The sequence below is a fragment of the Marmota monax genome, unplaced genomic scaffold, assembly GCF_021218885.2.
Source record: "Marmota monax isolate L192 unplaced genomic scaffold, Marmota_monax_Labrador192_F-V1.1 WCK01_AAM20220418_F8-fsc00070, whole genome shotgun sequence".
NCBI lineage: Eukaryota > Metazoa > Chordata > Mammalia > Rodentia > Sciuridae > Marmota > Marmota monax.
In genome coordinates, this window is record NW_026692116.1 from 3,648,347 (window position 1) to 3,936,704 (window position 288,358).

Consider the following 288,358-nt stretch of genomic DNA (forward strand, 5'->3'; position numbering starts at 1 on the left):
CCTCAGAAGGATGGGAGTGTGCGGAGCGTGAAACGGGAGGAGACGATTGTATCCAGATCTCAGTACGCTGCGCACACCCCCATGTGAAAGTGGGTCAGAGGAAGAGGAGGATGAGGAGGAAGAGCTCGGGAGGCTGTCTCGTCAGCTAGAGAGTTTAGCTATAGGAGAAGGGAACAGAAATAAACAGGGGCTCAAGAAAAGCGATCCCCCGGATCCACCGCCGTATGGTGGGGGTGTTTCGGGGAGAGCTTTCCATGCACAAGTTTGGAGGACAGTTAATACAGATATGGGACTTGCATACCCTGTATTTCAGGACAATAACAGGGGAAGATATCATGAGCCTTTAGACTTTAAGATAATTAAAACCTTGGCAGAATCTGTCCGCACTTATGGCATAGATGCCGCTTTCACTCTCACTCAGGTGGAGGGACTTACTAGATTTTGCATGACTCCCTCAGATTGGGCTAGTCTAGTCCGCGCTTGTGTTTCCCCAGGGAAATATTAGGAGTCCAAAGTTGGCTGTTTAATGTTTCTGGCAGTACCCAAGACTCGGAGCGAGGTAGGAGACTTAAAATTACTTCACACAATTCACAATTGTTTAATGCTACATTACCCTCCGCAGCAGTCTGTCTCCAATCTCCGTTCCTGTTTCTTTTGGCTAATGATACATCACAGGGGATGCTTAATTGTTCTAATATTACCTGTTATTTGTCTGAGTGTTGGAATGGCTCCTGGACTACGGCAGTGATTATGAAAATTCCAACTTTTGTCTCGATCCCGGTTACTGCGGATCCAGAGTCATTTCCTATTGTTGAACTGATTAGAGCCCGTAGAGATTTTGGAATTACGGCAGCTATAGTGACAGCTGTGGCAGTGTCTGCTGCTGCAGCAGTTACAGCTGGAGTAGCCATGGCCAGCCAGGTTCAAACTGCTGCCACTATTAATCAGGTTATTCAACAAACATCCACCATACTTGAGTCTCAAAGTAAAATTAATCAACACACTTTATCTGGGATTCTAGCTGCTAATCAAAGGATAGATCTGCTTCAAGCTCAAGTTGAGGAATTGTCTGATCTAGTACATTTGGGTTGTATTGATCAACGTGCACATTTATGTATAACCTCTGTCAGATTTTATGATTCCAGAAATGCCTCCCGCATCATCGGGGAATATTTATCTGGAACCTGGTCCATGGTAGCGGAAGACATGATCCAGTCTCAACTAACCCAGATAGCTGTCTTGAACAGTACCCATGTCGATCCCGTGACTTTGGGTCAATTCACCGATTGGATATCTTCTGCTTTTTCCTTCTTCAAAGAGTGGGTGGGGGTAGGCATTTTTGGTGCAATATGTTGCTTCTGTATGTTCCTCTGTTTGTGGTTTCTCTGTCGCCTTAAGGCCCGCAGTGCTCACGATAAGGCTATGATCATACAAGCTCTTGCAGCTTTAGAAAATGGCAACTCACCTCAAGTCTGGCTTGCGCATCTTAAACAGTAAACCTTTGACATGGTCGTTACACCCCAAGTTATTATAACATTGCACTGGGATCGACATGACTTTCCTTGTTATTCTCTTAGTGTTGGAAAGCCCTTGCACTCTGCCGGTCTTACTGCCATTGCACGCAGATGGGTTTCCACACTAGTGCTTTTCTATCGTCTTAAAGTCCGTGCCTTTCTTTCAGGGTGCTGTCAACTTGTTTGTCGTTATAAACAGCCACAGTTCAGCCTCAGCTATCCCCCTTCGTCCACCATCGTCACGATACAGGATGCGAGGCAAGGCACTGCACTTGAGTGATCCTTGACGAGGACCTCAAGGAGAGCATGTCCTATTGCATGCGGGTTAGACGCGTCCACGCCCCGCCCCACGAAAAAAGGCGTCGGCTGATATGGCCTCAGATCTGGGGAAGGGCCCTCCTTAGGACTGAGCCATACTATGCAGCCACTTCTGCACAGTGGGATAGGACCTCTACTCTCGCCTGTATTGTTTTAAGAAAACAGAAAGGGGGAACTGTGGTGAGCCGCTTCTGCCGTTTCTGCAGACTATGGTCGCCATTACAAGATGGCGCTGGCTCTGCTGTGGTCTGTGACAAACAACTCCTTATTTGGGAGAGTTGGCGCATGGTTTTTCACCACCCTATGAGAAAGCTCCACGTGGCAGCTTCGCATTGGGGCTTGAGATGCTTTATTAAGGCTGGGAGGGGCATCTGGGAGAGAGAAGAAGAAATATCAAGGGCCTGAATAAACTGCTGAAAGAAGATTCCTGAGTTGCGTCTTCCTTGCGGCCAAGGGGTCGCGATATCATTCCACTCTTTCCTACCCGCCATTAACCCCTCTCCACCCTTTCAGTTTTAGAAATGGTTAGATGTAAGATTTTGCACTCTTGTATTATTTTATCAATTTCAGCAGTATTACTTTAAATGCTGGTATTGTTTGGCTCTGGAATGTCCCCTAAAGGCCCATGTGTTAAAAGTGTGGTTTCTAGCCCTTGCTGCTATTGGGAGATGGTTGAACCTTTCAGAGGTAGGCCTATTGGGAGGACTTTAGGTCACTGAGTTGGGACAGTAGCTTTGAAGGAAATAGTGGGACTCCAGCCTCTTTTAACTCTTTCTTACCCTCTTTTGCTTCCTGACAATGAGGTGATTGGTTTTCCTCTGCTACATGCTTCTGCCTTGGTATGTTGCCTCACACAAAGCAGTGGAACCAAATGATCATGGACTGAAACCTATGAAACCATGGGCCAAAATAAACTTTTTTTTATTCAGTTGATTATGTCAGGTATTTGTTACAGTAAAAGAAGGCTGACTAACAGTTGGTACTGAGAGGTTGGGTCATTACCATGATTAAACCTGATGATGTGGAAAAGCCTTTGGAATTGTTTGGCAGGATGAGTTGGGGAAAGTTGGGAGAAGCAAGCTAGGAAACACCTAGAATGTTGTCATCAGCAGATCTTAAATTCTTTTGGGGGCTTTTTGGGGAAGATCAGAATGCTGATAAGAATGTGGACAATAAGGGCAATGCTGGTGGTTTCAAATGGAAATAATTCTTGGAAATTGGACTACTGGTTACTTGTTTAAAGCCTACATTTTGTCCATGTCCTGAGACTGTGGGAGACTTGAGTTTAAAAGTGACATAATATATCTGATGGAAGAAATTTCAAGGCAGCACAGTATTCAGGTAGTGGAATAGGGGGAATGAGGGGAAAGAAAAGGGTGGGGAAGGGGAACAGGGTCTGAAATGGAGTAAATCAAATTGTATGCATGTATGATTTTGCCAAAATGAACCCAACTACTACTTAAAATACAGTGCTCTTAAAAAAAAAAAAAAGGAGCAAATAGATAAGGGGAAATTTGTATTTTGACCAGAAAGGGGCACATCTATAGGTGCACCCAAGGAGTGAATGACTGCAAGAGAGCCAAATGCTTTAAACTGGGACAACAGAAAGAATGCCTTATGGGCACCTCAGGAAGATTTTCTAGGACACAATCCTTTAGAGAAGAAAACCCTAAAGTATATATCATGTGGAGTAAAAAGTACTCCCTTTCTGCATCTAAACCTGACTGGTAGGAAACAATGCTATTTTGTTTCTAATTTGTTGCTTCTCTGCTTAACCCCAAATTGTTGTGTCTTGGCTGGCAACAAAAGAATTACTGAACTAGTTACAAAGAAATGAAAATGTGTTTTAGAAGAATGGGGCAATGTAAGCAGGGAAAACAAGGGAAGAGATCTTTTATCCTCACTGCAACCCCCCCCCCCAAAAAAAAAAAAAAAAAGGTTTTACTATTTCCTAAGTATGATATAAAAATAGTGCTCAGGGCTGGGGTTGTGGCTCATCGGTAAAGCGCTCGCCTAGCACGTGCGAGGCCCTGGGTTCGATCCTCAGCACCACATAAAAATAAGTAAATAAAATAAAGATATTAAAAAAATTATATTTAAAAAAATAGTGCTCAGTGAAAAAAGTCAGACAACACAAAACTGAGATTCAAAAAGTTCTCCCAGTTGTACAAATCCAGAGGTGGTGATATGTTTAGCCTTAGCCTCCTAGATTTGTGTTCCTGTTAGTTAATTAAAAGGAACATTCATGTTTTGAAACTTTACTTTTCATTTAATAATTCAGTGTGCCTAACCTGTGTATCAAGAAATGCTATGTTCTGGATATTATGTGGTGTGGTACCCTCTGCCTTGGCACACATTAATTATAAGAATTTTAGTAATTCTCAAAATTTTCTTATCCTAAAATATTAAACCTTGCTTTGGGTGTATTGTGATGAATGTAGCATGTATTATATGCTGTAGGGATATAAGAGAATTGTACCCTGATCTTACCTTGGGTGGCTAGGCAGGAAATAATTTCCTTTGATAATACATGCACTGTCTGCATAATATTTTCTAGACTTTTCCTGTTCTAGATAAACTGTTGTTATTTATTCTTTGCAGTTTGGCCAAGGATATTTCCCAGCATATTTAAAAAATTTATGTCCCTTTGCAATTTAAGAATTGAGTATTTTATATTACACTTAATAAACTGCTTCTCAACTACATGTGCTATATATGCTTTAATTTTTGAGATACCTTTCAGAAAAAACTTTATAGATGAAGGAATCAATCATCCTATGTTCAAATTTTTCCTTTAGTGTGTATGCCACAATTGTCCCCCGAAAAGTCAATAACCACTTCTTTAGAGATTCACAAAATGATGACTATGACATTTGATAAACAGGTTTGGTCTTTCCATGGCAATGTTCTAATAACCACTTCTAATAATGACAGTCTTTTAGTAATCATATATTATGATACACTTCATCATAGTATAACTTCTGGGTAGTGTTTTAGAATATGGAATTGCTTCAAAAAGGAAAAGAGTTGGAACTTTATGTGAAAAATGATCAGGTTCAATTCTCCAAGTTCCCTGAAGAACTTAGTATTCACTTTTCTACTTACAGCAGTAACTAAAATCCAACTGATCTAGCACCTAAAATGACAGTTTTTCAATAGGTTCTTTTTGATTTCATTATAGTCTTTATTCATTCAGAAATATGTATATACCAATACTTTAATGCCTGTTTCAGTTATAAAATACTTCTGCCCCAACATATTTTCCACAATAATTATAGATTCATGGGAAGTTAATCAGTAAAAAAGAATGTACAGGGAGATTCTGTATTTTTCTTTATACAATTTGTTCTAATGCACTATTATGTAGTATATAGTTTTATGGAATTTTATCTCTTGTCTGTGTAACCAGTGTCAAGATATGGCATGTTCTACCACAAGCCCCCTTTTATACCATCTAAATAAGCTGACAGAAATCTTTAGGTGTCTCTTTCTGCATTCCGTTTTTTTTTTTTTCTTCTTTTTGTGGTGCTGGGCATTGAACCCAGGGCCTCCTGCATGCGAGGCAAGCACTCTACCAATTGAGCTACATCCCCAGCCCTCTCCATTCCATTTTATGTTTGGGCTTCTGAAAGTCTTGTCATAAACTGAAGCCATCCCTAATCTGTCTTCCATTCCTAGCACATAGCAACCACTAATCTATTTCACATCTCTAAATAGAAATAATATTGTAATTTTTTTCTTTCTTTTTTTTTTGATGGTGCTAGGGATTGAACCCAGGGCTTTGTGCATTTGAGGCAAGCACTCTACCAACTGAACTGTATCCCCAGCCCTGTAAACTTTTTGAGATAGGCTTTTTTTTTTTTTTTTACTGAGCATAATTCCTTTAAGGTCAATCTAAATTGTTGCATGTATTGAGTTTGTTCCCGGAACAATGACAGCTCAATGGTAGTGTACATGTATAAAGAACCTGTTTGACTCCCAGCAACACATGTGCATGCACACATATGCATACAGAATTTCTTTGAAATACTGCAGAGTATTACATAGTATAAACATACTAAAATTTAATCATTCACTTATTCAAGTACATATGGGTTGTTTTCAGGTTTTTGCTATTGAAGTCAGGTGGAAGAGATAAGGCTAGACAGATAGGGAAATGGGCCCCTGGTTGACTTCCTGAGCAGAAGAGCACAAACAACAACTGTAATTTTTTTGCTAAGAAACTTGTAAAAAGGTTGGACCATATAAAATTGGGATGAATGTGACTTGGAGTCACAGCCTCGTCAAAGAAATAAAAATGCCCCATCAATATTTTGATTGGACTAAAAGCTGTATGAGTGCCTTACCCAAGATTGGGCAGGGTGCTGACTTTCTTAAATCTATAGATCCATATAAACCCCTACACAATAGCCATCTGATTTGTTTTCACCTTCTGTTGTCCATGAATTTTATTCTTTAAATTTGTGAGACAAGCCAGCTGACAACACACTCTCTATTACACTATTACAAATAAAGCTGCTTTGTGTTCAGGATTTTATTTGAGCAAAATTGTCATTTCTTAGGGAAAATGTCCAGGAGTACAAAATGCTGGGTTGCATTTTAAGTGCATGTTAAATTTTATAAGAAACCACCAAGAATATTTTCGAGAGTGGCTCTACTATTTCATACCCAATGTGTGAGTGAGTACTTCAATATCTTGCATTCTAGCAAAGCAACCCTAAAATGTATCTTCTGAAGTTCTGGTCTCTAGTTTTCTCCTACAAATGCCAATACTATTAGAATTGAATTCAAGAGTAGAAAGGTTAGGTGTAGTCCAACCTCCCATTTGATACTGTATGTACAAATAATCACTTTTATAACATTTGATGATTATTACTATTAATCTTAAACTTACAGTATTGGGGGCTGAGGATATAGCTCAGTTGGTAGAGTACTTGCCTTGCATGCACAAGGCCCTGGGTTAGATCCCCAGCACAACAAAATATTTTCAGGATTGCGAAATATAACATTGAGTTTTTTTTTTTTTTTTTTTTATCAGTGTTGGATAATTCTCATTGTTCATTTTACTGCTTCCCCATTTTCTTAGCTTATATAGGAAGAAGACACTAATACACCTAAGACTATTTAAATGGAAAAACTCTAGTAAAAGCAGTGTTTTTGTTTTTTTAAGTTCACATTATTAAACTGTTGATTCAGTAAATAACCTACAGGGTTTTTTCCTGCCCTACATCTTCTCGTCTTTTTCTTTTAGATGTAGAGACTGTCTTAATATACTCTCTTGCACATAATATTATTCTAGGCCTGAATTCTTGAATCTGTGCCCTTCTCTGGACAAAAATTTTAATAAGTGTATATGGCTCTAGTTTATGATACAAGGCTTTCAGAAGTCCAGGCAAGGTCCAGGCTCATACATGTTATATTTTAACAAGTTTTAAGATAAATTTAAAATATTTCTACAAATGAAGAAATAGGCTAAAAGGAGCCTGATTTCCTAAGATCATCCAGTTAGCAAATGTTCACAGGTAACTTATAGAATTCCGTATTGTACTGAATAAAAAGTAAGATGTCTGAGCCATCTTCCAGACTTAATAAATTCCTGGGACAGAGGAGTGGAACAAATTCCCTGGTGGTACATGTCTGTAATCCCAGTGACTAAGGAGGCTGAGGTTGGAGTATCCCAAGTTCAATGTCAGTCTTAACAAGTCAGTGAGACCCTGTCTCAAAAAAAATAAAAAAGGACTGTGGATGTAGCTCAGTGGTAAAGCATTCCTGGGTTCAATCGTTAGCATGAACAAAAATCCCAAGAAAACTGATGATTTTTGCCTCTTTATATTTTGAGGCTCTTTTAGGTACAGTGCATGTCTAGGCAACAGATTAAAATGTACACACATAAATAGAACACAAACTAGTATAATATAAAGAGATGCAAGGAACTATGGGTATTTAAAATGGGACTGGAAACCCATTTAACTTAGATTGAGATCAAGGAAGGATTTAAGGAGTAGACAGCATTTATAATAATTAGTAGATAAGATTTTTCTTTGAAAATATTTTTATTCAGTTTAAATCCCCGGCAACTCCACCAAAAAAAAAAAAAAAGGGTAATTTTTATTATACTTGGTACTCGTAGTCCATTGCTCATTTAAGATGGCTGTTCACAAATATAAAGCAAAACTGTGCATTACACTTCAGATGAAAAAATCATTACATGCTGAATTTATTTCTTTAGAAACTTCAGATAAAGATTTTCATTTGAAAAGATATATGATCACATGTACTCAGTTTCAATTTTAAGATATGTTTAAGAAAAATAAATATACTTGACATGAAATTACATTTCAATTTGTAGTTTCTTTCAATGCTACTTTAAAACAGTTATTTACTTTCTGTATGTTGACATTCAAATGAAAAACAGTACTTTAATAATGATCTAAATGCAAATCAGAATGAACTTCAGGCCTTAAATATTGTAGTACTTTAAGTTTATATAATTAATAAGCAAAGACAAAATCAGCTCTTAAGTGATAAACATGTTAGCATAGTTTTAATTTAGAAAGTGACATTAGAAAATGACATGAAACAGATAAAATGCCTTCAAAATGATTTTTGTTCTTCATTTATAAATTTTAATTTTTTGAGCCAATATAGGTAACATGCTTGTTAAATATTTCACTCTTCATTTTGTTTTGTGTCTATAAAAATATAATTGTCCTTTAATAATCCTAAATTCTTTGTTTTCCAAATAAAGCCACTATTATATGGTGAGTAGTTACTGAATCATAGGTTTAAAATCAGTGGCAAAATCACCTATGTAGAAGGTGATGTAACAGCTTAGTTTAGGTAAGAAATTAAGTGTGGTATACAGTAATAGCCTTATATAAGAGGTAGAATTTTTTAATCACAGTTTTATAGAAAAGATGCAGTAGTTGTATCTGTACCCTGCTTTGTTATTTATGGTACTATAAGTATGCTTCTCATTATGAATTTGACAGAAAGGAGAAAAAGGAGGACTTTTTATTAAGAATGATCTTATTGGCCTTTGTTCTGCATGGGCTTCTCTTAAGAACCTGAAATATTTTCTTGGCCAAATAAGGTAATTAATTATATATGGCATTTACCTCATTTTTAAAGAGGGGATGTGGCTCAATGGTAGAGAGCTTGACTAACAGGCATGAGGTCCTAGGTTCAATCCCCAATACCAAAGGAAGAAAAAAAAAAAAAAGGTCTCTGAATAGTTTCTAGCCTTCTATTTTTCTAGGGCATAAAAAGTAGGAAAATGTATTTTTTTTTTTCATACCACTGAGTGTAAGTTGTAAATGGAATCACTAATTTTCCTGGGTACTGTTATTGCTTGTCAAGAATTCCTACAATATAAATATAAACTATATATTGATGGCTTCTATGCCCAAATTTATATGTGTAGTACTAGAGATTGAACCCAGGAGCAGTCTACTGCTGAGCAACATCCCTAGCCCTTTTTATTTTGTTCTTCATTTTGAAACAGGGTCTCACTAAGTTGTTGAGACTGGCCTCAAATTTGTCAGCCTCCTAGCTCAGCCTCCTGAGTAGCTGGAGGTGTGCACTACCACATCCAGCTATGCCCAAATTTTTCAGTTGTTTCTAACTCATATTTACTATAATACTATCAATGGGTATAACTTAAAATTTGTTTGTTTTATGATGAAGTTAAATTACTATTACTTGAGTAAGATTATATAGACTGTGATAAAATAGGAGATTTTTTTTTATGTATGTATGGCTTATTTAAATATGAGGTGTTTATAACTTGGGACTGTGTTTCTAATCCTTACTTCAACATAAATGAAGTGACTAGAAATGTATAATAAAAATTATAATAAATGTCTACACTTAGTACTAAATTTTATGGTAGAGTAAGTTTCATAAATTGTACCTGAATACAAATAAAAGACAATTCAAAACTGAAAAATTATAGAAAATAAAACCCACAAATAGTTTCCTCAGTTAACTGGAACTTAACCTCTAATGATTTATTTTAGGATTGGCATATCATGATCATCAGATTCCAGATATTTATTTATTTGCAGTTCCATTTAAGTGAACATTATTTTGGATCAGATATTCTTAAATTGTTTCTGATAACATCCAGAACTCAGAAAAGGAGAAATTTATTTACATTAGGACCATATCCTTTTAAGCAATATTTCCTTCACAATTGTTGGTAATAATGTATTACTGAAGTCAATAATCATGTTAGAACTAACATAACACTGTTGATAGATAATATAAAAATAAATTTATTTTATCTTATTTACTGTTAAAATTCTATACCTTAATTAAGGTCTAGACAGAATGCATCCTTTTGGATGCTGACCAACCTTTATCTATGTATCTTCACTTTAGAACACTTTTAATTCTATATCTTCATTTCAAAGAGAAAACTTGTCCTAATTTTAATGAGAAAGTATGCTTTTGCACTTTCAAGAATTAACAAAATGTCAACTTTTGGGAATGTAGGCTAAGTATATAAAACTAATACATTTTGTTAATATTTTACATTGAAATATACTTGGTTTTAAAAATTCTAAAAATGTTTGTTTCAGAGCTGTTTCTATTTATCTTTTAGGAGAGATGCATATGTAAAGAGGAAACTTAATATATTCAATTCATAATTATATAATTTTCACATGATTTATATAACTTACTATATTCAAAACTTTTACAATTGATTTGTAACTGCCACATTTACAAAGAAGTTGTGGGCAAAAGCAGATTTTTGGTGTTGCATTTAGACCCAATATTCATTTCTTTAATTCACTGTGACATACGAAAAATTTTTTCAAAATTAGGAAAATACAATTATTAATATGGCTTCATTCAATTAAACTTATCTTTTATAAAATATTCCTGGTATACACTTAAAAACAACTGAATTGATAAGATTATTTGCACAGAAAGTGAAAACTTTCCTTTCACATTAAAATGATACTTGTTTTACACTTAATGATAAAACATCTTGGAAAAGACTACTAATGGTACCAGTTTATTGCATTTTTATGCCTCTTTTTCTCAATGTTAAGTAATCCAATGGAGTTTTAAGTTCTATTTTTCCTCTTATCTTCAAACAGACTCTTCAGCATATAAACCTGAATGGCTGACACCACTACCATGACCACTAAATTAACCATAGACCAGAAATTGACTCTATCAAAATTGCTTTCTTGTATGTTTCGATCACGAGCTTCAAATGCTCTAAGCAGAGTTTGTATATGACCACTTTTGCTTAGTCTGGACTTGATGCTGTTGATGGATTCCTGAAGATAAAGAAAATTATTTTACTATTAAAGAATATTTCAGATATTTTCAGTTAATGATATGCTTTATGCTAAGTTTTTCAATCTAAATACAATTTCAAGATAGACAGGTACATGATTTAATTAAGGGATAGCTATTTTATTACATAAAGAAACTGTAAGGTTATATAATAATTCTTCTGATGTATTTAAATTATTGTGTTTATAGCTACTTTTAAAAGGAACAAAGATACTATTAATTGATAATAGATAATACGAAATAGATAATATGAGTGGCATTTTGAATAAATTATCTTTTTATCCTTTACAACCTTTTTTTTGGTACGAAGAGGGATGGGGTACTAGGTATTAAACTCAGGGGCACTCTACCACTGAGCCACATCCCCAGCCCTATTTTGTATTTTATTTAGAGATGGGGTCTCACTGAGTTGCTTAGCACCTCGCTGTTACTGAGGCTGGCTTTGAACTCGAGATCCTCCTGCCTCAGGCTCCTGAGCTGCTGGGATTATAGATGTGCACCACCTTGCCCAGCTCCATGTTTTTATCTCACAAAGGAATAGTGAAATTAGAAAATATTCCATTTTTAGATGTGCATACTATACAATCAAAATCATAATCAATATTCCAATATCATATTCATAAAACAAGTCTAACAAAGATGTCCTCTAAATTGTACATTTTCTGAATAAAATATTTTTATAATAGAGTCCTGTTGAAACAAGTTATTAAAAATGATACAGCTGGGCACGGTGATACAAGCCTATAATTCCAGTTGCTTGGAAGGCCGAGGCAGGAGGATTGCGAGTTCAAAGCCAGCCTCAATAGCACCAAGGTGCTAAGCAACTCAGTGAAACCCTGTCTCTAAATAAAATACAAAATAGGGCTGAGGATGTGGCTCAGTGGTCAAGTGCCCCTGAATTCAATCCCTGGTACCAGAAAAAATAAATAAATTAAAAAAATAAAAACGATATAAAGGCCATATGAACAGAAAGTAAGATTGAGATTTAAAATGTCAAACTGTTTATGGCAAAGGTAAGAAAATACTAGAAACATATTTTCTTGAATAATAAATACAAAATGCTTAGTTATCAATTTCCGTCACACAGTAAGGCCTCTGAAATTAATAATTTTTATTATTTTATTAAAAATCATACTAACCAGAATGTCTTCTAGTTTCATCTCCAACATATCTGTACCAGTAATATATTTCTTCCAGTCTTCTTGTTCTTGTGCCTGTTCTCCCATATTATCCAGGATTAATTCAAAGAAAATTACTTTCTCAGAAATAGTGCTGAATGTATTGTCAAAGCAGAACATGTAGTCACCAACTTCAGTCTCAACCCTGTATTAAAAAAAAGTGCATATTTTCAGTTATCTATATTTCTACTTGGGATCAAAGGAAAAACAACTAAAGGTAAAAGAAAAGAAACAACATGGTTTATAAAAATTGAACAGCTTCCTAATAGATTTCCTTAGTATTAACAATAATTTTTAGTTTCTTGGGAAAAACCAGCCTGGACATATATACATTCAAGTAACTGCATCTGTTTTTGGAACAGAAAAATATTAAAAACCTGAGTATAAGATAATTCAAATAAACTTAATTCTTTATAAATGTTAAAAGCTAATTTTATCATGAGTTTGTGTATAAACATGTCTTCCAACCTATCTTTCAAGTGAAATTAATCTGTAAACTGAGTTTTGTTTTCAAAAGTAGCAATGAACTCTCTATACTAAGTGCTTTCTTCCAGTATTCCTAACTAAATACATTTTTATAATACAGTTTTCAATGGTTAGAGATGAGGCCTACAGTCAATAATCAGAATTTTATTCCTAGTGGCATTACCTTTACCGAATAAATGCCATTCACATTATTACTTCACATTCAAAAGAACTGGTAGTTTTTTCCATGGTTCATTCATTCGTTCATTCGTTTGTGAGTTTCCTTCCTTCCTCCCCTACTGTGGACCCCAAACAACAAGAAAACAAACAAGAAACAAACACCACTTCTTTGAAAGACCAGCAAAATTAGTTTACATTCTTATATCATTGAAACACCAGTTATTCAGTTAATTATTTCAAAAGAGACTGTTGATAACACTTTAAGAAACTGGCCAAAAACCAACTCAAATACTCTGGTAGGGCAACTGAGTTTATAAAACCTACCCTACGACAACTACTGACTCAGATGCTATATGATCTAAAATTCAGTCAGAGTAACTGTAAATAACAAAGAATCTTTAACAAAATTCAGTGTACTTAATGTGTCCATTAATCTTTTCCCACATGAAAGTTTTCTTTATTCTAATGAGATTTTTAAAAAATATTTTTAAGTTATAAATGGGTCTTTTATTTTATTTATTTTTTTATATGTAGTTCTGAGGATTGAACCCAGGGCCTCACACATGCCAGGCAAGTGCTCTATCACTGAGCCACAACTCCAGCCCCGATTCTAATGATATTTCTAATAAAGGTTTTGATATATCTAGCAAGTTTCCTGTTTCCTTAGATGAACTTCTAAACCTTCTCAGTTACATTTTATTTTAATTTCATTTATTTATTTATGGTACTGGGGATTGAACTTAGGGTCACGCAAACACTGAGCCACATCCCCAGTGCTGTTTTGTATTTTTTATTTAGAGATGGGGCGATGGGGCCTCACTGAGTTCCTTAGCGCCTCGCCATTGCTGAGGCTGGCTTTGAACTCCCAATCCTCCTGTCTCAGCCTTCCGAGCTGCTAGGATTAAGAGGCGTACACCACTTGGCCTGGCTTTGCATCTGATTTTATATTAAGTCATTTAATTTTCTTTTGCAGTACTGGGGACTGAATTCAGGCTCTCACATGTTAGCTACCACTAAGCTCTATCCCTAGTATCCTAGCTGCATTTTAAACTGTTTATCATCTGATTCTATTTACTTTCTCAAGAAAGGCTTCAACTGGAATTGGGGGACTTAAGGAGTTGGGGTGTGAGGTCAGAACTGCTATGGATTAATATTTCTAATCTTTTTGTGGTCCAGTGTTACATTTGTAGCCTTCAAATATCCTTTATTTCATCATTTTTATTACACTGGACATTACCTTTTGTCTTAGAATATCTTTTCTATACAACACTATAAAAATCATGTTTGAGAAAGGGAGGATCCAAACTATACTTTTCAGTTAAGATCTTCAGTGAAATTCAGATTAATTTGGGGGCAAGTGTCATATATCAAAGGATGCTGAGTGCTTACTGCAACTTGAAAAGGCATTTCCTGAGGAAAACATTCTCTCACAGAAGTCACCATGCTTAAGTTCTGCTGTCAACTTATTGATTTTTATTTAAGCATAACAGATAGCAATGTAAACAGATGTTAACATATGTACTATAAATAGTAATAGCCAATACTTGTATATATACCCCTTCATAATTCACACACTACTTTTACATATTTTATCTCTTTTTAAATACTTTTATTTATTTACTTTTATGTGGTACTGAGTGCTGACCCCAGGGCCTTACATGTGCTATGCAAGTACTCTATCACTGAGCTCTAGCTCCACATATTTTATCTCTTAATCCTTATCAATATTTGGAATTAGGCATAATTGGCCTTTTTCAGGTAAGTAAAATAAGTTTTAAACAAGTTAAGGTACTTGCCTATGATCACACAGATGAAGTTTGTTTTCTGATTTTGAAGTTAATTCATCTTTCTATAATACAACTCAGAGATTGCGTGCATTCTTTGCAATTGCCTCAACTGTGGCAAACTTTTCTTTTGAGCACTTATTTTACCTTTGGAAGGAGCTGAGCAAAGACTGGTGAATACAATGGAGAACAATTTTAAAAGGAAAAAAACATATAAACAAACTATAAAGACATGAATCATGAATATTAAGTTACCCACATGTGGGACATTTCCCAGAGGTACACTTTCTATTATTCTCTAATTTATTCACACCAACAATATAACCAATTAACAAAAAATTTCTGACAGCATTTATTCAGACCATGTATCCTCAATGGGTGTGATATTGCTCAGAAGAGAGCAAAATTTCTTAGCTAATGGCTAATTATAATGGTTTATGACCCTTCAACGTTCAATCCTATCTGAATTTTATTCTTTAAAAATTCAATTTCTCTCATTGGGTTTTTCTAGTATCTTACAAGCAGCATGAAATCATAGAAAATACACAAAATGTATGCAATAACAGTACTATAGAGCAATGAAAAATAGCAGTTTTTTGGAGGACTTTCAATTGATTGACTGCTTGTTCCTGAAATCATACTGCAGAGGTGGTTTACAATATAATATGCCTTTTGAGAGCCACTGGCTCCCATGTGAATATTTATGTTGAATCCTCAATGCTTCTCTGGGGAATTAACAAAAATGAGTATATTTTGTTATTTAATTCTATAGAGGTTATTTAACCCATCATCAGTCATGCCAAATCCTGAAAAAACTATCAATAATATCTGAACAAATAGTAGCTAGTTAAAATTCACTGCCCTTATTAAGCAAAAATTAATTTCTGGGGCTGGGGATGTAGCTCAGTGGTAAAGTGCTTGCCTAGCATGCACAAGGCCTTAGGTTCAATCCTCAACACCATACACATGCACACACACACAAATAATTTTACTAAAAATCATTTTTAAAAAATTAATGTAATTTTCTAATAATTTTACTTTTGATGAAAAAATGTTTTGAATGCTTTAAAAAATTTTTAATTACATTGATATTCTTACACATTTATATAAACTGCTTTGCATTGTATAGTTGATATATTACTATATATTAGCAAATAAATTGCATGAAAAATTACTCATAAAGTTAATTTAGCCAAGTGTTGTGGCACGTGCTTTAATTCCAGCAATTCCTGAGGCTGAGGCAGAAGGATTACAAGTTTGAGGACTGTCTCGGCACCTTAGCAAAACCCTGTCTCAAAAACAAAACAAAAAAAGCCAGTGTGATGGCACATGCTTTTAATCTCAGTGACTAAGCAGGCGGAGGCAGGAGGATTGCAAATTCAAGGCCTGCCTTCAGCAACTTTGCAAGGTCCTAAGCAACTTATGCTAAGTGAAGTTAGCCAATCCCCCCCCCCCCCCAAAATGCCATATGTCTTCTCTGATATAAGAGGGGTGACTCAAAATGGGGTAGGGAGGGAGAGCATGGGAGGAAGATTACCTCCAGATAGGGAATAGGGGTGGGAGGGAAAGGGAGGAAGAAGTGGAATAGCATGGATGGTGGAAGGAGACGCTCATTATTATACAAAATACATGTATGAAGATGTGAATTTGGTGTCAACATACCTTATATACAGAGATATGATAAATTGAGGTATAAAGGTGTATTAAGAATTGTAATAAAAAATAAGAGAGCTCATGTATAATGGCATAATTTGGTGTGAACATACTTTATATACAGTTATAAAATATTGTGCTATTCACCTTCAGAACTTCTTCTATGCCTCATTTACTCATTAGTAAAATGGTATTATTATTATGTACTTTTTAGAATTGTGATGAATAAAAAAAAAGCTAATACATGAAAAGTACTTAGACTACTGCACTGGCATATTAAAAGAATTCAACAAATATGAACTATTTTAAATGAAAGTCTTGATCTTGCAAGTGTTGTGCAGAGATCCAAAGTATCAATGGCTTCCAGCAGGGTTAAGGTGAGCACTGCCGGCTCTTCAAATGAAGGCCTCGAAATTCTGGACTGGCTCTGAGGAGTCTATTGCTTTGTCATGGATAGGAATGATTTCTAGAGGAACTTGATCCTGAGCTTGGGACTCTTGGCTTCAGGAGTTTGGCTGGCCAGGAACTTGAGTGACATTGACCTAATGGCACCTCAGTCAATGGTTTAACCAGTAGACAAATGGAATTCCTGTGTTGCACCTAAACCTTCCAAAAACAGCCTACAATTTGTGACTGGCACAAGGTATGCCCTGATGGCAGCTGAAGTTGGATTCACAGGGCACCTTCATCTTCCCCTTACCTGGCTGAATTCCACTCTCTGGTCAACATTCAGCCTCTGCCAAAGTGTTGCCTCTGTTCTGTAAAATTCTGTACATAGTTCCTAAGTTTCTGCAGGGGGTGATTTTGCTCTTGTTCCAAGGAATAATGATGGTGTTATAACAAATATTTGAAATAAAAATCACACAAAGATAAAAAAAGAAAAAATAAAGTCTTATCTCCCAATGGCTTAATTAGAAGTAATTCTATGGAATAAAGCAATATAATAATTTTCCCCCTAAGAGTTAATTATGATTTATCACTGAAGGAGACCAGTTAATTGGGAAGAAATAAAAAAAAAATGACAGAAATTTTTTATATTCTGAAACTTAGAAGATGAACCACTACTATTCATCTACTAATGTTTTATACAAATGTTTCCCCATGTTCTACATAGGTAAAATATCATTAAAAAGCATTTTAAATTAGTATCCTAAAAAATTACAGTTGAGACTTGTTTTTCTTTCATTTATTTAGTGTTTATTGAGTATCAATTACATGCCAGGCATGTTGGTTAATAAAGACCAATAATTATAATAATAGCTAGTCCTTAAAATAGTGCTATGTGCCAGGGATGTTCTAAGCATCAAATGGTAGAAAGCAAGAGTTTGGGTTCATCCTGTCTCCGCCCTGAACATGCATCCCTGCAGACTTATTTAACTTAATCAGAATTGGGAATCAATCTATTTTGTAGTAGGTTGGAAAAATTAATTTAGAAGCTTATAACATGCCAATCTTAATTTATGGAAAGATATTCCATATTTGTTCTTCCTCTTTCTGTAAACTCAGAGTTTAGTTTTAACACAGTAATGATACTGACTAAAGAAAGTGCTATAGTAAAATAATAAAATAGAAAAGGGAAATATATCAGTGAGATATGAAAAGAGAAGTGAAATGTAAGAAGAGAATATGTCAAACTCTGAACTTAAACAAGCAATTTCTGGTGTGAATCAGGGTAGCACTAACTCAGTTGTACGATTTCTTATTGGTCAGATTTTGCTTTTAAACCTTCTAATTATAAAAAAAAAGTGAGTTCTGAGTAAAACAATCAATTTATACACACACACACACACACACACACACACACACTCAGATCATTGCTTTAAGAAAGAAAACTATGGACATACATGATATAGCTTAGCAGTTCAAGAAATCTGAAGACACAAAACCTGGAACAATACCTTTTCAATTAAAATGAAAAGCCTGTGCTAGCCAGAAAAAAATGCCACAGTATGTTGAAGGTAATACCCAGGAATACTAATCTAGTTAAATACAAAGCAAAGAAAAAATTTAGGATCAAAACAAAATGCCTCGGGGTGGGGGTGTGCTGGGGTTGTGGCTCAGTGGTAGAGTGCTCGCCTAGCAAGTGTGAGGCCCTGGGTTCGATCCTAAGCACCACATAAAAATAAATAAATAAAATTAAAGATATTGTGTTCAACAATTAAAAATATTTAAAAAATGCCTCAACAAAAAGAAAAACGCTAGTTGCAGCTACTGGGGCAGTTGAGGAAAGATCTTATGAGCACAGGGATCAGGGTCATCCTGGACAACATAGCGAGACCCCGTCTCAAAGGGAATCTGGGGGAAGCAAATGAAAGAAAGGGTAATGGAAGACTTTTTAAGTTTAGAAGATGGTCCACCATCAAGGACTGTTTAAAATCACGTGAAGTTATCTAATATTGATATTTAGTACTGAAAATACTAAATTTCTCAGTCTTCAAGATAGCTCACTGGTATTATTCAGCCAAAAGAACTCAAAGAGATTACTTACGTGTGAACTCCATCTGATTTTCTTTGTTCAAAAACTAAGGTTTTGCCTTCTGGAGAGGCAAGGTAGAAATCAATATCTAATCCAGCTCCATCTAAAACCTACAGATGAGCACACAAGAGAAAAATATATATTATAAATTCTGAAAATAAAATATAAAGTAGATCATATGATGTAATGAGAAGGGAGCTGAAAGTTCACCTAGTTCAATTCCATTCATTTTCAGAACTTGTGCTTTCCCTATCCATTCCTATTGCCATAACCTGAATTTAGGCCTTATGGAAGTAACTAAAATAAATATTTCTACAACAGTGGCTTTATTGAGAAGACTCATACAGGGGCCAGAAATAGAAGGCAGTTCACACTTGATTTTAGCTAAAAGGCCAAGAAGCAATTAGAGGGCAGTTCAAATGCTGGGCCTTTTACTTAAAATTTAGGCAATTTAAGCCAGGTGTGATGGCGCACGCATGTAATCCCAACAGCTCAGGAGGCTGAGACAGAAGGATTTCGAGGTCAAAGCCAGCCTCAGCAAAAGTGAGGTGTTAAGCAACTCAATGAGACCCTGTCTCTAAATAAAATACAGAATAAGGCTGGGGATGTGGCTTAGTAGTTGAATGCCCCCTCAGTCAATTCCTGGTACTCCACCCCCGCCACACACACAAAAACCAACAACAACAACAAAAAACCTTAGGCAATTTAAGACAAGCCTCCAGGCAGCTGGGGAGGCTGAAGTGAGAGGATCACAAGTTCAAAGGCAGCCTTGAAATTTAACTGAAAGAGCTGGAGATGTAGCTCAGTGGTAAAGCATCTCAATAACACGAAGAAGGGGGAAGGGAAGGTGGAGAGGGAGAAGATTCTAAATAACTTCTTGAGTTTGTTTCCTCTTCAATTAAAAAAAAAAAAAATTAGCTACTTAATTCAAGATTCCCATGATCTGACCCCAGTTGACTTCTTTATTCTTTTTTAAAATTTTTTTTTTAAAAGAGAGAGAGAGAGAATTTTTTTAATATTTATTTTTTTTTAGTGTTCGGCGGACATAACATCTTTATTTGTATGTGGTGCTGAGGATCGAACCCGGGCCACACGCATGCCAGGCGAGCGCGCTACCGCTTGAGCCACATCCCCAGCCCAGACTTCTTTATTCTTTAACATATTTTTCTACTACAACACAAATTGAATATTCCAACTATTGGCCAATGAACATGATTTGTTCCTTTATAACCCTCAAAGGTCCTTATGAGGGTGATGATAGTGATAACAGCAGATAACAATTATAGTTTCTGCCACACCTTGTTATAAGTGATTTATGTGGATTAATTTATTCCTTATAAAATTCTGAAAGGTAAGTCCTATTATTCTTTTTTCCATAGGTTTTTTTAAAAAATATTTATTTTTAAGTTTTAGGCGGACACAATATCTTTATTTTACATTTATGTGGTACTGAGGACCGAACCCAGTGCCTTATGCATGCTAGGCAAGCACTCTACCACTGAGCCACAACCCCAGCCCCTTTTCCATAGTTTTTTATTGGTACATCATAATTGTGCATAGTAGTGGGACTTGTTGTACATATTTATATTACTCTTATCATGAAAAAAAAAAAAAACACCAAACCTCAAACTGAGGCATAAGAAGTAATTTTTCCAAGGTGATAAAACAAACAAGTGGCACAGTCAAAATGTGAATTTGGTAATCTGTCTCCAGATTAATTTTTTGGATTTGAATTGGGGATTGAACCCAGGGCTGCCTCCATGCTAAGTAAGTAACTGTTCTACTACAGAGCTATATCCCAGCACCCCTGCCCACCTCCTAATACCTTTTAATTTTAATTTGAGAGAGGGTCTTAAACTAAGTTGCCCAGGCTGGCCTCAAATTTGCAATCCTCCTGCTGCAGGCTCCCAAGTAGCTGGGATTACTGGCATGTGCTACTTCGCCTGGCTTCAGAATAATTTTTATTTTTTGATACTAAAGATTAAACCCAGAGGTACGTTACCACTGAGTTATATCCCCAGTCCTTTCTATTTTAAGGCAGGGTCTCACTAAATTACCTAGGGCCATGCTAAATTGCTAAAGCTGACTTTGAACTTGTACTTCTCCTGCCTCAGCCTCCCAAACTGCTGGGATTACAGGTGTGCACCAGTTTGTCCAGACCCAGAGTAATTATTATTAGTTTTTAAATATTTATTTTTCAGTTGTAGTTGGCCACAATAACTTTCTTTCTCTCTCTCTCACTCTCTTCCTTCCTTTCTTTCTTTCTTTCTTTCTGGTGCTGAGGATTGAACCCAGGGCTTTTCACATGCTAGGTGAGCCCTCTACTAGTGAGTCACAACCCCAGTCCCCAGAGTAATTATTAATGAGTATATTGTGTTGTCTCTAGTATTCTTATGGACTCCTGAATGGTTCCTCATCCAACTGTACCCATTTTCTTCAAGAGCTACCAGCTTAAGTTCTCTGAAAATGGTCTCTGCCTCCCCCTAACCCTATCCCCCACCCAGTTCTTGTATATTCTTTCCTGTGTTCCTACAGAAGCCATGCCTGTCCTCTTTGACACTTAATCATATATTATCTGGGATCAAAGCATCTTTGTGATGGGTGAAAATTTTTTTACATTGCTCACTATTTTTATATTTATAACTCTAAGGTCATTTACAATATTACCAATGTTTTGATTTGTCACTGATGCAGATATTTAATAAATCCATCTTTTTCCCATCTTATACAAATTAAAGTGTCTTAATGTTTCCCTGTAGAATCTTTCTCTTGTCTTCCTCTCTTTCATTTCTCTCCCTGCCTTTTCTCTTTTGTATTTATAGCACTTGTTAAAAATGAAAAAAAAAAAATCTATTTGGAACATAACAGCCTCTTAAAAAATAACCAACACTCAATGGCTATTCTTTTTCATAAATAATACTATTTTATTTTTCTTGTTGGTTTTAATGTAATCTTATAAAAGATCATTCTCAGTAAAAACTATTTCTGCACTCTTAATGGTAACAAAACTGGTTTTAAATGGCTGGTGAAATATACATAATTCTTTTTTTAATTTAAATCCTAATGAAATATAAAATATACATAACAAAAATAATCCATAAGACTGGAGGAGCTGGGGACGTAGCTTAGTTATAGCACTTGCCTAGCATTGGTAAAGTCCTAGATTTAATCCCCAGTACTGCAACAAACAAGCCAAAACAAACAGCCTCAAAACACCATTTTCAGATTGAAGAGTAATTTCTGGAAGATATTCACTGAACAAAGTGTATATGTAGCCACCAATATTAATCAATTTCAAAATTCTTAAAACAGATTAGAGAAACATCAAATATTTGTTGAAATTGAGATGTTCTCATTTTCACTCACCACTGGTTTTCTTGGGAATCAAGTTCTCTAAAAATAGTTAACAGACTTAAAAACATGTGTCCTCAGATAAATATACTATGTATCCTCAGAAAAATTCAAGAAGATACTATCCATGGGCTGGAGTTGTGGCTCAATGGTAGAGCACTTGCCTGGCATATGTGAGGCCCTGGGTTAGATCCTCAGCACTGCATATAGATAGAGTAAATAAATATCCATCAACAACTAATAAATATTTTTTAAAAAAGTAAAAACAAAAGAATATACCATTCATAAAAAATGAAGATGTTGCTGGGCACAGTGATGTATTCCATAATCCAAGCTACTCAGGAGGCTAAGGCTGAAGGATCACAAGTTTAAGGCCAGCCTTGGCAACGTAGCAAAACCCTGTCTCAAAATAAAGGGGGGTGCAGCACAGTGGGGATGTGGTTCACTGGTAGTTTAATCCCCAGCATCAAATAAAAATATTTTTTTTCTTACAATTTAAAACTCTGTAAGGATTATAATGATCATGATGACAATTATTTTAATTAAAATGAATGAATTAATGAAGAATAATTAAAACTCTCAACCAAGCCCCATGTGTTTGTATAAGTATGGGAAAAGATGTGGAAGAATTCATATTTAGGAGAATGACAAGTATCCATAAGATCATATGTAATCCCCCCTTTCTCCATGAGAGTGACAGATTGTTTTTTCTTTCATTTTTATACCTTTGACTTATTCTAACAGTAATGTATATTACTTTTTTGTGGGGGGTGGTACAGGGGATTGAACTCAGAGGCACTTAACTACTAAGCCACATTCCCAGCCCTTTTTTGTAGTTTATTTAGAGACAGGGTCTTGCTGAATTACTTAGCACCTTGCTAAATTGCTGAGGCTGGCTTTGAATTCGCTATCCTCCTGCCTCAGCCTCTGGAGCTGCTGGGATTATTACAGGCATGCACCACCATGCTGGGCTATGTTTTAATATGTATTTTTTTTAGTTGTAGTTGGACACAATACATCTATCTAATCTATCTATCTATCTATCTATCTATCGTGGTGCTAAGGATCCTACCCAGGGCTTTGCACGTGCTAGGTGAATGCTCTACTGCTGAACTACAATACCAGACCATGGATGTATATTATTTTTATAACAGGAAGTAAAAAAGTTCAAAAAATATCAGTTAATGAACCAGGAAATAAAATATTCAAAAGCCATTTTTTTGTCAAAGCTCATTAAAACTTTATCTAGTTTATACATACACATATAACATTAGGTGAGTATACCTGCAGATAAAATGGAGATAGGATATTCCAAATGGTATTAGGTATAATATTATACTAGTAATTTTTAAAAAATTAGATGAAATAGACAATTTGAAGGAAAAATACTGAAATCTGACACAAGATACAAAAAATTTAAAAGTCTAATAAAAATAAAACAAATCTGACATAGCTCTTTTCTCCCAAAGACTTACCCAATTATATAAGTTCAGTGAAAATTTGGTTCACCATTGTTAATATTTTTTTAATTAATTAATTAATTTTTTATATGACAGAGGAATGAATTACAATTCTTAACCATTATTAATATTTTTAAGTACCTATTATATACTATGTATTGTTCTAAGCTGAGGGTATATTTTCTTTTAATATTTATTTTTTCAGTTATAGTTGGACACAATGCCTTTATTTTATTTATTTATTTTTATGTGGTGCTGAGGATCGAACCCAGGGCCTCGCACTGCTAGATGAGTGCTCTGCCACTGAGCCACAACCCTAGGCCCAAGCTGAGGGTATATTTTCTATAATATTTCTGGAGTGCTTATTAGGTGTCAGACACCATGCCTTTTACATGTATTAATATATTTATTTGTCATAAGAACCATAGGAAGCAAGTGATTATTGTGGTTATGTGTATAGGGAAACTGGCACAGAGAATTCAATACTTTGTGGCCAAAATGATCTTTTTCAAAACACAAATCTAATCAGGTTAACCTGTTTAAAATTCTTCAATTGCTCCCTAATACTCTGTAAAAGATCCATATCTAACAAGGGTATCCTTAATCCATATCCTTAAAAGGCCTTACATGGTCTGGTCACTACTGACTTCTCAAGAATAGTCTTGTACCACTTTTTCCTCATTGTACTGCCCTCATTTCTTCCAAGAGAGACTGTCTTCTTCTGAAGCTCCTAGGCACAAACTATTCTTCTCACTCATTGTCTTGTTCCACTCACCTGCTTATGCCTAGAAAACTGCTTATTCCACAGTTCTCAACTCCACTTCTGGGATGTCTTCCCTCAATTTCCAGATGAAATTAAAAAAAAAAAAAAATTCTCCTATAAGCACACTCAAGACTCACGTGCTTGCCTTCATAGCACTTATTAGAGTTACACTTTCAAATTTATTTGAGTAATGTCTATCCCCATACTTGACTGAAGAACTACAATCCTAGCCCCATGGATTATATTTTTACTAAGTTGTATACCTAGCACATAGGATAGTGTTGACACACATTAAGCACTTAACAATGATATAATTTTTAAATGAGTGATCCATTTTATTAATAAGATATAGGTATTGGAATTAAAAGATTTCAAGAATTTATAGTAATATAAAGTGGGCTGGTCAATTACCCAGAAATGAATCTCCTAAAACCTAAAAGTACAAAATGATTAAAAATTTTCAATAAATGCTGGGCGCAGTGGTGCTTGTCTGTAATCCCAGCAACTCCAGAGACTGAGGCGGAGGACTGCCTTGAGTCCAGCCTCAGCAACTGAGCAAGACTCTCAGCAATTTAAAGAGACCCTGTCTCAAAATTTAAAAAAATAATAAAATTAAGGGTTGGGGATGTAGTTCAGTAGTATAAAGCCTGGGGTTCAATCTCCAACACCAAAAAAACACACAAAAACATACCAATATGTAACCAGTAGTATCAAGCACAACAATGGAATATCTATTTAATATTAATAAACACTAATTTAAGGTTCAGAAAATGATACCCCAAAGTAAGTAAAGACCTGAGAAGCAAAGTTTGTCTCTAACCTTCTTTTGTCCTCCTGTTTTTTACCCATTTTTCCCTGAAGTAAGCCATACAAACTAGAATTCTTTCTACCTAAGGTGGGGCATGAAAACTAGAACCCCTTTATCCCATAATTAGCCGTAAGACCTAAAATATTTTTCTAATTTCCTCTTATGTTTCTGTGTAAGAGTTGAACATAAAGAAATTCACTTACCATTTTACTTGACTGTAAACTCCCATTCTAGAAAGAATTGTACCCCATAACCAGAAGGAAGAAATGTTGCATAAAATCCAGGAAGAATCAGACAGGCCTTACTGGTCCCACTACCTACCCCCCCAATCTATTATTATTAGATCATACCTATATGTCCAGTCATATTTCTATATGGCTTTATCAAACCTAAGCATAAATGTGAATAATACTCTCTGGATTTTTGGTTTTCAATTTGAAGGCTCCTGTGTTATGTTAAACTATGATCAAATGCCTATTTCTCCTATTGATCTACCTATGATCTACCTACTGTCAGTTGACTTCAGGGAACCTTTAGGGGGAGAGAGGAAATCTCCCAACTGTAAGATAAAAATCAGTACCTTGTAGCTATTGAGAAATTAATTGTGGAGTTGGAAAATGTAAACAAAGAGTAAAGATAATCCTCACCCTACAAATCCCTTTAACATTAAGATTATAGATACTGGGGCCGAGGTTGTGGGTCAGTGGTAGAGTGCTTGCCTAGCATGCGTGAGGCACTGGGTTCCATCCCTGGCACCACATACAAATAAAATAAAGGTATTGTGTTTACAACTAAAAACATATTAAAGAAAATATTACAGATACTAAATGACATAAACAAATTATTTAGAGCTAGGCACAGTGACTCACACCTGTAATCCCCGCAGCTCGGGAGGCTGAGAGAGAAGGATTAAAAGTTTGAGGCCAGCCAGCCTCAGCAATTTAGCAAAGCCCTATGCAACATAGTGAGACCTAGTCTCAAAATTAAAAGTAGGAGGAGGATGTGGCTCAGTGGTTAAGCAACCTTGGGTTTAATTCGTGGTACATACCACCCCGCCAAAAAAAATTTTTGGAAGAATGCTTTGGAGGAATAAACAAGTCACTTTAAGAGTGACTAAAGATGTCAAGTATAAAGCTCAAGCAAGCTATGTAACTCCAGAGGTATAAATGTAAAACTAACATTCACTGAACATTTACCATGTGTCAGGGATGTCTCTGAGCATTTATTAACTCTTCTACTCCCCCAAAACAGACTCCATGAGGTAGTAAATATTATCTCCATTTTGCAAGTCAGAAGTAACTTGTTTAAGACCTCACAAGTTGCAATTAAGAGTCAGGATCCTGAATCCAAGCTCTGAACCCAAGAAGTTAGTAGTTAAAATAGAATTCTTCCCTAATATGTGGATAAATACTGAGGTATTTTTTAAAAACATATTTTTAGATGTTGATGGACCTTTACTTTATTCATTTATTTATATGCAGTGCTGAAGATCAAACCCAGGGCCTCACACATGCTAGGCAAGTGGTCTTCCACTTCCATTGGGCTACAACCCCAGCCTAATACTGAGGAATTTTTGATCAATACAAATTGTTTTCTTTATAGACTCTTTCACTAATCTCCAAGTTGGTTTCCTTTCCTCTAATTTTGCTTCCCTTAAACCCATCTTTCACAATGCATCTAGCAATCTGCTTCAATCTTCTTTAAAAATGTTTTTGTAGTTATATGAATAGAAAGCCTTTATTTTATTATTTTTTAAATGCAGTGTTAAGGCGAATCCAGTGCCTCACACATGCTAGGCAAGCATTCTGCCACTGAATTACAGCTCCAGCCTTTCAATCTTAAATGGCATACAAAACATGGGAACTGTTGGCACGCAAGGCTATGGTTCATGACCCATGATCCAGCCTCTTGGCCCCTCCAATTTTCTTTTCTGCTTTTCCTACCCTAAACTTTTAGTCTTAAAATCTAATAAATTTTAAAACTTAAACTTGTTTTAAGTTTTAAAACTTGTTTTAAGTTTTAAAACTTAAAACTTGTAATGTAATACAAGCTCTACCTGATATAAGCCTACCTCTAAATTCTTCTACTATGCATTTTCAGGACTATGTGTCTATTAATTTTGTTCACTTTATGGAAATACCCTCATTTCTTGCATTCATGTCTTATTTAAGCAAGTTTCCAGATTTTGATTTCTTTTCTCCAGGAATCCTTTTTTGAAACCCAAAGAAGTGGCCCTCTGCTAATAGCACTTGACAATATTCTATTGAACTTATCTATTTATAAACCAGTAACCTTTAATTAAGCTCCTTGAGAATAAGGACTCTTTTTTACTTTTACTACCCCCCCCCCAACACCCTACAGAATTCTTGGCATATATTAACTGTTCAGCAAACATTCAATTTGTTTTTTCTCCAGGTGCTGGGAATTAAACACAGACCCTTGCCCAGGGCATACAAGCAATTCACCACTGAACGACACTCCCACTCCCTTATGGTTTAACTTCTGAACATTACTGGAAATCAAGAAATGTTAAGTTCTAGTCTTACTTTGATAGCTAAACTATATGACTTTAGATACTTCACTCTCTATGCTTATCTTAGACACTGATAATCTAATCCTAAAGTTCCTTCAAATAAAAATTCTATATCACTTTTTATTTTTCTCTATGTGTAAGAGTATGCAGTATTTAAAAAGAAATACTCTATATCAACTTAAAAATTAAATTTGATTATGTTATCTGTTAAAGATGAAACAGTGCTACCAGTAAACATCAAAATTAGCTCGTGGGGCCAGGCATGGTGGCTGAAACCTGTAATCTCTGCGATTTAGGAGGCTGAGGCAAGAGAGAAGCCCAAATTCCAGGCTAGCCTCAGCAATTTAGCTAGGTCCTTAGTAACTTAGTCACCTTAGTAACAGGACCCTATCTCAAAATAAAAAATAAAAAGGGCTGGGGATGTAGCTCAGTGGTAAAGCCCCTGGGTTCAATCCCCAGTAGCCCCATCCCCCAAAAAACAATAAATAGAAATTTACCCTTTACTAGAGTTACACGTAAATTAAGGAAATTCCTTGCAATGGAGTATTAAGCAGGTACTCAAAAGAAAACAGACATGCGGAAAATGCTGACAATGTTCAATGAAAGGTTATAAAGTTTTAATAAACGATTTGATCTTATTTTATTTGAAAATAATGAATATATAACTGGGATGGAAATCCACCACTAAATAAGGCAATAAATAGCTCCTTTCAAGATATCTCAAAATCGCACTTAGTGATAATCACATATTCATAATTCCAAAATCCTTAAATGCAACAAGACGAGGGAACATTAATAATTTCCGAATTGGGTGACAGTGGTGGGGGTGACTCAAACAAGTGTCATCATTCTGTCCAATGATAAAGAAGAACGTGTATCTGTCCTGTACTGTGTGAAATTCTTAGTACTGGAGCGTACACTAGCTAGAAAAACGACTGGAGAGTTAAGAAACAAAAAGTAAAGCCACCAACATCATCACTTCTGGCCTCTTTCCGACCAGAGGAAAGGGAAGGGGGCGGGTAGTCGTCAATTCTAGGAAGGACCAAACTTCTGGGTCCCCGACACTGGCGGAAGCTTCGTCTCGTGCGCCTGCGCGGCGCGGGCGGGCTTCCCCGGTGGACCTCGCCCCCTCACCTCCCTGGCGGTCTGCAAGTTCCTAAGGGGGTGAGGCGACAACGCAGTACAGCAGGGCTAAGGGAAGGAGGCTGGCTCACTCGCTGCACTTACTTGATACTCGATCTCCAGCGAGGCCTTCAGGGGCATGGGCTGGTAGAAACACTCTTTCTGCCCGGCCGGAAGGGTGAAGGTGAAGTCGCTGTCCAAAGAGGGAGTGAAGCCGGCTGCCCCCGGCAGCAGCTCTGGGGTCAGAGTGGCCAGGAGGAGCACGGGGAAGGGCAGCCAGATCTTGTCTCCCATCCCTGCTGGGGCGAGCTTGGGCTGAAAGTGGCGTGGGAGGTGTAGATACTGGCGCCTCGGCTCCGCTTTTCTTCCCTGGACTCCTCGTGGCAGGGAGACTCAGAATATGAAGAAAGTTAAGGTGGCGGCCGCGGCGGCGGCAAACGCGCTGTGTAAAAAGTGCTGTCCTCCAAAGGGTAGGGACTGAGGGCGGGGCTAGCACTCCCTTTCCTCACCCCCCCCCAGTCTCGGCCTCCTCACGCCCAGCGTCAGGGCCGTCAGCCTCATACTCAAACCGCCGCAGGTTCTCCTGGCTTCCCCACACCAATGGGCGTCTTGGCTATAATTGTGGGAAATGTAGTCCCGGGAAAGCACGGGGAGCGGACTCTACGGCTCTAGCTGACCACGATCCCCGGCAGGCCCTGCGACCGCGACGTTACGCTCGCGGAGTCAGCGCGGGGGGCGGGGCTGCGGCCGAGGAGGCGCGTCCCAACGGTTCCCGCGGCTCTTCGAACTCGCTTGGGTTCGCTTGTTCTCCTTTTGGTGTGTTTGAGGCTTCCACGCCGTGGCCCGGGAGAGGGTCCGAGGCCTCCTAGCGCAGACGTGTCGCGCGGCCCTGCGGTGGGCCTGTCCCCAGCTGCGACTTGGGTGGTGAGCGAATGCCCCTTGGCGGGTGGAAACCAGTTTTGTTTCCCTCCGGGCACCTTGGACGCGCTAGGCCCGGGTCCTCGCTCTTGCTGAGCATGCCGCTGTGCAGGGTTGTGTTTGATTTGACTAGAGATCCGAGGCTGTCAAGTTTTGCTCCTCTTCTTCCAAGTGGACTTAGGATCAATGATGTTAAGTTGAGCGTTTTCCTGACAGGATAATACTATAACAAAACGATGACCTCTTTCCAAAATGGGAAATCTTTTCCGACTGCAGCCCCATCTTACCAAAATCACAGGGTATAAAGTAGGCGCTCGAGACGAGGCTCCCGCCAGTGTCTGGGACCCAGAAGTTTGGTCCTTCCTGGAATTGACGACTACCCGCCCCCTTCCCTTTCCTCTTGTCGGGGTATAAAATATACCCTTTCCTGTGGTGGGCATGCGTGTGTACCTATAAAACAGTTAATTAGGGCTAAAAGATGACGTCGAATGGGCTTCTAGGTAGGATGATGTACCCTCCCACGTACGTGCAGGCAATGAAGATAAGTTTTTTTTGTAACTACTGTTAAGTTGAAGTGAGGAACAATCTTTATTTGACAGTAAATGATCCTCTAGAAAAATGAAAATGTTTGAACATCAAATGTAATCATTGCCAAAAAACTTAGAAAATTCTTATATGGAAATACACAGATGTTGATCATAAAACTTGACTTAAATAAAAAATACAGCATCAAACAGCATTTTTTTGAACTTGTCCAAATTTTCTTTACCTTTGTCTCCACCATTTTACAGGGGACTAGAGATGCTGACTAGATAAAGCAGGATGGAAACCTGATCATTGAATTTTGTTGGGGAAGTTTGAACAGAAACATTTGTGGAAACAAAGAGGAAGGAGGATAAAAACAGTTTGTCTGCTAAGATTACAGAGAATATTTAATTTCCTGCCCCAACTTTTTCCAATAAGGTGAGAGTTTTTTTTCCCCCCTTAACCTTTCACCCTATCTCTGAGAGATTTTGAGTGTGGAATTAAATGTAGCATATTACTTTAGAAGGATGAGGGTAAGGAAAGGCAGTTTAGTATTCATCATTTATATGTACATTTATATGTACATTCAAGACGGTAATGTACAGTCTTGAATATAATACATAGGACTTCTAGCCTTTTGGACCTCAGGATGTGGTCAGAATTTTTAAAAGGGTGATAAAAGAGGTGCTACAATGAAGAAGGTAAGTGGAATCTGAAACAGGAATGAATTGTAAGATTATACAGTAAAATGTATAGGAGTAGTAGGGATTCTAAAGCTTTAGTTTTTTATTTTAAATAATTCCAATAATAAAAATGTCTTATGATGATTTTTTTTATGTGTGACGGAATTTAGTAGCGTTTCACAACCCTAGAAATACTCAACAGTTGAAGAAATAAGTTTCTTTTTCTTTAATAGTTGTATGAATTGAATTTCCAGATGTAATTTTGATCTCTGTGGTTTATGACTTGTCAATGCGACTGTGTGTATGTATTTAAATTTTATAACCATTGTGAATGGGAGGAGGAGATAACTTTTATCTGGTAATTAATTGCCTTCTAGGAAAATATGAAAGACTGTACTGATTACATTTTATCAGTGATTATGAAAATTCAAATACGTCATATTGAAATTGACATAATAAAGAAGTAAAGGGGCTGTGGTTGTAGCTCAGTGGTAGAGCGTTTGCCTCACGTACTTGAGGCCCTGGGTTCGATCCTCAGCACCACATAAAAATAAATAAATAAAAATAAAGATAATGCGTCCATCTACAAGTAAAAAAAAAAAAAAGAAGTAGAAAAGAGTAGTTGAACGTAATTAAAAGGTCTTTGTATCTTGCTGACCTGGATTAAAATCTTGGTTTCACTCTTTATGTGACCTTGAGCAAATTAATTTGTCTCTGAATTATACCTTCTTCATCCTTAATGTGGAACAAAAATACTTATTTTACGCACTTATTAAGAAGACTTAAGGGCTGGGATTGTAGCCCAGTGGTGGAGCGCTTGCTTAGCATGTGTGTGAGGTACTGGGTTCGATTCTCAGCACCACATGTAAACAAATAAGTAAAATAAAGGTCCATCAACAAATAAAAATACATATTTAAAAAAAAGAAGACTTAATGTGCTTAGAAAAGAGGGACTGTAATGACTAGACCCTGCTTAAAATAAAAAAATCAGTCCACTCAGATTATATTGAATTATCTTTCATGACTTTACAGAGAAATTTATTATTGTTTTTGTTTTGTTTTAAATCACCATGAAAGATTTCACAACATTCGAAATAGAAAAATAATGAATTCCATTACTGTGAGAACCTTTTGACTGACACCACGGAATCTTTCAGGCAAGGTACAAGAATTTTTTTTTTTTAAGAAATGGCATCTAGTTCATCAGACTACTGTAATAAAGACAATGAAGAAGAAAGTTTGCTTGCAAATGTTGCTTCCTTAAGACATGAACTGAAGATAACAGAATGGAGTTTGCAGAATTTAGGGGAAGAATTATCCAGGTAAGTAAAATCACATATAGAATTCAGAGTGTGACTTTAATTTATGAATGTAGAATGTTTAGGTTCCATTATTACGTATTGTGAGTTTTTAAAAGATTTCTTAAAATGATAAAACTGTTTTTTGTATATCTTTATTTTATTGATGTAATTATTATTATTTTTTAAATATTTATTTTTTTAGTTGTAGTTGGACACAATACCTTTCCTCCATTCATTTATTTTTATGTGGTGCTGAGAATTGAACCCAGGGCCCCACACATGCTAGGCGAGCGCTCTACCACTGAGCCACAATCCCAACCCCTTATTATTATTTTTTTAAAAATATTTTTTTAGTTGTAGATGGACACAGTATCTTTATTTTTATTTATTTATTTTTATGTAGTGCCAAGGATCAAACCCAGTGCCTCATGTGTACTAGGCAAGTGCTCTACCACTGAGCTACAGCCCCAGCCCTATATATTGTGTTTTTAATATACCTGGAATAAGATATAATTTCCTATGCATTTTTTTTTTAGGTATTTATTTTTTAGATTTTAGGTGAATACAATATCTTTATTTTGTTTCTATGTGGTGCTGAGAATCAAACCCAGGGCCTCAAGTATGCATGCTAGGCGAGCGTGCTACCACTTGAGCCACATCCCCAGCCCCAGCCCCTTCTCTGCGTTTTAATATAACTCACAGTTTAGAAAAAAAAGGAATATTAGAGAATAATTTACATATTAAAAAAACAGTAATGGGTTAGGAATAAAAGCATGAAATAGTGAGGCATAGTGAGTGGTGAGGCACAGTAGTGCATGACCAAGGCAGGAGGATTGCAAGTTTGAGATTAGCTTGGGTGATTTAGTGAGACACTATCTCAAAAAAAAAAAAGAAAAATGCCAGGAAGGTAGCTCGGTAGTGGAGTGCCTTTGTCAATCCCTAGGACTGCCAAAAAAAAAAAAAAGTATACAGTGTATATTTGGAGCTTTATATTAATCTTTCATTGCTGTGACATTTTTTTGAATCCTAAGTAACCTTAGCATAGATACTCAGGAAGTACATAGATTGCTAGTTTAATGTTAATTATGGTTTATTTATTTGTTTATTTGGGAATAAAATTTTTTAGTTTAGACAGGGTCTTACCAAGTTTCTGAGGGCTTGTTAAGTTGATGAGACTGGCCTCAAATTCATAATCCTTCTGCCTCAGCCTTCCAAGTGGCTGAGATTATAGGGTGTGCCGCTTGGCCTAATTATGGTTTATTTAAAATTTAGTTGGAATGTTGCCTTACATTTATAACTATAGATACAATTTTAAGCATCATTTCTGATTATTTCTTTTTCTTTCCTTATTTATTCTATAGGAATTTGTAGTGAATACTTAAACTATCTAAGAACTAAAATATACTTCTTTTTTTGTCTCTAGTGTTAGTCCAAGTGAAAATTCTGATTATACCTCTAATCCCTCAAGGACCGAAAGGCTCATTTTGGAAGATCTTGTTCAGCCTAGCCACCCAGGACTTTCGAACTACTCATCTTATAAAAAACTTTGTAAAATGTCTGGTAGTAGTACTGAATTTCAAAAAAGTGCAAGAGATAAGGTTATTGTTTTTAGATTGTCTACTTAAGTAGTTTTAGTTTTAGACTTATATACTTAAAATGTGTTTTCTTTAAATGCCTGTTCAATTTTCTGTACTCTTTTTACTATAGGGTTCAAGAATTAAAAATGCATTTTTTTAATGTTCTAACAAGAACATAGTTATATTGGTGTATTACTTTATTTTTAAACTTCTATATTTGTTGCCTTTTTATAGTTTAATGTCTTCTTTTCTCAAGTAAATTATAATTCCCTTGATTTTAGTATTATGCCCAATAGATAACAGATAATCAATTATTAATTAACTAACGGATATTCACAATTTAGCTTGAATCAGGTGCTATGTGGTGCTATGGCACTATTCTCCTTTCATTATGCCTGAGTTTGTCAATGATGTTAGAAATCTTTTCCTGATCTGGAAATCTGTTCCTCTCTTTTACTGTATCTCTTTTTCTTACTCAACCCTTTCACTGACCTGCCCTCTCTTCTTCCTGTTTATCGTGTCCCCATTCCCAAAATTCATGTTCATAGACAAGGTTGCATATACATATCATATGTTTTGATAAAAATTTGCTTTTTCTGTTTCAAAAAACCATTCTTTTGAGAGATTTTTCTGTAAGGATGCTGCATAATGAAATTATTTGAGCCTACATTTCAGAAAATAAATTCAATTCCATGTCTACAAAGAGTATGTAATTTTAGGACCTTTGATCCCTATCCTGATTCGAATTACTGATAATTCTTACTGTATATATTACATGTGTATAATCATTATGTTTTACCATAAGTAAAATCAAAAGATAGATCACAAGTTGGAAAGAAAAAGCTTTTAGTAATACCTATCAAAGAGAAAGGGTTAATCTATAGTATACATAAAGCTCCTTGAAAGTGAAAAGAAAAAGATAGTAACCCAGTGGTCAAAAGACATGAATGGAAAAGGAAATACAAATGATCTTCAGGCAAATGGATGGGTGTTACATTTCACTTACAGTAAAAGAAATTCAAAATGAAACTGAATTTAGTACTAGTTGTTACTAATCATATTGTTAAACATCCAGATGTTTGACACTGTCTTTTGTGGTGATATGTGGAGGATATACATTGCTGGTGTGAATGCAAAATGATATAATCCTTATGGAGAGGCATTTGGCAATATTTACCTGCAAAACTCTCCTATGGGTACATCTGTGTGAGTACAAAATGAGTCAAAATGAGTCATTAGAAATAACTTCAGTGCCCAGTGATAGGTGATTGAATAAAGTATGGTTCATTCATGCAATGGAAACTATTATTTAAGGGAAAATTTTTTGAGTTTCTCTAAGTATTGATTATGGAGAGATTGCCAGTATATATTGTTCAAGTAAAAATTGCAAGGTGCAGAATAGCGTATAAAATATCCTCATTTTTGCATAAAGAGTCAAGGTAGGTGGGTAATTTGTATTACTTGTGTATGCATGTGGAATCACTAGAGTACTAAATAAGAAAATTATGAAAATGGTTACCTATCTACTAATGATTAGCTGGAGTCTTCTGTGTATTTTTTTTTTTAAGATTTTTTTAAAAGATGGACATAATATCTTTATTTATTTTTATGTGGTGCTGAGGTTCAAACCCAGTGCCTCACCCGTGAAAGGCAAGCACTTTACCACTGACCTATAACCCCAGCCCCTTCTGTGTATGCTTTTTCTATTGTAGTTTTGATTTTGAATTGCTTAAATATATTACTAAAAAAAAAAAAAAAAAAGAAAGAAACCAAAACTAACGAGGTGGGATGGCAACATCTATAAATCCAATGGTTTAGGAGACTGAGGCAGGAAGATTGCATGTTCAAGGCCAGTCTTAGTAATTTGTCAAGCCCTAAGCTGTATAGTGAGACTGTGTATCAAAATACAAAATAAAAAGGCCTGGGGATGTAGCTCAGTGGTAAAGCATTTCTGGGTTCAATCCCCAGTGTCCCCTTGCCAAAAAAAATAATACAAATATTGTTTTGAAAAATCACAACCCCCATGAAAATTAAAATGTTTGTTAAGAAGAATATATTAAAAATACACATAATAAGGGCTGGGGCTGTAGCTCAGTGGCAGAGCGCTTGCCTGGCTCATGTGAGGCACTGGATTCAAGCCTTAGCACCACATAAAAATCAACAAATAAGGCTGGGTGCAGTGGCTCACACCTGTATTCCCAGCAGCTGTGGAGGCTGAGACAAGAGGATCATGATTTCAGAGCACCTCTGCAATTTAGCAAGGCACTAAGCAACTAAGTGAGACCCTGTCTCTAAATAAAAATACAAAATGGGGCTGGGGATATGGCTCAGTGGTGGAGTGCTCCTGAGTTCAATCCTTGGTACCAAAAAAAAAAAAAAAAAAAAAAAAATCAACAAATAAAATAAAGGCATGCTATCCATCTACAACTATAATTTTTTAAAATACACAGAACAAAAAATATTTTAATCTGTTATTTCTCTTTGTTGGTCGACATTTGGGTTCTTTTCATTTACTCTTATGGACAATGTAGTTCTGAATATTTGTATTTGTATATCCTCAGGTGCAAAAGTGCAAATGTTTCTATCAGATTTATACTCAGGAGAGAGATTGTTGATTTTAGCATCTTCAATTTTATTGGATAATACCAGTCAATTTAACAAAACATCCACTGTTTTCCAAGTCATATTTAATGCATGCTTCTACAAGCAGTAGAAGAGAGAGTAATGATGTCTCAAGTATTTTCATCAGTATTCAATAGATATTTTATCTCTTTTTTAGCTTTTAATTTTGTTAATTATGTATCATTTTTCATTTTATGTAGTCCTTAACTAATTAAAAATAGATTGCTCTTTTTTATTTTTCAGATGTCTTTTTCATCTCCTGTGGATCAAGAAATTAAAAGTCTTCGAGAGAAACTTAATAAACTTAGGCAACAAAATGCTTGTTTGGTCACACAGAATCATTCTTTAATGACTAAAATAGAATCAATCCACTTTGAATTAACACAGTCAAAAGCAAAAGTATGTATTTGAAATGATCAATATGCCAACAGGAAATAGATGAAATCATTTTCATCTATTTGAAAAATATTTGAAAAATATTCTTTTTATTGCCTTAATATGCAGCAGTTTTTATTATGATACTACTGATATGTTAAGAAATTGATTTTAGCTGGGTGCGATGGTGCATGCCTGTAATCCCAGCATCTTGCAAAGCTGAGTCAGGAGGTTCACAAATTTGAGACCATCCTCAGTAACTTAGTGAAGCCATAAGCAACTTATTGAGCAAAATAAAGAGTGCTGGGGATGTAGCTCATTTGTAGAGGACTCTTGCGTTCAACCCTAATAATCCCTCTGCAAATAAAAAAGAAAATTATATGTTAAAATGATTTAGGGAAAGTTATAGTTTTTACATATAGAGAAATCAACTCTTAGAATTACCAGAGTGTTGTATTTCTTATATACAAGACAAATATAGTTTATTTATCTTCCTTTTTAAAGAGAATACACTGTCATTGTTGAAACTTTAAGGAGTAGAAGAAAGGAAGAAGAAAGATCACTCAAAAGTTTCTACCATCTAGAAATTACCCTACTGGTTGGTTACATAGTTGAATCCAGACCCTTATTGAATAGTTTTGGGTTTTCCTATGGTTTTTATTTCATGTATAGTCAGAGTTTTTGTTTTCTTCTTTTTTTTTTTTTTTTTTTGATGGTACTGGGAATGAACCCAGGGCCTCACATATGTTAGTAAGAAGTCAAGCTCTTTACCACTGAGCTATTCCCCTAGCCTAATCTGAACATCTTCTGATGGATTTACTTAGCTTTTTCACTGATCATTTTTATGGTAGCATTATGTTTTATTGTGTGATTATTCTATAACTTAGTTGATGATTTTCCTATTTAAGTGGTTCCTATTTTTATTGTATGGTTGATGTTATAAAAAAATAGAAGTTGATTGAGCTCAGTGGTGCATGCTTGTAATCCCAGTGTCTTGGGAGACTGAGGCAGTAGGATCATAAGTTCAAAGCTAGCCTCAGCAATTTAGTGAGACCCTAAACAACTTAGCAAGACTCTGTATCAAAATAAAAAGGGGATGTGGCTCAGTGGCTAAGTGCCTCTGGTTTCAATCCCTGCTTCCAAAAATTAATAATAATTAATAAAAAATCGAAGAACTTAAGATGTCTAAAATTAGAAATACGGTAAATTATGTTATGCCTATAAAATGGGTTGTAACAAAAATCTTTTTAAAAATAATGAGATAAATATATCAGTACTAAGAGGCAAAGTTATTTGAATTACACAGAACATTAGGAGGTTCAAATGATATAACATATATAAAGACACTTAGGGTAATATCAGCACTCAAAAACATATCCAGGCTGTGGAAGTAGCTTGATGTTAGAACACTGGCCTTGAATATATGAGATTGTTGGGTTTCATACCCAACTCTTCAAAAAAAAAAATCTATTACTTCATATATTTAATGATAGAAAAACACTACAGAGCAAAACATATGTACAAAGTTCCCAGTTTTGCTTTTTATAAAAAGTGCATAAATATATGTTTGTATGTATATAGTTATACATGTGAAATATGTAAGGATAGAAAGTCTATTGGTAACTTCAAGAGGAACTGAAAGGTCAGAATGGGGCTTTCATTATTTACTTTTATGGTCTATCTGTCTAATCTATCCTTTTTTGTAGTCTATATAGTTTTAAGTAGTGGAGTTAGGGGAAAGTATTTTTCTTTTCTACTTAAATATAAAGACAAATGACAAGGAGCTGGGGCTGTAGCTCAGTGGTAGAGCGCTTGCCTAGCATGTGTGGGGAGCACTGGGCTCGATTTTCAGCACCACATATAAATAAATGAACGAAATAAAGGCCCATCAATGTCTAAAAAAAATTTTTTTTTAAATGACAAAATGTTGTTCTTTTCCCAGCTTAGAGAGAAAATAGTGTAGTAATGAGCATAAAACTTCATTGGTCTTTGGGATTGTTTCTGGGATAGATTCCCAGAGGCAGAATGACCAAATTATAGGGAACAAGTGTTTTTTAGTCATTTCCTGCATTCTACATTTTTTTTTTTGTCCCCTTGAGGTAAAAAGACCATTTTTCCTGATTTCTTATGAGGCTTATCTTTTCAATATATTTGTTTGCCCATTTAGATTTCTGTGATTTGTCTGTTCACCATTTCTGTTTATTAAAAATGTTAATTTTCTTCAACTATAATCTCTTTAAACTTGTAAATGCTTACTTAAACTCAAAAGAGATATAGATGGTTTTGTTTGTTTTACAAACTGGGCATTTAACCAAGGGATACTCTTGTCACTGAACTATATCCCCAGCCCTTTTTATTTTTTATCTTGAGACAGTCTTGCTAAGTTGCTAAGGCTGACCTCGAACTTGTAAACCCTCCTGCCTCACTCATCCCCTAGAGTCCTAGGTGTGTATTACCTTGTCCAGCTAAATAAAAAAAGAGTTTATTAACCACTGAACTAATAAGACTTTAACCTTTTCTTTAAAAGGACTTAAACATAACAGTTTTAAGTGGTAAGATAGGTAATCTCAACATTTTTAAAATTGTGTTTTAGATTACATGTAGTATATAGGGACTAAAAAATAGTTTAGGGAAGTTGTCTTTTCCAGGGCAGTTCACATGTTTTTTGGTTTGTTTGCTCTGTGTGTGTGTGTGTTTTTCTGGTATTAGGGATTGAACTCAGAACCTCTCTATTACTGATTTACATCCATATCTGTTTTATATTTTTATTTTTTTCTTTTGGTACTGGGGATTGAACCCAGGGACACTTTATCATGGAGCTACATACCAAGGCCTTTTATTTTTTATTTTGAGATGTGGTCTTACTAAATTGCCCAGGCTGGCCTCAGCCCCTTGAATCACTGAGATTACAGTGATTACTGAGCCTACTTAAAATTAATTTTTAAGAAAATATTTATTATTTAGTTGTAGTTAGACACGATATCTTTATTTATTTTTATGTGGTGCTGAGGATTGAACCCGGAGCCTCGCACATGCTAGGCGAGTGCTCTACTGCTGAGCCACAATCCCAGCCCTAAAATTAATTTTCAAATCATAGAAACTCAATTTTTTATGGTTTGATGTTTTATATTTAATATTCTAATTTATATGAAATTGTTTCTAGATGATGTCAGTAGATAGTCTTCTCCCCACTTGCTTGCCTACAGATACAATCAGTTATATTGGGATATTGAGGATATTAAGAGTAATGGCAAGACCTCACATGCTGAGACTGTTTTGTAATAATGACATGCCCATCTAAATGTTGATTAAAGGAAAAGATAGCATTACATTTGACCAGTGACTGAGGAGTTCTGTTGAACCCCCTCATCTGACAGGGAAAAGACTAAGGACCAAATAGATTATTTTATAAGAGAAAGTGCTCTAAAAGTTGTTTTATGTCTTAGATTTCAGTGCTTGAGTCTGCTCAGCAACAGGCAGCCAACATCCCAATATTAGAGGAACAGATTATAAATTTAGAAGCAGAAGTTAAAGCTCAAGATAAAGTTTTGAGGTAAGTATACCTTTTTATAACTAAGATTTTTCATTTCCCACTTCTTTGTTATATCCTATTAAATCTTGTCCCTCCCCCCACCTCCAATAAATTTATAATAAATGTCCCAGGTAGTGTGCAGGTATCTTAGAACTTAGTGAACCGAATTGCAGTCAATCATAACTCCTCTTCACTGCAGATTACATGTAGTATATAGGGACTAAAAAATAGTAAATGTAAATTGAGGAGTTTATTTACATGGTTTTATTAAATATGAATTAGTTCATTTCTCATTGTATAGTAATACATACTCAGTGCTTCAATAAAGTGCAAGAAATAAAATATAAGAGATCAGGTACTTTATCATTTGTTTTTCTACCTTGGATAAATGGAAAATACATGCATACTCATTAGCATATTATGCTGTTTGATTCTCAGAGTGTAGTTCTGGGATTAGCAGTATTAGCATCATGTGGGAACATGTTAGAAATAAATTCTCAGGTCCTATCTCAGGTTTACTGAACCACAAATCATGGGAGGTAGGGCCACCAAATCTGTGTTTTAATAAGTGCTGTAGATGATTCTGATTTATACTAAAGTTGTTTTTCAAGTTCATCAGTTTTGTAATTTTCTTTGATATATAAAATTTTATATATTTTGTAGAGATATATATATAATTTATGTTTTTATATATATAAAATTTAACTTCAACACATTTAAAACAATTCTTTGCTATTTTATAATTTTTTAAAATATTTATATTTTTGTTGTAGTTGGACACAATACCTTTATTTATTATTTTTATGTGGTGCTGAGGATCAAACCCAGGGCCTCACACGCGCTAGGTGAGCACCCTATCGCTGAGCCACAACCCCAGCTCCTATAATGTTGTTTATTGTGAATTTGTTCCCATTTCATTCATTGTTAGTATTTGGGAAGGTTACTGAATTTTTTTTTTTTTTTTTTTAAAGAAATAGGCTCTTGGGGCTGGGGTCGTGGCTTAGTGGTAGAGCGCTCTGCTAGCATGTGTGAGGCCCTGGGTTCAATCCTCAGCACCACATAAAAGTAAAATAAAGATATTATGTCCAACTACAACTAAAAAATAAATATTAAAGAAAAAAAGAAAGATATAGGCTCTTGGTATATTGTCAAGGGTGGTCCCAAACTCCTAGGCCCAAGTGGTCCTCCTACCTCAGTCTCCTGAGTAGCTGGGATTAAAGGCAACCACACCTGGCTTGATTTTTGCATAATGTAATTATTTTGTAATTGGACTATTTCACATACTGTTGTTATAACAGTTTTTCATTCTAATTCTCCTTAGTTTTCTAGTTAGTTAATGATATTATCAGGAAATCAAGGAAATTTTGTTTTTTCCCCTTACTATTTGTACTTCTTACTTTTATATTTTGTATTGGGTAGCACTGTCAGAAACATCATTGGATGTGGAGGTGATAATAACCATCCTTTCTTTTTCTCCCACATTTTTTTATTGGTGTATTATAGTTGTATATAATGATGAGATTTGTTACATATTCATACATAATATAACAGTAACATTTGGCCGATATCACTTTCTAGCACTGCCCCCCTCCCTCCCCACCCCCACCCCTTGGTCATCCTTATTTCTGAGCTATGTACTAATGGTTTATAGTATATGACCACGAAATGTGAACTTTTACTTCAGATATATTTCTCATTTGATGGAAGCCTTCTTTTGTTCCTTATAAAACTCTTAGTTAACAAGTTATGAATATGCCTTTTTCTTTATCTCACATATTTGTTTCTCTTAACTCTCTGACTTAAATAATAGAACTCCTAATGTTGCATTATTCTTACATATCTGTTTTAATTACTTTAAGTCTTTTTAATGGTACTGGGGATACAGCTTAGCAGTAGAGTGCCTGTCAAACATGCATGAGACCCTGGGTTTGATCCCCGCACCACACACACACACACACACACAAAAAAAAAAAATTAAATTAAATTTATTTTGTAGAGAGGCAGAAGATAAATTAGAGCAGAGCCAGAAAATGGTGATTGAAAAGGAACACAGTTTGCAAGAGTCCAAAGAGGAATGTATAAAGTTGAAGGTAGACTTACTTGAACAAAGTAAACAAGGAAAAAGGTAAGTGTTCAGAAAGCGAGGTACTTTCACATGAATTTGTTTATATATGGGGGAAAAAAAGCCAATAGAGAAAGGACTGAAAATCAGAGAGTAGTGGGAAGTTCCTTTGTGGGAAGAGTAAAGATCCAGAGTATAGATTGAGTAATTCATCTTGGATGAGAGGAAGGTCGTGCAAAAGAATGTGATGTGAGTAGGTTTAAATATAAAAAAATGTTTTAGGTATGGGGGTTATATTGATCAAGTTCCATCTCAGTATTCTCAGTTAAATTTGAGAAATATGAGGAAAGGTGATGGTTAACTTAGAGATGAAATAGCAAGGTGAGGCTTAAGCAGTGCTTGGTGATAGTTGGATTTTATTTTTGTTGTTTTTGTTTAGAGTTTTATATCTTATAACAGTGGAGGTTACTGTTTATTAAAATACCTTTTAGAAATTTATTTGAACAAGTCACAGAATTTATTTGGTACTTTTAATATTTTAACAGTGTAATAGTTCTGTAATACCTAACCATTGAAAATTTACCATCTAACAGACTACTTCTGTAATCTGTCTTTTCCAGCTTAAGAGGAAATATTGCCAATATACAGGAATTTATGTATGTTTTAGAGTTTGTTTTGTGTTATACTTTATTTTTTATGTTGATAGGGTATGAAAATGATCATAATATAGTCTTCATTCTTCATTTTACAGGTTAAGCCTAATAATCTGTTTTACTATTAAAGAAACTTCTAATTATTACTTGTAATTAAATAAAAATTACTTTGGGGCTGGGATGGTGGCTCAGCGGTAGCGCACTTGCCTTGCATGTGTGAAGCACTGGGTTCGATTCTCAGCACCATGTATAAATAAATAAAGATCTATCAACAACTAAGGGAAAAGATATTTAAAAAAATTACTTTGGAACCTAACTATTCAAATATAGAGCATTCTTCACTTGTATTTATTATCTCTTTTTAAATTTTAGAGCTGAACGACAAAGAAATGAAGCACTATATAATGCCGAGGAGCTGAGTAAAGCTTTCCAACAATACAAGGAAAAAGTGGCTGAAAAATTGGAAAAGGTAAAAAGGCAGTTGTACAAATTCAATGTTTTGTACTATGCTCATATTCTGAAAATGAAGATAGTTACAAGCAGAGTATGTTTATTTATGGTTAAAGAAGAATACTTTTTATGATTTTATTCATAGTAAAATCATTTAAATAAAGAATTTTCAAAATTTATTTATATATTTTTCATATAATTTCTTTCTTTTGTTTTTTTAAATGGGGGTGTTGCTGGGCTATTTTTTTTTTTTTTTTTTTTTTTTTTTTTTTTTTTTTTTAAATATTTATTTATTTATTTATTTTAGTTCTCGGCGGACACAACATCTTTGTTTGTATGTGGTGCTGAGGATCGAACCCGGGCCGCACGCATGCCAGGCGAGCGCGCTACTGCTTGAGCCACATCCCCAGCCCCATGCTGGGCTATCTTGAACCTGTGATCTTCCTACCTCAGCCTCCCAAGTAACTGTTTTCAGGCATATATGACTGTGTCCAATAAAAGAAAGATTTTTAAAAAATATTAATTAAGGATACTATTAAATACATTTATTGTTAGAATAAAGTTTTTTTTTTTTTTTTAATCCAAGAAGATTAGAGTAGGGACACAATATAGAGAAGTATGGTATGAGTTGAGGTTGGAGCTAGAGAGGTAGAAGCAGGAGATTCATTCTCCTCACCTCCTGAAAATGAAGGCCAAGTAGATTATGTAGCCTTCAACTGGTCTCCTTGACCTACCAGCCCAAGAGGAGCCCACTTCCCCTGATGCATGGTTGCTTAAACTGATCCCATATAGGAATATAATGACTTCTTTACATTTATTTAATATCTTATTAAATAAGACTTCATGATAGCCAGGCATGGTGGCGCACTACCTGTAATCACAGTGCTTCAGGAAGCTGAGGAAGGAGGATTGTGAGTTCAAAGCCAGCCTCAGCAAAAGTGAAGCTCTTAGCAACTCAGTGAGATCCTGTCTCTAAATAAAATACAAAATAAGGCTGGGGATGTGGCTCATTGTTCAAGTGCTCCTGAGTTCAAGTTCAAGTGCCCCTGTTACAAAAAAAAAAAAAGACTAATAAATCCTGTATGGAGAAAGGTCATGAGTTGGATATTCAGATATTGAGCTCAGAACAGGTCTAGTAAAGAGATACCAATATGGGATACTTCCATCTTGGGATAATAATTAAAGAGAACTCAATGATTCTGTTAAAGAGAGCAGAGAAAAAAATCTTTAAGAAAGGTAGAGTAAGAAGATTCAGAGTACAGATAACCATAGAATGTTCACTTATTAAATAATTATCGAGTTCCTTTTACATGCCAGGTTCTATACTAGTCTCTGGGAGGTTCAGTTATACGTAACACATAATGCCTCCCTAGGGGTCACAGTCTAGTAAGATTTGCAGGTATATAGACAAATAAGTTTAGTATTTTAGAAAGTATAATAAATTATTTGGTATGGTTGGTGACATAAAGGGAGATTTAACAAAGTGGTGGGTTCAGAAAAGGCTTCATGGAGGAGATACGTGAGCTGCTAGAGTATTTCAAAGATGATGGCATATCATTAAATAGTTTTAAGCCGAGGAAATGATCAAACACATGTTTCAGGGTGCTCATTCTGATATCACTGTGAATTGTATTGGAGAGAAGGATGCAAGTCAAGGACACTCTGAGAGACCAGGCAAGAGTTACTGAAGATGATGGATATGTATAGAGAGATATGAGAGCTGTTAATCAGTGGCGTCTAGTAACCACTTGAATATATTAGGAGCAGACAGAAAGAGAGAAAAGTATACTATTGTTAGGTTGCTAGTTTGAGTGCATCATGAATAAAAATACATAATTTTGGGGAAAAGATGAATTCTATTTTGGAATGTCTATAGAATATCTAGAAGTAGATATTTGTGTCTCCCAGTCTTGTCTTAGACATTGAAATCTGGACTAGAACTGCATTTTAAGAATCGACAGTATTTAGGGGCTGGGATTGTGGCCCAGCAGTAGGGTGGTTGCCTAGCACATGTGAGGCGCTGAGTTCGATCCTCAGCACCACATATAAATAAATAAATAAAATAAAGGTATTGTGTCCAACTCCAACTAAACAATAAAGATTAAAAAAAAAAAGAAGAATTGCCAGTATTTGGGCTGGGGTTGTGGCTCAGCGGTAGAGCACTCGCCTAGCTCGTGCAAGGCCCTGGGTTCGATCCTCAGCACCACATAAAAGCAAATAAAATAAAGGTATTGTGTCCAACTATAACTAAAAAAATAAATAGTAAATATTACAAGAAAGAATTGATAGTATTTAAGTGGTAGACGGCTTGGACATTGACAGAAGAATTTTGTATATGATAAGAGGATAAAAAATAGGTGGAAGAGCTTTTGAAATATATTGAGAAGAGGTGATTAAAAAAGAAAAATCATCAAAGTCTAATAAGAAAATCCAATGCAATAGAGCGTTTTTAATGATCATCTTCAGTGCCAGATGTTGCAAATTTGTCAAGAAGGATGAAGAATGATAGGACTATATAGAAGGCACAATCTTAGAAGCGGGAAAATGGGAAGGGAGGCAGTAGAGGTAGTTTTAAAGATATATCATTATACAAGGTAAAGAGTCAATAAATGGTGGTGAGGGGAGAAAGATGGAAAGAAGCTGATTAAGAGTTTTTAGAAATAGGGATACCCTGAACACCTTAGTAGGTTTTTTTTTTTTTTTTTAATATTTATTTTTTAGTTTTCGGCGGGCACAACATCTTTGTTTGTATGTGGTGCTGAGGATCGAACCCGGGCCGCACGCATGCCAGGCGAGCGCGCTACCGCTTGAGCCACATCCCCAGCCCCTTAGTAGGTTTCATAGGCAAGGGTCATTGGAGTGTGTGGTAGAGGGAAATTGAGAATTCTGGAAGCACAGGGAAATGAAAAACAGCACAAGAGTCTGAAGGACATGAAAGATGATATAGTCCATTTTTAATGAAATAAAGATATTTTTGTTCCTTAGAGGAAAAAAGTGATAAAAATACAGGAAAAAAAAGTTTTGGGTGGAAGGAAGGAGGAAAATTTAAAAATATTGAATTAAATGCCTTTGGGCTCATAAGTTAAGGTGTTGCTTAAAATGATTTGTATAGCCTGAGGAGACTTGGGGTGAGTGCTTAACACAGTTTTAGCAAGGGAAAAATAAAGTTTCAAAGAGAAAAAGGAAAAAAGCACAGTAAAAAATGAGTTATTAATAAAAGGAAGTAAAGAAAAAAGGTCTATTAAAATACTGCCATGGCAGCTAAAGAATAAAAAAGTTTAAAGGGGAAGTTATTGACCGTATCAGGTACTAATATGGAGGGAGATTTCATTTGTCATTCTTTTGTAATAAAACTGTAAATACTATTTAGCAGTATAAAATATTAAGATCTCATCAGATACTGAAACCTTAAGTATGAATTAATTAGATCACTCTTATGAAAGCCCTGGAGAAGGTCCTTGTGGAAATGGAATATCTTAGATGGATTCTTAATAACATCTGTAGGGGAATATCTTAACGAATATTCTCAGGGAGAGAGAGGAAAACTTCTTTTTATACTTTATTTTTTTAAAATCTTTATTGTATTTGCTCATTTATTTTTATGTGGTGCTGGGGATTGAACCCAGGGTCTCACATATGTGAGGCAAGATGCTCTACCCCTGAGCGACAACCCAGCCCCATCTTTTTATTCTTTCCTTAAGATTATCAATTTTTAACTCTGCTGAGTAAAACCCCTATACTTGGGTGAATATAACCAAGGGTAACAAAGGAAGTAGGGCAGATATTCCAGTCCTTCACTGCTCTTGCTCCAACCTGGGTGCTTGAATTTTATGTTTTACATTTCAGACTGTTATTTCAGTGGGAGTATTTTGTGACTAACCTTTCAAAAAGTACTTCTGAAATATTTGCACTGAAATTAGCCTTTAGTAATTTGGGAGCAGCATTCCTACTTGAGTTGCTTGCTTTGTACAAATGAGGCCAGAACATTTATGCTTTTAAGTGACAGTGCAATTGTCCATCTGTAAGTAGTTCTGGACAGGTAGTAGCATCCTCCTTCTTGTCTTTCATTACTCCCAGGAACTTCACTTTGCTTCTTTTCACTATAAGTCTGGGCACTTAAAACATGAAATCACTTAGTCTACTTTCCTGCTTGTGAAATACTACCTACATTTTTGATTTGAAACACCTAAACTTATGACCATATAAGTACTTGTACTTAACAATAATTTATTGTTTTAGGTTCAAACTGAAGAAGAAATATTAGAAAAAAATCTAGTTAACTGTGAAAAAGAAAATAAAAGGCTACAAGAAAAGTGTGGTCTATATAAAAGTGAACTTGAAATTCTGAAGGAAAAATTAAGGTACAGTATTGCAGAAAAAAGAATTTTTATGTGGAGATGGAAAAAATTAAAACATTTAAAAATAAGATTTTATATATTATAATTATGAACTTAGATATGTAGAATGATAAGCTTTGTGCCTGAAACACTTTTCTAGGTATAAAGTTACAATTTTAAATGCAATAAAACGTGTTAATGGTAACATAGTTGTAAATGTTCCATGATGTTGATTAACATATTTGCTTTGCATATATAGTAGAAAAAATTAACAGACATAATGATTTATAGTAAGATCACATTAACTAATAACTAGTAAAAGTGTTTAAAAAAAAAAAGAACTTTGGAAATCATGAAGAATAACCTTGTCCACCTTCTTGTTATTGTTATCACCTTGTAGTTGTTGGGGTTTTTTAAAAATATTATTTTAGTTATACATGGACACGATATCTTTATTTTGTTCATTTTTAAAATTTTTTATTTATTTTTCTTTTTTTTGTGTGTGTGTGTTTATTTATTTTTATGTGGTGCTGAGGATTGAACCCAGTGCCTCACACGTGTGAGGCAAGCGCTTTGGCACTGAGCCACAACTCCAGCCCTATTGTTTTTAGTTTTCTTTTTTTAAATTATTTTTTAGTTATTGATGGACCTTTATTTTATTCACTTATTTATTTGCGGTGCTGAGATTCGAACCCAATGATTCACACATGCGAGGCAAGTACTCTACCACTGAGCTACAACCACAGCCCCTATTGTTGGGTTTTTGTTTTTAATTTTGGTATTGCAGATTGAATCCATGAGCAACATCCCCAACCCTTTATTTTTTATTTTGTGATAAGGTTTCACTAAGTTACCCAGGCCAGCCTCAAACTTCCATTATTCCTGCCTCAGCTTCACAAGTAACTAGGATTATAGGATTATGCCACCATGCCCAGCAGTCCTCTTGTTTTATAAGTGAAGAAACGGAAGCCCAGAGAGTGACTAAGGTCAGAAAGATCAAATATGAGAACCAAGGTTTTCTGACTCCTGTACATTCTCTATGATATTATGTCAGCCTCTCAGAACTAATTTCCATCATCAGTTCAGAGGTTAATATTAATCAGCCCTTATAACTTCAGACTGTTAATTTAAGGTAGTGGTAGCAATTAAAATAATTGCTTTGTCTAATTTTAACATTTTCCTTAAGTAATACATGTAGTATTTTTGCGTGGTAGAAGAGGTAACGATAGTTTTTGTAATGGTTACTTTTATATAACCAGAATATTTACTATCATCTGATGCTATCAATTGCAAGATATATTTAGGAAAAAAATACTATTAATTGTACTATGATACAGTGCTTTATCACTTAAATTTTTATTTTATACTTTATGATAAAGAATTCTTAAGACTTTTCTTCTAATACTGGATATCTAGTTCAGGGCCTCACACATGCTAGCCAATCAGTTTACCACCGAGCTATCTCCTGAACCCCTTCAAAACATTTTTTAAAATCATATTACTTGCATAAAGAGGAAAATACTGTAGCATGCTCAAGCCCTGCATTCAATCCTTAGTACTATTTTTTTAAAAAAAGAAAAATATAAATGAAATAAATTGCTTAAGATGGTTCTAAAACTTTACACTCAGAGATTGACCCTTCAAAGTGTATAATCAGAATATACTTAATTCTCTAACATCTCTTTTTTTTTTTTTTTTTTGGACTGGGGAATTAACCCAGGAGCACTCTGCCTCTGAGTTACATTCCCAACCCTTTTTATGTTTTGAGACAAGGTCTTGCTGAATTGCCCAGGCTGACCTTGTAATCCTCCTGCCTCAGTTTCCTGAGTCACTGGGATTACAGATGTGCACCATTGTGCCCAGCACTACATTCATCTCTTCCTTATGGTGAAAACATTTCAAAATGCTTTCTTCTAGCTTTTGAAATATGCAGTGCACAATTATTATCTGTACTTACACTCTTGCACAATAGCATACTTGAACTTCTTATTCCATTCTAACTACAAATTAGTACCCATTGATCAGCTCTGTTCTTCCCCTTCCCTACTCTCCCCAGCCTCTGGTAACCACCAATTATACTCTAGTTTCCATGAGATGAACTTTATATTCCACATGTCGGTGAGATCATGTGTTATTTGTTTTTCATGTCTGACTTACTTCACTTAACATAATGATCTATATGTCTATCCATGTTGTTGCAAATGACAGGATTTCATTTTTTTAAAATTTTTTTTTTAGCTGTAGATGGACATGAAACCTTTATTTTATTTATTTTTACATGGTGCTGAGGATTGAACCCAGTGCCTCACATGTGCTAAGCAAGCACTCTGCTGCTGAGCTAAAACTCCAGCCCTAGGATTTCATTTTTTTAAAAATTTTTTATTTTTTAGTTGTAGGTGGACACAATATGTTTATTTTATTTTTATGTGGTGCTGAGGATCGAACCCAGTACCTCACGCATGCTAGGCAAGCGCTCTACCTCTGAGCCACAACCCCAGACCGGATTTTATTCTTTTTATGGCTGAATAATATATTCTTTTGTATATATACATTTTCTTTATGCATTCAGTAGTTGATGGATATTTCAGTTGTTTCTATTTCTTTTTTTTTTTTTAAAGAGAGAGTGAGAATTTTTTTTAATATTTATTTTTTAGTTTTTGGTGGACACAACATCTTTGTTTGTATGTGGTGCTGAGGATCGAACCCGGGCCGCACGCATGCCAGGCGAGCGCACTACCGCTTGAGCCACATCCCCAGCCCAATATTTATTTTTTAGTTTTCTTCAGACACAACATCTTTGTTTGTATGTGGTGCTGGGGATTGAACCTGGGCCACACGCATGCCAGGCCAGCGCGCTACCTTTTGAGCCACATCCCCAGCCCCTCTATTTCTTGATTACTATGAATAGTGCTATAATAAGCAGATGTGTCTTTGACATACTTATTTCATTTGGATATATACCCAGTGGTGGAACTGATGGGTCATATGGTAGTTCTGTTTTAATTTTTTTATATTTTTTAGTTTTAGGTGGACACAATATCTTTATTTTTTTTATGTGGTGCTGAGGATCGAATCCAGTGCCTCGCGCATGCCAGACAAGCGTGCTACCACTTGAGCCACATCCCCAGCCCCCTGTTTTAATTTTTTGAGGAACTTTCATATTGTTTTCCATAATGGCTGTACTAATTTGCATTCCCACAAGAGAATGTAAGAATTCCTTTTTCTCTATGTCACCATTAGCACTTGTTATCTTTAGTCTTTTTAAAGCAGTCATTATTAATGGGTGAGATGGTATATCATTATGGTTTTGATTTGCATTTTGGGTGCTTTTTATGATGGTGTACACCTTTTCATGTATTTGTTGGCCACTTGTATGTCTTGTTTTTAGAAATATCTGTTTTGGTCTATTGCCCATTTTTTCAAAAATGAGAAATTTTTTTTTTTTTTTTTTTTTGCTATTGAGGTTTCGAAGTTCCTTATATATTCTATATATTAACCCCTTTTCAGATGTATAGTTTGCAGATTTTACCTCCATTTTTTTGGTGGTCTCTTCACTATTGATGGTTTCCTTTGCTCTGCAGAAGCTTTTTAGTTTGATATAATCCTATTTGTCCATTTTTGCTTTTGTTGCCTATGTTTCTTTTGGAGGGGGTGGTTACCAGGAATTGAACTCAAGGGAACTCGGACACTTGAGCCATATTTCCAGCCCTATTTTGTATTTTATTTAGAGACAGGGTCTTACTGAGTTGCTTAGTGCTTTGCTTTTGCTGAGGCTGGCTTTGAACTCACAATCCTCCTGCATTAGCCTCCCAAGCTGTTGGGATTACAGGCGTGTGTGTGCCACTGATCCCGGATTGTTGCCTATGCTTTGAGGTTTTTTTTTTTTTTTTTAATCCTTGTTCATTTCAGTGACCTGAAGTGTTTCCCCTGTGTTTCTTTCTAGTAGTTTCATTGTCTTGGGTGTACTGGTGAAAGATAAGGTTCGAGTTTCATAGTTCAGCATATGGACACCAGTGTTTTCCAGCACTGTTTATTTAGCTGCTTCTTCTCCAGTACATATCCTTGGTGGCTTTGTTAAAAATTAGTTGACTGTAGCAGGTTGAGGTGGTGCATGCATGTAATCCCAGCAGCTTGGGAAGCTGAGGCAGGAGGATCACGAGTTCAGAGACAGCCTCAGTGAAAGCAAGGTGCTAAGTGAGACCATGTCTCTAAATAAAATACAAAATTGGCCTCGAGATGTGGCTCAGTGTTTAACAGCCCCTAGGTTCAATTCCCGATACCCTCCCCACAAAATTCGTTGACTGTAGATATGTGGATTTACTTTTAGGCTTTCTATTCTGTTCCATTGGTCTATGTAGCTGTTGTTATGCCAACATCACACTTTTGATTACTATAATTTTGTAGTGTATTTTGAAATCAGATAGTATAATGCCTCTTGTTTTGTTCTTTTTGCACAAGATTGCTTGGGCTATTCAGAATAGCAAGAAATTTGGTTATTGAGCTTTTTCTGGTTCCATAGAAATTTTAACATTGTTTTCTCTATTGTTATGAAGAATGTCACTGGTAGTTTAATTGGGATTACATTGAATCTGTAGATTGCTTTGGGTAATGTAATTTTTTTTTTTTTGAGAGAGAGAGAATTTTTTTATTAATATTTGTTTTTTTAGTTTTTGGTGGTCACAACATCTTTATTTGTATGTGGTGCTGAGGATCAAACCCAGTGCCCCACGAATGCCAGGCGAGCTCGCTACCACTTGAGCCATATCCCCAGCCCGTAATGTAACCATTTTAACAATATTGATTCTTCTAGTCTATGAATAACTTCCATTTTGTGTGTGTGTGTGTGTTCTCTTAAATATCTTTCATCAGTATTTTATAATAATTTTCATTGTAGAGATCTTACACTAATTCAGTTAAATTTATTCTCAGGTATCTTTGGTAGTTATTATAAATGGGATTGCTTTCTTGATTTAGATTTCAGATTATTCACTGTTATCATTATAACTATGCTACTTGAGGGCTGAGGAGTAGCTCAGGGTGCTTACCTGGGCATGAGTCCCTGGGTTTGAGCCTTAGCACTCAAAAAACAAAACAAAACAAAACAACAGAGGAATAATAGTGCTACTGATTCTTGTGTTGATTTTTATATTCTGCAACCATGCTAACTTCAGTAATTAGTTCTAATAGTTTTCTGGTGAAACCTTTGGGGCTTTCTATATATAATAAACTCATTCATCTATAAAGAGTTACATTTTGACATCCTTTTTCAAATTTGGTTATTGTTTATTTCTTTCTCTTGCCTGATTGCTCTGGCTAGGAGTTCTAATACCCTGTTGAATAAAAGTGATAAAAGTGGAAATCCTTTTCTTTGTCCAAATCTTAAAGAGAAAGGCTTTAGCTTTTCTTCATTCAGTATAATGTTAATTCTTGGCTTATTGTATATGGCCTTTATTGTATTGAGGTATGTTCCTTCTACACCTGTTTGCTAAGCAGTTTTATCATGAAGGGATGTTGATTTTTATCATATCTGTTGAGATAACTATGTTATTTTTGCCCCTCATTCTATTAGTATGGTATATTTGCCTATGTTGAACCATCCTTTCATTGCTGGGATGAATTCCAATTGATTGTGGTGAATAATCTTTTAATGTACTGATGTATTCAGTTTGCTAGGGTTTTTTTTGGAGGGGGGGTGGGGTACCAGGGATTGAACTCAGGGGCACTTTCCCACTGAGCCTTATCCTGGCCTTATTTTGTATTTTATTTAGAGACAAGGTCTCACTGAGTTACTTAGCACCTTGCTTTTGCTGAGGCTAGCTTTGAATTTGGGATTCTCCTGTCTCAGCCTCCTGAGCCACTAGGATTTTAGGCATGTGCCACCATGCCCAGCAGTTTGATAGGGTTTTTGCATCAATGCTTTTGTTTTTTGTTTTCAATTCTTGGGCATTGATCCCCAGGGGCATTCTACCACTAAGCTGCATCCCAGCCCTTTTTATTTTGAGATAGGGATCTTTTTAAGTTGCCAAGGCTATCCTCAAATTTATGATCCTTCTGCCTTAGCCTCCTGAGTAACTGGGGTTACAAGTGTGCCCCACCATGTCTGGCACTTCAATATTTCTGTACTTAGAATATGTAAATAAGATTATTGAAAATGAATGCACATTTTATTTTCATTTATTTTTTTATAGGCAGTTAAAAGAAGAAAATAACAATGGAAAAGAAAAATTAAGAATCATGGCAGTGAAGAATTCAGAAGTCATGGCACAATTAACTGAATCTAGACAAAGTGTTCTGAAGCTAGAAAGTGAGTTAGAAGACAAAGAAGAAATACTGAGAGAAAAATTTTCTCTGATGAATGAAAACCGAGAATTAAAGGTTCGTGTTGCAGCACAGAATGAGAGACTAGATTTATGTCAGCAGGAAATTGAAAGTTCAAGGGTAGAACTGAGAAGCTTGGGAAAAATGATATCCCATTTGCCAGTAAGTATGTGTGAAAAGAAATGTACTGTACTTGTTGTATCATGGAAAAGAAAAATTTTACTCAAATGTTTTATGAGAGAACATCATTTTGGAGTTGCTTTATTAGCTTTTAGTTTTGTTCTTACTTGTCTGTACTTTGGCACCAATTTCTCTTCTATTTAATTCCTATTTTTGCCTCACATTTACCTTTCTTCTTCTGTACCCTTTCTTTCTTTCTTTTTTTAAATAGATGAACAAAATATCTTTATTTTATTTTTATGTGGTGCTGAGTATTAAACCCAGTGCCTCACGTGTGCTACATGAGCACTCTACCACTGAGCCACAACCCCAGCCCTATATAATTTCTTTTATATATGATGCCATATATAAGAATGGCACATTTTTTAAAATATAGCTTTATTGAAATATCACTTATTCTGTAAAATTCAACCATTTGAAATGTTAGTAACTTTTAGTAAATTTACTAAATTACAAATAGTTTTCTATTTGCAGTACTAGGCAAATTTCCTGCATTGTGGTAATTGTTTTAAGACTTTTAATAAGTTTGCTAAAAATCTTATAATAATCACCACAATTCAGTTTCAAGTTTCTGCCATCCCCCAAAGATCCCTTGTGTCCTTTTAGAATTAGTGCTCTACCTCCACCACATACCCTTGGGAAACTACTAATAATTTCTGTTTCTATATATTTTTCCTTTCTGGCTGTTTTGAAGAATGAAAACGTGAAAATATGTGGTCTTTTGCACGTATTTTTCCTATTATTTTATATTTTTAATATTTTTAAGGTTCATTCATGTTGTACATATCAGTTTTTCATTTCTTATTTATTTCTGAATAGTATTTCATTTCATCTGTTTACCAATTAATGGACATTTGGATTATTTCTACTTTTAGGCTATTATGAATAAAGCTGCTGTGAACATTTTCATAGAAGTCTTTGTGTGGTCATGTTTTTATTGCTCTTGGGTAGATATCCAAGAATAAAATTGCTGGGTCACGTGGTAAATTTATGCCAAATTGTTTTCTAAAATGGCTAGACTGTTTTACATTTTCACCAGCAGTATATGAGAGTTCCTGTTTTTCTACATGCCTGTCAACACTTGTCATTGTCATTTTGCTTAGTGGGTATGAAGTGGTATTACACTGTGGTTTATATTTTCATTTCCTCAATGGCTAATGTTGAGCAACTTTAAATGTAGTTATGAGAATGACATAGAACTGGTTTGGGGGTGTAACTCAGTGGTAGAGTGCTTGCTGAGTATTTGAGAGGCCCTGTATTAGATATTAATTATTTGCTAGGATTTTTAAAAACATTTTTTCTTTAGTTGTAGGTGGACACAATATCTTTATTTTATTTTTATATAGTGCTGAGGATCGAACCCAGTGGCTCATGCATGGTAGGCGAGCGCTCTACCTCTGAGCCACAACCCCAGCGCTAGGATTTTTAATCTAATGTTTGCTTTTGAAATTAGAAAGTAATCATATACAGATAACTTTCATTTTAAATTAAAATTTTCATATGTGCTTAGAGTTAAGAATTATTTGATATATGACTATGAAATTGATATGATAATATATACTTGATGCTATGTTTCATGAAGTGCTAAGGATGATATAGTTTGAAAAAGTGAACTTTTTTACTTCTAGAGTGTGTAATTAGCTTAGTATTTGTAATGTAGCTTAGCATTTGCAAAATATGGGACACATTGCTCTATCAACTTCAAATGGTTTTAGAATAAATTTTATAGGTAAAACCTTTATATGTACTTTGTGAGCTCTATTCTTCCTCTAAACGCAAAAGTAGCAACTATTCTGAAATTCTTTTGTATCCTTTTCATCCATAATTTAAATGTTGCCACATATAAATTTCTATATAAATACATATGTTCTTCTCTCTCTCTCTTTTTTTTTTTTTTTTTTGGTACTTGGGATTGAACCCAGGGTCCCAAGTTACATTCCCAGTTCTTTTTAGTTTTTGTTTTGAGACAGGGTCTCACTAAGTTGCTTAGGGCCTTGCTAAATTCCTGAGTCTTGCCTTGAACTTGTGATCCTCCTGCCTCAGCCACCAGAGCTGCTGGGATTATAGGCGTGCACCACCATGCACATACATTTCTCTCTCTCTATCCATCTACCTATACACACACATACACACACACACATATATATTTAAGTATTTATTTACTTGTAGTTGGACACAATACCTTTATTTTATTTATGTATTTATTTTTATGTGGTACTGAGGATCGAACCCAGGGCCTTGTACATGCTAGGTGAATGCTCTACTGTTGAGCCACAACCCCAGCCCTTCTTAGTATATTTTTTAAAATACTTTGTGTATCAATGGAATTTGTTGTTTTACTTGGTATTGTAAAATGTAACCATATTAATTTATGTAACTCAAGTTTATCTAACTATTATACTTTTCCAATTATCTGAATTAATTATAGGTTTTCCATTAACCAAATGTTTCCTAATGTACTTGTACATTTTCCTATTGATGGACATTAGGTTGCTTCTATTAAATTCAGACAATTTTTCAAACTTAAAGAGTTCTGAATAAGAAAACAATGGCATCCATATGTGTATTATAATTTACAAACATTTGTTTTTTAAACTTGTAGTTAAAAAGAGAAATACTTGGTTTTAAATCATCCATTTCTAAGCACCAGATGAGTAGTTTGTCAAACAAAGAAGACAATTGCATTGGCTGCTGTGAGGCAAATAAATTGGTGATTTCAGAATTGAGGTATGTTTTTCATATTTTGAATTTACAACAAATAGAATGGTTTTGTTGGAAATTAAATGAAGGTGTTTAGTTGAGAAAATTAAAAAAATACAGAAAGAGGGTTGGGATTGTGGCTCAGCAATAGAGCACTTGCCTAGCACATGTGAGGCCCTGGGTTTGATCCTCAGCACCATATAAAATAAAATAATTAAAAAAAAATACAGACGGAAAAGTTCAGAGAGTATTATAACAAATACTGATTCCACAACTAAGATTTGATTCTTCTTAATATTTTGTGATATTTGTTTCAAATCTGTTTCTCTAAATAAAAAATAAAACATTACAGGATGGATAATACCCTTTGATCCTTATTGCTTATCTAATTCTTCCCCTGCTTATCCATTATTATGAATTTGATGTGTATTTTTCTGTCCATATTGTGTACATTTTTTTTTCTCTTATACACAAATAAAAGTGAACTCTATAGTTGCAGTTTTGCTTTTCTACTCAACATCATTTTAAAATGTTTATTTGGTACTGGGGATTGAACCCAAGAGTGCTTTATATCCCCAGTCATTTTTGTTTTTTTTATTTTGAGACAGGGTCTCACTAAGTTGCTTAGGGCCTTGAACTTGGAATCCTCCTGCCTCAGCCTCCTTAGTTGGTGGGATAAAAGCATGTGCCACCATGCCCAGACATGCCCACCATGCCCATTTTAAAAAATTCATCCATGTCAGGATAGGTAGAGTGGTTGATCCATGAATAGATCTGGGTGGTTAGTTTGATCTTAATAATTAGGATTTTTTTTCTAGAATGGTGTCAATTTATCTATTCTTTTATTGATAATTACCTTATTTCTAGTCTTTTTCTATTATATAGTTACAAAGAAAATCCTTATACATGGCTCCCTACACATATATATGAGAGCTTCTCTAGAATATATTCCTAAAACTCATATTTCTAGGTTGTAGGTCATCTATATTTTACTAGTTTTACTAGTTTCAATCAAGTTAGAAAGTAGCTAAACTAATTTATAATCCTACTGTTTATATATAAAAGTTTCTATATCCTGCCTAAGAGTTAACTAATATCAGAATTTTAAAATTTTGCCAGTTTGAAAGGTGAAAAGTAGTATGAGATATTTTTTACAGAATTACTGTCATATTGGATTCTTTTGTTTTGTGCCAGGATTAAGCTTGCAATAAAAGAGGCGGAGATTCAAAAGCTTCATGCAAATCTGACTGCAAACCAGTTATCTCAGAACATTATTTGTAAGAATAGCCAAGAAAGTGGCAAGTTGACTACTTTAGAAACAGAACCTGTAAAACTAGGTGGTAATCAAGCTGGTGAGTATATATTATTGAATTATTATTTTTTAATTAATTTTTAAAATTTATATATGACAATGGAATGCATTATGATTCTTATTACACATATAGAACACAATTTTTCATATCTGTGGTTGTATACAAAGTATATTCACACCAATTCGTGTCTTCACGTGTGTGCTTTGAATAGTAATGTCCATCACATTCCACTATTATTTCTACCCCCATGCCCCCTCCCTTCCCCTCTCACCCCTCTGCCCTATTTAGAGTTTGTTTATTCCATGCTCCCCCTAGGGAGCACTAGATCCCACTATGAATCAGCCTCCTTATATCAGAGGAAACATTCGGCATTTGTTTATTTTAGGGATTGACCAACTTCACTTCACATTATCTTCTCTAGCTCTATCTATTTACCTGAAAATGCCATGATTTCATTTTCTTTTATTGCTGAGTAATATTCCATTGTGTATATAATGTTGAATTATTTAATAAATGGTAATCAGAGTTTTTGGCAATACTATTTTATTTTATTCTATTGACTGAAATACTGCAGTACTGGGGATTAATTCCAGGGTTATTCTACCAGTGAGCCATGTCTCCAGCCCTTTTTAGTTTTAATTCTGAGGCAGTGTCTTGCTAGGTTGTTGAGGCTGGCCTCAAACTGGTGATTCTCCTGACTCCTAAGTAGCTGGAATGACAGATGTGTGCCATTGTGTATAGCTGATCTATTTCTTTAAAATACTATCATTAAGGTGGGTGTGGTAGCACATGCCTATATCCAGCTACTCAGAAGCCTGAGGTAGGAGGATTACAACTTTGAGGCCAGCCTCAGCAACTTAGTAAGACCCTGTCTCAAAATTTAAAACATATAAAGCCTTGGGATGTAGTTCATCAATAGAGTGCTTGCCTAGTATGTATGAGACACTAAGTTCAACTCCCAGTTCCACAGAAAACAAACAAAAGAAACAAATTAACAGCTGTTTGGTTTCTGTTAAACACACTTGATAATTTGTTATGAGTAATTATGTTCTGGTAAGAGAGCAAATTATTTCAGAATTTTTGGACTTTGCATTATATATATATATATGTGTATATGTGTGTGTGTATATATATATATATATATATATATATATATATATATTTATGATTAGTGCAAAAAAACCTGATTTGCATTCTTTTGTTCTAATTCTCCCACATTAAAGTAAATCAATTAAATGTTACATAATTTGCACAGTATGAAGAAATTAATATAAAAAAGACTTAAGACTTTGGGAGAATAATCAAATATTTAATTGAAAGAAATAAAAAACCTGAACAAGCAGAAATAGGAGGTTTATACATGAGAAACCTCAATATTGTAAATAGGTCCATTTCAATCTGTTTTAATATATATAAACTCAAGCCTGACCTAAGTTAAAATAGTTCTAAAGAAATTGGAATAAGATTGGGAAAATCAGCATAAAAGGCAATATAATTTTTGTAACATAGTGATTAAAATACTCTAGTATTAACAGGTATTCAATCAACTAATAGAAGAGAAAAAAGGGCACAGTAACAGACCACAAACAAAAGAATATGACAAATGACAGGGTATCATTAGAAATGAATGGAGGAAGGTAACTAATCAGTAAGGGATGATAGAATTATTGATTATTCATGTGGAAAAAATAACATAAGACCTCTGATTGTTACCATATTAAAATCTCAATTCCAGGTATACTAAAGATCTAAATGGAAAAATGAACACTTTAAAAGTTTTAAATAAAAGGTAACAGTGTCCTCAGAAGACATTCTTTTAAAAGGATACAAAATTAGTGTACCAAATTGGAAAATTTAATAAATTTAACACCATTAAACTTATAATTTCTGTAAAGAAAAGACATATAAATCAAGAAGATAAGCTATAAACTGATGAGAAATGTTTTTAACACATACAAATAAAGTATATTGAGTTATGAGGAACTTTTCAAAATAATAAGAGATATACAGACAACTCAGTAGAAAAATTGACAAAAGATATGAATTGGCAATTCATGGAAGAGAAAATGCAAAATGGCCAATAAACATAGGAAATATGCTCAACTTCGCATTATATTTTTAAAATATATATTAATGAGCTGGGCGTGGTGGTGCACGCCTGTAATCCCAGTGGCTTGGGAGCTGAGGCTGATCATGAGTTTAAAGCCAGCCTCAGCAAATGGGAGGTGCTAAGCATCTAAATAAAATACAAAATAGCCTGTGGTTCAGTGGTCGAGTGCCCCTGAATTCAATCCTCGGTACCAAAAAACCAAATATATTATTGAAATAAAATTTAATAAAATCCAATAAGATGTGCTCATTTTAAATATAAAATTTTGGTAAGTTTTGCTACAAGTGTTTTTTTTTAACATGTTTATACTCTTGGTACTATCACCACAATCAAGACATAACATTTCCATCAGAATTCTTTTTATTCCTTCTCACATTACTTATAAAGGCTGTCCTCCTCCTCCTCCTCCTCCTCCTCCTCCTCCTCCTCCTCCTCTCACTCCCCCTCCCAAGGCTTCATGTATGCTAAGCACATGCTTTACCACTGAGCTACCCCCTCAGCCTTGATTTTATTTTTTGAAAGTACTTTGAATATGCAATGGACTATTACTCAGCATTAAAAAAGAATAAAATCATGGCATTTGCAGGTAAATGAATGGAGTTGAGACTATTATGCTAAGTGGAGTAAGCCAATCCCAAAAAACCAAATGCTGAATGTTTTCTCTGATATGAGGATGCTGATCCATAATGGGGATGGGGTTGGTGGGTAGTATGGGAGGAAACTTTAGATAGGGCAGAGGGGAGGGAAGAGAAGGGAGGAAGCCAGGGGCGTAGGAAAGATGGTGGAATGAAATGGACATCATCACCCTAAGTACATATATGAGGACACTAATGGTGTGACTTTACTTTGTGTAAAACCAGACATGAAAAATTGTGTTATATATGTGTACTATGAATTGAAATGCATTCTGTTGTCCTATATAACAAATTAGAATAAATAAATAAATTTAAAAACAAAAAAGAAGAAAGTACTTTGAGACTTTGTTTATTGGCTGGCATGTGGTCTGTCTTAGTGTTCTAACTGCTCTTGAAAAATTGTTTATTCTGTGATTGTTGGGTGGGATTTTTTTACTATCAATCGTAAGGTTGTATTTAAGTTTTCTTTATCCCTAAGGATTTTCTGTGTATTTATTCTGTCAATTACTGAGAGACTAGTATTGAAATCTTCAGATGTGTCTGTAGATGTGTTTATTTATCCTTTCAATTCTGTCAATTGTTGCTTCTTGTATTTTGAACATGTTATGTACATATTATTTGAGATTCTTATACCTTCTTCTTGAATAGATACTTTTATTATATTAAATGTCTCTTTCAGTTCTTAGTAATACTTCTTGTAGGAACGCTGCTTTGTTTGAAATAAATATAGGCCCTCCAGTGGTGTTTTTTTTATCATTTTTTTCATCCTTTGAATTTGTGTCTTTATAGATAGTGAGTTTCTCATAGAAAGCATAGAATTGGGGGCTAGGGTTGTGGCTCAGTGGTCGAGCACTCGCCTATCATGTGTGAGGCCCTGGGCTCCATCCTCAGCACCACATATAAATAAATAAAATAAGGCTAAAATAAATAAAATAAAATTTTTTAAAAAAGCATATAATTGGGTCCTACGTTTATATCCATTCAGACAGTTTTTGTGTTTTAAGTAGAATTTTATTGGGGTGTTTAGATTGCTTATAGTTAATGTAATATTGGTATTTGGAGGGTCTAATCTATCATTTTTTAATGTTCCATTTTATTCATTTTTTTTGCCTTTTTTGGGGTTCAAGTATATTTTAGCATCTCATGTCTAATTTCCACTCTTGATTTATACCCTATACTCTTTGTATACTTTTACTTTTTTTAGTGGTTGGTTGCCCTGGGTATTAATAAACATCATAATCTATCTTTAAATACAAAGGGTTGTTAGCATTAGAAGTGACATAAAATTATATATCTAAGTAATTAGAATGGGAAGAGAATGATGTGATTAGCAGAGGGAATGGTGGTCATTATAGGTAGTGATAAATATAATGTGTCATATAGTCTAACATCTAAGAATAGAGTCAATGACATGGATAGCTTAGAAAGTAAAATATTGTGGAGATGGGGGATTGATGGGAAATAGCCTCTTATCCAACCCTTGAGGGCAAAGTGTATCTCTCCTTGTTTCTATATGTGTATTCTTATATAATCACCTACATTTTGCCTTTTAAAAGTGCTCTTGAAAATTCAGGTATTGTGGAGTAGGAGAAGGTATAATGTTTATAATGGAGAGAAGACATAGTCAGAAAGCTACCTGTGATAAACCTTAGTAGTTTTTAAAATTTCAGTGTATTTTCTTCAGCTAGTTTGTAAGTAAGGAATATAAGACTAGAAAGGGTTCACTGTGTGTACCTTTTGAACCTGTATCTACAAATAGTACATAAAAATATTCTTAATGGTTGGATGCAGTGGCATACCCTATAATCCTGTGACTTGGGAGGCTGAGGCAGGAGGATGGCAAGTTCGAGGCCAACCTCAGCAATTTAGTGAGAACTTATGCAACTTCGTGAGACTTTTTCTCAAAATAAAAAATAGAAAGCACTAGAGGTGTAACTCAATGGTAAAGTACCCCTGGGTTCAATCTTCACTACCCCTTTAAAAAAAAAGTTCTTAATCTCAAATTGTCCAAATAAATTTTATGATTATCTTTAGTTTAGGGGAACAAAGCAACTTTCTTAAAAAGTGGGAAGCATTCTTAACTTTCTGGTATAAGGAATAGTCTTTAGATACCTAGTAAAATAAATGATTCAGAAGAGCTTTTTCACTCATTGTTACATATTTAACTTAGAAAGTGCTTTATTTACCATTTCCTTATTGCATGTCTCCTTCTACATCCTTTTTATTCTTTAAATCAGAAACTAAACTTTATGGTTAAATATTTCAACTATTTATATTTATTTTTATACTTAAAGTTTTATCCAGAAAATTTTTCCTTTTGTGTTTATCAACAGAAATTATAAAAGACCGCAATCAACAGACTATGAACAAGCAATATGAAAGAGAGAGGCAAAGACTTGCTACTGGAATAGAAGAATTACATACTAAGCTGATGCAAATAGAAGCTGAGAATTCTGATCTGAAGGTTAACATGGCTCACAGAACTAGTCAATTTCAACTGATTCAAGAGGAGCTTCTAGAGAAAGCTTCAAACTCTACCAAACTAGAAAGTGAAGTAAGCTTCAAATTAGCTGGGCACGTGTACTAAGTTTGAAGATAGAAAATACCTTGTGGGATTTTGTAACAATTTAAGTCTAGATTTATAAATTTTGCAAAATGGTACCACATAGATATATATTGGGGATTGAACCCAGGGGTACTTTAACACTGAGCTCCATCCCCAGCCCTTTTTTAGTTTGAAACAGTATCACTAAGTTACTGAGGCTGGCCTTGAACCTGTGATTCTACTGCCTCACCCTTCTGAGTCCCCTTCAACCATGCCTCTTGATTATAGGCATGTGCCACCGTGCCAAGCTTTAAGCTATTTTAGAAATTATATTTGGAAACATGTTATTTTAACTTAACTTAAAATAGGAAGATGCTCCCTATTGGCTAAAAGGTCCTAAATTTGGTGAAACTAATACTGCATTGCAGTTTATTATTTCTTCCACAGTATAAGTTGGCAAGGTAAATGCAGATTTACAAGAAGAGAATTTGGGGTCTGGGGCTGTAGTGCTTGCCAAGCATGTGTGAGGCACTTGAGTTCAATCCTTAGCACCACATAAAAAACTAAACAAATAAAGCATGCTGTCCATTTACAACTATAAATTTTTTTTTTTTTTAAAAAGAAGAAGAGAATTTGGATTATGTAGATGAAAGAAAAGAAGTGGTAGAGGATTTAAAATTTTAGCAAACATCAGAACTATTATGGTAAGATTGTAATCAATGACTGAGTCAGTTTCAAAACAGGAGATGGAACCTTTATTCACCAGCAAAAGGGCAGACTGCAAGTCTGCACTCCTCTAATCCCTAAAGGAATTAGAGCGAATCTTTTATAGTTCAAAACCACAAATAAAGCATATCAGTACATTTATCATAAGTGGTTGTGGCTATGATTCCTGACCACAAACAAAATCATGAGGTCTAAAATCATAAGCAGACGGGAAAGTGGGTCAAAACGACCCTAGTTGAATACAATTTAAAGAATGGTTACTAACGTCTAGACAAACATTCTATGCACTTAGGGTACATTGCTCAAGTTTAGTATATAAGGACAGAAAGAAGAGTTTTACCATTGTGTTGCCGGTATGCTATGCTAAGCAAGCGTTGGTGGGTTCAGAGGTGGGGTTTTCCCATGAGAGAAGACACAACATGGAGTCTTAAGGTAAAATAGAGTCTTGTTTGGTTATTGCCCATTATAGCTTGGCCCATAATAAAGCCACCTAGGAAGCCTCTCAAACATGTACATTTCTGGGTACCATTCTAACAATTTTGATTCAGCAGGCTTTGGGTATGGCTCAGAAATTTACATTTTTTAAAAAACTGCATGTGAATCTGATATAGATATACTATGGATTGTATTCTGAAATGTTTTATGAATATCTGATCTTGATTTTCACTGAGGAAAGGATAAGGATGCCTCATTAGGTAATTGCAGACCAGGATTACATGGGTATGTATTATATACTCAAACTTCAGGCTTACGGATGGAGCCTGCAATTTTTTTTTTAATTTATTTTTTAGTTTTTTTAGGTGGACACAATATCTTTTATTTTTATGTGGTGTTGAGGACCGAACCCAGCGCCCCGCGCATGCCAGGTGAGCGCGCCACTGCTTGAGCCACATCCCCAGCCCAGGATTTTTTTTTTTTTTTTTAAATATTTATTGTTTAGTTGTAATTGGACACAATACCTTTATTTTATTTATTTTATTATGTAGTACTGAGGATCAAACCCTGCATGCACGAGGCAAGCACTCTACCGCTGATCCACAACTCCAGGCCCCATAAGGATTTTTTTTAAAATATTTTTTTAGTTGTAGATGGATACAATATCTTTATTTTCATTTATTTATTTTTATGTGGTGCTGAGGATTGACCCAGGGCCTCATGCATGCAAGGCAAGCTCTCTACCACTGAGCTACAGCCCCAGCCCAAGGATGTTTTTTAAATGTCTAATTTTGTGTCTTAATGTTTATAGTCAAGTCCATGGAAAAGACTTGTAAGATAGGAACTTCAGTTAATAATCGAAAAGGAGATTTAGTCTATAATTACAGGCTGCCACTTAGAAAATTCTCAAGTACTGAGATTAATAACTTAAAAAAAATAACAGAATAGTCTTGTTGAACATTAAAATTCAGAAACAGAAAAAGAAGAAAATAAACATTGATAATTCTACCACCAGAAATAACTACTGTTAACGTTTTGCAATATTAATTTCAATCTGTAAGAACTACTTTTAAGAAAATGGGTTAGGAAAAGGTAGAGACCTCTGAATTCAGTCCCCAATAGTGCAAGGAAAAGAAAAAAAGGGTTAGGATGCAAATTAAATAACTTATGTATTTCCTAATAGAAGGAGTGAAATGATATGCCTGGCTTCCTTTCACTATTTTTTTTTAATTTTTTTTTTGTAGTTGTAGATGGACAGAATGCCTTTATTTATTTATTTTTTTATGCGTTGCTGAGGATCAAACCCAGTGCCTCACACATGCTGGGCAAGTGCTCTGCTGCTGAGCTACTGCCTCAATCCAACACCATTTGTTTTTCTTCTAAATTGTTACTTGTTTTAATAATTACATGAATTAAAAGGTTATTCACTTTGTGCCTTAATTGTTTATTACCATAAATTTGCCCTATTTATCTAGACACAATGTATTTAAACTTCAAAAAGAGGAGCAGGTATTTGATTTTAGGATGTATATTCTTAAAAACTAATTTTATACTTTATTGTATTTTCAGATGACAAAGAAATGCTCTCAGCTTTTAACTCTAGAGAAACAGTTAGAAGAAAAAATAGTTGCTTATTCATCAGCTGCTGCAAAAAATGCAGAACTTGAACAGGAACTTATGGTAAAATTTACCTTTTTGCTACAAGTTTACTCTGACTTTTAGGTACTGGTGATACCTTGTTTGTTTTTGTATCATTACTATAAAACATACTAAGTAGGAAACTAAAAATTCTACTGAACTTCTTGTCATTCTTTTTTTTTGTTTCTGTATTTTCAAGTTAATAGGCTAATACAACAAGTTGTTATTCAAGTTTTGTCATTTTTTTTTTTTTTACACAATACCTTTATTTATTTATTTATTTTTCTGTGGTGCTGAGGATTGAACCCAGGGCCTTGCACATGCTAGGCAAGCGCTCTATCACTGAGCCACAACCTCAGCCCCTCAAGTTTTATCATTTTTATCTTAATAAAATTAAAATAGTAGTTTTTTAATATGCTTCTTTTGGGGTGTGGTATTAGGGATTTAATTCAGGGGCACTCGACCAGTGAGCCACATCCCTAGCCCTGTTTTATATTTTATTTAGAGACAAGGTTTCACTGAGTTGCCCGTGCTAAGGCTGGCTTTGAACTCGTGATCCTCCTGCCTCAGCCTCCCAAGCCACTGGGATTACATAGTGTGTCACTGTACCTGGCTTAGTTATATTTTAAACCTGTTTTATATTTCTAGGAAAAGAATGAAAAGATAAGGAGTCTAGAAACCAATATCAATACAGAGCATGAGAAAATTTGCTTAGCCTTTGAAAAAGCAAAGAAAATTCATCTTGAACAACATAAAGAAATGGAAAAACAGATTGAAAGAGTAAGTAATGCATAGTTAGTGATGAAGAGAACCTCATTATTAGCACAGTATTGGTTATTTTGTAGGTGAGGAAACAAGGACAGAAAAGTTAGCAGCACTATAATTAGACTCTCACTCCAGATCCATTTTATAATGCTCATTTTTTGTGATGCTAGGGATTGAACGTATGGTTTCATACATGCTGAACAAGCATTCTACCCTTGGGCTACATTTCTGACCCACCAATGCTTTTCAATATAATATGCTTTCCATTTCAACTGTAATCATCTTTTTAAAAAAATATTTATTTATTTATTTTTAGTTATATGTGGTGCTGAGGATTGAACTTAGTGCCTCATATGTGCTAGGCAAGCATTTTGCCACTGAGCTCCAATCCCAGCTCGGGGCACTCTTAATGTTGAGTTAAAGGTAAAAATGTTATTGGGGCTGAGGTTTTGGCTCAGCGGTAAAGTATTTGCCTAGCCATGTGCAAGGCCCTGGTTCGAACCTCAGCACCACATAAAAATAAATGAAATAATGGTATTGTTTCCAACTACAACTAATAAATAAATATTTAATTTAAAAAAAGTAAAAATGATATGATACAGAGAACACAAGACTAAATAAAAAATAGAAAATTTGAATGAGCAAATGGAGGTGACAAGAAGAGTGTAAGCTTAAGTATAGAGCAGTAGACATTATTTTCTCTGAGTAAGAGAAAGAAAAAAAGATTTGGGAAAAATACTGAACAGAGTTTAAAGAACATTATCAAACATTCTAACATTCTTGTCATCGTAATCCTAGAAGGAGAGGAGCATGAGATTTGTGCAGAAAAATATTTGAAAAAATAAGACTGATAGCTTTACAAATTTGATCACAGAAAAAATTTACATTTTCAACAATATCAAAGAGAATAAAATCAGAGAAGACCACTTTCAGACACATCAAAATCCTTGCTGAAAACAGAAAAAAAAAAATCTTTAAAGCACCAATTGAAAAAAAATAAATGAATAGAAGGAAGACCAGTAGAACAGAGGAAGTGGAAAGGGGGGAGGAAGGGAAGAAGGAAAAGTGGAAGTATCAAGGAACAAACTGAAGCAAATTATATTCCATGAATATACGTATATGTCAAAATGAGCCCTAGTCTTCCTTTTTTTTTTTGAGAATTTAACTTTATTTTATCTATTGTTTTTGTATGGTACTGAGAATTGAATTTAGGGCCTTACCTGTGCTAGGCAAGCACTTTACCACTGAGCTTACCACCCAGCCCTGAACCCCACTCTTATGTATAAGTATAATACACTAATAAGAACATAAAAAAAGGATACAGCTCAGTTGGTAGAGTGCATACCTCATATGCACAAGGCCCTGGCTTCAATCCCCAGCACCACAAAAATAAACAAACACATAAATAAAAAACCAGGGCTGGGGTTGTGGCTTAGCTGTAGAATGTTTGCCTGCCACGTGCGAGGCCCCAGGTTCGATCCTCAGCACCACATATAAATAAATATGTAAATAAGTCGATAAATACATACATACATTCATACATACACACACAATAAAGGTATTGTGTCTAACTACAACTGTAAAATAATATTTAAAAAATAAAAGAAAAAGAAAAAACCTTGAAAGCAGCCAGAGATAAACATAAATAAATAAATAAATACATACATACATACGTACACACATACACACACACACACACACAAGGTATTGTGTCCAACTACAACTAAAAATTAAATATTTAAAAAAAGAAAAAAACCTTGAAAGCAACCAGAGATAAACATTGTAACTAGGGAACAAAGATTAAAATTACTACACATTTCTCATCAAAAACCATGGAGTGGGAGCTGTGATTGTGGCTCAGCAGTAGAGTGCTTGCCTAGCATGTGCAAGGCCCTGGGTTCGATCCACAGCACCATATAAAAATAAAATAAATATTCAAAACAAAACAAAAAAAACATGGAGTGGTACAGTGGTGCATGCCTGTAATTCTCACAACTGGGAGACTGAGGCAGGAGGATTGCAAGTTCGAGACCAGCCTCAGCAACTTAGTGAGGCCCTAAGCAACTTAGGGAGACCCTATCTCAAAATAAAAAATAAAAAAGGACTGTGGATATGGCTCAGTGGTTAAGCATCCCTGGGTTTAATCCCTGCTACCAAAACAAAGAACAACAACAAAACCCTCGGAAATAAGAAAACAGAAGAGTAACATTTTTTTTTAGTCCTCAGAGAAAATTCGTCACCTTAGAATTTCATATTCAATAAAAATAATTCTCTAGGAATGAAGGTAAAATAAAGACAATGTTATATATAGGACATTTTAGAGAATTTGTCACAAGACTTGTTCTAGAAGAAATACTAAAGAGTTCATAACCCACTTGAAGCAAAGTGTGAAAGATGATATATCAAGAACTATGTAATGTTTTGAACAACCAACAATAAAAAAAAAAAGATAGTTCTTCAGGTAAAAGAAAAATAATACAACAGGGAATCTTAGGACCTCAGAAATGAAAAGCTGCAAAAATAGTAAATATTTGAATAAATTACTTTTTTGGTACCAGGGATTGAACTCAGGGGCACTCGACCACTGAGGTACATCCGCAGCCCTATTTTGGATTTTATTTAGAGAGAGTATCTCACTTAGTTACTTAGTGCCTTGCTTTTTGCTGAGGCTGGCTTTGAACTCACGATCCTAGATAAATTACTTTTTGACAAAGTATGTTGGTATAATATTTGTGAAAACTACAATATAAAGAAAGAGGGTAAAGAGACTTATTTTCTTATAAAGTTCTATTTGACATTTACTTTGGCAAAAATACTCTGAATAGACTGTGAAACGTTAAATATGTACATTATAATCCCTACAGCAACCGAGAAAAAAATTGTTGAGATAAAGTAGAAAGATACAAAGATAAAATGGAAATCTGAACATAGCCTAATAATGAAAGAGACTTGTGGAAGAGAGAAGCAAGTGAAAAAAAAAAGTATAAATACCAAAGTAGACTTCAGATCATAGAAAATTATCGGGAACAAAGAGAGACACTGCATAACAATAAAAGACTCAATTCACCAAGGTTATGTAACAGCCATAAAAGTATGTATACTTACCAGTAGAATTTCAAAATGCATGAAGAAAATTAAGAAGGCTGAAAGGAGAAACTAACCCAAAATTAAAGTTGAAGATGTCAACATTACTCTTTTCTATAGTTGTAGAACAAGTAGACCAAAAAACCAACAACACCAAAAAATTAACATATTTCTGGGCTGGGGTTGTGGCTCAGTGTAGAGCAGTTGCCTGGCATGTGTAGGTCCTGGGTTCAATTCTCAGCACCGCATATAAATAAATAAAAAAAGGTCCATTGCCAACTGAAAAAATTAAATAAAAAGAAAAAAACATTTTATTTCTAATAATTTTCCTATGTACATGTATTACTATACCATAGTGAATCCCACCCTTGTGTATATCCATAAGAATGGGTTCCTAATTAGAATAAGATATATTTTATATAAATTCATTTTGATATATATATTTTTAATTATATCAAAATGAATTTCAGTGTCATGTATAACTAAAAAGAACCAATACAATTTAAAACTTTCGGGCTGGGGTTGTGGCTCAATGGTAGAGCTCTCGCCTAGCATGTGCTAGGCCCTGGGTTTGATCCTCAGTACCCCATAAATATAAGTAAAAATAAAGGTATTGTGTCCAACTACAAGTAAAAAAATAAATAAATAAATTTTTAAACTTTCATATTTCTGTATACTAGCAATGAACAATTGAAAACCAAGAATTTAAAAATAGTACTATTTACAATAGCTCCAAAAATATAATGCTTAATATAAATATAACATAATATGTAGAGGATCTGTATGTGCAAAATGTTGAATAAGACCTAAGTAAATGAAGAGAAATACCATTTCTGTGGTTGGAAGTATTTAGGGAGTCAACCTTAAATGGATCTATAAATTTAATGTGTTGCCAATCAAAATTCTAGTCAAAATACGTGTTTTTATAGGTACGTAGCTGGTTTTAAAATTCATAGTGGAAAGGCAAAGGAACTAGAACAGCCAAAGCAAGTCTAAAAAAGAACAAAGTTGGAGGACTTATGCTGCAGGATTTTTATTAAAGCTCTAGTAATCAATACAATATGATATTAGCAAATAGATAGGTACTAATGAACAGATTTGAGTCTAGAAATAGACTCAGCTGATGTGATCATTTGATTTTTCTTTTTTTTGCAACGATGGGAATTAAACCAGGGGCCTTGTACATGTAAGGCAAGTGCTCTACCACTGAGCTGTATCCCCAGCTCTGATCATTTGATTTTTGATAGAGGCACAAGGGCAATTCAAAAAAGTTAAGTCCTTCAACCTGTGATGCTTGAATAATCGGACATCCAGATACAAAATAATGGATCCTCGATGAATGTATACCTTAATATGAAAAGTGCTTAGAAATGGGTTACAGACTGGGCTAGGGACATAGCTCAGTTGATAGAATGCTTGCCTTGCATGCACAAGGCCCTGGGTTCAATCCCTGGCACCACAAAAAAAAAAAAAAAAAGAAAGAAAGAAAAGAAATGGGTCATAGATTTTAATATAATTTTTTTAAAAACTGTAACACTCTTAGAAGAAAGTACTCATGACCTCAGGTTAGGATAAGAGTTCTTAGGTATGATACTAAAACCACCATGAAAAACGACAACAACAACAACAACAAAATGGATAAACTGGAATACACCAATACTAAAGAGTTTTATGCTGTGAAAGAAAATGAAAGATAAGCTAGGGTGGAGAAAGTATTTGTAAATCCCATATCCAGCAAAAACATAAATAAAGAACTCTCAAAACTTGTCAATAAACACGAGTTTTTTTATTTTTAAAAAATGTTTCCACTTTTTTTTTTTTTTTTTTATACCAGGGATTGAACCCAGGGGCACTTAACCACTGAGCCACATCCCTAACCCTTTTTAAAAATATATATTTTATTTAGAGGTAGGGTCTTAATAATTTGTTCATGGTCTCACTAAGTTGCTGAGACCAGCTTGAAACTTCTGTTCCTCCTGCCTCAGCTGCTTGAACCACTGCGATTTCAGATGTGCGACACTGTGCAGGCTCACATTTTTTATTGGGGCATTATAGTTGTACATAATGATGGGCTTTGTTACATATTCATACATGCACACAATATAATTTGGCCAGTATTTCTCCTTTTCCTTTTCTCCTTCCTCCCTTTCCTGTATTCTGATCTCTCTGATTTTCATGAGATTCTGACCCTACAACCTTTCTTTTCCTTTTTTCTCCCTAATTTCCACATATGAAAGAAAACTATATGACCCTTGACCTTCTGAGAGTGGCTTATTTTGGTTATCACAATGTTTTCAATTTCCGTTTATGTTCTTACAAATGACATACTTTCATTTTTCTTTATAGTTGAATAAAACTTCATTGTATATATACATATACCACATTTTCTTTATCCATTCATCTGTTGGTGGACACCTAGGCTGCCACAAACATGGGTATACTTGTATCATTATACTATGACAACTTTAATTTTTTAGGATAAATACTGAGGAGTCATATAGCTAGGTCATATAGTGGTTCTATTCCTAGTCTTCAAGGAAAAGACACACACACACACATATATTTTTTGGTACTGGGGATTGAACTCAGGGACACTTGACCACTGAGCCACATCCCCAGCCCTATTTATTTATTTATTTTTATGTGGTGCTGTGGCTGGAACCCAATGCCTTACACATGCTAGGCGTGCTCTATTGCTGAGCCACAACCCCAGACCCTCAGCCCAATTTTTTGTATTTTATTTGGAGACAGGGTTTCATTGAATTACTTAGCGCCTGGATTTTGCTGAGGCTGGCTTTGAACTCATGATCCTCCTGCCTTAGACCCCAATCTGCTGGGATTACAGGCATGCACCACCGCACCCAATATAAACATTATTTTTAATAGCTTCATTTTATAGAATAGTTGCCATTTGAGTTGTTCCTGTTCAGAATTATGACTTAATATTGTGTCAACTTTATTGTAAAGCTGTTTTCCATATTTTAAATTATTTTATAATAGGTCCTTTAAAAGTGGATTACTGATTTAGAAGATAAAAAGTATCTTTCAAATGAGTTCATCCCTGAGGGTTTCTTCAGTGATTAATATGAGAGTGGCAGAAATTCTAGGAAAACATTATATTTGAAATTTCCATTGAAGTTAATTTCAACCCTCTTTTTAAAAATTTCCTTCTCCTTATTTAATAGGATCCAGAATTTATTTTCCTTGTTTGCTTACTAGGAAGTTTAACTTGCAAATACTACTTTTTCAATATTATCTTAAATTGCTTAAAAAGCCTCTAATTTCTGATGTGTCCTTTTGTTGTTTTCATTTGATCATTTTCATTTCAGAATTCTTTGGTTTTATATATTCCTGTTAATCCTGTGACTGCCATATTCTTATTGTATGGATGGATGGATGTATGATATATATAGATCACTAGATATAACATCTTTTTTTATTTGTGTATAGCTACATGATATACATACATAAATATACGCATATTGAGTAATTTCATATTTTGTTCCAAGTTTTTTGGAACTTGGATGATGCCAATTATAGGTGAAGTTGTGGGGAGTAAGAAATCTTACATACGTCTAATGAATGTGTAAATCTTGATTCACTTTGAAAAGAAATACCTACTGAAATTGAAAATGTGCATGTCTTACAACAAGGAAGTCTACTTCTATGTGGTCTGTCTATTCTAGAGAAACTCTTACACATGTACATAAAGAGACATGTACAACAGATGTTATTGCAGCACTATCATAAGAGTAAAAAAACAGAGTAACTGTTCCTACGTAGAAGAGTAGAGAAATTGTCATTATTCTTACAGTAGAATCTTATACTTCTCTAAAGTAAATGAACTAGATCTATGTATATCAACTTGGATAAGTATCTAAAACAATATCAAGTAAAGACAGCGACTTGCCAAAACTTAGAAGTATTGATAATATCTATGTAAATTTTCAAGACAGAAAACTACATATTGCTCATGGCTGTATGTATTTAGTAAAGTGTAAAAGACATATATAATAATGAAACATACCAGAAAATGATACAGACCAGTTTCAGCTTAGTATAGATAAAGGAGGAAAGTGAATAAAAATAGGCTTGTGATTTTTATTTCTTCCTTTTTTCTCATTATTGGGGATTGAACCCAGGGTCTCATAAATGCTAGGGAAACAGTCTACCACTGAGCTAGCTACATCTCTAACCATTTCTTTTTTTTTAATAAGAGAAAATGTTTGAAACATTTTAAAAATATAATATGAAAATTAATCCTGTTTTTATGTTTAGCTTGAAGCTCAACTAGAGAAAAAAGACCAACAATTTAAAGAACAAGAAAAGACTATGTCGATGTTGCAACAAGATATATTATGTAAACAGCATCATCTTGAATCATTAGATAGACTCTTGACGGAAAGCAAAGGGGTAAAGTCATCTTTATAAAAGTGTTAATAGTTTTATCTTTCTATGACATATGTTAATTCTAATCAAATCACTTGTGTAATAACCTTTACAAATGTAAAAATGTTTACTCGTATTACTATGTTTTTCTTACTTCTCCCCCCACACCTCCCCACCTCCTGTTTTTAGGAAATGGAAAAGGAAAATATGAAGAAAGATGAAGCTTTGAAAGCATTACAGAATCAAGTATCTGAAGAAACAATCAAGGCTAGTATGCTAATACGTTTTGTTTTTCTTATTGAAGACAGTTCACACATAAATTATAAAAATTAAATGCATAAATGTTGATTAATTATTGAAGATTTGACTTGATTCAGTGAACTTTGTTTCTGTTGTTATGTTTACTTTCTTTCTTTTCTAGTACTGAGTATTGGACCCAGGGTGATTTAGCATTGAGCTATATCCCTCTTTTTTTTTTTTTTTTTTTTGAGACAGGGTCTTGCTAAGTTGATAGGGTTCTCACTAAGTTGCTGAGACTGACTTGGAATTTACAATTCTACCTCCACCTCCTGAGTTGCTGGAATTAGAGGAGTGCACCACTATGCCCAGCAGCATATTTTCTTTACATTGAATTTTAATCTTAATCATTTGATAGTTGATAATGTGATTTGTGGATTATCTAGCCTATTTGGTCCTATGATTTTCTGAACCATTAAAAAATTGTCTTTTGGGCTGGGGATAGCTCACTTGGTAGAGTGCTTGCCTCATATTCACAAGGCCCTGGGTTCAATCCCCAACTCCACACACACAAAAAAAGGTCTTAACTTTAGCTATAATTGCAACTTATTAGCATTACCAGTAAAGAATTAACAAAGCAAGTAAATCTAGTTTTGCTTCTTTTTACCAGTTCTGCTGGTAAGGTTAATTAAGTGATGAATCCATAATTTTCAGCTAAAATATGGATTTGTGGCTAGTATATCTTAATGATTAAAAACATGGACCAGGTTGCTGAATTAACTTGGGTTTCACTTTTGGCCTCAAGATGCCTATTAACTGGATATAACTTAGTTTGAGATTATTTAAGCTATCTGAAATTTAATTTTTTCCTCTCTAAGATGGGGATAACAACACCTCAGAAGAATAGCAGTGTATTAAACAAAACTAGATATATAAAATGCTTAGCATATGCTAAGTTAAAAATTTAATAACTAATTATTATACAGTATCATCTCATTTGTGATTTCACTTTCCATGGTTTCAGTTACATGTAGTCAACTGCAGTTCAAAAATATTAGAAAAATTGAGAGACAATTCATGAGTTTTACATTGTGCATTATTCTGAGTAGTACGATGAAATCTTGTATTTGTCCCCATCTATTTCATCATATCTTTCTCATTGTATCCACTTAGTATGTACTAACTGCCCATTAATCACTTAGGAGCCATCTGTGCTATAAGATGAACTAGTATTATAGTGCTTATGTTTAAATAGCTCTTACTTTATTTAATAGTGATCCTAAACTATGAAAGTAGTGATGATGGCAATTCAGATTTGCCCAAACTAAGGTATAAAGTTCTCCTTTAAGGGAAAAGGTGAAAGTTCTGGATTTAATAAGAAATGGAAAAATACTATATGCTGAAGTTGCTAAGATTTATGGTAAAGACAAATCTATGTGTGAAATTTTAAAGAAGGAAAAAGAAATTTATGCTGGCTTTACTGTAGTACCTTAAACTACAAATGTTACAGCCATACTGCCTGATAAGTGCTTAGTTGAGATCAAAAGGGCATTACATTGGAGTATTTATATACAGGAAAAAATAGTATATATAGGGTTTAGTACTATCTGTGGTTCTTAAAATATATCCTCTGTGGATAATGGGAAAAACTCTTATATATTCAATATTTTCTCCTTTGCATTTTTCAGAGGTTCAAATTTGATATGTCCAAATATACTGCTACCTTATTCTATCATATTGTTTAAAAAAATACATTATTTACTTTTTCTTGGTGTTTTGTTTTTAGTTCATTTTGTGACTGTATGCCCATGTAAGTATAATTATGCTTATTCATAACTATTCCTATGACATTCTCAATTCTTTAATAGTAAATGCCATCTCAATTTATTTCCTCATGTAAGAAAAATCTCAAAATTTATTAACATTGAAAAATCATTAGTAGTTGGGCACAGAAGGATTGCAAATTCAAGGCCAGCCTCAGCAACTTAGCAAGGCTCTAAGCAACTTAATGAGAGACCGTGTCTCTAATTAAAATATAAAAAGGGCTAGGGATGTGGTTCAGTGGTTAAGCACCCCTGGGTTCAATTCTTGGTACAAAAAAAAAAAAAAATCTTTAGTATATAAAGGTCATAGGACAGAAATTATTTCATGAAATAATCCCCCCTCCAAAAAAAAAAAAATAGCAACTTCATTAAACTACCTAAACATCTAGGCAGTTATCTAGTAAGGTATTTCCATATATTTCAAGCCAGGTATGCGATGGAAAGAAAATTAGTAAGGGAATGAAATCTGATGCTGTATTTTATTCCCTTAATACCTTTAACAGGTTTGCTGTTTGGGTAAAAAATCAAAATAAGAAAGAAATATAGAAGCAGAATTTCCATGATTCAAGTTATACTTAAATGATTCTTAACCTCTATTATCTGTAGCATCAAAACAGAAATCTGAAGCCTACTTTTCCTGATTATGTCATTATTCCTTTTATGATTTTTGTCTATATCCCCTTGCATGCCTCAGTTGTTCTCTGCAAGGAAGTACTATGAGTTTTCTATATACAGGAAAGTTAAGAGGATGAATTTAAAGTTGTATCAATTATAAAATTATGATTAATAATAGCTAAATAGTTGGTGATAAAATTCTAAACAGGTAACCAGAGACCAATAAATCAAGCAAATTATGTTGCCTCTTAAACAGAAAATTGATACAGTACTTCTTAAGATTTTGTTCATTTATTTTCTATTGTTTGGCGGCTGGGAATGTAGCTCAGTGTTAGACCACTTGCCTAACATGCATGAGATGTGGATTCAATCCCCAGTACCAGAAATAAATAAATAAAGTAAGGGAGGTATTAAGGTATTTTTCTTATTTTCTATTTATTTTCTACTCTGGATTTTTTCCCTGCTCCCTCAAAAAAAAAAAAAAAATCTTAAGTGGAAAAATAAACAGAAGAGCTTAATTGCTGTTGTTGAAGATATACAGCCTAAAGCCCCACCTACTTGTCCCCAGATGGTGTATTTGAGAAGTTTCTTTGGCTTCATGCCTTTATATACATGTATATCTGTCAGTATGTTTTGATTTCGTTCATTCGTGTATGTGTATGTTTGCAAGGGATGCATATACAGTGCACAATGTATTCATATGTGATTCAGACTCTCAAGCTCTGATTAAATCAGAAAGCCCATCAAAATTTGTTTATTATTAATTTTAATTAATTTATTAATTTAAATATATTTTTAAAATTTCAAACCCTCAAAAAATTTGAAATACTACTACAGGGAGCATCTGTGTACCTTTCATCCAGATTCATTGTCCATTATAATCTAGGTACACTCACTTCATTTCTCTCTATGCACACATACATGCATGCTTGTGTGTACACCTACCTCCTCCTACACAAATACTTCTTTTTTGCCAGCCACCTGAGACAAGGTTGTACATGTCATAATACTTTAATTTTCCTGAATACATAAACATGCATCTTCCATGAGCAGAAACTTTCTGTTATGGGGTCACCCTACACCTTAAAGAGGTCATAAACTCAGCAACATCATTCAATATAGTTCATAATGAAATTTCCCCAGTGTTTTGAAAATGTTCTTTATAACACTATTACTATAAGTATGGTTTATGGACTAGTAGCATCAGCATCACCTGGGAACTTGTTAGACTTGCAGAATATCTGGCTATGCTGCAGACCTGGAACTAAGGTAAATCAAATGAGATGCCATTAGTGCAAAATTTAAGGAGACACTCTTAGGATTATACACATAAAGGGCCAGTATTTGTGTGACCCTGAGAGTGAGTGTCTTTTTAAATTTTAATCTGTAAGTATTTCCCTTATCTCCCCCAAGTCCTTAACCTATTACTGAGTTAAAATCTATATTTCAATTGGATATAACCCATTGAAGCATTAAAACTTTTTAACAAGGGTCAAACCAATTGAATCTAGGGTTATCCCACCACTATGCTACATCCCTAGTGCTACATTCCCCAACCCTTTTTATCTCCAAAAAAAAAAAAAAACAAAAAAAAACAAAAAAACTTTTGATCAGTTGCCCAGGCTGACAAATGAACCCAACTGAACTTGGTCTTCTCCTGCCTCACCCTTCTAGGTAACTGGGATTATAGCCATATTCCACCATTCCCAGTTCAAGATTCCCCTTTTAGAAATAAGAGTTGCAAGGATAATTTCATGATGGAGATTAATATCTGCAAGTGGAACATTTTTTTCTTTTTCTCCTAGTCTTGTTGAGATTTCTTTGACACTTTGAAGGCTGCCTCCTTGAATGTTACTAGCAGTAAGAGAGAAAAACACTCCTCAGGTCAATTTTCTGCCAGAACTTTTAAAAAAAATATTTATTCTTAAGCTTTAGGTGGATACAATAACTTTATTTTACATTTATGTGGTGCTGAGGATCGAACCCAGTGCCTTGTGCATGCTAGGTGGGCACTCTACCACTGAGCCACAACCCCATCCCTCTGACAGAATTTTTTTAAAAAGGAAAAAAGAAAAACCACCTCCAGAAGCTCAGAATTACAACAAGGAAAAGAAAGGATTAAGACAAGAATATTATTAATAGATGGGATATGGAACATATGTACAAATTGAGGAGCTTTAATTAAATATTTTGAAAAAATTATTATGAGTTGTTCTTTAATATTGATGTTATAAAGCATTTTGCAACTGTGTAAACACAAGTAATCCAAGTTATATTGCTGTCCTTTTGAAAATATTCTCATAGATTCTAAACAAAGGAGTCTTGTATTTTTTTCCCTAGCTGACAAAATATTTTCTATTTTTTCTTCAGTACTGATGATTGAACCCAGGGGTGCTCTACCACTGAGCTATATCCCCAGACTTTCTTTTTGTTTTTTTGATACAGGGTCCTACTAAATTGCTGAGGCTGGCTTTAAATTTGTCATCCTCCGTGCCTCAGCAGCAGGATTATTAAAGGCTTGTGCCACCTTGTCCAGCAATATTTTCATATACTTATTAATGTCAGCATTTCAAAATATTATCTTAACAGCATTAACAATATACTGATTTGTAAATTGGTTCTTACTTTCCTATTTTTCTTGTTTAAGAGGGTTTAAAATGTGTGCTTAGGGGCCAGGGTTGTAGCTTGGTGGTTGAGGGCTTGCTTGAGCGCTTACCTTGCATGTGTGAGGCACTGGGTTTGATCCTCAGCACCACATAAAAAAATAAATAAAGATATTGTGTCCATCTACAACTTTAAAAAATGTGCTTAAAGACTGCTTTACCTTTTTAAGAAAATGTTTTTAAGTGTTTGACTTGAAGATTCTTGACAATTGGCTCTAGTTTATCTTATCATTCTTATTATTCAATGACCATGTCCTACAATTTTATACTCTTGATAACTCTAACCTCCTTCCAGCTTCTCCATTCCCTTTCACAGTGCCTTCCTCTTTGAATACTTCCTTTTCCTAGAATGTCCTCTACTGTCTATCACTTCTTTATTCTTCAGTATTCCATTCTCTGGTTTCCCTTTTGTTTTCTTACAAAGAATTAGTTTTCTCAATATTATCTCTTCTGTAATAACATTTTATATTCTAACTATGACTGTATATTTACTGTTTGAAGCAGTGAGGTAAACTTTAGGAGATAAATCTGTAAAATATTGTGTGTAATAAGCATTCATTATATTAGATGATTTTCCTTTTTTTTTTTCCCTTTCCCTTTTCCTTGCTTAGGTTAGACAACTAGATTCAGCATTAGAAATTTGTAAGGAAGAGCTTGCCCTGCATTTGAATCAATTGGAAGGAAATAAGGAAAAGTTTGAAAAACAGCTGAAGAAGAAATCTGAAGAGGTAAGTTATTTCTTTTATATGTAGCACAATTTTCATGTGATTTCTTTACTAAATAAGTTTTATTTACTTATTTTTGGTACCAGGGATTAAACTACAGAGGGCATTTGCTCACTGAGCTGCATCCCCAGCCCTATTTTGTATGTTTTTTAGAGACAGTGTCTCAACTGAGTTTCTTAGCGCCTTGCTTTTGCTGAGGCTGGCTTTGCAGTCCTCCTATCTCATCCTCCCAGCTGCTAGGATTACAGGCATGTGGCACCATGACCGGCATCTTTGAGTTATTTTTAAGATACTTTATGGTGTATTTTTTTTTTCTTAGTGGTTTTGGGGATTGAACCCAGGGCCTTGTGCATGTAAGGCAAGCACTCTACCAACTGAGCTATATCCCTGGCCCCTAATATACTATATCCTTATGTAGCTGATATTAAAATGTACATTCCAAATTTTATATTCTTTAAAGAACAACCTTTATTTCAGTGCAACTTAAAATATAAAACCATGGGCTGGTGTTATGGCTCAGTGGTAGAGTGCTTGCCTAGCACGTACGAGGCCCTGGGTTCAATCCTCAGCACCACATAAAAATAAATAAATAAATAAATAAAAAGGTATTGTATCCAACTACAACTAAAAAATAAATATAAAATATATATATATATAGGAGCTGAAGTTGTGGCTCAGTGGTAACGTGCTTGCCTAGCATGTGCAAAGCCCTGGGTTCAATCCTCAGCACCACATGAAAATAAATAAATAAAATAAAGGTATTTTGTCCAACTACAACTAAAAAACAAAATATTATATATATATTTTCCCTTAAAATTCTAATTATTTATTGTTTAGAGAATCAGATAAATTACTAATATCACAGAGCAATTCTAATATAAAAAACATCTAATATAAAATAAGTAATATTTAGATTTAGAGTGAAATTATTCCAAATTTTTCTATTTTGTTTTTGTTTCTTCTCATTGTCTGAAGAATTAAGAATTAGGTTTAGAGCTGGGTGCTGTGGCACATGCCTACAATCCCAGCATCTTGGGAAGCTGAGGCAGGGAGGATTATGAGTTCAAAGCCAGCCTCAGCAAAAGCGAGGCACTAAGCAACTCAGTGAGACCCTGTCTTTAAATAAAATACAAGAAAGTGCTGTGGATGTGGTTCATTGGTTGAGTGCCCCGAGTTCAATTCCGCCCCCCCAAAAGAGAATTAGATTTAGAAATTAAACTTTCTATATTGAAATAAGTTTCTCAGGTAATAAAGACCTTTCTTGAGTTATCTTATTCTCTCTGTATCCTTAATGTCTAGCACTTTGCTTATTATGTCGAAAGAACTCAGAATTCTTCTATTTTATTTTTGTTCCTCAGTCTTGCTAAATTGCTTAGGGCCTCACTAAGTTGCTGAGGTATTGTTGAACTTATGATTCTCTCCTACATCAGTCTCCCTAGTCACTGGGATTACAGGCATGTGCCACCATGCCCAGCCCCTATATTTACTTTTTCTTTTTTTTTTTAATTTTTTTTTGTTCTTTTCCCCTATATTTACTTTAAAGTCAAGCTATCTAGAAGTTAAAGTACAGTACAATGAAATGTTATAAAATATCTTTATTTATTTTTATTTATTGATGGATAATATTGTAAATTATTATTTGGATACAGCTAACATTATATACATCAACGTATATATTTTTAATTTTTTTTTATTGTAGGACACAATATCTTTATTTTATTTATTTATGTGGTGCTGAGGATTGAGTCCAGTGCCCCATGTATGCAAGGCAAGCATGAGCCACAAACCCAGCCCTATAATTGAAGTTTTGCCAGTGACTAGATTACTGAATAAAATAAAATTTGTTGTTATATGATGTGACTTTCTTGGTGTTTTGGGTTAGATCTTATTTTTTTTCTTCTGTTTTATCATATTTAAATATTTTGCCCATTATCTCTTTAAATAGGAAGTAAGTGTGAGACAGGATGTTCCAGTAAAGAAAAAAACATATTTAAACATTTTTTGTAGGGACATTAGTTTGATATAAAATAAACCACTACAGAAGTGTGATCTTTAGTTTGTCAGGAGCTGATAAAGAAAACAGGTAGGGATGGGGCTGCAGCTCAGTGGCAGAGTGCTTGCCTAGCATGTGTGAGGCACGGGATTTGATTCTCAGCTCCGCATACAAATAAAATAAAGGTATGCTGTCCATACACAACTATTAAAAAAAAAAAAGAAATTAAAAAAAAGAAGAAAAAGAAAACAGATAATACTGATGAATATTTGCACTAAATTATTTTCAGGCAGACTTAAGTAAAATGGATTAGCATAAAGATGAGTATTAAAATCAGAATTAGAAATTAGCTAGTTGCCTGTAATATTAAGATTATTCCAGGTTTCCAATATCATTATATAAAGAAGCTTGAAATTTTAAAAGAGCTTCTTTCTCATCATGAGCAAAGAAGATGTGGTTCCTAAGTCCTTTATGATGCTTCTGAGTGTTTATCGGCTGGATAATTAAAAAAAAGAACCAAGTCATGATTCTCTTGTGCTATGTCTTGCAAGGAATTAAAATTCCTTTCTTCTGGAAAGAGTCTTTGCTTTAAAGGAATAGCTTTGTTTCCCTTCATTTAAAAAAAATTATTACATAAACAATGATAGGAAAACTTTCAAAGAAAATTTATATACACCTTTCTCTGTGGTACTATTTTTTTCATTTATCTTTTCATAATTATATTGATGCAATGTGATTTTCAAACTTAATTTCATTTTATAAAATGTTACATTTACTACTGTCTTGTAAATTATGGTTTTAAATGGACACATCATTTATAATTAGATTGATATATATCCTCTTTAATTAAAACTTTGCCTTATTGTTGGAGGAGGTGAAAAATGTTATAAAATATATTTTAAATTATGCTAGGTTATTTATATTATTTTTTAAATGATTTCTGTTAGCATGTTTTTAGGATTTGGATTATTAGGGCAAAGGACAGTTTTTTTTTTGTTTTTGTTTTTTCCCTTCTTAATACCAGTGCTACTAGATAATTTTAAGAATATCTTTTAAATCAGTTTTAGAGACCAGCATATTCAAATACTAAATATTTGGAGTGAATGAGTGAAATTTCTCAGCTGATAATGTTATTCCTTGTATGTGTTTTTTGGAGCAAGAATATTCCCGGGTGATTTGCTGGAATAGTCTTTTATAAATAACAACAATAACCTAATAATAAATATTGACTAATATTTTTGCAGTACTTCATGGCAGTGATTTATTATCACAAAGCAGAAAAAGTGCATTAGCTGAAATGTAGAGAAATCCATAGCTACCTATATTTTTCACTTCATCTAGGAGGAGTCATACAGAACATATTCCTTTCCATTGCAGTGAAATATGACAAGAGGTATAGTTTTTCTGCCTAGGGAAGACTGTTTATGATTCGGAAGTTCTGAGTTTTCTGGTTTTTTTGGTAGGGATGGGTTAGGTCAGATATGAATAATGACCAACCTGTAAGTATCAAAATAATTGCAGGCTCCCAGAAAGAAAGCATGTTTCAGTACCTCAGCCAAAATAATCTAATCACACAGGACAATCTTAAAAGATACATCTCCAGACAGCAACCAGGTCCTTATAATATACCTCTCCATCAGAAAAACGAGCCCCACCCTTCTATGTAATAAACTGTGACTACTATTGACCCTCATGACAATTGCTCCACATAATAAATGAGGATAATTAAGACAGATTTGACATTTTATTGCTTTTTATTTGAAACAGTTCATTGTAATGAGAAATATATGTATTTGTTAGGTATACTGTTTGCAGAAAGAGCTAAAGATAAAAAATCACAGTCTTCAAGAGACCACTGAGCAAAATGTTATTCTACAGCATACTCTTCAGCAACAGCAGCAAATGTTACAGCAAGAGACAATTAGAAATGGAGAGCTAGAAGATATTCAGACTAAACTTGAAAAACAGGTATATATTACTGGATGGTTTTATTTTATGAAATAGAAATTTTAAAAATCATTAACAAGTTTTTAGTTATAGAAATTGTTATTTAACTTTAAATATTTCACATGATAAGAAATACTCTGTATTGATATTGTAAAAATGAAGTTCTAATCCTCCATAATCTGACCTGAATATCTAATTCTGTCACCACATATTTGTTATCTAATACTGCAGCCACAATTTAGTTATAATTTAGAGTTCTCTACTAAATCTCTCTCTTTTTTTTTTTTTTTTTTAACCCAAATATATTACCTGTCTGGATCATTATTCCTTCTAATGTTGACATTTTGGATCAGCACATGGTGTGATATTCTCTAAAGAAATGGCAAAGCAGTATACTAAAACAAAATTGCCAAAGGAAAATACTCTTCCTACTTAGTTCTGAGGATAAGTTATGGGACTGGGGAGGTAGCTCAGTGACAGAAGCATTTGCCTTGCATGCTCAAGGCCCTGGGTTTGATCCTCAACACTGCAAAAAATAAAAATAAAAAATAAATAAAATAAAAACAAAGTTATTACTTTAGTGAAAGAGCCCTTGAGAATTTATTATACTAGAGTACTAACCTTTTTTCTTTCATTCTTTGCCAAATTTATCTGAATTATTTTTTCTTCTTTTTTTATTTATATATGACAGCAAAATGCATTACAATTCATAGTTCACATGTAGAGCACAATTTTTTATTATCTCTTATTATATACAAAGTATATTCACACCAGTTCGTGTCTTCATACATGTACTCTGGATAATGATGTCCATCACATTCCACCATTATTTCTACCCCCATGCCCCTTCCCATTCCCTCCCACCCCTCTGCCCTGTCTAGAGTTCTCTATTCCTCCCATGCTCCCCCTCCCTACCCCAGTATGAATCAGTCTCCTTATATCAGAGAAAACATTCAGCATTTGGTTTTGGGGGATTGGCTAACTTCACTTAGCATTATCTTCTCCAGTGCCATCCATTTACCTGCAAATGCCATGATTTTATTCTCTGTTATTGCTGAGTAATGTTCCTTTGTGTATATATATGCCACATTTTTTTAATCTATTTATCTACTGAAGGGCATCTAGGTTGGTACCACAGTTTAGCTATTTGGAATTGTGCTGCTATAAACATCGGTGTGGCTGTGACCCTGTAGTATGCTGTTTTTAATTCCTTTGGGTTTAGACCGAGGAGAGAAATAGCTGGGTCAAATGGTGGTTTCATTCCCAGATTTCAGAGGAATCTCCATACTGCTTTCCATATTGGCTTCACCAATTTGCAGTCCCACCAACAATGTAGGAGTGTACATTTTTCCCCACATCCTCGCCAACACTTATTGTTTGTATTCATAATAGCTGCCATTCTGACTGGAGTGAGATGAAATCTTAGAGTAGTTTTGATTTGCATTTCTCTAATTGTTAGTGATGATGAACATTTTCTCATATATTTGTTGATTGATTGTATATCATCTTCTGAGAAATGTCTGTTCAGGTCCTTCGCCCTGATTGAGTTATTTGTTTTTTTGTTTGTTTGTTTGTTTTTGGTGTTTAGCTTTTGAGTTTTTTATATATCCTAGAGATTAGTGCTCTATCTGATGTGTGAGGGATAAAAATTTGCTCCCAAGATGTAGGCTTTCTCTCTCTCTTCACCTCACAGAATTCTTTACAGATATTTCATTTCTTTTGTTTTTTTCTCTTTTCAAAAGAAAATTTGCAGAAATAAACAAATTGAAAAATTTATACATTTTGCAATGTAATCTTTTTTAAAAAAAAAAAAACATTTTATTTTTTTAGTTAGAGACAATACCCTTACTTATTTATTTTTATGTGGTGCTGAGGATCGAACCCAAGGCCTTGCAAGTGCTAGGCAAGCACGCTACCACTGAGCCACAATCCCAGCCCTCCAATGTAATCTTACTACATTTGTAAGATTAGTTTTTTTGTCAAATGGATGATCTCTCATTATTTCAAGTTTATCCTCAGCCTCTGCTGTGCTTTGAATGCCCCCACCAAAACTCATGTTGAAATGTAAGATAAGAGTTGGGACCAGATGGGACCTTTAAGAAGTGATTGAGCTGGACGCAGTGATGCATGCCTGTAAATCCAAGTCTCTTGGGAGGCTGAGTCAGGAGGATCACAAGTTCAAAGCCAGCCTCAGAAACTTGTTGAGGCCTAAACAACTCAGCAAAATCCTGTCTCTAAATAAAATACAAAAAAGGGCTGGGGATGTGGCTCAGTGATAAAATTCCCCTGGGTTCAATCCCCAATACCAAAAAAAAAAAAAAAAAAAGAAGAAAGAAAAAGAAGAGATCGAGTTATGAGAGCTCAGACCTCAAGAATGAATGAATCTACTTATGGACTGATGAGTTATCTGGAGAGTGGGGGGTGTTATAAAAGCCATTTTGGCTCTGTTTCTTCTATGTTCTCCTTTCACGGTAATGTGATGCCCTGTACCACATTGGGACTCTGCAGAGTCCCCATTAGTAAGAAGGCCTTCAGTTTCAGCATAGTGACTTTGGACTTTCCCCACTCCAGAACCACCTCCAAAAACATGAACAAAATAAACCTTTTTTCTTTTTAAGTCAGCCAGTATATGATATGGTATTCAGTTATAGCAACAGAAAACTTCTAAGATAGCCTCTCCGGTGGAACTAAAGACTCCTTTCAGTGCATTCAATTGTGTATCATCCAGGTATTCTGTGTTTTATTTTTTAGAGACATCTTCTGTAACTTTCCATTCCTTTCATCATTAAAGTCTAGACCTGTTGCTTACTAAGCCTACTATATAGCCTCACCCTGAAATATTTCTTCATCTCCTTGGTATTTGACTCCTACTACCTAAATCCTTGTAAATTCACTCTGACTTTGGCAGGACTGATTATGATTCTTGTTCCTCTTAAAGTGGTTTTATTTCTGTAGTGATGTTATAGGTTTCTTCTTTTTTGTTGTTGTTTTCCCCTTAACTTGACTAGTTCATTTGAAAAAAATTATTATTTTTTTTTTTTTGGTGGGGGCAGTACTTGGGATTGAATTCAGGGGCACTTGGACACTGAGCCACATCTCTAGCCCTATTTGTATTTTATTTAGAGACAGCGTGTCACTGAGTTGCTTAGTGCCTTGCTTTTGCTGAAGTTGGCATTGAACTTAGAATCCTCCTGCCCCTGCCTCAGCCTTCTGAGCCACCACTATGCCTGGCCTCATTTGAATTCTTTGTATGAAAATTATCTTTGTTCTTTGTTTTAAGTCAATACTTTGTTCTTTTTAACTTCTTCTTTTAGAAAAAAAATTTTTAGTTGTAGATGGGCACAATACCTTTATTTTATTTATTTTTATGTGGTGCTGAGGATCAAACCCAATGCCTCACATATTCTAAGCGAGCACGGTCTATTGAGCCACAATCCCAGCCCTTTCTTTAACTTCTTTAAGAGTCTACAGAAGTTTGCATCCAACAATTTCTTAAGTATAAATTTTCTTTCTGGTTTTCTTTTATATATACATTGATTCATATTGGATCCTTTCAGATTATTACTTTAGATTCCTTGTGTTTATGTGTGTGATGTTTAATCAAGAATTCAGGAGGTAGATTTCCTTGTTTCCCTTCCCTATTTCCTGAGTACTGGAGGTATTTGGTTTGGTTTTGCTTTTGTTTTGGTTTGTTTATTCTTTATTGGTACTGTGATCAAACCCAGGGCTTTGCACATGCTAGGCAAGCATTCTACCATTAAACTGTACCTTCTGCCCTTACTGCTGTTTTAATATTATTTAGTTATTTAGTTCTGTGAGGGGTTTTAGGAAAGCTGGAAGGATATTAAAGTCAAAAGCAAAGGTTATCTTTGAGAACCACAGTCATATAAATGTTCATTGAAAACATGAAATAACAGATTACAGAATGAGAAGTGAGAAGATTGGCTTGGACAGATCCCGGAGGGATGTGATAAATAGAAGCCAACGTAAATATTTTATGAAGAAAGGAAGGACATTGTCATAGGCTATTGGAATCACTGGGAAGTAAAATGGACATTAGGAAAAGTCCATTGATGAATTGGCAACTTGGAAGCTACTGGTGATGTAACCGCAGTTTATATGGAACAGACAGTTTTTCTGTAGATTGAGGTGTAAATGAGAAATGAGACAGTAATATAGAAATTGGGCTTTGCAGGGGCTGAAAGAAAGGGTGGTAAGTGGAGGAAGGTATAGGTATGAAAGACAGTTTTTTTACAATGGGAAACATGTTTAAGGGCTGTTATTTAAGAAAATAAAATGTTGGGGTTGTGGTGACACCTGCCTGTATTCCCAGCTATTCAGGAGGTGCAGCAGGACTGCATGTTCAAGGCCAGCCTCAGTAATTTACTAGGAACCTATCTCAAAAAAAAAAAAAAGGGCCAGAAATGTAGCTCAGTGGTAGAGTACTTGACTAGTGTTATGTGAGGCTCCAGGTTCAATTCCCAGTACCACCACAAGAGATGGGAAAGATAAAAAGAAGAAAATAAAATACTAGAGATTGAAGATACAGGAAGGAGGAAAGAGTGTCAATAGTGTGAGGTTTCTGAGAATGTGGATAGGAATTGATTCCAGAACACATAAGAAGCAATTTAACTTACATAGGTAGAAAATGACCTCTTTTATTATAAAAAAGATAGACAGGAAAAATGCAGGTTATAGAGTTTATAGTCAAATGGGAATTAGGAATATTTCACTGAATTAGCCAATTTATGAAGAAAGAAAGGAACACACACACACAAGATTATTTCAAATGTAGAGAGTGAGAAGGAGAATATTTACTAAATTATTTTTTTTTCTTTTTCCATGCTGGGAATTAAACCTAGGACCTTGTACATGCTAGGCATGCACTGTACCTCTGAGCTATACCCCAAGCCCTTTTAATTTTATTTTGAGACAGGGTCTTGCTAAGTTCCCCAGGTTTTCCTGGAACTTAATATCCTCTTGCCTCATCCTCCCAAGTAGGTAGGATGACAGTCGTGCATCACTACACTTAGCTATTTATTCAATTCTTGTTCCTTTTTATTTATAGTTCTGGGGATAGAAACTAGGACTTTGTATGTACTGGGCAAGTATCCTATCACTGAGCTATTCCCCTCTAGTCTTGTTGGGGTTTTATGTCTTATTTTAGTGTTTATGATGTTGCCACTTTTTTAAGATACATGTGAATAGAGTATCTTTATTGCTAAAAAGTAAGTTATGTTTTTGTATTTTTTTAAAACATTGCTTCATGGTCTATAATTTTGCTTTTTTTAATATTTATTTTTTAGTTGGACACAATACCTTTATTTTGTTCATTTATTTTTATGTGGTGCTAAGGATCGAACCCAGGGCCCCACACGTGCTAGGCAAGCGCTCTACCGCTGAGCCACAACCCCAGCTCAATATAATTTTGGTTTTTTAATCATTTATTTTTATTTTTAAAATTATTTTAAATTTTACTTATTTATTTTTGAGATGGGGTCTTACTATGCCCACGTTGGCCTCCTGTTCCTGAGGTCAAATGGTACTTAACCTACCAAGTAGCTGGGACTATAGGCCACCCCTCTAATGCACAGTTTACTCTGATTTTTAAAAATACATCTGAAATGGAATAATATGGTAGGCTACATATTTATAAAAGTGTTTTTCTTTTGACTAATGTTTATTAGTAATTTAAAATACTTACTGAGAACTGCTTTACAAGGTATCAAAGCTGGAACAAGAACTTCAAAAACAAAGGGAAAGTTCAGCTGAAAAGTTGAGAAAAATGGAGGAAAAATGTGAAACAGCTGCTCATGATGCAGATTTGAAAAGGCAGAAAGTTATTGAGCTTACTGGTACTTCCAGGTAAAATGTGAATATGTTCATTTTATTTACCTTCCCATTTTTATATCAGTAATATCTGTTTCAAAAATAGTAACCACTGAAATATTTGCCTGAAGAATTTATTTCTTCATAATCTGAATTCATATAGTATTTTTTATCCCCTCATATCCTTCATTATGCCTTTTTTGTATTATAGTTTAATACCTTAACCTTTCTGCTATATTGAAAGTTCTTTAAGGCAAAGGCCATATCTAGTTTACTTTAGAATTCTGTATAACAATTAACACAACTAGCATTAAGTCCTTATGTCTCATAGGCACTCAGCAACTGTTATATTAAGTGATGAATAACATTCAAAGTTATAGGCAAAGTTTCCTCACATAGAGATTTGCAGAGACTCTTAACTGTATAAAGGAGGGAGTAACGATAAAAGAAAACAGTGTCTCTCAACCTTGACTGAACATTAAAATCACATAAGCAGTTTGTAAAAAATACTGATACCTGAGATGAACATTTAGATTAAATTACATGTAAAGATTATGATTTAGTTTAACTGGATTGGGCCCCGGCATCAATATTTTAATTGGTCAATAAAGGAATCCATGAGCTGAAAGCAATACCCTGCTTCCGCAGACCCTCTTCTGTTTAATCAACAAGAATTGGCATATAGTAATACACTCATAATTAGTCTACTCTTCTGCCAACAGGAGTCAAGAGTGAACTTACATGCTAGAACTAAAAACTTGTCCCCAGATTCCCTCTGCACATTGTGTTTATGGCTAACCATAGTCCTTCAAGCCTTCTTTTTCTCAGTGACAGGTGTCTACCCATTAACACAGCCTTACTGTTGTTGTTTACCTTGGGTCCATGAAGACTCATCACATTATAACTTTATGTTTATACACCACAAGACATGTTAGATTTCCAGATCAACTCTCATCCCTTCCATGAATTCCCAAAAAGATCTCCACATATTCTCCTTTTTCTCACCCCATCCCAATTCCTGAAGGACTGGAATGCACAGTCTATCTAAAAAGGCATTCCTATATTCGCTATCTCTTCTTTTGCTGTACCAGAAACGTGATACTCCCTGAGGACATTGCTTCTTTCCATGCAGCTCTCTGAAGTAAAACTTTTACCCATAGCTCTTGTACCATACAGTCAGTGCCTGGAATAGTGTACTCTGATCCTAATGTCAATATATTATATTATCCCTCGCTGTTGCTGATTCTTACAGGCCACCTAGCTTACTGCTGCTCTCTCCACCACCACTCCTGATTCTTAAAGGATTTGGGGGGTAGGAGTATTAACTGGGAATTGAACCCAGGAACACTTTATCCCAGATATACCAGACCCCCCCACACACACACTTTTTTTTGTTTTGGAGATAGTATCTCTTTTTGTTAGTTGCCCAGGCTAGCCTTGAATTTATGATCCTCCTGCCTCAGCCTCCAGAGGTGCCAGGATTACAGGCATATGCCACTGTGTTTAGTTCTTAGGGGTTTCAATATACACCTAACAGATGCTTCTGACATCTTGGCTTCTGATTTTTTTTAATCCTCTCCTCTAATAATGTTTTAATAATAAAACACTCCCATGGTTTGCCCTGGATCTTATTATTTCCAGTATCTACAATTTCTCCAAAATTTGACAATTATGTGTCATTCCCTTTAATACTCTAACAATTCTTCGACCCAACCAGGACCTCTAATCTATCAGTTCTAGCACTAATTCCATGATGCCCTCTCTCCTTTTTTTTTTTTTTTTTTGTGGTACTGGAATTGAACCCAGGGACACTTAACCACTGAGCTACATCTCCAGACCTTTTTTATTTATTATTTAGAGACAGGCTCTTACTAAGTTGCTGAGGTTGGCCTCTAACCCTCCTGCCTCAGACTCCCCAGTCACTGGGATTACAAGTGTGCACCCTCTTCCCAGCTCCTTTCTTGACTGAGTTTAAGTTAGTCATTTAAATCACTAATATGCTTATATCCACAACTCCTTTCAGTTCCCTCTATAAAGCAGGAAGGTTGTACAATCCTGGAATCTTTCTTCTCTATATGCTAACAAAGATCATTCTAATAATAAAGATCTGAGTAAAAATGATTGATTTGGCTCCCCTGTGAGTAGTATGATCTTTTTTTTAAAAAATATTTTTCAGTTGTAAATGAACACAATGACTTTATTTTTTAAATGTATTTATATGTGGTGTTGAGGATTGAACCCAGTACCTCACATGTGCTAGACGAGCACTCTACCACTGAACGACAACCCCAGCCCTGATCTTTTTATATATATATATATATATATATATATATATATATATATATATATTATATATATATATTTTGTAGTTTTTGATGGACTTTTATTTTATTAATTTTTTTTTATGTGTTGCTGAGGATCCAACCTAGTGCCTCACACATGCTAAGCGAATGCTCTACCACTGAGCTACAACTCCAGCCTGAGCAGTATGATCTTTATGATGAATAATTTGATTGGTTGGCTTCATTATGATCTGTGTCAGATCATAGAAATTCCAGATTAAATGAAATGTCTATCCCTGGATATTCTCAATACATATGAAGTTTTATTAAGTTAGGTCAAATGCTAGCCTTGTTAAATATTACAAGGTAATACATTTGTATTTAGTAGTATTTAGAGCACAAAGAAAAATTTTAAAATATAATAGGTGAGTTAAGATTCTGAGTAGATAGCCTTAAAAAAGAATGAAATGATGGTATTTGCCAGTAAATTGATGGAGCTAGAGAATATCATGCTAAGCAAAATAAGCCAATCCAAAAAAAACAAAAGCCAAATGTTTTCTCTGATATGCAGATGCTAATTCACAATAAATTGGGGGTGACTAGGGAAGAATAGTTACTTTGACAGAGAGGAATGAAGGGAGGGGGAAGAGGGGGTATAGGGGAAGGAAGCATGGTAGAATGAATTGGACATTATTACCCTATGTGCATCTATTATTATACAACCAATGTGATTCTACATTGTGTACAACCAGAAAAATGAAAAGTTATACTGTTTATATGATGTGTCAAAGTGCATTCTACTGTCATGTATAACTAATTAGAACAAATTTTAAAAATTAAAAAACCCTAAAAGAATGTTTGTATTTAAAAAATAACCAGAATGATGGATATAATATATAAGGGATATCACATTCTGCTGAATTTCAGGTTAGTTAAAAGACAATGATGCTTTTTGATGATCCAACCTTTGACATTTATGTTGATAAGGAAAACTCTAGGCTAAGTGGTCCAGAGAACTAAAGCAGTAGGTTGGTTCCCATATTCTCACAAATTCTATTTAATCCCACCAATTTCCTTATGAAACCAAACACAAACACGTGATTTAAAACTGAATAAAATGCCTTGCAATCAGAAATATCTTAAGAGAAGTCTACATAAAATATGGGGTGTAGGAATATGTTCTGGTACGTGTATTTTTGTTGTTGTTTATTTTGTTTTAATAAATTAATAGAAGTACTTTATTATTTTACATTTCTTCACTCACAGATTCCAAAGTAAACAACCACTATCAAATGGAAAAAAAGATTCTCAATAGACATTTTGCTAATATTTTTCTTTATGTAATTTTCAGGCTTTCTTTAGTCAGAAACAAGTCTAATGGTTTTGAAGTTTCCAGATTACCTGTTCTATTGTTTGTTTTTAATTAGGCAAGTAAAGCTTGAGATGGATCAGTACAAAGAAGAACTGTCTAAAATGGAAAAAGAAATAATGCACCTAAAACGAGATGGAGAAAATAAAGCCATACATCTCTCTCAATTAGATATGATCTTAGATCAGACAAAGATAGAACTAGAAAGGAAAACAAGTGCTGGTAAGCAAACAGTTGACTGAGTTTAGCTCCTTGTATATTTGTACTTAAGAAGTTGAATAAAATGAGAATTTGAGGTGGTGGGGCTGGAAGGGACCAAGAGTGTTCAGTATTTTGCCTCATATAGATGAATTAAACTGGATATTCTCTTTTTTTTTTTTTTTTTAAAGTCAATCTTGTTTTTATTTTATTTTAAAACTGGATACTTAATTATAATTATTTAAAAGTTCTTAGTAAAACATGATTTGTATATTGTTATAAAGCTATTCTCTCCTCATAATAGTGAAGGAGTTAGAGAAGTTACAACACCACACAGAGACTGAACTAACAGAAACTTTGCAGAAACGGGAAGCACTGGAGACTGAACTACACAATGCTCATGGAGAATTAAAAAGTACTCTAAGACAACTGCAGGAATTGAGAGATGTACTACAGAAAGCTCAGTTATCGTTGGAGGAAAAATATACTACCATAAAGGATCTCACAGCGGAACTTAGGTAAGTTAAATAATAAGAACTAAAAAAAAAGAACTGATATATCACAATTACAGGTATTTCTTTTATTACTCTGAATCCTTGGGTCATACAATAAAATTTATTATTGAATTCTAGGTTTCCAAACTTCTAACTGCCTTTGGTTTGCTGTGGCCCATCTAGTCAACTATCCTATGTTCTATCTAATTGATTCAGCTGTTGTTATTGACTGCTAATGCTTCTACCCTTATTTGGATCATTTTACACTGGCTGTAGTGGCAAAGAGAAGGAAAAAAAGGAACAGTTGGGCAAGCATATAGCAGTGGCTAATAGCAAATTATTATTAGTAGTAGTATTACTCTTTATATTAACTCCATATTTTATGTTAGGACTGTGTCAGGGACTTCATATATGTTCTCATTTCCTTGCAACATATATAGTTCCACCTTTTTTTTTCTTTTTTTATAGATAAGATGATGAAGTCTTGGGCTGGGGATGTGGCTCAAGCGGTAATGCACTTGCCTGGCATGTGCAAGGCACTGGGTTCGATCCTCAGCACCACATAAAAAAAATAAAGATGTTGTGTCCACTGAAAACTAAAAAATAAATATTAAAGAATTCTCTCTTGGGCTGGGGATGTGGCTCAAGCGGTAGCGCGCTCGCCTGGCATGCGTGCGTGCGGCCCGGGTTTGATCCTCAGTACCACATACAAACAAAGATGTTGTGTCTGCCAAAAACTAAAAAAAATAAATATTAAAATTCTCTCTCTCTCTCTTTAAAAAAAAATCTCTCTCTCTCTTTAAAAAAAAAAATTCCTTCTCTGTCTCTCTCTCAAAAAAAGAAAAAAAGATGATGAAGTCTTGAGAAAAATATATATAACTAAATGCCCAAAGTAATACAGGTGGGGTCTAGAGAAGGGAATTAAATTTAAGTCTGTCCAACTGTGATACTATGATTAACTATAATAGCATAGAATACTATCTAGCACTCATGTATACTGAGTAGAGGTGGAGAGCTAGACCACAGCCAAAGCATTCCCATAGACCCAGAAAAGGAAAAGCGTTACAAAGCAGATGTGAAATGTGGAATAAAGAACAGGATAAAGAACAAGATGACCCCCCAAAATTAGATAACATACCCTAGGATTCTGTTTCCATGTACCTATCCTTAATAAATTTCCTAAGGCTTTAAATATTATCCGACAGACATTTCCAAACCCATATCTGCAGTATTGATCTCTTCCTCAAATTCCAGATTAAATACCCAACTACTAACTTGTTATTTCCACTTTGATATTTTTAAAAAGCATCTAAGGCTTGATGTTGGCCAAAATACAACTCATTTATTTCATCATAATGCTGCACCCCCTTATTTAGGTGTCATGCAGTTGCTCAAACCAGAAATCTGGAAGATTATTATATCTTTCCATCTCTTTTTTTTTCAGGTCATTATGCAACATTGTTTGTAAAATGTATTTTTAAATCCATGGATTTATTGGCCTCTTTTCTTTCCTACCTTACCATGAGCTATCATCTCTCACCTGTTCTTGCTGTGGCTTCCTAATTGGTCTCCCTGCCTACATTCTGGATTCCCTCAATCTTCTATTTTCCACAGAATAGATAACTTTTTTTGTTGTTGTTTACAAGGGATTGAACCTAGGGGCACTTTACCACTGAGCTACAGCCTCAGTCCTTTTTTTTTTTTTTAAGATAGGTTCTCACTAAATTGCTGAGGCTGGCTTTGGACTTTCAATCCTCCTTCCTCAGCCTCTTGATTTGCAGGGGTTACAGGTGTGCACCACTGCTCCCTGCTCAATTTATAATTTGAAACATTTAATTAGCTCATCTTATTTCCCTATTTAAACTTTCTGTGGTTTCCCAAAACATTCAGAATAAAAGTCAAACTCCTTTAGAAATGAAAATCAGAACCACAGTGAGATACCGTTTCATACAGTAGGACAACCATTTAAAAAAAAAAAGAAAAAACAGAAAATAACAAGTGTTGGTAAGTGTGTAGAGAAATTGGAATCTTCATATATTGCTGGTGGGAACTTAAAATGATGGTAGCTGCCGTGGAAAATAGTTTGGTAGTCTTTAAATAAATTAAACATAAAATTAACCAGATGATAGAGAACCAGGAGCTCTCTACTACTGAGTTACATTCCCCAGCCCTTTATTTATTTTGAGACAGAGCTTTGCTAAATTGTTCAGGCTGGCCTTAAACTTAAAATCCTCTGCTTTCAACCTCCAAAATACTTGGGATTACAGGCATACGCCATCACCCCTGGCTAAAACAGTGAAATCTTAAATTCTAGCTAATAGATTAATTTTATAAGCTCAGCTCTTTTCAAAGAAGATTTCCTTAGAATTAATTTCATATTGTTTTTAAAATATTAGTTTAAGGGACTGGGGGGTGTGGCGTGGTGGTGGAATGGTTACCTTAGCATGCATAAGACCCCTGAGTTCAATCCCTAGTTCCACAATAAGATAAAATTAGCTTTAGAATCTGCTTTTAAAAATGAGTACCTTTATCATGGGGTTCAATCCCCAGTACCACAAAAAATAATAAATAAATGTCAGTATCTTTATTAACATTGTTTCATGTTTCTGACTGGAAGATCATATGAAGATTTTTAAGATCAACCTTTTCATCCTCTATAATATCAGAACTAAGAGTTCCATGTTGAAATTCTCTTAAAAATATATTAATATTAAGCATTTTATAATATAAAATTATATATGCTAATATCTTAGAAAGGCTAGAATTCATTAAAACTGTATTTTAAATGTTTTGTATTAGACTTTAGTACTTCATTATATGTAAGACATTTTGAGTAAAATCCCCCTGTGAAATACAATAGTTAGGGTTGGGGATACAGCTCAGGTAGAGTGCTTGCCTAGCATACAAGGAATACAAAACATGAGAATAAATATCTCACTCTATAGTAATAAAGTCACAGCTATTACATGTAAAAGATTTTCAAATATACCCATGATCTATGTATGAAAAAACAATGGATTTTTTTTGGGGGGGGGACCAGGGATTGAACCCAGGGGTGCTTAACCACTGAGCCATATCCCATTTTTTATATTTTGAGACAGCATCTCATTAAGATGCTCAGGGCCTCACCAAGTTGCTGAGGTTGGCTTTGAACCTACTATCCTCCTGCCTCATCCTACAAAGCCACTGGGATCATAGGCATGCATTGCACCTGGCTGGATTTTTTTTTTTTTTTTTTTTTTTTTTAAGAAAAACTCTTAAATCAATTCAATCTTAAAGCCCTGGGAGTTATTTAACATTTATCTTAAATTGTCCATAATAGTACATTTTTTTGTTAACTATGTGTTGTCATTTTCTTTATACATCATTCCTTTAATTTGAACCCTTCAATTTGTATTAATTACATATATTTCTTTGCTTTTACTTTATAGGAAAAATAACCCTGTTGGCCTAACTTTTTAAAACTATAGTATTCCTACTATATGCTTTGATCTGTTTTTTTTTTTTTTTTTTTTTTTGATAAATTGCAGAGACTGTAAGATGGAGATTGAAGACAAAAAGCAAGAACTCCTTGAAATGGATCAGGCACTTAAGGAGAGAAATTGGGAGCTAAAGCAAAGAGCAGCTCAGGTTGATTTTTTAAAATTGTGTACACACACACACACACACACACACACACAGACGTATATTTTTTAACCACTGAATCATATCCCCAGCATTTTATTTTATTTATTTATTATTTAATTTTTTTGAGACAAGAGTCTCACTAAGTTGCCTTAGGGCCTTGCTAAGTTGCTGAGGCTGGCCTTGAACTTATAATCTTTTTTAAAAATAAATTAATTTATTTATTTTAACTAGGTATATATGAAAGCACAATGCATTTTGATTTATTATACACAATTGCAACACAACTTTTCATTTCTCTGATTGTACACGATGTAGCATGTACCATATGTGCAGTCATACGTGTACCTAGGGTAATAATGTCCATCTCATTCCACCATCTTTCCTGCCCCCATGCCCCCTCCCCTTTTCTCCCTTCCCTTTGCCCAATCAAAATTTCTCCATTTTTTCCCACATCCCCCTTGAACTTGTAATCTTCCTGCCTCAGCCTCCTAAATTGCTGGGATTATAGGCATGCGCCATCACACATGCATCTTAATTATATTTTAATATATTTTTTTTAGTTGTAGATGGACATGATACCTTTATTTATTTATTTTTATGTGGTGCTGAGGATTGAACCCAGTGCTTCACACATGTGAGGCAAGCACTCTCGACTGAGCCACAACCCCAGCCCTTAATTATATTTTAATGAAATTTTTTGTTATGACAAATCATATAGGGTTTCAGAAGTGACCAATTTTTGGTAAAATGTGCATTTTATATTTGTTTTATCTCTGCACATAAACGCTTTTTGAGTTAGAAATATATTATCTCTTTATTTTGATGTCTTTATAGCAACTGGTTTTTGAGAATAAGGGTTAGTTTAGCTTAGTTTCCGAGTGTTTTAATATCTTATTCTATATCAGAAGAGAATGGGATAAAAGAAGTTATTTTATCAATTAAATGTTGGAGGAACAAAAATATTTGGAAGGCATTTAGCAGTTTTTATCCAGCATAAGATGGAGTCTTAATCATTTGATTTGTTATTTATGAACAATCATTATAAGCTGGGCGCCGTGACACACTCCTGTGATCCCAGCAGCACGGGAGGCTGAGATAGGAGGATCGCAAGTTCAAAGCTAGCCTCCGCAAAAGCAGGTGATAGGCAACTCAGTGAGACCCTGTCTCTAAATAAAATACAAAAAATAGGGCTGAGGATGTGGCTCAGTGGTCAAGTACCCCTGAGTTCAATCCCCACTACCAAAAATAATAATAATAATAATTATACATGTGGGCTCAAGCCCCAGTATTAGTAATTAATCATTATTTTTCCTATTTAAAAAAAATGTTTAGGGGCTGGGATTGTGGCTCAGCGGTAAGAGTGCTTGCCTAGCACAGGCGGGACCTGGGTTCGATCCTCAGCACCATCTAAAAATAAAGGCATTGTATTGTGTCCATCTACACCCAAAAAATGAATATAAAAAAAATGTTTTGGGGCTGGGGATGTGGCTCAAGCGGTAGCGTGCTAGCCTGGTATGCGTGCGGCCTGGGTTCGATCCTCAGCACCACATACAAACAAAGATGTTGTGTCTGCCGAAAACAAACAAAATAAATAAATAAATAAATATTTAAAAAAAAATGTTTGACATGAGTTTCAATTTGTTATATCCACTATAAATAATTCCAAAGCACATTCTAAGCATATAGATTTCACATCAGAGTAAAATTGAACAACAGTTTAATATTGCTTCTGTTTTTAGGTTACCCATTTGGATATGACTATTCGAGAACACAGAGGAGAAATGGAACAAAAAATAATTAAATTAGAGGGTAATCTGCAGAAATCGGAGTTGGAACTTAAAGGTTGCAACAAACAGGTAATTATTGAAAGATTACACATCTTAAATTGTTTAAAAAATTACTTTGGGCTAGCTAAGTGATAATTCCAGCTACTGGGGAAGCTGAGGCAGGAGGATGTCAAGTTTGAGGTTAGTCAAGGCAACTTTGTGAGAACCTTTTTCAAAATAAAGACTAAAAGGGACTAGGGATGTGGTCTACCATGCACATGGATGTTAGTTCATCCTCAGTGTTGCAGAAAACAAAAACGAAACACACTAAAACTGTAAGCAATATGGGGCTGAGGTTGTGGCTCACCAGTAGAGTACTCGCCTAGCACTTGTGAGACACTGGGTTCAATCCTCAGCATCACGTAAAAATAACTAAGTAAAATAAAGGTATAAAAGGCCTAAACTTTTTTAAAAATTATTTTTATTCTAATTTGTTATATTTGACAGCAGAATGCATTACAATTCATATTACACGTATAGAGCACGATTTTTCATATCTCTGGTTGTATACAAAGTATATTCACACCATTCGTGTCTTCATATATGTACTTCAGGGTAATGATGTCCATCTCATTTAAAAAAAAAACTGTAAGCAATCATTCACATAAAACAGCTTTTTGTTTTGTTTTGTTTTGAAACTGTCTGGTCTGAAACTTCTTAGGTTCAAGTGATCTTCCTGCTTCAGCCTTCTGAATAGCTGGAACTACAGATGATGACATTGATGACATTTTTCTTTTTTTTCTCCTTTTTATGTAATTTTGAGTGTAATGTTTTTTAATATCCTATAATATGTCCCCATACTACTTATAATATGTCTAAATATGAATAAAATATTTCTGGAAGAATTTGTAAGTAATTCTAGAAACTGGTTGCTTCTGAGGAAGAATAAAATAGGAAGGAGACTTTTTCTTCTTTAGAGTTTTTTTTTGTTTGATTTGGAGGTACTGGGATTTGAACCCGGGGTCACTTTACCACTGAGCTATATCCCAGTTCATTTTATTCTTTTTAAATATTAATGCAGGCTCTTGCTTAGGCTGGCCTCAAACTTGTGATCCTCCTGCCTCAGCCTTTCAAGTCACTGGGATTAAAGGTGTACACCACCACAACTTTGTCTCTATATTTTAACCTCATGCATATATTATCTATAAAATTATTTGTAAGGTCATGTAACATTTGTTGTTTTAATGTATACTTTTTTCTTATACAAATTATGTTTGAAACTTTTATCTTTTTAATATATTTTAAATGTAAACATAAGCATTTTATTTTTTATTTTTATTTTTTAGTTGTAAATGGACGCAATACCTTTATTTTATTTATTTTATTGTTTTATGTGGTGCTGAGGATCAGACTCAGTGCCTCATGTGTGCTAGGCAAGTGCTCTACCACTGGACCACAATCCCAACCCCCACATAAGCATCTAATTTTTTAATTGTAGTTATACACAATAATTTTATTTTATTTATTTATTTTTATGTAATGCTGAGGATCAAACCCAGTGCCTCTCATGTGCTAGGCGACTGCTGTACCGCTGAGCCACAACCCCAGCCCCCATAAGCATCTTATTAAGCACAAAAATTCATATGCTTATTTCTAAATGATGATTGTCTTAATAATTTTTTACTTTACTTTTGATGTTTTAGATATGAGTATTTAAAGTTTGAATTATTCAGAACATAGCTGTGATTGTTCTGTTTCCTTTTTTCCATTATTACATTAATAATGCTCATCTGTTTAAAATTAAGATAGAAAATTTAAATGAAAAATTGCAGAATGCCAAAGAACAGCTTCGAGAGAAAGAGTTCGTAATGCTACAAAATGAACAGGAGATAAGTCAACTGAAAAAGGAAACTGAAAGAACAAATCAAAGATTGAAAGAAATGGAGAGTGTAAGCAAATATTATTTTCCACCTAAGGAAGAAGTATTCTTGAAAGAGTGAAATGAATATTTATGTTTTAAACTGTTAACTTTAATATATAGAAACAGTGCCATAAGTATTTTTAGGCTATGTATTTGTACAAAATGCCTTAAGTTTCTTCTTTAACTTTTAAAAATATTACAATGGTTTACAATGTCTTATTTATCTTTTTATCTCCTACCTTTCCTTTACATGTTATCTCTCATGCAGTCCACAGTACATGCTTATAATATGTACTGAGAATCTACCATGTAATAGACTTGAAGATACAGATATTAGTAAGAGTCTTGTTTTGTACTTGAGGAACTCCATCCAGAGAGTGTGTAAAAAGATGATAATTGTTCATTATTAAAGCCAAATACATTGTTACCAGATGAAGTTTGATGACTTTATATCATCAGTTTGCATGTGTGTTGATTTGTAAACCCATTCATCCGACTTGCTTTTTTAATAAGTGAATTTGTTTCTAGTGTCTGTAACTTTTTCTTGTTTTTAAATACTCAACTGTTAAATCTTCAGATATAACTCTTTTTTTATATTTATTCTTTAGTTGTAGATGGACACAATAGCTTTATTTAATTTTTATGTGATGCTGGGGATTGAACTCAGTGCCTCACGCATGCTAAGCTAAGCTTTTCCTCTGAGCCACAACCCCAGCCCCAAATATAACTCTTTATTGTATTGGACTCTCTCTCTCTCTCTCTCTGTGGCATATAAATTCATAAGGGTAGCCATTTTTAAAAAATATATTTTTTTAGTTGTAGTTGGACACAATATCTTTATCTTATTTATTTATTTTTATGTGGTGCTGAGGTTCAAACCCAGGGCCTCGCACGTACTTGGTGAGCGCTCTACCACTGAGCCACAACCCCAGCCCCAAGGGTAGCCATTTTGACTCCTTTATTCACTCCTGTATCCCCAACACCTAGAACTGTACATATCATATAGTAAGTCTGAATAAGCATTTGTTTAATTAATTACATATATAAATCAAGCAGGGTCTTTGAGAGTAAGTTTAGGCCCCAGTAGAGATGGGGAAAATGATTATTAATCCTATTATTACCAGCTCTATTATGTCTGATCTCTAACAAGGAAGGGCTAAAAATACTTATATAACATTTATATTTATTTATAACCTGTGCCTCCATTCCAAACATCAAAGCCCTAGTGATCTGTACTGGTTTCTTTCCTTCTTCGTCCTTGAAGTCAAGTGTCCTTACCTACTGTATAACCTATCTCACATGGGTGATTTAGAACTAATTTTCTTCTCTGTTTTTTTTTCTTTTCCCCCTCTAAGAAGCAATACAGGTTGAGTATTCCTTACTTAAAAAACTTGTGACCAGAAGTGTTTTGGATTTTGAATTTCTTCTGATTTTGGAATATTTGCATACATGTATGGGACATCTTAGTGCCTTGTACACAAAGCTTGAAGATAAATTTAATATAATATTTTCAATAATTTTGTATCTGAAACAAAGTTTAATGTCATGGAATTTTCCACTTGTGGTTTCATGTTAGTATTCAGGAAGTTTTTCATTTTCAGAATATTTAAGATTTTGGATTTTCATAGTAGGGATACTCAACCTATACTTTATGAGGGATTTAATTGAATAATGTAAAAAATATTTCAGAGGGAGGAGTAGCCCCAATAACATGTCTTTATAAAGAGTGAGATCATAACCTTAACCCAGCTATGTCTATTAATGGTAGATTTTAATTATCCATGCAAATATATTCTTCATTTTTACATGAATAATCAAATATTGACTTCTTTTTTCTCTTTGTAGTATAATATATATTCTTTCATAAATGTTATATTTATAATGGTAAAGGATTATAAAGCTTGTATATATTAAGTCATGCAAAATTAATCACTAAGAGTTTCAGACTTATTATATTGTACTTTTACCATTTGCTTATTAAAATTTTTTTTTTCTGAATATCAGTTTCACAATGGGTAATACACATTGTATGTTAAATTTTATAGGGATTTAGTTTGGAGGGGAAATTTCACTTAGTAAAAAATAATCAGAATAAGAAGTACATTGTGTATTTCATTTTGAAACCTACAAATTTCTTGTGCTTTTCAGGTTATGAAAGATCAGGAACAGTATATTGCAACTCAGTACAAGGAGAGCATAGATTTGGGGCAAGAATTGAGGCTGACTCAGGAGCAGATGCAAACCTCTCAAACAGAATTGGTGGAGGCTCGTCGTCAACAAGTCCAAGCACAGAGAGAAATAGAAAGGCTCTCCAGTGAACTAGAAGATATAAAGCAAATCTCTAAAGAGAAAGTAATCCCTATTCTAAATAGTTTCATTATTACTGAAAGATCTTTGAAATTTTTAACACTTTGAACTGTATTATATAGTTCTTGCAAAAAATGAACCAAGTTTCAGAAAAATGTGAATGTACAGAGAATGGTTCAGTGCTAGAGCACTTGCCTAGCATGCCTGAGGCCTTGAGTTCAAACACCAGTAGTGCAAACAAAACAGTATGATTATACTTAATACCACTAAATTATACACTTAAAAGTGGTTAAGATGGTAAATTTTATGTTTTGTACAATTTACCATTTATTTATTTATTATGGTATTAGGGATTGAACCCAGGGGTGCTTTACCACTGAGTCCCATCTTGAGCCCTAATTTATTTTTATTTTGAGACAGGGTCTCACTAAATTGCTTAGGGCCTTGCTAGGCTGCTAAGGCTGGCCTTAAACAATTCTCCCTGTTCAGACTCCCCAGTCACTGGGATTACGGGCACACATCACCACACTCCACCAATTTACCACATTTTTAAGAGGAAAAAAGTTATCTGTTATACTTTTATAACTTTGTAATTATAACTAGTAAGTCCTTCAGAACTGTTTGGACTGAACTAATAAGTTCTTGATAAATTGAGTTATAAAGCCCTTTTAGACTTTCAAGAGAGTATGAGCTATTGAAGAAAAAATAAGCAAATCTTTTTTGAGTAAAAGTTTTTACATTTGTAGCCACTTTTATCTAAATTTGTAATTGTTGGAAATCTTCAGTTCAGAACATTTGGGGAGGTAAAGTGCTTTTATATTTTCTCATATTTACTATGAGACTAACAACTTGTCTTAAAAAAGTATTTAGATTGGGGCTGGGATTGTGGCTCAGTGGTAGAGTGATTGCCTTGCCTGTATGAGGCCCTGGGTTTGATCCTCAGTACCAAAAAAATAAATAAACAAAATAAAGGAATTGTGGGGAAAAAAAAGTTTACATTAAAAAAAGTATTTAGATTGATTTACTTGTGTTAATTAGACTTTGAGGAAATGTGTTCATTGATATTCTAAAATTTTAATTTAGCATAGGAACTTAAATATTTTTACCTTTAATTTTAATTAAACCTAACTGTGCTCTGAGTCACATTTCTAAATGATTAAACTAATAAAGAATATATAGGAAATTTTTATTGGAGATATATCAGATATTTGGGGGGTCTGTTAGGAAAAGGGAAGCTGTCTACTTTTATCTTATTTCTGACCTTATCAGTAGTATTTAAGTATAGTAAAATTAGATTTATTTGGTAAGATAAGCTCGCTTAAAAAGTGAGTTAAGTGGAATTATTTTCTTTTTAATTTTTTTTTTTTAGTTGTTGAGGGACCTTTATTTTATTTATTTATTCATATGTGGTGCTGAGATTCGAACCCAGCGCTTCACACATGCTAGGCAAGTGCTCTACCACTGAGCCACAACCTCACCCCAAGTGGAATTATTTAAGTAGTGTTTTTAATGCCAAGTACGGTGGCACACACCTAATTCAAGCTGTTTAGGAGACTGAAGCAGGAAGATTGAAAATGAAAGGCTAGCCTAGGCAACTTAGTGAGACCTCTCAAAACTAACTAAATAAATAAGGATTGAGGATATAATTCAGTGGCACAGGGGCCCTGAGTTCAATCCCCAGTAATGCTAAATAAATAAATATACATATGTACATATACATATATATATTTAAAAATGCCTTTTTTTCTGAGAAAAAAGGTAAAAAGTTGTTTTCTGGTCCAGGGATTGCAACCAGGGGCACTCAACCACTGAGCCACACCCCCCGCCATTTTTTATATTTTGTTTAGAGACAGGGTCTCGCTGAGTTGCTTAGGGGCTCACTAAGTTGTTAAGGCTGTGATCCCCCTGCCTCAGCCTCCCAAGCCACTGGGATTACAGGTGTGCACCACATAACCCGGTGGGAAAAATTTTTATTGCTTTGCTAGCAAAGGAGAAACAGGAGATTCCTGTCCTAGAAGCTGTGATCCTCCCCATCAGAGAGAATAGAGGGTTTTAAAAGAAGTCATATAAATACTTTTTAATATTATGTTTTAACCTCAAACTGAAGGTAAATTCATATATTTGTTTTTTGATGTTATTTTTATTGGTTCTTTTTAGTTGTACATAACATTAGGATTTATTTTGACATAATTGTAAAAGCATGGAATACAATTTGTTCCAGTTCAGTCCCCAGTACTTCCTTTTTCCCTTCCCTCCTCCCTCACCCTGTTCCCTTCCCTCTATTGATCTTTCTGCTATTCACTTATGGATTTTTTTTTTTGTTTTTTTTGTTTTTGGTGTCTTGTGGATATGCATTCGGGGGAGATTTACCAGTGGTATATTCATATATGTACAAAGGAAAGTTAGGTCAGATTCATTCCACTATCTTTCCTTATCCTATTCCTCTTCCCTTCCTTCCTTCCCCTTCATGTACTCCACTGATCTTTCTTTTATTTGTTTTTCACCCTCCACCTCCCCATTTTGGATTAGCTTCCACATGTCAGAGAAAACTTCAACCTCTGACTTTTGGGGACTGCCTCATTTCACTTAGCATTTTAGTCTCCAGTTCTATCCATTTACTGGCAAATACCATAATGTCATTCTTCTTTATGGCTGAGTAATACTCCATTATGTATATATACCATGTTTTCTTTATCCATTCTTCTGTTGAAGAGCACATAAGTTTGTTTCATAGATCAGCTATTGTGAATTGTGCTGCCATAAACATTGAGTGGCTGCATCATGTAGTATGTTAGTTTTAAATCATTTGAATATATACTGAGGAGTGAGATAGCTGGGTCATGAAGTTGTTCCATATCTAGTGTTTTGAAGAGTCTCCATACTGTTTTCCAGAATGGTTGCACTAGTTTGCAGTCCCACCAAAAATGATGAGTGTACCTTTTTCCCTACATTCTCGCTAACATTTATTGTTATTTATATTCTTGATAATATTGCCTTTCTTACTGAAGTGAGATGAAATCAACATTCCAACATGTTGGCACAGGAACCAACTTAACAGACTTCTAAAGCCCAAGAATTAAAATAAAAAATTAATAAGTGGGATGGCATCAAATTAAAAAGCTCTTTACAGCAAAGGAAAAAAAAGAGTGTGAAGAGAGAGCCTATAGAATGGGATAAAATCTTTGCCACCTGCTTCTTCTGAGAAGAAGTATTCATATACAGAACTCAGAAAATGTAACAGATAACTCAATCAGTAATTGATTCTTTTTATATTAGTCATTTGATTAGAATTAGTCTTTCTTGCATAAACCATACTCATTCTATCATCTCAAGTTTATTTTGGTTTCTTTAGAGAAAGAATAAAAAGATATTTGTAAATCAAAGTATGTTATATTTTTATGGTGCTTCCCATAATAATTTTTAAATTTTTTCTTAGTTATACGTGGACACAATATCTTTATTTTGTTTATTTATTTTTATGTGGTACTGAGGATCAAACCCAGTGCCTCACCATGTACAAGGCAAGCACTTTGCCACTGAGCCACAACCCCAGCCTGCGCTTCCCATAATATCTTACAACTATCTTTTTTAAAAATATTTTTTTAGATGTTGATGGACATTTATTTATTTATTTATTTATTTTGCTGAGAATTGAACCCAGTGCTTCACACATGCTAGGCAAGCACTCTACCATTGAGCCATAATCCCAGCCCTTTACAACTATCTTGACTGCTCCTAATTGTGTACCAAACGTTTGTGACTCACTTATACAACTGTTTCAAAACATACAATTTACTTTGCACAAAAAAAGTTTTCAGTGTTTATAATACTGTATACAATATTTCTGGGGGATATGTTCCAAGACCCCCAGTGGATGTCTAAAGTCACAGACAGTATCAAACTCTATATATGCAGCACTTTACAGCTTATCTTTGGCATATGTGGCATTTTGGGGCCATTATTAAGTAAAATAAGTGTTACTTATACATAAGTACTGAAATACTATGATAACCAAGATGGCTACAAGCTAACAGGCATAAACAATAAACAATTTAAGACAGACGGTGGCTATATAGCATATATTGTGTGGATATTTTAGACAAAGGGATGATTCACCTACTGAGCTGAATAGAGCAGAATGACAGATTTCATTATGACACTCTGAACATCATACATTTAAAACTAACTTTTCCTTCCTTCCTTCATTCCCAGGGACTGAACTCAAGGGCATTTAGCCACTGAGCCACATCCCCAGCCTTTTTTTTTTTTTTTTTTTGAGACGGGGTTGAAGGTTGAAGTCTTGCTAAGCTGAGGCTCCCAAACTCCTGAAATTACAGGCATGCACCACTACATCTGGCCACCTACCTTCTTTCCTTTCTTCCTTCCTTCCTTCTCTTCCTTTTCTTTTTCTTTATTGAGCTATATCCCCAGTCCTTTTCATTTTTTATTTTGACACAGTCTTGCTGAGTTGCTTAGTGTCTTGCAAAATTGCTGAGGGTAGCCTCCATCTTGGGATCTTCCTGCTTCAGCCTCCTGAGTCACTGGGATTACAGGTGTGGGCCACCATGTCTGTCTTAAATTATTTATGTAACTTTCCATTTAGTATTTTTGAACTGGGTTTTACTGCAGATTATTGAAACCACAGAAAGCAAAATCATCAAAAGCAAAAACCTAATTCATTTAAGGGGGGGACTTCTGTGTATAATAAAATTTCTTAATTAAAATAACAAGCACAGGTAGTATAAAGTACCATTAAATAAGTTTGGATAACAACAACTCATGGGCTGGGATTGTGGCTCAGTAGTAGAGCACTCACAAGGCACTTGGTTTGATCCTCAGCACCACATAAAAATAAATAAATAAAATAAAGGTATTGTTTCCATCTACAACTAAAAAAAAATTTTAAAAACCCTCATTCTTATTAAGCAAATAATGCAACTAGTGAGCAAAAATACAGAGTCATACCTAAGAAGGCATTATTATCTGCCAAAGTCCAGCATGCTGTGGTTATTAGTTTGTTTTTACAGAAAGTATTGGTTAGTGAACTTATGGGACCAAATGATACACTAATACTTTCCTACTCGTTGTCCCTGAAAAGTCTCAAAAATGTACCATTTAATTAATTGATTTTGAAGTATGTTTATATAAAGATTAAACTGCTTCTATTAATGCACTGGATTTGTTTAGCTATACTAACAAGATAAACAAATTATATAATCTTTACTCAATATGTCATTTTTAAGGAAGCACATGAAATTCACTTAGTTGAAGAATTGGGGGCTTCTCAAGTACGTGAAGCTCATTTAGAAGCGAGAATGCAAGCAGAAATCAAGAAATTGTCAGCAGAAGTAGAATCCCTCAAAGAAGCTTATCATTTGGAGGTAAAGAAAATTTTAATTTGTTATGATATCTCCCACTAAAGTGGGTTGACCTATCTGTACAAAAGTATGAGTCTATCTAGCTCTTAAGTGTTCAGTTCAGAATAATATATTGTGAGGTTTTTTTTTAATTTTTTTAATATTTATTTTTTAGTTATAGGTAGACACAATATTTTTATTTTATTTTTATGTGGTGCTGAGGATCGAACTCGGTGTCTCACACATGGTACGCAAGCACTATCTCTGAACCACAACCCCAGCCCCTTTATTCTTTATTTTGAAATAGGGTTTTACTTAGTTGCTTAGGGCCTTGCTAATTTGCTGAGGCTCACTTTCAACTAGTAATCCTCCTGCCTTGGCATCCCCAGATGCTAGGGGACTACAAGTGTGTGCTACTGTGCCTAGCTGTGGTCTTCATTTCTTAGCTACGCACACAATTTTACATATACAGTGAACTAATATACTGTAAGATTAAGAGCTTGAGTTCCTGAACCAGGCATTCTATGTCCAATACTTGCTTATGGCTAAGCACATTTATGACCTTGGACAAATTACTTAACCTTTCTGTCTAAAGTGGGTATAACGGTTCTATCTCATAGAACTTTGGTGAGAATTAAATGAATTAATACAGTAAAGTTCTTAGACCAAAGCCTGGCCCATCATTTTTATGAATTCTAAAATAGTACTTCCAGAAAACTAATTGGAAATATTTAATAGCTGACATAAACAGTTTCATGTGATGTCAGTCTGTAGTGCTTTGTAATTTCCAACATTTGTTCTAATAGTAAATTAGAGAGGCAATATTAGGACTTTTGTAATCTATCAGTGTATCATGAGCCTTTATGGACAAAGCAAGTATTATTGATTAGAATAGTATTTTTCAACTTTTAAAAACTACATTTGAAAATATTGCCCAAAATCTTTGTATATGATCTAAAAAATTTCTCTTTGAGCTTGGTCCTAATAAAACATTTTTCAATAAAATAAGGGTTGCAGATACATTTGTATTAAATTCCTTTGGTAGGGATTTGATAACATTTTTGTGAGGGATTGGTAGGTCTGTATCCAGTTCTCAGGCCAAGAGCTTATAACTCTTGGTCTTTAGAGACAAATGTGAATTTTATTAGACTTAACATAATTATTTAATTGATATTATCTACTCAGTTTAGTGACTCTCAGTAATAATTAGTTCATCTCAAGTGTTTGACCTTCACTCATCATTACACTTATATATATGACCTTTATTCTTTTTTATCTGTAATTATCCAGTTGTGTACTTTTAGTTTTATAATTACCTGAAATTATTTAGGAAAAATTGCTTATATAAAATAAGCTGTAAAAAATTTGTTCTAGTGTTGCTGTTTAGTATTTGATGCTAATATTTTTATGTCTGTCATAAAAATGTATAATATAGTTTTCTACATTTAGGTGGCTGACAAAGATTTATTTATTTTTTGTAGTGCTGGTGATTAACTCAGGACCTCACACATGGTAGGCAGGCACTATACTGCTGAGCAATATCACCAATCCAACAAAGATTTGTTTTTAAAGTGTGTGTTATTTGAATGTAAAGCTGAGAGGATACAGTATTATCGTAATAATTAGAAAAAGGGATCTTAATTTTTAACAATATTCTTTTTTTAAAATGCAGGCTTCAGAACTGTCGGAAAAGTCACTTAATAATTGCAAAACTCCTGATTTTTTGAGATAAAAATGAGATTGTTTTAACCTTTCATTGTGGAAAATTTTAAAGATATTCAAACTAGCATAGCATAAATAGTGCAAATCCTACGTTTACTGTTCAGCAGTTATCAACTTGTGACCAATTTTATTTAATCCATCAATATGTTGCCCACTTCTTTAATCTAAAAGGGAATACTTTAGGGAATGAAAAGCAGTGTTGTTAATAATGACACTAGGACATCAGGCATAAAACCCAGAAAATAAAAGAATTGTGTCCATCTACAACTAAAAATATTTTTTAAAAATGCCTTTATAGCCATCTTACTTCAGTTAGAATGGCAGTGATCAAGATTACAAACAACAATAAATTCTGGCGAGATTGTGGAGAACACTTGGACATTGTTGGTGGGACTGCACACTAGTTCATGTACTCTGGAAAGCAGTTTGGAGATTACTCAAAAAACTAGGGATGGTGGGGCTGGGGTTATGGCTTAGTGGTAGAGCAACTCGCCTGGGTTTGATCCTCAGCACCACATAAAAATAAATAAATAAAATAAAGTTAAAAAAAAAAACTAGGAATGGAACCATCATATGACTCAGCTATCCCACTCCTGGGTATCTTCTCCCAAAAGCTCTAAATCGGCATACTAGAATGAGGCAGCCACATCAGAGTTTATAGTAGCACTATTTGCAATAGCTAAATTATGGAATCAACCCAGATGCCTGTCAGTAGATGAATGGATTAAGAAATTGTATATATATATGTTCAATGGAGTTCTACTCAGTTATTAAAAAGAATGAAGTCATGGTATTTTCATGAATGAAAATGGAGAATATGCTAAGTGAAATTAGCCAAACTCAAGAAACTCGAAGGTTGAATGTTATCTCCCCAGTGGTAAGCTAGAGTAAAATAAAAGAAAGGTAGAGGGAAGGATAAGATTACATAAAGAGCCAATCAAATGCAAATTAATGAATGAGTGAAAGGAAGTCTAGTAGATAGAGGAAGGAGAAGAGAGAAGGGGAGGATGGGAGGGAAAAGGGGTGATGAAGAACTGAAATTGATTTACATGCATGTCTGAGTTTGTCAGGATGAATTCAACTACTATGTATAACCATAAAGATCTAATTAAAAAAAGGGACACATTGATAATATAGCATGCAAAGGTCAAAATTTAAATAAGTATGTTTTGTATAACTGAGCAATTAATTATAATAAAGACCTTTTTAATACTAGATAAATTACCAATAAATTCTCAAATTTAGAATTATCTAAAAAAAAATGCCTTTATAATTTAATTGTTCAAATCAGGATCCAAATAGAGTCCATTGCATGTGATTAACTGTTAAGTAAATGGAAAACAATGTGTTCCTTCACTCCCTTTTTTCTACTAGTATTTTATTTGTTGAGAAATTAGATGTTTGTGTATTTAAACAGAATTTACTTTCTTTTAAGAAAAAGTAAGTGGTAGTAGCCAAGTATTAGAATGTTGTTGAAACCAACTCCACCCTATTTTCATTCTTTTTTATTTTTACAATTTGGGGGCTATGTAGATGATTTCACATCAGGAGAACCATACAAAGTGGAAAATATCTGCTGACTCTCAAAAGACTTCTGTTCAGCAGCTAAATGAACAATTAGAGAAGGCAAAACTGGAATTAGAAGAAGCTCAGGACACTGTGAGCAATTTACATCAACAAGTTCAAGATAGGAATGAAGTAATTGAAGCTGCAAATGAAGCATTACTTATTAAAGTAAGTAAACATCTAAGTAATGAAACATATCTATGAAAAAGTAAATTTATGGGCTGGGATATGGCTCTGTTGTTAGAGTGCTTGCCTCGCATGCACAAGGTCCTAGGTTCAATCTCCAGCACTACCAAAAAAAAAAAAAGTAAATTTATGGCCTTTTTTTCCTGTTCTTATAGTTTGTAAAGGACTTTATGGCCAATTATTGACCTGTTTGAATAAAAAGCATTTATTTAGAAGGTAAATTTGAGAAATTATTAATATGCTGTACATCATATTACCCAAAAGAAATAATTTGTATAATTTATTTTTATTTTTATATTTTTAAAACTTACTTTTTAGTTGTAGTTTGACAGAATACCTTTATTTTATTTATTTATTTTTATGTGGTGTTGAGGATTGAACCCAGGGCCTCACACGTTCTAGACAAGCTCTCTACTGATGAGCCACAACCCCAGCCATAATTTGTATAATTTAAATATAAACCCATGTAACAAATAACAATGATGTTTGAGGGATTTTTACTAAGAAAGTTGAAGCATTTTTCAAAACCAATAAAATTTCTGTAAAATTTATAAAGTAGAAGTACAAAATTATACTTAGAACTTTTTTAGTGGACTTAAACATGATTTTTAAAGTAGCCTGTTGTTATTTATTTACTGTTGTTATTTATTTGTTGATCTTGAAAGTTTGGAATTTGATTTTTTGGGGGGGTGCCAGGGGCTCTGGGGATTGAAACCAGATGTACTTTACCAGCCCTTTATTTTTATTTTTTATTTTGAGACAGGGTTCTCACTAAGTTGCCAAGGTCCTTGCTGAGTTGGTAAGGTTGACCTCAAACTTGTAATCCTTCTGTCTCAGCCTTCTCAGTCACTGGGATTACAGGCATGTGCCACTGCACCTAGCTGGAATTTCAAATTTATATCAATAGAATGCATAGAGATTAAAAAGTTAACATTGGTTCAAAACTGCCAATATATAAGTAGAGTTATCAATGAAGTCCTTAAAAAAAATAACAAATAATAAATAACTTTTCTAGCAAAATGGAAGTTATAGAAATGGAAAAACTTAACCAAATAATATGTTAGAAATCTTTCTAATTCTGTACTAACCTGAGCATTTAAATTCTTTTTTGTCATACAGTTGATATTTATGGTAGTAGATGAAAGCTGAGTAGACATAATCTAAAATCATATTTAGGGGTTTAAGGTATAATCAAGGAGTAGAGTATATTACAGTAATTATTTCTGCTTACTTGCTGAATATTATCAGTGAGGTTAATGCAGTTTGACTGTAGATATTAATCATTTACAAGATTTTTAAGTTTATCTACTTAGGAAATTGCAAAATTAGTGGCTGTGTTTAATAGCCTTGCATGTGTGTTATGGAGATACTAGGGATTGAACCCAGGACATTTCACATACTAGGCATGTGATCTGTCACTGAGCTACCCTTTTTATTTTAACTTTTTTTTTTTTTTAAATTTTGAGATAGAGTCTTGCTGAGTTGCCCAGGTCTGGAACTTTTGATCCTCTTGACTCAGCCTCACAAATAGCTGGGACTATAAGATGTGTCACCATGCTGGGTCAGGAGTAGCCATTCATAAATGAACCATAGATATAGAGAGATCTTTTTTTTTTTTTTTTTAAGTATTGTTTAGTTGTCAATGGACCTTTATTTTATTTATTATATGTGATGCTGAGAATTGAACCCAGTGCCTCACACATGCTAGGCAAGCACTCTGCCACTGAGCGATAACCATAGCCCCTAGAGAGATCTTACAATATGTACTATAATTAGCCACTAAAGCAGTCAGAAAATAGAATTCCTTTGTTATCTGACACAGCTCTCAAAGACAACCTCAATAGGCTTTAAAGTCTAAACTGAAGAGGAGTTTGGAAGATAAAAGAGAAAGAAGAAAGTCTAATAGAAGTGTTGAAACAGACCAAGTACAAGTAGATATAAATAATAGGAATCAGTTCCATTGACAGCATATATGCTAGTATTTGAGAGCAGTTGGAACATAGGCAAAGCTAAGACAGTGATGGCACACTACAGTAATGTTCACACAGTGACCTTCTTTTTGGGGGGATGGGGGGGTTTTACCCGGGATTGAACTCAGAGGCACTCAACCACTGAGCCACGAACTCAGAGGCACTCAACCACTGAGCCACATCCTCAGCCCTATTTTGTATTTTATTTAGAGACAGGGTCTCACTGAGTTGCTTAGCACCTCACTTTTGCTGAGGCTAGCTTTGAATTCACAATCCTCCTACCTCAGCCTCCCAAGCCATTATGATTACAGGTGTGCGCCACCACAGCCAGCTCACAGTGACCTTTGAGTCTTAAGAAAAAGGTTAACCAGATGTGGTGGCACACACCTGTAATCCTAGCAATTTGGAAGGCCGAGGCAGTAGGCTGGCCTTGGCAATTTAGTGAAACCCTGTCTCAATATAAAAATACATACATACATACATATTTATTTATGTAAATAAATAAATAGCGCTGGGGATGTAGCTTAGTGGTATAACACCCCCAGTAGTTGGAAGAAAGAAAGAGGGAGGGGAAAAAAAGGAAAAGGTGAATTGTTTTTAGTATATTCAATATGCTTCCTTTTATTGAAAAGTTATGTTTTCCTACTTATCTGAGAAATGTTTCTTAATTGTTGCAAGATAACGCATGACAGGAAAACATACCCTAACTCTAGCTGTGTACAATCCTATGTCAACTCTATAACTACTTTATTAATTGTAGCCAAAAAATGTGAACTTAAGGTTTACTATAAAAAATTCTCAAGGGCTGGGGTTGTGGCTCAGCATGTGTGAGACCCTAGGTTCGATCCTCAGCACCACATAAAAAAAATAAAATAAAATAAAAGGTATTGTGTCCAACTACAACTAAAAAATAAATGTAAAAAAAACAATTCTTGAAAGCAGGGTACTGTGGCTCATGCCTATAATCCCTTGAAGGATAAGAAAGGAGTACTTTGAGTTTGAGGCCAAACTGATCTACACAACAAGACCTCACCAAGGCTGGGGATGTGGCTCAAGCGGTAACGCGCTCACCTGGCATGCGCGGGGCACTGGTTTCCATCCTCAGCACCACATAAAAATAATAAATAAATAATATAAAGATTTTGTGTCCACTGAAAACTAAAAAATAAATATTAAAAAAAGCTTCTCTCTTTCTCTCTTAAAAAAAAAAAAAAAGAAGAAGAAAAAAAAAAGACCCCACCAAAACAAAAACTTGTCACTCTTTCTAGTCACTTAAAAGTAAGTTATTTAAATAAAATAGTACACAGTCCTAAAAGAACTGGAATGTGGGAGTTAAAAGTTTCATTTTCATTTTGTTTTGTATACTGTTGTTATAACAGTTTCAGTTTTAGGGACAGTATTTTTAGGGAACAAACTTAAAAATAGAAACTATCAGATTAAAAGTGATTTAAAAATATATATCTTAAATATACCTGTAAAAAAAAAGGAGATTCATTTAAACAGGAGGCTACTATTATTTGAGGGGGGAGGGATTACTGGGGATTGAACTCAGAGGCACTGACCACTGAGCAATATCCCCAATATTAAAAATAGAAAATTTTAATATTTTATTTAGCTTTTAGTTAAAATTAAAATACCATCCTTTTTTTCTTTTTCTTTAGGCTTCTTGATTTTGCAGTATAGATCTCATTCTCAGTATCCTGGTACAGCTCAGAGTACCCAATGAAAGCATGGGAAAATAACAGAAATATAATGTGTAATAAGATTGATTTATTAAAGATTATACCCTCTAATTTTTTTCTCAAAATAATTCTAATTTACGAAAGCAGAATAGCTGATAATATATTTATTTCCTTTTAGAAATTCTGAAGGTAGTCTTTGTGTATACCATGTATCTCTATATATTTGCAGAGAAATTTTTAGGTGTAAGATTTTTATTTTTGAATAGAAATTAAAATTGTCATTAACACTAAAAAAAATTCTATAAGGAAAACCTAGTATTTATGGAATTCCATAGGCTACTTTAGACATATTTTGAATGAACATATGTAATTGTCTCAAAATGAAGCTATCTTAAATAGTAGAGTGTTTAAATAGCCCTTGGAAAATTCTTAAAGAGTTGCTGTCAAGATCTTAAGTCCTGTTCTGAGATGAAGGTTGACATAGATGACTTCTAAGAGTTTGATTTTCTAGGTTGTTTATTCACTTAACAAAAATATACTGAGTACCTTCTATGTACTGTGTTTAATTTTTCTGTAGGAATCAGAATTAACCAGATTACAAGCCAGAGTTTCTGGACATGAAAAGGCAGAAGACATCAAGTTTCTACCAGCTCCCTTTACACCTCTACCAGAAATTATGCCTGATAGTCAAGATCCAAAGTTTACTAAACATTCTCACACATCTGTTTTCAAGTGCAGAAAACTACGTCGCTCTATTAGTGCCAGTGATCTTAGTTTCAAATCTCATGGTAATGAAGATCTTTCTGAAGAATTACTACAGGACTTAAAGAAAATGCAATTAGAACAGCCTTCAACATTAGAAGAAAGCCATAAGGAACTGACTTATACCCAGTCAGACTCATTTAAATCTCACACATATACCATAGAGGATGATAGTTCTGAGAGTAATGATTTTACTACTCTTAGTGGGATGCTGAGATACATAAACAAAGAAGTGAGACTATTAAAAAAATCTTCTATGCAAACAGGTGCTGGTTTAACTCAGGTATGTATCTTATGATAAGTTGTAACAATTTGTCTCTGATAAATATAATTTTATTACTTGGAAGAAAATATATACATTGAATATTATATATATATAATATATACATATATATGTATGTATGTATGTGTGTGTATATATATATATAGGTTGAGTATCCTTATCCAAAATGCTTGGGACCAGAAGTGCTTTGGACTTCTTCAGGGTTTGGAATATTTACATGTACATAATGAGATATCTTGAGGATGAAACTCAAGTCTGAATGTCAAATTTACTTATACTTCACATATAGCCATCCTAAAAGCAATTTTATAAATAGTAATTTGTGCCTAAAACAAAAACTTCACAGTGTGGAATTTTCCACTTGTGATGTCATGTTGGTACTCAAAAATTGTCATGATTTAGAGCATTTTGGCATATGTGGCTCAGTGGTAGAGTGCTCACCTAGCATGCACAGGCACTGGGTTTGATTCTCAGCACCACATAAATGTAAAATAAAGATATTGTGTCCACCTAAAACTTTAAAAATAAATATATTTTTAAAAAATTTTTCAGATTTTCAGGTGAAAAATACTCATCCTGTATATATTTGTGTGTGTATATGCATTTTTATTTTTTATTCTTCAACCATTATTTAAGTCAAGCATGCCATGTCATGAAAATCTTCTTGTGTTTGTCTTAGATCAGTAACGGTCATATAATGTAAGTGCTAGAAAAGAATGAGAATAGGTACTTTTCTTTTGTGATAGACAAATTGAGAAAATTTAAGACTTAAATTTCACAGAAAAACAACTTTAAAGTGTCTAGGAAAAAACTACTAAATTTTAAAAAGATTTTAAATTTTATACATAAAGTATAAAATATATGTTAAAAATATATATATTTAGCTGGGCGCAATGGCACATGCCTGCAATCCCATGCAATACACATGCCTGTAGTCTACATTATGTAAATACTGTCCTTCAGATAATGTCAGCTATTTTTAGATGCTCTTTTGCCTCATTTTCAAACACATTAAGGTAGCTTTTTAGAAAAAGATTTTTAAGAATAAACCTAAGACAAAGAGTGTTGCAGCCTCTTTTCATGTCTTCCTATCCCTCCTTATATTTAAAAGAGTGTAATTTTCTATTCATAGCAAGAAAATGTATAAAATAATAATAATATTAGTAGTAGAACAAAATTTACAAATTTTGAAATTTCAAGTATTTAACAGTGCAAGTGGCATAATAAGTAAGGCAATACTGAGTAACATTTTAAAAAATTAAGTTCAAAATGTGATTTGCAATAATGAAAATACCTGTAATTTCTTTTCCATCTTTTAACTTCTTGGGTTTCTCTGCTGAATAGAACTATTGAATGTTACTATTCCCTGCATGCCTTCAAGAGTTTTTAATCAGCTTTAATTTTGTAAAAAAAAAAAAAAAAGGTCTTCTGTTAATATAGAGATAGGAATTGTGAAATGTAAACTTAACTCCCTTTAGAAAAACTTGTTAATTAAGGGATAGCAATTTACAATGACTTCTACCAAATTTATTATCCATTTTATTTATATTATTCTGTGTGGATTGGTAATTGCACTAATTGTTTTTGTTTTGTTTTGTTTTTGTCTTTTTTGGGAGGTGTACTGGAGATTGAACTCAGGGGCACTCAACCACTGAGCCACATCCCCAGCCCTATATTATATTTTATTTAGAGACAGGATCTCACTGAGTTGCTTAGTCCCTCACTTTTGCCAAGGCTGGCTTTGAACTCGCGATCCCTCTGCCTCAGCCTCCAAAGCCACTGGGATTACAGGTGTGCGTCACTATGCTTGGCACACTAATTGTTTTTATAAGACATTTTTGTACATTCTATATGTTTTTGTAATAGAGTTTTCATTCAGTTAAATTTATGAAGTGAAAAATACAAATGCAAACAAGTCAGTACCATCATTGTCCCTGCCCTTTTTCTTAAAGACTTATGTCTAACTGGATAGCTACTATATCAATTATACAATGAAAAATGTTGAGCTATGTATAAAAGTTCCTGTACTTATTAAACTGCCTAAGATTTGATATCTGCTGTAATAGCTTACAACCTGTTAATAAAGCTAAGGCAAATAATAGAAATTTTTAAAATATAACTCCATCTCGGTGAAATTTTCCCTGTGAAAGTCTAATAAAATCTAGCATTTGAAACTGTGGTTGTGTTTATTAGATATTATTTATTCAGATATTTAATTTATTCATAGACATTTCTTTTTTTCTTTTTTTTTTCGTTGTCTGATTTTTTTTTTTTTGATATCAAGAATTGAACTCAAACTTTTTGAATTTTTTTATTACTATTATTTTTTATTTTGAGACAGGGTCTCTAAGTTGCTCAGGGCCTTGCTAAGTTCTGAGACTGGGTTTGAACTTAGGATCCTCCCAAGCCTCTGAGATTATGGCATGAGCCGTTATAACCAGTAATTGTCTGAAATTTCTATAATCTTGATCTGGATGGATCAGGGCAAGGCCTCAAACCACTTCAAAACTGTTGTGGCAAGCACACTTGTGCACAGGGTCGTTGCAGACCCAAATATGTAAAGATTTGTTATCAATAAATATTTATTGAGCACCTACTATATATCAAGCACTGGGATTATAGAAACAAATAAAAGTGACCAATATCCTTTGCACATGGAGCTTACATTTTAGCGGGGTAGAGAGTAAATAAGTAAATAGATTATTGTTATAAAGCCAGAGTTTTTTTTTTAATACTTTCAAAGGGATTTTTTAATGATTTTATTATTTTTTTTAAATACACAACAACAGTGGAATGCATTACAATCCTTATTACACATATAGAGCACAATTTTTTGTATCTCTGTATATAAAGTATGTTCACGTCACTTTATGCCATTATACATGTACTTTTTTTTTGCATTACAATTCTTAATACACATATATACCACAATTTTTCATATCTCTGTATATAAGGCATGTTGATACCCAATTCAAGTCTTCATACATGTACTTTGTATAATAATGCCAGGTTTAAAAACAAAAAAAGTGTTAGGAAGAAAAGCCGGTAAGCAAATCGAATGGGAGCCAGGTGCCTATAATGCCAGCAGCCTGGGAGGCTGAGGCAGGAGGATTGCAAATTCAAAACCAGCCTCAACAACTTAGTGAGACCCTCAACAACTTATTGAGACCCTGTCTTAAAATAAAAAGTGGCTGGGAATGTGGCTCAGTGGTTAAGTGCCTGTGGGTTCTGGGTTCAATCCCTGGTACCAAAACAAACAAACAAACAACTTTAGATTTAGCTGGGTGTGATGACACATGCCTGTAATCCTGGCTACTTGGAAGGCTGAGGCTGGAGGATTGCAAAATCAAGGCCAGCCTGAGTAATTTAGCAAGACTTTGTCTCAAAAATTTAAAAAGGGTTGAGAATATAGCTCACTGTTTGAGCCTTGCCTTGCATGTGGGGGTCCTGCCTCCAGTCCTCAATACCATGAAAAACAGTGACCAAAAAAGATACAATTAGAGAGGTAGAGGGACTGGTCTTAGGTAAAAAGGAAGAAGTTTATTGACTGTAGTAAGAAGAAGAGCAAAAAATGTGGGAATAGAAACACATGGACTAGAAGGTTTGGTGGTGGTAGAAGAATTTATTGATTAACAAACAGGGCTATTATCTAAGTTAGGATAAGGCATTGGAGATTTAAAAGCAAAGAAGGTATATGAAATAGTTAACTTGGAGAATGGGAGAGTATAGGTAAAATAGGAAAGTTTAATAGAGTTACTAGCCAGGTAATTTTGTCATGTGGGACCAACCCTGTAAATCATAGGACCAGATCTGGCATTGTTTGTCCCTGCCTATTACATTGCAGAAGCAGGATTTCCCTTTCTCTTCAATTTAGTGACAACTCAAACTACCCTCACAGATTTCTAGAATGTTCCCTATAGGTCATTACTGTTCCTTTCAAGAACCTCTGCCCTATTCCAATGACCCTTAGAATCAGGTGTGTAAGGGTCTATTTTTGGTAGAAACAAAGCCTAATTTGTGCAGGATAATTTTGATAAATGTAGTGACAGATTGTGATCATAACAAGACATAGCATTTACTATATATTAGGCACTGAATAATTAACATAAATGAACTCCTAATCTTTATAATAGCTCAGTAATAGTACCTGCAATAGTTATTATTATTATCCTAATAGTACAAAGTAATAGTACTTAGTAGGGCTGGAGGTGTAGAGGACTTGCCTGGCATGTTCGAGACACTGAGTTCTCGCAAAACACACATACACAGAGAAAACCTAATAGTTCTTCTATTGTAATGAATAATGTCATTGTCCCCATTATTACACATGAGTAAACTGAGTCCCTGCTCTGTACTATACTGTTTACATTGATTGTGTTTATATCCTCTTCAGTAATTTCTGATTAAATAGATTGGTCTTGAAGCTGCTTAGTCAATTAGGGGTTAGGAGAGTAGAACTTAAAGTTAATACACAATTGATAGAATGATTACTTATTCTGTAGGTTATTGGAATATGCAGATGCATTTGAATATCTTGTCATTTTATGTTTTATCAAGGAATTTTACCATTCCATTATCATAGAAGCTTAGTACTAAACTAAAATATTCAAAATTCTGTACCCAATTAAATTCGTAAAATCAAAAGTTAAATTCCGTGCTCAAATAGTTTTGTTTATTTTGAATGATGTTCTACTGAGTTTTAAATTCATTAACCACAGTCAGTACTTAGAACTTAAAGGTCACGTGGAATTCTTACACCTCATGTGCCTCAATCACATTCCCTAGATCAGCTCAATTTTGTCTTTGATAGAAAGGACTGGCTCTTTGGGTTGCTCAAAGCTCCATTCATTGCTCCATTTTTTTCATCTCTACGATGTTTACTAGACAAATGCTCATCTTGACTTTTTAGTTTTCAAGTGACTGCTCCTTGTATATTATACATTTCTCTTAAGGGGCAAGGGTAATTGAAGACATCTTTTTGCTGCTTTTTCTGATGGGTCTCTATTTCTTTCTTCTCTAATTTCACTATTCTTTGTTTTTTGTCTTTTTTTCCCTTTAATGGAAGGTAAGAAAATTCAGAGATAAAACTGCTATTGTTGAATGAAACTTTGACTTGCTCTACCTTTACTGTTAAATGACTTCATGGTCATTCACATGTATGTTACCTTAATAAATGTATACCACTTGTAAATTTTTTAAAAAATAAGAGATTTTTTTTTTTTTTAATTGGAGTGTGGAGACTTGATCTGCAGTCTAGTTCTGATCCTCAGTGTATTATGCCCACTATTAAGTATGACATTACGTTGATCTCTAATTTACAGGGAGGATTTTAAAACTCTTTTAAGGGCTGGAGTTGTGGCTCAGTGGTAGAGCACTTGCCTGGCACATGTGAGGCGCACTGAGTTTGATTATTAGCACTGCATAAGGATAGATAGATAAATAAATAAATAAATAAAGTGTTGTGTCCATCTACAATTAAAATAAATATATATTTAATTTATATATATAAATATACATAAATATATATGTCTATATATAAATTTATATAGAGAAAGACATGTATATATTTATAACAAAAACTCTTTTAAGCCAGGCATGGTGGTATTCACCTGTAATCCCAGTAGCTTGGGAGGCTGAGACGGGAGAATCATGAGTTGAAAGCCAGCCTCATCAACTTAGAAAGGCCCTAAGCAACTTAGCAAGACCCTGTGGCTAAATAAAAAAGGATTGGGGATGTGGCTCAGTGGTTCAGCATCTCTGGAGTCAATCCCCAGTACAAAACAAAAACAAAAACAAAAACAAAAAAAACCTTTTAAGCCAGAGAGACTCTGTTTAAATGAAATGTGAAGAAACCAATTATGCCAAACAGATACGAAAGTAGTTAGTTTGATTAGTGAATTGTGCCTGAACTCATTCATCTCTTTTCATGGTGCTTATACAAAGGCCCTAGAATAGTCCTGAATTAATCATTAAGAAAAATAAGCAGGAGTTTCAGGCACCAAGGAAAGGGGAGCTCCATAGAAATTTTTGTCCTAATTATGGTGTCTTTAACTTCTTCACTGCTATACTTGACTTTTTAAATAATTGTCTTTATCTGCTATGTTAAAAAAAATATTTTTTTAGTTGTCAATGGACCTTTATTTTATTGATTTATATGCGGTGCTGAGAATCGAACCCAGTGCCTCACACATGGGAGGCAAGTGCTCTACCACTGAGCCACAACCCCACCCATGTTCAAATGTAATCTGCACTGTTAAAAAAATCATTAAGTGACTAAAGTTTAAAAGTTTAGTTTGAAGTTGTCATGAGATGTTACTACTACTCATGAGATATCGTAAATTGTTTCCTACACATGATGTAACTTTAATTTCTGTGAAAAATCAAATCAGCCAAGTCTATAGAGAATTTAATTCATCATCTGATTTGTGTAAAGAGCCCTTAAGCAATGCAAAGGCTGGGGTCATTATTGTTGGGCTCTATGTAGAAAATCAACTGCTCAGAATGTAGCCCTACTCTACAATGCATTCCTAAAATCCACTGGTACAGTACTGGTTGTGGTGGCGCATGCCTGTAATCCCAGTGGCTGGGGAGGTTGAGACAAAAGGATTACAAATTCAAAGCCAGCCTCAGCAATTTAGGGAGGACTTAAGTAACTGTGCGAGGCCCTGTCTCTAAATAAAATATTAAAAATGGATGGGGATGTGGCTCAGTGGTTAAGTGACCCTGGATTCAATCTCCAGTACCAAAAAAAAAAAAAATCCCCTGGTACAATGGAAATTGGCACATGAGAAGGGCTTAATTAATGTTAGTTTCTTTTTTTGTTGCAGCCCTAATAAAGATTTTCTAATGGTTAATAATTCATATTCCTATCTTGGCAATTCTATTCACAATCAAGACTATAACATAGAGTCTAACATAGAACTTCTAACTCTGAGAAAAGCTCAGAACTTAAAAAGTTATACAGTTTTGAACACAATTTCAGAGAGCTCAGAGACTTCACAATAAGAACTATTCTAATCATTTTTTTGATCAGAACAGTGGATGTTTATTAGGAATTTATAAGAAAAGTATTGTTTGTATTCATTTTATTCTAAAAGGGGGTTGTACATAGTTTACAAAATATGGTACATATGAAAAATTAGAAGTGAGAAAATCGGCTATAGGGAAAACAAAAATAGGCCAAAAATGAGATGAAGCAGGAATATAGGGAAATACCTAGGTACACGATAATATTTTCAAATTCATAGCCCAGGTAAAGTCCAAGATATGACAAAAATATTTAACTTGTATTTTTTAAATCTCCTTTTCCTCTATCTTCCTACTTTTCTTTGTTGTGCATACAAACATCTATCTTCTTTTTCTTTCTATCCTTAAGACTTTTTTCTTTTTCATGTGCCTTTGAACTATAAGAGGACACTGATGCCTACATCTGTTATTTTGATATGCCATTTTGAGTTTTAAAATCACTTTAGTTTAATCTGTACTCCCATCTACTCCTCCAGAATTACTTGCTATCTGTATCCATGTGGTCTATTATTGACTTTCTGATTCATATTTTGCAGTTGACTTAAATATTTCTCATTCTTGCTTTAAATTATGTTTCTGACTATTACAGTATACTTTTAATGTTAAATCAATATAAGAATATTTCAGATATTAATCAATTATTTTGCATTACTCTAGGGAGAAAACTTGTAATTAAAAGAAGATGTCCTGATGAAAAAAGTGGAATTATTGGTACTGTGCTGTGTTTACTTATTATATGTAGCTCATATTGCATAGAAGCTGTTATTTATTGCTTTTGAATAAATTTTATATTTTAATTTTTTAAAGAAATCCCTTTCTTTTAAAAGTTAATTACATTTTTAGAGAAAATTAACCCTTTTTTTTGTTTAAACTTACTGCTTTCTTTGTCTTTGTTTATTATGCAAAGATCATTGTTAAAATATGTAATACTTATTTACATTTTTAATCATACTGCTATATTATTTGCTATTTTTCTAGTAATACTTAATTTTTAAGTTAATATGAATTTAAAAGTCATTCTGTGACAGGTTCATAATTATATAATAATGGGTAACTTGTGTAGTGTTTACTATTTATCAGATATTATTCTAGGCACTTTATACTTAAACTCATTTAAACCTCATAACAACTTATGAAATAGATTATTATTTTAGTTTTATAGGTAGAATTGTTTAACATAATGATAGAAGTTAATATGTTCTAAAGAAACTAATTTAAGTATCAAGAGATGAGCTTTGGGCTAATGACTTTATATATACATGGTTAGTTAGCTCTGTGATAGAATAAAAATAGTGCAGCACAAGTAAGGTGAGATGTTTAAGCCTTCATATTTAAAAATTTCTCAAGAGTCTTGATGTCTTTATACCAGATATTGAATTTATAAATGAATATAAATGTATCCTTAAAAAGTTGTATGGGATTAATATTTTCGAAGAGTTAGACATTAAAACCATTAATATATTGATATTACTATTTTAACAACACTAATTTTAAATTTGTAATTATTTGTCAGGAATAGAATAAAGTTTTATCTTCTTGTTGCTATTTACTAGTGTATTGATCCAAAGAGTCACTTGCTGATTCAGTGTTCTCTTCTAGCACTCTTATTTCCCTGTCTTTCTACCATGTGCCTTGTCACTTCTTACTCCAGGACTACTTAGTGTTAATTAATAGCGTCACAATGTATATCTGATACCTTTATAAATTTGTAGTTTCCACTCTAAGTTGGACTCTTAATTCTTGAAAAACATGTACCTTCAGGGTTCAGCTTTTTCTTCCATCCCATCTCCAAGGGCTTATTTACTTTCAGCTTCTTTCTCTGACTTCTTTCATATACTTTAGCCCCATCCCTTTGGCTCCTTCTGTTCATATAAACATGTTTAAATCCTTTCCCTAGCCTAAAATAAACAAGCAAAAAAGCAAAACAAAATAGAATATACTACCTACCAGTCAAAAAAATTCTGCCTCTCTATGTTGCATACTCTTGTTTGGTCCTTTTCACATTCCACTTGATAGTTGCCTCTCTTATTTATCACCATTTTTTAATTTATCACCATATTTTTGTAGAAGAAAAAAACAGATACAAAAAGATTTATCTTCTCATGGTCATATAGCTTATAACATCTAAAATTTGAACCAAATATATTTGCCTTTAACTTCTCTGAACATCATTCTCAGTATTTAAGTATCTCAGTATCTTTGTCTGCCTGACTCTAAAATACTGGGATCCTTTGGTTTCTACCTGTACCTCCCTTCTTACGGTACATGTCCTTCCTAGATAATCTCATCCAGTTCTGTTGCTTCAATAAAAATCTTTATAGTAATAACTCCCAGATCTATGTCTCCATCTTTGCCTTACAACAGATCTTACTTTTTGCTGTTAACCCAACAATTCCCTGGATATCCTATAGTTGTAGTTGTTTTGTTTTTGTCCTTGGAGGATTGGGTGGCGGTACTGGAGATTGAACCCATGTTCTTGTGCATGCTAAGCATGTGTTCTAACACTGCACTATACCCTCAAATCCCTGTAGTTATTTTTTTAAGAAGAAAAATTTAAATTTGATTTTCCTCAATTTGCTTTTTTCTGCTTTTTTAAATTTCCATTTTGGTTTGCTTATTTTGTATCATTTTTCACCCATTCTTGCCATCAAAGATCATTCTTTTCCCTTTTTGCAAAATGTAGAAAAACTACTGTGGTTCAGCCATCCATACCTGTGGCTATATCAGGGGCTTGTTATCATGTCCTTCATCTCTCAAATCAGCATTCCCATTCATTATTTGACAACTTCATATTCTTTCAGTTTTCTTACTCCCTAACCCCTGTTAATGTTTTTCCAGATTATTAATAATTATTTTCATTTACTATTTTTCTCCAATAAAGAATCCCAGTATAGAAGTACTTTATGAATTATTTAAGAATATACACTTTGAATAGATAAACTTAGGTTTCTAACCATGATGAAATAATTGGTAATAGTCTTGCCCTCATGCCCTACATAATTAAAAAACTGGACAAAATATGTATGAAGCTCTTTCCAGGCATGGAATTGCAGGAAGCACAAGACTGTAATCCTTGAAAGAAAGGAAATATTCACAGTTAGCCCCATTATTTGCCTAGGCTCTCAAATTTGCCTACCCCCAGTATTTGCCTAGACTTATTCATTAAAACTGTGGTAATATCATGCTGAGCTAAGTAGGCATATATCAAAGTTCAGTGTTGCTACAGTGGAATTTTTTAGGCAGAATACCAGAGATAAGGAATCTTTTCAGAAAGGTTAGCCAAAGACTGAGGGTTTCCCTCAACTCCTTTGCAAAGAGCAAACTCAACATATAATGGAAAAAAATTTGCAGCTTAAAAACTGGCTACTATGTGGCTGAGTAGAAAGGAAATTACCAGAAATTTCAAAGTTCTGGGCAATGTTGGAGTTCTGGCCCAGCCATAGACACAGGTAACTTGCTGAGTACCTCAGCATGCAGTTGAAACATCATAAATGCCAAATTTTACAAATAAAACCAAGTCGTTGAGTTAAGGTCACACCACTGAACTAAATCAAAGCCAAAATAGATTCACCCTAGTAAAGGAAAAACCCAAACCTAAAAGAATTAAGAAGTTCTGCCATAATTTGAAAGAAGATATCCCTTGTGGACATAGACTACAGGTCAGCCTCCTAAATCCCTCTGGCCACATGACCCATTTCTGACTTGAAAATAAAATTGTCTTTGGCTGTTTTTGCACTATAACTGCAGAATTAAATAGTCATGACAAAGACTGTTAACCAAGTTTAAATAATTTACTATTTGACTTTTTATTGACTTACTATTTAAGTAAATCAATCCCTGGTACCAAAAAAAAAAAAAAAGAAAGAAAGAAAAGAAAATTATATGGCTAACATTACACTAAATGTTTTAAAAATTAATGCTTTCTCCCTTAAGATGAGAGCAAGGTTGGGCTGGGGCTGAAGCTCAGTGGTAGAGCACTTGTCTTGCAGGTATGAGGCCCTGAGTTCGATCCTCAGCACCACATAAAAATAAATAAATAAAAATAAAATATATTGTGTCCATCTATAACTAAAAAAATATTTTAAAGAAAGATGAGAACAAGTAAAGATATCTGCTTTCACCACTTCTCATCAATTATATGAATATACTATACAATACAATATGGTAAGAAAAAAATATAAGGGAGGCAAATTATAAATGGAGAAGTAAGTATTTATTACTAATTAGTTTATTAGCAAGCTCTTAAGGTGTAGATAGTATGCAAAATTAAATATATTTTAAGCAGCAAACAATTGGAAAATAAAGAGTGTTAAGTATTTACAACAACATCAAAAGTGGAGTACCTAGTGAAAAAAAAAAAAGAAGACTTATACAGTAAAAATTTATTGCCAAGACAAGTTAGAAGTGGATGTAGGTATGTACCATGGTCATGAATGGATAGGTGCTTCCAAATTGATCTGTAGATTAATGCAAACCCAAACAAAAATCCCAGTAAGTTTTCCCTTTTTTAATTAAAGAAATCAACAGTCTTAACTCTAAAATTTAATTGGAAATGTCAAGGACCTAGAGGAGACAAAATAATCTTGAAAAAGAATAAAATTGGAAGACTTGCATGATATGATTTCAATAATTATTACTACGTTACAATATTAACAGAACCAAAAGGATAGTTCATATATATGTAATAGAACAGAGTGGACTACATATTTTATCACATATATAATTTAAAGTATATTCACATATACAGTCTGTTAAAATATATAGTTATTTTATTGATTTTTAATTAGGGGTGAAAGCTATTCAGTGTTGAAAAGAAAGTCTTTAGCAAATGATAATGGTACAATAGGGAAAAAAGAACTTCAATCAGTCCCCTCCTCATATTACATATAAAAATTAGGTCAGAATGGATCATAGACATAAATATAAATACTAAAACTATAAAGCCTACGAAAGAAATATGAGAATAATTTCATGAACTTAGGATAAAGAGACATATCTTAGGACCTAAAAAGCACTAACTATACTAACTATAAAAGAAAAAGTTAAGGGGCTGAAGGTATAGCTCTGATAGTACATTTTTCTAGTATGCATAAGGCCATGAGCCCAAACCCCAGAACTGCAAAAGAAAAGTAAGGAAGGAAAGAAAAGAAAAAGTCAATAAGTTGGACTTGATCAGTATTCAAAACTGTGCTCATCAGAACTCACCATTAAGAAAAGAAAAAAAAGATAATGAAATGAGTGCTATTAATATATATATGACAGAAGTTATAAGTGAAAATTCAGAGTTCACTTTAAATCAATATAAAAAGACAAATGCCCTAATTTTAAAACAGGGAAAACACTGAAACACTTTCCAGAATGGATGGGAATGGTCATATACACATTTAAAAGTATCCAACTTCTTCAGTCATCAAGGAATTACAAATTAAAAGCACAAAGAAATACCTACGAGAAGAGCTAATATTAAAAAGATTGGCAACACCAAATGATGTAAAACATCTGCAACCACCTGGAAAGTTGTTTGGAATTTCCTTTCAATACTGTACATGCATCTACTGTTTAACCCAGTTTATTTCTACTCTTAGGTATTTAACCAAGAGAAATAAAAATATATATATCCACCAAAAAAAGAACATTAATGTTTATAGTATCTTTTTTCATCCATAGCCAAAAATTGGAAGCAACTCAGATGTCTATCAGTACAAGAATGAATAAGTATCTTGGTATATTCAGACAACTAAATACTGTAAAAACAATGAACTGTTAATATCCAGTAACATGGATAAATCTCAAAGACATATTGAAAGAAAAAAATCTACACACAAAAGTAAATAGTACAAGATTCCATTTATTTGAATTTCAAGAATAAACAGATCTATGATAATAGATATCAGAACAGTGATCGCCTCTGCAGGAAGAATTTAATGGAAAGAAGCAGAAGTAAACTTTCAATAGCTGAATTCTACCTCAATAAAAAATTTAGAAATTTAAACATAAGAAATGGACTTTACAGTCACACAGAGGTGGATTTGATCCTGTTTTTCTTTTATAAGCTATATGGCCTTGAGCAATAATTAACTAAATTTAAGACGCTTTAAATGTAAAATAAAATTAATACCTACTTTAGAAGCATCTAATCCTTATCAGGATTAAATAAGGTGAAAAATGTGAAATACTAGTATGCTATCTGAATAGACTAAATACTCAATAGATAGTAGTTGTTATCATTGAGGCAGTGTAATCCTGTGGTCAAGAATATGGTCTCTGGAACCAGATTAATTCTGACCAGTTTTGAACCCAGCTGGATTTCTAATTTGCTGTATCACTTTGGGCAAATTACTTAATCTCTGTGCCTTTATTTACTCAAGTGTAAAACAGAATAATGGTACCTACCTCAATAATTATGAATATTCAACAAGTCAGTATACTCTTAGCCCTTTGAATAATACCTGACACATAATAAATGTTAACTGGTAGCATCTATTATTATTGATTTCTTATTAGCCTAGTTATAATAATGGCCTGCGACTTCAAATCATTCCCTTTCCATTATCCTAAGATTTCTAGTTCTTTAGTTACACAGGAAACTACCAAACTCTTTAACTGTCCTACTTTTTTTAAGGTATTGTATATTGCTAAAGAAAAGCATACAACCATGCTGTGGTGAAGACTACTCATTTTTTTTACAAATATCAGTTCTTCTTTTCATAATAATAATAATAACAGAGTTTTAGCTGGGCCCATTCCTAGATAATAACATTTCACAGGCCCTCCAGTGACTAAGTTCTTACCAGCAGAACAAGAGCAGAAATGATGTGTGCCACTTCAGACCAGGACATCAAAATTTTAAATATGTGCTTCTCCAAGGTCTTTCCCTTTCCCTAGAGCTGGAATTGCCTGCAACCAAACTTCAACCATGTGGATGAGGAAAACACCATAGGCGAAAAACAAAATAAAAGGAACGTGGGTGCCTAAGTGACCTGGAATGTGCTCCTCGGACTACTACATAAGTGACAAATAAACTTCTTTTTTAAGCCACTCAATGTTGAAGATCTCTGTTAAGTAGCTAAACTTTATCCTAATTACTTATTAAGAATCAGTATGGAAGCACAGTGCTGGGCACTAAAGATACCAGGTAGAGCAAGACTGAAACATTTATTCTTTTGTAAGATTTGCATTATATTGTAGTTTTAGTTTCTGCTGAATGTGGGATAAGGGACGTGAAGAAGTACAAGATGCTTTGAGTGTCATATCTAGGAGGTCAGAAAGGCCTTTCTGGAAGAAATTGCTTTTACGTTAAGACCAAAAGATGAGAAGTAAAGTCAGACAAAAGACAGGAAACCTGGGGAGCAGAAGGGTGAGGAGAGATGCCAGGTGCTATCAAAGAAGAATAAAGATAGAAAGGAAGATGTTATAAATAGAGGGGAGATCACATTAAAAGATTTGGATGAAAGAGAGGATGGTACATTTGAACACTTTCACATCTTCCTTGCTAGACTGTAAGAAACACCTTTCCCTTTAATATAAAGCAACAACAGTAATTCTAGCCCCCTTTCTCATATGTCTGTAAGAAGTCCACTTCTTTTGGTAGTTCTTTTTCCCAGGCATATCTTAGAATTCCCCACAAATGCTTTATGTTTTACAGATTCACCCTGTTGTCACGTATCACCTTAGCCACAGAGGGAAAATTAGCAGTATAAGTACTCAACCCAGCCAATCTAAACATGTCATTTACTTTTCAGCTAAAAGCCATATTGGGGATACATGTATAGTAAATGAGAGCATATTCTTGTGTTTTCAATATATGTCTGATTAATTCTACCTTGTTATGATTCCATGGTTACCATGTGAACATTTGCTTCCTACACAGATTTCATTACTAAAATGAGAATGTAGTAATAGATCAGTATAAATTTTTGCTCATAAAATGCTTTACATTTGGTGTTAAATAGCCATCTTTGGTAAATTTGATTACTATGAATCAGTTTTTCTAAAGGGCTGGGGATGCATCTCAGTGGTAGAGTGTTTGCCTAGAATGCATGAGGCATTGGGTTTAATACCCAGTATTATCAAACAAAACAGTTTTTCTGAATGGTTAGATTTTTTTGGGAATGTGTGTGGAAATTTGTACATTATGTCAGTGCCTTTAAAGGAAAATCTTTTTCTAATCATTATATTAAAAAGTGTATTTTCTAACAAATGTAATAAATATACAAAATATTATTTAACATTTATAATACATATGTGATACACATATTTTGTGTGTGTGTATATATATGACATATATATATGTATATATGATAGCTGATAATTATTTCCAGATTTTTTTTTTAATATTTATTTTTTAGTTTTCGGTGGACACAACATCTTTATTTTTTATGTGGTGCTGAGGATCGAACCCAGAGCCCCGCGCATGCCAGGCGAGCGCACAACCGCTTGAGCCACATCCCCAGCCCTATTTCTGGATTTTATAAATTGTTCAGAATTGTTCAGTGGATTTATTTATTTATTTATTTATGGTGTTGGGGATAACCCATGCCTTTGCATGCAAGGCAAGCACTCTATCAAGTGAGCTGTATTCTCAGCCCTGTGGATTGATTTTTTTTTTAAGTTGTAGTTGGACACTATATTTTATTTATTTACTTTTATGTGGTGCTGAGGATTGAACCCAGCACCTTGCACGTGCTAGGCGAGCACTCTATCTCTGAGCCCCAGCCCCAGCCCCTGTAGATTGATTTTTGACACAACAAATAGAACAAGTACACCATCAGTCCCTTCATATTTCAAAAAGCTCATTTTTCATTCACAAAAAAAACCCTACCAACTATAAACTTAAATTGTTAAACATTACAGAAATTTACAGAACCATAATACTTTTGCTGACCATATCCCTTAAAAAAATGTTTAAAGTTGTAGGTTCAAATATTTATATGTGAAAATAAATAACCTTTCTTTAAGCATCATTTTGTATAAAGTTATACCATTTCCTTTATCAAGCTATTAATATTATTTTGTAGATCAGTAAGTTTCTTAAAATGGTGGCAATATTGCTCAAAAAGTTTTGTAATTCTATAATTGTCTCATTTTGTTTTCTGTACCTATTAACATGGGTATAGGGCTAAAAACTAGGAATAGGAACAGAAATTGGGTAGAAGGCATTCTAAAGCATTCTGAAGTGTCAGGTTCTGACAATCGAATTTTTGTTATTTATGACCATGTAAGAAAATTTTTTACTTTTTTTCTAAGCAGTTTTACTGAGGCTTGGAAAATAATATTCATCTGTGAAATGTATTACTATTTCTTCTAATGAGGATTAGATACATAAAAATTAACATAAGAATTTATACTACTGAGTGTAAGAAACCTGGGGAAGCATGATAGTACACATTTGAATGAGGATAAAATGAGAGGTGATCAGAAGTGACTTAATTGTAGGAGGTGCCAAAGCAATACCAACTACTATGGTTAATTTTTTGGTACTAGGGATTGAACCTTGGAGTGCTTTAATACTGACTTAATCTCTGACCCCTCTCCCCCTTTTTTTTTAAATTTGAGACAGGGTCTAGCTAAGTTGCTTAGGGCCTTGCTAAATTGCTGAAGTTACCCTCGAACTTGGAGTCCTTCTTTCTGCCTTAGCATCCCAAGTGGCTATGATCACAGGTGTGTACCACCACACCCAGCACTCAGTGGCAGTTCTTAATACTGATCAGGAAACTGATAGAGATGTGATACAGTAATGATGGATGACTTCAATTTTCTAAACTGCTGCTGAACATTTTATTCTGCTAAAAACAGAGCAAATGGTTAAAAAGCAAAATGAATAACAGGCTAATGATATAAGTAATGTAGAGAACAGTTACTTTGGATTTTATTCTGATGGACAGCTAATGGATATGGAAATAATGAAGAAGTAAACATGTCAGCTTGGAGTTAGTATCAGCTGAGCCTGTGTGACATGATCAGAAATATGCCTTCAGTTTTAGGAAAGAATATTTCCAAAATTGGGAGAAAGGCCTGACATGATTTTATGAACAGTAATTCCACAATACACTATATCTTGAGAGGCATGGAAAGCTCTCAATATAATTATAAAGAGAAATAACAGGGTGCTTTGTGATTGAATCTCAACAATTTTTAAAAATTCATATACTTGGAACTAGACTTTTCTAGGGCCATTAGATATAGGGTGTAAACTGACATTATTGCTAGAGACCCCAAGTGCCATCACTGGCCTCTCTAAATGGGGGCTTATGAAGACCAAGTCATAAATTAAGTCCAAGCCTGCATTACATACCATGATTGTGGTAGAGAATGTTCAACTAGAGTGAAATTAGCCAGTTGACTGCCATGTCAGATATGGTATCTACTTAAATAGATAAGCATAGGCTGGTACTTAATATGTAGCCGTAAATCTACAAAAGCATGCTTTTCAGCTCAGCAAAAAGGATCAAAAGTTTTAAACATATTTTTGATGTCAGTAGTACATACAATCTTGTCTGAGGTCTAACTTAACTCTGCTTTTTATTAAATTGGTCTGTAGAGACTATGATTGACCTTGCATTCCAAATGCTCAGTGGTAGAGCATTTGCCTTGCATTCCAGGGACCCTGGGTTCTGTTTCTACGCCAGTACCATTGTATTTTGATTGCTATAGCTTTGTGATATAGTTTGAAGTCAGGACATGTGATGTCTCCTGCTTTGTTCTTCTTTTTCAAAATTGCTTTGACTCTTCAGGATCATTTGTGGTTCAAATTTTAGGATTGCTTTTTCTATTTATGTGAAAAATGCTTTTAATACTTGATAGTGATTGCACTGAACCTGCATATTATTTTCAGTAAAAGATTTCTTCCAATTCATGAGCATGAGCTGTCTTTCCATTTATTTATGTCTTCTCTTATAATTTTCTTTGTACAAATCTTTCACCTCCCTGGTTAAGTTTATTCCTGAGTATTTTATGTATTTTACATATGTATTATGAATGTTAAATAATATTTTCAATGCTATTGTAAGTGGGATTGCTTTCTTTATTTTTTCCAGAGAATTTGTTGTTGTTACATAGAAATCCAAATGATTTTTGTATGTTGATTTTATATTCTGCAACTTTACTAAATTTGTTTATTCATCCTAGCAGGTTTTGTGTGTGTGTGTGTGAGTGTGTGTAGTATTTAGAATTTTATATATATAAGATCATATCATATGACAACAGAAACAAATTTACTACTTTGTTTCTGATTTGGATGCATCTTGCAGTATTTCCTTTTCTTTCAATTACTCTGGCTAGGACTTTAAGAACTATGTTAAATAGAAGTGAGAATGTGTAGCTTATCTTTTTACTCATCTTAGAAGAAGCTTTACGCGTTTTACTGTTGAATATGTTAGCTGTGGTTTGGTCATATTTTACCTTTATTATGTTGAAGTGCATTTCTTCTGTACCTAATTTTCTTCCTTCTATATCATGCATTTTTATCATGAAAGAATGCTAAATCTTATCAAATGGTTTTTTTATGTGTGTGCGTCTTTTGATATTTTTAGCCTTGATTCTGTTAATGTGGCATATCATGTTTATTCATTTATGTATGTAACCATTGTTGCATCCCAGGGATAAGTCTCACTTTTTCATGATGTATGCTATTGAATTTGGTTTGCTAGTTTGTTTGTTTGTTTGTTTGGAGAATTTTTTTTTAATCTATGTTCATTAGGGATATCATGGCCAAGAGGTAAAAGAGAGTAGGAAGAGGCCAGGGTCTCACAGTTTCCTTCTAGAGCATGCCTCTAGTGATTAAAGACTTCCCACTGGGCCCCCACTTTCTAAAAGTTCCACCACTTTTCAATAGCACCACTATGGGGACCAAACCTTTCAGGACATCAAGATCCAAACTATAGCAGTTACATAAAATATCTTAACAGTTGTAACTTTTTACTTTAAGCTGATTATTTGATTACATACATTCTGTACTTTTCTCTCTCTTCACATTTATGTTATTCATGCTGTAATTGCATCATTTTTATGTGTACATTCAATAACAAATATAGTTATTTGAATATACTTTTAAATTCTTAAGAGTTAAAAGTGATTTATGTACCATCATCACAATATTAGAGAATTTAGAATTTGCCTATGCATTTATCTTTATTGGTGAGTATTATTCATTTGTATATTTTTGCATTAAATAGCATTTTTTCATTTCAGCATGAACTCCCTCCTTTAGTTTTTTGTTAGTTTGTTTGTTATGTACTGGGGATTGAACCCACAGCCACTTAACTACTGAGCCACATCCCCAGCCCTTTTTTTTATTATTGTTTTTTATTTTGAGACAGGGTATCACTAAATTGTTTAAGGCCCACTAAATTACTGAGGCTGGCTTTGAACTTGAGATCCTCCTGCTTCAGCCTCCCAAGCCACTGGTATTATAGTTGTGCACCAGCATGACCGGCACCATTTCTTTCTTTTATTGGTGCATTATAATTGTGCCTAATGGATAATTTGGCCAATATCATTCCCAGTATATTCTTTCCTTCCATTCCAGCCTTTCTGTGGTCTCTTTACTGAGCCCAAGGAATGTCCTTTAATATTCATGAGATCCCCATTTACTTCCTTTTCCTTTTTCCTCTCTACCTTACACATATGAAAGGAAAACATATGACCCTTGATTTTCTGAGTTTGGCTTTTATTTAGTTTTTGGTGGTAAGTTTTTTGAGTTCTTTATATATTCTGGATATTAATTCTTTGTCAAAAAAGTAGCTAGCCAAGGTTCTCTCCACATTATTTCCTTTGCTATACAAGATTTTTAATTTGATACTATTCCATTTATTTTTGGTATTATTTCCTAAGCTTTTGGGATCCTATTAAGAAAGTTGTTGCTTGTGTCTGTATGTTGAAATGTTGACCCTACATTTTCTTTTAGGAGTTAAATGGTTTCTGATCTAATTCTTAGGTCTTTGATCCATTTTGAGTTGACTTTTGTACAGGGTGAGCAATAAGGAACTAATCTCATTCTTTATGTATGTTTAACCAGTTTTCATTTATTCATTTATTCAAAGGATGTCTTTTCTCCAGTGTGTGTTTTTGGCACCTTTGTCAAGGATTAGACAACTTTCTCTGTATGGATTTGTCTCTTTTATTTGGTTCCATTGGTCTATATGTCTGTTTTATGGCAGTACCATGCAGTTTTTGCTACTAAAGCTCCATGGTATGAAGTAGATATTGTTATGCCTCCAGCATTATTTATTTATTTATTTATTTATTTATTTATTTTTTACTTTGAATTCTTTTGGCTATTCTAGGTCATTTATTCTTCCAGACAACTGAACTCTTTTTGTTTGTGGTTCTATGAAGAATGTCATTTTTATTTTGAAAGGGATTGCACTGAATCTGTATATTGCTTTCAGTAACATGGCCATTTTAACAATATTAATTCTGCCTACCAATGAACATGGGAGGTCTTTACATCTTTTTGTCTTTTTCAGCATTCTATAGCTTTTACCTCCTTTTATTACTAGGTTTGTATTTGGGGGGATTTTTGTTTTTATTTTAAGGCTATTATAAATGGGATTGTTTGCCTGATTTCTTTGTCAGCAAATTCATTATTGGTATATAGGAAAGCTATTGATATTTGTATGTTGATTTTGTAACCTGCTCCTTTGCTGAATTCATTAGCTCTAGCAATTTTGTGGTAGAGCTTTTTGGATCTTCTACATATAAGATCATATTATCTGCAAACAGCAATAATTTGACTTCTTCCTTTCCTATTTTTATTTATCCCTTTCATTTCCTTCTTTTCCCTAATTCCTCTGTCTAGAATTTCTAGTACTGAATAGTACTGTATTGAATAGGAATGGTGAGAGTGGTTATCCTCGACTTGTTCCAGATTTTAAAGGAAATCTTCTTTTTTCCCGATTTACTATGATATTAAGTTTAGGTTTATTTCATCTTTTAGCATATCTTGTAAGGAAGATCTAGTGGTGATGAACTCTCTAGCTTTTGTTTGTTTAGGAAAAACTTCCTCTCTCCTTTATTTCTGAAGGAAAGCTTTTCCAGATATAGTATTCTTAGTGGGCAGAGTTTTTTTTCTTGCAATATTTTGAATTTATCAACCTACCCTTACTTGACCTGCAAAGTTTTTGATGAGAAATCTGATGGTAGTCTATGGAAGCTCCTTGGAATGCAATGAATTGCTTTCTCCAACTGCTTTCAAATTTTTCTTTTTTTTTTTTGTCTTTGTCTTTTTTTTTTAATTGTAGATGGATACAATATCTTTATTTTATTTACTTATTTTTACTGGTGCTGAGGATCAAACTCACACATGTGAGGCAAGTGCTCTACCACTGAGCCACGATCCCAGCCCTTGTCTTTGTTTTTTTTATTTGTTTTAATTAGTTATATATGACAGTAGAATACATTTATGGACTTTTATATATCATACATGGATGGGATATAATTTCTCATTTTTCTGAGTGTACATGTTGCAGAATCATACTGGTCACGCAGATATATATATATATATATATATATATATATACATATATATATATATATTTATTTATTAATAATGTCTGCTTCATTCTACAGTCTTTCCTATCCCCACATCCCCTCCATCCCCTCCCATCATTTCCCTCTACCTAATCTAAAGTAACGCTATTCTTCCCTAGTGCCCCCCCCCCCGCCTTATTGTGAATTAGCATGCACATATTAGAGAAAACATTTGGCCTTTGATTTTGTAAGATTGGCTTATTTTGCTTAGCATGATATTCTCCAACTCCAACCATTTACTGGCAAATTCCATGATTTTACTCTTCTTTAAAGCCTATTAATATTCCATACCACATTTTCTTTATCCATTAATCTATTGAGGGACACCTAGGTTGGTTCCATAGTCTAGCTATTGACAATATAATATGTCTCAGTGTATATCTTTACAGGTACAACCTTTTCGTTTGTTTTTTTTTATATTTATTTTTTTTATTTGCAGTTGGACACGATACCTTTATTTTATTTATTTTTATGCAGTGCTAAGGATCGAACCCAGGGCCTTGCACATGCTAGGCGAGAGCGCTCTACCACTGAGCCACAGTCCCAGCCCCTTTTTGTTTGTTTTTGATACTGGGGGTTGAAACCCAGGGGTGTTTTATCACTAACTATATCCCAACCCCTTTTTTTATATTTTGAGATAAAGTCTCACTAAGTTGACTAGGCTGCCCTCAAACTTAAGATCCTCCTGCCACAATCTCCCAAGTCACTGGTAACCACTACATCCAGCCAAGTACAACCTTTTTTGGAATCTTTGGATCTCATGTATCTGGACATCTATTTTTATTCTCAAATTTGGGAAGTATTCAACAATTCTTTTTTAAAAAAATTTCTTCTAATTAACTATACATGACAGTAGAATGCATTTTGATACATAATACATAAATGGAATATAACTTCTCATTCTTCTGGTTGTATGTGATGTAGAATTACACCAGTCATGTAATCATATATGCACATAGTAATAATTCCGAATCATTCTACTACCCTTTCTATCTCCATATCTCCTCCTGTCCCTTCTATTATTTCTTTAAATAGATTTTTTCTATATATATATTCTCCTTGGATTTCTATTATTTGTGTGTGCTTGTGTATTGTATGTGTAGTTTTGTTTGACGGTGTTCCATAAATTCTATAGGCTTTCTTCACTTTTTTAATTCTTTCTTTCTTTTCCTTCTCTGAATAATGTCAAGTACTATTGAAATTTTTCATTTCAGTCATTGTATTCTTCAGCTTTCGTGTTTCTGTTTAACTATTATTATTGTTTTAGTGTTTCTATTTGTTGGACTTGTTTTATGTATTATTTTTTTTCCTTTGGAGTAGAATAATGATTTATTATAATGTCTAATTTTTATAATTGTTGTTTAGCATATTCTTTTTTTTTTACATTTGAATCAAATGGGGTATAATCTCTCATTTTTCTGATTGTGCAGGTTGCAGAATCACATTGGTCATACAGTCACCTATAAACATACTATGTATTATTATTAACTAATGAAATTAGTTCTCTATTTGTAGTTTACTGAACCTCTTTTAAAGGATTATTCAGTTCATAGATTTTCATTTCTTTAGAATCAGTTATTAGAGGCTTATTAGTTTCTTATAGTGGTTTTGTTTCCCTTATTCTTTATGATCTTATATACTTGCATTGATGTCTGAGAATCTGAGGAAATGGTTCAGATTAGCCTTTACAGGTGTACTTTAGCAGAGAAAGACTTTCTAGTTTTTCTCCTTGTATGGGATGGCTTAAGGCCGCATTTTGTGCTAGGCTAGACCACTAGCTAGGGACCCAGGACAGGTAGAGCTGTCTATCATGTTCCTTGGCCAAATAGGGTCACCAGCTTTACCATTTCGGTGGGAGACTTCTGATGGGGCTCTTAGTTTATGTGCCACTATTGTCAGGAATGCTGTGCCATTGCCAAGATTTATCTGTTTCTTTTTATAATTTTGTAAATTTTTCCAATATTCAAAAATTGGGGACAAAGAAATCTGGAGGAAAGCCATGTAGATGGACCTATGATGCAGATCTTATTGTTTTCATGTCAATGCCCACTAGAAGGTATCCAGTATAGAATAAGCATCAAACAACTGAATAAACAGGATAACTTAGGTGGCTATCACCCAGTTCTTTCAGTCACCCTAGTGCTTATGGAATGGCCCCATAGCTGTAATTTCCCTGGTGCAGGAATAGACCCTATGCTTGACTCCCTCTCACCAAGAGGGATCTGTCTACCTCTCCTGCTGAGTGTTTACTATTGTATACTCTTGATATGGTGCCATACTTCAAGGAAACCATCAAGCCCTTTCTTTGATCATAAACCTATTATGCCTATCCTTTCTTTTTTAAATTTTTTTTAAGAGAGAGTGAGAGATGGAGAGAGAGAGAGAGAGAGAGAAATTTTTTTTAATATTTATTTTTTAGTTTTCAGCGGACACAACATCTTTGTTTGTATGTGGTGCTGAGGATCAAACCCGGGCCGCACGCATGCCAGGCGAGCGCGCTACCGCTTGAGCCACATCCCCAGCCCATGCCTATCCTTTCTGAAATATATACTCTGTATATGGGATTGCCTTCTCTGCCCACAACACTTCTACCAGCTGTCAACATTGGAGTCCAAATAATATCACCTTAGACCAACGGTCCTCGTCTGTGGCAAAGAAGGCACATTAGTATGCATGTGTTCCCAGGATCCACTATTTAGACCATATGCCACATCACCTAGAAGCAACCAACCTGTTAGAATTAGAATGACCTCTTAAACATTCAGTATCCTATTGAAGATAGCTTTTACTAGAGTACTCTTCACTGGGTGTGGTATAGGCTTTGACTGATAGATTATCCTCTAGTCCCAAAAGCTAGAATATACAGGCCCAGAAGCTAAAAGGAGAAGTAGGATTGACCAATCCAATGGGTTCAGTGGCATGCTTATAATCCCAGTGATTCAGGAAGCTGAGGCAAGAGGATTTCAAGTTCTAGGTTAGCCTCAGCAACTTAGAAAGACCCTTTCTCATCAAAAAAAAAAAAAAAAAAAAAAAAGACGTAGCTCAATGCAAAAGCACCTTAGGATTCAATCCTCAGTACCAAAAAAGAAAAAAAGATTGACCTCCTTTTCCAATCACTTCTAGTAAGTCATTTATGCTTTTCATCTGTATATCTCTAGGGTCTGTTGCATTTAAAAGTCTACATTCTGGGATGGTTTGTTAAGGGAATGCTAGCCTTGGGTATAGTAATCATTCCATTGAATCTAAAACTGTGTTGTCACTAGTTATTATTTTCAGATCATCAGATATAATTCTCAAGAATTTGCCTTCTAGTACCACCTAAGAGACATTAAAAACAAGACCTAAAGGATAAAACTATTTCCAATAACCATGCCCAAGAACAAGAGCCAAGAATATTTATAAAATGTTCAGCATCTAATAAGCTAAGGTTCAGAATGTTTTCAATCCAAAATTATCAACAATGCAATGATGCAAGAAAATATGATCCAATAATGAGAAAAATTAATTTAAACCAATCAGAGAAGATACACATAATATAATTGGTAAGTAAGGACTAAAATAGTTAAAAGTCTATTTTTTAAAAAAAATTTTTAGTTGTAGATGTTCAGAATACCTTTATTTTATTTATTTCTGTGTGGTGCTGAGAATGCAGTGCCTTACATATGCTAGGCAAGCACTGTATCGTTGAATTACAACCCCAGCCTTAAAACTGTACTTCATTTGTTTAAGAAGCTAGAGGAAACATTGAACATGTTCAATAGGGAAAGACAAAACACAAAGACAAAACAGTGAACTTTGGGGGAGAAAAACTAATTTTACTTTTTAAAATCTTTTTTTTTAATATATATATTAGTTGTATATGGACACATATCTTTATTCATTTATATGTGGTGCTGAGCATCAAACCCAGGGCCCCACGCATGCAAGGCAAGCATTCCACTGCTGAGCTACAACCCCTAAAAACTTCTTTTATATTTTTTCTGGTGCTGGAGATCAAATCCAGGGCCTCATAAATGCTAGGTAAGCATTCTGCTATTGAATTATATCTTCAAAATATGTTTTTAAAACCTTGTTTAGAGGCTTGCCTGACTGGGGAACCAGGAGAAATAATACCAGGCTGCCCAGTCACAACAAATAGACACAAGAAAGAGGTGTCCCTTATGAGTATATTTGTTAGCACACATGCATACACTTAACACTGAATGGAGAGGGAGGATGAGACAGAAAGGACATCCTGGTAGCACTGACAAGGGATGGAATAGGAACAACAATATTTGTGTTGAAAAATAGGTTGGATGTAGTGAACAACACATTATATATTAGAAGAAACAAATAGTGATATGACTAAAATATCATAAAAATTCTGGAAAAAAGATGAATAGAGCAACAAGGTATGAGGAAACTTAAAGAGAATATAATTGGAGATCCTGAAAAACAAAAGCTAGGAAGCAAAGACAAAGTTTTGAAAAAATATTAGAAAAACATCTCCAAATTTTGTGAAAACTATAATAGTCATTTTTACTATTTAAGTCTCTAAAAGAGAACTATTTAAAGTAAAAAATAGCCTGGCATAGTGGTACATTCCTGTAATCCTAGCAACTTGGGAAACGGAGGCAGGAGGATCTCAAGTTCAAAACCAGCTTCAGCAATTTGGAGAGACCCTATCTCAAAAAGAGTAGGGGATGTGACTCAGTAGTTAAGCACCCCTGGGTTCAATCCCCAGTACCAAATGAATAAATATATAAATAAAATAAAGTAAAAAATAGCACTGTGTTATGGGATTTATAATCTATGTAGAGGTACAATATATGACAGTAATAGCACAAAGACTATGAAGGGAAAAATGGAATTATGGCCATATGTCACTTAACAGTAGTGATACATTATGAAAAATGTATTATTTGGTGATTTTGTCATTGTTGAGCATCAAAGTGTATGCTTACACAAACCTAGAAGGCATAGCCTACTAAACAAACACCCAGGTTCTACAGTTTAGCTTATTGCTTCTTCTAGTCTGCAAACCTGTGCACCATGATATTGTATGAAATAGTCAGTGTAGCACAATGGTAAGTATACATGTATCTAAATAAACATTAAAAGGTACAACAAAATGTGGCATACGAGATTAAAAGGCCATATCTATATAGGATACTTACCATGAATAGAGCTTGCAGGACTGCAAGCTACCTACACTGGGTGAATCAGGAAAAGAGTGGAGAGTAAATGTGAAAGATATAATAAATATGTTCTCTGGATATAATGGAATTAAATTAGTAACATAACAGAAACAGGTTATTTGGTGTTAAAATTTAGATCTGGAATGTCCCCCAAAACTCATGTGTTGGAAGCATGGTCCTCAGAGAAGCAAAGTTCAGAGGTGAGGCTTTTAGGCAGTAATTGTTATTATGAGGATTCTGAACTCATCCATCAAGCTAAATGGACTACTAGAAGGTAAGACTTAGTTGGAGGAATTAGGTCTCTGGAGGCGCGTTCCACAAGTTGATCTTATCCCCAGCCCCACCCACAAGCTTCCCAGCTGCCATGAGCAGCTTTCCTCCATTTTGCCTTTCTGCCATGATATGTCTACCCTGGAGCCAGTTTGACCATGGACTGAATTTTGTGAAACTGAGCCAAAATAAATCCTTCCTCTGCAAAATTGTTCTTTTCAGGTATTTTGGTCAGTGTTGAAAAGCTGACTAATCTGGAAAATCCCTACATTTAAAAAAAAATTAACATACTTGTAAATGAATTATGGGTCAAAGAACTCAAAAGGAAGTTGTTAGTAATTTTGTACTAAATGAAAATGAAAACTACATATGACTATATGTATATGTATATGCTAATGCAATACATATAGTCATATGTGGTACTAAATACCTATATTAGAAAAGAGGGGTCTTAAATCAGTAACTTAAGCCTTTACTCTAAAAAGTAGAAAATAAAGAATATATTGCTTCCCAGAGAAAGCAGAGGGAAATGTTAAAGATCACATAGTGAATATTAATGAAACAGAAAAACAGTAGAGAAAATCAGTGAAATTTAAAAACTGGTTCTTTGAGATGCTTAACAAAATTGTGTAAATGCCAGATTGATTTTTTTAAAACATACATATTACCAATATTAGGAATAAGACACATAACATCACTAAGGGTTGTAAGATTATTAATAAAATATTAAAGAAGTTTTTTAAAAGGTTTTTTAGTTGTAGATAGACAACACCTTTATTTTTATGTGGTACTAAGGATCGAACCCAGTGCCCCCCACACGCGAGGCAACTATGCTTTCTACATCTCCATGGCTTATAGATGTTTCCCTTAAGATTCAGTATTTCTCTCTATCCTAAACCCCTGTTGCACAGGTATGCACCACTACACACAGCAGAATTTTTTACAAGCTTTTAAAGCTTTTTAATAAGCAACTCTGACTCTACCACTGAGCCATACTCCTAGCCCCTAAAGAAATGTTTTAAACTATGTTAATGCTAATAAATTTGGCAACTTCAAGTGTGGAGCTCGGAATATAGCTCAGTGCTGGTGTGCTTGTCTGGTATTTAATTGGTAATTTGATATTCTGTACAAACTCTTCTGGAAATTTTAAAATTTAAATACTTCCAATTAGCAGGATATAGTAGCACATACCTGAAATCCAAGCTACTTGGGAGACTGAGACAGGAGGATAGCAATTTAAGACCAGCCTCAGCAACTTAGTAAGACCGTGTCTTAAAATAAAAAATGAAAGGGGCTGGGAATGTAGCTCAGTGTTAAAAGCACCACTGAGTTCAGTCCCTAGTAAAACAATTCTTTGATTTTATGGCTTCAGTAAATTTGGAGGCAGGGAATGAAAACCTATGAAATAACATACCGTACTAAGATTTAAGATCCAAGCTAAATCTATTCCACCCACACCCTAGAATTGAACCCAAGACCTTGCACATGCTAGGCAATTGCTTTACCACTGAGCTATATTCCCAGCCCTGCCGAATGTTTCTTGATATCAGAAGTATTTTTGTAATGCAGGCATTTCATTAACTTCCTGTACAAAATGCCAATTCTCTCATTTTAAATGAACTAAATAGAAATATGCCACAAGACTAGAAGGAAATCAACTAAGTGTTTAGCCATTTAATAAATAAATGCATTTCTCAGTGTATTTTTCTAGTCTGGCCATAATTCCATTCACTTGATTAAGTTTGGATATCCTCATATATTGTGATTCATTTGAGATTTAATAGCTTCAGAATTTTACAAGAGTCTCTGTGTCTATAGTATTTAGGAAGATAGAGGCTTTCATTCAAGTAATTTTCCCTTGAGTAGAGACCTCAATAAGCCATTTCCTCCTTATCTTGATAGAAAATCTGTTCATTAAGAGTACAGATCAAGGGGCTGGGGGTGGCTCAGTGGTAGAGCACTCGCCTCGCACGTGCAAGATCCTGGGTTCGATCCTCAGCACCACATAAAAATAAATAAGTGAAATAAAAGTATTGTGTCCAACTACAACTAAAAAATAAATATTTTTTAAAAAAGAGTACAGATCAAGGGCTGGCGGTTGTAGCTCAGTGGTAGAGCACTTGCCTAGTATGTGTGAGGCCCTGGGTTCAGTTCTCAACACCACATATAAATAAAAGTCCATCAACAAGTAAAAAAAAATTTTTTTAAAGAGTATAGATCAAATTTTATTACTAGAAAAGTGTGTGAATATGGTGAGCCATGCAAACAGTATTTGATATATCTAAATTTTAGTAAAATAAAAGTATTTTGACAAGCATTTTTTTTTCTATACTGGAAATTGAACCCAGATATGCTCTACCACTGAGCTGCATCCCCTATCCTTTTTTTATTTTTTAAGTCATTGCCTTAGTTGCCCCAATTGCCCTTGGGCTTGAGATCTTTGTGCCTCAGCTTCCCTAGTTTCTAGGATTACAGGTATCACAGGAGAAGAGATGTCTCTGAGAAGTACCCAGAGGAGAGGGGGAACTCAACTCAGGACGAGTGGGGTTCTTGGCATACATAATAGAAAAGAATTTCAACACAAACCAGTCAAAGGCATAGACAGGTTTATTTAGGAAGGTAAGTACAAATTCAAGGGAGAATGTGGGCTGTCTAGAGTGAGAAGCAGTTCTGACTTGGTTTGGGGGTCCGATATTTATAGAAGGGCTATATCAGGAGCTGAACTGGAGGTGGATACAAGGTGAAGCCACACAATTTGATGCCAGTTTTCCCTGCACTGGTGTATTTCCCTTGTTTTAAAAAGGCCTGAGCAAAGGGCATATTGCTCAAGATTTATAACTATGCTTTCTACATCTCCATGGCTTATACGTATTTCCCTTAAGATTCAGTTTTCTCTCTATCCTAAACCCCTGTTGCACAGGTATGCACCACTACACACAGCTGAATTTTTTACAACCTTTTAAAATTCATTTGACATATATCATCATGATCGGTATGCTTATTTTTTTCACACTTTTCAAATGTGTTAGGGATCAGAGTAAGCTTCCCAAGTATGTCACTTTTGCATGAGAATTATTTTGAGCTGAAGTCAATTGAGGAACAGCAGATGCAACAGACCCTCTAGAACTGTGATCCAAAATAATCCTTTCTAAAAAACAGAGCAGATGATTCCCCTTTGTAGAGGAAATTTCTATTTACATAGAAAATTTCTATTTGTAAACATACCAGAAAGAGGACACCACCTTTGGAGAAAACTCCTCTATCACCTGAGATGACTTCAGTCTGCATAATAAAACTTACTAAATAATGCTTATTTAGCTCACATTTCCTACTTTCCTTCCTCCAGCCTACTCTCTAAGTCCCAAATCCCTTTCTTCACACTTCATTAAAATATTATATTAGCTCCATGGTCTGTTATTCTCCATGGTCTGTTATTCTCTTTGGACTTTCACAACTTTTCTATGAAGCTTTCATGTGCATATGAAATAAACCTTTTATTCTTGTTAATCTTTTTTAATTTATTCATTTTTAAATTAATTTTTTAACATGCAGTGGAATGCATTACAATTCATATTATACATATGGAGCACGATTTTTCATATCTCTGGTTCCATACAAAGTATATTCACGCCAATTCGTGTCTTCATACATGTACTCTGGATAATGATGTCCATGACATTGCACCATCATTTCTACCCCCATGCCCCCTCCTTTCCCCTCCCACCCCTCTGCCCTATCTAGAGTTCATCTATTCCTTCCATGCTCCCCCTCCCTATCCCACTATGAATCAGCCTCCTTATATCAGAGAAAACATTCATTCAGCATTTGGTTTTGGGGGATTGGCTAACTTCACTTAGCATTATCTTCTCCAGTGCCATCCATTTACCTGCAAATGCCATGATTTTATTCTCTGTTATTGTTGAGTAAGTTAACCTTTGTGTATATGTGCCACATTTTTTTATCTATTTGTCTACTAAAGGGTATCTAGGTTGGTACCACAGTTTAGCGATTGTGAATTGTGCTGCTATAAACATTGGTGTGGCTGTGTCCCTGTAGTATGCTGTTTTTAAGTCCTTTGGGTATAGACCCAGAAGAGGGATAAGTGGGTCAAATGGTGGTTTTATTCCCAGTTTCCCAAGGAATCTCCATACTGTTTTCCATATTGGCTGCATTGATTTGCAGTATCACCAGTGATGTATTTTTCCCCAAAAAACACCAACACTTATTGTTTGTATTCATAATAGCTGCCATTCTGACTGGAGAGAGATGAAATCTTAAGAGTAGTTTTGATTTGCATTTCTCTAATTGCTAGAGATGATGAACATTTTCTCATATATTTGTTGATTGATTGTATATTATCTTCTGAGAAGTGTCTCTTCAGGTCCTTGGCCCATTTATTGATTGGGTTATTTGATTGATTGTTTAGTTGGTTGGGGGTTTTTGTTTGTTTGTTTGTTTGGTTGGTTTTTTTTGGTGTTTAGTTTTTTGAGTTCTTTATATACCCTAGAGATTAGTGCTATATCTGATGTGTGAGGGGTAAAAATTTGCTCCCAAGATGTAGGCTCTCTATTCACGTCACAGATTGTTTCTTTTGCTGAGAAGAAACTTTAGTTTGAATCCGGCCCATTTATTGATTCTTTTTTTAAAATTTATTTTTATTATTTTTTAGGTGTAAATGGACACAACACAGTGCCTTTTATTTTTATGTAGTGCTGAAGATCGAACCCAGGTACTGCCCATGCTAGGTGAGCACTCTACCACTGAGCCACACTCCCAGCCCCCATTTATTGATTCTTGATTTTAATTCTTGTGCTATAGGAGTCTTATTAAAGAAGTTGAGGCCTAATCCCACATGATGAAGATTAGGGCCTACTTTTTCTTCTATTAGACTCAGGGTCTCTGGTTTAATTCCTAGATCCTTGATCCACTTTGAGTTGAGTTTTGTGCATGGTGAGAGATAGAGATTTAATTTCATTTTGTTGCATATGGATTTCCAGTTTTCCCAGCACCACTTGTTGAAGAGGCTCTTTTCTCCAATGTATGTTTTTGGCACCTTTGTCTAATATAAGATAATTGAAATTTTGTGAGTTAGTCTCTGTGTCCTCTATTCTGTACCATTGGTCTACCAGTCTATTTTGGTGCCAGTTACCATGCTATTTTTGTTACTATTGCTCTGTAGTATAGTTTTTTTCCTGTTTGTTTAATTTGTAGATTTCCAGCCACTGAATGTAAGAAAATAGAGGAAAAGACTTTACCTCCCCAACAAATGTTATTTTTACCTTTTGAATTTATTGCACAATGGTTGTTTTTTCATGCACAGTCTACTTTCTTTTTCTGCCCTGTGTGATACTATAGACTACTACTGTGCATTGATGGCTCTCTCATCTCTTCTCAAATTTTCTAATGCCTTTCTACCTCAGATAATTCTTATCTTGGGCTCCTTCAATGCCTAAGATGTTGTAGTGATTTCCATGGACCTCTTCTTTTCTCTCTGGTGTACTTGCCTTACCCATTCTTTGGCTTCATTGATAGACAGGGATCCTGGTATGGTTTGGGTGAATGTCCCCCATAGGTCTGGTTCCCAGGGTGGTGGTATTGGGAGGTACTAGGGACCTTTAAGAGGTGGGACCCAGTGGGAGATCATTTGGTCATTGAGGGTATGCCCTTGAAATGGATTGGGAAACCTAATCCTCTCTTTCTGTTTTGTGGCTTGAAATGTGACTGCTCACTGACATACAGTACAATATGCTGTACTCACCAAAGACCCAAACAATAAATGCCTGATCTTGGACTTGACCCTCAGAACTGTGAGCCAAAATAATCCTTTCTTTTCTTAATATGTAGCCTGTGCCTGGTATTCTATTACAGTGATAAAAATATGACTAATACAGATCCCTGATATATTTCTTAAATTTCAAACCAACTTGAACTCCAGCTTTATATTTTTAACTCTTTTCTGAACACTTCTATCTAGATACACAAAACACCAAATACCATTCCTCTTTCTACAACCTTTTCTTAGTTAATGGTGTCAGTATCCAGCCCTTTTCCCAAGCAGGAAATCCCAGTGTTATCCTCAATTCCTCCCTCTCTTACTTCTCTCATATTCAGTCCCTGAATATTTCAGAAATATCTTAAGTCTAACCCATCTTTTCCAGCCTCTTTGCTATTGCTCCAGGTTAGGGTTATATCCTCTTTCACCTAGACTATCCAAACAGCCTGCTAACTGGTTTCCTTCCTTACTCCCTCTGATCTAGTCCATCCTCTATAGCACCAGAAGTGTAACCTGTGTTTAAAAGAGTCTTGTCAGTTCCACAGCTTGCTTTTGTCATATATCCTCATCAGTTTGGGTTGTTGAAGCTGCATCAAACATAACCACTATACTGATCACTAAAAAATATAGTAAAGAATAAAATGGATGGTTTTTACTGTCACAGTTAATAGCAAATCCACAGGTTGTGGGGGAAAACTGTATGTAAGGACATTACACCTTGAGTGTTTAGATTTTTTTCCTAAAGATCTTTTTCTCAAAATGCGTTTTAAGATCCACATGCAGAAAACACAAGTAGCCACTAGAGGGCCCCATCACTTACATAATGACTGTTAATAGCCTACATTTTCTTTCTCTGAACTGTTATAATATCAGAAAAATCAAATGTTCTTGGTAAACTCCTTTTTTGTTTCTTTGGTACCGGGGATTGATCTTAGAGTCACTTTACCACTGAGTTACATCTGCAGCCCATTTTATTTTTTGAGACAAGGTCTTGCTAAATTGTTTAGGGACTTGCTAAATTGCTCAGGCTGATCTTAAACTTGTGATCCTCCTGTCTCAGCCTCCTGAGTTGCTGGGTTGGTAAACTCTTTATTAAGTATGTTTGTGTTCTCTCATTTGTGATGTGTAGTAATATATAAACATGAAACTAGAGATAGCTGTGGTCACATATATTTCTTCCTAGTGTAAAAAAATGTCTTCTGTGGTCTTTATCATAAAGCAAAATGACCAGTTCAAAATTAAATTTTTTTCCCAGCTTTTCTTTCCTTGCCCCTCTGCCACTTTTTCAAAATTCTTAGTGGTGAAGTTTATCATGTTCTTTTATCACTCAACTGAATGGATATAATTATATTAACTAATTTTTAAGTGGCGAGAGTTCTCCATTCATTCTCTTTCTGTTTTTGTACCTTTCTTCTTCTTTCCTCATATATTCCACAAGCATTTTCTCTTTTTATATTCTTTTTTTTTTTTTTTCAAATTTCACTCCTGAAAGCACTGCTACAAGAAATGGCAAGATCATGCTATACAGACCTTTAGGAGTAAGAAAAGCCAACATAGGAGTTAGATGGAAACAGAATCTGCCTTTTTAGTATAACTTTGTTGTGGGGCTGGTCTTCCACAGTGGGCTTAGGTGAATGAGGTTCTTCATCAGTGGGACAGAAATGAAGCCTCTCAGAGCCTTCCTAGACTGGGAGATAAATAGGGTGAATGGTTCTAAGAATCTAAAAATGAAGCTTACTGCCGCAGTCTGGGTAGGCACAAATCACGAGCCACTGAAGCAGGAACAAACTTTATTTTTGAACTCCACCAGCAACTCCTCCCAAACGCCACACGGCTCGTCCAGGAACCACCCACCGGAAATATCTCCTCCGGAAATCCCTCCTACTGCACTTCCCCAACCAATGGGAACTCTCGGGGAATCCCTGGGAGTCCCCACGAGAACTCCAAAGTAGCACGAGAACTCAAAAGTAGCAGCCGAGGTGGATAGTAATGCCTCGCCTGTCAACCAATACTGTTGGCAAAATGCCAGGGGCCATACCAACTTGGCTGTGGCTCTCAGCATCTCCCCCCTTCTGTTTAATTAAACAATAAGCAATGTGGCTTAGGGACCGTGCCTGTTAGGTTGTCCAGTACAACATATGATCCTTACCCGTCATCGGATGAGCTGACCTCTAGGCGTCAGCCTCCTGTCTTAGGTTGGTACCACTGCAATTGGATCATACCCGTCACTGACTACCGGTCCAGCATACAGCCATACTTGTGGATAGGCCTTTGCACCAGTCGGGGGGTGAGGTTCTTTGCCTCACCTCTGTTGACCCCCAAATTTTAGACCATCACTAGTAAAAGGGAGGAGGATGCAAAATGCCACGACACTAAGCCAATTGAGGGCTCCTTTGAAAAATTGTACCACCGGTGACACCATCAGCAAAGATACTCCAGCACTACCACAATTCGCTGCAGCAACAGATAGTTCACAATGCATATAAGTGATACATAGTCCAGGCAAGTTCTGCAAGCAGTTCAAAGCAGAGGAATCCATCAATATGTCCATTTCCTCCCAAAGTAGATCGACTTCTTGATTGAGCATCATTTGTTGAGTTATTATTTATTGATGCATCAGTTTATACAGTTTGTTGTGATAACTATCGAAGAAGCTGTAGTTTGGTTTTATCTTTGTCTTCACCGGCACTGTGATGAAGATAGGAATTCTGGCAATGATGCTAAAAATAATTATGTAACATTCCAATAGGCACTAAGAAAACAATTTTTTGAACAATTTACATTTTCCTAAACAGAATTATTAAATATAATGAAAAGGAAAGGTGAAAGTAAACAGATCTGTTAACCTCCTTATTTGTACACATATTAAAACAATCCTCAACAGCTGTTTACCCAATTTAAATTAAACCATTTAAATCACGTGAATAAAAAAAAATTCAGATCCATTTTTTCATGAGTGCTCCTCATATATGATATATGAACATACGCACATACAGACATACAACACCAAACACAAGTGTGCACACAAACGTACAACACATAAGACAATAGTAAAGGCCTTGTAGCTTTTCACAGGTGAAATTTCCATTGCAATGTTTAAAAACTCCATAGTCAAAAAATAAAACTGATCAGAAAAACATTAGCCTAGGTCTGTATGATCTCAAAAAATAAAATAGAACTTTATGATGTGGGAAAAGGCAATAATAAAATAGATATTGAAAAAAGCATCCTGGTTAATCACTGTCGCAGATGTAAGAATAGCCAAACTGGAGCTCTGGATATCAGTTGTTATGGATTTGAGTCAAATCATCATCTTTTTGGTCTGTAGAAATCGCTTTGGTTAGTCTCTCTGGAATCCAAATCGGCTGTTGTTCTCCATGTGGAAACACACAAACAGAACCCCGACTCCAGACAATCACTGGGTCAGGATCTTAGTTAATCTCTCTGGAATCCAAATCGGCTGCTGTTCTCCCTGTGGAAACACACAAACATAACCCCGACTCCAGACAATCACTGTGTCAGGACCTTTCCATTGTCCTGTTTGAATATCCTTCCAAAGTACCTTAGGCTTATGTACATTTTTTGGACACATATGCCTTTCCGCAGCACTAAGCCCTGATGAATCCAAATTTAAAAAGTTTAGAGTAAAAAGCGTTATTTTAAGTTTATCTTTGGGGGATATATACCCTTTTCCAATTCCCTCTTTTTGCTTTAATAAGTACATTTTAATAGTTTGATGAGCTCTTTCAACTATGCCTTGTCCCTGTGGATTGTATGGGATTCCTGTTATATGAGTAATGCCAAATGATGAGCAAAATTGTTTAAAAGAGGTAGAAGTATAACCAGGACCACTATCTGTTTTTAACTGTTTTGTAACGCCCACGGTGGCAAAATTTTGCAAGCAATGAGCTATAATATCTTTAGTTTTCTCTCCGGCATGAGGGAGCCCATCAAAAATCCGAAGAAGTATCAACTGTAACATGCAAATATTTTAATTTTCCAAATTCTGGCAAGTGTGTGACGTCCATCTGCCAAATATGGTTAGGTATCAATCCTCTAGGATTGACTCCAAGATTAACTTGTAAAAAGATCACACAATATTGACATTGTTTATTATTTGTCTAGCTTGTTCCTTAGTTATTTTAAAACGCTTTTGTAAAGTATTAGCATTGACATGGAACCTTTTATGAAAATTTGTTGCTTCTTCTAGTGTAGAGAAAATATGTATGTCATGTGTAGTTTTATCTGCTAAATCGTTGCCCAAACTAAGGGCTCCAGGCAATCCTGTATGTGCTCTAATATGTCCAATAAAGAATGGATCTTTTCTGTCCCAGATTAGACTTTGTATAGTGGAAAACAAAGAGAAAACAGTAGAGGAAGGAGAAATCCTACCAGCATCTTCAAGGGATACTATAGCATTAACTACATACTGACTATCAGAAGATAAATTAAATACAGAATCTTTAAACATCACAAAAGCTTGTAAAACTGCATTAAGCTCTACCTTTTGAGCTGATTGTTTGGGTACTAAAAATGTAAAAGTTTGATCAGGGGTAACTACTGCTGCTGTACCATTATTTGACCCATCAGTGAATACATTTGGAGCATTCATGATAGGGGTTTTTCTTGTCATTTTTGGAAAAACTACAGGATGGGAAGACCAAAAAGACAACAAAGGATTAGATGGTAAGTGATTATCAAATGAAACATTAGATTTACACATGATTATTGCCCAAGTATTTAACTCATTAGCTAACTCATCAATTTGATCCATAGTATATGGAGTAATAATGTTACTGGGAGAAATTCCAAACACTCCCTTTGCTTCTTTTATTCCTTTGAGTATTAATTGCCCTACAGCCTCAGGATACCTAGTAAGAATAGTGTTAGGAGAATAAGATAAATGTATCCATAATAATGGACCTTCTTGCCAAAAAACTCCTGTAGGAATATTTTTTGTTGGTAGTACAATAAATAATAAAGGCAAACTTATATCAATTCTATCCAAATGCATATTTTCCATATATGTTTCAATAATTTTTAATGCCTTTCTTGCTTCAGGCGTTAACATTCGGGGTGAATTTGGATCTGATGGACCTTTTAGGATATCAAATAAAGGTCCCAACTCTCCTGTTGGTATGCCTAGATAAGGCCTTATCCAATTTATGTCTCCTAATAACTTTTGAAAGTCGTTAAGTGATTTGAGTTGATCTACTCGTATTTTAATTTTTGGCGGATGGACCATGGTTGAGGATAATAGAACTCCTAAATAATTAATTGGAAAATTTAATTGTACTTTATCTATTGCTATCTCTAGATTATGATTTTTAATAAATTTGTAAGTGTGGCATAACATTTTAGCAATGTGTTTTTATCTTTGTGTGCTAACAATACATCATCCATATAGTGAAATATTTGTAGTTCAGGATTTTGATTTCTAGGTGGCTGGATTGCTTTGTTAACATAAATTTGACACATAGTTGGGCTGTTAGCCATCCCTTGAGGGAGTACTTTCCATTCATATCTCTGATCAGGACCTTCATGATTCAGTGCAGGGATAGTAAATGCAGAACGTGGACTATCCTCAGGATGAATTGGAATTGAAAAAAAACAATCTTTAATATCTATAGCTAAAACGTACCAGGTTTTTGGCAAAGCAGACAATTGAGGAATCCCCGATTGAGCAGGTCCCATAATAACCATCTCATTATTAATGGCTCTTAAATCTTGCAATAATCTCCATTTACCAGATTTCTTTTTAATGACAAAAATGGGAGTATTATAGGGAGATACGGAAGGTTGTATATGTCCCTCCGCTAATTGTTGTTTGACCAGGTCATGGGCTGCTTGTATCTTTTCTTTAGTCAGGGGCCACTGAGGAACCCATACTGGTCTATCTGATTTCCAAGTAATTTTTATTGCCTCAGTGACCCCTTCTGAAAACCCAGTGCATGTCTATTTATTCCTTGATCTATTTGAATTGGTGCTGCTATACCTTGTTCTCCTAATATTTTTTCTTTCCTGAAACCTTGTCTAGCCCTAATAGTGGGCGCATTTGGATTGATGTTATTTGTTAATGTCAAACCTAATTGATCTAGGACATCTCGTCCCCATAAATTTATAGGAAGATGATCCAATACATAGGGCTGTATAGTTCCTTCACATCCTTCAGGATCCTTCCAATCTAATACCATTGCACTTCTATGGGGATTAGTTGCCACTCCTAGGCCTCGAAGCGTTTGAGTGGCTTGTTGTAACGGCCAGTATTTTGGCCATTCTTGACGAGAGATGATGCTAAGGTCTGCACCTGTATCCAGTAGCCCATTAAATTCATGTCCTTGAATATTTAGTTTTAGCATGGGGCAAGAATCTAAATTTAAAGAAAGCATACCCCAATCTACACCTATGGAGCCTAATCCCCTGGAACCTCTTTCTATACTACTACTGGAAAATTTATCATGTAGGCTGGGTATTATTAATAACTGTGCTATTCTATCTCCTAGTGAAATTACTGATATACCCTTTGGAGAACTAGCTATAATTTTTATTTCACCTTCATAATCGAGATCAATTACCCCGGGACTTATCATAAGTCCTTTTAGAGTAGAAGAACTGCGTCCTAACAATAAGCCTACTGTTCCTTGGGGAAGAGGTCCTTTTACTCCTGTGGGAATGATTTGAACTCCCATCTCTGGAGTTAGTACTGCTCTGGCGGACGCGCAGATGTCCAGCCCTGCGCTCCTTCTGGTTCGTCTGATGAGAGATCTGATGGATAATGTGTCCTGGGCACTACCATGATGGTGTTGCTGGGTTCCTCCATGGTGTTTCTGGGTTCCTCCAGTGCCCCGTATATTTGTGGTCGTGGGCCCCAGAGCATTGGGCCCCCCTGTCCGTTTTTTGGCAATGGAGCCCGATGCCTTTCTCCATGATATCGTGGGTAAACACCTGGTCCTTGTCCGTTTTTTGATAATGGAGTACCCTCTATGGTGGTTTGAGAACAGCATTCATTAGCCCAATGTCTCCCTCTACGGCATCGTGGGCAAATACCCGCTATTGTACTCCTTTGATATCTAGCTTTGTTAAACCCTCCTCCTATGGGGCAATTCCTTTTAAAATGTCCTGTTTGTTCACAATTGTAGCATGTTTTTGGCCTGGCATCTAAAGCCTGTTGTACTGCAGCTGCCAAGACTTTCCCTTGTTCATTAATGTCTCTACATAATTTAATATATGTGTTTAAATCTCCATGTTTCCATGGTCTAATGGCCTCTCTGCACCAATGATTTGCTTGCTCATAAGCCAGTTGTTTAATTAATGGCATTGCTTGTTCTGTATCCCCAAAAACTCTGGTAGCTGTTTGAATAAGCCTATCTACAAATTCAGCGTAAAGTTCATTAGCTCCCTGTATTACCTTAGATAATTGACCTTGTAAATCTCCATGTCCTTGTAAAGTTTTCCACGCCCTAACTGCATCTGCAGCAATTTGTGCATATATAGCAGGATCATATTCAATTTGTTGCCGTTGATCCTCATAAGGTCCTCTTCCTAACAACATATCTAGATTTCTTTGAGGGTAACTGGCTGCTGCATTTCGCCTAGCCGTCTCCATGCAAAATTCCTCATTGGCCACCTTCCAAACAAATATTGTCCTCCATTTAGCACAGATTTACACATGCTAGCCCAATCTGCTGGCGTCATATCCAAGTTGGTAATGGATTCGACCATGCTTATACTGAAGGGTGCTTGAGGTCCATAGGTTGTTACAGCCTCCTTTAACTGCTTCACTGTTTTGAAATCTAAAGCATGGTGAATTTGCTGCCCTCCTGCCTGCTCAAGTACAGGGCATGCTAATCTTTGAGGTCCTGTCTCAGGATCCCATCTATCAACTATGGGGGTTGAGGGCCACTCAGCTGTCTCCATAGGTGGAGCTGTTGGTTGAATTATGCCCTCTGGTGATAGAACAGTGTTAGTAGCAGCCTCCTGTTGTAGCTTTTTCCCTAATAGCTGTTTCTCCTCTAAGCTTTCTTCCTTTAAATTTTCTTCCTCTGTCTGACTAGCTCGAGAGACCTTCTCTTTTGCTTGATCTAAAATGTTTTTCTCCATGGTCTGAACCTCTAACAATTTACTTAACACTCTTTCAGTTTGTTTTTTACTAATTTCTAATCTATTATAAAGATAACGCAACCCAATAACACAAAACAAAACCGAAACAGAATGAAACAAAAACGGAACAAAAAATCGTTGTATCAATTTTCTTGTTTTCTTGACATGTGCATTTGTGGTCTATTTCTATCTCTTCCTCAGGGGCGAACAACTTCAAACCTTGAGCCAACCATTTTTCCCAGTTTGCCTGAGAAAGTTCTAGGGATAGGCAGCTTGAAACAAAACAAAACAAATCAAAATAAGAACACATTGTTTTTTTAAAATGGTCAACCATTCTCTCGCATTTCCTTAGGGGCGAGCAATTTCACTTACCCCCAAGCTTCAGGTGTTCCCCGCACAGGCCGCCAAATGCCGCAGTCTGGCTGGGCACAAATCACGAGCCACTGAAGCAGGAACAAACTTTATTTTTGAACTCCACCAGCAACTCCTCCCAAACGCCACACGGCTCGTCCAGGAACCACCCACCGGAAATATCTCCTCTGGAAATCCCTCCTCCTGCACTTCCCCAACCAATGGGAACTCTCGGGGAATCCCCGGGAATCCCCACGAGAACTCCAAAGTAGCACGAGAACTCAAAAGTAGCAGCCGAGGCGGATAGTAATGCCTCGCCTGTCAACCAATACTGTTGGCAAAATGCCAGGGGCCATACCAACTCAGTTGTGGCTCTCAGCAGCTTACAGTAATGTACTATGTTAAGTGAATAAGAAAAATCTATTACTAATGTAGAGATAAGATCAGAGTCTGTAAACTCAAGCAATTGTAAGAAAATGCCACACTGATAAGACCTAAAATCATTTTGATCATGTTTCATTCTTGAAATAATGTCACAAAAGTCGTTTTGATGTAATATATAGTTAGTTCCTCTCACCACCCCCATATCAATCCATCACCAATCTGTGCCAGCCCCATCTGCAAAGTAGAACCTCTTCTCACCACTGTGACCGCTACTACAAGTCACCATCATCTTTTGCCTGGGTGACTGTAATGGCCATCTTCTCATTTTCCAAGTTTATACTCTTGCCTACTATAGAAAAGCCAAAGAGAATTTTAAAAAGAATATCACATCTCCATCATACTTAAAATCCTGTGATAATTTCACATTGTCATTAGAACGAAACTGAAGTTTTTTTCCAAAGCCTTTAGGACCTGGATGGCTTTCTAGCCTCATCTCCTACACTCTCCCCTTGTTCACTGCACTCACACTCAATTACATGGGCCTGTATTATAGCCCTCATTTAATGCCAAATTCATTTCATCCTCAGGATTTGCTGTTGTTTCCTATGTTTGTAATGTTCTTCCCACAGATCTCCTCCATGACTGACACCTTTACTTCATACGCTTCTCAGAGTTGTCAGTGCATATGTTATCTCCTTAGATACCCTCACCATCCTGTCCAAAATATTCTGCCCACTTACCACACACCTTCAATGGCATCATTCTATATATCATTACTCTGTTCTATTTCCTCATAGAATGTGCTGTAATTTGAAAATATTTATTTGTCCACATTTTTGGGGGTCCCTTCTCACGACAAAGTACAGGACTCATTCATGTGTTTTACTCATACTTGTATCCCCAGAATCTGGCATATAGAGATATTCAACAATTATTAAATAAGTAAAAAATCGAATGGATAAATGAGTGGGAAGACACAAAAGGCAGTTTGTAACAATACGTAATGTCATCTAAGCTGTGACAGAGATAACCAGCCAAGGAAATGGAACATGAAGATAAATAGCTAGTTGCTGGATACTTTTTATATACCTTGATCTCAGGTAAGATTACATTTTTATCATCCAGATCTTGAATAATTAGTTAAGCACCTTTTATATAAGAAATCTCATTTTTAAATATATAATGCAACCAAGTTTTATAAATATTTGCAACGATGGAGTATTTTATTTTATTTTTTATTTTTTTTAACATGTCCAAATAATCCTTATTCCTTTTTTAATAGCCTCTTACACTTTGTTGCCAGATGCCTTCAGAGCAGGTGCTTTCTGGGCTGGAGCTTTCTGACTCTTCTGAGCTTTTGGAGGCGGTGCTGCCTTCTGGCCTGAGGCTTTCTGGGAAGGAGCCTTTTGGGCCGGAGCCTTCTTGCCTGCTGGAGTTACCTTTTTTGCTGGAATTTTAGCTTTAGCAGCAGCTGCTGCTGTTGCTGCAGCTGCAACTGCAGCCTTAGCAACAGGTGTCTTTTGGGGAGAAGCTTTCAGGATAGCTGCCCTCTGAAGCTTCTTAACTTCATTCTTGATTATTCTGTTCCTCATTTTCTTCACCTTCATTACTTTATAATGATCAAAATCAGTCATCTTGGCTTTCCTTTTTCTGGCTTCAATCTTCTTGGCCCATCTTGTGGCTGCCCATTTTGTATTTTTTTTTTTTTTTTTTTTTTTTTTTAAATATTTATTTATTTATTTTAGTTCTCGGCAGACACAACATCTTTGTTTGTATGTGGTGCTGAGGATCGAACCCGGGCCGCACGCATGCCAGGCGAGCGTGCTACCGCTTGAGCCACATCCCCAGCCCGCCCATTTTGTATTGATATCTGCCTTCTGCCAGGCTTGCCGAACATACTTCTGGCAAGCACTGTGAGGAAACTTGAGGATGAAATCAATGAGCTGCATACATTTGAAAGGCATGGCCTATCTCCTTACCTTAGTGCAAGGTCCATCAACCAAAGCCCTGTTCTGATCAATATCATCTACAGTTGCAACCAGCTTTCCAGCATAAGGCCCAAAGGAGACGTAGGCCATTTGGCCTACCTCCACAAAATGCCTGAAAACCATGTTGGAGGCATAGGACGAGAAAGGAGTATTTTATTTTAATCCAACTTAAAATTACAATGTCTATTAAAAATGTCCAAATAAACAACTTACATCACAAAGATATATCAATTTTTGGCCTTTATGTTTTTAATACATTGTAAACTCAGTAAAATGAAGCAATGGCAAGAATATCTGCTATAAATCTGTTGTGTAACTTGGTATAAGATAAAACTACTAAATATGAGTTTACCTAAGTAGAGCTCAAAAAAAGCAGCCAATGGTTCCCAGAAAAAAATTCAACTATATAAACAAGTGAGCAAGCAAAGACAAAGAGAACATTGGGACTGGTCCATGGAAAAGGTTAGGAGTGAAAATTTTCCATTAAGCCTGTGGTTCTCAGATGACAGTGGAGCTTGTATAATTTACATAAAGAACGTTCTAAAAAATAAATCATAGTTCATTTCGATACAATGTTATTTAAGTGTGGCTTATAATACAATTGATCATGACATCTCTATTTTCCCCGCCTTTGGGCAGTACTGGTGATGGAACCCAGGGCCTTGCACATGCTAGGCAAGTACTCTACCACTGAGTCAAACCATCAGCTCTGGATGATACTCCTAAACCTAAGAATCAATATTAAATAGAATAATCATATGTCATATAAACTCTCAGTTCAATAACCTCTTCCTTTAAATAAAACGTTTAACACTTTTCCTAATAATTCCAACTTCTTCTTAAATTAACTAAAATATATATTCCTTAATTCCTGTCCTGCCTTTTGTACCTTTCCTTGACATACAAGAAATCTCATTTTCTACTTCTTTCCATTTCCCAGCTTGTGTTTCCTCCAAATTCAAACTCACTTGTCATTTTTCACCTCCTTTTTAAACATACAAAGCATTCTTCACAAAAACCGTAACAAATGTATAGTTAGAACTATCTGTATCTTTGAAATGCTATGTTGTTAAATGATGTTTTAGACTTTGCTAATGGCAGAACAATTACATTCATAATTTTGTGAAATACTCTGAGCTACCTGAAAATTAATAGGTAAACTTTAAATATATTATCAAAATGCATGGTGTATAATGATCTTTATATCTTCCTTTGTTTTTTAGTCAGGTTTATTGAGTCATCATTTGTGTACAGTAAAATTTACCCCTTTTAAAAAGACATACTTCTGTGAATTTTGACAAAGGTTTATATAATCCCACTGTAACCAAGATACAGAACATTGCTGGGCACAGTGGCACATGCATGCCTGTAATCCCAGCAACTCAGAAGCCTGAGGAAGGAGGATTGTTAGTTAGAGGCCAGCCTCAATAGCTTAGCAAGACCCTTAGCAATTTAGCAAGAACTTGTCTCAAAAAATAAAAAGGATAGGTGATGTGGCTCAATGGTAAGGAACCCCTGGGTTCAATTTCCATTACCAAAAAAAAAAAAAGATACAGAACATTTCTGTCATTCCAAAGTTTCGCTATCCTTCTTTATAATTAATCACCTTCCCCCTATCCCTGATTTGTTTTCTGCCCCTACAGTTTGGCCTTTTGATAATACTTTTGAAATTCATTTGTGTTGTTACATGCTTCAGCTGTCCATTCCTTTTTGTTCCTGTGTAGTAGCATATTATATGACTACTGTAATTTGTTTATTCCTTTATATTTTTTATACTGAGTTTTGAGGAATTATATCTAGACATATGGTTTCTTTATAGAAGACACTGGGGTTTAATAAATGAATATTTATTGAGCCTTCACTGGGTGCCTGTGGGTTCTAAGGGTGAATAAGATGTGATGGGAAAATAACAGCAGGTGGGAGAACAGAGTGTATGACCTTTTTGTTGTTTGTTTTTATAAATTGTAGAAAGAAAGTTTTAGACTGAAAACTCCTTGAAACATAAACACATATAATACTTCTGTCTTATTTTTTAATTCTCTTAACACGCTATCATGTGTGTTCAACTTTATTGATTATAATATTTAGAACTAAAATTTTAATGCAGTAATTAATAATTCAAGTCTTAGACCCAGAGTAACATGGATTTCATCTTTATGTTAACTGCTTCTTAGTGTTGTAGATATTTGTAGTCTTGCCTTTGCAATACAGCAATTTGTATTCTGTGAAATGCTACTTCAGACTGTATGATCCCACAGAAGCTGCCATCCTTTAGGCACTGACTTCTTGAATCCTGGACCCTCTTGTTTTTCTACTTAGTTTCTTCTGTCTCTCCTCACCAATGAAGGGTCTGGTGATTAAATTTTCTGGTGAAAATTTAATCACCAGACCCTTCATTCTCCATTTTATGACTGATTGAGTTATTTATTTTACTAATAACTAAATTTTTATTAACAAATGTAGTAGTGGTGTTCAATGTGATATTCCATACATTTATACAACTTGCACTGAACAAATCTAACCACCCTTTTCCTACCCATCCCATCTCCTACACACTTCCCATAGTAATCACTAAATCACTAGTTTACTTTCTGTTCAGCTTTTTTTTTTTAATATTTCTAAAAATGAGAGAGAATATTTGATGTTTGTCTTCATGTCTCGGGCTTATTTTACTTAATATAATGTCCACCCATTTTGCTGCAAATGACAGGATTTCATTCTTCTTTATGGCTGAGTAATACTCCATTGGGTATATATGTCAATTTTCGTTTTTTCATTCATCTGTTGATGGGCACCTTGTCTGATTCCATATCTTAACCTTTGTGAACAGAGCTACAATAAATATGGGCAGTTATCTTTTGGATAGGCTGATTTCATTTCTTTTGGATAAAAAACCAGAAGTGGGATAGTGCCTTTCATATTGTAGGTCCATTGTTAGTCTTTTGAGGAACCTTGTTTTCCCTGTTAAAGATGTTATGCCCAGGCTCCTGTTGCTTTGTTGCTTCTTTTCAGTGTTGTAACATTTTTTCAGTGAGCAACAACCACATCTTTATCTTATTTTTTTCCCCTTATTTTCACACCTAACCTCTTACATTATGCCCCCTAGTGAACCACATTTCCCAATGTTCATATACTTGTACAGTATGTGCAGTATATTTTTTTTAAGTCTGGGCTAGGCCTGAGATTTGCTTCAGCCAGTACCATGTACCACAAGTGACGCAGGCCATTCTAGGTCACAACTTTAAGGAGGCCTCACAGGTTACATTTTTCTTTTTTTTTTTTCTTTAATTTTTATTGTTGGTTGTTCAAAACATTACATAGTTCTTGACATATCATATTTCACACTTTGATTCAAGTGGGTTATGAACTGCCATTTTTACCCCGTATACAGATTGCAGCATCACATCGGTTACACATCCATTGTTTTACATATTGCTATACTAGTGTCTGTTGTATTCTGCTGCCTTTCCTATCCTCTACTATCCCCAATCCCCTCCCCTCCCATCTTCTCTTTCTACCCCATCTACTGTAATTCATTTCTCCCCCTTGTTTTTTTTTTCTTCTCCCCTTTCCCCTCACTTCCTATTGTATGTAATTTTGTATAACCATGAGGGTCTCCTTCCATTTCCATGCAATTTCCCTTCTCTTTCCTTCTCCCTCCCACCTCTCACCCCTGTTTAATGTTAATCTTCTTCTCATGCTCTTCCTCCCAACTCTGTTCTTAGTTACTCTCCTTATATCAAAGAAAACATTTGGCATTCGTTTTTTAGGGACTGACTAGTTTCACTTAGCATAATCTGCTCTAATGCCATCCATTTCCCTGCAAATTCTATGATTTTGTCATTTTTTAATGCAGAGTAATACTCCATTGTGTATAGATGCCACATTTTTTTTATCCATTCATCCATTGAAGGGCATCTAGGTTGGTTCCACAGTCTTGCTATTGTGAATTGTGCTGCTATGAACATCAATGTAGCAGTGTCCCTGTAGCATGCTCTTTTTAGGTCTTTAGGGAATAGACCGAGAAGGGGAATAGCTGGGTCAAATGGTGGCTCCATTCCCAGCTTTCCAAGAAATCTCCATACTGCTTTCCAAATTGGCTGCACCAATTTGCAGTCCCACCAGCAATGTCCAAGTGTACCCTTTTCCCCACAACCTCGCCAGCACTTGTTGTTGTTTGACTTCATAATGGCTGCCAATCTTACTGGAGTGAGATGGTATCTTAGGGTGGTTTTGATTTGCATTTCTCTGACTGCTAGAGATGGTGAGCATTTTTTCATGTACTTGTTGATTGACTGTATGTCCTCCTCTGAGAAGTGTCTGTTCAGGTCCTTGGCCCATGTGTTGATTGGGTTATTTGTTTTCTTATTGTTTAATTTTTTGAGTTCTTTGTATACTCTGGATATTACGGCTCTATCTGAAGTGTGAGGAGTAAAGATTTGTTCCCAGGATGTAGGCTCCCTATTTACCTCTCTTATTGTTTCTTTTGCTGAGAAAAAACTTTTGAGTTTGAGTAAGTCCCATTTGTTGATTCTAGTTATTAACTTTTGTGCTATGGGTGTCCTATTGAGGAATTTGGAGCCCGACCCCACAGTATGTAGATCGTAGCCAACTTTTTCTTCTATCAGACGGCGTGTCTCTGATTTGATATCAAGCTCCTTGATCCATTTTGAATTAACTTTTGTGCATGGCGAGAGAAAGGGATTCAGTTTCATTTTGTTGCATATGGATTTCCAGTTTTCCCAGCACCATTTGTTGAAGATGCTATCCTTCCTCCATTTCATGCTTTTAGCCCCTTTATCAAATATAAGATAGTTGTAGTTTTGTGGATTGGTTTCTGTGTCCTCTATTCTGTACCATTGGTCCACCCGCCTGTTTTGGTACCAGTACCATGCTGTTTTTGTTACTATTGCTTTGTAGTATAGTTTGAGGTCTGGTATCGCTATACCGCCTGATTCACACTTCCTGCTTAGAGTTGTTTTTGCTATTCTGGGTCTTTTATTTTTCCATATGAATTTCATAATTGATTAATCTATTTCTACAAGAAATGCCGTTGGGATTTTTATTGGCATTGCATTAAACCTACAGAGAACTTTTGGTAATATCACCATTTTGATGATGTTAGTTCTGCCTATCCATGAACAGGGTATATTTTTCCATCTTCTAATATCTTCTTCTATTTCTCTCTTTAGGGTTCTGTAGTTTTCATTGTATAAGTCTTTCACCTCTTTTGTTAGGTTGATTCCCAAGTATTTTATTTTTTTTGAAGATATTGTGAATGGAGTGGTTGTCCTCATTTCCATTTCAGAGGATTTGTCGCTGATATACAGGAATGCCTTTGATTTATGTGTGTTGATTTTATATCCTGCCACTTTGCTGAATTCATTTATTAGCTCTAATAGTTTCTTTGTAGACCCTTTTGGGTCTGCTAGGTATAGAATCATGTCACCTGCAAATGGTGATAATTTAAGTTCTTCTTTTCCTATTTTGGTGCCTTTAATTTCTTTCGTCTGTCTAATTGCTCTGGCCAGTGTTTCGAGAACTATGTTGAACAGAAGTGGAGAGAGAGGGCATCCCTGTCTTGTTCCAGATTTTAGAGGGAATGCCTTCAATTTTTCTCCATTCAGAATGATGCTAGCCTGAGGCTTAGCATAGATTGCTTTTACAATATTGAAGTATGTTCCTGTTATCCCTAGTTTTTCTAGAGTTTTGAACATAAAGGGATGCTGTACTTTGTTGAATGCTTTTTCTGCATCTATCGAGATGATCATATGGTTCTTATTTTTAAGTCTATTGATGTGGTGAATAACATTTATTGATTTCTGTATATTGAACCAGCCTTGCATCCCAGGGATGAATCCTACTTGATCATGGTGCACAATGTTTTTGATATGTTTTTGTATCCGATTCGCCAGAATTTTATTTAGGATTTTTACGTCTAGGTTCATTAGAGATATTGGTCTGTAGTTTTCTTTCTTTGAAGTGTCTTTATCTGGTTTAGGTATCAGGATGATGTTGGCCTCGTAGAATGAATTTGGAAGTTCTCCCTCTTTTTCTATTTCCTGAAGTAGCTTGAAAAGTATTGGTATTAGTTCCTCTTTAAAGGTTTTGTAAAACTCTGCTGTATACCCATCCGGTCCTGGGCTTTTCTTAGTTGGTAGTCTTTTGATGGTTTCTTCTATTTCCTCAATTGATATTGGTCTGTTTAGGTTGTCTATATCCTCCTGACTCAATCTTGGCAGATCATATGACTTAAGAAATTTATCGATGCCTTCACTATCTTCTATTTTATTGGAGTACAAGGATTCAAAATAATTTCTGATTATCTTCTGTATTTCTGAAGTGTCTGTTGTGATATTGCCTTTTTCATCCTGTATGCTAGTAATTTGAGTTCTCTCTCTTCTTCTCTTCGTTAGCATGGCTAAGGGTCTGTCGATTTTATTTATTTTTTCAAAGAACCAACTTTTAGTTTTATCAATTTTTTCAATTGTTTCTTTTGTTTTGATTTCATTAATTTCAGCTCTGATTTTAATTATTTCTTGCCTTCTACTTCTTTTGCTGTTGTTTTGCTCTTCTTTTTCTAGGATTTTGAGATGAAGTATCACATCATTTATTTGTTGTTTTTTTCTTTTTTTAAGGAATGCACTCCAAGCAATGAATTTTCCTCTTAGAACTGCTTTCAATGTGTCCCATAGATTCCGATATGTTGTGTCTGTGTTTTCATTAATCTCTAAGAATTTTTTAATTTCCTCCTTGATGTCTTCTCTAACCCATTGATCATTCAGTAACCTATTGTTCATTCTCCAAGTGATGCATGCTTTTTCCTTCCTTCTTTTATCGTTGATTTTCAGTTTCATTCCATATGATCAGATAAGATGCATGGTATTATCTCTACCCCTTTATATTGTCTAAGAGTTGCCCTGTGACATAATATATGATCTATTTTTGAGAAGGATCCATGTGCTGCTGAGAAAAAAGTGTAACTGCTTGATGTTGGGTGGTATATTCTATATATGTCAATTAAGTCTACGTTATTAATTGTGTTATTGAGTTCTATAGTTTCCTTATTCAACTTTTGTTTGGAAGATCTGTCCAGTGGCGAGAGAGGTGTGTTGAAGTCTCCCATGATTATTGTATGGTGGTCTATTAGACTCTTGAACTTGAGAAGAGTTTGTTTGATGAACATAGCTGCACCATTGTTTGGGGCATATATATTTATGATTGTTATGTCTTGTTAGTGTATGGTTCCCTTGAGCAGTATGTAGTGTCCCTCTTTATCCCTTTTGATTAACTTTGGCTTGAAATCTATTTTATTTGATATGAGTATGGACACTCCTGCTTGTTTCCGAAGTCCATATGAGTGATATGATTTTTCCCAACCTTTCACCTTCAGCCTATGTATGTCTTTTCCTATCAAATATGTCTCCTGTAGGCAGCATATTGTTGGGTCATGTTTTGTGATCCATTCTACTAGCCTGTGTCTCTTACTTGGTGAGTTTAAGCCATTAACATTTAGGGTTATTATTGAGATATGGGTTGTTCTTCCAACCATATTTGTTTATTTATGTTACTAAACATGGTTTGTTTTCCTCTTTGATTTTTTTTCCCCTTTACTGTACTACCTCCCACTGTTGGTTTTCATTGTTATTTTCCATTTCCTCTTCCTGTAATGTTTTACCGAGGATTTTTTGGAGAGATGGTTTTCTAGCTGCAAATTCTTTTAACTTTTGTTTATCGTGGAAGGTTTTAATTTCATCTTCCATCCTGAAGCTTAATTTCGCTGGATACACAATTCTTGGTTGGAACCCATTTTCTTTCAGTGTTTGAAATATGTTATTCCAGGATCTTCTAGCTTTCAGAGTCTGTGTTGAAAGATCAGCTGTTATCCTGATTGGTTTACCCCTAAATGTAATCTGCTCCCTTTCTCTTGTAGCTTTTAAAATTCTCTCCTTATTCTGTATGATGGGCATCTTCATTATAATGTGTCTAGGTGTGGATCTCTTATGAGTTTGCACATTCGGCGTCCTGTAGGCTTCTAGGATTTGGGATTCTGTCTCATTCTTCAAGTCTGGAAAGTTTTCTCATATTATTTCATTGAATAGATTGCTCCTTCCTTTGGTTTGGACCTCTATACCTTCCTGTATCCCAATGACTCTTAAATTTGGTCTCTTTATGTTATCCCATATTTCTTGGATGTTCTGCTCATGGTTTCTTAACAGTCTTGCTGAGCTGTCTATGTTCTTTTCCAGTTGAAATACTTTGTCTTCATTGTCTGATGTTCTATCTTCTAAGTGTTCTACTCTGCTGGTAGTATTCTCCATTGAGTTTTTAAGTTGGTTTATTGCTTCCTGCATTTCTAGGATTTCTGTTTGTTTGTTTTTTATAACCTCTATCTCCCTGTATAATTGATCTTTTGCTTCTTGGATTTGTTTATGTAATTCATTGTCGAAGTGATCTTTCATTGTCTGATTTTGCTGTCTAATGTCTTCCTTGATACTCCAGATCATCTGAAGCATGTATATCCTGAATGCTTTATCTGACATTCCATCTGCTGCAGATATTACCTCTTCTAACGTTGAGTTGACCTGCATTGCTTGTGGTCCTTTCTTTCCTTGTCTTTTCATACTGTTCACGTTTCTTTCTGCTTGGTGAAACTGTTGTGTTATTGAATTTTCCCCCTATATATATTTATATTGCTCTTGTATAGTTGCACAGTCTCCCTCGCAGGCGCGCGTGGTGGCTCTGCCCCTCTGTGGGCCGCTGGGCCTGTTCTGTCTGTCAGTTGCAGGTCTGTCTACCTTGCAGGCGCTGGTGGCGGCTCTGCCCCTCCCCCAACCGGGGCGATGTATCTACCACGCTGGCGGGCTTCTGGGTCTGTTCTGCCGGTGGGTCGCAAGTCCGCCTACCTTGCAGGCGCGGGGGGCGGCTCTGCCCCTCCACGGGTTGCTGGGCCTGTTCTGCCAGTGGATCGCAGGTCCACCTACCTTGTAGACGCACGGCGGCTCTGCCCCTCCCCCAACTGGGGCAATGTATCTACCACGCTGGCGGGCTTCTGGGCATGTGCTGCCGGTGGGTCGCAGGTCCGCCTACCTTGCAGGCGTGGTTGGCGGCTCTGCCCCTCCGCAGGCCGCTGGGCCTGTTCTGTTGGTGGTCACAGTTCCGCCTACCTTGCAGGCATGGTGGGTGGCGGCTCTGCCACTCCGCGGCCGCTGGGTCTGTGCTGTTGGTGGTCGCAGGTCCGCCTACCTTGCAGGCGCGTGAGGCGCCTCTTCCCCTCCGCGGGTTTCTGGGCCTGTCCTGCTGGTGGGTCGCAGGTCCGCCTACCTTGGAGGCGCGGGGGGGGGGCGGCTCTGCCCCTAGGCAGACCGCTGGGCCTTTTCTGCCGGTGGGTTGCAGGTCCGCCTACCTTGCAGGCGCATGGGGCAGCTCTTCCCCTCCGCGGGTTTCTGGGCCTGTTCTGCCGGTGGGTTGCAGGTCCACCTACCTTGCAGGCGTGTGGGGCGGCTCTGCCCCTCCGTGGGTTCCTGGGCCTGTGCTGCTGGTGGGTCGCAGGTCCACCTACCTTGCAGGCACGGGGGGCGGGGGGCGGCTCTGCCCCTCCGTGGGTTTCTGGGCCGGTGGGTCGCAGGTCCGCCTACCTTGCAGGTGCGGTTGGCGGCTTTGCCCCTCCGCGGGTTGCTGGGCCTGTTCTCACATTTTTGTTATTGGAAGCCTTGCACCACCATGTGAGAAGTCTGACTACTCTGCTGCCGCAACCACAAGAGCTGTATGTAAGTGGTAGGGAAAGCGGAAGAGGCCCTGAAACTACATGTGGAGAGGGAAATACCCAACTACACTGTCCCAATGTTCTAGCTAAATCCAGCCTAGATTATAGAATCATGAACAAATTAATGAGTTAACTGATTAGGTAAGGAAGAAACAATTGAATGGTCCCACCCAGAATACTATTGCTAACCCCTTCTTCTTGCTTTCAAATAGTATTTCTCAAAGTCTGGCCTGAAGACCATCTGTATCAGGATGACTTGGCATGTTTATTTAAAAGGGAAAATTCTAATCCAAGCCCAGAATCTCTGGAATAAGTCAAGGGAATCAGCATCTTTCATGAAACTTTCCCAGTTGATACATAGGCCTGATAAAATTTAAGAACTTCCTTAAGGGCTCTTTCCTGTCTGCTTTTACTCTGTTCTCAGGAGTTCAAACTCCTGCTGTTGCTCACAGGCTGGCCCAAAATTCTAGATCAAAACTTTCTCAGTGACAAATGTGGTGGTGCATGCATGTAATCCAGAGACTTGGGAGGCTAAGGCAGGATAATGGCAAGTTCAAGGCCAGTTTGAACAACAATGACATACTGTCTCAAAATTAAAAAAAAAAAAAAAAAGAAGAAGAAAAGAAAAAAGAAAGAAAAGTGCTGGGAATGTTGTTCAGTGGTAAAGCACCCTGGGTTTAATCTTTGGTTCTAGAAAAAATAAACAATTTCTCATGGTTGGTGTTTTCCTCTCACATGCCCAACTCTGTTCTACATGGTTCACTCTTGATTCACCTTGTGATCCACCAAGGCAAAAACTGTAAAACTTAAGGTTTTGTCTCTTAGGTCCCAGAATGTCACTTCTGATTAATTCTATTAAACTTCACTGACCTGAGTGAGGCAAATCTTTTGTATTTTCTATGATCTTTTGGGGAGGGGAATTAGACTTCATCTGTTGGTAAGTCATTTGCAGTCTGCTCCGGAAGGGGCACATTGGATAAGATCCACAAATGTGGATCTCTCTGAGTTATTGAGGTGCTTCTCTTGCCCCTGCTGAGTCAGCTCATGCTGAAGACCTGGGGTTCCTGGCCATGCAAACTACTTCTGGTTTTCCTTTCTCAGGCACATCAATTATTCTCATCCTTAAATAAATAAATAAAATAATGAGAAGAGCTTTAAAAACTAGATAATTAGGGTGGGGATCTGGCTTAGTGATAAAATGTTTACTAGAGAGGACTTGGGCTCAATCCCCAGTACTGCAAAAGGAAAAAAAAACTAGATAGAGTTGAAATATAAGAACAGAAAAATACCTTATGGCTTTGTCAATTAGCAGGTCATTCAGTGATATTAATTGTAGGGACCTGGTAAAGGAAAAAGCCAGATTTTACAATAGGTTGAAGAATGAATGGGAGATGAATATTAAAAATTTTTATCAAGATAAAATAGACTGAGCATGCTTGCAGGTGGAAGAGAAAGAACCAGTAAAGAAGGAAAAGTAACAAAATAATGTGTGTGTTGAAAATATGGCATGAGCCATAAGAGATGAGAATTGATTTTAAAATAAGGTCCTAGAGAAAGACAAAGGTACTCCAGTTTTCTACTACTACAGAAAAAATTTATGCTAAAATTTACAACCATTTTATCAGAGTACATGATTTTGAGAGTCAGACCAATAGGAGGAGGGCTCACATGGGCCAAGTGTTCTGCCTACATATGATATCATGTGGAATTATTTTCTAGATCTGTTAGAAGATGAGTTAATCTGGACAGTCCAATATTGCTTCATTCATGTCTGATGTCTTGGTAGAAGTAATTGGAAGGTTGAGATTAGCTGAGAATGTCAACTAGAGCAACTGTAGGTGGCTTTTCCAGGGCAGTCTCAGAATGATTAGCTTTCTTACATAATGGTTCAGGCTTCCCGAGAGAATGTTCCAAAATGCCCTGAGAAGAAACTGTAAGACTTCTATGGCTTTGTCTCTTAGGTCCCAAAATGCAACTTTTGATTAATTCTATTGATCAAACAAGTCACTGATTCAAGGGGAGTAAATTAGACTCCATCTTTTGATAAAGGGAATATGAAAGAATTTAGTCATTTTTAATTGGCTACAGAAGGGCTGGATTGGATAAAATCATAGAAAATACAAAAGATTTGCCTCAGAAAATATATAAAAGATTTGCCTTTGGGCAGAGTGCTTGCTTCACAAATGTGAGGCACTGGGTTGAATCCTCACCACCACATAAAAATAAGTAAACAAAATAAAGATATTGTGTCCATATTTTTTTTTAAAAAAAGAGATTTGCCTTAGCCAGATATGGTGGCACATACCTGTAATCTCAGTTTCTCAGGAGTCTGAGGCAGAAGGATTGCAAGTTTAAGGCCAGTCTCAGCAACTTAGCAAGTTGTCTCAAAACTTTAACTGGGATATAGCTCAGTAGCAAAGCACCCCAGGATTCAATACACAGCACACACACACGCACGCACACACACACACACACACACACAGAAAGAAAGAAAGAAAAAGAAAACACAAAAATGAGAGGAAGAAAAAAAGACTTGCCTTAGACATGAAGAGGAACCATCTCTCCTATGCTTCTATGTTGGAGTACACAGAGCTCTGTCCTCAACTCTTCTTCTCTCTATTCTGTCTCATTAGATTATCTTATTTGTCCCATTGCTTCAAAGACCTTTTTGTATCTTTATATGCCTTTCAAGTTTATATCTCTAGGTCCAACCTCCTGCTTGAACTTGAGGCTTCAAGGTCTAAAAATCATCTCAAATTTAACATGACCAAAACCAAGCTGTTGGATTTCTTTCCCACCCCAGTCTGTTTCCCACCAGCCTTCTACATCTTATAGATGGGATTAGTACATACCCAGTTGCTCAGGACACATATCTAGGAGCCCTACTTGGCTCTTCTATTTTCTTTGCACAGCACGTTCAGTTCATCAATATCTGCTTCCAATTCATCAATAGGTCCCATTGGCTCCAGCTTTCAAAATATATCTTGACCCTGACTACTTCTTTCCATCTCTTTTCATCTAAGTCAGTACCATCAACATCCCTGCTGCACTCTTGATGTGTCACTGCCCTTCTTCCATCCATGTAGCAGCCAGAATAATCTTTCTAAATTATAAATCAAAAAATATAATTTCCCTGATTAAAATTCTCCAAAGACTGTCCATTGCAATATAACCAGTTTTTTTCATCAGGGTCTACGAGGCCCTCCAAATTTTGTTCAGTCTGCCTGTCTGACCTTGTCTCCCTCTATCCTTACTCTTATTCATTGAGCTGCAACCACTCTGATCTCCTTTCTGTCCCATGTACACATCAAGCTTGTTCACATCTCCTATCCTCTCACCTATTGCTTATTCTGCTTAGAAAGCTTTGCTGGATCTTCATTGCTTTCTCCTTTTTATAATTTAGGTGGGGAAAAAAAGTACCCAGATGTCACTGTCTCAGGGAGACCTTCCCTGACAGATACAGCTGAAATAGTATCACAGCTCCCTGAGTCACCTTTATCAGAGTACCCTGTTAGAGCTTCTTCATAAAATGTATCAGTACTTGGGGCTGGGGTTGTGACTCAGCAGGAGAGCACATGCGAGGCACTAGGTTCCATCCTTAGCACTACATAAATACAAATAAATAAAATAAAGATATTGTGTCTAACTACAACTAAAAAAATTTTTTTAAAAATTATCAGTACTTGAAATTCTTGTTTGTTTGCAGTACTGGGGATCAAACCCAAGACCCTGTGCATGCTGGGCAGTGCTGTACCACTAAGCTACATCCCCAGCTGTTTTCTTTCTTTTTTTTTTTTTTAATTTTTTTATTAGTTGCTCAAAACATTACAGTGATCTTGACATATCATACATTTGGTTCAAATGGGGTACGTAATCTTAATCTTATTTTTCCACTTGTACAGATTGCAGGATCGCATTGGTTATACAGCCACGTTTATACATAGGGTCATACTAGTGTCTATTGTATTGTGCTGCCCTTCTATCCCCCCCTTCCCTCCCCTCCCCTCTTTCTACCCAATCTACTGTGACACGTTTCTCTCTCTTTTTTTCTTCCCCCTCACACCATCTTATATGTAATTTTGCATAACAATGAAGGTCTCCTACCATCTTCCGTGCAATTCCCCTTCTCTCTCCCATTCCCACGCACCTCTCGTCCCTATTTAATGGTAATCTTCTTCTCATGCTCTTCCAGCTGTTTTATTTCTGACAGGGCCTCACTAACTTGCTGCAGCTAGCCTTGAACCTGGATCCTTCTGCCTGAGCCTTTTGAGTAGCTGAGATTATAGGAGTGTGCCACTATGTACTTATTCATTTCTTTTTTATTTGTTTCTTTCCTGTTCTCTCTCACTAGGACATAAACTTCTTTGGGGGACTATTACTTTTTCCACAGTGGATTGTCCAGTACCTAGAACAATGTAGGCCACAAAATAGATACACAATAAAATTATGTTTAAATTTGCTATTTCTTTCTTCTGCAAGGAGTTTGAGAGAAAGTGTAGAGAGGAAGATACTCTTTTGTGATTTGGGACATAAAGTGTATGGCAGATAGTGAAAAACAGGTAAAACAGAGATTTCTAGAAAAGTGAATTATTCTAGACTCTTCTCTCATTAGTCAAAAGTTGAGGTTTTCTTTTTCTTTTTGTTACCAGGAATTGAACTTGGGATGCTCTATCATTGAGCTACATCTCCAGCCCTTTTTATTGTTTCTTTTGACACAGGTTCTTTTTAAATTGCTGAGGCTGAATTCAAACTTGTAACTCTCCTGCCTCAGCCTCTTGAGTTGCTTGGATTACAGGCCAGTACCACCATATCTGGAAAAAGTTGTTTTAAAAATATCAGGGACTGGGGTAGTGGCTCAGCAGTAGAGCACTCACCTAGCATGGACGAGGCCCTGGGTTCGATCCTCAGCACCACATAAAAAATAAATAAGTTAATTACAAATAATAATAAAAATAAATAATATAAATAATAATATAATAATATAAAAATAAATAAATAAATAATAATATAAAAATATAATATAAAAAATATATAATATATAAAAAATATAATAATAATATAAAAAATAAATAATAATATAAAAATAAATAAGTTAATTACAAATAAATAAGTGTCCAATTACAAATAAAAATAAATATTTTTAAAAAATCAGAAGTCGAAGGGTTTGTTGTTTCAATTCTAATTAATGTTTCTTAAAAAGAAATTTTGCAAAAGAAAGAGAGAAAAAAAGGATGGATGGACATTTTACCAGCTGAGCACAGTGGTGCATGTCTATAATCCCAGCAACTCAGGAGGCTGAGGCAGGAAGATTGATAGCAACTTAGGAAGACCGTTATCTCAAATTTTTTTAAAAAGGGGGGTGGGTTGGAGGTGTAGATCAGTGGCAGAGCACTTCTGGGTTCAATCCCCAGTATCAAAAAAAAAAAAAAAAGGAAAGAAAGAAGATAACTTTATGGAAAATTGAATTTTTACCCTTTGGTAAGAAATTTGGCTTTCAAAAATATTTTTATCAAATATTGTCAGTCTCAAATCTTTTACACCTTTGACCTGGAATTGACTTATTGTAATCCACTGTTTTTGTAACCCCCTTTTTAAATTTTGTTTTTAGTTGTTGTTAGACCTTTATTTTATTTATTTATATGCAGTACTGAGAATTGAACCCAGTGCCTTACACATGCCAGGCAAGTGCGCTACCACTGAGCCACAGCCACACCCCCATCCTCCTTTTCTTTAAAGGATCTGCTGTATCTGGCCCTGAAAATACAGGGTCAGATCTAGGAAAGCACAAATGTCAGTGCTTCCTTTCCTCGTTGCCCTCCATCATAGTTTTAACAAGTCCCTTCATGCATTCATATCCACACTTCTATCTCTGTTTTCTACCAATAAAGCCTCCGTGTTTTGCAAGCTTTAAATTCTTGCTTTTACAGCCATGTTTCTATCTCTTTCTCATCAGCAAAATCTACATGTTTTGCAAGATTTTTTTTTCCTTGGGTACTGGAGATTGAACCCAGAGGTGCTTTATCACTGAGCTACATTCCCAGCCTCTTTTGTTTTTAATTTGTTTGGTGGGGGGTTTACTGGGGACTGAACCCAGGAGAACTTTACAACTAAGTTACATCCCCAGATTTTGTGTGTGTGTGTGTGTGTTTTACATTTTTTAGTCGTCAATGGACCTTTGTTTTATTTATTTATATGCGGTGCTGAGAATCAAACTCAGTGCCTTACACATGCTAGGCAAGCGCTCTATCACTGAGCCACAACCCCAGCCCCTTTATTGTATATTTTGAGACAGGTTCTCACAAAGTTGTTGAGGGCTCATTAAGTTGCTGAGTCTGGCCTTGAATTTGTGATCCTCCTGCCTCAGCCTCCCAAATCTCTGGGATTACAGGCATGTGCCACCAAATCCAGCTGTTTTGCAAGATTTAAATAGACATTTTATCTTATATATGATGGATGGTTATTTTCTACATTGAATAAAAAGTTCTGCTGAAGGTTTATCTGGGCTTCAGAATTTATTTTCTTACTCATGTTTTTAATGGTGCTGAGAATCAAACCCATGCCTCACCCATGCCAAGCAAGTGCACTACTGCTAAGCCACAGCTCCAGCCCTTAAAATTACTTTTATAACACTTTTTTGACGAGTGATTTTTATTGGCTCACATATATCATTCCTCAGGAATGTTGCTGTGAACTAGACATGAATTCATGAAGGTGATGAAAAGAGTAAACAACTACTTCTTTATGGTGAAGACATTATTTTCCCATAGAGAAATGCATACATCTATGCATAGCAAAACAAGCCAGAGCAACTTGTTAGACATGCTTAACCAGTTCTAGTCTATTCCAAAAGTAGAAGGCAACATGTATGAGGCATTTTAAAGAGCCAAATGCATTTCTACGTGATACGACATGTTAATAACTTCATGAGGGCTTTTGACTTGCCTTTTTGCAAAAACTTATATGCTGCTTACAAGTGTGGTAAAGAACCAGAATGATCATGGACATGCAACAATAACAAGTCAACACCCATAAAAATTCCTGTAGGGTTGTTGCACTTAGCCCAAAAAAGGGACTTCTCACTAAGAATTCACCACCAGCTCTAAGAAATTAACCTTTGCTCAAACTTCTTTTAGCTTATACCTGCACTGGAATCTTGATAGAGAGCTTCTTTTTAGAGTTGTCCACATTTGGTTAATCACATTTAGGGGAGGAATGAATACAATATTGCTTTGAATGTGTGCCTCTGATTATACTCTCTTCTTGACCAGCAATTGGGGGCTGGAAATTTCCCTGATCTATTTACTCACCTCCAAGCAGATCTGAATATAAATGATTCCTAGACTGTTTAATCTATTCTTATGAATCTCCAAAAATTCCACTGCTTGTGTTGAAATGCAACAATCACTACCTCATCCCACCATATGAAACCTTCAGTCGTATCTGGCCCTAAGCTCACACATTATGTTTGTTTAAAGGTACTAGGGATTGAAACCATGACACTCTACTACTGAGATAAATCTCCAGCTCTTTTTATTTTACATTTTGAGACACGGTCTCACTAAATTTCCCAGGCTGGCCTTGAATTTACAATCTTCCTGCCTCAGTCTCTGGAGTTGCTGGATTACAAACATGCACCTGGCTGGCCTGGTTTCTTTTAGAGAATACCAATTTCTGAGGTTTCTTCTATTTCCATAGGTCCCAAGTGGCCATAATTAGCCTCCTGCCAAGGCTCCTGCTAGGACTCTGCATTAGTTCTTCCCCTGTTCCTGCTGGGATTCTCTCAAACGTTCACAAGAGGACTATGGTTGTAGCTCAGGGGTAGAACGCTTGCCTAGCATATATAAGGTTTGATGCTCAGTGCCACATAAAAATAAATAAAGGTATTGTGTCCATCTACAACTAAGTAATTAAAAAGTATCTTAAGAAATATAAATTGAAATTTTAAAAAAGGGGGCTGGGATTGTGGCTCAGTGGCAGAGTGATTGCCTCGCACATGTGAGGCACTGGGTTCGATCCTCAGCACCACATAAAAATGAATAAACGAAATAAAGATATTGAATCCATCTATAACTAAAAAATAAAAATAAAAAGTTTATGGGAGCCATGTTAATCCCATCACTCAGGACAGTGAGAAGAGGATTACAAGTTCAAAGCCAACTAAGGGAAAGCCCTACGCAACTTAGTGAGACCCTGTCTCAAAATTTTAAAAAGAACTGGGGATGTGGTTCAGTGACTAAGTGCCCACTGGGTTCAATCCCCTGTACAAAAAAAAAAAAAAAATTCATGGGAATGGGATAGGAATAGGGATTCCTACTCCATTCTTTTTAGTGATTATTACAGCTCCCTTAGCTAAACTATCTTTTAGGTTAATTCCGTTTAAACTTCCAAGAGACAGACTTTTTCTTTCAGCAACCCTGTTTTGTTTGTTGTTGTTGTTGTTGTTTTGTTGTCACGAACTTAAGTTTCCTCAGAAACTAGGCCAGAGAAACATTAATCTGTGTCCTAACAATCAATTCCTCACATGCAGACAACTTATGTCCTATGACTAGCCATATTTCTTACTTTTCTGCTACTTTAATATGAATTTCTTGCCCTTCCCAACAGCTCCATCCACTTTCCCCCAAAATGGCCAGGAAATGTTTCTTTTCTCTTGTTTGATTAAGAAACATAATCATAGTAGTCAAAAAAATTGATCATCAATTCCAGATTCTTCCAAATTCTTGTACTGTTTCCTCCAGGAAGTTTTGAGACCCTCATACAAATAATACTATTCTAGATATTCTAGATCTCATACTTTCTAAAGTGGACTTTTATTTTTTTTATTTGTTCTAATTAGTTATACATGACAGTAGAAAGCATTTTTGACACATCATACATAAATGGAGTACATCTCATTCTTCTGGTTGTACATGATGTAGAATTACACAGGTCATGTAAACATATATGCACATACGGTAATAATGTCTGATTCATTCTACTATTAAAATGAACTTTTAGATTATACATCTTTATTTTTCCCTACTTAACCATCATGGGCCTTGTTCATACAGCAATTCTAATGCTTTCCCAAGACTGACAGTTTCCTGGGAGCCACAGTATGTGTCTCTGCCTATTCTACACAGCAACTTGTTATGAGTCTACTTTTCACTAGTCTCAACTCATTGCAGCTACCACTACCACTTTGTACAAGACAAATAGCAACAATAAGAATGTTTGGGACCCCAGGTAGCAAAGATTGAAAAGAGTCTGCTTTGAAAGAAAAATAAGCAAGATTTTCAGGTCAATATTTAGAAATGCTTTTTCACTATCTATTAATTGCAAACAAAACAGGATTTTAGAGTTTACTAGTAGCATAATCCAAGCTCCAATCATCTCTTGCCTGGATTCCTAAAACAATTTTCCAACTTCTACTCTTCCCTACTTCTGAAATATTCGCCACACAATATCATTGTTCTTTAAAATTATATAATGTTATTTCCTTGTGTAAGTCCTTTTGATGGCTGATCACTTGACACAGAATACAATCCAAACTTCATACTTCAGCCTCCAAGACCCTGATTTTTCCACCCCTCCCTACTCATCTCATGCATTCCCTCCTCACTGGTTGACTCTGCTCCAGTTGTACCAGTCTTATGTGAGTTGCTGGGATATCACCGCCCTTATTGAATCAGGATCTTGTGCTTGCTGTTTTACTGCCTGGAGAGGCTATTCTCCTGGCTCAGTCATTCTCATTCTTCACGTTTCAAATTAAATGCTACCTTCCTAGATGGGCCTTCCTTTTTCATCCTATCACAGTAATGGTAATTATGATATCATTACTACTTCTACACTAATAGTAATAGTAGTAATTAATAGTATAGATAAGAATAGATTCACCCCTATTATTTTCTATCATTGAACTTTATTATTTTTTCATAACATGCATTGCATTCAACTTATTTGTTTGTCATTTGTGTCCTCAGCTTAAATGTTAGCTTTCCAAAGTCATCAGCATTGTTTGTCTTATTCACTGTTAGGTTCCTCTCTCCTGGCATGATACCTGGCAAATATGAAATAATCAGTAAATGTTTGTTGAAGGAATAAAGTTTTAGGATTAGAAAGTAATTTAGAAGTCATATAATTAGTCTAATTCAGGGCTTAATTTTCAGTCTTTTGTAATGCAAAGACTACTTAGTGAAATTTATACTGGTAGAGAACAAAAGAAAACAGTAGCAGGGAGCTATTTCCCTTTCTCTAAATTATTTTACCTTATTTGTTCTTACATCAGCTGTGTCTTTTACCACATAGACAAAAGAGTCATATGAGTCATATTCTTAGCTAATCAGCTAATCATGCATGTGGCCACTCCTTTGTTGGAGGAGGTTATAACCGAGTGGGTTCCAGATTAATGTTCATCTAGTTGTTCATGGAATCTTGCAGATTTTTGTCTATGGAGATTTCTAATTATCTTGTAATATAGTATTTTCCAAACCATGGGTTTGAATCATTACTGCTTATTGTAAAGGCAAGTATAGCATAGTGAACTTCTTGTTTCATTCATATATATGACTGTGTGTGTATGTGTGTACTGTGTTGATGTAAAATATATTTCTTACTGTAGAAAATAACATCAAGAAGTATCTGAAAGCCACTGCCTAAATGAATATTCAGTATCTTATATTAGAAAAGAAGGGCTGAGACTATAGCTCAGTGATAAGAGTGTATGTTTAGCATGCACAATACCCCAGATTCAATCCCCAGAACAACAACAAAAAAAAAAAAAAACAAGAAGGGAAAAGAAAAGAGCCAAAGTTATCTGACAGCCCTACTATGGTACACTTGTTGAACTCAGCCCTCTTCAGCCAAAACTCTGAGGCAGAATCAAGTGACAATTCTGCCTTATTTCTGAATGAAAGCACAATTCACCTTTTAGCCTGACACTGTTAGAAAAAATCTTTTAGACATAGAGACTACATTAGCTATTTGAAATAAACTACAATACAACAAACACATTTATCATTTTAATTGTTAGTTTTCCCTTACTTCTCTATTCTAACATTCGAATAACTTTAGTCTGAAGCCAAAATGACCAGGAGTGTAGTAAGACTTGGGGTGAAGGAGTGAAGTGAGTGAAGAGATTCGGGAATTAGACCAAAAAAGAACATTGTGGGTATTCCTTTTTGTGCCAGTTTTTTTCTGATGACTTCTCCTTTTATAGTAGAATAGGAAGCAAGATCATCCACTGAGAATGAGGACAGGGAGAAGATATTGAAGATTTGAGTTAAGAGGAGACATGAAGTATTGGGAGAGTAAATGGACTAAGGAAATAAAACATGGCTGTGGGCAATATTAAGGGACATGTAAAATGGCCCAAGGAGTAGTTATAGCTTTCATGGGGCAAGTAGGCCTGTAGTCATCAGAGAACTGGCTTTAACCAGAGATGAAGAGAAATTCTTTTTAAGGAGAGAACATCATAAACAAAATTAAGTGTCTAAAATTAATGGTATGTAAATACATTTTAAAACAATCTCCTATGAATCAAAAGTAGTTCCAATTTCCACCCAGAAAGTTGGAAAATAACCTAGTACTCCCCTTTTACAAATGAAATGTGACCATACAAAACTGAAATAAGGAGGCTGAGAGGAGGCTGTTTCCCTGTTCTCCCAATTCTAGGTTGCAGAATCCAGCTACAAGTGTCATTTAAGGTGTCTGATTCAGCCACTTCTGTTCGTGAATTATGATACCAGAAGGGCCTTTTATAATAACATTAACCAGAAATAGCTGAAAAAGGCTAAGTCCCCATTATGGAGTAAGAACTGTGAACAGTTCACTGGACAGTTGATTTTAGCAAAATTTCAGAATACACCAACAAACCATAATTCATATTTAGTGGGGAGTTACATTTTTCCTCAATGGGAAGACAGTGGAGCTATGGACTTGCCTCTTGTCTAGTCCTTTTTTTGGTGGGGGAGGGTACTGAGGTTTGAACCTAGGGGTGTTCTACCATTGAACTATGCTACTGCACCCAACTTATATGATATCTTCTTTTCTTGCATTAATCAAATCCAGATTTTCTTAATTCTCTTCTGTGTGATCTTCTATTTTTATTTCAAGATGTTCCACCTGAAGAATTTTACGCTATTAAAATGAGTCTTTAACAGATTTTTTTATAACTTTATTTTATTTGTTTATTTATTCATTCATTCATTTATTTTATGTGGTGCTGAGGATTGAACCCAGGGCCTTGCAAGTGCGAGGCAAGCGCTCTACCGCCGAGCCATAACTCAGCCCTAAAATGAGTCTTTATAACCATTTACAAAAATGTGTATTCTCTACATAAATGTTGCAATCATTTTTTTTCTTTCATTCCACAAATCTTTATGAAATGCCTGTTATATATCTAACACCATGCCAAGTCCTGGAGGTACAAATAGTACCCAACCTTGCAGAACTTACTGTCTTCAATAAGTCGTCACAGTGAAATATGGGAGATGCTTCAAAAGGAAAAGATAATGAAATATACATGGGATTGCCAGATGAAATGTAGAATGTTCGGTTAAATTTGAATTTCAAACAAATAATGTATAATATATTAATTTGTATAAATATGCCCTGTACAATCCGGTGACCCTGTGCAAGTTCAGAGAAAAAGCTTTTAACTTAGTTTAAGGGATGAGAAAAAGTTTCCCAGAAAAAGGGACATTTAAATTGAAACTTAAATTTTACTTTTTTTTTTTTTTTGCTTCTATTTTCTTTTTTTTTAAATTTTTTATTGTTGCTTTTTCAAAACATTACATAGTTCTTGACATATCATATTTCACACTTTGATTCAAGTGGGTTATGAACTCCCATTTTTACCCCATATACAGATTGCAGAATCACAAGAGTTACACATCCATTGATTTACATATTGCCATACTAGTGTCTGTTGTGTTCTGCTGCCTTTCCTATCCTCTACTATCCCCCTCCCCTCCCCTCCCTCCCTCTTCTCTCTCTACCCCCTCTACTGTCATTCATTTCTCCCCCTTGTATTATTTTTCCCTTTCCCCTCACTTCCTCTTGTATGTACTTTTGTATAACCCTGAGGGTCTCCTTCCATTTCCATGCAATTTCCCTTCTCTCTCCCTTTCCCTCCCACCTCTCATCCCTGTTTAATGTTAATCTTCTTCTCCTGCTCTTCGTCCCTACTCTGTTCTTAGTTACTCTCCTTATATCAAAGAAGACATTTGACATTTGTTTTTTAGGGATTGGCTAGCTTCACCTAGCATAATCTGCACTAATGCCATCCATTTCCCTGCAAATTCTATGATTTTGTCATTTTTTAATGCAGAGTAATACTCTATTGTGTATAAATGCCACATATTTTTTATCCATTCGTCTACTGAAGGGCATCTAGGTTGGTTCCACAGTCTTGCTATTGTGAATTGAGCTGCTATGAACATTGATGTAGCAGTGTCCCTGTAGCATGCTCTTTTTAGGTCTTTAGGGAATAGACCGAGAAGGGGAATAGCTGGGTCAAATGGTGGCTCCATTCCCAGCTTTCCAAGAAATCTCCATACTGCTTTCCAAATTGGCTGCACCAATTTGCAGTCCCACCAGCAATGTCCAAGTGTACCCTTTTCCCCACAACCTCGCCAGCACTTGTTGTTGTTTGACTTCATAATGGCTGCCAATCTTACTGGAGTGAGATGGTATCTTAGGGTGGTTTTGATTTGCATTTCTCTGACTGCTAGAGATGGTGAGCATTTTTTCATGTACTTGTTGATTGACTGTATGTCCTCCTCTGAGAAGTGTCTGTTCAGGTCCTTGGCCCATTTGTTGATTGGGTTGTTTGTTATCTTATTGTCTAATTTTTTGAGTTCTTTGTATACTCTGGATATTACGGCTCTATCTGAAGTGTGAGGAGTAAAGATTTGTTCCCAGGATGTAGGCTCCCTATTTACCTCTCTTATTGTTTCTTTTGCTGAGAAAAAACTTTTGAGTTTGAGTAAGTCCCATTTGTTGATTCTAGTTATTAACTTTTGTGCTATGGGTGTCCTATTGAGGAATTTGGAGCCCGACCCCACCGTGTGTAGATCGTAGCCAACTTTTTCTTGTATAAGACGGCGTGTCTCTGATTTGATATCAAGCTCCTTGATCCATTTTGAATTAACTTTTGTGCATGGCGAGAGAAAGGGATTCAGTTTCATTTTGTTGCATATGGATTTCCAGTTTTCCCAGCACCATTTGTTGAAGATGCTATCCTTCCTCCATTTCATGCTTTTAGCCCCTTTATCAAATATAAGATAGTTGTAGTTTTGTGGATTGGTTTCTGTGTCCTCTATTCTGTACCATTGGTCCACCCGCCTGTTTTGGCACCAGTACCATGCTGTTTTTGTTACTATTGCTCTGTAGTATAGTTTGAAGTCTGGTATCGCTATACCGCCTGATTCACACATCCTGCTTAGCATTGTTTTTGCTATTCTGGGTCTTTTATTTTTCCATATGAATTTCATGATTGCTTTCTCTATTTCTATAAGAAATGCCGTTGGGATTTTGATTGGCATTGCATTAAACCTATAGAGAACTTTTGGTAATATCGCCATTTTGATGATGTTAGTTCTGCCTATCCATGAACAGGGTATATTTTTCCATCTTCTAAGATCTTCTTCTATTTCTCTCTTTAGGGTTCTGTAGTTTTCATTGTATAAGTCTTTCACCTCTTTTGTTAGGTTGATTCCCAAGTATTTTATTTTTTTTGAAGATATTGTGAATGGAGTGGTTGTCCTCATTTCCATTTCAGAGGATTTGTCGCTGATATACAGGAATGCCTTTGATTTATGTGTGTTGATTTTATATCCTGCCACTTTGCTGAATTCATTTATTAGCTCTAATAGTTTCTTTGTAGACCCTTTTGGGTCTGCTAGGTATAGAATCATGTCACCTGCAAATGGTGATAATTTAAGTTCTTCTTTTCCTATTTTTGTGCCTTTAATTTCTTTCGTCTGTCTAATTGCTCTGGCCAGTGTTTCGAGAACTATGTTGAACAGAAGTGGAGAGAGAGGGCATCCCTGTCTTGTTCCAGATTTTAGAGGGAATACCTTCAATTTTTCTCCATTCAGAATGATGCTAGCCTGAGGCTTAGCATAGATTGCTTTTACAATATTGAGGTATGTTCCTGTTATCCCTAGTTTTTCTAGAGTTTTGAACATAAAGGGATGCTGTACTTTGTTGAATGCTTTTTCCGCATCTATCGAGATGATCATATGGTTCTTATTTTTAAGTCTATTGATGTGGTGAATAACATTTATTGATTTCCGTATATTGAACCAGCCTTGCATCCCAGGGATGAATCCTACTTGATCATGGTGCACAATTTTTTTGATATGTTTTTGTATCCGATTCGCCAGAATTTTATTGAGGATTTTTGCATCTAGGTTCATTAGAGATATTGGTCTGTAGTTTTCTTTCTTTGAAGTGTCTTTATCTGGTTTAGGTATCAGGGTGATGTTGGCCTCGTAGAATGAATTTGGAAGTTCTCCCTCTTTTTCTATTTCCTGAAGTAGCTTGAAAAGTATTGGTATTAGTTCCTCTTTAAAGGTTTTGTAAAACTCTGCTGTATACCCATCCGGTCCTGGGCTTTTCTTAGTTGGTAGTCTTTTGATGGTTTCTTCTATTTCCTCAATTGATATTGGTCTGTTTAGGTTGTCTATATCCTCCTGACTCAATCTTGGCAGATCATATGACTTAAGAAATTTATCGATGCCTTCACTATCTTCTATTTTATTGGAGTACAAGGATTCAAAATAATTTCTGATTATCTTCTGTATTTCTGAAGTGTCTGTTGTGATATTGCCTTTTTCATCCTGTATGCTAGTAATTTGAGTTCTCTCTCTTCTTCTCTTCGTTAGCATGGCTAAGGGTCTGTCGATTTTATTTATTTTTTCAAAGAACCAACTTTTAGTTTTATCAATTTTTTCAATTGTTTCTTTTGTTTTGATTTCATTAATTTCAGCTCTGATTTTAATTATTTCTTGCCTTCTACTTCTTTTGCTGTTGTTTTGCTCTTCTTTTTCTAGGATTTTGAGATGAAGTATCACATCATTTATTTGTTGGTTTTTTCTTTTTTTAAGGAATGCACTCCAAGCAATGAATTTTCCTCTTAGAACTGCTTTCAATGTGTCCCATAGATTCCGATATGTTGTGTCTGTGTTTTCATTAATCTCTAAGAATTTTTTAATTTCCTCCTTGATGTCTTCTCTAACCCATTGATCATTCAGTAACCTATTGTTCATTCTCCAAGTGATGCATGCTTTTTCCTTCCTTCTTTTATCGTTGATTTTCAGTTTCATTCCATATGATCAGATAAGATGCATGGTATTATCTCTACCCCTTTATATTGTCTAAGAGTTGCCCTGTGACATAATATATGATCTATTTTTGAGAAGGATCCATGTGCTGCTGAGAAAAAAGTGTAACTGCTTGATGTTGGGTGGTATATTCTATATATGTCAATTAAGTCTACGTTATTAATTGTGTTATTGAGTTCTATAGTTTCCTTATTCAACTTTTGTTTGGAAGATCTGTCCAGTGGCGAGAGAGGTGTGTTGAAGTCTCCCATGATTATTGTATGGTGGTCTATTAGACTCTTGAACTTGAGAAGAGTTTGTTTGATGAACATAGCTGCACCATTGTTTGGGGCATATATATTTATGATTGTTATGTCTTGTTAGTGTATGGTTCCCTTGAGCAGTATGTAGTGTCCCTCTTTATCCCTTTTGATTAACTTTGGCTTGAAATCTATTTTATTTGATATGAGTATGGACACTCCTGCTTGTTTCCGAAGTCCATATGAGTGATATGATTTTTCCCAACCTTTCACCTTCAGCCTATGTATGTCTTTTCCTATCAAATATGTCTCCTGTAGGCAGCATATTGTTGGGTCATGTTTTGTGATCCATTCTACTAGCCTGTGTCTCTTACTTGGTGAGTTTAAGCCATTAACATTTAGGGTTATTATTGAGATATGGGTTGTTCTTCCAACCATATTTGTTTATTTATGTTACTAAACATGGTTTGTTTTCCTCTTTGATTTTTTTTCCCCTTTACTGTACTACCTCCCACTGTTGGTTTTCATTGTTATTTTCCATTTCCTCTTCCTGTAATGTTTTACCGAGGATTTTTTGGAGAGATGGTTTTCTAGCTGCAAATTCTTTTAACTTTTGTTTATCGTGGAAGGTTTTAATTTCATCTTCCATCCTGAAGCTTAATTTCGCTGGATACACAATTCTTGGTTGGAACCCATTTTCTTTCAGTGTTTGAAATATGTTATTCCAGGATCTTCTAGCTTTCAGAGTCTGTGTTGAAAGATCAGCTGTTATCCTGATTGGTTTACCCCTAAATGTAATCTGCTTCCTTTCTCTTGTAGCTTTTAAAATTCTCTCCTTATTCTGTATGATGGGCATCTTCATTATAATGTGTCTAGGTGTGGATCTCTTATGAGTTTGCACATTCGGCGTCCTGTAGGCTTCTAGGATTTGGGATTCTGTCTCATTCTTCAAGTCTGGAAAGTTTTCTCATATTATTTCATTGAATAGATTGCTCCTTCCTTTGGTTTGGACCTCTATACCTTCCTGTATCCCAATGACTCTTAAATTTGGTCTCTTTATGTTATCCCATATTTCTTGGATGTTCTGCTCATGGTTTCTTAACAGTCTTGCTGAGCTGTCTATGTTCTTTTCCAGTTGAAATACTTTGTCTTCATTGTCTGATGTTCTATCTTCTAAGTGTTCTACTCTGCTGGTAGTATTCTCCATTGAGTTTTTAAGTTGGTTTATTGCTTCCTGCATTTCTAGGATTTCTGTTTGTTTGTTTTTTATAACCTCTATCTCCCTGTATAGTTGATCCTTTGCTTCCTGGATTTGTTTGTGTAATTCATTGTCAAAGTGATCTTTCATTGTCTGATTTTGCTGTCTAATGTCTTCCTTGATACTCCAGATCATCTGAAGCATGTATATCCTGAATTCTTTATCTGACATTCCATCTGCTGCAGCTGTTACCTCTTCTAAAGTTGAGTTGACCTGCATTGGTTGTGCCCCTTTCTTTCCTTGTCTTTTCATACTGCTTGCGTTTCTTTCTGCTTGGTGAAACTGTTGTGTTTTTGAAATGTTTTTTTCCCCTATATATTTATATTGCTCTTGTATAGTTGAAAAGTCTCCCTTGCAGGGTTGGGCGGCGGTCTGCCTACCCTGCAGGCGCGGGCGGCGGCTCTGCTCTGCCCCCCCTCCAATTGGTGTGACTTGTCTACCACACCCGCGGACCCCTGGGCCTGTTCCGGGCACGGGCGAAGGCTCTGCTCTGCTCCTACTCCAATTGGGGTGTCGTGACTACCACGCCGGCAGGTCGCTGGGCCTGTTCCTGGCGCGGGCGGCGGCTCTGCTCTGCCCCTACTCCAATTGGGGTGACGTGTGTACCACGCCAGCAGGCCACTGGGCCTGATCCGCCGGTCTGTCGCAGGTCTGCCTACCTTGCAGGCGCAGGCGGCGGCTCTGCCCTGCCCCTCCTACCACGCCCGCGGACCGCTGGGCCTGATCTGCAGGTTGGTCGCAGGTCTGCCCACCCTGCGGGCACGGGTGGCGGCTCCACTCTGCCCCCACTCCAATTGGGGTCACGTGACCACCACACCGGCGGGGCCTGATCCGGGCACGGGCGAAGGCTCTGCTCTGCCCCTACTCCAGTTGGGGTGACGTGTGTACCACGCTGGCAGGCCGCTGGGCCTGACCCGCCAGTCTGTCGCAGGTCTGCTTACCTTGCAGGCGCGGGCGGCGGCTCTTCCCTGCCCTTCCTACCACGCCTGTGTACCACTGGGTCACTGGTCTGCCCACCTCACGGGCGCGGGTGGCGGCTCCGCTCCGCCCCCTCTCCAATTGGGGTCACGCGACCACCACTCCGGCGAGCCTTTGGGCCTGCTCCGGGCCCGGCTTGTCCCCTCTGGCTCGAAGACAAAGCGAGAGAGACTCGGGTGTCTGTGATTCACCCTCCCTACCAGGAGACCAACTGTTTCTCTCGCTGCTGGTATTGATGAAGTTCTCTCATCCGCCGCTTTCTGATGCCATCATATCTCTGCCATGTTGGTATCCTATGCGAATGGCAGCACTTCGTTCCCTTTGCCGGGTGACCAAAGCAACTGGTGAGTCCTGACCCGCCCTCACAAGCCCTGTCTCAGTCCTGTTGCCACTGCCCACGAAGGCTCGGTTGGTATTTACCTCCACAGTACTCAGCAGGACCCGGACCGAGAAGCAGTTTCCACGGGCTCCTTAGCCCTGGGCCAGAGCAGTTCCGGGAGCCGGAACTCAGCCTCTCCGTGCTAGGTGTATGCTCCGATAAGAGCAGGCTCCAAGAAGCAGTCTCCGCGGGTCATCTAGCACTGAGCCTGAGTAATCTGTCTGCAAGCCGCAGGCGAATGGCAGCCTGAAATTACCTGTTCTATGGCTGAATGAGCTGCGGTCAGTCGAAAACAGGGATGGTGACGTCAGCTCTCCAAGATGGTGGCCGCTGGCCTCCTCTGTGATCTGACCAGTGTGGAGAACCGAATTGGACCGCTTCCTTCCCCCGTCTCGAACCCAGAATTCAGCACTGAGTACGGTGCTTGCACGGCTGGCAGAAACTGCAGCGCTGTATCCCTGCGTCGCTATCTCTTCGTTTCTCAGCGCGCGCTGCGGACTCTAGCCGCGGGGCGATTTGCTGAGTAAGCAGTGTTACCCTCCGTGCGACAAATCTCTCGTGTTTGAGTCCCCGCAGCCTATCCTCGTGTGATGGAAATCCTTCCTCCAGGTTCCAGAGCACCCCACTATTGCTGGAAATTCCTAACAAGATAGCCTTTAGCAGTCCTGACTCATCATTCTCCCACACAGTGACGCGGCACACGGGGGCAATGCACTCCCCTCGCCGCCATCTTCTAAATTTTACTTTTATGCCAACTCCTTATCGGTGGTATTGCTAAGGAGGATTAAATTCTGTCTGCAAAATGCCTTTGCTCATTTTTGGGGGGTGTAACCATTGTCTGTCTTTTGGAGTATTCTTCCCATAGTGTGAAAAGAGGAAGGGGCTTAAACTCTTTTCTTTTTATTAAGAATAACTTACAAATTAGAGTCTATGCTGAAAATTCTTTCTCCCCATTGGACAGAAAATGCTGCCTTTCAGCTTTCTGTGTCACACTGTAAACTATTCTGGGTACTTGGAGTGTTAAAGATTTTATGGTTTTACTACTTTCTGCCTGTACCCATTTAGGCCACACAAACTAATAACTGTTGGCATAATTTTCCAAGTGAAATATTTTTGTATGTGCTCCAAATAGAGTACTTTTTTGGATTTTGACTGGTGTTATTTTTATATTCTAAAAATAAATATTCCACCTTTGTCCCTGCATGGGGCTCCTGTTCTTTTTTCCAGTGCAGTTTCTAGCCAATGTTCATTAGAAGGTTAGTGTTGCATGCCTATAATCCCAGTGACTCAGGAGGCTGAGGCAAGTTTGAAGTCAGCCTCAGCAACTTAGCAAGACTCTGTCTCAAATGAAAAATGAAAAAGGAAGGGCTGGGGATGTAGCTCAGTGATAGAGCACCCCTGAGTTCAATATTCAGTACTGCAGTGGGCCAGGCCAGCATGGGGTGGAGAACCAAAACCATAAAAAGAAATCTAGATATTTCTGTGGGAGAACAGCCAGCAAACTTTTGCTGCTTCTCAGTAAGTATAATACTACAAATACAAATATATTTTTCAGTGAATTGATTATTTTAATCAGCCTATTTATAAGCATTTAAGCTTTTAAAATGTCAAGAAAGTAAAATTATTTTTTTTAACAAAACTGATCATTGTCACTTGTAGAGAATTATAACTGCTTATTTTTTCTAGGGAATGTTGTTACAGACACACACAAAAAAATGACAATGCTTCTCTCAGTTATTTTAGTCTGATCTTCAAGGTCACGAGATCCATCAAGAAACATCTATATAACTGCAGAAAATCACATCCCTGACTGCCCCTCAACACATTTGCTTTCCCCAAGGGAGGAGGATCATTCCCATCAGGTTCCATAAGAGCATAGCACTGCACTTACATAGTGGACACTATGAAGCAGAACTCCTGTCTGGTGGAGGATAACAAATATCATTATAATGCTAACCACCAATAATAGGGGTCCAGATACTTCCACAAGCTGCATATGAGTTGCAGTTTTACTAATTGGCGGAGTCCAACAAGACATAATGTACTCAAATGGACAGGCATTTCCATCTTATTTGAAGATGTTACATTCCCTAGGATCCAGGCTGTTTAAGGTAGTTATTCTTGAGAACTAAAGCGGGAAAGGGGAGGAGAACTGGGTTTGCCAAAAGCCACCCAGAGAATTATCTTTCAGACACATTTCTGGAATGCGTTGGTGGCTCTCAATGAACCCTTTAACTGATGCCCTCATGGATGGCAGAATTGTATACAACATTCCCTAGCTCCCCTCTGGCTACAGTGATTAGGCTGGTGGTAGGCTACTGACTCAAGCTGAACAAGGCTTCTTCCCAGGGAATTTGTAAGTAGAGATGGCAGCAGAGAGAGAAAGAGTCTATCCATGTGGCTGGAATTATACAAAGTAAATATGGAAGCTGTGGCTACCATCTGTTAGTACCCTATGGCTCAAATGACTGAGAAAGCCAGAATACTGAGGGGAAAAATGAAGTGAGAAACAAAGTGAGCTTTCTCTCTGAGCTTTTGCTGACCTTTCTATCCCATCCCAGCTCTGCTGATATGCCTGACTACTTACATTCTGTTTGGCTCAGTGAGGTACCCCTATTTTCTTATAATTTCCCCATTTTAACCTAAAATAGTTCAAGTTGTTTTCTAAACAAAAACACCCCGAGAATCCTGAGGGCTGGATGTTGTTGCCTTCAAAACCTTCAGTAAGGCAGTTGTTTCTCCAGTTATCTTGTGATGTGCACACTGCATTTTCTTTAGTGATGTGTTCCACTTATCAATCCTGCTAAGCAAGAAAAAAGAGGAAAGATGCTTGAAGGAAAATTGGAAGAACAGAACTGAATTTAAATCTAACCACATTACTTATTCACGATTTGACTTTAAACCAGTTTCTTAAGCTCTCTGTGCCTTCATTTATTTATATGTTAATATCTGCCTTATAGGACTGATTAAATATAAAATAGTTATGTCAAAATTCTAGAATAGGGTAATGTACACAGTAGGCACTTAACAGGTGATGGCTACAAATAAAAGTGGCATGGTGACCTATAAACATTTAAGGATGCCAGGTGCAGTGGTGCTGAGGCAGGAGGATCTTAAGTTTGAGGCCAGCCTTAGTAACTTATCAAGAACCTGTCTCAAAATTTTAAAAATAATAATAATCAAAAGATCTGGGAATGTAAGTCAATGTTAATGGCCCTGGGCCCAATCCCCAATACCAAAAAACAAAAAACACAAAGCAAAACAAAAAACATTTATGGATTATGGCTTTTGACCTAGTCACTGTGATGACATTATCACTTGGTATCCATTGACAGAGATAAGGCTCTTATCCCAGTAAGCAATGAGATAAATATTTAATTTAGATGATTTTCTGTTAACAACTGTGCAATGAATATCCTTATAACAAAATATTTGTGCATGTATCTATTCTCTTATGATAAGTTAAAGCCCAGGTATATTGTTCTGGCTTTTAGTGCCTACTGCTAACATTCCTTCCAAAAACTACACATAGTTATACCTCTACCAGCAGTGTATGTTTACATATCAGTGTTGCAGCTGAATAGTTGTTTCTCAAATCCATTCTCCTTTTATTCCATAAGAATTGACTTTAGCTGTACACATGGCTGCCCAGGCTGACTACATCTCCCAGCCTCCCTTGCCAGTAAATATGTCCATGAAACTTAAGTTCTTACCATTGAATCATGAGATTGCACAACTTCCATATTGTTTACTTAAAAGAAAACTTCTTATCCAATCTTTTTATTTCTCCCTTCCTACAGAATGGAACTCAAACCCTACTTGAACCACATAAATAAGGACAATATTGTAGGGGATTACAAAACAGAAAGATCAAAGGACCTAGAGAATTTGAATGACTTCTGTGAAGTAGAACCTGCTGGCATGGCAGCTTGAAGCATTTATCTTTGATCTGGTGTATGAGATGCCTTTTTTGCTACAGTATCTCAGTTTATTTATTTTTTTTTTTTTTTGGTACTAGGGATTGAACCCAGGGGCATTAACCACAGAGCCACATCCCCAGCCCTTTTTAGTTTTTATTGTGAGACAAGGTCTTGTGAAGTTGCTTAGGGCCTCCCTAAATTGTTGAGGATGGTTTTGAACTTGTGATCTTCCTGTCTTAGCCTCCTGAGCCAATGAGATTATAGGTGTGCACTACTGCCCCCAGCTTAGCCTTTATCTGAAAAGCAAGAAGGAATTATAACATCTTTTATTAATATCTGTATTAGGGTTCTCTAGAGGAACAGAATCAACAGGAAGTATAATTATAACAAGGGGAGTTATTAGACTGGCTTATGCAACCAGAAGCTGGATAGTCCACGACGGCCATCTGCAGGCTGGAGAGCTAGAAGAACTCATAGCTGCCCAGCTCAAGAGGCGGAAGCCCCAGTCTAACAGAAGGCTTCTAGAAACTCCCTAGAGAATCACTGGCAGAGTCTGCTTTGGAAGAGTAAAGAAGTGAGGGTCCAATATCCTCGCAGCAGCAATTAAGAACCCATTCAAGAAGAATCCAGCTTGCATCTGCTCCTGCTTCCTTGTTCTTCCAACTTTTATTCTATCTAAACTACCATCCTATTGGATGGTGCTGCACATGCTTAGGGAGGGTCTCCACATCAGTTAGCTATCCCACATGCCAATCATTTCTCGACATACATTCATTGACACACACAGGAGCCTCTTTAATCATCAGCATCTCTTGATCCAATCAAGTTGACAATTCAAATTAACCATTAAGATAAGTAATTTTGTCCTTTGGTGTACTAATTAGTTTTACACAATGAGCAGGTTACAGATGACTGCTTCCTCCATAACAACCCAAACGTTTACATGTTCAATTATTTCATGTATTAATAAATATTATTCACGTGTGCATTAAGAAAATTTTCCTCCACTGTAAAAGTGCAGTGGTTTCAGTGCCAATCACTCTACCCTTCCTCTCTACAACAGTTCTTTAGTGTTAATGCACAGCATATCTTTCCTCACAGCAAGCTATTGAATTTCAAGTAATATAATTAAACTAAGCAGATTTGAGCAAATACACTTCAGTTCTTTTGTTTGTTTATTTCCAAGTCTGAACTTGCAGTTGATATTTTATAAATATTTTGTAGGATTATAGGTCAGATTTCTAGAGAGTTAAATTAGTTGTACAATCCATTATGAAGAATGTAGTCATTTTTATAAAAACAACTCCCTTAGCTGGGTACAGTGGCACTCGCCTGTAATCTCAATGACTCTGGAATCTGAGGCAGGAGGATTGAGAGTTCAAAGCCAGCCTCAGCAACAGTGAGGCACTAAGCAATTCAGTGAGACCCTGTCTCTAAATAAAATATGAAAAAGGATTGGGAATGTGGCTCAGTGGTTGAGTACCCCTGAGTTCAATCCCCAGTCCCCCTCCCCCGACCAAAAAAAACCCAACTCTCTTAGTATTGTAGTGGGCCCCATGTTAATTTTTTCTTTCCTATGTTCACTTGTGGAAGCTTTTAATATATTATATTGTTATACTATTATTATGCATAAATGTTGGATTACACTAGAGAGCTCTTAGATTATACATGAATGGCTCTAGAAAAAAATGAATATTGAGTATTTGTGCAAACTATTTCTAAATAGGTGTCTAATATTTTATATTAAATAAATGTTAAATTGTTCTGTGATTAACACCTTTGTTCCTTTTCGGACAGATCATAGTTCTGTGCTATTGTCCATTTTCTGGATATTCATTTATTTTATATAGTTCTATGGTTATTTATTGTGGAAAAGTAAATCCATTATTTTGTCTTGGCAGAACTAGAAATTTCTATGAAATTCTGAGTCCTTTTTTTTTTCACCTTAGTGCTATATTATAGGGATTGTCTTACAATAAATAAATATTCAGGAATCAAGAAAGTCCTAAGAAGTGGATCATATTATTGAACATCTTTATGTTGCAGTTCATTGATCCTCCACCATAATGGTAACCATGATTACATTTTTCTTCTTTCTTCTCCTGCAACCACCAACTCTTCAGCTTCTTCCCTGTTTATGTACTACAAGTCTTCTCCTTTCTTGTAACTTTGGTCTGTTGTAAACTTACAATAGCATCTCTTTATAAATCCTTTCAGCATTAACTTCAGATCCTATTAACTCATCCTCTGTATGCCACATTGGAACTCTTGAAGAGGCAACCTGATCACTATCCTTGTCCCTCTTTAGAAGGAAATTTTTGAACCAAGGGTTTTTTTTTCCCCCCAGCTATGTCAGGGAAAGCAAGTAGGAAGAGATGGGATTAAGATGACCATCCAAGATTGCTTATTCATCAGGGACTGTGGCCACAGAAGTTCTGCTAGAAGGAGCAATGGATGTGGCAGTCACTGAAATTGGCCAAAAGCAATAATTTATTTATACATCTATCTCTCTTTCTAAATGTAAATTTTTTGAGGGGACACATTTTAGATATTCTTTAATGTATTAGTGTTCAGTACATTGCCTTGGCGTGTAGCAAATTAAATTTTATTGAATGAAAGAAGGAATTGATGAATGGCTATCTTGACTACTCAATTAAGCCATTAACTTCCTTGATTGGCTCTAGAATTTAACATAGATCCTTAAAATGAGCAAATCACAGCACGACTTTGGGGATTGTTTTAAAAAGTAACTGAAGGGTTGAGGATATAGTTTAGTGGTAGAGCACTTGCCTAGCATATGCAAGGCCCCAGGTTCAATCTCTAGTACTGGGGTAGGGGGAGTCTGGGGATGGTGATGCAGCTCAGTGATACAGCACCCCTGGGTTCAATCCCCAGTAATACAGAGGTGGGGGGAGGAGAGAGAGAGAGAAACTGGGCACTACGGTACATACCTGCAATCTTAGTGACTCAGGAGGCTGAGGCAGGATGATTTCAAGTTCAAGCCAGCCTCAGCAATTTAGTGAGACCCTGTTTCAAAATAAAGAGAAAAAAGACTGGGGGATGTAGATCAGTGGTAGAGTGCCACTGGATTCAATCCCCAGCACTGCAAAAAAAAAAAAAAAGTAACTGAAGCGCTTATAGAATTTTGTTTTAATGATTTTAATTAGCATCAGTATCAATTCTTAGTCTGTACATAACATTTCTTGAATGACTTGCGATAAGAATTTGTCTTCCCATGCATCTTAAACACCTCCCTCAAAAGAATGTTTAAAAGTACTAATTTAGATTGGTTTTCCTTAATTTGTGTGAATAATATTTTATAGCAGTTTTGAGATAAGAATTACTTTGTACAAAAGAGTAGATATATGCTTAATTATTTGTTGATATCCTTTGAACCTAGTGTGTCATTGACCTGAAACTGGAGAGGGGTTGGTTTGCATCATGGAGAATTTAATTGTCCCTATGGTAACACAGAGCCTTCTTGCCTGCCACTTCTTCCCACATCCTTATTATATTTAAAGTAAGGAATCATTATTTACTTCGTATTTCATATTATATGTCTTACAGGACTTGCATTCCTAAATCAGGCATTCTTATACTTAAAACATTGCCATAGTAATGATAAAAATAGTGATTATAAGTAATATCTTATGAAATGAATAACGATCTGATAATGTACCAGCATTTTAGGATTCAAAAATTTCCCACTGGGCTCAATGGCACATACCTGTAATCCAGTGGCTCAGGAAGCTGAAACAAGAGAATCGTGAGTTCAAAGCCAGCCTAAGCAATGGTGAGGCACTAAAGAACTCAGTGAGACCCTGTCTCTAAATAAAATACAAAATTGGGCTGGGGATGTGGCTCAGTAGTCAAGTACCCCTGAGTTTAAGAACCAAAAAAAAAAAAAAAAAAAAAATCCCCCTCAATTTTGCATCATAATGATCAATTAAAACATATATACTCAACCAACAAACTCATGATTCTTTTTTTTTCTTCTTTTTTTTCCCCCAGTACTGGGAACTGAATCTAGGGATGCTGCACCACTGAGCGATATCCCCAGGCCTTTTTAAATTTTTTATGACAGGGTCTCTCCAAGTTGTTCAGGCTAATCTAGAACTTCCAATCCTCCTGCCTCAGCCTCCCAAGTAGCTGGGATTACAGGTGAATACCACTATGCCCAGCACTGAAAAAGAACATTTAAGAATTTGTTTGGGGCTGGGGCTGTAGCTCAGTTGGAGAGTGTTTGCCTCGCAGGTGTGAGGCCCTGAGTTGGATACTCAGCACCACATAAAAATAAATAAATAAAAATAAAGATATTGTGTCCATCTACTAGTAAAAAAATAAAAATAAAAAAAGAATTTGTTTACCTATAATCCCAGTGACTCAGGAGAATGAGGCAGGAGGATCACAAGTTCAAACCCAGCCTCGACAATTTAGTGAGGCCTTGAGCAACTCAGTGAGACCCCGTCTCTAATAAAATATATTTTAAAAAGGGCGGGAGCTGTGGGTTGGTGGTTAAGCATCCCTGGTTTACAGTCCCTGTTACAAATCCCTGGTACTGAGGCAGAAGAATCCCTAGTTCAAGGCCAACCTGGGCAATTTGGCAAGACTCTAAAAAAGAAAAGAATCTCATAGTTTGTCTTCTCATGGTTGATTATGTATTTACAGTACATGTACATATAGGGTCAGTGGACAGAGAGAGTGAGATATAGAGACCCCGCCCCAATACATTTTGTTCTGTATCCCAATATTTGTGTTTGGTTAATAGATTGTGAATATCTTTCCAAATATATTAACTATGGGATCATTTTTGTTGAATAGCATACATGTTCTGTTAAATGAATTTACCATACTTTATTTGACCAGTCCTCCTTTTGTTAGACAGTTTTTTTAAATTTTTCACTAATATCAAATACAAACCAAAGAGAAAGAAGAAAGAAAAAAATGGGGGTGGGAAGGAAGAAATTGCAGCAAACAACTTAAGACACACATGGTTGATTATTTTCTTTGGCATAGATTTCCCTCAGTATTATTTTTGAAATGCAATTGCTATTTAAAAGGTATACACTTAGCCAGACATAGTGGATTACACCTGAAATCTCAGTTATTCAGGAGGCTGAAGCAGGAGGATCACAAGTTCAAGGCCAGCCTGGACAATTTAGCAAGACCCTATCTCAACATAAAAGAGAGAGTTGGAGATGTATTTCAGTTGTAGAGAGCTTACCTAGAATGTGTGAAGCCCAGAAATTGATCCCTTGTACCCCCACCCCACAAAAGTATATAATCTTTAGACATTTTGTTAAAGAGTCCTCCAGATCAGATGTAGTATCTTCTCTAATGCTGGATAATATTTCTTAATATAATCCTTACCAATTAGGCAAAAATGATGTTTTGTGTTTTTGATTATTGATAAAAATGGAAAAAAATCATTTTTATTCCTTCTTTTCTGACTTACCCATAGAAGTCTGTTGCCCATTTCTTTTTTTTAATTGATTTTATTTTTTAAATATAGGACAGTGGAATGCATTACAATTCTTATTACACATATAGAGCACAATTTTTCATATCTCTGTTTGTATATAAAGTATATTCACACCAATTCATATCTTCATACATGTACTTTGGATAATGATGTCTATCACATTCCACCATAATTGCTAACCCCCTGCCCCCTCCCTTCCCCTCCGACCCCTCTGCCCTATCTAGAGTTCGTCTATTCCTCACATGCTCCCGCTCCCTACCCCATTATGAGTCAGTCACCTTATATCAGAGAAAACGTTTTATTTGGCTGGTTTTTGGGGATTGGCTAACTTCACTTAGCATTATTTTTCTCCAACACCATCCATTTACCTGCAAATGCCATGATTTTATTCTTTTACTGCTGAGTAACATTCCATTGTGTATATATGCCTCCATTTGCCCATTTCTATTTTCAGCTATTTTTCTTTTGCAATTGATTTTAACTAACTCTTTGACTCTTTTTATTCCTCTCAGTTTGGCATTATACCCTTTGAATTTTTTTTTTTTTTTTTGGTGATTTCTGAAGCACAGATTTTAGTTTTTTAGGTATTTAAAAACTCAGTCTTTTGCTTTATATTTCATGTAATATAATTTCATTCCCAAGATCATATACTTCTTTTCTGTGTTTTCTTCCAGTAAGTCTATGGTTTCATTTTTATACTAAAATCTTTAAATTGAGCGTGGTGATACACATCTGTAATCCCAGCAACTCAGGAGACTGAGGCAGAGGATCCCTAGTTCAAGGCCAACCTGGGCAATTTGGCAAGACCCTAAAAAACAAACAAAGACAACTTTCATCCACCAGGAATTTTATTTTGGAATATGGTGGGGTTTTTTCCCCTCAAAATAATTGGCCAATGGTCCCTTCATTTGTTGTATAATTTATACTTTCCTCACTGATTATGAAGGCCACTTTTGTTATCTATCTACTTGGTTTTGAATACCATTGAAGTTCAATGAGAAAATATAAAGATGCTTTGTAGATTTAATCATTTCCCCTGTTTTGGTTGTCTGAGACTTCTTCTAGAGCTGTTTTCTTTTTTGTTGTTTTGATTTTTTTCGTACCAGGAATTGAATCTAGAGGCACTTAACCACTGAGCCACATCCCCAGCCCTTTTCTACGTATATATTTTTAGAGACAGGGTCTTGTTAAGTTGCTGAGGCTGACTTTGAACTTGAAATTCTTCTGCCTCAGCCTCCCAAGCCACTGGGATTACAGGCATGCGCCACTGCACCTGGCCTAGAGTTGTTTTGACCAATAGTTGTCTAGAGAGTGAAAAAGTGACAGAAACATATTGAATGAATGTTTCTTAAGTCAGGAAATATTGCAAATATTATTATTAGTAGTAGTAGTGGTAGTAGTAGTAGTAGTAGTAGTAGTAGGGATTGAACCCAGAGGCACTTTACCTCTGAGTTATATCCCAGCCCTTTTTCTTATTTTTTATTTTGAGACAGGCTATTACTAAGGTGCTGTGGGCCTTGTTAAGTTGCTTACATTGACCTCAAACTTGCAATCATTCTGCCTCAGTCTCCCCAGTTGCTGGAATTACAGGCATGTGCCACCACACCTACCCAGCAGAGGAAATACTATATTTTATAACAATGTCAATGCTAATGTAGACTTGTGAAATATTCTAATTCAATTACTTTTCTAAAGCTACACAACTGGGGTATAATGGCATATACCATTATGATTGTAATTTGCTTGATAAGCCAATAAAATATTCTTAATGAATTATAGGTGATTTGTGCATAAATGTATATATTTGCCATCATTATTCAGAAGCTAAATATTATTTATGAATTTAAACTGCTCAACACTTAATATTCATGGGTAACCGTATGCATGTGACCACTTAGTAGATCTTGAAGCTAAATGTAGCTGGCATGGTGGCAAAGACCTGTAATTCCAGTTACTTGGGAGGCTGAAGAAGGAGGACAACAAGCTTGAAGATGGCCTTAGCAACTTAGCAAGAAACTTGCCTCAAAATATTTTTTAAAAGGTGGGGGGAAGGGATGCTGGAGAAGTAGCTCAATGGTAGTGTACCCCTAGGTTCAATCCCCAGTACCACAAAAATAAAAAAAAATTAAATGTGTTGGTTCATGTTTTTCAAAACAATCAGTTATACCACAGAAATTGAAATTGTTATTCTTTTTTTTTTTTTTTTTTTTTTTTTGTACCGGGCACTTAACCACTGAGGCATACCCCCAACCCCTTTTTATATTTTATTTAGAGACAGGGTTTCACTGAATTGCTTAGTGCCTCGCTAAATTGCTGAAGCTGACTTGGAACTCATGATCTTCTTATCTCCCCACTGCACAGTCTATTGAGAATATCTATCTACCTCTTCCTCTCCATGACTGGTTGTTACTATTTAATTTGAAGCTGCAAACACATAGAGAAACAGCTGTGTGAAGAATGGATTTATCTTTATGCTTAAGTTGTCCCTTTCTTCCAAACAAAGCAATGATCCTAATTTTGGTTTTGTGATGGTGGTAGATTTGATGGTGAACACTGAAAACTGGGATTTGGGAACAATGATTTTCTCAATTACTTTGCCTATAATTTAGCCATAATTAAGCCACTTACCATTAGGTACTCCTGAAAAATACTATAATTGGTAAGTTAATTATTATCTTATTGTGATAAATGTTGGCCTTAACTATGAAAATGACTTAGATCAAATCATATAACCAAGCTTAGTAAATCTGCAGAATTGTATATTAGGTCAACACAAAGATTGATATATGTAACTCACTCTTCTTCCCCTACATTCCAATAACACAGTTTTGGACATATTTTGGTGCATTTGGTATGTTAAAAATGACACTTGCTATAAAAAATCAGAATTAAGTCCTTTGTGTGAGCCTAACTAAAAAAAATGAGCTGTGGGCTGGGGTTGTGGCTCAGTGGCAGAGCGCTTGCATAGCACCTGTGAGACACTGGGCTCGATTCCCAGCACCACATAAAAGTAAACAAATAAAGGTATAAAAAACATTTTAAAAAGAAAAAAAGAATTGCACTGTGATTACCAAGAAAACATCAGGTGAATTGCTTGGGTAGTCTCTCTAAAGCCTGTTCTTTTCCCAGTGCTCATTTACAGTGCTGAAAACAAGCCAGGTAGCTGGGGAATTCAGCCTGAAAAGAGGCTTATTTTCCCCTCCTAAGAGACAGTTTTAATTTTATCTCTTGGCTCATATTATAAAGTATGGCTATCCTCCAAATCAGCATTTGAGGATAATTAAAAAAAAAAAAAAAGTTTCTTCCTTCCTTCCCCAGGATCGTGCTTTCAGTAGTCTATTGAGAATTTCTATCTACCTTTTCCTCTCCATAGGTCTTTCATAGATCCAGTCTCATTTCACCTACTCTGACTTCCTGTTCTGCAACCTGAATCTCCTGATTAATTCATTCTACTTATAAAACCCAAACTTTATAAGCTAGGTTTAAGAAAACCAGGTGATATTCTTTCTCTTGGGAGTATTCCTGATTTCTCTCCTGTTCCTTATCTTGCTCCCTTTTGATTGTTCCAGACCTTTTTTTTTCCTTTCCTTTCCTTATCTGTCTGTCCTCTTCAGTTCACAATCACCACTGTGTTCCCACATGTTAGTCTTGGTGTTCATAGTCCAAGACAAGAGAGGTACATGTGTGAGCCACACACATTGATAACTTCATTTTATGGTTTAGTTCAGATTCTTGTTCTTGGAATATCCACGATCACAAGAATGTGTCCACTGTCCTGTTACCAAATGCTCAGTACTTTTTGTTGAATTAATAAAAATAGCCACCATCATTTTTATTAATCTTTTTTTCTGGGTATACAAAGGGTGCAAAGGGTATGTCCATTTTATACATGAAAAGACTGAACTTAAAAAAATTAAATAACTTGTTCTTGGTCCCAAAGCCAGTAAAAGTTGAAGAGTTGAGACATGACTTAATCCTGATGGGAAGCCCAGTGCCCACACTAAATCTTCATTCTAACAGGGCAGAGGTAGCATAACATAACTATAAAGAAGAGTCGTTCTGGAGTCAGAGAACATGGGTTTAAATCCATGCTTTATTACCTAATAATTTATCTAAAGTCTGTGTTTCAGTTTATCATTTAAAAACTGGAGATAATTTATTGCATAAATATTCATTGGCTACCAGTCATTCCAACTCAGATGTTCTCCAATCTGCTTCAGTTTTACACATTTGATGCTGATGATCACTTATAAAAATAAAAGCTGAGTAAATCACCATATAAGGCAAAGCCCCCAGTCAGATGAGATTTTAGCTACAAGCAAGGAAACTTGGAATGGGTAGTCATACATGTCAGACATGGACTTATTAACAGGAGAGGGAATAGTCTATGTACAATGCTGGAATGTCTGCACATGAACATATTCTCTAGAGAGCCGTGCCCTGATTAATTATCAGATTAAATATCCTGTTTCTTTTTCACTTTTAAAATAAGAACTATTACTTTTTTTGTCTCCTTTCTTCCTTTCTGTAGCAATTGTTGCCACCCCTGGCCTCAACAATTATTTTTTGAATGTGCAGGTAGTAATTATACTTAGTTTGTCCATGGATTGCAATGGTGTCCATCATAATCCTGGAAAACACAATACCAAACACCAAAATCCCACAGTTGGAATCCCAAACCATTAAAATCCCTGAAATCTAAAATCCCAAATGGTGAAAATCTTAAAATGTTTAGATCATGAAAGCTGAAATCTTAGAAACCTTAAATCCTATGGTAGAAAAGAAAAAACTACAAAAGAAGGGTTGAAAGCCAAAATCCGAAGAAGGAATTGGCCATACAATATAGTTACAATGAAAACTTTAGTTTAAAAATGTGTCATTTGAGGGGCTGGGACTGTGGCTCAGCAGTAGCACACTTGCCTGGCATGTGTGAGGCACTGGGTTCGATTCTCAGCACCACATATAAATAAATAAAGGTCTATCAACAACTAAAAAAAATTTTTTAAATGTGTCATTTGAGCCAGGCATGGTGGCACACAACTATAATCCCACCAGTTTGGGAGGCTGAGGCAGGAGGATCACAAGTTCAAAGTCTGTCTCAGCAATTTAGTGAGGCTCTAAACAACTTAGCGAGACTCTGTCTCAAAATTTAAAAAAAGAAAGAAATGGTCTAGGGATTAACCCAGTGGTAAAGTATCCCTGGGCTCAATCCCCAGTACCAAAAATGTGTGTGTGTATGTGTGTGTGTGAGAGAGTGAGAGAGAGATTTGTCTGAACTGATGTTTTTTTTTCCAGTTTTTATGAAATTCTAGGAGCTGGCTAGGTGCAGTGGTACACCTCTGTAATCCCAGCAACTAAAACAGGCTGAGGCAGGAGGATCCTAAATTGGAGGCCAGACTGGGCAATTTAGGGGGATCTTGTGTCAAAACAAACAAAAAATGGCTAGGGGATGTAGCTGAGAGGCACATGTCCCTAGGTTCAATCCCCAGTACTGTGAGGTGTGGGGGTGGAAGGGGGGAGAAGAAAGGAGAAGGAAGGGGAGGAGGAGGAGAAGAAGAAGAAATCACTCCAGGAACTGTTAATAAATTAAAGCCACAGTTGCCGGAAGAAGCCAGCCAATTTCCTGTCTGGAAAATGACTATGTGCACAATAGGATAATAAGACACACTACATATTGTGGTTGGATCATTAGTATTGTTCCTGACAAATTTGTCATCTATATGAATGCATGTGGAGTGGATTTCTACATACCCAAACAACCAGAATCATGACACAAAAGGTGGGAAAATTTAATAGAGAATGTTTATGTTGGTGTATATCAAATTACAGACTTTCTGAAAAGCAATGCCACATAGAAAATGCACATGAATGTATTCTCCAGAGAGCCATGCCCTGAAAGAAAAAAAGTAGTTATTCATTGTGATGCAAGACTTCAAAATACAATGATTATGAGAAGTAAGCCAGCTCTTATGTATACCTATATGCAAGTGCTCATGATCTATCTCTAGAATAATCCATCCTTCCTTCCTACCTACATGCAAGTGCTCATGATCTATCTCTAGAATAATCCATCCTTCCTTCCTACCTATATGCAAGTGCTCATGATCTATCTCTGGATTCCTCCCCTCCCCTCTCCTTCCCTCCCTCCCCTCTCCTTCTCTCTCTCCCTCCCTTCCTTTTTTCCCCTCCCTTTCTTTCTCCCTCCCCATCTATCTCTGGATAATCCATCCTTCCTTTCTTCCCTCTCTTCCTTCCTATTGAACCCTGGGTGCTCTACCACTGAGCTATATCTCCAGCCCTTTTTAAAAATTTTGAGACAGGGTCTAAGTTGCCCAAGCTGGCCTCAAACTTTCAATCTTCCTGCCTTACCCTCCTTAGTAGCTGGGATTACAGGTGTATGCCATCATGCCTAGCTTTGTAATAAACTGTCTTCATACACCAAGTTTTCTTTTTAGTTATTTAGGGATTTTTCTTCACCATTTGTAATTGTCATTAGTTTTTACAATTCTCTATGCTATGTATTTCATCTTTGCATCATTTCCAATTCTGGAAGTGTAAGTTGTATAAAGGCTTTTAGAGTCCTAATTTGTTTTGTGCAAATTTTTTTGCAAGTTTGACTCCTTAAAAGTGCATTATCACAATATCAACTTTGTATAAAAGCATTGTGTATGTACATAAAAATGTCGAAGTTTCCCTAAAATTGATTCCCTTTTTCTACATCTACATTTGTGAACTATAAAATTTCTAAAGCTCTTGACTTTTTTTGGCAACTACATTTGCACTGGTGACCCACTGGCTTTGAATGATCTCATCAAGATTTAGATTGTTTATCAGTGTTTTAGATGCAGCAGTTATAAAGTTGGGTACACAGGCTTACTAACCATAGTGACATGCATTTATACTTTTCACTTTCTGACTTAAATAAATTTTGGTTTGTCTTGCCACAACTGTTATACCCATGTGACTCTTTTTTAAAAAAATATTTTTAATTGTAGGTGGGTAATATCTTTATTTCATTTTTATGTGGTAGTGAGGTTTGAACCCAGAGCCTCAAGTGTGCTAGGTGAGCCCTCTACGGAGCTACAACCCTAGCCCCAATATGTGACCCTTATTAGTATACCTGAGTGTTTATTCTTGGAAAAATAAGTACCATTGCCTGTTTTTAAAATTTTTTTTAGTTTTAGATGGACCTTTATTTTCTTTATTTATTTTTATGTGGTGCTGAGGATTGAACCCAGTGCCTCACACATGCTAGGCAAATGCTCTACCACTGAGCAATAGACCCAGCCCCTCATTGCCTATTTTGTTGCATAAGGTGGCCATGAAGTGTTTCGTGTTTTTAAGTGTTTCTCATATAAATACCTTCTTAAAATGTAAATTAATATCTTTTAAATATTTTTAAAAATTATTTTTCCAGAAATAAATTTTGGGATTTTTCTTTTTGAGGTACTTGGGGTTGAACCCAGAGACTTGCACATGCTAGGCAAGTACTGAGCTACATTTCCAGACCTTTTTATATTTTTGAGACAGGGTCTCCCTAAATTGGTTAGGCTGACCTCAAACTTGTGATCCTCTTGCCTCAATCTTCTAAGTAAATGGGATTACAGATGTGCAGCTAATTTTGATCTTTCAGAATTTTAGACTTTAGAGATTTTGACCTTTTGGGATTTAAATATTTATGATTGTGGCATCTGGGATTTTGTCTTTCAGAATCGTGGCCCTAACTCACATTGAAGGACCATAAGGAGTCATACTTGGATGAGATTATGCTGGAACTAGAATAATAATAGGCATTTTATACCCAGAGATTAGAACCAGAAATAATAACCCAAGACATTCTTCCACTAGTTCAAAGTAGGTTTGAATTGGAAAGATGTATAGGGACTGTTGTACTAGAACAGTAGGATCAAATAGGTTGGAGGCATTTTTGTCATTATATAGGTGGGGAAAGGCAGCCAAATAATTAGATGTAACAGATACTTCTTAAGTCAGCCATAAAGCTCACAGTGACACTACTTTCTTCAGCACAGGGTGTAACAGCATCAAATATCCACCCACATAACAGTGATATGGAGGTGGCTGTTCCTCCCTTGTGCTGGATTTTCCCTGTAAGCCCTATGCTAATCTAATAGGTATCTTACTTGCTCTGCAGGGAAAGTAGAATTTTGTGGTAAGGGGCAGAGAAATGGGAAGTTGTTTACAGCTCACCAGGACAGCTTATAAATTCCTACTACACAGTTCCACAGTTTCCCTGGTTCTTCAACAATTCCCAATATTCCAGAGATACCCACTTCCTTCCAGAAAATCCAACTTACCTAGCTGGAGTTTTTATTTGCATTCAGAAGAACCTTAACTACTATATTTCCTTGAATATTTTTTTCCTCACACTACTTATTCATATGTTCCTTTCCTTGCAACCCTCAACAAAATATCACACTTCACCAAGAATGCCATGTTTTGACTTATTGAGCTTTTGCTGTTCCTCTGCATAAAATTTCCTTCATCTTACTGAAACCTTACTCAAGAATACTCCTTCATGGTACTTTCCACTGTCACCCTGTATTAATCTCCTTTTGTTCTCAATAACATAATACCACAGACAAGGTAAATTCTAAAAGAGGTTTACTTTGGTTCACAATTCTGGAGGTGCAAGGCCTACCGAGCCTAATCTGGTAATGACCTTCTGGCCTAGCAGTCTGGTAGCAGAGATTCACATGGAAAGATATAGGGACTATATATGGGTAAGTGTGTGTATTTGGTCTCTCTCTCTCTCTCTTTTTTTTTTTTTTTTTTTTGGTACCAGGGATTGAACTCAGGGGTACTCGACCACTGAGCCACACATCCCCAGCCCTATTTTGTATTTTATTTAGAGACAGGGTCTCACTGAGTTGCTTAGCATCTTGCAGTTGCTGAGGCTGGCTTTGAACTCTTTTAACTCGCAATTCTGTCTCAGCCTTCCAAACTGCTGAGATTACAGGAGTGCACCACTGCATGGGGCCTCTTCCTCTTTTTATAAAGCCACCAGGATTTAATCATTGGGGCTCCACTCTAATGACTTTAACCTAATAACTTTACAAAGTCCCCCACCTATAAACACATAATGAGAATGTGTCAATCCTCTTAACTACCTCACAATGAGGATTAAATTTTAACACATGAAGTCTTAGGGGACACTCAAATCATATCAGAATCATAACAAACCAAATACCTGTTTTGATTTAGAAGTCCTTCGTTATGCCCATATGGCTACTCATACCACAATCATGGCACTTAATCATTGCACTTTGTCATCTCTGGTTTTCTTACCTGTTTAGATGACAAGCTCTTCAACAAAGACAACTTGTTATGTGACTCTTTTTCTCCTATTCCTTATTATTACAATGCCTAACACATTGAAGATTTATTAACTAAATGAATAAATAAGTAAGCAATTTCTGCATCATCATGAGGATATGCTCAATCATACTGCTGGAAGAATAAGAAACAATGGACAATTATCAAGAATACAAGTAACAATAAATATTGGCAAGGATGTGGGGAAAAAGGTCCGCTCATACATTGCTGGTGGGACTGCATATTGGTGCAACCAATCTGGAAAGCAGTATGGAGATTCCTCAGAAAACTTGGAATGGAACCACCATTTGACCCAGTTATTACACTCCTCAAGTGTATACTCAAAGGACTTAAAAGCAGCATATGTTAATGATATGGCCCCATCAATATTCATAACAGCTCAATTCATAATAGCTATGGAACCAACCTAGGTGTCCTTCAATAGATGAATTGAGATGATTAATTTTTGTAAATCTATTAGAACTATTATGGAGCCATTAAAATACTTGTGAGGATAAAGTAAGAATATGATAGTTTCCCCTCTAATATTAAAGTAAAATGCAACATTTTGTTATTAGAACTACATGTAAATACATATGTGCATTAATAAAGTCTCAACAGAAATGCAAAAATTAATATGTATATTGGAATAAAAAATATTATTGATGATTCTATTTTTTTAATCTTTATTTCATTTATTTGTTTTTATGTGGTGCTGAGGATCGAACCCAGTGCCTCACATGTGCTTGGCAAGTGCTCTACCACTGAGCTATAGCCCCAGCCCCTTACACTAATTTTAGAACATTTGCAAGCTATGATAAATATCTCTACTTCATATGCATAACGAGACTTATAAAAGCAATCCTTGAATTAAAAAAAAAATTTTTTAGTGAGCAAAGTTCTCAAGTTGGTGATCCTCAGGTAAACTCTAACCCGCAAATATTGTACCAGTTGTTTATTGCCACAAAAATGCTGCCTAAGCAGCCACACCAAAGCCAGATTAAAACAATAGCCATGTATTATTTCTTTGGAATGTATGCACTAGTAAAGAAAAATTAAGTTAAATTGTTTTTTTTCCTATTATCAATATAATTTTTCTTCTTTTGGTATTTTTTTAAAAAAAATTTTAATTGTGGTTGGACACAATACCTTTATTTTATTTGTTTATTTTTACGTGCTGCTGAGGATCAAACCCGGGGCCTCAAACATGCTAGGCAAGCACTCTACCGCTGAGCCACAACCCCAGCCCCTGTTATTACTTTTTCAGGCAATAGATTTTGTTGTTGTTGTTGTGTGTGTGTGTGTGTGGTACTGGGGATTCGACCTAGAGGCACTCTACTACTGAGCTATATATCCTCTGCCTTTTTTATTTTATTTTATTTTGAAATAAGGTCTAACTAAATTGCTGAGGTTGGCCTTGAATTTGTGATCCTCCTCCTTTGCCCTTCCAAGTAGCTGGGATTATAGGCATGCAAATAATCCCTCCCAGAAAATTTTTGTTAGTCATAGAGTTGACTTATGGAAATTTATCAGCTTTAACTGAATAGACAAAAGAAAGAAATTTCAGGTTTTAGTTCATGAACTGCTTGTACTGCTGGGTAAATACCATTTATTCCCTGGCTTCATTCTCCTTATTTTCCTCAAAATGTGGATATCCTACTATGTGATAGTGAATTTTCACAACTCCTCTTGCTATTTCTCTAACCACTCCTTTGCCCTTGCCTGTTACATGCCCAGGATTTTTTTTTTTTAAGAGAGAGAGAGAATTTTTTAAAAAATATTTATTTTTTAGTTTTCGGGGGACACAACATCTTTATTTTTGTATGTGATGCTGAGGATCGAACCCAGCACCGCACGCATGCCAGGCTAGCGCGCTACTGCTTAAGCCGCATCCCCAGCCCTGCCCAGGACTTTTTATTTATTTTGAGACACCTTCCCAAGTTGCTGGGATTGCAGGTGTGCACCACCAGGATGTGTGTTTTATATTTTTAAAGCATTATCAGGACTATAACTTTTTTTTTCTTTCCCTTTAGAGACAGTTACCAAATTCAAAATAGCACAGTTTTGGAGTTAGATAACCTAGTTTCAAATGTCAACTCGATTACTTATTATCTGTGAAATTTTGAATAAATTAGTAAAGCTGTCTGAAATTTTACTGACCTATCAAAACACCTATTTTTATAGGTATGTGGAAATTAAATAGTGAATACAAATAAATTAAGTACTACTGTTAGCTAACTCATTATAATAAATAATAGACATATTTTTGTGGGACTGGGAACTGAACTCTTCTGGGGTACTCTACCATTCAGCCACATCCCCAGCCCTTTTCTTAAAATTTTGAGACAGTCTTGCTAAATTGCAGAGGTTGGCTTGGAACCTGCAATCCTCCTACCTCAGCCTTCAGGGTCAATGAAATCAATGTATCACCATGCCCAGCATAATAAACAGTTACTAGAATAACAATTTAACATAAAAATATTAATAACAATTTAACATAAAAATCTGATTTTTATAGCATGTTATATTCAAAAAGGAAAAATTATTTTTGGGGGGAAGGGATGAGATTTGAGTTACTGAAAATATGACAACACTGAGGACATTTTTTGCTAGATGGCTTTTTTCAGACTGATAAATTTGTTAAAGCCAAGATAAGTTTATACAATATGATATTCAAACCAATAATAAGCACACAAAAAATTCATGAAAATGATACATTTGAGCCACTCATTCATATTTTGAAAAAAAATTAAAATACTGCTTTTAATCAAAGAAATTTGGTTTTCACTAATTTAGTAACACCAAAAACCAAGTGTCTACACTTTAGAAGAACCCAGCAAATGTCCTGGAGAAAATGTTAAATGAAAAATAAGACAGGACTAGGGGCTCAATGGTAGAACCCATACCTCACATGAGGTACTCAATTCCAACCTGAATTCCAGGACCACGAATGAAACAACAAAAGTAATAAACTATAAGATCTCCTCAAAAAACAAACATTTTACAAAAACTTTTCCAGCAAGACAGTTGCCATCAAGTGTATCAAGAACAATGAATCTGTTGATGAACTGCAGTGCCTAAACGGCTTTAAATGGTTTATTATTTTACTTTTTTTTTAGCCTTTATTTTATTTTTATGTGGTGCTGAGAATAGAATCTAGTGCTTCACGCCTGGCAGGTGAGCGCTCTACCACTGAGCTACAGCCCCAGCCCCTTACTTTTAAAATTTTGAACAGGCAGTTGAACCCAGGGTTTTGTGCATTCAAAACAAGCCCTCGGATGTATAACCAAAGTGATCCTGCAATCTGAACACGTGGAAAAATGAGAATTCATACCCTATTGGAATTAAATGTATGATATCTCAAGATCATTGTATTGTCTTGAGTAACTAATAAAAAAAAAAAAAAACCAAGCCCTCAACCACCAAATTTGCATTCCCAACCCTTTATCATTTACTTTTTAGAAATTGCAACATCCCAGGATTTATAATGTCTCTTCTTCCACATGACAATATGGGGCGTTTTTTAAAAAGTAATGCAATTTCTGGGCTGGGGTGCCTAGCAAGTGAGAGGCATTGAGTTTGATCCTCAGCACCACATAAAAAGAGAAATAAATTTTTAAGAAGTTAAAAAAAAAACTTTTTTAAAAATAATGCAATTTCCGTAAAGAACCTGACGCTGGCTGTTGGTACTATCAGTTACTATGGAAAAAATCAGAGTTGCTTAAGACGCTCTAACATTCTTTTCCTTCCCTTCAGAAGTCACCCTGCAGGGTGTACCTAGCACAAGCTTTCCTAAAATGCGGAAGGCCTTGGATTTAATTCCCAGCACCGGGGGAGGGAGTCATCCTGCCTTACACACCATGAAAAACAACTAAATCTGAACCTTGTAACATGGCTCAGAGTATACTCCGTATTTACACTACGGTTGGATCTGACTTTAGCTTTTGGTTTAGCAGTTTGTGGCTAGTGGCACTTCTTTAAATGTTCCAATTCTCATAAACGAAAAAGTGGGTGGTGGTGGGCCATGGAAAGTTTTGATTCAAATGACATCTGCTAGCTATCTTGGAAGGCTTTTTTTCTTTTTTCCTTCAGACCACGAAGACACAGGCACATGGGGATCTGCTTTCCCCCATATTCCACTCCTGAGTCAGGCCCCAATTCCTCTCACTTTCAATCCCACTTCGGGCTCCTAAAAGAATGCAAATGAAAATCTCATAGTAAAGACTCTAGAGCTCTAGTCTTCAAACGGGGTTCCGCTGGTTCGGAGAGGAAGAGATGATCCACCCAGGCCTGCCTACGCTTCCTGGCCTTCACGATCTGACGCCGGGGCGAGCTTGGGCCTCGCCGGAGCCTAGGTGTGCGCGCTCACAGAGCTATGGCCCCTGTACAAGGGATGGGATCCGGGGCGCGTGCCGACACAGCGTCAGGCGGAAGATGCTGGCGCTGAAGACGGGCGGTTCCCAACGGCGTGAGTGGGGGAAGGGAGCCAGGCGAACCCGGAAGTCGGTCTGGCTGAGAGGGTGGAACCTGGGGGAGACTTCCGGTGGCGCAAAGGGTGTCGGGAGCAGCTTCTAGCAAACCTTCCCCGGCCTCTGGAGGGACCACCGTTGCTGTAGTCTTGGCTTCCACGAACTGCATTCGAGCTAAACGGCCACAGCTGCCACCACTGAGGCTTCTCTTGTGCCCGGTTTTGACCGTATTCGTTCCTAGGCGGCCGCCGCCGTTGTAGCTGCGGCCGCGGCCGACATGTTGTGAGGCGGCGGCGCGGGTGTCTGAAGGATGGTTTGGCTGAGGCGGCGGCAACGGCTGCTTGCGGCGGCGGCGGCAGCAGCGGCGGCGGCGACGGCGGAGGCAGCAGCAACAGCAGCAGCAACAACAGCAACAGAGTCTCGGGCTCTGTAGAGCCGAGCCCTGTGGGTGTCTGCCCGGTACCGCGGCGAAGCCAGTTCCTCTGGATCTTGCCTTTGCGCCAGCAGTGTTGGGAACAGCTTAGGCGATAGCACCCACCCCTCTGAGGAGACAAGGAGGTGGTTCCCCATCCACTCAAAATTTCCAGACCACCCTTCGGTTCCCCTCCCTAAGCCGGACAGTGCTGCCCCCAGAATCTCCAAGCCCCCGACTTTACTCTTATCTAACTCGCCCTTAATCTCTCAGTCCAGTGTTCCTCGCCCTCTGAAGTCCTCTCCTCCCCCTTTTTCATTTTCTGTACCCTCTTCTAAGAGCGCCCCTCGGATCACTCTGAGGGCAACCTTTTGAGAAATCTCGGTGGAGTTGTGGACTAGAGCCGGGGAGTGTTTTAAAAGTCGGGTTAGAAAGACAGGAAGGTACGATGGCTTCCTCGTCTGGCAACGATGATGATCTCACTATCCCCAGAGCTGCTATCAATAAGATGATCAAAGAGACGCTCCCCAATGTCCGGGTGGCCAACGATGCCCGAGAGCTGGTGGTGAACTGCTGCACCGAATTCATTCACCTTATATCTTCTGAAGCCAATGAAATTTGCAACAAATCGGAAAAGAAGACCATCTCACCAGAGCATGTCATACAAGGTAAGTCTTTGTGTGGAATTTGGTTTAAATGAGCGTCCAGGGGGACAGTTTGCTAGTCGCCTAACTTGTTCGTTTCAAAAAGCCTTCATTCCTCTTCCTGGTAAGTAGGTGTTAAAGAAAAAGCCATACAAGCAAGGAGGCAGCTGATGCCTTAAGAAAATACCTATGTAGCATTTGGGGGGTAATTTTTATCCAGTGAATACAGGAGGGAATGCAAATATTAAGGTCAACATTTATCCCCCAAACAAGAGGTATCAGTACAATTTATCCCTAGGTCTCAAAGCAACAAGAATTGCCTGCCTGCAGTTGAACTTGGATGATGATAACTGAGAAAGAACCCAGGAGTTCTTCCTTTAGACAGAACATCAGGCAAGAGTAAAGTCGTAGCATTTCTTCCCCACCTGGCCTTTTCACGATGTAGAGGAAAAGATTCATTTTTTTGAACACATAAATTTTAAAAACTCAATATGAGTGTGTTCAGTGTTGTAAAGTTTATTGGTGTTGAATAAAGGAAGTATATTTTCTGCTTTAAATATGATTTCATGGTGGCACATTCATCTACAAGTTACCAAAGCACTCCTATTCTGTAAGAAAAAGGCTGTTCTCCTTTTCCTTCATTTTTTTTTCTTTTTGGTTTTATGTTGCTGGCTTTGATCTTTAGAGATAAGTTTTTAAAGCTTAGATTGAAAGATTATTTAAAGGATGCTTTTTTTGTTTTTTAGTGGAACATTTCCCTATCATTGCTGCCATTCCTATTTGGAGGTAGATTCTTTTTTTTTTTTTTTTTTTTACTCTCTCAAGCTTTTATTGAAAAGCACTTCTGAAAGTTTTGGCATTTCTTCTCCTGTATCTTGGAAAGGATAGTCCAATAATAGGGATTTGGGAGACTGTATTCTGATAGTTTCTGGGAGGGAAGATACCAGTTGCAATGTTTTGGAACACACTTTCTGTGACTTTTCATACCCTAATGAAAAAGTTGCATTCGAGGTGATAACTTTTTTTGTAATAACCTAATTAAAATTCTAACAATTTCTTGATTGCTTTTGAAGTCAGAAGAAAATCATGTTCAATTTTAACCATATTAGTATGGAGGTCGTTTTTTTAATGGTTTAGCTTTCCTGTTATTGTCAAATGGAGAACACATCTGCTCATATTGACTGTGTCTACTATTTTACTGTCAATATTGACAAAAGATTAAAGTGTTTCATTTTTGATCCTTTATTAGGGTCCTGGAGGTAGATTTAAAATATTCCCTACTGGGCTGGCGATGTAGTTCAGTGGTAGAGCACCTGCCTATCATGTTCCAGACCCAGTACCTGGGTTGGATACCCAGCAAGGGGCAGGGAAATACACATAGTTTCTGCCATTTTGTACATAGGAGGAAAAACCCCTAGGAAGAAGCATATTTGAGTCTTACAGTGATTTTTACCCTCTACTTGTTTAGTGTGCTGAATAGCAAGTGAAAACCGAGTTGTCAGTTTTTCTACTTGTGTTTTAATTTTTACATAGTATGTGTGATTGCTGTCATAAATCTTTCACAAGATTATCCAACACAAATAGCTATAAGTTCCTTTTACAACTCAAAAAAGAACTTTTGGGCTGGGGTTGTAGCTCAGTGGTAGAGCACTTGCCTAGCACATGTGAGGCACTGGGTTTGATTCTCAGCACCACACAAAAATAAATAAAGGTATTATGTTCATCCACAAGTTTAATATATATATATATATATATATATATATATATATATATATATATATTTTTTTTTTTTTTTTTTTTAAGAACTTTTTATCAACATTCCCTTTTTAATGAAAATTGCAGAAGATTTCAACAGGATCTGCCTACATTTGTTTACAGCACAAAAGTGGGGATCTGTTTAAAAATCTAATAACATTACAGTCTGTCTTCTTGGGAAGAGTTTATTCTTTTCTAGGTTATATTTAGATTTCTGATTGACATGATGGAATAAAAGTGCAGCTGTAGCAAGCCGTATGCTAAATAGTTCAACTTTGGAACATGGTAAATTCAGTATGAGTCAGAAAGTTACAGTGAAAGAAAATTTTCCTGTGTGTAATGAGGACAGTCTGTTAATTTAAAAAAATCAGGTGTTGACCTGTTACAGTTTTAAAAATTTACCAGAGCTGGGGATGTAGCTCAGTTGTAGAGTGCTTACCTTGCATGCACAAGGCCTTGGGTTTGATTCTCAACACCACCAAAAAAGAAAAGAAAAATCTCCAGTTTTTTTTCTTGTAATGTTGCTTTTTTTTTTTTTTTTTTAAACTGGGTATTGAAAGCCACGGAGACTTTACCACTGAACTATATTCCTAGTGCTTTTTATTTTTATTATTTTTTAAAGACAGGGTCTTGCTAATAATAATTTTATAGTAACAATTAACAGTATACATTTTAAAGTGATATGGTTCTCACATGTTTAAGTTTGGGCCTTCAGTAAGTTTAATTAACTAGACTGCTTCAGGCCATTTCCCTTGTTCAGTGTGATTTGGCTTTAACTGATCGCCTTAAGCATTCCGAGGCAGTTCTGTTAAATGCAAATTAAGGCTGAAATAATTTTATCAACCATTAAATCTGCGAAATACAGTAATTTAATTAAAACTTTTTTTCTGTTTTGATTATTTGAGTTTAAGAAAGTAGACTTGATATTGGAAATCATAGATTCCTAGAGGAAGTTATAAGCTATTAAAATTGTTTTATTACTGTTTTTTTGTGAACACCTTTTTTTTTTTTTTGGTACTGGGGAGTGAACCTAGAGCCTCTTTACCACTGAGCTATAGCCCCAGTTCTTTTTTTTTTTTTATTTTTTAGTTTTAGGTGGACACAATATCTTTAGTTTCTTTTGTGTGGTGCTGAGAATTGAACCCAGTGCCTCATGCATGCCAGGCGAGCACGCTACCACTTGAGCCACATCCCAAGCCCAGCCCCAGTCCTTTTTATTTTTTATTTTGAGACAGGGTCTCAGTGAACTGCTGAGGCTGGCCTTGAACCCGAGATCTTCCTGCCTTGGCCTCCTGAGTTGCTAGGATTACAGGCATGTGCCCACCAGGTCCTGCTGAACACATACTCTTAAATAAGTGTTCTGACATGTTCTGTTGTGTTATGGAATGAATTGACATTTGGAGAATTTAAGGGCTGTAAGAATCTACATTGGAAGTTCTTTGGCCTTAAGCAAATCTGTTAATTAAGGTCTCTCCACTTATGTATAAATAATATTTGATGTGAGTTATAGCTTTCAAGCTTTTTTTTTTAAAAATGGTTCTGAGAATTGAACCCAGGGGTTCTCTAACACTGAGCTGTAACCTCAGTCTTTTTATTTATTTATTTACTTTTTTAAGACAGGTCTTGCTAATTGACTTTTAAAGACCTTTTAAAATTCTAGTCCCTCTTACACTGGTACTTTTGTAACATACAATAAAAATAGGTCCCTGGAAAATAAAATGAAAAGCATACATAAAGTTAAAACATGCTTTTTTGTTATTAGGTTCAATAAACATAAAATTACTTTGTCAGATTGTTATAAACATTCTTAAATGCTTATTTTGAATTTCCATTCTTAACTCATTGCATGCAGTTCAAGCAGCAGCCATTACAAGCCCATCTGATGCAAGTCTCTGGACCACACTTTGAGTAGCTTTGCTCCAAAGCCTAAATCATAATCTGTTTTGGAAACTAGGTGGGAAGCAATTTTGAAATTAGAGGATCTGCATGATTACAGAGAAGTTGTAATAATGAAGAAGGAGAATGATATATTGTATTCTCTAAATAGTCATTCATGTAGATTTTCCCTCCAAAGGGACACATGTAATTTGCACAATATAATTTATTATATCAGGTGCTTTTCAAGGTTGGATTTTTATTATTCTTTTTCTTAAAATTGATAATTTGTGGTAGGTATACTGGAGATGGAACCCAGATCCTTGTGCATGCTAAGCAAGCAATCTACTATTGAGCCCACATCTTTATTTATTTATTTATTTGTGTCAGGGGTTGAATTCAGGGGTGCTTAACCACTGAGCCACATCCCCAGCCCTTTAAAAAAATATTTTATTTATATATATTATTAGAGACAGGGTCTCACTAAGTTACTTAGGGCTTTACTAAGTTGCTGAGGATGGCTTTGAACTTGTTATCCTCCTGCCTTAGCCTCCTAAACTGGGATTACAGAAATGTACCACTACACCCAGCAAGCCCAAATCTTTTGTTTTTGTTTTGCTTCTATCACTCAACAATTATTTAGTGAATACTGCTAAGCACTTGCTTGGCATTGTGGTAGATACAGGTAGGATATAGATGGTGAATTATACTCTGCCATTGGAAGGTGTATTGGAAACCCCATGTACAATTCCCAGAAATACCTTCTCTGCCATTATCTCATTAGATTCCCAGGAATAGTGATATCATGGAGGATTTTTTTTTTTTTTAATTTCTAAACTTTTTTATTTTTTTTTTTTCAACTCTCTTTTCACCCCTCCCCAGAAAGACATGGGTTGGTATAGCAATCATAAAAAGGAGATACAGGGCTGGAGCTCATCAGTAGTACACTTGCCTGGCATATGTGAGGCACTGGGTTCAATTCTCAGCACCACATATAAATAAATAAAAAATAAAGGTCTATCAACAACTAAAAAAATATTAAAAAAAAAAAAAAAAGGAGGGCTGGGGTTGTGGCTCAGCGGTAGAGTGCTCGCCTTGCATGTGTGCGACCCTGGGTTCGATCCTCAGTACCACATAAAAATAAAATAAAATGAAGGTATTGTGTCCAATTACAAGTAAAAATTAATATTAAAAGAAAAAATCAAAGGAGATTCAAACACAAGAACCAAAATGTCTCCCACACTAACACAAAAAACTGGGAATTGTACATGGGGTTTCTGAACAGGACCTGCAGCAGCTACTAATGTCCCTTTATGAGAGTCAGACATTCCTATTGATATAGTATATATATATATATAGAGAGAGAGAGAGAGGGAACCTCATTCTGGAACTAATTTACAGGGACATCCCAACACCTGCCTACCTTCTCTAGCCTCAGAAAAATATCAAAACATACCCAAAGTGCACTTGTTTTGTTTATATCAAAACAGCTTTTCTTCTCCTCATCCCACTCTCAACACCCCCCGCCCCCGTTTTAAGATTGGCCTGCAAGTCTAGTTTAACCATTTAGTCATTTTTTATAGTTTATGAAAGTAAAATATACAGCAACTATTTTAATACATTAAGCACAAAAAGGGGAGTAAAGGAAGAAAACTAAATAGGAAGAAAAAGTCAGGCCACACTTTGGTTTGAAGGAGGGCAAGGTGGCTAAAGAGTACAGAGTGGTTGCAAGGGATGTGTTTCCTCTTCTGGTGAAGAATGACAGAGTCCAAAATGACACCCTTCTTTATTGTGTTTCTTAAAAACAACCAAAAATGTAGAGTAGTGGTTATGCCAGGGGCAGCACCAGTTTGGCCACCCCAGCAACCTACTCAGAGCAGTGCCTGAGTCCTGCCTTTCCCTTAAGGGAGCACCAGGGATAGAGTCATCAGACCAGCCTGCCTGCTCCACCTAAGCAGGTTAGGGAATTGAGGACGCAGTTCTGAGTGCATCTGTGTGTGCATTTATGATCACCTGGGTTCTGATGAAGAGTGTCCAGTTTTCCTCACAATATCTCCAGGACATCTACAATCAATCAGTTCAGCTGCAACTAGACATTGCTGTCTTCCCATCATAGCTGGCTGCCTTTTGCATGCCCCTTAGCAATCTGGAGGAGGGGGTAGGAGAGGGGAAGGGAGTAGTTCCAGGTACCCTCTAAAACCCTCTGAAGATGAAATGGAAGTGAAGTCATTTCACACACTTAGCATGCAGGACTGGCTGCCTTGGAGGTAGATGAAAGTGGGAAGGAAATGGAGAAGGTTCAGAAAGGAGGAAAAGGAAACAGGAAGAAACTAAGTGACACCTATAAGAGGGTAACTTAGTAAGACCCTATCTCAAAATAAAAGAAGCAGTGAAAAGGATGAAGTGATATGAAATCTACATGTAAAGAAAAGTCTTTCTCTGACAGATTAGAGAATCAGTATTTTAAATGCAACTTACTCCTTTATTTTTTTAAACTGTAGTACCTAAGTCCCCAGTGCCTGTCTCTGTAGTTCAACTCCACCTCACCCTTTCCAAGTATATGATTCTTAAGTCTTAAAAACTTTTGCTAGACTAATGAGTCAAGAAGTCATTTTGACCTATCTTTTTTTTTTAATTGTAGATGGACACAATACCTTTATTTCATTATTTTTATGTGGTGTTGAGGATCAAACCCAATGCCTCACATGTGCTAGGCAAGCACTCTACCACTGATCCACAACCCCAGCCCTTGACCTATGTTCTTATAATGTATTTTAAATGAAACGCATCACACTCTTCCATCCCCACAAACAAGAAAAAAGAGAATACTGATTTATATATTTTAAAAGGTACTATATATCATACTATTTTGAATGAAAAATGTGCTTTATCCATTTGAAGTATAGTCATTCAACAAATTCATGTTATAACAAAACTTGTCAAGAATATATTACTTTTGTGAAATAAGCCTATATTAAGATGATTGTTGCTTGGGGAAGTCTTTACCTTTTTTTGTTTTTTCAGTAGCTGCCTTATTATGTGTCTTTCAAGTTGAAAATGTGCTAAATATTTTTTTCCCCTCCTATATACCATGGATTTTTCTGGGTGTAGTTTTAAGATACATTGCAGAGGGTAGCAGTCAGACTTCTGGGAAACAAGTGATGTGTATTTGTTTAACCCCCAAGTTGTTTTTTTTTTGTTTTGTTTTGTTTTTTTAATTTCTCTCTTTTTCACTCTAATAAGATCCTTAGTGAGACCATCAACAATCCATAAGTTTCCTTTGTTCAAGTTCAAAAAAACCTTTATTAGTCTGCCAGAAAAAAAATGGTATAATAAACATATACAAATCTATGATGTTTACAGTACAACTAAACCTCCTTAGGTATGATACTACTGTATAACTTAAAAAACACGTACAATCTTAAATGGTGGCCCTGTTTAGGAGCCATTTCTGTTTATCTTTTTAAATTCTCATTTGTGTAAAATGGGAATGATTACAAATGATGTAAAATATCCAACTGTTTAAAAGATACTCTCTCCAGCTAGGTGTGGTGGTACATGCTTATAATCTCAGTGACTCAGGAGGCATCACAAGTTTGAGACTAGCCTGGGTAACTTAGTAAGACCCTATCTCAAAATAAAAGTTAAAAAGGGCCAGGGGGGTGTAGCTCATGGTAAACTGCCCCTGAATTTCACCGCCAGTACTGGGGGGGTGGGGAGAATACTATATTCACTTCTTAATATTTATTAGCTAAAATGTGTTTAAAATTTAGATTAAGGTCAATGCAGTTTTTTTTAAAAATCTTTTTAAATATTTTTTTTTAGTTGTAGATGGACATAATACCTTTGTTTTGCTTATTTATTTTTATGTGGTGCTGAGGATCAAACCCAGTACTAACATGTGCGAAGCAAGTGCTCTACTGCTGAATCACAACCCCAGCCCCCATATAAAAAATAAAATGTGAGACAGGGTCTCACTAATTGCTGAGGGCCTCTCTAAGTTGCTGAGGTTGGCCTCAAAGATGCAATCCTCCTGTCTCACCCTCCTGAGTTGCTGGGAATACGGGTATGCTTCACTGCACCTGGCTGGATTTTCTTAATGTCTAGTAATTTGTGCCATCTTGAAGGATTGTCTCTCTATTGTATTGATTTGTTAGTTCTGTAAATTTAATATTTGAAATTATAAATATATTTGGCTTGATTAATATGATGTTAATAAGTCCTGTACACTTATTAAGCTTCTCCTTTAGATGATTTTTTTGGGGGGGTATCAGGGGTGCTTTAACTGCTGAGCCACATCCCCTCACCCCTTTATATTTTTATTTTGACAAGGGTCTTGCTAAATTGCTTAGGGCCTTGCCAAGTTGCTGATGCTCGCTTTGAACTTGTGATTCTCCTGCCTCAGACTCCTGAGGTTTGTGCCAAAGCACCAGGTTGTCTTTAGATTTAAGAGAAAAAAGAATAGAGGGAAAACATTTCAAGTTGTTTGAGTGATTATTATGTGCTAGACATTTTATAAAATGCCTGTGTCGATTACTTGTTGATCCTATAATCCTAACACTAATAAAGCTGTAATAATAAATATGTTATCTTGTTTTCTCTGTGGGGCCAGCCTTTGTTCTAAGCTTATATTTATATTCATTTATTCTTTACAGCCTCCTGATCCAATGATATGTAGATACTATTCTTTTTTAGAGGTGAGAAAACTGGGGCACAGAGGTGAAGGGGTATCTAGAGTCATATACCAACATGAAATAGAGTTTGGAGTCAGTTCCTGGCAATTTGACTTCAAGGGCCTACATACTTAACCACCATAAGGCCTCTGATTATAGGAAGATTATGATATAGATGCTATTCTTATTATATATGTGGAAGAACTGAAGCTTAGAGATATTAAGCAAAGTTTCTAAGGCTGTACAAATACTGTCACCTAGGTTTCAGTTCTACATCTGCTTGATTTCTTTTTTTTTTTTTTTTTTTTTTTAACCTTTATTTTTATGTGGTACTAAGACTCAAACCCAGTGCCTCACACTTACTAGGCAGGTACTCTACCACTGAGGCATAACACATCCCCCATCTGTTTGATTTCAAAATGGGTAGATTACATCTGTCTGGGAGGATAAGGCAAACTTGATTTGAAGATGGGGTTTGATCTGTGCCTTGAATGCATTGTTGTTATCAGGGAATGTGGGAAACTCTGGTTCCTGTTGGGATTTAGCAGAAGTATGCAGAGATTTAATGGCATGATATGGGGGGCTAGATCCTGGAAGACCTTAGTTAGTAGAGGGTTAAGGAAATCAGACTTTCATGAATATGGTGGGAAACCATAAGCCATTTACTTGGTTTTCTTTGTTACTGTCCCAGGCTAATTATTGAAATACTTGACTGTTTATGTCATTAAAAAAAGAAAAGACAAAAGTTTTGGTTTCTATATTGACATTTCAAAAAAGTTTATTAATTCAAGTGAAAACACATAGGCTGCCTAGTCTTGACTTATTTTTCTACTGTATCCCACACTCTTTGAAACCAAAAATTATGTGGTGATGATGTAATATAAGAGAACTCAGAATGATGCCTTTCTGAAGTTTCATGGGGGTTGGGGATGGAAGAGGGTGGGAGATAGGGAAAGGGTTAATTAATTATAATTAACAGTAGTAATTTGCTTTTTCATATCAAGATTTTTTTTCACAGAAGCTTGATGAAAACAATTTAACATTTGAAATGAAGTTGCAAATCATGTCTTTAAAACCAGTTTATATAGGAAAATAGATTTGTAAGGGCACATTTGTTATTTCCCCTGAAGAGCAAATCCCTAAAGTTAGAATTGAGGTTATCTTTACCAAGGACATTCTGGTTCATAATTGTTGAAAGACTACGAAAACTGATTAACTAAATTGATTTATTCTATTTTTTTAAACCACCTAAATTTTATTATTAGCTCAAAATACAGAATAAAGGCCTTTAAGGTATGAATCAACATATAGAAATCTATAAATGTAATTTTAAATACTGTGAACCAAAAGGAAATTTTATGGCAGAAAACACACAGAAAAACTTCATGTTCTATAGGTGGGGGAAAAAAGCTATATTTTAATCACGTTCACATTTTTATTTTTCTAGCTCTAGAAAGTTTGGGATTTGGCTCTTACATCAGTGAAGTAAAAGAAGTCCTACAAGAATGCAAGACAGTAGCGTTAAAAAGAAGAAAGGCCAGCTCTCGTTTGGAAAACCTTGGCATTCCTGAAGAAGAGTTATTAAGACAGCAACAGGAATTATTTGCAAAAGTAAGTGATACATTTTAAATTATTTCATCTGAATACTATCCTGTTTGTTGACAGAAATTGTATTGGTTTCTGAAATCACTTCTTAAATCAACATATGTGTCTAGAGAATTCTCTTTCTCTGGCTAATCACTTGATTATAGAATCTGATATTTAGAGCTGGCCAGTTTGACTCAGGTTTTATAAAAGTAAATATTTACAGCAACCTGTCTTCTAAAGAGAGCCACTCCAAATAAATACTGAGATTTTACTTTGATGTATTTTCAGACAGAATGATCATTTAAAAGCCTGAAAAGTATACCTAAATGTTAAGATTTAAAATGAATGGGTTAACAAGAAAATACCTATCAGATTTTATGATAAGGAGAATACAAGGAAAATCTAATTGACATCTAATTTGTAGTTAAATTGGGTCTTATTATACCTTTAAAACATTCTAATCTTATCATTTGTTAAAGAACTAATAAATAGGGGCTAAGGTTGTACACGTGTGAGGCACTGGGTTCAATACTCAGCAGCACATAAAAAATAAAGGTAATATGTCCATTTGCAACTAACAAAAACATTAAAAAAAAGAACTAATAAATAGAGCAGAAAAAGGAAGAAAAGTTTTCTTCTTTCTTGCTTTTTATAGTTCTAATTTCTACTCTATTAAGGATTAGCACTAATATCTCTCTATTTTTCAAAAGGAGGTAGAGGTGGCAAGGCTGTTTTTTTTGTTGTTGTTTTGTTACTTTATTTTTTAAGAAATTGGAAGATAGTTTGGGGTTGGATACAAGTGAGATTTTTCATTAGGTACTATAATAGCCATTAGAGAACTGAGAAGTATCATTTTAGTCGAACTCTTTCAAATTAGTATCATAATTGGTCTTCCTGCAGTTATATTAGTTTGGTTTACATTAAAAAGCATTTGAAGTGGGGGTTGTAGCTCGATGGTAGAGCTCTTGCTTGCCTCATGTGTGTGGGGCCTTGGGTTTGATCCTCAGCAACACATAAAAATAAAATAAAGATGTTGTGTCCGCCGAAAACTAAAAAATAAATATTAAAAAAAATTATCTGTCTCTCTCAAAATAAAAAAATAAATAAAGATATTGTGTCCATCTACAACTAAAAAAAAATATTAAAAAAAAAAAAGCATTTGAAGCTGGGGCTGTAGCTCAGTGGTAAAAGCACTTGTCTCGAATGTGTGAGGCATTGGGTTTGATCCTCAGCACCACATAAAAATAAGTAAAAAGATACTGTGTGTTCATCTACAACTAAAAAAAAAAAATATTAAAAAAAAGCATTTGAGTAGGCCTGTAATCCCAGCTGCTCTGAAGGCTGAGGCAGGAGGATCTCATGTTCAAAGCCTGCCTCAGCAACGGTGAGGTGCTAAGCAACTCAGTGAGAGTCTGTCTCTAAATAAAATACAAAGTAGGGCTGGGGATGTGGCTTAGTTGTCGAATGCCCCTGAGTTCAATCCCTGGTACAAAAACAAACAAAAAAATCTATTTGTCATATATATATATATTTTTTATTTATTTTATTGGGCATTAGGCATGAGGTATCATTTAAACAAGTAAAAAATATAATAACTTATCAACATTTATTGAGTTTTGCCTATGTGTTGATCACATTGTCAAATAATTTACCTTTATTATCTCATTTAATCATAAGAACCTATGAAATAGATACAAAAGAGGAAAAAGCCTCTAAGGCAATCCTGAACACATGCAAATTATATTATAATCTATATTATAATACATATGAATATGAGGTACCAAAGAATGATGATTTTTTTTTGCCAGGGCAGGAGGGTACTAGGGATTAAACCCAGGGGTTCTCAACCACTGAGCCACATCCCCAGCCCTTTTTTTTATTTTTATTTTGAGACAGGTCTCATTAAGTTGCTTGGGGCATGGCTCAATTGCCAAGGCTAGTTTTGAACTTGTGATTCTCCTGCCTCAGCCTCTTGAGATACTGGGATTACAAGTATGCACCACAGTGCCCCGCCAAGGAGTGATGGTTTTTTAAAAACATAAACAGCTATTATTTTATTGATTCTCTACTATTGGAGATCACTAGGGGGCGCCAAATTAAATATACATGAAAGAAAGTATATGCTTTGCTAGATTCTTTACATACCTTGCAAGATTTTAATAAAATAATGTAAATTTTATTATGTTCATTTGCAACTTAGGAAATAGACCCTTCCTTCCTTCCTTCCTCCCTTCCTCCCTTCCTCCCTTCCTCCCTTCCTCCCTTCCTCCCTTCCTCTCTTCCTTTCTTTTTCTCTTTCTTATATTGGGGATTGTATCCAGAGGGGCACTTCAACACTGAGCTAGCTACATCCCTAGTCCTTTTTAATTTGTATTTTGAGGCAGGGTCTCACTAAGTTGCCAAGGCTAGCCTGGAACTTGCATTCCTCCTGCCTTAACATCCCCTGTTGCTGAAATTATAAGGTGTGCACCACCATATATGGCTTGTCGCCATTTTCTATGTAAATTTATTTTGGAAATTTAAATAGAGTTTGATTTATCCTTGCTAGGGCAGAAAGGTAAATGAATAATTGTCTGTCTTCACCTTTTTATATTTGTCTTCACCTCTTTATCATGATAATCTGCTTTTTTAAAAAAAATTTTTTTAGTTGTTAATGGACCATTTATTTTATTTATATGTGGTGCTAAGAATCGAACCCAGTGCCTCACACATGCTAGGCAAGCACTCTGCCACTGAGCCCCTGATAATCTGCATTTTTAAATTCCTCTCTTTTTTAAAATATTTTTTAGTTTTTGATGGACCTTTATTTTATTTATTTGTATATGGTACTGAGAATCGAACCTAGTGCATCATACACGTTAGGCAAGCACGCTACCACTGAGCCTCAGCTCCTAATTCCTCTTTCTTATCTCCCTTAATTGGTGGGTGAAGATTCCTAGTATTTACTCTTATGAAGAAGATCAGCAGAGAGGTAAAATTGTGGCAGCTACCTAGTACTTCTTCCCTGGAGAAAAGTACTTAAGTTCTTAGTATGAAAGGAACTAAGTAAATGTATCTTTTTAAATTAATTTTACTTCTAGACTTTATTCAAATAGTAACACAATGACAACCTCATTTTAAGCTAACTGCAGATATTTGGAAGGGGAGAACTTTAATATATCAAGGTTGAAGTTAAGTATAAATTAATAATTTTATCATGAGGAAGTAAGAATGTTAACATATGCCAGGCACAGTGACACATGCCTGTAGTTCCAACAGCTCGGGGGGCTGAAGCAGGAGGATCACGAATTCAAAGCCTGCCTTAGCAAGAGTGAGGCACTAAGCAACTCAGTGAGACCCTATCTCCAAACAAAATACAAAATAGGGGTAGGGATGTGGCTTAGTGGTCAAGTGCACCTGAGTTCAATCCCCTGTACTCAAAAGGAAAAAAAAAAAAAAGCCAAAACAAACAAAAAAGAACATTAACACATAATGAAAATTTCCAAAAAGAAGCAGTGAATTAGAAAGTATATACCTTTTTTTTTTTTCCCCACATCCTCATTTTAGAAGATACATACTTGGGGGAGGAAGGGCGGAAAAGGGAACTACTGGGGAATGATATTGGCTAAATTATATTGTTAAGTTGTGTGTTACAAATATGTAACAACAAATCCCACAAGTATGTATAACTGTAATACACCAATAAAAAATATGAGGGAAAAAATAAGATAAGTACTTGGGACGGTTGGGTAGAAGGCAAAAGAGAAAGAAATAGTAAATACCATTGAAAATAAGAAATTTTAGAAATGCATACAAACATATTAGTCAACAACAATTTTTAATGGCATAAATACTTTTGTGTTCAGAGAGCAAAATATAAAAGCTTATATGGAATCATGGTACCTAACAGTTAGTGAAGTTTGAAATATAAATAACACATACTTTTAGAGATCATTGAATAAACTATAAAATCAAGCACCTTTTCGATAAAGCTTTAATGGAGTTAAATTCTTTGAAATTTTATTCTGTCACAAAATTATGCAGAGTAGGTATTCTCAAATTGATTAAATTAACATCTTCCCCATCCCCACAGTTTTCTTGTGAACATTTAAATGTTTTTAGTGAAGCATTCAGTCTCTTTTGAACTCTTTTGAGTATTCCTGCCATAAAAATAAATATTTCTGTTGGCAGGGTTGGGGATGTTGTTTGGGGGATTGAACCCAGGGGTGTTTTACCATTGAGTTATATCTCAACTTCTTTTTAAATTAATTTTGAGGCAGTCTCATTAGGTTTCTGAAAGTCTCACTAAGTTTCTAAGGCTTGCCTTGAACCTGGGATCCTTCTGCCTTAGCCTCCATAGTTGCTGGGATCAGAGGTGTGTGCCACGGCCAAGCTAACGATAAATATGCCTATGTATTAGAACTGTGTGCCTATTTCTTTATAAATAGGTAGAAATAGTTATTAGAATAGCTGGTTTCTAATTTCTAAAACAAAAGGAAGCTTACTGTAAAAATTGTCTTTATCTACTAAATACCTTTAGTCTTTTCCTTAGTCTCTTCTTCTGACTTTAACCATATACAGGTCTCTCTTCCATCTGTTGCTATAATGATCTATGGTACCATCTTTTGAAAATGTATGCCACTTTTTCTTGCAGTTTGATTTATGCCCTACCACAGAGATATCACTAAATCGAGTGACTTTTTTCCCCCTGAGGTGTTCACTTTTTTTAGTTTTTGTTTTGTTTTGTTTTGTTTTTGTGGTATTAAATAGAGATGGAACCCAGGGGCACTCTACCACTAAGCCATATCACCAACTCTATTTTTTTAAATTTTGAGATAGGGTCTTACTAAGTTGCCTGGGCCAGCCTTGAACTTGAGATTCTGCTGTCTTGGCCTGCAGGTAGCTGAAATTACAGGTGTGTACCACTGTGCACCTGGCAAGGTTTGTTTGTTTGTTTTTAATAACAAAATAGCCATTTACCTAGACATCTTCCTTTATTAACTTTCGATACTGTGGTTGCTTAGATACTATTCTCCAAGATAATAATTTTTCTTTTCTTCTACTTCATTACCACCACCCTCACCCAAATCACCTGATTCTGGCTCTTGAGTCAACAAATCTTAAATTAAAATTCAATTGACAGGGCTGGGGATGTGGCTCAAGTGGTAGCGCGCTCACCTGGCATGAGTGCAGCCCGGGTTCGATCCTCAGTACCACATACAAAGATGTTGTGTCCACTGAAAACAAAAAAATGAATATTAAAATTCTCTCTCTCTCTCTCTCTCTCTCTCAAAAAAAAAATAATAATAATAATAATGAAAGAATACCATGAACAACTTAAAAAAAAATTCAATTGACATATGGGTCCCCATTGATATGAGATATATATATATATATAGTGCTGCAGATGTACAAAGATGAAGAATATATTGTTCTTATTTGAAACTAAGGATATCTTGTAGGTGAGAGAAAATAGATACACTAAAAATTGTAATATAATACTGTTTTGATAAGGAAGATAACTATAATATAAGGCTAATTAGAAAAAGAGATCTCATGTCAGAGATATTATATCAGATTTTGGGGGTATAAAAGTGTGCCAGCTAAGTAGTTATCTTAATCTAAAAACCCATTTTCTATGCTGTGTTTTATTACTAGACCTAGCATATTATGCCAACCCCACTTCCTACTCCCCTTATCTACAGAGAATCCATAGGTGATGCCTGAAACCACAGATATTACCAAATCCTACACACAAAAAACTTGTGACAGCCACAAATAATTTCTGAAGCAAAAGGAAGCTTACGATAAAAATTGTCTTTAACTTCTATACCTTTAGTCTTTTCCTTAGTCACTTCCTCTGACTTTAACCATATACAGGTCTCTCTTCCATCTGTTGCAATAATGATCTGTGGTACCATCTTTTGAAAATGTATGCCACTTTTTCTGATAACCAAGACAGCTATTAAGTGAGTGATAGGTGGGTTAGCATATACAGCATGGATATGCAGAGGGATGATTCACATTCTAGGTGGGGTAAAGCTGGACAATGTGAGATTTCACCATGTGCATAATGGCACACAATTTAAAATTTATGAATTGTTTATTTCTAGAGTTTTCTGTTTATTATATTGGTTGACTATAGGTAGCTAAAACAATGGAAAGTGAAACTATAGATGAGGGGATTTCTGTACTCTGCAAACTACATCTGCTTTCTAACCTATCTCCTCATTATCTCCTGCCACTGGAGGGTCTCTTGAGGGATATTACAAGGCTAGAAAAAGTAAAAGTAGCAAGTTGTTTTTCCTTCCTCTTGGCTTCCATTTCCTTTGAGCAACCCAGGAACACTTCTTCACCCTGGCTACATGAGTTTGTCTTGTAGCAAGAACTGAATCCAGTTTGCATTTTCTCTAATACCATAACTGCACCTTCCTCCTCAAGGTTGTGGATCTCAACCCTTGGGTCCTTCTCTAACCTCAGATATGTTAGTACCAACTAATTTATGCCTCTTCTTCAGAGGTTTGAGTTTCAGTTCCATGTGGTTGTCTCTCTAAACTTCTGAGTTTTAAAATTTCTAGCTTCTTCCCTAGTTTTAGGGTTGTTAGCTGCTCCCTATATTTGCCATCTCCTTGGTATCTTGTCAATTACCAGTTACCAACTTTATACTTAATTAATAAACCTTTATATTAAATTCTTTTTGTTCCCATAGTGTGACTTCTATTTCCTGATTATACATCAACTGATACTAGAAGGAGAAAATAGTATTTCAATGTGACTTGAAGGAAGGGTCTAATTTCATAGGTAAAAATTAGGAAATTTCAAATAAAATGAATACCAGAAAGAGTAAAGGTAACAAAGATAAAGTATGGTGTAAATTTGGGAAACATTTTATGTTCTATGGTTTTTTGTTTTGTATTTTTCTTTAAGCATAAGAGTAGGGAATTATGATAGAAATTTGGAAAGAAATATCAGGGTAGCTAGTGCATTCATGTGTAATACTTTTTTCCCCTAAGACTTAAAGATATTGTACTAGAGAACTTTTAAGCCACAGAAATATTTTTTATATTAACATGTTTATATCAAAATTGTAATCAGATGAGGGGATAGAAAAATTAAAGGGAAAGAAGCCAAAGAAAGAATATTTTGATTTCTGTAAACTTTTTCAACTTCTTCATTGAACCTAAAGATCACAGAGTTCTTGTTTTCCAGATGTACCTTAAATATACAGTAGTTGGAAAATATCCAAGTTTATAGTAACTGAGTCTGTTAATTGGCTTACTTTACCTTTAACCAAAGTATATACATTGAGGGTTAAAAGATTGTTTACTTTTATGTGTTTGACGTTTAGGCAAGACAGCAACAAGCAGAATTGGCTCAACAGGAATGGCTTCAAATGCAGCAGGCTGCCCAACAAGCCCAACTTGCTGCTGCCTCAGCCAGTGCATCCAATCAGGCAGGATCTTCTCAAGATGAAGATGATGATGATGATATCTGAAATTCACCAGCTGAGTTTGTGTTTCTTCTATAAATGTTTTTTCTTGCACAACAAAACAGTGAAAGAAATGCTTATCTGTAATTTTGTATACATCTTGGTGGACTTGCCAATTGGTATTCTAGGGATGTCTGCTGTTAAGTTTCATCTATTGTGTGCTATACATGTAAAAACTGTATCTTTGAACTATTGAAAATTTAAGGTTCAGAATATCAATTTTGAATTTTTAATGGCATTTATGAAATTTTAGATAGCAGTGAGCCCTTTATTTGATCAATAAACAGTGTTACAAAAACTTCAAGTTTATAAAAATACAGTGGAATTTATAAAGAAGTTCTTACTCTGCATTTGCATTTCCTCTGCCCTTTTAACCAAATTAAAATTGGGAATTTTAAATTGAGGTGGGGTGCAGTGTGATGCAGAATAAATTGGATCAGGTTGGTGAAAAAAAGAGTTCAGTTATGTATTATCTGAATTTTTTGTCTTTTAAAATGAGTATATACACAGGCAATAAACATGCTCAGATAAATATACTTATTTAGAGAGTCCTCAATACAAGACATTTAAAAACTAGGAAGGGAGTGTGTTCAATAGTAGTTGTATAAATTTGATGAGTTATGTTTTTTTGTTTTGTTTTGTGTAGAGGTGAAAGCTAGTTTTATTATAGCATAATTTATCTTGAGCTACACTATTACATTTCAAAGACTGCCCAATTTTGAAGACTGTCATTATTCTTACTATTTCACTCCAGTTCAATACTTGTTATAGTATTACTTGCTTAGTCCATTCATGTTTATATTGTTCAAGTATATAGGTGGGACTTGTGAAACAATTGCTTGGTTCCGTTGGTTTAACTGAGGTTCATGAATATTCAAACCTTTGCTAGGGAAAAGAAATGAAAGCTAATGGATATGCTTGCTATGAAAGAGGGCTTTTTAAAAAATTTAACTTGTAGTTGTAGTTTACTTATTGTTTTTAGCATTACATTTACATTTTCTTGACTAGATGGCCTAGAGAATCCCATTGCTACCTTTTGAAATGACATTGTCTCCATCATAATTGAGTAATAGCTTTAAAAAATTGATTCTTTTTAAAGAAAGTGTCATAATTGATCAGCTCTATATGAAACAAATAGTTTCAACCTGCTCATTAAAGGGAAGAATCTTTAATCTGGTTCCAATAAATAAAGTATAGTATTGATTATTATAGGAATTCAGCATATTGGAGAAAAATGGCACATTATATTTTGGAAACAGAAAGGAAAAGCTACTTAAAATAACATGAAGTAATTAAATTCCTATGTCAGTTGCCAAATCATTTAAATTTCTATATTCCCCAAGCCCAAAAATAGATTCTGGCTGCCATGATTCCAATTTTAATTGGAGAGCTAAATAAGTAAAGTTTGTAAGTATTAGATGTCTTAATCATATTTTGCATTTTAGAAAAAGGGAAACATCGTTGTATACTTATCAAATACACTTCCCCCATATAAGAAAAAGGTTAATAATTTTGCTGAATGTTACTTCAAGCTACTTCCTGGATGTCATATCCATGAAGTACGTTTGGATGAGATGGAATTGTTTTTTAAAAAGTTTAAGTACCAAAGGTAGTCTAGTCTAGAGAAATAATAAGTTAATAAGTATTGGCTTTTCCAATTTGTACTGTAACATTCTTATACTTTTTTTTTTTTTTTTTGGAGTGTATCTATTTCTCAAGTAAACAACTTAGATATTTTTCCATGCCTTTTTCTTTCTGATGCAGAGTTCAGGTTAATTAATATTTTACTGCATCTGATAATGTATTATATGTTTGAAGCCTATGACTTTTCATTTTGACATTCTTGTGATTTCATATGCTGTATTCTTCAAGCAATAAAATTCTGATGTGTTTTATAAATTGTTTTTATATTTAATGATCTGTAGGGAGATATCTATCACTATTTTTACTAGTTTCAGGAATGTTAGGCCCAAAAGACATTTTGGTCATTTGGTGTATTTCTTGTTTGTTTACTGTTATTTCAGAAAATGTGATTTTACTTGTGTTTTTGTAATTTACAGCAAGGCATAACAAAACTAATTAAGCAGTATTTTATTTTTAGCATTTTAAAAGTCACTGTTATATGTTGCCAGTCATTAAACTTTTTAGTCTTTGGAGACAAAAACAAAATCTTCAGAGTTTTTGAGAAATAAAATTGTCGTTTAGTAAAGATTTTTTTCCATCCCCTTGAATATCTATCTTTTTCAGCAGATTGTAAGATTGATAAGCATTGAAAAAAGGCACCAATTTTTAAAATTGCATATACCTATATACATACTGGAGAGTGCACAAATAAAGGTCTGTACAAATTAAATACATTCAGCATCAGCCCTCAGATTAAGTAGACACAGAGCATTATGAACAACCTAAAAGCACCCGGGCCCTTACCTTAATACTGTCTTCTTCTTCCTTAGAAGTAACTACTATTCTCACTTAAAATCATAGATTAGTTTTGCCTGCAACACAAATTTGTTCTCATACAGTCCTAGAGATGAGAAGTCCTAAATCAGGACTTTCATTAGGTCAAAATCAAGGTATCCACAAGGTTGATTCCTTAGGATTGTGAGAGGAGAATCCTTTTTGATGCTTTTTTTCAGATTCTAATGACTGCCATTACTGGGATTATAACCCCTTCTTCCATGTGTCTGCTGATATTCCTACATCATCTTCTCATACATAGTCAGATCTTTCTTCTCTCTTACATTTATGACACTTTTTTTAACCTTGAAAGGAATTTATGGCTCCTCCAGATATTTCAGAATAATCCTCCCATCTCAAAATTCTGAATTTGATCACATGTGCAAAGTCTCTTACCATTTTAAATGATAGTCACAGGTTCTAGAGATTAGGATCTGGACATCTTTGGAGGCTATTATTTAACCTACCAAAGTGACATTGACCAATATAGTTGCATATATTTGTAGTTCTTTCATTATCTTTGCTGCATTTAGTGTTCCGTTTATCCATTTCTTATTACATCCAAAATTTACTATCCATTCTATCCATACTATCTTTGATGAACATTTGAGGAATTTCTAGTTCTGGGCTATTAGGAATAGTGCTAGTGAAGAACATTTTTATACACTTTTTACTTATATGAATGAGTATATTCATATAAGTAAAAAAGGAGGGGAATTTCTGGGTCATGGGGTGTGCATATTTTTAATTATAGTATGTGCTGTTGAATTGTTTTCCTCAGTGTTTGTAAGAAGGCACCATTTTAATATGTAGCTAAACAATGAATTACCCTAATGGTCTAGGGGCCTAACAATGTTAGTGGATTTCTCAAAACACCTAAATTATATCAAATGAGTTATATTTCTACAGCAGGTCTGCTTCTATTTAATATAAGAGGAAAGTAAAAACAGAAGTATTTGTTCTTATTACTGATAGTAGTAGTATGCACTCATTAGGTTATTGCTCCTCAAATGTAATAGAAGTTTAAGGTAATTCTAAATAATAGGTTGAGTTATAAGTAGTGTGTTGAGTTGTAGAAAAATATGTGATTTTATTTTTCAGTTAGGTTTTAAAATTTTGGTTATAATCTTATTTAAATAAATATACAGATGTTTCCTCATAAAGTTCTCTAAATTATATCTGTCAAACTTATAGATGACTGTGTGACCATTAAAAAAAAGTATTCAGTCCAGATAGTATGCATAGGCACTGCCTTCTTTTGTCTTCAATTTGGATTTTTTGTTTCCTTCTCTGACCCTGGCCCCTTAGCCAGAAGTCCTGTTCTACCACGCTTTCTTTTTCTTCTTACCCAGGGTCAATAAGTATCACAGGTAAGATTACCTAAAGTGAAGAGAATGACAACATTATAAGCAGCCTCTCACCAAAGTGTTACCAGTCCTTATCCAGTTTCCTCAAAATAAATGAAAAGAGAAAGTAGGGAATAAAAGGAGAAAAATTTTAACTTATGACCCGTTACTACTGTAAATCAAGAAACTTAATAAAGCCTTAGAACAGGATATCTCAACTTCAGTATTATTAGCGTTCATTATTTTTTTTGTGTGTGTGTGTGGGGGGGGAGGCTGTTTTGTACATTGTAGGGTCATTAGCAACATCCTTGGCTTAGACCCACTACATGCTAGTAGTGTAAAGGTCAGGCGAGCTTCGGAGGAAGAGACCACCAAGAGACTGTCTCATGCAACAGCAAAGGGTTTATTGGGGTCCAGCATGCTGGCGCTCAGAGCTCACTTGAATAGAGCAAAGAGCCCTGAGAACAGCTTAAGCAGAGCTTATATACTTTCCTTGGAGAGGGCAGGGAGGGAAGTTCATTGACGGGTCAGGGTGAGTGGGCGGTTTGCCTGCAACCGGGTGAGGGGATACATTCTGCAGTTTGGCAGTTGGGGACAGTGCATTCTGGGAACAAGATTAGCAAACAGTTCTCAAGATTATTATTAACCTTTCATTTCCCACTTCTTCTTCTGGTTACTTTTAATCATAAAAGTGATCATTGGGGGGTGTCACATTCTATGTCTGCTAGTGGGGTATATTGTTGTCTGATTACCATAAGTTTGACTTGTCCAATTTGAGCTTGGAGAAAGGAAACTACACGGTTGAGCAAACAGGGTCCTAGAGTTAGCAACAATATAAGGATTATTAAAGGACCGGCCAGGGCTGATAAAAGCGTAATTAACCAGGGGGACTGTGTGAACCAAGACTCATACCACCCTTTTTGGGTTTCTCTCTCTTGTTGACGCTCTTAAAGGCATCTTTTTAATTTATTTATGGATTATTTTACATTATTTTATTATTTTGGCATAAAAACAACATTTTTCCCTCAATGCAGCACAAAGGCTTTCTTCTCTCATGAAGAGGAGGTCCAACCCTCGCCTGTTCTGTAAAACAACTTCAGAGAGAGAGAGGTTAAAGATTCCTGCAAAGCTGTGATGGAGGTTTCTAATATCTTTAAGTTTTGGTCCATTGCTGTCTCTAATTGGGTCATTTGTTGTGTCCCACGTACCAGGGCAGTGGTTCTTGTGTCCACCCCTGCAGCAACTCCTATTCCTAAAAGGATGGCTAAAGTGAGGGATACAGGTTCCCGGCGGAACCGGGTTGTATGTCCCCTTATTTGATCTTCAAATGAACCTGCGTCATGATAGAGCACTCTGGGAAACATCTGCACCATTATACAATTAATCACATCTGTTGACCATTTCATGAAAACATAAATAATGTTTAAGTATATAGAATTAAACTGTTGTAGGGACGGACAAGGCAAGGCACCTAAGATAGCACCGAAGACAGGGAAACAGTCCTATTTGGTTGCAACCGGATTCAAAGGGCATTGCTTCTGTTGTAATCAATTAATCCCCTGAACCCCAAGTTTAGGTAGTTTCAGAATTTTGTACTCAACATGTAAGGGAAGGGGCTCAGAAGTTCACAGTCTGCAGAAGTTCACAAAAAGCAGTTTTTGTTTATGTTTTTTCCTCTGTTCTGGGCAAGTTAACTTTTCAAGGACACCTGGGAGGGGGAGAAATTTTTCTTTCTTTTTTTTTTTCCCCCCCTGCCAGCTGTTACCATGGAGCCCAGTTGATAACTTTTTTATCTTAGAAATGTAGCCATCTCTGTGAAGCCCCAGCTCAAGGCCAGAGGCCTTGTTCACATATTTTGTGAAAAACTAGTAAGGGGGTGTCTAGCTTAGGAGTGCTGATTTTTCCAGCCAGTGGCCAAGTAGAACAGGGCAACATGAAAAGAGGAAGTTTATCTATACTGAACTCTTTTATAGGGACTCTTTTGCTGAAAGTCCTAAAGTCAGCCATGGTGAAGACTTCTGGAGAAGGTCAGTTAAGACTTTTCTGTGGGCCTGGTACAGAGGGGGAAGACGGGGAAGGCGGTGCTGAGAGCAGCTCCGTGGATCTGAGAATGAGGAAGGAGAGATGTAAAAGAATAATGGGAAAGGGGTTTGGGATTTTCCTAGCAACAAAAACTTGAGTAGTAGAACAGGTAGAGCAGAGGGGAAGACTGGAGTGAGTATCCCAAAAAGCCTGTGAGGGACTTTAAATTCTTAGTAACCTGTTTTCAGTGATGACAAAGCAACTTTAAAGGCCATTTTCATTACATCTTGGATAGGGATCTGAGGGCTCTCCTCAGCTGGTTTGAGCTTTGGGTTAGCTGGTAAGAGGACCTGGTGGGACCCGGTGTGGGCACTGACAGGAGAAGAGAGGAGTGAATGGGTGGAGGGGTACCTCAGTACCTGTTACTTCAGCAAGGGGGCAATGGTCTGAGAACCGGCGGAGGTTTGGGTTCCATCAGGTAGCCCCTGTATGTTCACATCCTTATGACTTACAGAAGAAGTCGGTTTTTCCCCCACACAGCCGTGACTGTTTGTGGCTTTGATAGTCCACCAGGCAAACATAGTAATCTAGGTTAGCCAACCTGCATCTGGCTCGCGTGTCCCTAAATCCATAATGTTTGTTTCTATTATCTATGGTACGGAAGGGATTTAATGGAATTTTAGTGGGATCCTCTTCATCAGGGATATCCCAATAGGAAAGACCTATAGCCAGCTGACAAATGTCTGGGTGGAGAGATGGCCATCAGGTCCCTAAGGGGGCTGTATGTGAGATAGATCATACTTCTTGTCCAGTAGGATTTGTGATTAGCCATCGCTGCTGAGTGGGCTGATGAGGGTTAGGACTACTGGTGGTCAAGGGGAGAGTCCATAGCCTTATCCACACGGCGAATACGCAATTTGAGAGGGTTACCAGTCTTTTCCAACTTCCAGCCAGAGTCTGGACAGGGCGCAGGCTTGAGATGAGAGGCATGGATCCAGGAAGTGATTCCGTCTACCTTTACCGCTGTAGGTGTTATAAGTAGCACCTGGTATGGTCCTTTCCAGCGGGGTTCCAGGGATGACACCTGATGTCGTCTTACATAGGTGAAGTTTCCCACTTGATATCGGTGTGGAGTTCCTTCGTCCCCAGGTTGGTAGGCAGTGGCCAGCTGTTTCCACAGGTATCACTGAGTTTTTTTCAAGAGCTTTAAGTCTGTCAAGCAAGGGGGTGTGGAAGGGATCGTTAGGTCTTAGAGTTGGGGTTAGGTCCCTTACTGGAGGAGGGGCACCATAGAGAATTTCATAGGGGGTGAAGTTACACAAAGAAACAGAGGGAGTATTTCTTGTATGAAACAGTGCATAAGGCAGGAGCATAGTCCAATCTTTTATGCCGGTCTCTAAGCTTAATTTCGTTAAGGTCTCTTTAATAGTTCTATTCATTTTTTTTACCTGTCCTGAGCTCTGGGGTCTATAAGCACAATGTAACTTCCAATTAATCCCCAGGGTCCTGGTTAACCCCTGACTTACCTGGGCCACGAACGCCGGTCCATTATCAGACCCTATTACCTTAGGCAGGCCGTATCTTGGAAAAATATCTTCCAGGATCTTCTTGACCACCATTTGCGCCGTTTCTTTTTTTTGTGGGGAAGGCTTCAATCCATCCTGAAAATGTATCTACAAAGATTAGGAGATATTTAAGTCCATACCTTGCTGGCTTAATTTCAGTAAAGTCCACTTCCCAAAATTGTTCTGGTCTGGTTCCTCGAGGGCGCCTTCCTGCAGGAAGCTTGGAAGGGTAAGCATTAACCAACTGACAGACCCGACAGGCTTTTGTTACCCATTCAGCTATTTCCTTTCGCTGTGAGCCGGTTAGTGGAAAACTCTGTTCTTGATCCTTCAGGAATGCCTGCAATTTCTTTGAACCAAGGTGAGTGAGTTGATGTACATTTTTAATGTAGTGTAGGGCTTTCTGAAATTGCAGGCTGGGCTCAGTAAAGTCGAGGAGTTCAGTGTCAGTGTCCTTATGTTCCCCCAGTGTGGAAAGTGTTAACATGGTTACTCCGTTTAGGGCTGCCAATTTAGCTTCTTCATTTGCCCTCTTGTTAGATGGGGTGGTATCTGCACAACGGTTTGTTTTCTGGACTCAGTGAGCTATCGTTTACCGCCCCTAAGGGAATAGTCCAGGAAGATTACTTCTTGCTGGCAAATTTGGGCCTTTTTGGCAGAAGCTCTATACCCGAGTTGAGCAAGCTCGGATAATAGTGCTTGGGTCCCAGACTCACAGTTTTCCTTGGTATCGGCTGCCAGTAGCAGGTCATCCACATATTGAAGCAGGGTGACTTCGGGGTGCATAGTTCTGAAGTTGTTGAGATCTCTGTGGAGGGCTTCATTAAAGAGAGTGAGGGAGTTTTTGAACCCCTGTGGGAGTCTGGTCCAAGTTAGTTGATCAGACATTCCGGTTTCTGGGTTTACCCATTCGAAAGCAAACAGCAACTGACTATCTTTATGCAGAGGCAAGCAAAAGAAAGCATCTTTTAAGTCCAGAACAGTATACCATTTTCGCTCAGGGTTCAGGGTGCTAAGCAGATTGTACGGATTAGGTACTGTGGGATGAATGTCCTGCACTCTGTTGTTGATCTCTCTTAGGTCTTGAACGGGGCGATAGTCCCCGGTTCCTGGCTTTTTTACTGGTAGCAGGGGAGTGTTCCAGGCCGATTGACAGGGCCTTAGGACCCCTAAGGCCAGATATTTCTGAATATGGGGCCTTATCCCATCTTTAGCTTCTTTGCTCAGAGGATATTGTTTAATATTAATTGGGGAGGCTGAGGTTTTTAACTCCACTGTTATTGGAGGTTGTTTTACGGCTAGGCCTAACCCAGCAGTTTCTGCCCAGGCATCTGGATAATCTGTTATCCATTTCTGGGATAGCTTGCCTGTTTGATCAGTCTTGGGGGGTGTGAAGAGTTGATGTTCATCTTCTACTGACATAGTTAAAGCCATGACTATAGGAGTTTTTATTGAAGGATTTAGAAATTCCATTTGGGGGCCTTCAGGGTTAAAAGTTATTCTGGCCCGGAGCTTGGTGAGCAGATCTCTGCCCATCAATGGGGCCGGGCATTCTGGGATCACTAGGAAGGAGTGATGGACTTTTCCTTTCCCCAGGTCCATGGTCCTCTTAGTTGTCCAAGCCCGATATTTACTGCCATTAGCCCCTTGAACCAGAGACCTTTTAGTTGATAGAGGGCCCAATGGGGCCTTAAGGGCTGAGTATACTGCCCCTGTATCCACTTCAAAGTTTACTGGGGTCCCCTCCACTTCAAAAGTTACCCTGAGCTCTGGGAGGGGATCCGAGCCCCGACTTTCCCAGTCATCCTCCAGAGTTAGAATGGCTGGCTGGCGTGGCTGTTTCTTTCTAGGGCACTCTTTGGCCCAGTGTCCTTTTTCTCTACAGTAGGCACATTGATCTGAGGCCAGAGGTGGCTTCTGGCGTGGGCCCAGGTATCCCTTTCTGTCTCCCTGTCTCTTAATTTCTGGCCTATTTGTTGTTGTGACCAGGACCTTAGTCAATGCCTTAGTCTGTCTTTTGCTTCTTTCATCCTCCCTTTGCTCCCTTTCTTTCTCCCTCCTTTGTTCCTTCTCTTCCTCAGTTTCTCTCTTATAATATACCTTCTTGGCTTCTCTGACTAAATCTCTCAAAGTCGTATCTTGTAATCCATCTAAGCATTGTAATTTTCTTTTAATATCCAGGGCAGTTTGCCCAATAAAGGCCATCGTGACAGATGCCTTTTGATCCTCTGCCTGAGGATCGAAAGGAGTATATCTCCTATATGTCTCCATAATTCTCTCTAGAAACATAGAGGGGATTTATCAGGCCCCTGAATAATCTCTCTTACCTTGGCCAAATTAGTTGGTCACCTAGCGGCCGCTCGGACACCTATTATTAGAGCCCAGCGATAAGTGGACAGATGCTCCCTACCTTCAAAGGTGTTGGGGTCCCAGTTGGGTTGGTTCAAGGGGAAGTTGTGTCGGTCGCCTATCTGGTCCGAGGATATTTTTTTCCTAGCTTCCAGGAGGATTCTCTTTTGTTCCTCTGTCATGAAGAGAGTCCCTAGGAGTTGTTGGCAGTCATCCCAAGTAGGCTGGTGTGAAAACGCTGGCGAGTTCTTTGAGTTCTTTTAGCTGGGCCAGTTTCCTCTAGGGGAAGAGGGGCTGTGTGTGCCGTGGGGGAGTCATCTGGAGGGCACTGGGCCAGCTTAGCTTCCTCTAATGGTGGAGAGGCTGAGTCAGCAGCAGGGGAATCACTTAGAGGGTGTTGGGGGTTGGGGGACGAGGGCAGGGGATAAGGAGGGGGGAGGAGACTCCAGTAGAGTCAAATTTTGAGACTCAGGGAGAACAGAGGGTGGAGGAGGAGGAGGAGCAGAGGGTTTGAGAGACAGAATCGTGGGGGAAGGAGTAGGAGCGGGGGCAGGGACAAGGAAAGGCTTCACCCATGGAGGAGGAGATTCGCAGAGGTCCTGCCAAGTTAAGATATACGGCTGTTGATCTGGATGGCTATGTGGTCCCGGCTGAAAGACAAAGACAATATCTCTGACTTTTCAAATTAGTGGGAAGTAGAAAGATCCTTCTGGGGGCCATCCGACTCCAAAGGTGGGCCATTCTGAGGCACAGAGAGTCTGCCAGGTCCGGTGTTTTACTGAAAAAGAAAGATTCTGAGCCCTTAAGCGGACTTTGGTCCAGTGATCAAGGGTCAGGGACAGAGGCATTGAAGTGCTCTGTCCCATAATGAAAGATACACAAACAGTGAAAGCAAGGACACACGACACAGACGATAAAGACAGACAGTAAACGTTCAACACTGAGACAGGACTGAGTAGCCGGCAAAACCTGATGGGCTGGCAAACCGAATCCGAAGCAGAATACTGCAGAATACTGAGTCGAGGAAACTACTGTTCCTCGATTTCCAGAGTCCTCTGGGGCGTCCCTCAGGGACGTGGCCTGTGGCTCTGTGACACGTCTGTCAGCCACTGTCGGAGAGAGCTCACGCTCTTCACCAACAGCCACTTTGCCAGCCCTAACCTGAAACCTGAAACCTGGAACCAGAAAGCATTTAATTCAGAAACATTCCCTCTATTACAAAGACAAATTTTCTAAATTAGGTTTATATATACATTTTCATCGTACATGTAATCAGTAGCCTAACAAAACTTATTTTTAAAAATATCTTTATTTTATTTATTTATTTTATGTGGTGCTGAGGATCGAACCCAGTGCTTCACGCATGCTAGACAAGTGCTCTCTACACAACCCCACAAAACCCCAGCCCATCAAAACTTATTTTTTATTATAAATATTTTATAAACAAGAAAGCAGAAACTAGAAAGAGGCGCCTTACTTACCCCGAGAGGGGTCCATTGGGGGTCTTTCGTCCGCCGCTGCCGGATCTCGGTGGAACCTCCAAATGTAAAGGTCAGGCGAGCGTCAGAGGAAGAGACCACCAAGAGACTGTCTCATGCAACAGCAAAGGGTTTATTGGGGTCCAGCATGCTGGCGCTCAGAGCTCACTTGAATAGAGCAAAGAGCCCTGAGAACAGCTTAAGCAGAGCTTATATACTTTCCTTGGAGAGGGCAGGGAGGGAAGTTCATTGACGGGTCAGGGCAAGTGGGCGGTTTGCCTGCAACCGGGTGAGGGGATACATTCTGCAGTTTGGCAGTTGGGGACAGCGCATTCTGGGAACAAGATTAGCAAACAGTTCTCAAGATTATTAACCTTTCAGTAGCACCCCTTCTAGCCCCACCCCCAGTTGTGACAACCCCAAAATATATCAAGACATTGCCAAATGTCTTTGGGAACAGGGAAGAGGGCTAAAATTATCCATTGTTGAAAATTACTGCCTTAGAATAGTGACGGTTTCTTTTTAGATAGGGTACTGGGGGAAAGGTTATGAAACTGAATCCTTGTTAGAAGTAACATGATGTTACTGGAAAAAGAAAAAAACAGATGATTTTAAAAGAATAGGCCCAGGATTAAAATGAGTTTTCAGAAAATCTGGTCATACAGGCCGCTCTTAACTTCACATCTGCTGATCCCTTCAGCCCCTTAGAGTCCAGACCACTTATATATTTGTCTACCAGCTTTCTGCTTTTTCACCTTGCTGCTAGCCGCAGATATTTTGACACAGATTTGGTATACTATGTCATTAGTTTGTACATATTTATTTTTTGCGGGACTAGAGATTGAACCTAGGGGCACTCTACCACTACTAAATCCCTAATTTTTGGTGGTGGGTGGGGGATACTAAGGATTGAAATAGACACTCAACCACTGAGCCACATCCCCAGTCTTATTTTGTATTTTATTTAGAGACATGTCTCACTGAGTTGCTTTGCGCTTCACTTTTGCTGAAGCTGGCTTTGAACTCATGATCCTCTTGCCTCAGCCTCCTGAGTCACTGGGATTACAGGCGTGTGCCACTGCGCCTGGCCCTAAATCTTTTTGAGACAGGGTCTTACTATGTTGCCCAGGCAGGCCTTGAACTTGCAATCCTCCTGCCTTAGCATCCCAATTAGCTGTGATTATAGGTGTACAGTATGACACCTGGTAGAATTTTCTTTGTTTATAAGGCTGAATAATATTCCATTATATGTATCACATTTTTTTTATTCATTCATCTGTTGATAGACAATTAGGTTACTTCTATCTCTTGGGTAATGTAATGCTGCTGTGAATACTGGTGTACAGATAGTTGTTCACGTTCCTAACGTGTGTTATTTTTGAGTGTACAGATCTATATGTTGAGAACTGAAACAGGGAAAGCAGTATAGTGGGAATGTAGGTATAAAAGAGCGTTTATAATATATAGTAAACATGACATGAACACAGAGCACCAACTCTTTTTTATTCTAGAACTTTACCTATGTTATTTCATTCACCTCTGTTATGTAAGTATTGGTAACCCAGGGTGGCAGACTGGTAACTCAGGCATATCATTAAAAATAATAGACATACAATACACAGTATTTTATTTTTTATTTATGAAGTACCATATCTTACGCAGGAGAATGTAGAGAATCATGCTGTTTCCTTTTAATTTCATATTATATGTTTCTTGCTTTTGTTTGTTTATATGAACAGTACTTGCCTCTAAATAGATGATGTAGTACAGGTTAAAAAAAAGGAGATTTGCAGAAATAAGTTGTCAGTGTGGTTGAAGGTTTTTTTAAATGAGTTGGGAATAGAAGGAGCAAGATAACATTGCAAAGGATACCAGAAATCATACCTTTTTGGGTTTGGTTTTGTTTTTGGTTTGGTACCAGGGATTGAATCCCAGGAGTGCTTTACTACTGGTTTACATCACCAGTCTTTTTTATTTTGACACAAGATCTGCTAAGTTGCCAAAACTGGCTTTGAACTTACAATTCTCCTGTCTCAGCCTCCTAGGTTGCTAGGATTACAGGCTTGTACCACCATGCCTGGCACTGTGCTTGTTTTTAAGGCATCTAAAGTTCCTCCAACTTCTGAAGGAAAATACAGGCTCAAAATTGCTTGGGTATGCTAATACCTCCTAATAAGTTTGCTTCTTCTATTGTACTTATAAAGATGCCATTGAGTTCATATTTGTGTCACTAATAAATTTCTAGAATCTGTGTAGTAGACTGTAACAATGTTGTTAAAATATAAAGGGAGACCATTGGCATTTAATTCAGAAACATTCCCTCTATTACAAAGACAAATTTTCTAAATTAGGTTTATATATACATTTTCATCGTACATGTAATCAGTAGCCTAACAAAACTTATTTTTAAAAATATCTTTATTTTATTTATTTATTTTATGTGGTGCTGAGGATCGAACCCAGTGCTTCACGCATGCTAGACAAGTGCTCTCTACACAACCCCACAAAACCCCAGCCCATCAAAACTTATTTTTTATTATAAATATTTTATAAACAAGAAAGCTAAGATTAAAAGAAATTAAGCAATGCAACAACATCTAGTAAGTAAAAATTTGAACCTCAACGTAAGTAATTTGAAGGAATATTTTTGTTTCACTAGATCATTTTTCCCCAACAGTACTCTGGGAACACTGGAATGAATCTTCATACCTTTGTTTGAAGGTTATTTAAAACATAATCCTGCCTGAGCATAGTAAAATTGTGTACTTTTGCAAGATAATTGTGCAGTTCACTCTTAAGGAAGCAGAGGTAATGTCTGGTAATATTTTTAGCTTTCTTTTTCTGACCACTGTTGTCTATGATTCACACAGTGCTATTCAGAATGTCAAATATTGTTGGAGAAGCTGTTTCATAAAGTTGATTTATTGTAGAGGATTTTTATTTTGGTCAGAATACTCACTAAGGAAAGTTTATAGAAAATGTAACCTAGAGTCAGGTTTTTAATAGTTGGATTTTTTTGTTTTTTTAAGGTTAGGGATACTCAACCTATATGTACCAGGGAAAACTTTATACCGAAGATAAAATATAAACTGGATCTTGAGGTATGGTGTGAAGTTATTGTTATTTGATTTTCTTGTGGGTGGTGGTGATACCAGGGATTGAACCCAGAGGTGCTCTACCAACTACATTCTCAGCCCTTTTTATTTTTTATTTTGGGACAGGGTCTCACTAAGTTGCCCAGGCTGTCCTCAAATTCATATTCCTCCTGTCTTAGCCTCACAAGTTGCTGCAATAATTGCACTTATCTAGAGTTTCATTTTATCCAAATGTTCCAGAATTTTGGAATCTTGAAGCAAGTTTTCTCTAAAAAACCAAGCCAAATTATATTTTTTAATTGCAAGGACCCTGTTTTCCCAGAATAAACTTACTATTATACAAGTAAAAAACATGATTTAATAGCTGTGACTTGTTATTTAGGGTTTTGAAGTTAAAGATTATGTTCTCAATGATATCACTTCTACCTTTAATGTAGGAACTATTTTACAGTATTCTAGTCGTGCTGCTTTGGAACTTGAGTGACTACAAATCCTTGTTTCATAGCCTTGTTGGTTTTCATCTGAATTTTGCAGTACGTGCTAACTAGCCATGATACTAATCCTTCCTTATTTCAGTCTATCCTTCACATTGCCCTCAGTGGTTTTTTAATATTTTTTTTAGTTGTTAATGAACCTTTATAAATATGAGATGCTGAGGTTCAAACCCAGTGCCTCATATATGTTAGTCAAGTACTCTACCATTGAACTACAACCCCAGCCCTCATCATTATTTTTCAGAAATACAAATGTGATTATTAGGTTCCTTTGTTCCTTGGTGATAATAGTATAAGGTACAAACTCTTATACATTATGTCAAGTATCTTTCCCAGCACAATAAAGCTTGCTTTTCTACACTCTCCCAATTACACTGGTATTTGGGCTAAATAATGCTCTTTTACTTGCTTTGCACAAGCTTCCTCTCTACTTTGAAATGACCTTTCCTTTCTATACCTGGCAAACTTCACACCATACCTCAAGATCCAGGTTATATTTTATCTTCAGTATAAAGTTTTCCCTGGTACATATAGGTTGAGTATCCCTAACCTTAAAAATCTTAAAATTCTCCAAAATCCAAAACTTTTTGAGTACCAACATGGCATCATAAGTGGAAAATTCCATACCTGACCTCTTGTGATAGATCAGTCAAAATGCAGATGCACTAAAAATATTGTATAAAGTTACTTATGGATTATATGTACAAGGCATATATGAAACATAAATCAATTTCATGTTTCAATTTGGGTCCCAACCCAAGATACTTAATTGTATGTATGCACATTTTCCAAAATCCTAAAAACCTGAAATGCATAACAGTTCTGGTCCCAAATCAGATAAGGGACTCTCAACCTGTGTTTCTATTTTTAAATCCATCATACCATATTATAATTTTTTGTTTACAAATCTATTTATCAGTGGGAGGTCCTAAAAGACAGGGACCTCCCTGTATTCTTAGCAAATGATATATTAAAGGTTTTTGCAGTTTAATTTACAAATATCTGCTTATGATTAGCCCTCATGTTGTCAGATGTTTTTTACCATCTAACAAAAATTATCTGTTCTTATGTATTCCTGGAGCTACAATACAATTTGTACAGTAAGTATTGAGTAAACTATTCAATGGTGATAAAAATGGGAAAGAAGAAAACAATTACATTTTATGAGCTGTGTTTAAGAAGAAAGGTCCTTGTATAAATCATGTAAGAAAAACTTTCAGTAAAATAGTATTTCAGTACTGAAAGAGGATTTTTTTTTGAAAAATAAAACTTTTTTTTTAACATAACACATTCTCTAGTTCTAAGAATTCAAGATAACAAAATGTTACACCATGTGATTAACCAGAAAAATAGATGCAACACAAGGTAGTCAAGCAAGGAGTATTTTAACATAAGGAATTAAATAATTATTAGAAGAAATGGAGGGGCAAAAAAGGGAGACAGACATAACTAACCAGTGATGAGGAACTCTCATATGCTTTCTCTCATGCATTAGCCCTATAACTGCATTAGAAATTACCTCAAACCTTAGCAGTTTAAAACAACAATCATTTATCCCTCACAATTCTAAGAACTGGATGGTCCCAACTGAGTAGCTCTTCAAATAACATCATCTGAGGAATCAACCAAAATGATATGTCCAAGATGGCTCACTTCCATGGCTTTTAGTTGGCACTGTCAGGTGGGATCTCAGCACAGATGATAAATTATAGCATCTTGATTCTCTATGTGGCATGGACTTCTTGTAGCATGGTAGGAGATTCTAAGTCACATCTCACAAGGGTTTCCAGGGGCAGGAAATGGAAACTGCCAGTCATCTTAAAACCTGGAGTCAGAAGTCTCAGAAAAGCACTTCTACCTCATTCTAATGGTCAAAACAATTGTAGGGCTACTCAGATTCAAAGGAAGAGAATATAAGCATATGAGAAGGGGATGAATGTTGGGAGCCTTTTTTGGAGTCTAGCTATCATACCCATCTTTACACATACAGCTTCCTTGCTGTGGAATGCTCTTTCTGAAAATCTTTTATTCAGTCTTTTATTAATCAGCAAGATTTACCTGGTTGCAGCAGCACATGCCTGTAATCTCAGTGACTTGGAAGGCTGAAGCAGGAGGATCAGAAGTTTGAGGCCAGTCTCAACAACTTAGCAAGGCCCTAAGCAACTTAGTGAGACCCTGTCTAAAAATAAAATCTAAAAAGGGCTGGAGATGTAGCTCAGTGGTAAATTTCCCCTTTGCCCCTGGGTTCAATTCCCAGTATTGGGGGGCTAGTATTGGAGCGGGGGGCTGCAAGATCTAGCTTATATTTCAGCTTCCATATACAGCCTTCTCTGATACCCTTAGTATACATCAACCCTTTCCCCTGTATAAACTATGCCTATTGGACATACTTGAATCTTTTTGTTTAGCATTCTTTATTATAATTTATTTACATACATTTTTTCTTGTTGGAGTGTCTAGGGAAGAGAATCCACGATGTTATCAATTCTTTATCTCAACTAACTGCTATAGTAAAGATTTTTGCAATTGAATTCATAAGTATCCACATGCAGTCAGTACTAATTTAGTCTGGGATTCCACATCACATGTTCCTAGAGCTTCAACATGGGGCCTACAATGCAGGAGATACTTGGTGAATATTCAAAGGTTGTAATGGAAAAGAAAGAAAAGTTGCATTTCAAGTACTCTGGTCAGGAAGAAAATGCCATATTGAAACATTTAATAAACATTTTCAAGAAAATTGATATTTTAGTGCCAAAAGGTTTAAACTTATCTGGAAACTTATTTTTTCTAGCATAGCACATTCTCTAGTGATAAGAATGCCAGATAAAATACCAAGTAAAGAGGGATTTTATACACAATATTAGATGATAAAATCACTGAAAAAGTTATAAGGGCAAAAGGAGTTGCTGTTGCCCTATTACCCAGAAATGAAGAACTATAGGAAGTTGATAGTTCCTGGAGCCTGTAGTCATTTGCAGAATCAACACATACAAGAACCTATATTGCCCATGAATTATTTTAACAGAATTGTACTCCTCTGCAACCCTTGTCCTGCCCCAACATGGCCAGTGGTGCTTCTCTAAGGAGCCAAGGTCCAACTCCTACCCAGGCGCTATAGGATCCTACTCTGACATGACAACTTGATACAACAGTCTGCTAGCACCCGCTACTGTCTGAACCAGAAGATTGTTTCTTCCTTTAGCTTTTCAATTTCTTGCACTTGCCTACAGTTGCTAGGAACTCTGCTAGCATAGGAGTCTGAGGAAATTTCTAACTTTTCCAGCCCTGCAATACAATAAAAAGGGTGGAGAATAATATTGAACTCATCATAATATCTGGAACATGGCATTATAAATATAGCTAATGAAAGGAATATAATAATTATAACTGTCACCATACATATGCTCAGACTGAAACTTTAGGGTAAAAGAATTTCTATTTGATGTTTTTAAATACTTGATACAATAGATAAGATCTTTTTTGAACTAGTGTTTAGAATTGGTTCTGCTGTTGGAGTACTAGTACTTTCAGCCTTAACAATTCTTAACTAGTAAATTAGAAAACCTAGAAGGATACTTCCTCAATTTGACAAGGAACATCTACAAAAGAAACTTCAGCTAGCAGGTTACTGAATGGTGAAAAATTGAAAAATCTTTTCCCACTAAGATCAGAAACAAGGCAAGAGTCTTCCTTCTTACATAACTCTTCTACATATATTAGAAGTTACTAACCAATGCAATAAGAAAGAAAAATAAAAGATGTGAAGATTGGGCAGGAAGAAATAAAATTATTTTTGTTTGCAGATCACATCTATTAGAAAATCCAAAAGAATCACCAAGGAACTAGGACTAATTATGGCTGGGTTGCAGATACAAGATTAGTACAAAAGTCAGATGCTTTCTGATATACCACTAATGAACAAATGAAATTTGAAACAAAAAAAAAATCACAATATAATTTATATTAGCACCCCAAAATGAAATGCTTATATTTAAATCTAACAAAATATGTATAAGATCTATTGGAGGAAAACTACAAAACTCTGATGAACAAAGTCAGAAATATATATAAATGGAGAAAGATTCCATGTTCATGGATAGGAAATAATAATTTTGTCAAGATGTCAGTTATTCTCAAGTAAACACAAATTCAGTGCAATTTAAATAAAAATTCTAGTTATTTTGTAGATAAAAACCCACTGGTTATAAAATTTATATGGAGAGGCTGAAGACTCAGAATAATCAACATAATATTGAAAGAAAACAAAGTCAGAGGACTGATATCGCCTTGAACACTTAGTTTAAAATTATAGTAATCAAGATAATGTAATCTTGGTGAAAGAAAGGACAAATAAATCAATGAAAGGACTGGGTCCAGAAATAGATCCACAAAAATATAGTCAACTGATGTTTGATAAAGGAACAAATGGTGCTTGCTATAGTTTGGGCAAGTGTCCCCCAAAGACCTATATGTTAAAGACATGGCCCCAACCCATAATACTGTTGGGAGATTGTGGAATCTTTAAGAGGCGGAGTGTACCCTTGAAGGGGATTTTGGGACCCTTGCCTCTTTCTCTTTCCCAGCCATGAAATGAATGGCTTGTTCCACAACATGCTTCTATCATGATGTACTACTACCTTGCCACAGGCCCAAAGCAACAGGCCAACCAACCATGAATTGAAATCTCTGAAACTGAACCAAAATAAACATTTCCTCTATAAATTATTTTCTCAGGTATTTTGTTACTGTAATGGAAAGCTGCCTTGACCATCTGGATACCACATGCAAAGCAAAAACGAAACAAACAAATCTAAACACAGATCTCATACCATTACAAAAAATTAACTCAAAATGGATCATAGGGGCTGAGGATTTAGGTCAATGGTAGAGCCCTTGTCTAGAATAATGTGCAAGGCCTTGGGTTCAATTTCCAGTGTCTGTCTGTCTCTCTCTCTTTCTCTCTCTCTCTCTCTCTCTCTCTTTCACACACACACACACACACACACACACACACAAATCATAAACCTAAAAGTTAAATGTGAAAGTAAAAACATAGACAAGAACATAAGAGAAAACCTTGATGACCTTGAATATGGTGATGTCTTTTCAATACAACACAAAAGACATGACACATGAAAGAAATAATCAATAAGCTATATTCCATTAAAATAGAAAACCTCTGCTTTGCAGAGGACAGTGTCAAGAGAATGAAGACAAGCCAGAAAGCAGGAAAAATATTTGCAAAAGATGTGTCTGTAAAAGACTTATCCAAACTATACAATGAACCCTTCAAACTCAACAATAAGATGGGCGTGGTGGGACATGTCTGTAATCCCAGCAGCTCTGGGGGCTGAGGCAGGAGGATTGCAGGTTGAAAGCCATGCCCTAAGCAATTTAGCAAGACCCTGTCTCAAGGGCTGGGGATGTGGCTCAGTGGTTAAACGCTACATCCCTGGGTTCAATCCCTGGTTTAAAAAAAAGAAAGAAAGAAAGACAACAATAAGGAAACAAAAAGCTGAATTTAGAAATGGGCTGAAGACCTCCACAGACACCAAAAAAGATTCACAGATATCAAATAAACCTATGAAAATAAGCTCCATATCATGTGTCATTTAGGGAAACGTGAATTAAAATGACAATAGATATCTCTACACAGTTGTTAGAATGGCCACAATCTGGAATACTGACAACAATAAATGCTTGCAAGAACATGAAGCAACAGGAACTCACATATTCATTGTTGATTAGAACACAAAATATACAACCATTTTGGAAAACAGTTTTGACAGTTTCTTATAAAACAGAACATTCTTCCCATATGATCTAGTGGTAATACTCCTTGATATATACCCAAAAAATGCTGGGCATAGTGGTATATGCTTGTAATTCCAGTGACTCAGGAGGCTGAGGCAGGAGGATTGGGAGTTCAAAGCCAGCCTCAGCAACTTAGTGAGGCTCTAAACAGTTTAGTGGTAGAGCCCTTGTATAGAATAATATGCAAGTGGTTCAATCCTGGGCTCAGTCCCGAGTACAAAAAAAAAAAAAAAAAAGATATATACTCAAAAGAGTTGAGAACTTATCTCCATACAATGCTTCCTGCACACAGTTGTTTATGGTGACTTTATTCATAATTGCCAAAACCTGGAAGCAACTAAGATGTCCACTAGGTAAATGGACACTGGTACCTACAGTCAATGGAATATTATTTGGTGCTAAAAAGAAATAAACCATCAAGCCATGAATAGACATGGAGGAACCTTAAATACATATTACTAAGTGAAAGAAACCAATCTGAAAAGGTTACATAACTGTATAATATCAACAACAGTATGGCATTCTGGAAAAGAAAACTATGGAGACAGTAAGAAAAGGTCAGTGGATGTCAATGAGCAGAGCACTGAAGATTTTTAAGGCAGTGAAAATCCTCCACACACGGTAATGATAGATACATGTGATTATGTATTTATGTAAAGCCATAGAATGTAGAATACCAAGAGTGAGCTCTAATGTAACCTATGGGTTTTGGGTAATTATGATGTGTCAATGGAGGTTCATCATTGTAATAAATGTATCACTCCAGTGGAGGATGTTGATAATGGAGGAGCTAAGCATGTGTGGGGTGGGGGACATATGAGATATCTCTGTACATTCCTCTTAATTTTAGCTGTGAATCTAAAACTGATTTAAAACAATGAAGGTTTTTTTTTTTTTAATTATAAAAGTTACCTGATCTGACAGTCTCTCAAAGTACAGGAATAGCCAGAAAAATGTGTTATATCTGTGTATATAAGAGTAATGATACATGTATGACAAAAAGAATAGTGTTGTTTGTAAAAATTGATTTTTTTTCCGTACCCAGGGACTGTATAGTTATAGTCTAATACTGGTAGAATTCCAAAGTTGAGGGATGGTGCCGCAGTCTGGCTGGGCACAAAATAACCGAGCTGCCACACAGCCTTGTAGGTTTAAAACAGGAACTCCTTTATTCTCCGCACTCCCGGAACGCCACGCACATGGCCTTCTCCCGGGACACACCACACACTTCCCGGGAACACTCCCGAACGCCACGCGGCTCCTCCAGGAACCGGAAATCCCTCCTCCGGAATTCCCCCCTCCCGCACTTCCCCAACCAATGGGAACTCTCCGGGAATCCCCAGAGAACTCCAAAGTAGCAGGCCAAGGAGGACAGCAGGGGTCTAATATACAATTGAATACACAGCTTAACATAACCATTATCATCTCAATGGCTTGCTGGTGTCACCTCTCAACCACTCAGTTCTGGCAAAAATGCCATCATTCCAACTGGGCTATGGCTCTCAGCAGGATGGGGATATATCTCAATTGGTAGAGTGCTTGCCTCACATGCATAGGGCCTGGGGTTCAATCCCCAGCACCACACACACACACACACACACACACACACACACACACACGAATTCCAAAGTTGAAGTACTAATGCTTATTAGGCATTGACACTGTACTAGGAGCTAGGGACACAAAGATACGTGTGTCCCTAGATATTTAATATTAGATATTAGATATTTAATTAATTATTAAATATCCACTAGGTACTGGATTTACCAAGATGAATAATGCCAGATTGCTTTCTGTAAGGTCCTTGTAATCCAGGGGAAAGGACTGGTAAGCAAAAAAGTTGCAAGATTATTGATAATAAATTGAAAATATGACCAAACCAGTAACTTTAAAATTGAATTGATAATAAGAAATTTTGTATCTATTTAAAATTACTCAAGAAGATGTCATGCTAGGGGAAAAATACTGGTTGTAGAATGAAAAACCTGTATTTAGGCAGGTAAAATTGGAAGATTTTGATCCATAATGTATATTGAATGCTCACTGAGAAATATTGAAAAATGGTTTTGAAAAAGTCACCTATTGTACATGCCTGTTATCTTAGCTCTTTGGGAAGATATAGAAGGATTACAAATTCAAGGCCAGCCTGAGCAATTTGGCAAGACCCTGTCTCAAAAAATAAAAAGGGCTGGGGATGTAGCTCAGCAGTACAGTGCCCCTGCGTTCAATCTCTAGTACCACAAAATAGAAACAGCTACTTGGGTGGGTGAGGCAGGAGGATTACAAATTTGAATACAGCCCAGGTAATCTATCGAGAACCTGTCTCACAATAAATAAAAAAGAGCTTGGTAAGTAGCTTAGGGTTAGATTGCTTGTCTAGCAAGTGTGAAGCCCTGGGTTTGATTCCCAGTACTGAAAAGAAAGAAAAAAAAATCTCACCACATAGATGTCACTGATGACATTTTGATGTATTCCTTTCTAATCCAAGGGCTTTTTTTTTTTTTTAATAAATGGAGAAATAAAAGCAGAGTATGATGGTGCATTTCCGTAGCCATCATTACTCAGGAGGCTGAGTGAGGAAAATTACTTAAGCCCACAAGACCAGCCTGGGTAACATAAGAAGTCTCCACTAATAAATAAATAAATAGAATAAAAATTAAAAATAAAATTTTTAAAAAAGGAAATAAAAAATGATAGATTACAAATTAGAAGTTAGTCAGGAAAAAGAAAGACCTATTTACTTATTTATTTTGGGATTTAGCTCAGGGGCACTCAACCACTGAGCCACATCCCCAGCCCTACTTTGTATTTTATTTCAGGGTCTCACTGAGTTTTTAGCAGCCTTGCTTTTGCTGAGGCTGGCTTTGAACTTGGAATCCTCCTGTCTCAACCTCCTGAGTGCTGGGATTACAGGCATGTGCCATTGTGCCCAGCAAGAAAGACCCATTTAAATCAAGCACTTTGGACTTCAAAATATACACCTGAATGTAATCTTTTCCCAATTCTGATTTTTTCCGCTTTAATTTGCCCTTTTTAGGAGGGACACCATCATCTATCTCCCCATGCACAGAATCAGAAACCTTCAATTACTGAGAGAGTACTCCTTCTAAAACAATCTAATTTAGTCATTCCTTGGATTTCAATCCTTCAGTATTTCCTCATGTATTTTGGTATCAAATGTTAATTCTTATTCATCATAAGCAGCCCTACACCATCAACTCCTCAACTCATCTTTACCAACCTGACCTACCCTCCTGCTCCTGACAATTCTCCATTCTAGATACATTAAAATGTTTTATTTATTTATTTATTTTGATTTTTGGTACTGGGGATTTGAACCCAGAGGTGTGTTACTATCTCCAGCCCTTTTTGTTTTCTCTTTTGAAATAGGGTCTCACTAAGTTGCATAGGTCCTTGCTAAATTGCTGAAGCTGGCCTCGAACTTGCAATCCTCCTGCCTCAGCTTCCTGAGTCACTGGGATTACAGGCATGAGCCACTGCACCTGGCCAGTAAAATGTTTGTAGTTCTACAAATAAGTGTTATTTTTCTCCAGTCATCAGTGTCTTTCTGCGTGCTTTTTTTTTCACACAGACCACCATTACCCATCCCCACCTTTTCTCTAATCACTTCTCTTCTAAAGCTTCAGTTCAAGGATTGCTACTGCAATCTCTTCTTCCACTGCCCCATGTATATGCCATCTAAAATGGCATATGTCTAAAATGGCATATGTCACAGTGTCCTAGAATTGTTGGTGTATTATCTTATTCAGTGCAACCAAGAGCTCCGTGAGGTCAGGAACTATGTCCTCACAATCTTTGAGGCTCCTGTTTCTATCACAGTACCCATCATACAGTAAATATTATAAAGATTACTTGAAGGAATCAATATAAATTACTAGAAAGGGGCTGGTGAGTTTTTCATCAGTAATTTTTAGGAAGCATATTTAGGAATTATAGCACATGTTGTCCATTGCCTACAAAACAGCTAATCTCCCTTCTTTTTTGCTATCAAATGTCAGGTTTTGTTGTGGCAGTGTGCCCCAGGACATGTATCTTGATCTAAGTCAGTTATGGCATCCCCACTCCTCTTTGCCAGTGATACATCTGGGTTGGGCATGATCATGCATTGAGGGAGGATACTAAAGGTTCAGAAGAAAGTAATTTTCTTTTCTTCACTTCCTGACTATTCTTTGTAAGGGATTTAAAGTCTGGAACTGGAGGCAACAAGCTTGAGAATAATATAACATGCTGATGGTAGGTGGAGGGGAGGAGTTGGAGGTTTAATGATGTCATTGAGCTACAACCAATCCTAAATTGTCTATTATAATAGACTTCATTTTATGTGGGGATATTAAAATGCTTTTATTGGGGCTGGGGATGTGGCTCAAGTGGTAGCGCACTCGCCTGGCATGCATGCGGCCTGAGTTCAATCCTCAGCACCACATACAAAAAAAAATAAAGATGTTGTATCCGCCGAAAACTAAAAACTAAATATTAAAAAATTCCCTTCCCCCCCTAAAAAAATAAAATAAAATAAAATGCTTTTATTGTTTGAGCCACTGTGTGGTTGAACTGTGCACCACCAAAAGGAGTGTGTGTATTAACCCTATATCTACAAATGTGACCATGTTTGGAAAAAGATATAGTTAAGGATCTTAAGATATCATCCCATTTCATAGGGCTTTAAAAAGACTTGCACACTGAAAACCACAAAACAATGCTGAAAAAAATCAAAGAATACATTAATAACTGGAAAGACAATTCATGTAAATGGACTGTAATATTTAATATCATTAAGATCTCAACTACCATGTTAATCCACTTTTGACTACTTGTTCCTAACTTGGGTGCCACCCTGTGCAAATGTTCCTTGATTTACAGTGGGATTGACATCCCTATAAAACTCATGGTATATGAAAAACATCATGTCTAAAATACATTTAATAATCTAACTTATTGAATATCAAAGCTTAGAAACAGAGTACATTGTACAGTATTGGTTGTTTACCCTCATGATCATCTGGCTGTCTAGGAGCTGCGGATCACCTCAGCTTCCCAACATCATGAGAAAATGTCGTACTGCATATCAGTAGCCCAGGAAAAGACCAAAATTTAAAATTCGATAACAGTTTCTACTAAGTAATATTGCTTTTGCACTATTGTAAATTTTAAAAAAAAGTTAATTGGACCAATGTAAACTGGGGACTATCTGTAATCAGATATTTTTAAAAATTCAAAATTAAATATAATGGCTAATCAGAGAAATTTAACTTGAATTTTAAACAAAAATAATTAGCATATTGCACCATATAATCATTACACATTTTATACCAATTTTTTTTTTTTGCAAAACAAGTGGCATGAGACCATTATGTGAAAACGTTTTTCTTTTTAAATTGTGCCGGTATTACTTACAAATCATTTATTACTAAACTATCTTTGGTGCAAGATTAGAATACACAGAATACTTGTGAATATATGTTAATTCAGTAGTGATGATTATGCAGTGAAATATAGTATTTAAGAATAAATTACAGCTTTATCATGAATACAGTGACAAAAATAAATCAAATTTTCTGAGTAAACAACCATTTGCAGATGTTGTAAAAGCATTAATTTTTTTTTTTTTTTTTTGGAGGGGGAATACTGGGGATGGAGCACAGGAGCACTTAACCACTGAGCCACATCCCCAGGCACTTTTTATCTTCTATTTTAAGAGAGAGTCTCGGTAAATTTTTTTTGAAGAATTTCTTTTTTAGGTGTAGATGGACACAATACCTTTATTTTGTTTGTTTATTTTTTTATGTGGTACTGAGGATTGAACCCAGTGCCTCACACCTACTAGACGCATGCTCTACCACTGAGCCACAACCTCAGCCCTGAGTCTTCCTAATTTGCTTAGGGCCTCGACAAGTTGCTGAGGCTGGCTTTGAACTTGCAATCCTCCTGCCTCAGCTTCCCAAATTGCTGGGATTACAGGCATGTACCACTGTGCCTGATTTATGCTAGTAACTTTCAAAGGAGAGTATTAAACCAATTTTGCTGATTCAGAAACAAAAGCTTAAAGGTATTAAGAAAAATGCATTAGGTGACAGTAATTTTTCAAGTTGGATTTGAATCTAGATCTTTCTAAGGCTGTGTATGTCCTTCATACTTTCCATCATCCTACATGCTAATGGCATTAACTTAATTTATAAATGAGGAAACAAGCTCAGAAAAGGCAAACAATCACTGGATCTTACTGAGCACTTCTTAGATACTTAGACATTGTCGTAAGCACTTTACAAAGGAAGACATAAGCTTAGATAAAGAGAAGAAAATTAGGAAGAATCAGAGAGAAACTTGATTAAATTAAAAAACTATAAAATCGGTGCAGTATGTAGTGAAAACAATCATATAAAGAGAGGGAGATAGCAATTTGTTAGTGAATAAATTACTGGAAAGAATACTGGATTTAGGTAGAAACTGAGTCCTGGTCCTATCACTGACTCATAGCATATTTAAATAATTTACCACTACTCTGCCTGAAATAGAGTTGGTAGGAAAGTCAGTAAAGAGTGTATTAATGTAGCTCAAGCGGTAGCGCGCTCGCCTGGCATGCGTGCGGCCTGGGTTCGATCCTCAGCACCACATACAAACAAAGATGTTGTGTCTGCCGAAAACTGAAAAATAAATAGTAAAAATTCTCTCTCTCTCTCTCTCTCTCTCTCTCTCTCTCTCTCCCCCTCTCTTTCTCTCTCTCTCTTAAAAAAAAAAAAAAAGAGTGTATTAATAAGAGTGCTATCATTGTGGTCACCTGGGACCCTGCTGTGAATATTTGTTCCCTGTGAAATTCATGTTGAAATTTAATCCTAAATGCAACAATATGAAGAGGGGGAGCCTTTACAAGGTAATTAAGCCATGAAGTCTCTGTCCTCAGGGATGGGATTAACACCCTTATAAAAAGCCATCAGAGAGCTTGGGGTGTGGCTCAGTGGTTGAGCTAGCCCAGCACACGTGAGGCACTGTGTTCAATCCTCAGTGAAAGGAAAGTGACCACAACACTCAGAGCAACCAAAAGATCTTTATTGCAGCAGTGCAACAAAGAGAAAGGAAAGAGAGAGAGAGAAAAGAGAAGAGATGAACAGGGAGAGAGCAAGAGCAAGAGAGAGACAGAGAGCACGCGTAAGAAAGATAGAGAGCAAGAGAGAAAGAGCAAGAGAGAGGGAGAGAGAGGGGGGCCTGGCAGGAGGGAGTTTTTATAGCCCAAATCTAATGGGGCCTCTGGATCTGCAAGCTGCCTTGTTGGCCCAAGGGGGGTTGAGTGTTCAGCCTTAAGCAGGGTTGAATGTTCAGACTTGAGGCAAACAGGTGATAAAGGACCCGATAGAGGGGGGTTTGAGTGCGTGGGCTATCTTGCAGCCAACATCTGTTCAGCCTGCCCTGCACCCAACATTCCTCCTTTTTTGTTTTTCTAAGTGACATGGGGGACGGCGTAAAGTCCTCTGGCTTCTTCCTGCTTAATGGTGGGCGGCGTTAGACCTAGAAGGGGAAGTGGAGGAATGTTCGGGGGACAGGTCTGAGAACACCAGGGCAGCCAGAAATAACACTCAGTGGCTACAGACAACTACTGTGGTAGGGGTAAAGTCCATAAAAGTTCCTTGAAGCCACAAGTCCTCGATGGCATCAAACCAGTCCTAGATGGAGGAGATTCTTGGTATCAGCCACTGGTCCTGTAGCGGGGACTCTAGGAAGTATTGGAGGTGGCTTGGTTGAATCCAGTAATGTTAAGGGTGACAGACCAATTGCAGCCAGTGGAAGGGCAATTGCCTTGACCCATAAACTGAGAGTGGGTGGTGTCATCCTGGTGTTATGTCGCTTGGATGTAGAAGCCAAGCCGTATCTATGTTTTGAGATAAAAACTTGAGAGAGAATAATGATTAGTAAAAGAAGAAGAGGGTTGGTAAGAAATTTTGAGTTTGGTGGGCATGGTGGAAGTCCAGGACTGGACATTTGGAACAAGTGCCTTTTTAAGGTGGGAGACATGGTGGTACCAGGGGGAGTTTAGGTTTGATGCTTCCTTGTGGGGATACTGTAGAGCAGACAGAATAAGCAGAGTGGACGTGCTGGAGAGTAGTTCTCATTCCTAGGAAGTGAAAGAGGGGTTGTGAAAATTGGAAAAAGGGTTAGAGAGGGTTTTAGATGGGCACAGAGTCTCTGGAGCCAGAGGAGTTGGTCATGAGTCGTAGGTGTCCATCTTGGGCATCAGGGCTGGTAGTCTTAAAGAAGAAGTTGATTGACCAGCTTGTTGGTGTATCTGATCTTGCATGAACTTCTGTAGGCAATTTAATAGACATGGTTCTATTAGGAGAAACATAGAGAGGACTAATAGGGGTCCTGTGAGGGGGAGGAGCAAAGGCCATACTTAACTGAACATTCCCCATGGAGCCTGTTGGCTTAGTTGCTGTCTCCTCTTTTCTAGCTGTTCTTGTCCTTCATTACTCCCAGGAATGACTGGTTTTGGCTTAACTGGTTTTGATAGGTGTTTAAGACCAAGTTGGTCAAAATTGACTTTGTTTCTATCTATTGTTAAGAGTCAGCCGAGTTCCCATAGGGGTCGCTCGTGGGGGAACTTGAGAGCAGCTTCCTAGTTCTGCTAGTGCCATTTGCGCTAGGATAGGTCCAGGTCTTGCTTGACCATGTGGCTTCCCTTGGAAGCATCAGGGATGTCTCCTGTCTCCAATGACCCTCCTATTCACAGCAAATGTACTGATTGGCTTTTCATTCTCCAGTGGTCTCAATAATCTCCCTGATCAGGAGGTTATGTGGCCCAGAGTTGCAAAGCTCTTTAGAGAAGTTCCCTGTTCCCTGGATTCAGACTGACTCAGAGGGCCAGAGCCAAATATTGGTTTTCTTGGCCATTTTAGTTTAACTTTAAGTCTTGATCATAAACATCCAGCAAAGTCAGTTTCACCCTAAATTAAGAGTATTGGGCTTTAGCTGAAGTCTGGCCTACTTTGGAGTCATTCTTACATGTAGTAAGATGGGAAGCACAGCCTTATCTCAGGTAAGGCTAAGATTTATAAATCTTAGGTAAAGTGTTCTAGTATTGAAGCTGATCTTTTTTTTTTTTTTAAATATTATTTTATAAAATTTACATATATTGTTGCTTGATGTCATATGAATACTAGGTAATACAGTATATTACATTTAAATTGTACCCAGTGTATAGAACTTTATATTAATCTTATTGATAACGGGTCCAGTTATAAAACATTAAATGATATAAATAAATCTCTGATATGTTATTTTTATAAGCCTAAAATAACCATGCAACTTTTGGAGAACACCAGCTTGATATAGTTTTTTAAAGCTTCTATCTTAATGACATATACCTGGAAAATATGAGCATATTTAATATACAAAGAAGAGTAATAGTACCACAATTATTATTGATGTTTTTATATTAGTCAAGTTTAGCTTTTAGAGAAATAACATATTACAATATTGCAAAATAACAGTTGTTGTTTAACCATAGTTGTATATACAGACCTTCTTTAGCACTTACTTAAACCCTCTTATTTACTTAACAGACTCTCTTATCCAGAAACACATTTTTCTTCTATTAAATCCCTATCTAGAACCTTCTAATTTCTCTTTCCTATTTGTTAACTCTTTCTTTTTTTTACATTTTTAAATAATCCTTGTAAATTTCTGAATTTAGGCAAATTATTTCATTTTAATAAGAGATATTTTGTTATTTGCAGTACACAATTATCTGTTGACCATTTCATGAAAACATGAACAATGTTTAAGTATATAGAATTATACTGTTGTAGGAACAGACAAGGCAAGGCACCTAAGATAGCACTGAAGATAGGGAAATAGTTTTATTTGGTTGCAGCCGGATTTAGAGGGCACATCTTCTGCTGTAATCAATTAATCCCCTGAACCCCAAGTTTAGGTTGTTTCAGAATTTTGTACCCAACATGTAAGGGAAGGGGCTCAGAAGTTCGCAGTCTGCAGAAGTTCACAAAAAGCAGTTTTTTTTTTCCCCCTCTGTTCTGGGCAAGTTAACCCTTCAAGGACACTTGGGAGGGGGAGAGCTTTTTTTTTTCCTTTCTCTCCTCTTCCCCCCACCCTCCCCACACCTGCCAGCTGTTATCATGGAGCCCAGTTGGTAACTTCCTTATCTTAGACGTGTAGCCTTCTCTGTGAAGCCCCAGCTCAAGGCCAGAGGCCTTGTTTTACATATTTTGTGAAAAACTAGTAAGGGGGTGTCTAGCTTTTGGAGTGCTGATTTTTCCAGCCAGTGACCAAGTAAAACAGGGCAACAGGAAAATAGGAAGTTTATCTACATTGAACTTTTTGTAGAGATTCTTTTGCTGAAAGTCCTAAAATCAGCCATGGTGAAGATTTCTGGAGAAGGTCAGTTAAGCCTTTTCTGTGGGCCTGGTAGGGAGGGGAAGACAGGAAGGTGGGGCTGAGAGCAGCTTGGTGGATCTGAGAATGAGGAAGGAGTGATGTAAAAGAATAGGATTTTCCCTAGCAAGGAAAACTTGAGCAGTAGAACAGGTAGAGCAGAGGGGAGGATGGGAGTGAATATCCCAAAAAGCCTGTAAGGGACAATTCTTAGTAACCTGTTTTCAGTGATGACAAAGCAACTTTAAAGGCCATTTTCACCAGATCTCTGATAGGGGTCCAAGGGCTCTCCTCAGCTTGTTTGAGCTTTGGGTTAGCTGGTAAGAGGACCTGGTGGCACCTGGTGTGGGCGCTGACAGGAGAAGAGAGGAGTGAGTGGGTAGAGGGATTCCTTCAGTACCTGCTACCTCAGAAAAGAGGCAATGGTTTGAGGAAAGACGGTTGTTTAGGTTTTTGATCTAGTGAGCGGAGAGGAGAAGTTAGGTTGTTCAGGTGGGGGAGACAGTGGAGGGGCTGGGCAGAAGGTTGAGGGTGAGGACCTAATTGAGCCAGGCGATAGGGTGGAAATTCATCAGTAGGGTCAAAAGTAGTGGATGAATCCGGAGGAGGAGGAGATTGGGGATCAGTGGTTGTGGGTGTTGGTTTGCAAGCTAGAAGAATTTGCAGAGGTCTGCAAGAGGTGCAGAGAGCACAAGCAAGAAGAAAGCTTTGATATAGCAGCTTTTTACCCATTTTTTCGAATGCTCACAGTAATTGTAGAGATCCCTTAGAATGGAGGGATCCAGGGACCCAAAAGGGGGGCCATCTGCTTTGGTTGTCTAAGGGATAAGTGGGCCAGGCCTGGGTGCTATATTTGATCAATTTTGGGGGTTTGATGTCTGGTGTCAAGGAGAGGGTTTTGAGGTTATCCAAGAGGCATTGTAGGGGAGAGTCGACCGGCAGAGAGGACACATTACCCATGTCGCAAAGTAGTATAAGGAGGAGGGAAGGGGATGCAAACTTGGTATAGAGGAGAAGGAAGGAGACGCAACCGTAGTATAAGAGAGAAGGAGGAAACTGATTTATTGGCAAAAGGGGCGTCCCCGCTAGAGCCAAAAATCAGGAGTGCCTTAGTGGCAGGTTCGAGCTGCAGAGATTGGTCGTCACCGAATCCTGATAGTCGAAGCTCTCATCCTGGACGGAGCTGGAGCCGTGGGAGACCTTGGCCAAGGCTTTTCTTTTCGGGACCGCTCTTGGAGAGGCCGGAGACTCGCAGGGCCAGAAAGAGGGGAAAGAGAGAGACAGGGGAAGAGGGAGGAAGGGGAGGGTAAGGTTCTCTCTAGCAGCCGAGTCTTGAAGGTGTGAGGACTAGGATTTTAGGAGAGCCACAGAGATGGTGAAGGTCTGGGTGGACTGTGATGTTCAGTTCTCTGTTATGTGTCCCTGGAGGTTACACAGTCCTTTGAGGGAGACCTACAAAGCCTGTGCTGGTAACTAACAGCTGGGAAGGGAAGGGAATAATTTTGAACCCAGGAGTCTATTCTGCCCTAGGAAGGAGTCCCTGAGGGCCACCATAGCCTTAAAGGCTGTGGTGGGGTGTTTTCCTCCCCACAGGTGGGCAAAGAGGTTTGCCGGACAATCAACGGCCAAATCCTCCTGACACCACCACTGGGTTTAGGACTCCAGGAAAGGGAAACTCACCAATCGAAGGCTGGTGGTGGATGGAGTTCTGGCAGTCGAGAAAATGGGTTCAGGCCTGGGTTCAGGCCATCCGGTGAGTGGCACTTCCGAAGGAAGAGGGACCCAAAAGTGGGTTTTAACCCTCTCCCGGGTTTCGGCACCAATGAAAGGAAAGTGACCACAACACTCAGAGCAACCAAAAGATCTTTATTGCAGCAGTGCAACAAAGAGAAAGGAAAGAAGGAAAGAGAGAGAGAGAAAAGAGAAGAGATGAACAGGGAGAGAGCAAGAGCAAGAGAGAGACAGAGAGCGCGCGTAAGAAAGATAAAGAGCAAGAGAGAAAGAGCAAGAGAGAGAGAGCAAGAGAGAAAGAGCAAGAGAGAGGGAGAGAGAGGGGGGCCTGGCAGGAGGGAGTTTTTATAGCCCAAATCTAATGGGGCCTCTGGGTCTGCAAGCTGCCTTGTTGGCCCAAGGGGGGGTTAAGTGTTCAGCCTTAAGCAGGGTTGAATGTTCAGACTTGAGGCAAACAGGTGATAAAGGACCCGATAGAGGGGGGTTTGAGTGCGTGGGCTATCTTGCAGCCAACATCTGTTCAGCCTGCCCTGCACCCAACACTCAGCACCACATAAAAATAAATAAATAAAGGTATTGTGTCTATCTACAATATTTTTTTTAAAAAGTAAAGATGATAGATTATTAGAAGAAGCCTGCATCTTCAGTTGCACTGTGGCTCAGGATTCAAGCAGCAGAGTACTGCTTCTCTAAGAGGAGGGTAAAAAGTATAACTTCAATATCGGACAGTCAGAGTCTCTTAGAGACTCAGAAATTTGAGTGCATTGAACAAAGAAAGAGTACATTGGAGCCAAGCTTATTGCTCCAGGAGATAATAGCAAACATTGCCATATTGTCCTGGCAAGCACCTACTATGTGGCATAGGGTGTACCTAGCAGAACATGAGTGAAACAGAGAAGATTATACCGAGGGGGATTCAAGTAAAAAATTCAGAGAGGAGTGCAACTTGTTTTCTCTCTGAGTCTGGCAGTTCATGTGACCAACTGAAGCAGTTCAGGAATTCAAACAGGCAGGTATAAATATACTCAGATATTAATGGGGAAGGCTGTATGCATGGGCAATGGAGTGTGGGAGACGTAGGGAGGGTTGGCTCCCCTGCCCAGTGAATAGAATTTATGGGAGGCTCCTGAGATCCCGACTACCACAAGAGATTGGCATCTATCTGGCCCTAGGAGTGTGTTAATCTAATCTTTTCAGAACAGATATCTCCCAACAAAGTCTCTAAGACCTGATGAGGCCTAAGCACCAGCCACTGGAACTCCTCTCAAAACTGTGCAGCAGGGGCTGGAGTTGTGGCTCAGTGGTAGAGCACTTGTCTAGCATGTGTGAGGCCCTGGGTGTGATCCTCAGCACTGCATATAAATAAATAAAATAAAAGATCCATTTACAACTAAAAAATATTAAAAACAATAACAACCAAAATAAATAAAACTCTGCGGCAGCCCCACCCTGGTAGTGCATCAATCTGGTCTGTCGGGACAAAACTCCTATCGGCAATATTTTCTGTTCCATTCTATCTATGCTGGTTAGAAGGAAAGTTGAAAGCTATTTCAACCAGCTTCAGTTTTAGGCCACACCAGCTGGCAGCTCAGTGAGCAACACAAAAAGAGGAAGGGATTAACAACTCCTCATCGCTTGTCCCTACTCTCATGTGCTTGAATACTCTCTGTGTACATAGGCCAAGGAGAAACAAAAGGAAGGACAATCCGGAATAAGCAGCGACCATCCACACTCTTCTGACATTCTTGACCACCTCTATAAATAGTCAGTTCTTCAAATTATTCATAAGAACCTTTTTATTTATTTATTTTTGGTGTTCTTGCTGTGCTAATTGAATCATGGGTATATACACATTTGTTTCTTTTTTTCTCATTTTTAGCATTTTTCTATTGATAGTTATTTTTCCTTGTCTTGCCTTTTGAGGGTTAGAAGTTTCTGTTTGTTTATTGTGGTTTTGTTCTGTTTCTCTTATCTCTCTTTATCTCCTTTCTTCTCCCACTAACAGCCAAATTCTCTTTTTCTTTCTCTCTCCCTTTACTTTGTTTTTCTCCCCTTTTTTTCTTCTCCTCCTTTATAACCATCACTGGTTACATCTCTTCTGCATTCTCTCTGTTCACATTTTGAACGTTCTAAACTTTCTTTTACCTTCCTATAACATTTTATTTTCTCTCAATGAACTGTATTTTTACCACCTTTTAGAACTATTTGGTTTATGTAAGTCCTGCCCGCACCATTAATGGGATGGCATAGTGGACAACTACTGGTTACTTTAATGCCAGATCTAGTTCATGGCATTAAATGAATGGTTTATTGTTTTTGCTGTTGTCAATTGCTAATCCCACCACTCCCGTTTTTGTGGTAATTAGTGTTGTAGATGTCATAGTAGGCACAGGTTATTTATTTTAATACTATATTTTGTTGCTTCAAGTTTTGCTATTGTTTCTCCCCCTTTGTGGTAAGGTGCTGGGACACTACAAGTTCACAGGGTAGAGACTCTGCTTCTGAAATAAACCCAGCCAAAAGACACACAAAACTTTGCTCTACACACAAAACTTCAAACACACTCAAACTTCAGCAATACTTTAATGCAAAGAGTAGAAGAAACAAAAACCCCAAACTAATGCTGAGGCCCCAAGTAGGGACAATTGGGGTGAGCCTAACATCCCACTCATGAACATTCATTCCTATAGCAAAAGCAGAGAGAATTAGCACAAAGACTGTGGATACGGAGCTGGGGTTGTGGCTCAGTGGTAGAACACTCGTGTAGCATGTGTGAGGCACTAGGTTCAATTCTCAGTACCACATATAAATAAATGAATAAAATAAAGGTCCATCAACAACTAAAAAAAAGACTGTGGATACCTATCAGGGGTTTCAAACTACATCACTCTAGGACACATTGGCAAGAGGAGTATGTGTCCTAAAAACACTCATATATAAGAATAGAAGAGAAATAGAACAGATGCATAAAACCCAACACAGGAATACAAGAAATATGAAAAAACAAGGTAACATGAGGCCTCCTAAAATTCATAATTCATCAACAATGGGCTCCAAAGATACTGAAGTAGATGAAATAGCAGACAAAGAATTCAAAAGAATGATTATAAAAATGATCAATCAATTCCAAGAGAACACAGAAAACAGCTGAATAAATTAAAGAAGCCAGTATAGGATATGAATGAGGAATTCAAAAAGGAGATAGAGATATTGAAAAAGAACCACACAGAAATCTTGGAAATAAAAGATAATAAATCAAATAAAATGCTCAATTGAAAGTCTCTGTAATAGAGTTGACCCTACTAAAGACAGAATCTCAGAGCTAGAAAACAACGTGACCAGTCTTGAATATTCAGACAGTATAAAAGAAAAGAAAATAAGTAATCATGACCAGAATATGAAAGAATTCTGGGAAACATTAAAAGACCAAATTTAAGAATCACTGGACTTGAAGAATATTGTGAGATAAAGGATAATAGAATGGATAACCTCTTCAGAAAAATAACAGAAAAATTTTCAAACTTTGACAATGAGATGGATATCCAGACACAGGACGAATTCAGAACCCCAAATAGAGAAGATCATAAAAGAACTTCTCCATGACACATTATAATTAAAATGCCTAGCAAACAGAACAAGGACAGAATTTTAAGAACATCAAAAGAAATTTTAAGAACATCAAAAATTTTAAGAACACATTCAGAGGCAAGCCAATCAGAATTATTTGTGTCTTTTTAGCACAAACTATAAAATCCAGGCAAGCTTGGAATAATGTATTCCAATTCCTGAAAGAAAACATCAACCAGATTGCTCTTTCCAGCAAAGCTATCCTTGAAAATGGAAGGAAAAATAAAGATCTTGCAGGATAATCAGGAATCTAAAGAATTCATGACTACTAAGCTGGTACTACAGAAAATACTTAAAGAAATATTTTATACAGAAGAAATAAAAACAAACCTCAGAGTTCACAAATAAACAAATCTCATTTGACCAATAATTAAGAAAATAAGAAATAGGACCAAATTAAAGCTTAGAAATAAATAAAAATGGCAGAAATAAGTAAAAATTTCTCTGTAATATTGAGAGTAAATGATCTCTATTCTCCAATTAAAAGGCAGGCTGGGGCTGGGTTTGTAGCTCAGTAGTAGAGCACTTGCCTAGCATATGTGAAGCACTGGGTTTCAATCTCAGCACCACATATAAATAAATAAATAAATAAATAAAATGAAGTTCTATTGACAAACAACAACAACAGCAACAATTTTTAAAAACGATGTAGGCTGGTAGAATAGATTAAAAATAAAGACCCAACTATATGTTGTTTGTAAGACACTCACTTTACAGGCAGAGACAGCCACAAAGAAGGTCATTTTATACTGGTAAAGGGAAAAATCCAACAAGAAGATGTAATGATGGTAAATGTTGTTGCTACAAATGTTAGTGCACCTAATTACATAAAGCAAACACTACTCAAAGTCTCATACGAACCCCACTAAAATAATGCTAGATGATTTCAACACATCTTTCTCATTAATAAGTAGGTCATCCAGACATAAACTCAGACCTAGAATATATTATGAATGAGAAGGACCTAACAGATATATATAGAATATTTCATCCAACACAAGTTGAATACATAGAGGTTTTCAAGATGGTGGAATAGAGGAGGTTGCTTTTCTGGCTGCTCTGTGGCGTGAAACCAAGAAAGCAGACAGACAGCTTCTGAGCAAGGTAAGTGAACAAAAAAAAAAAAAAAGGAAACAAGTGGGGGGACTTTACTGGAATTTAAAACTGGACATTCAAAGCAGATCAGGCAATCAAGAGGTTGGATATAATAAAATAAAGAAGAAATCCCCAGTGGCCCAGCCATTGCTGTTCCAGGGCAGAAGCACCAGCCAGAGCAGTTCCTTTGTGAGCATAGTGGAGAGATGAGGGAGTTAAAGGAACCTCACATTTTTGGGAGGCCTGAGGCATGTCTGGGTACAGATCATTTAGAAATCAAAGACATTGCCTGGCAAACCTGAAAGATGCACTACACAATATCTGTGTACGGGAAAAGAAACTGCCATCTCTCTAGGCAGCATGCAGAGGATTAAGGAAGGAACCATTTTGTAGCCACAGCAAGGGGCCAGCAGTTGCGGCTGATTCCTGGCTGTAAGGAGCATCTGCCATAGACATGCTGGGACATGCTGGGCCTCACTATGTTGGTGGCCATAAGTTCAACTGCCATTGAACTCCTTAGTCATGTACTGCTTGCAATTGAGAAAGAGCTATAAGGGGCACTAGCTATAGGCATGCTTAGCAATGACTGGTTACAACTGATAGGGAGCACAGCTCCATGGACATGTGCAAAGAAAATGCCCAGTTGCAATTATATCACCTCACTGGACATAACCAATGAACACTTACTTTCACTGGGTGTAAACAATCACCAAAATATACCACCAATTTGGAACTGTATTTAAATTGCTTGTCCTGTCACATCGAAGAGTTTTTATTCCAAGAACATTGGTGAGACTGGCCACCTTGCTGTCCATCCCTGGACTGACTCCACCATTCCCTGACATCCAGCCATTGGCTGGAGAGAACCACCAGACAAGGACAACATCTGCTCTTTGGCTAAGAGAAGTCACATGGCATTGGAGGTAATTTGGAGCTTATGGTTGCCCTAGGATTATGTAGTTTGCATATATTATTTAATTAATGTGCATTGTATGCTAGTTGGGGTGCTCTAGCACACCCAACATTGCTGAGAGCCACGGCCGAGTCTGTATGGCCCCTGGCATTTTGCCAACAGTATTGATTGACAGGCGAGGCATTACTATCCGCCTCTGCCGCAACTTTTGAGTTCTCGCACTATTTTGGAGTTCTCGTGGGGATTTCCGGGGATTCTCTGAGAGTTCCCATTGGTTGGGGAAGTGCAGGAGGAGGGATTTCCGGGAGAGATATTTCCGGCTGGGGGTTCCTGGACAAGCCTCGTGGCCTTCGGGAGGATTCCCCGGGAGCTGTGTGAAGTGTTTTCCTGCAGTTTAAAAATAAAGTTTGTTCCTGCTTCAGTGGCTCGTGATTTGTGCTCAGCCAGACTGCGGCACAACATTTTTTGCATGAATTGTTTATATTTGATGATTGGTGTGATCAAATATACGCTTGCATTTAAAGACAATCTGCCTCTGAGTAATTATTAATAGCACTGCTCAGGACACTGGCAAACCTGTGTTTGGCCCAAAATACTGGCCCAGTGAACACATACTGCACAACAGAGTGACCAGGAGAAAATCAAACCTGGAGAGAGGTTTACACAGGAGACAACTATTGCGGAAACCCACTGGCTCTACCCCTCCTACTCTGATCTTACTGGTTGCCGGACTGGCTGGGAGAGATGCCTCTGGCTGGGAATTCAGAATGGTACGGGCTGGAGAGATTGGAGACTGAACCCAAACCAGAAAATGTTGCATCTGAAGGTAATATAGGAGACTACATGAATGGAACCTAGGGGAGATCTCTGGGGTACAGTCTTCCAGCATGGACAGGAAAGTACTGGGCACTGGAAGTGCGCTGATTTTAAATCTCCAGACCAATTGGCATTCAGCAAAGAGCCTGGAGCCCACCTAAACCTGAATCCTGCCTCCAGGAATTCTGCCTGTGGGATTACCTCTCTCACTCCAGCAGTCCAGAGGGTGGAACATCATGCTCCATACCACTTCTAAAACTTCTAAGAAGAGAAACTGAGAATCTTTTGAACTCCAACAGAAAGAATTCTTTAACTTTTCATCAAGATCTTTTTTTTTTTTAATTCCTTTTCACTGTTTAATTGTAACCTTACTAGTATGTGAACATTTATACATATTCACATTTATTTTTTCTCATTTGAAGCCAGTTATTTTTCATGCATTAGTTTTTTGTGAACTAGGATATTGATAAGTATATCTTATTTTTATTTTTTAAATATTTATTTTGTTGTAGATGAACACACAGTATCTGTATTTATTTTTATGTGGTGCTGAGGATCGAATCCAGTGCCTCACATGTGTGAGGCAAACACTTTACCACTGAGCTACAGCCCCAGCCCTTATTTTTATTTTTAATTAAAAAAATTTTTCTTTATACATGTTTTTTTTCTCCCACCTGTTTCTCTTGATTCTCTCTTTTCATCTACTAAGAGCCAATCTCTATTTTTCTCTTTTTTACTCTTCAATTTTTTTACTTCTTCTTCTCTCCTCCTTCCTCATAATTACACATCCTATATTCTTTCTCTTCTTTCCTTGTCCACTGTTTGAAACTATAAACCCTTTTGCAAACTTGCTGTTTTATTATAGGCAATGATTGATCATATAATTTCTGTTTCTTGTGATAATTAACATTGTAGACATCATAGTAGAACTATTTGGTTTGATTCTGTATATTGTTTGCATTGGGTGCTATTATTATTTGTCTTTCCCTAAACAATGAAGTATTGGAAACCTTCAGGGTAGAAACTCTACTGCCTTGGATCCATACTGTTAGACGGTTAGGCACACAAAAAACATGAAAAATCAAGGGAACAAATTGCCCCCAAACAAATCAAGATACTCTAACAGAATCTATTGATACCATAGTGGAAGAAATGTCAGAGAAGGAGTTTAGAATGTGCATAGTTTAACTGATCTGTGAAGTAAAGAATGGTGTGAGAAATTAAATCAGAGGAAAATACAAGAAGTGAAAGGTTACTTCAATAAAGAGGCAGAGATTCTGGGGGAAAAAAAGCAGAAATCCTTAAAATGAAGGAAACAATAAACTAAATTAAAATTTAATAGAAAGCATCACCAACAGACTAGACCACTTGGAAGAAAGAACATCAGGCAATGAAGACAAAATATGTAATCTTGAAAACAGAGTTGACCATGGAGAGATGTTAAGAAACCATGAACAGAACTTCCAAGAACTATCGGATAACATGAAAAGACAAAATTTAAGATTTGTCGGAATAGATGAAGGCTCAGAGATACAAACCAAAGAAATACACAATCTTTTCAATGAAATAATACCAGAAAATTTCCCAAATTTAAAGAGTAAAATGGAAAATCAAATACAAGAGGCTTTCAGGATTCCAAATGTACAAAATTACAACAGACCCACACCAAGCCACACTGTTATGGAAATGCCTAACATACAGAATAAGGATAGAATTTTAAAGGCTGTGAGAGAAAAATAACATATTATATATGGGGGAAACCAATTTGGATCTCAGCTGATTTCTCACCCCAGACCCTCAAAGCTAGGAGGTCCTAGAATAACATATATCAAGCTCTGAAAGAAAATGGATGCCAATCAAGAATCCTACATCCAGCAAAATTAAGCTTCAGATTTGAAGATGAAATTAAAGCCTGCCATGATAAACAAAAGTTAAAAGAATTTGTAACTAGAGCTGGGGTTGTGGCTCAGTGGTAGAGTGCTTGCCTAGCACATGCAAGGTACTGGGTTTGATCCTCAGCACCACATAAAAATAAATAAAATAAAGGTATTGTGTCCAACTACAACTAAAAAAATAATAATAAGAAAAAAAAAGAATTTTGCAGCTAGAAAACCTGGACTACAGAACATTTTCAATGAAATATTCCATGAAGATGAAATGAAAAAAAAAAGTGAAAACCATCAAAGGGAGGAACTTCACTAAAGAAATAGTCATTCAAAGGAGAAACTAATTCAAATTAAAAACTAGAAGTAAACCCAAATGATTGGGAATACAAATCATATCTCAATAATAACCTTGAACAGTAATGGCCTAAACTCATCAATCAAAAGACACAGACTGGCAGATTGGGATATCAGTCTAACCCACAAATGATTACAGTCTAAAAAGGACAGGAGAATAGAAAAGGGGAGAAAAGAGGCAAAGAAAAGGAGAGAGATGCAGAAGTAATGTTAAAACAGATAAATAGCTGGGCTGCTGTGGCGCACACCTGTAATCTCAGTGGCTTGGGATGCTGAGACAGGAGGATCTCTAGTTCAAAGCCAGCCTCAGCAAAATCAAGGTGCTAAGCAGCTCAGTGAGACCCTGTCTCTAAATAAAATACAAAATAGGGCTGGGGATGTGGCTCAGTGGTCAAGTACCCCTGAGTTCAATCCCTGGTAGCCCTCCCCCCCCAAAAAAAAAACAGCAACAACAACAACAAAGACAGATAATAGCTGTGAATTTTCTAAACCTGATGAAAACCCTAAAGCCACAGTTGTATAATTAGAAGTTTTCCACAATCCCAGTGCAGGGGCATATACCTGTAATCAGAGAAACTCAGGAGGTTGAAATAGGAGGATTGCAAGTTCAAGGCCAGACTGGGCTACCTAGAAAGACCCTGTTTCAAAATACAAAATAAAAAGACTGAGGTTGTAGCTTGGTCGCTTGGGTTTGATCTCAGTACCACCTTAAAAAAGAAAAGAATAACAGGCTTCCATAAAGGAATCCTGAGCCAAGGAAATACTTTCACATAAATTGAGCCTGAAATTCTTTGTATATGATGAAAGGGAAGAGCTGTTGTGTCCCTCCAGAATGGGAAAAGATTGGATTCCTTAAATTCCAGAAAGACAACCATGAACCCAGGAATTAATATAACTTTTGACTTATTCCTTTTCTTTTCTTCTTTAAAATGATCTCATGGATATAATAAAAATATTGATGTCAATAACTTCAAGGAGGGCTGGGGTTGTGGCTCAGCGGTTGAGTGCTCACCTCCCACGTGCGAGACCCTGGGTTCGATCCTCAGCACCACATAAAAATAAATAAGTGAAAAGAAGGTATTGTGTCCAACTACAATGAGAGAGAGAGAATCCTACCTCAAAAAAAGAAAATAAAAAAGGTGGGCTGGGGTTGTGGCTCCATGGTAGAGCACTTGCCTAGCACGTGTGAGGCACTGGGTTCGATCGTCAGCACCACATAAAAATGAAATAAAGATATTCTGTGTCCACCTACAACTAAAAAATAAATATTTACAAAAAATAAAATAGAAATAAATAACTTGAAGGACCAGAATATTTTGACTATATGTTTGCTTTATGTATTACAGTCCCCCCCCATCTGTAATATTTGTACATAGTAGTTACATAATAATTGGGGGGTATTTCTCTGGTATTTTCATACTCAGTTTCCTACTCTGATATTTTGAATTTAGCTTCTCTTTTGCCGGAAGCCATCTGTGTATCATGCATGGACCAAACAGGCATAGTAGCCACTGAATAGCAAAATCTGGTATCTGGGAACTTCCAGCAGCAATTGAGATGATAAGACCACCCAGATACATGTGAGTTCCTATTCAGTTCTGCCAGGTTCCACGAAGCACCGTAGATGGGGTAACCTGTTATAGCCACCTGGATATCCACACATACTCCCAGAGATGGGTGTGGCTTCCCAAGATGCCAATCAACCTGTTGACTGCAAGATACTATGAAGAAAGACTCTACCCACTGAAACCTTATCATTTAAATAAAGAATGAGATCCATTTTTTAACTGCTCTGCTCCATCTCCTACCAGGACTGGAAGAATCTATCAGGTATTCTGCTTGAAAACTAATTCTGACTTTGTCTCTTATTTCTTCATTCATTACTTGAGACTATATTTTTCTCAGATGGCATATCCCCTTCTGAGCAGGAAAAATTACTCTGGCGTGGCACTGGATGCCTCACAATACCCTGTATCACCTTAGAATTTTTCCTCATATTATAAGCCCTCAGTTTTTTACTTCAAGTTAACTGATCTTAGAGAGTTTTTACATTTATTCAGTCTCTACCTGACTGGAATTGTGGACTTGGGCTATAAAAAAAATTTTAAAAAAAGAAATTGCCAGGGACTTTTGCTTCAGGACATATGAGGTAATAGACTGGATTTACAGTCTCAACTTCAATTAAAAAACTGGACAAAATAAATAAAAGAAAGCATTACTTTCGGTTGCTGCTATAACAAACCAGCATAAATTTAGTGCCTTAAAACAACAGAAACTTATTATCTTATAGATCTCCCTGGACTAAATTTGAAGTGTCAACAGGGTTGCATTCCCTCTGGATGATCTAGGGGAGACTCTGTTTCCCAAGACATGAGCAAAGAGAGCAGTCCCTGGAGCACACATGGTTGTGAGAATAATTTTTATTTCCACTGGCCAGAGTAAAAAGTCTTGAGAATACATGGGATATGAGGTATGATATGATAATGTTTTATATTAGTAATGGGGTAAAATTAGCTCTAAATGGAAAGCAACTTTTTTTTCTACTAATAAAGCTTCAAAAGAAACTTCAAAAGGATCGAAGTATTTCAAGTAATGTAACTGAAAAAATGCTTAATAATATCTTCAGGAATACAAACAATGCTGCATCAAACAACATAAAACTCAAAATGTCTAGCACTCAGTGAAAAATTACTAGGCACACAAAGAAACAGAAAAATAGGAGTTGCAATAAGTAGAAAAATCAATCAATAGAAATAGACTAGAGAGGTACATGTTATCATCAGTGTTATTTTCATCTGAGTCATTAGATGGTATATGTTATTATACCTATTTGTTTTTTCCTTTTAAAATTTATTTGTTCTTTTTAGATATACATTAGAATGTATGTTGACATATTATACATACATAGAGTATAACTTATTCTAATTAGGATCCCATTCTTGTGGTTGAACATGATGTGGAGTTTCACTGGTGATATATTCATTTAACATAGAAAAGTTATGTCCAGTTCATTCTACTGTCTTTTCAATTCATATCCCTCTCCCTTCCCTAATTCTTCTTTGTCTAATCCAATGAACTTCTATTCTCCCCCCACCCCCATTGTGTGTTAGCATCCACATATCAGAGAAAACATTCGTCCTTTGGATTTTGAGAATTGGCTTATTTCACTTAGTATGATAGTCTCCAGTTCCATCCATTTATCAGCAAATGCCATAATTTCATTCTTTATGACTGAGTAATATTACATTGTGTATATATTTGCCATATTTTCTTTATCCATTCATCTGTTGAAGGGCACCTAGGTTGGTTCCATAGTTTAGCTACTGTGAATTAAGCTGCTATAAACTTGATGTGGCTGCATCACTGTAGTATATCTTTGGGTATAGACTGAGGAGTGGGATAACTGAGTCAAATGGTGGTTCTATTCCAAGTTTTCCTAGGAATCTCCATACTGTTTCCCAGAGTGGTTGGGCAAAAGATTTAAACAGATACTTTACCAAAGAAGATGTGTAGATGGCAAACAAATGAATATATTCATTAGGAAAACACAAATTAAAACTATGATGAGATACCAACATATACCCAAGAGAATATTAAAAGACTAAAAATACTAAGTATTGATGAGCATGTGAAACAACATGGAATTCTCATATACTAGTGGTGGGACTTTCGGATGGTACAATCTCTTTGAAAAACAGAAATTTCTTTAAAAGCTAAACATAAGCTTATCATATGACCTAGTCAGTACATTCTATTACATTGTTCTGTTGCTGCTATAACAAATTACCACAAACTCAGTGGTTTCAAACAATACTAATTTATTAGAGTTCTGAATGTGAGAAATCCAAAATCAGTCTCACTGGACTGTATAGTCAAGATGTTGTCAACATCTGGTTCCTTCCAGAGACTTCAAGGGAGAATCAGTTTCCTAACCTTCTAGTTTCTAAAGGCTATCTGAATTCTTTAGCTCATGTCTCATCCACGGTCTTTAAAGCAAGCAGTATAGAATCTTCTAGTCCCTCTTTGTGCTCCATTGTCTCTTCACCTTCTGTCTGACTCTATTGCTTCTCTCTTACAAGGGCACATTGGGCCCTCTGGGTAATCAGGATAATTTCTCAAGATTCTTAATCATATATATCCAAAATACCTTTTGCCAGAAAATGTATGTATTTATAAATTCTGGGTAGCCCCTGGACATTTTTGGTAGGCTATTATCCTGTCTGAAAAATACTTTAAGGTATCCATTCATTCAAAACAAAACAAAAAAAGTAAGCAAGCATATATTCACACAAAGCTTTTTATACAAACATTCATAGCAGCCTGGCGTAATGGTGCTTGCCTGTGAGCCCAGTGGCTTGGGAGGCTGAGACAGGACCAACTTACTTATGAAGCAACTTATCCTCAGCAACTTAGTCAGGCCCTAAGCAACTTATTGAGACCCTGTCTCAAAATTTAAAAAAAAAAAAAGGGCTGAGGATGTGGCTCCGTAGTTAAATAACTCTGGGATTAATACCTGATACCAAACAAACAAACAAACTAAAGCCAAACACGAATGTTCATGTAGTTTCATTTGTAACATCTATCATTAATTTGTCAAACAAGACTATTCATGAGCAAGTGAATGGATAAACAAATTATACTATCCACATAATATACTAGTCTGCAATAAATGGGAATGACCTATATAGCAGCAATATATATGAATTAAAAGTAATCACACTGGGTAAAAGGAACCAGATGATAAAAAGTACGAACAGTAAGATTCCATTTATATAAAAATTCTCAAAAATATTAATTTAGCAGCTTGGGAGGCTGAGGCAAGAGGATCTGAGATCAAAGCCAGCCTCAGCAAAAGCAAGATGCTAAGCAACTCAGTGTCTTTAATAAAATACAGAATAGGGCTGGGGATGTGGCTTGGTGGTTAAGCGCCCCTGAGTTCAATCCCTGATCTCCCTCCCACCCAAAATGCTAATTTATCTAAAGTTATCACAAGCAAACTAGGGACAGAGTGGGGTGGGGAAAGTAGGTTTGCATTACAGAAGGTCATACTTTTGTGGGTACTGTGTATACTTATTATCTGGATTGTTATGACAATTTCATGGGTATATACACAATCTCTTTAAATATGTGCAGTTTATTACATGTCAGTTATGACTCAAGAAAGCTGTTGATACAAACAAAAATGATTGGTTCTGCTTGGATTAAATATAAGTGATTTGCTGCAGGTTGAAACTGTGTTAATATTCATGGCTTGTTAAGCAAGCTAGATTTGGTGTGTGACAGGGTATAGAAGAAATATAACCAACGTTTCCTCTTTTCCTATTTCTTCTCCATTTTTCATTTTTCAGAAAGATTGTTGAAACCCAACCCCCAAAAGTACTTGTTGACTTGAAGATTCTCTGCCTAGAGAAATTCCTCTTTGCTTTGAAAAGTTCTAGGCAATACTAGATGTTCAAAAGTACTTATTCTTACCTGAAATTCTCACCCAAGAATTCCCTACTTTTCTCTTTTGGTTACAGATTTTACCACAATGTATGGAACTTCTAGGTCAGACTACAGCAACATAACACACATGTCCTTACTTTCAAAATTCTACTGAAAAACTAGTTTCCAAGAAAGATGTGTTAGGCAGCATCTTCATCCAAAATTTCATATTGCGCACTGATTATATTCAAGGAATTATTCAAACTGAGTCTATTTCTTTTTTTGGACTTCCATGGTAACAAAACTATACATCGTATTGCTGCCTAATATTGGCTGTACTAAGTGGGCTGTAATCTGGAAAGGATATAAAGTGATCAAAAGAAAGATAAAAATTACAGTAGGGTCATGAACTTCTTAGTCAAATGTCCTTTTACTCATTGTAGGAACAGTTTACTTCTGAATTGTTACCGCATTCTCACCATTAGATGGCAGTCAAAATTAATGCAATGATTAAACTCCCTACCTTATGCTTAATGATCTGTGTAGGTGCAACTTCTTATTTAGTGGAAATATTTCTGGAAATTTCTGTGAAAATTGAAAGACACTGTAAATGATCAAGCATATTTCTTGGAGACCAGAGTCATTTCACAAGGTAAATAAATATCCTGAAGAGATCAGGTCTTTTAAAAAATATATATAACACTTTCTTAAAAGTTGAAATATATATAGGGGCTGGGGTTGTGGCTCAGTGGTAGGACACTTGCCTGGCATGTGTGAGGCCCTGAGTTTGATCCTTAGCACCGCAAAAGAAACAATAAGAGAGGTAAATAGGGAGCCTACATCCTGGGAACAAATCTTTACTCCTCACACTTCAGATAGAGCCCTAATATCCAGAGTATACAAAGAACTCAAAAAATTAGACAATAAGAGAACAAACAACCCAATCAACAAATGGGCCAAGGACCTGAACAGACACTTCACAGAGGAGGACATACAGTCAATCAACAAGTACATGAAAAAATGCTCAACATCTCTAGCTGTCAGAGAAATGCAAATCAAAACCACCCTAAGATACCATCTCACTCCAGTAAGATTGGCAGCCATTAGGAAGTCAAACAACAACAAGTGCTGGCGAGGATGTGGGGAAAAGGGTACACTTGTACATTGCTGGTGGGACTGCAGATTGGTGCAGCCAATTTGGAAAGCAGTATGGAGAGTTCTTGGAAAGCTGGGAATGGAGCCACCATTTGACCCAGCTATTCCCCTTCTTGGTCTATTCCCTAAAGACCTAAAAAGAGCATGCTACAGGGACACTGCTACATCGATGTTCATAGCAGCACAGTTCACAATAGCAAGACTGTGGAACCAACCTAGATGCCCTTCAATAGACGAATGGATAAAAAAAATGTGGCATTTATATACAATGGAGTATTACTCTGCATTAAAAAATGACAAAATCATAGAATTTACAGGGAAATGGATGGCATTAGAGCAGATTATGCTAAGTGAAGCTAGCCAATCCCTAAAAAACAAATGCCAAATGTCTTCTTTGATATAAGGAAAGTAACTAAGAACAGAGTAGGGACGAAGAACAGGAGAAGAAGATTAACATTTAACAGGGATGAGAGGTGGGAGGGAAAGGGAGAGAGAAGGGAAATTGCACGGTAATGGAAGGAGACCCTCAGGGTTATACAGTGGAGGGGGTAGAGAGAGAGGAGGGGAGGGGAGGGGAGAGGTGGGGAGGGGGGAGGGTGGATGATGGGAAAGGCAGCGGAGCACAACAGACACTAGTATGGCAATTTGTAAATCAATGGATGTGTAACTGATGTGAATCTGCAATCTGTGTATGGGGTGAAGGTGGGAGTTCATAACCCACTAGAATCAAAGTGTGGAATATGATATGTCAAGAAATTTGTAATGTTTTGAACAACCCACAATAAAAAATTAAAAAAAAAAAAAAAAAAAATCCATTGACAACTAAAAAAAAATTTAAATATTGTTTAAAAAGTTGAAGTAAATACAGTAAATGAAGTAAATACAGTAAAAAGCAAAGTATCACCAGTTTGAAGTATCATCAGAAAGTGAAGAAACCTGTATAAATATTACCCAGATAAAAGAAAAGAACATTAACAACATCTCAGAAGACTTATGCTCCTTCCTAGTCATTGCCCACCCACTTCTTCCCAGAAGTAAACATTATCCTTAACTTTCAACATTAGAGTTTAGGTTTTCCTGTTCTTAGAAACTTTACAAATATAATTATATGTTACATTATCTTTATGTCTGACTTTGAATATTTTTAATTTTTTTAAATTAATTTTTTAGTGTAATTGGACACAATACCTTTATTTTATTTATTTATATGTGGTGCTGAGGATCAAACCCAGGGCCTCACATGTACTAGATGGTACTTCACCACTGAGTCACAACCCCAGCCCCTATTTTTATATTTTTAAAGATGGACACAAAGGCTGGGGATGTAGCTCAGTTGGTAAAGTGCTTGCCTTGCATGCATAAGGCCCTGGGTTTGATTCCCAGCATTAAAAAAAAAAAAAATCTGCTTTGGGGCTGGAGATGTGGCTCAAGCGGTAGCGTGCTCGCCTGGCATGCCTTCGGCCCAGGTTCGATCCTCAGCACCACATACAAAGATGTTATGTCCACCGAAAACTAAAAAATAAATATTAAAAAATTCTCTCTCTCTCTCTCTAAAAAAAAAAAAAGATGACACAATATCTTTATTTATTTAATTTATTTTTATGTGGTGCTGAGGATCAAACCCAGTGCCTCACATGTGTGAGGCAAGCGCTCTACTGATGAGCTATAACCCCAGCCCCCCAGCCCCTATTTTTTATTTTTGCTTATAGGCATATTTCATTCTTTTCCCTTGTGACAAATGTATTTATTATAAAAATATATACCATTTTTATCCTTTTTCTTATTGAAGGAAAGTTGGATTGTCTCCAGTATTTAGCCATTATGAATAATTGAGGCTATGAACAAATATTAATGAGCTACTCTTCAGTATATGCCTGGGAGTAGAATTTTTGGGTCATATAATATGTAATATTGCCAATTCTTCAAAATTGTGCCAATTTATACTTATACCAACAGTGTGTGAGAGTTTCCATTGTTGCACATATTCTCTATTGGTATTGTCAGTCTTTTATATTTTGACCATTCTGATAGATGTAGTATTTGGCGGGGGGCGGCAGGGGGGTGGGGAAGCACCAGGGATTAAACTCAGGGGCACTCAACCATTGAGCCACATCCTCAGCCCAATTTTGTATTTTATTAGCGACAGGGTCTCACTGAGTTGCTCAGGACCTCACAGTTGCTGAGGCTGGCTTTGAACTCGAAGTACTCCTGTCTCAGCCTCCTAACCCACTGGGATTACAGGCATACACCATCGCACCTGACTTCAGTGGAGTTTTAATGTGTGAGTTTCTGCTATGGAAAAAGTTAAACACTTAATATATCTGTTGACCAATATTTTTATATAAATGTTACTTCATATATTTTTGCCAATTTTTCATCATGTGATCTGTTTTATTGTTTTGTAGGCATTCTTTACATATCCTAGATATCAGTCCTTTTGTTGTATTATATAAATTGTGAATATATTCTCTGTTCTGGGCTTGTCTTTTCATACTCTTAAAAGCACTTTTTGACAATCTTATTTCAATCTACTGTATCATTTTTTCCCCCTTTATGGTTAATTACCATTTTTTGTTTAAAAGATCTCAGGTGTTATAGCTCAGCAGTACAGCAGTTGCCTAGCATGTGCAAAACCCTAGTCTCCTTCTCCAGTACCCATGAAAACAACAAAAAAACTCCAAAACAAACAATTGCCTACACAAAATTCACAAAGGTTAGGAAGCTAGGTATTATATGGTCTGTTCTAGAAATTTCACTGTATTATCTGTATTTTTTCACAGTTTGATCTAAAAATCTACTCGGAACTGAATTTGTATATCATACGAGGTAGGAGTGAAGAATCATTTTTCTTCTAAGAGGCTATCAGTTGATTCAGCACTATTTGTTAAACTGACTACAAGTCGGGTATGATAGCACACTTCTGTAATACTAGCAACTCGGAAGGCTGAGGCAGAAGGATCCCGAGTTCAAAGCCAGCCTTAGCCATTTAACAAGGGCCTAAGCAACTTAGCAAGATCTTGTCTCAAAATAAAAAATAAAAAGGGGTAAGGAATGTGGCTCACTGGTTAAGTACCTGGTACCAAAAAAAAAAAAAAAAAAAAAAGGACTACAGATTTCCTAATCTGCAATGTGAGCATGAATATTTTACATTTAAACTTTTAAAAATTTAATCAGATTTGTGTAGGGTATATACATATTTAGCAAAGGTTCATCATTGGTAAAGCCTTTCTGAATTAAAAAATACCATAAAATCTCATTCTTTAATATTTAGACATTCGAATGGTTTTGACAAAATCTGAATGAATTTGGTCATAATAGGAAATAATTCCATTATTTTCTAAATTTTTTTTCTGAGTGTTACAAACTCTTTTCTTGGGGGAATTTAAACTGAGGATAAACAATTTGCTTGAAATGAAGGTAATTTTATAGGCTTAAAGACAATCCCATAGACACTTCAGGATCAATTAATCATTCTCAATGATTAATCTGCCCTGTGACTGAACCTGATCAAAACCTTTGAAGATCTAACTGGGTATTATGGTGTATCCTGTAATCCCAGTGACTTGGGAGGCTGAAGCAGGAGGATTGGGAATTCAAAGACAGCCTCAGCAATTTATCAAGGCCATAAACAACTTAGTGAGACCCCCCTCTCAAAATAAAAAGGCAAAAAGGGCTGGGGATGTAGCTCAATGATAAAGCACCTCTGGGTTAAATCTTCCATAGAAAATCAGCCTTAAGCTTACTACCTTTGTGGACTATTCAACCCTTGATATGCAGCTAACTTATTTGCACTGACCTTTTGCTGGGAATAGTCATTTTGGTCTTTCTGAATTCCATTTATTAATTTTTAAAGTGTTTCACTTAACTTGCACTTCTGAACAATTTTTAAAGTGATAATAACTTGTGCCATTTTTCTATGTGCAATTTAAAAACCTTTCAAGTTTGAGGGCTTTGTTTAAAAAAATCTAAAAAAATTTTTGTGCTTTTTATAATTCTAAAATAATTAGCTCTTTCCCATTCCTTTCCTGTCTTGCAAAAACCTACAATTAAGAGTACTGTTTCATAAATAATTTTAAGATTTCTTTTTAATCATACTTTAATTCTAATTTATTGGTAATTGAAACCAAATAATAGGTATTAGAGGTAAAAGAATTTGAAGGTCAATTTCAGAAATATGCCTTACCTACAGCTATAAGTAAACCTGAAAGATATGTAGAGAGTGAATTTTGACTTATTGCTTGAAAATCTTTGATATTCATTCATTGAATATTAATTGAATATTTACTCTGTGTAAGGAACAGTCCTGTCCTCCAGAGAGACAGACAAGTTAGAGGACTAACTGGATTGTTATCTGCTTTTATAGAAGTGAGCACCAAGGGCAATAAGAACATAGGAAAGAGCACCAAGTACAGAGTGTGAAGGAGAGAAAAGGGAGACCTTTCTCTCTTTCTCTTTCTCCCTCACACTGGCGATTGAACCCAGGGGTACTCAACACTGAGCTACATCTTCAGTCATTTTTTTTATTTAAAATTAAAAAAAAATTAGACAGGATCTTGCTAAATTACCAAGGACTGGAACTTGCAATCCACATGCTTCAGACTCTCAAACTGCTGGGATTATAGGTGTGCACCACTGTGCCTCGTGTCACCAAACACTTCTAAGTCATTCCATGGGAGGTGAATCCTGGAGAACTGTGAGAGTTAATCAGATGGAGAGAAGGAACCTACACAGAGGCATGACAGAGAAGTAGACTAGTCACTGAACTATGTGTGGTTAGACGTCTGCAGTTTAGGAACAATGGCAGGAAGTGGTAGGATGGTGAGAGTTAGAGGCCATTATCTTGAAGATTCTTGAATGTTGATATTCTAGAGAAAGTATAAAAGTTACAATTCTGTCTCTTTTTATTAAAAAAAAGCCATCTTAGGAATTTAGGGTGACCATCCTGGATCCTTTTAACTAATGAAATATTTAGGATCAGTAAGGGAAATTTAATGTTCTTAAGTGAAATACCCTTAAAACCTCAGAAATCACCCAATTAGGAAACTGAAGAAGGGTGTCCAAGAATCCTAGAATGACTGTCAAAGAAAAATACCAGCCACTGTTCATAATAGTGTCCAGGGTTGGTCTTGTGAATAAAATAAAATGTATTGCAAAAACAGGTGCAGTCATGTAATTCATGGCATTCCTTTTCTCTAGACACAATGAGCCAGAAATAGAACACTAAGAAAAGAGAATAAACAGGTACTTTTCCCCATCAGATTGCATGTTTGCCCAGGAAGAAATTCTTCCCTACTAATTTTACTAAGATGGAGAAGTAAAGAAGAGACACTGCTTCTTTTGTTGACTCCAGAAAAATGTTCCAGATAGTCAGTGCTCTACCAGGATGAGTTGGGGTGTATTTCTCTTTGCAGGTTTAATTCTTAAGTAGTGAACACTTTGAACACTGATTGCCATTTGCTGGGTAACAGGTAGGATGAAGTAAATTATGACCAGTTGATATGTCACTGTGGAGCTGGCTAGGCAAATTCTTTTGATGCCAGAACACTTGAAGTTTCCAGGAATGACAGGTCATTGTTATTCCTAGCCCTACCCACTAGAATTATAGAAAATGCAGGTTATTTAATAGGGGGATAAGTAAAGGCTCAGTCATAATTCAATGGCCAAAAACATTAATTAGGAGTCCATTCTCCTGGGTCTTTAACTTAAACAATGAGCAGTTTCCCATCTCACAGCCAGAGTGCGGATTGGTTTGACTGAGCCCTTTAAGAGTTCTAAACAACCTCTCCAACTAAGTCATTGTTTTTTGTCTTTCCTAGGAGATACATGGGATGGTTATGTATGTGTTTGTATTTGTGTTTGTTGTTTTTCAGCAAATGGTGCAGAGCAATATATGTGACTTTAATGTATAGTCAAAATATACTATGGATTAAAAAAAAAATACAAGCTCCATTCAATGGTGCACATCTGTAACCCCAGTGACTCAGGAGGCTGAGGCAGGAGGATTGCAAACTTGAGGCCATCCTGGACAAACTGAGCAAGGCCTTATCTAAGTAAGTAAGTAAGTAAGTAAGTAAATAAATAAATAAATAAATAAATAGGACAAGGGATATAACTCAGTGGTAGAGTGCCCCTGGCTTCTACCACAAAAATCCCAGTACCCCAAAGCAAAACAAAGCAGGGCAAAGGAAAGCAGTACAAAAACAAAAGTAAAGAAATGCAAACATGGTCCAAATAAGGAACATTTAGAAATTCTGACTTCATAAAGGCCTATGGTGAGGTCTGCACACTGTTGTGGTTCTTCTGTAAGTGTAAACTTTTAAAAAATAGATAAAATATGAAGATTATAAGAAATTAAGTAGTACAAAGGAGTAATAGTGGAAAGTAGGAGTCTTCTTACATAATCTCCTAGTTCTTCTGTCAAGAGGTAACTACTGCTTCCAGTTTCTTATGTGTTCTTCCAGAGGGCATATAGTAAAAAACTCTCTCTTCAACAGAAATGATATCATCCTCTACCCATTGTTCTGAACCTTGTTAGGCACAATTCTTTAAGAAATTCTCCAAGAGATTTTGAAGCAAACTCTTAAGAGCTGCTGATGAAAGCCATACCTCTGTTCCTCAGAAAAAGTTACAGATACACCTATTAAAAATCTTTTACAAGGCGGGTGCAATGGTGCATGCCTGTAATCCTAGCAGCTTGGGAGGCTGAGGCAGGAGGATCATACATTCGAAGTCAGCCTCAGCAAAAGCAAGGAGCTAAGCAACTCAGTGAGCTCAGTGAAACCCTGTCTCTAAATAAAATACAAAATAGGACTGGGGATGTGGCTCAGTGGTTAAGTACCCCTGAGTTCAATCCCTGGAACCAAAAACAAAAAACAACAACAAAAAAACTTTTTACATCTGATTTCAGGTATTCAGTACTCCTCAAATCCATGGTATAAATTCATCTGGTTGAAATTCTCTTACCTAAAGTGTTTAATGTAAGAAAACTTAGTGTTGCCAGTTAGAATATAGGGTTCCCCATTTAATTTGAACTTCAGATAGACAACAAATAATTTTGAGTATAGTCATACATCACATAACAATGTTTCAGACAATAATAGGCTGCATATACCATGGTGGTCCCATAAGATTATATTAGTTAGTGAGTTTATAAACATCTATTTGTTTAAAAACCTTCTATGATGTTCACAAAGTGATCAAACTGTCAAGTGATGTATTTCTCAGAATATATCCCCATCCTTGACACAAGTCTGTCCCATGCGATATTTATAATATCTGAAATTCAAATTTAAGTGGGAGTCTTATATTTTTTACTTGCTAAATCTGGGAACCCTATGGAAAATGTTGTTTCATTTGGAGTTATTTTATTATTTTTAATATTTTTTTAGTTGTAGATGGACACAATACCTTCATTTTATTTATTTATCTTTATGTATGCTGAGGATCGAACCTAGTGCCTCAGACATGAGAGGTGAATGCTCTGCTACTTAGCCACAATCCCAGTCCCAGGAGTTATTTTAATTAATATTCTCTGGAATGCTCTGTACTAGAGATGATCTAGGCTATAATTATAGGACCAACTCTTTCAGGTTAAAAAGCTAAGTGCTTGAAGTTTATCAGAAATTAAATGTTTGTTGTTTTATTTCAAAATGAATGGCTTTAACTTGCTATGTTTTATCTTATGGAATAAAACTATATTACAGTAAAGTGGTCACTGAAATAGCACCTTGAATTTATAATTATCACAATAGCCTATCTTATTTTCAAAGAAGTTTAAAATATCTATATCTAAGATACTTTGATTTTTTTAAATGAGCATTAAATTCTTAGCTAAACTCTCTGGGTGCAGTAGCACATGCTTGTAATTCCAGTGACTTGGGTGGCTGAGGCAGGAGGATTACAAGTGTGAGGCCAGCTTCAGCTATTCAGTAAGACCTTCAGCAACTTAGTAAGATCCTGTCTCAAAATAAAAAATAAAAAGACTATGGCTAGAACTCAGTGGTGTCATACCCCTGGGTTCAATCCCTAGTATAGTGAAAAAAAAAAAAAAGTCAG

General features: G+C 36.2%; 4 protein-coding genes, 1 non-coding gene and 1 pseudogene across 15 annotated transcripts; 3 read left to right on the plus strand and 3 right to left on the minus strand.

The window, feature by feature from the left end:
• Nucleotides 1-5,352: 5,352 nt before the first annotated feature.
• On the minus strand, nucleotides 5,353-5,426 carry Trnaa-cgc (transfer RNA alanine (anticodon CGC)). Its single transcript has one exon. It is a non-coding gene; the product is annotated as a tRNA-Ala (tRNA).
• Nucleotides 5,427-8,013: 2,587 nt separating this feature from the next.
• On the minus strand, nucleotides 8,014-29,440 carry Tmed5 (transmembrane p24 trafficking protein 5). The gene is made up of 4 exons (XM_046461969.2): nucleotides 29,023-29,440; nucleotides 18,893-18,990; nucleotides 12,284-12,467; nucleotides 8,014-11,125 (listed from the first exon to the last, which is right to left on the minus strand). Exons 1-4 carry the CDS (start codon nucleotides 29,209-29,211, stop codon nucleotides 10,907-10,909), a joined length of 690 nt encoding a protein of 229 aa, XP_046317925.1. The 5' UTR covers nucleotides 29,212-29,440; the 3' UTR covers nucleotides 8,014-10,906.
• On the plus strand, nucleotides 16,761-16,973 carry LOC124104862 (mitochondrial import receptor subunit TOM6 homolog; annotated as a pseudogene).
• Nucleotides 29,441-29,653: 213 nt separating the features above from the next.
• Nucleotides 29,654-132,178, plus strand: Ccdc18 (coiled-coil domain containing 18). 11 transcript variants are annotated; one of them, XM_046461877.2, is made up of 31 exons: nucleotides 29,654-29,841; nucleotides 30,627-30,798; nucleotides 32,121-32,365; nucleotides 33,768-33,942; nucleotides 36,787-36,942; nucleotides 40,365-40,471; nucleotides 42,447-42,575; nucleotides 43,538-43,634; nucleotides 47,855-47,976; nucleotides 54,141-54,432; nucleotides 57,053-57,177; nucleotides 58,345-58,502; nucleotides 63,542-63,762; nucleotides 66,484-66,594; nucleotides 67,201-67,332; nucleotides 74,680-74,814; nucleotides 74,980-75,057; nucleotides 80,740-80,856; nucleotides 84,647-84,814; nucleotides 90,516-90,658; nucleotides 94,332-94,495; nucleotides 94,776-94,989; nucleotides 98,496-98,595; nucleotides 100,332-100,448; nucleotides 102,164-102,307; nucleotides 104,428-104,631; nucleotides 109,830-109,967; nucleotides 113,199-113,399; nucleotides 117,647-118,114; nucleotides 125,798-125,851; nucleotides 132,026-132,178. In XM_046461877.2, the coding sequence occupies exons 3-30, from the start codon at nucleotides 32,232-32,234 to the stop codon at nucleotides 125,810-125,812; spliced, it is 4,365 nt and encodes a 1,454-aa protein (XP_046317833.1). In that variant the 5' UTR covers nucleotides 29,654-29,841; nucleotides 30,627-30,798; nucleotides 32,121-32,231; the 3' UTR covers nucleotides 125,813-125,851; nucleotides 132,026-132,178. The 11 variants fall into 11 exon arrangements, with proteins under 11 accessions (XP_046317833.1, XP_058441230.1, XP_046317858.1 ...); XM_058585247.1 differs by having other exon boundaries at nucleotides 125,798-132,178; XM_046461902.2 differs by having other exon boundaries at nucleotides 54,141-54,327; nucleotides 125,798-132,178.
• A 28,832-nt stretch (nucleotides 132,179-161,010) lies between these two features.
• On the minus strand, nucleotides 161,011-161,419 carry LOC124105382 (large ribosomal subunit protein eL14-like). The gene has a single exon (XM_058585465.1). The coding sequence runs from the start codon at nucleotides 161,356-161,358 to the stop codon at nucleotides 161,011-161,013; it is 348 nt and encodes a 115-aa protein (XP_058441448.1). The 5' UTR covers nucleotides 161,359-161,419.
• Nucleotides 161,420-213,932: 52,513 nt separating this feature from the next.
• Nucleotides 213,933-234,487, plus strand: Dr1 (down-regulator of transcription 1). Its single transcript, XM_046461970.1, has 3 exons — nucleotides 213,933-214,944; nucleotides 224,671-224,834; nucleotides 232,138-234,487. Exons 1-3 carry the CDS (start codon nucleotides 214,725-214,727, stop codon nucleotides 232,282-232,284), a joined length of 531 nt encoding a protein of 176 aa, XP_046317926.1. The 5' UTR covers nucleotides 213,933-214,724; the 3' UTR covers nucleotides 232,285-234,487.
• Nucleotides 234,488-288,358: the final 53,871 nt, after the last annotated feature.

Bases quoted from the DNA above. Each gene is read 5' to 3' on its own strand.
- LOC124105382 (XM_058585465.1), bottom strand. From the start codon at position 161,358: ATGACTGATTTTGATCATTATAAAGTAATGAAGGTGAAGAAAATGAGG.
- Ccdc18 (XM_058585247.1), top strand. From the start codon at position 32,232: ATGGCATCTAGTTCATCAGACTACTGTAATAAAGACAATGAAGAAGAA. The intron at 40,472-42,446 runs GTAAGTATACCT...TTTATTTTGTAG, and splicing joins GCTCAAGATAAAGTTTTGAG to AGAGGCAGAAGATAAATTAG. The intron at 47,977-54,140 runs GTACAGTATTGC...ATTTTTTTATAG, and splicing joins ATTCTGAAGGAAAAATTAAG to GCAGTTAAAAGAAGAAAATA.
- Dr1 (XM_046461970.1), top strand. From the start codon at position 214,725: ATGGCTTCCTCGTCTGGCAACGATGATGATCTCACTATCCCCAGAGCT. The intron at 214,945-224,670 runs GTAAGTCTTTGT...TTATTTTTCTAG, and splicing joins ACCAGAGCATGTCATACAAG to CTCTAGAAAGTTTGGGATTT. The intron at 224,835-232,137 runs GTAAGTGATACA...TTTGACGTTTAG, and splicing joins AACAGGAATTATTTGCAAAA to GCAAGACAGCAACAAGCAGA.
- Tmed5 (XM_046461969.2), bottom strand. From the start codon at position 29,211: ATGGGAGACAAGATCTGGCTGCCCTTCCCCGTGCTCCTCCTGGCCACT. The intron at 18,991-29,022 runs GTAAGTGCAGCG...GCTCATCTGTAG, and splicing joins CGCTGGAGATCGAGTATCAA to GTTTTAGATGGAGCTGGATT. The intron at 11,126-12,283 runs GTTAGTATGATT...CTTTATCTTCAG, and splicing joins TGAAACTAGAAGACATTCTG to GAATCCATCAACAGCATCAA.